Below are 288,358 nucleotides of genomic sequence, written 5' to 3'. Positions count from 1 at the left end.
TTCGCCTACCCCACCTCCATGGTTGCTAACATGACCACAGACATAGGGGACTGGTGGTTTGATGGGTTGAGCCCTCTACCATAAGTTTTACCCTTGGGAAGACGGTTGCTGCAAAGGAGAGGCTAGACCTCCCTGTATTTGTGCCTAAGAGTCTCCTCCAGAATGCCTCTTTGTTGCTCAGATGTGGCCCTCTCTCTCTGGCTAAGCCAACTTGAAAGGTGAAATCACTGCCCTCCCCCCTACGTGGGACCAGACACCCAGGGGAGTGAATCTCCCTGGCAACGTGGAATATGACTCCCGGGGAGGAATGTAGACCTGGCATCGTGGGATGGAGAACATCTTCTTGACCAAAAGGGGGATGTGAAAGGAAATGAAATAAGCTTCAGTGGGAGAGAGATTCCAAAACGAGCCGAGAGGTCACTCTGGTGGGCACTCTTACGCACACTTTAGACAACCTTTTTTAGGTTCTAAAGAATTGGGGTAGCTGGTGGTGGATACCTGAAACTATTAAACTACAACCCAGAACCCATGAATCTCGAAGACAGTTGTATAAAAATGTAGCTTATGAGGGGTGACAGTGGGATTGGGAAAGCCATAAGGACCACACTCCACTTTGTCTAGTTTATGGATGGATGAGTAGAAAAATAGGGGAAGGAAACAAACAGACAAAGGTACCCAGTGTTCTTTTCTACTTCAATTGCTCTTTTTCACTCTAATTATTATTCTTGTTATTTTTGTGTGTGTGCTAATGAAGGTGTCAGGGATTGATTTAGGTGATGAATGTACAACTATGTAATGGTACTGTAAACAATTGAAAGTACGATTTGTTTTGTATGACTGCGTGGTATGTGAATATATCTCAATAAAATGATGATTAAAAAAAAAAAAAAAAAAAAAAAGGAAATATGAGGAATTAGTTGTCCGAAACCAGCTCCAATTGGCCATCCCACAAGAGCGCCACCAGGAGAATACCAAGCTATAAGAATCAAAGCAGAGGCTCAGAGGGGCATCAGAGCAAATTCTAGGAGTGCTAACACAGGTGGAACTAAGCTGTGACAGGCAACAGGAAAGAAAGAGCCACCCTATTAAGTAGATATTAAACTATCAGAGCATCCTGATAAGGCATATTCCAATTACATGAGCTCACATACCAGATATAGCCAAAATCAACAATCTGTTTTCAATCTTGCTGGAAGTCAGTTCTTTTAAGTTGTGCCTCCTTTGTCTCACTTCCTACAAACACACAGAACAAACACATACACCCAAGGCCCCCTTTTATCCAGCTCAGTTTTCTTATTGAAATGCCCTGCTGACCCTCAAAAAGGAAAGGAGAAACTCTTCAAAGTCATGATGATAATTTTTCTGATCACTTTGAGAGGACCAGTGTGAAAAGTATTTGTTTTGTCTCTTCATCCAGGCCCCTACTTTCCTCAGCTGGAGACACACTCAGGCTCTAGACAGAAAGTCCAGGCAGCCTGTACTGGCTTGGCTTTCTCAAACAGAAAAGGCTTTATGAGACAGCTAGAGGCAGTTGACTCAAGGAACATTGCTACACATCCAGTACCTTGGTGCAGATTATAAAAAGGCACCTCCTCCAGGTCCATGGATTGGAAAAAGATTTGTTCCTCCAGGCTGAAGCATACCTGAGCCTAGTGAGAGAAGCAGGGCAATATATTTCAGCTTACTCTCATTCACCTTGGCTAGACATCTTTGTGCAATAGAGAAACTGCATAACTGTACCTGATAGATGGTATGGGAGAAGAGGGTATTTGGAAAGCTGGGAGTAAATGAAAAACAAAATACATGACCCCTACTATATATACCCAGGGATGATACCCTTTTCTTTTGAAACTTGAATTCAATCTATCTTTGTATCTCCTCTAGAAGATGCTAATGGACTCACCTACTGGTACTTCTCCTGCTTAATGCCCACTAGCCACTAGCCAGCCGTGAACAAGATCTGTGGTATCCATAGTTAAACTAGCCTGAACTAGGAACAATGGCTTTAATGAGTGTGCCGGTTTGTATATATTATGTCCCCCAGAAAAAAGCTATATTCTTTGATGCAATCTTGTGGGGGCAGATTGATTAATCTTTTTGATTAGGGTATGAGCTCTTGATTAGATGTTTCCTTGGAGATGTGACCCACTCAACTGTGGGTAATACCTTTGATTAGAATATCTCCATGGAGATATGGACCCCACCCATTCAGGGTGGTTCTTGATTTAATCACTGGAGTCCTATAAAAGAGCTCACAAACAGAAGGACCTCAGAGCTGCTGCTGCTTAAAGAGACGTTTTGAAGATGGCCATTGAAAGCTGATGCTGACATTTTGGAGAACACCATTTTGAACCTGGGAGCAAGCAGATGCCAGCCACATGCCTTCCCAGCTAACAAAGGTTTTCCAGATGCCATCGGCCATCTTTCAGTGAAGGCACCCTACTGTTGATGCCTTACCTTGGACACTTCATGGCCTTAAGATTGTAACTTTGTAAACAAATAAACCCCTTTTATAAAGCCAATCCATTTCTGGTATTTTGCATAACGGCAGCATTAGCAAACCAGAACAATGGGTTTAAAGACTGAACACATAATTTAAAAGGCCATTTGGAGGGGGGCAATGTGGTGTCAGGAAAAGGCACAGAACAAATCAGTCGACCTGGTATGGTGGCTTTATGATGTGTCAACTGCTAGACTGAACTGTAATTCCAGTAATTGCCTTCCCTGCATGTTTCCAGTTAGGAGGGACCACAAGAGATATTCTTGTGTGAGGTTTGGAGGGCAGAGGAGAAGCAGCAGCCATTTTGCAGCCCACACGTGTTGTCAATATCTGCTGGCTCACCTTGTTGGGGTGGGAGAGGAGCCAGGCCTGCCTCTGCTCCATCTTCCTTGGATCTTCCTTCAGCTCCTCTTACTCTTGGGCCAGTTGTGTGTTTAACTCTCTGATGAAGGGTGCTAGCTTCTCCTGCAGAACAACTACACCATCAAAGTCAGAGGCAGCAAGAACTGACAGAGGTTTCACCCTGTCCTCATGGATTCCATTTCATGCTTGTGAGGTTCCAGCTTTTCCTTGCCCTCCCTTACTTTGCATTCATCTTTCCTTGCTGATTGTCTGAACTATGGGCTTCAAACTTCAGAATCAAATGTAAAGATAAGAGCCTAACACAGACTCCTTAATTAGCTCCCATAATTACGTGAGGTCAAATTCCTGTAACAAATTATATACATACATTTAAAATGCATAGTAGTTCTCTTTCTTTGATTGAATCCTGATTGATGCAGAATTTGTTATGGAGGGTGGGTGCTGTCATAACAAAAAATGAAAATGTGGGAATGGCTTTGGAATAGGACAGTGGGAAGAAGCTGAAAGAACTTTAAAAAAGAAAGGTTAAAGATCCAAGAAGAAACTGTATAAAAATGTAGGTCTTTGAGAAGGCTGCAGGTGAGGGCTTAAAGCAAAGTGAGGAAAATCTTATTGGAAAAAAGAGGATCCTCATTATGTAGTGGTTGAAATTTAGCAACACTCTTGCCAGCAGTAACATGGAAAGCAGAAAATGTGCCTAATTAACTGAGTGAACTAGCTAAGGTGATTGCCAGACAGTGTTGAAGATGCCTCCTGGCTTTTTCTTGCTGCTTATGATAAAATGCAAGAGAACAGAGGAGATAAACTGAAGGAATCATTGTTAAACAGAAAGAAGTCAGGACTTGATGATTTTGAAAATTCCCAGCCTTCCAGTTGATAAGTGATGCTAAATTTAAGAAATGGCCTACAGGCAAGAACCACTTCCAGGGAACTAGCAGGAAAACATGGTTTAAAGGTGAAACTCGAGGTGTGACTGTAAGATCCTTTGTTTAGACCTCAGAGTCCTTTCAGTCAGATAAAAGGCCCACTAAAGAGGTGAAGTACATACCTCCCAGGTAAGAGTGTTGTTCCTAGGCCATTCCAGCAGAAGCCCAGGCAGAGAAGGGATTATCTTGAACACATTTATGGGTTTCTCTTTTTTTTAAAGGCCTGGACCCCAGTAAGATTCACAGGCAACCCACAAAGTCTTAACGAGAATTGTAGTCACAGAAGCATACCTGGCTTGAACTGAAAGAGACACAGATGGTACAAAATGAAAAGGGGCTTTTGAACTCCCAGAATTCTATTGACAGGAAGGAGGCTGAGAAAACGACAGTTGATAACCCAGGCTACCTTTCATGGGAAAGAAAGGATAAGTCAGAAGGTAGAACTAAGAGCCCAGAATTCAGAATTAAGAAGCAGAATCAAAAGCCATCAAGAATTACTCCTAAGCAGGAGTAGGCCTGACTCTTACTCAGAAAGCTTACAAATTTTGCCTGGGTGAATTTCAGAATTGCTATTGACCAGCGATACCTTTGTGCTTTTCATACCCCCACCTCACCCCCTATTTTGAAGAGGAATGTATACAGTGGTTATCCTATGTCTGCAGTCATTACCCACCATTGTCTATGTTGGGAGTTGGGAGACAGATAACATATCTCTTTAGTTCACAGGTCTTCAGATTGCCAAAGAGCTTCATCTGCACCTGAACCTGCTGTAGGTGACATGATTTTGGACTTCGAGCTGACACTATAATGAGACGATGCTTTGGAGGCTTTGGGGATGGAGTGAGCATATTTTTCATTTGTGAGGAATATATATAATTTATGACCAGAGAGAAGACAGTGTTCGTTTTTTTTAACTATTATATTTATTTGTAATAACAAACCACATAAAAGCTTTGACTGTGGTGATTTTAAAATATGTCCACAAATTCTTTGATACTCCTCCCTTCAAGAGATGGGCCCTAACTCCTCTCCCGTTTTATGTGGGCTACACTTAGTGACTTGTTCCTAACAAATAGAATGAAGAGGAAAAGAGAGTGTGCAAATTGTGAGAGTAGGTCGTAAAAGGCATTACAACTTCCTCTTTGCTTCTGTGTTATGAGGAAAGGCCCCTGTGGCAAGGATCTGAGGTCTCCTGCCAGCAGACACGTGAGTGAGCACTCATGGAAGGTCAAATCTGCAGATGACAGCAGTCCCTGCTTATGTTTTATCTGCTACCACATCAGCAACCAGTTAAGCTACTCATGAATTCCTGACCAATAGAATTTGTGAGATAATAAATGTTCCTTGTTTTAAGCCACTAAGTTTTGTAAGTTTGTTATGCAAAAAATAACTAACACACCTGGGTTCCAGGCTCAGCAATACTGTTGACAAGCTATTAATCTCTGAAAGCGTCATTTTAGTCTGCCTAGGTGACAACCTGGTTTGAAAAATGAAGATGTCAGACCAAGCGATCTCTTACAACCTCTCAGTTCTGGCCTTCTGAGGGTGTTTGGTTTCCCCCACCTCCGTTTTTGGGCCCCTTCATCTCCTCTCTGCTGCTCTATCCCTTAGTCAGATGGTTTTTATTGCTGTTCTTACCCTCACAGACTCTCCATTGTAAGTGTATTTGCTGCTGCAGACCTACCTCCCCGACCTCATTCCAGACTTTCTAGCTGAAGTCTCCTGCATTCTTAGGTGGTAGCTAAATAAGCCAGCACCATCTCTGTCAACTGACCCCCCTCCCCTCCCAGGTGAAATGTCAGCATTTTCACCGGGTCTTTGAGAGCTAGTGTCCTTACCCAAAGAAAGGAGGGGAGTAGAACTTGTAGGCATAAGAGCAGACTGGTGGGAGAGAGATTTTGGGGTGCTTTCCTCTAAATCCCACCATAAACGGCAACATACACTCTACTTGAATTCACAATAAAGTTGATTATCTGAGACCTTATTAGCAAAGAATATAAATGCTTCAAAGAAGGACCCATTGTTTTAAAATTATTTTTCACTTTTATGGACTTGGTGGAGTATGGAGCTATACAGAAAATATCACTTCTTGGTATCTTACCCTGAATTCTATTTGCACTCTTCTCTCCCAACATCCATGCATACACTCTTAATCCAGCCACTCTCTCCTTCTCATCCTGCTGTGTTATCTCCCTGTCCTCTATCTATCTTGTCAAAAATGAGGAAAGGGGTATGAACCACTCTAGGGCGGCTTGACACAGAAAAGATTTCTTTTCAAAATCCCATGTCACGATGAACTAGTTAAGAAACTGTTTGATGGACTATATTGGCTTCTCCGGAGTCAGCCTCTGTGGAAAAATTATCAAACATCTGGCTCATTTGCTGACAATTGGGACAGTTCAATGGGGAAAAAAGGGGAAAGAAGAAAGGAATGCATAAATGGGTATTTTTGTTTTGTATTGTTTTGTTTTGTTTTATCCATAGGTATCTGATTCAGGAGCCAGGGCTCATGGATCTTGGAATACAGTCAATGGTTGATTCTCAAAATGAAGAGGCCAACACTAGCAAAATAAAAAACACATTTGGTCCATCACATTCCTGACTATAATGGATGCTGAGAAATGGATGCTTTATAGCAACCCACAAGTTTCCTGGTACTGCTGTCTCGTTGCAAAATCCTGGCTCCCTCAAAGTATAATCTCTTGCCTCTGTCAGAGAAAGCCAGCCTTTAAAGAAACTAAATCCAAGGTCACTTATTTCCACATAAAGAGAATATTTTGTCAGCTGCCAAAATTCATTTTTCTAATGTGCTCTTACCCAATAACTTAAGCCTGGGGTGCTGGGCAGAATCCAACTTGGGCAATTCCATTCTAACAACCAAATTCTTCCCATGAGTCTGAACTGGACATGACAGTATTCTTCACTTCTTTGACTATCCTCTCATTAATCAAACTAATGTTTTCACCCCCAAAGCATGAGATGGAATTTCTAAAAAATGGATTATTCTTAAGAATTTAATGAGAGATTCCATTATATGAACTTTGTAAAGTACTGTGGAAGTCAAGCCTAGATTCATTAATTTAACAAATAGGTATCAAGGTACATGCGAAGTGCTGTTCTCAAAAATGCAGATATACCAGGGCACCAAAAAAAAGGCTTCTGCTCTCAAACAGTATATTTTGGAATAAGTGATGAGATGAGGTCAGAGAGGGAGGCAGGAATAAGATTATTTGGGCAATAATATAGTGTTTGGATATTATTATATGTGAATTTGGAGAGTATTAGAGGAGTGATATGATTGGATTTAGGGATTTTTATAAGCTCACCAGGATGGGGAAGAGCTATTGTATGGGATGTCTATAGGCCAGGGTCCTAGCCTCCTGCTCTTTTCCACTGGGGTAATTCTGGGGGTCAACAGAGCTGTGGCCATATTTTCCTCAGGGTTGCATAGCTTGGTTAGCTCACAGGGCCAAAGAGGCCAAAGCCATGGCTTGATCACCTGGACCATCAGCATTGTACTGCTCTATGACAAGCACTGCCTTCCTCTCCTTCTCTAGCAAGCTATACTTCATAGGCTTCCTTTGGTCACAAGGGGCACCAAACAAGAGAAGGTAAATTGAGAAGCGTAAGCTTGTTTCCATTGCTCCAAGAGTGGTTCATGCTCTGATAAATGCAGCTGAGTGGCAAACTTACCAAAATCAAGGAGCAGAGATATCTTTACATGCACGTGTGTGTGTGTGTGTGTGTGTGTGTGTGTGTGTGTGTGTGTGTGTGTCTTATTAAATGGTGGCAGTCCAGGAAAAAGTATATATTGATAAAGAATATTTGATAACTTTTTATTTATTGCCCACCCTGTACACAGTGGCAAATATAAATGGTGAAATCATAGAATATGAGAGTATTAAGGGATGTTATTGGTTATCAAGTCCAATGTCCCACCCAGTGTCGGATTTTCCTATAGAGCCTTGTCAGAGAGTCCTCCAGAAAATTATAACACTCCCATGTTCTATGGAAGCCATATGAATGGCAATTTAACTGGACATTGTTCTGTTGACTAGAGAAGGTCACTGATGGTTGGCATACCTATTGCTCAAAGTTGTGGTCTAAATATTTGAAGGTCAGAGAGAGAAAGTCAAATCTTAAAGAAGAGCCAACATCACAACGTGGAAGGAGAGCACCAAGTAAGGTTGTCAATCTCAGGAAAAAGATGGAAGGGGGGATGAAAGATACAGAGCAAAAGCAAGAAGAAGCTGAGGATGCTGGTGAATGAAGAATACTGAGTAGGTGAATTGGAGATGAGCAAGTCTGGAGGAATTCCTAAGTTTACATGCAGGTTCTTATGATGGACTTTTTTTTATACAATTCTTACACTAATTTTTATGATTGTGCCATGTACTTTTGGAGGGGATGAAAGGGAAGTTATATCCCATTTCTGATGAATGTTCTCCTGCAATGAGGACTTCACTGCTTCACATGGAAGCTGTGCCGGTTTGAATATATTGTGTCCCCCAAATGCCATTGTCTTTGTAGTCTTGTGGTAGTTTTGGTGCTGGTTAGATTTGCTTAGAATGTGCCCCACCCAGCTGTGGGTAATGATTCTGATGAGATGTTCCCATGGAGGCGTGGCCCCACCCATTCAGGGTGGACCTTGATCAGTGGAGCTATATAAATGAGCTGACTCAAAGAGAGGGAAATGAGTGCAGCTGGGAGTGATGTTTTGAAGAGGAGCAAGCTTGCTAGAGAGGAACGTCCTGGGAGAAAGCCATTTTGAGGCCAGAGCTTTGGAGCAGACGCCAGCTGCCTTCCTAGCTAGCAGAGGTTTTCTGGACGCCATTGGCCATCCTCCAGTGAAGGTACCCAGTTGCTGATGTGTTACCTTGGACATTTTGTGGCCTTAAGACTGTAACTGTGTAGCGAAATAAACCCCCATTTTATAAAAGCCTGTCCATCTCTGGTGTTTTGCATTCTGCAGCATTAGCAAACTAGAACAGAAGCCCATTCCATCATAAGGAAATAACAACAATCAGAATATTCTCTGCCCTCTGGTCACAGATCTTTTTTCTCTCTTGACACGGAGAAAACCTAACTCCTTTTCCTCCTGACAACATTTCAAACAGCTAAAACGGCTCCCATGACCTCTTTCAATATTTCCTGCTCTAGACTACACATTTCCTGATTCCTTCAACTGTTTTCAAATGACATACTTCATAGGTGCCAAACCTTCATGTTAAAAAAGACTTCAGAGATTCAAATCCAGCTCTCTCTCTACCCAGGAGGAAGCTGAGTTTAAGAGAGTTGAAATGCACATGGTGGGGAGTGGATTTTGCCCACAGTAACCTGGAAGTGGCTGGTCCAGAATTTAAACCTTGTTCTCTTAATGCAAAATCAAAGTGTTTTTCCTACATTTTTCAACAAGTCTTACCATCCCACTGACCTTCCTCTGGATTCATTTCAGCTTGTCAGATTTCTTCTTTAAATGATGCTGAACCACTGGCAGACATGGTCCAATCAGTCCAGAGAACCGGGGGAGGAAATCATTTCGTTTCTTTTCTTTTTTTTTTTTAACTTAAAATGCGCCAAAGAAGATATTTTCCACCTTGTACTAGAATGCTTCATTTTTAGTTGAACCTAGGAACAGGAGTTTATATTTAATCTCCTAATAAAAATCTCATTGTTGGTTTAGGTAAATCCTTCCACTTTGAAATATTTTTGAATTTTAATTATCCTATCAAGCATATGAACTAACCATTCACGTTTTATGGCATACGTAGACTTAATAAACACGCTGTGGCAAAGACAGTTTTCACGAAATATTCCATGTCCTTCTTTGGTTTTCACAGCCTCCCTTGCAATTGGGTTGGGGCTATGTGACTCTCTCTGGCCAAAGGATGGTGAATGAAGGTGATGTCACCTTTAGGTCAAGGCATTTAAGAGCTCTGTGCTTCCTCTGCTCTCCTGGTACAGAGACCTTGGACATCACATGTTCTAGATGTCGTAATTACGGGTGGAGCTTACAAGAGCCTCTAGCAATACGTTAAAGACAGTTACCAATATTCCATTAATTTGAATTCTCTACATGCAGCTACAAATTCATTTTATCAGCCAAATATATTATCAAAGACTTAATTAAATGCCTTGTTAAAAATCCAAATACATTAAGTCCCAAGGTCCATGGACATGACCTGATCAGATTTGCATTTTAAGAGATGTAGCTGGGTGGGGAGTGAATGGGAGGGAACTGAGACTAGAAGTAGGGAAACCAACTAAGAGGCCGGTTCATGAGAGGGAAGTGTGATTACTGACCAACATGAGATTACTGAAAGCAAAGTTCTGCCAAAGTCATCTCATTTCCGTTTTTCCCAGTGTTGCTTCACTGCCATGTCCAAGAAATGGCAAAGTCCACAGTCCTAATCATGGCTCTCGCCTACCACTCAGTTTTGTCTTGCCCCATTCCCCTTCCTCTCTGTCCTCCAGCCTACACACCTCTTTCAGTTTACTTCAGTGACGCCAGTGTTCTCTGATGGTGGGTTTTTATATGAGATCTTCCTTCTGTTTAGAACACTTTCTACTCTGATCCCCTTTCAAGGCTAACTCCTCATACTTTAACTCTCGGTTTTCTCAGAGAGGCCTCCCTGGCCCCCTTGCTTACATGGATGCCTGCCCCCATGCACTTCCCCTTTCAGAATATTCATTACTCCTACAATCACTTCTCCTGACAAAAACATTACCTCTCCTTCTTCTGAGACTAAAAGTTCCCTGAGGGCAAAGGCCATGCCTGTTATGTTTACCACTGAGACTTTAGAACAATACTAAGTAGGTGTTCAAATAACATTTGTTCAGTTGGATTACCTAATGATTTGTTCTGGAAATGTGCCAGATCAGTGCTAAACTAAGTGGACTGCAGGTTTTAGAATCTCCCCTTTTGTCCTCCGCCTTCTGCAGATTCTGGGTACTTCCTCTTTCTGCAGAGTTCCTCAAAGATGACCTGTAGTGATTCTGTGTTGCAGGAGCAAGTTCTTTCAATTTTCTGAGTTGTCATTGCTCTACTGCAGGAATCAACAAACTAGGGCTGTGGCCCAAATCTGGCCCACTGCCTGTTTTTTTTCTAAATAAAATTTTATAGGATCTAGCCACACCCATTCATTTCCCTCTTTTCTATGTCCCCTTTCACACTTTAGGCAAGGTAGTTACAACAGAGACTGTATGACCTGTTAAGCCTAAAATATTTTCTATCTGGCCCCATACAGAAAAAGTTTGCTGACCTCTAATCTACTGACAATATATGAACTCATTTAAGGCAGCCAGGTGATTTCTTTCCATTACCTCATCTATATTTGGCTTCTTTTCCTCTTTATCTTTATTTGAGCTGCCTTTACAATTTGAACATTATTTTCTCTAATAAACAAATCAGAACAAAATAGATACCTGCTGCCTACTGTCACATTCTGTCCAGCCAATGTCTCTTCCTCATTTGTTCTCCTTGCTCTACACGAATCTAACAAAGCCTATTTTATTGCCTTTAGAATTTTTATAAGATTCATTTCACTCAGCTTCTTTTCCCATGTTATATGCCTTCTGGATTTTGTACTCCTCCCACCAAGAGTTCTCCATGACCCTTTAAGAAAAGAACTCACCAAAGAACTCTCTTTGTAGTTCTTTGCAATATTCATTTATTCAGGATAACAAAAACGTGTGTTATCAGTATTTTATTTTTAAAAGTCACCTATCTTTCATGATTGGCTCTCTAGTCTGGGTCTTTAGATTAAACCTGTATGTTTCCCTTTTTCTTCTTCTGAAATTTTTAAATCTATTATCTTAAGAGTCTTGAGGACATGTCAGAAAAAGCCCAGATGCCCTTCCTCAGCAATTTGAACTTTCAAATAAGAGAGTCCACTCCACTTCTTCTATCCTCCAACAAGTTCTTCCACTTGGTCAGAATTAGTCCAAAGATATAAGAGTTTGTAGGCTCATTTCAAAGTCAGTGTCACCTCATTTCCCCTAGTTCTGCCTCAGTTCCTCCCATCTGAGCCTTAGCCTTGAAACCTAACCTCCAGTTATTTTTATTTTATTTCAGTAACTCCAAGGCGGGGCTTAGGAATCCAATTTTGAAATCAAGCACTAGATGCAATTCCAAGGCATGAGAAGCAGGGAGGATTTAACTGACTTTGTATAGTTTAGTCCCTTTCCAGGCCCCAGCACAATATCTCAGAATTCATAGGCCCCCTTCTACTGCCAGCCTCAGAAGGACCCGGTGCCCCCATTGGCAGTCAGTGCACCCCTGTGCTGCCTGGTGGCCAGCTCTCCCCAGTGCCCAATCCTAGGACCAGGTTTAGTCTGGGCTCCTACTCTTCTCTCATACCCTTGACAGCCCCTTCCCTGGGAAGAGCCTGGCTCTCAATCCCAGGCCGGTGGCTGGGGTACTAAGCTCTAAAGCTCAAACTCCTCTCACCTGCTTCTTGAGCACTTCTTACCCTCAATTTCATGGTCCTCTGGTCACTTATTTAAGACTTTCCTATCCGCCATGGAAAACACCTGCAGTAACTGTTACCTGAACCATGAAGGGGCCTCCAATGCCTCTGGACTCCGAGTGTACCAACCTGATCACATCTCCATAATGAGGCTCAGCAACTATGGAGGTGGCCACAATGCCAGGCCTTGTACTAAGTACTGGATACATAGAAATTAATAAGACATGTCCCTCCTGGCTTTCATATTGGCTTACAATCTAATGAGGTACACAAAAAGTTACACAGGCATTTTACCCTACACTCCTCTGTGAGTACTGGGTTCTAGAGAACATAGAGGTAGAGCACCTAACCCAGAGTCTAGAGGGGTGGGAAGTAGGGAGAACAGCAGGGAAGTCCTCTTGGAGGAGCTTCCGTTTAAAATTGAGACACTTTCCCCACCCAACTCTACCCCAAACATAGAATATAGTAGTGGAACCACCCAGGGGTGCTTTGGAGGAGTTGTAGTTCCAACTGATGATTTCCATTATTCCCCTCATGCCACCCCCAGCAACATAATATTAAAACCTAACAATTTATTCAACATTTGCTATTTACCAATGTTCTAGTTTGCTAATGCTGCAGAATGCAAAACACCAGAGATGGATTGGCTTTTATAAAAAGGGGGTTTATTTGGCTACACAGTTACAGTCTTAAGGCCATAAAGTGTCCAAGGTAACACATCAGTAATTGGGTACATTCACTGGAGGATGGCCAATGGCATCTGGAAAACCTCTGTTAGCTGGGAAGGCGCATGGCTGGCGTCTGCTCCAAAGTTCTGATTTCAAAATGGCTTTCTCCCAGGACGTTCCTCTCTAGCAAGCTTGCTCCTCTTCAAAACATCACTCCCAGCTGCACTCAGTTCCTTCTCTTTGAGTCAGCTCATTTACATGGCTCCACTGATCAAGGCCCACTCTGAATGGGTGGGGCCATGCCTCCATGGGAATATCTCATCAGAGTCATCACCCACAGCTGAGTGTGGCACATTCCAAGCAAATCTAATCAGCACCAAACGTCTGCCCCACAAGACTACATCAAAGATAATGGAGTTTGGGGGACACAATACATTCAAACTGGCACAACAAAGTATAGTTCTAAGCACTTAACACTCATTAGCTCATTTAATCAAAACAACCCTGTGATGTAGGTACTCTTATTATCCTAGGTTCATATATGGGGAAACTGAGGTATATAGAGGTTAAGAACCATGTCCAGGATCACAAAGCTAAGTGGCAGAGCTGGGATTTATACTCAGGCAGCCTGGCTCCAGGAACCATGCTTTTAGGTGCCACCCAATTCTACCTTTCTCACGAGGAAAAATAGTTTGCCTGCTATGCCAAGGTAGCTTTGAAGCAGGCCTTTCTAGATCCTTCTGCCCATCTGCTTGCTTCAAACAAATGGTCAACTTCCTTTAGATAAACTCTAGAGGACTCTCAAAAGTTAGCCAAACAAAGAAAGGAAGTATTGGGGGGTTGGGAGGAGAGGAGATAGCTTCAGGCCTAAAAGCCAGAGAAAGCATGATGGGTTTTGGTAACAGCAAGTAGTGGATGAGCCTGGAGAGGTGGGCAGGGGACAAGGGCTCCCAACCCCGCTCCCCTCCCACTAAAACTGTCTTACTTTCTCAGAAGAGAGGAAATTTCTGTCAAAATCAAGAGATTGCTATATATATAGGACCACGTCCCCTATCCAGCAAAGCATCCCAAGGTGTGCATAAGAGGACAGTCTGGGTAGATGGGCCTCAACTGATGCTGAGTCCATCTGTCCCCCATTTAGTCTCTGACTCTCCCCTTACCTGCCCTCTCTTCATTGCCTTGGGTTCTGCTTGCCTTGACCTCCCTCACAAACCACGAAGATAACCTGTGTTCAAGTTACTGGCATTCAGTTCTTCAGACTTGAACAGGCAGCCTTTTCAACCCAGTGTGGCTGAAACCTGAGGGACAGCCCTCTTGTCACAGGTCCATACCACCCAGCCATCCAGAGCAGCCCTCATGGGCAGCCTGTGAGGAAATTAATTCTTGGCAGGAATTAAATAACAAGAAATCTCTAGGAATCTAGATTTGACTCTGGTAACTGAAGAACTTAACACATGGGGGATAAGATTGGGCACAAAAGATTCTATCCCAATCCCAGGCATTTGGATTTGCCTTGCTGTGTGTCTTACCCAGACATCTTAGGGAAAATGCTCTGCCAGGTCCACACCTTTGTACTTCAGGGACCATTAATTAGCACAAATGGCAGCTAATATTTAAAATGAAGTGTAAAAAGGAAAGGCAATAATTTCTTCACTAAATGAATCGAGGATATATGAATCTGAGGAACACAACCTGGCACTGATTGAAAGTAAATTGTCAGCTGGTTAGATGGCTATAAATACAGGGAGAGAGGCCTCAATGGGCAGCTGGAATTCCTAAGGAAGAGGGGAATTAGAGAGGGCAGAGGAGGTGCTAAGCACAGATAGGGCTCTGCAAGGAGCAGTGGTGGCAGTTCTGTACTGCCAAAATTACAGAGGCAGGAAGGGATTGGTAGGAAGTTGCTCTTCTACTCCCACCACTCTCCATCCCACCTCCCCAATGAGCCAGAAGGGGTTAACCCCATATCCAAACCCATAACCTGAAGCAGCAAGGAGCAGTTTATATTGCATCACAAGAAGTATGGATGATTTCTGTTCAGAGGGGAAAATCATTTCAGGTTGTACTCAATCTAGAAGCTTCTTACTTCCTACCAAAAAGCAAAGGACTTGAAAACCAATCCCATCCCTGCAGTCTGCAGGGAAAGAATCTATGCAGATCTCAGTGGAAATGCCATCCCCAAAGAGGGACTGTGGCCAGTTTCTGCATGGAACAAGCACTGCAAGAAACAGCACCCCTCCTCCCACAATTACAAAGAACTGAGAACTCTCTGCGATTAGTGGAAAGATTCTGAGCCAAGGAAGGACAGAGTGCCATAACAGGAAAACTTGGAGCTCCTCTGTGCATACAGAAGAGATCCCCTCTTTGTCTAGCAAGTAGGGGAAGATGGTTTGGTCAGCCTAGGAGGAGATGATTGCTTGAGGCAAAAATAGTGGGGGACAAGGAGGATGACTGTGTTTTTTCAGTTTGGTAATGGGAGTGAATTTAGCAAAGAATAGACAGTGGATGCCTTAGTCCATGAGTGTTACAGTTTTCAGAGCCCTAAGCCCTTCCCTCCCAGTTTCTGTAGTTCACAAGCCAGGCAGCTGTGCTCATATAGTCTGATGAGAGTATACAGTCTTCCAGTTGCTAGGTTAGCTCTGCAACACCCTATTGTCTCCTTTGGCTACCAGCCCTCAGGTCCTAGATATGTCTTTCACTAGAAGTGAGCTCATGCTGAGCAATGGACCACAATAACCACATTGGCTACAGTTTGCATTCAGATGGACCATTCCAATATAATATGGCAGTGGACATATAGAGGATCAGTAAACAATACAGAATAAGGGCAATGGGGAGAAGTGGTTGGGGAAGAGGTCTTTTGTGAGCTAGGTGAAAGGCAATTCCTGGGTCTCATCTGACCAAGGGTTTCCCTAATGCTCTAATATGGAAGGACTAGAAGATGTAGCACACTGGATGCTACTTGAAGCTTATACTGTTAACATACTTAACTGTTAACTGAATACAGTTTACTGTTTTGTTGACTGGATACAGTTCTCATTCCATAATATGTAATCAATCAGTCATTCTCAACAAAACTTCTAATTGCTTCTATAAAACCCTGAGTTAAAGAATCCCTTAAAGTATCCAAGGATGCACAAAACTGTCTCCAGTAGTCAAGATTCCGACATCTAAGGGTAAATTCCGGATAAGTAGTACCTCATATCAAATGCTTCCTAGCAATGCTTGCAACTGTCTAGATATGACACCCATCTCAACAAATATAGTGAAAGCATAAGGAATTGGTGCTGACATTTTTTGCCCGCCCTCCATCTCTGCACATTTTGCAGAGCCTTCAGAGGTGCTCAACCTCTGTGGTCCCTAGGAGTCACCATGAGGAGGACCGGAGGAAGAATTTGCCATTTTCGGTGGAAAAAAAGTGGTGGTCACGAATTATGATGACTTTGTATGTTGGACTTGGATTTGCTGCACCTTTATAGTAAGAAACCAACTGCTTCAGAAATAATGATGTTTCATTCATCCATAAAATGGCTATGAAGAGGAACATTTTAAGAAATGCAATCCTGAAAAATGGGTCAAACTCTGTTGAACTCATATAGCACACCGGATATGTTTGTAAATAAACTTTATACACACACACACACACACACACACACACACACACACACACATATAATATATATCAATATATCACTGAAGAGGCCACTGACAAGGGACCTGGGATTGGCACAAATAACTTAGATTGGCCAAGGAAGAATTCAAAGAATCTTTGAACTACTTCAAGGTCAACTTGTGAGTGAGAATGGAAGAGGAGCTGGCTTCACTTTATCTAGTGTTAACTGACATGAAAGTTAGCATACCAAATATCTGGGTCACTGACTAAAAATAAGATAACAGATAGGAGAACCAAAGGGTGTGGCTAGAAGGAAGTGGTGACACTGAAGAAAAGGATGTAATAACAGGCAGATCTAACATTGAGATCTGATTCTCAAAGGATAAGAAGCATGAAGAGATCAAAAAAGAGGAGACAGAAGAGCAGTGACAGTACATTGAAAGGCCTTCAACAAAATCAGCTTGTATTACACCACCACCACCAGGGCACACTCTATCCCTCCCATCAGAACAATTATTGATGTGCCAGTGAGAGGTGTACCAATAATTCCTCAAATAATTAAGTGTTCCTTCTTTGCAAAGTAGAGGTGAAAACAGATTTTAGTGAACAGTTGATTCGCACAGATTCAAAGAGTACAACCCATTTAAGAGATCTCTATTTTGTTTTCCTAATGACACCATATGAATCCCAAGAAGCTACCATTTGCCCTGAAGGAGCCAATTCAGAGCACTAAGTCTGCTCAGAGTCTAGTACTTTAGAATGGAACAAAGTTTAATAGTGGATCTTAAGATTAAATTTGCACTGACTATAGCTGCCCAAGTTTTCCCTACAGAGTTACTACCCTGTCACCAGAAAGGAAGTTGATTTGGCTGAGAGTAAAAATTTATCCCAAGAATATATTGCCCAAAAGCTGGGCAACATTTGACAAAGTAAGACTTTAGATCTGTTTTGACTAAGACTTCCTCCCGAAAATTCTGCTGCAAGGAAAAAAAAAAGTCCTCTCTTAAAAACGGTCCACAGTAACACAATTCCTATCAAAATCTTAGCAAGTTTCTTTATAGACACAGACAAGTTCATTCTAAAAATTATATGGAAAGCTGAGAGCCCTAGCATAGCCAAAACAATTTTTAAAAGAAGAATAAAGTGGAAAAAAATCACTCTTCCCAAGTTAAGTCTTACTATGTATCTGCAGTACTCAAGACAGTGTGGTACTAGCAAAGGGATAGACACACAGATCAATGGAACAGAACAAAGAATCCAGAAATAGATCCACACAAATATGTTCAATTAAGTTTTGACAAAGGAGCAAAAGCAATCTAATGGAGGAGGGATATCCTTTTTAATGGTGTTGGAGAAACTGAACAGCCATAGGCCAAGAAAAATGAACCTCTATCTAAACCCCATACCTTATACAATAATTAACTCAAAATGGATTATAGATTTAAATATAAAACACAAAACTATGAAACTTCCATGTTAGAAGAAAATCTTTGGGACCTAGGACTAGCAAAAGGTTGATACTAGCAAAGAGTTGAGACCAGCACAACCCATAAAAGAAAAAATTGATCAATTGGACTTCATCAAAATTTAAAATGTATGCTTTGTGAAATATCCTGATGAAAAGATAAATCATAGACTTGGAGAAAATATTTCAAATCACTTATCTGACAAAGAACTTTTATCTAGAATGTATTTAAAAACTCTCAAAACCCATGTGCAGGTCTGAAGCTGTTATAGACCCCTGAAGAACCATGATCTTTTAATACAATCTTGTGGGGTGGGGCCTTTTGATTAGATTATTTCCATGGAGGTGTGGCCCTGACCATTCAGGGTAGGTCTTAATTAGATCACTGGAGTCCTTAAGAGAGCTGAGAGCCCACACAGTCCCAGACACTTGGAGACACTGGCACAGACAGAAGGACATTTGGAGATGCTAAACTAAGAGACAAAGCCCAGAGCTTACCCTGGAGGAGCTAAGAGAGGACTCCCAGATGCTTAGAGAGAAACACCCTCAGAGAACAAGCAAGGATGAACAGAGGCTGAGAAAGCCATTTTGAAACCAAAACCCGGGAGCAAAGGACCAGCAGACGCCAGCCACGTGCCTTCCCAGCTGGCAGAGGTGTTCCGGATGCCATCAACCTTTCCTCAGTGAAGGTATCCTTTTGTTGATGCCTTAGTCTGGACACTTTTACGGCCTTAGAACTGTAAATTTGTAACCTAAGAAATCCCCTTTATAAAAGCCAATCCATTTCTGGTATTTTGTGTAACAGCAGCTTTAGCAAACTGGAACATCCCAACAGTTAAAAAAATAAATAAATGGATCTGAAGTATCCGCAAGCACCATGTTTCACAATATATGTTCTCTGGACCACCGGAATAAGGCTCTTCTGGGCTGAAGGTGGGTGGGAGTAGAGTGAGGTATGGATAGGGAGGGCTTGGTAAAATACAAATTCCTGTGCCCTACTCCAGAAATCCTCTGGAATAGATTCGAGTGGGGCCTGAGAAATCTGCATTTTACAATTCCTTGAGTGATTTTTTTTTTTCTCACTAAAGTTTAAGAACTCCCATAACTATTCAACCTACCAAACAGTCTAAGAAAATTAGCATAAGAAAGGAAACCAGGACCAGGACCAAGCCAACTTGAGCCTCAAAGAGGCCAACAAAGGGCAAGGAATATTGCAAGGCTGTCAACAAACCAGAGGTGTTAGGAGCAACAACTTCTAAGAAGTGACCACTCTCTAGATTTACTAGGGTGTGAGTGAAATGATGACACGCCCCACACACATACTCAAGAAAACAAGTTTGAGGAGAACTTGCTGTCTGAAGGGATTTTAAAAAATCGTTCTCATAGCCATATTCGAGGGACATGGCGTCCCCCAGGATGCATTCCAGGGGGCTGGGAGCGTCGGGGAGGCAGGGGACATTCTCTGAGGGTAGGGGATGTACTTCGGCAACTGGGGGGACACTCACTTTCCAGCTGAGCCTGTGTGAGTTGGGCCTATGCGGAACCCACAGACAGGGACCCCAGCTGTTGATGATGGGTGAAAGGCCTGCCTCAGAGATATCTAACACTACTTTCTACCACCACCTTTCCTGCCCACTCACACAACACAGGTCTAGAGTTGAAGAAGGTCAATCTTACAAACCACCAAATATGTGTTTCTGCCCTCACTGTGCTGATTCCAACCCTCCACAGGTAGAAAAAGGAGAGCCTGGGGCCAGCAGGCAGTGTGAATAAGTATAGACACAGGTGGAAGTCAGGTTTGCCTGAGCAGATGGTGAGTAACAGGGCTGTAACCTCATCTCAGAGAAATGTGGACAGGGCCCGGCCTGAGGAAAAGAATGACAAAACTGCCCAAGGGAGGACAAAGGTGGGGTAGGGGAGGTAACTGTCAGCTCTTCAAAAAGTGAGAAGGCTTTTAGAACATTATATTAAGGCCAGCCCAAAAGAGACGCTGGCCAAGATGGAGAAATATAGTTCTTTATATAAGGGCAAGAATGAACCACTCACCTAATCCAGGCACTAGGCTTCCGGGACAGCCCTCTGCCCAAGCAGACCACTGAGCAGCTTCTCAGCCCTCCATCCACCCAGGCCCTTGGGTTTCCCATCTTTAGCTCATTTGAATCTATTATACATCCTCTTCATCAAAGTCGATAGGTGGCTAATTAGTGGTGAAAGCAGAGACGCTCACTTCTGTTCACCTCATTATTTGTTTCTCTTTTGGGTTGAAGCCAAGCAACAAATTTAACACTTCCCCCGCAGAATAGGCACTCAGACACACGGGAGCAGGCTCACACACACCACATACAAATAGGCACACACATGCATGCACACATATGAATCCACACATGTACACACTCACCCATTCACCCAAACTCACTCGCACACACGTGCATACACCCAGAGACAGGCACGCATACACCTGCTTCAGCCAAGAGCCCGAGATGTTTGTGGTCGGTGGACTAGGGGACTCTACTATAACTCCTCTTTCAATATCAAACCTGGGTCACGCAGAGAACCATAAAAAACTGCTGGTCCAATGGAATCTCTGGAACCTCAGTCCCCTCGGGCCGGCTGCAGGCATTGTGGACGTTTTGTTGGCAGCCGTTTCCTCCTGCCGCCTCGCGTTCCCCAGGCTGCCTCTGTGCGCGCCGCCCGCTCTCTGTAATTTACTTCTGCATCTTAGGCCCCGTTTCCAGCCATTGTCAATCGACTGGGAGACTTTCCAAGTTTCCGTTTCAGTGATCAACTGTTCTAAATCCAAGCTCACAATAAGATTGCCAGGAGCTTCTTATTTGGGTTTTAAACAGCCGCGCTGGCCACCCTGGGCGTGTGAAGCAATCTGGGCTCCAAATGCGGCGGAGACGCCCTCTAGTGGTCATGGGTGATGCAGCAATGGGCTTTGAGGGCTCCGGGACTGTGCAGGGACCAGTCTGCTCTTTTAGAAGGCAACGGGAAGGAAACGCAGTAATGGTCCCTAAAGCCCTTAACTCCTCCCTCTCCATCATTCCCATAGTCCTATCCATTTTCCCTTCCCATCAATCTTCCTCATTGCCACTCCCTAGCTCTGGCCTTACCACCTCATGTTTAGTTGTGCTGAAATGGTTTTTCTACCTTCATCTTCTTCAGGGCCTAATCCACTGTGCACCTTGCTGTCAAATCCATCTTCTGTTGATCTTCTGTATTCTCTATTTAAGAATCTTCCTAGCTTCCCCGTTGTCTATAGAGCAGTCCTCAAAAGGTAGACACCCTTCCCTGAGAAGTTTAGCCGGGTCTCAGACGGAGTGAGCAGTATTGCTGGAGATTTTCATAACCCACTCACTGACTTATGCTCACTTGGAACCACTGCTACTGACATGAGATGTCCCATCCCTCAAATGTGGAGAAGTGGGGAAAAGATGGAGAACCACTAGTCCACGCAACACAATGTGGAGGTTAACAACTAGAATCAAACTGTCTGGGTTAGAATCCCAGGTCTATAACTTGTTAGATGTATAACCATACAAAAGATTATAAATTCTTAGTTACATTACAAGGTTGATTAAATGAGGTAGCCCATATATCAGATTTATCACAGTGCTTGCCCCATAGTAACTACTCAATAAAAGGCAGCTGTTATTACTCTCCTGGTATCTAGCCAACTTTCCATCTCTGCAACTTGGCTCTTGATACTTTATTTGCCTGGAGTGACCTCTTCATCCTCTCTAGCTATTGAAATTCCACCTGTCTCCCAAGCCCAGCTCAGATCTCCCCATTTGCTTAAAGACAGATAAGAAGCGGAACCCACTAGGTCATCTATTGTGAGAGATAACTTAATTTGTGACAGTGGACTATATAAACATCTATATATATAAGTACACATAATATATAAATATAGGGTATTTTATTATGTCTGCAATCATTTTGAAAAATTAAAGACTTGTAATATGTATTTACATGTTACAGGAGCAGTTATTTTACTATTTTAATTTCTTTGACACTTTACTTTTCTCCATACAAAGATTATAATCTGTGAGGATAGGATCTTTTTTTACTTTTATATTCTCTATAGAACATCTCTAACATAATACCCTATTGCCTATAGTAGCCACTTAGTAGACACAAATGGTTGATGCTTCTCATAATAATAGTATTGTATTTTCTTATCCCTTGTAACAATTTTCCATTCATCATCTTATGACCTTCAACAACATCCCTGAAAGAAAAGTAGAGTTTAGGCGTGGCCACAAAAACCTGCAAGCAAGTTGGGTTATTCATATTTCAGTTACTTCACAATCTTAGAATCTCCAGTGAAATTGTATCTGGGTCAAAAAGGACAGAGGCAAATTTTTTAAAGTAAATCTATGTCATCTTTATCCATAAATTATTTAAAACTTAGTGCAGTAAATTGAGTTACGTAGCACAGCAAAACATGTTCTTTTTTTAAAAACTTTTTTTGTGAAATATAAGATAATAAATTTCAAAATACAGTTCAACAGGTAGTTATAGAGCAAATTTCAAAGTATAGTACAGGTTACAGTTCCACAGTTTCAGGTATTTCCTTCTGGCTATTCTATTATACTAGAAACTAAAATATAATGATTCAGTAGTCATAATCATTTGTTAAATCCTAACTTCTTTGTTATACCTCCTTCCTCTCATTTGATCATTTGCTCAGTCTTCAGGGATATTTGGCAATAACCATTCTAAACTTCTTCATGTTGAAAAGGGGTGTCAACATTATGGGGTAGGGGAATGCAACTGGTGGACGTTCTGGGAGAGACTGGTACCTCTAAGTTTCAGGGTTTATCTGGCAAAGGAACAATCTAGAGGTTTTAGGTTTATGGAAAATAAATTTAATAAATGAAACTTTTATGGAGTCTTAGATAGAGCCCTAGTTTTTCTTTAGGGTTTTCAGGAATACTGTCAGTGGGGCTTGACATACTGGGGCAATTTGTAATGTCCAAAAACATGTTCTTAATCTTAATCCACATTCCTGTGGGTGTAAATGCATTTATAAATAGGACCTCTTAAAGATGTTAATTTTAGTTAAGGTATGGCCAACTGAAGCAGGGTGGGCCTTAATGAAAAGTATTGGAGGCCTTAGAAAGAGAACCCGGGAGTCACAGAAGCCAGAAAGGAGAGAATATCACCATGTGATGGGAGACAGAGATACAAGCTAAGGAACCACAAGGATTGCCAGCAGTCAGTCTTCAGGGAGAATGCAAACCTTACTGATATCTTGATTTTGGCCTTATAGCCTCAAAAATGTAGGCCAATAAACTCCTGTTGTTAAGCCAAAACCAGTTTGTGGTATTTGTCATAGCAGCTCTGGTGAACTAAGACAACCTGTAAGTTAAATTCTGAAATCTAAAACACTTTACTCTGAACTTAAAAAACAAGCAGTATCCTATGATGAGATATCACTGCATACCTATTAGAATGGCTAACTTTTTTTAATCGACAATACAAGTGCTGGTGAGGATGCAGAGCAACTGTAACTCTCATACAGTGCTGGTAAACATACAAATGGGAAAGCCATTTCAGAAAACAAGCAGCTTCTTATAAAGTTAAACAAACATTTATCATATGACCCAGCAATCCCATGCCAAGGTAACTCTTCTGGTTTGCTAAAGCTGCTGGAAATGCAAAATACCAGAAATGGATTGGCTTTTATAACGGGGGTTTATTTGGTTACAGATTTACAGTTCTAAGGACATAAAAGTGTCCAAATTAGGGCATCAACAAGAGGATACCTTCACTGAAGGAAGGCTGATGGCAACTGGGGTTCCTTTGTCTCATGGGAAGTGTCATGGTGACATCTGCTGGTCCTTCTCTCTCAGGCTCTGGTTTCAAAATAGCTGTCTCCAAAATGTCTCTGGGCATTTTCTCTCTAAGCCTCTCTCAGTTCTCACTTAGCTTCTCTGGAACAAACTCTAGGTTTCAGCTCTTAGCTTAGCATCTCCAAACATCTTTCTGTCTGCATTTCCAAGCATCCAGGTCTGTGTCAGCTTTGAGCTCTTTCTCTCTCCCTGAGCTCTCTTAAGGACTTCAGTAAACTAAGACCCACCTTGAATGGGTGGGTCACATCTCCATGGAAACAACCTATTCAAAAGTTCCCAGCCACAATAGGTCTGCCCCCACAAGATTGGATTAAAAGAATATGGCTTTTCTGGGGTACTTAATAGATTCAAACCAGCACAGGTACCCTAGAAAAATGTACATTTATGTTCATACAAAAACCTGTACACTAATGTTTATAGCCTAATGGGATAGAGAACAGATCAGCGGTTGCCAGGGATCAGGGGTGGAGGTAGGAAGTTGCTTAACCTCTTTGAGCTTTAGTTTATGAGGATAATAAAACACAGAATAAAAGGTCAAAAAATGTTAACTATTATAATCATAGCATGGCTAATAATAAAGCTGGCAAAGTCAATGATGATATTGACTCTACCTTTAAAACATATCCAGAATCTAACCAGTCTCAGAATGTCCATTGCCACCACTCTGATCCAAGCCACCACCACACTTGCCAAGATTCCTGCAGTAGCCTGCTAACTGGTTTCCCTGCTCCCTCTCTATAGTCTATCTTCAGCTCAGCAGCCAGAATGATCTATATAAAATATGTCACATCATGTCATTCCTCTGCTCAAAACCCTGCTGTGACTCCCAGTTTACTCAGAGTAGAAGCCAAAGTCCTAGCTCTGTCCTGTAAAGTCCTACAGGACCTGGCTTTATTTGGTTTTCTCATATTATCTTGTTCACTTTATTTCATCCACATGAATACACTAGTCATCTTCCTACCTGATGACCTTGGCATTGGTTCTTTGGAAAACTGAGATTATCTACGAAAGCTAAAAATATCCTATTCCACTCTCATATGTAAATCCAAAAGAAAGGAGTACTTTTATCCACCAAAAGACATGTACAAGAATGTCAATAGCAGCTTTACTCATAATATTCCCAAACTGGAAATAACACCAATAAATGGATAAATAAATGTTGATATCTTCAAACAATGAAAGAACACATAGCAATAAAAAATGATTTACTGATATGCCTAACAACATGAATGAATTACAGATATAATATTGTGCAAAAGAAGCCATACACAAAAGAGTGCATTCTATATAATTTAATTTATTTGCAGTTCAAAAATAGACAAAGCTTGTATAGTATAAATCAGAAGAGCGTTACTTATTTCCCTTATGGGGAGTAACCTAATCTCTCTGAAAATAGGGATAATAGCTACCTTGGAAGGCTGGTGGGCTGGTGGGAGAATACCTGTCGAACACTAGTACCAGTTCTTGACACAGAATAATTTGCTAAATAAAGAACAGTTCATGTCCATGTATGTTCTTTTTTTGTTTAATTCAATTTTATTGAGACATAGTCACATACCATATAATCATCCCCAGTGTACAATCATTTGTTCACAGCACCATTATATAGTTGTGCATTCATCACCACGTTCAATTTTTGAACATTTCCATTACCATACACAAAAAAGAATAAGAATAAAAGTTAAATTGAAAAAGAACACCCAAAACATCCCATCCCCCATCCCTCCCTATTATTTGTTTACTTTTTGTCCTCATTTTTCTATTCATCTGTCCATACACTGTATAAAGGGAGTGGGAGCCACAAACTTTTCATAATCACACAGTCATACAGTGTCAGCTATATGGTTATACAATCCTCTTCAAGTATCAAGGCTACTGGGTTGCAGTTCAACAGTTTCAGATATTTCCTTTTAGCTGTTCCAATACACTAAAAACTAAAAATAGTTATCTATATAATTCATAAGAATAACCTCCAGAATGACCTTTCAACTCTACTTGAGATCTCTCAGCCACTGAAACTTTATTTTGTTTCATTTTGCTTCCCCCTTTTGGTCCAAGAAGGCTTTCTCAATCCCACAATGCCAGGGCCAAGCTCATTCCCACAAGTCACATCCCATATTGCCAGTGAGATCTACACCCCTGAGAGGCACATCCCATGTAGGGGGAAGGGCGGTGAGTTCACCTACATGACAAACTCTGTTTGTTTTTTTGTTTTGTTTTTTTTTTTAATAATTTTATTTAATAATCAGTGGTTAGTTTTCATCCACATTGACTGTCTGTAGGTTTTTTTTTTAATCTTCATTTTATTGAGATATATTCATATACCACACAGTCATACAAAACAAATCGTACTTTCGATTGTTCACAGTAACATTACATAGTTGTACATCCATCACCCAAATCAATCCCTGACACCTTCATTAGCACACACACAAGAATAACAAGAATAATAATTAGAGTGAAAAAGAGCAATTGAAGTAAAAAAAAACACTGGGTACCTTTGTCTGTTTGTTTCCTTCCCCTATTTTTCTACTCATCCATCCATAAACTAGACGAAGTGGAGTGTGGTCCTTATGGCTTTCCCAATCCCCTTGTCACCCCTCATAAGCTACATTTTTGTACAACTGTCTTCGAGATTCATGGGTTCTGGGTTGTAGTTTGATAGTTTCAGGTATCCACCACCAGCTACCCCAATTCTTTAGAACCTAAAAAGGGTTGTCTAAAGTGTGCGTAAGAGTGCCCACCAGAGTGACCTCTCGGCTCATTTTGGATTCTCTCTGCCACTGAAGCTTATTTCATTTCCTTTCACATCCCCCTTTTGGTCAAGAAGATGTTCTCCGTCCCACGATGCCAGGTCTACATTTCTCCCCGGGAGTCATATTCCACGTTGCCAGGGAGATTCACTCCCCTGGGTGTCTGATCCCACGTAGGGGGGAGGGCAGTGATTTCACCTTTCAAGTTGGCTTAGCTAGAGAGACAGGGCCACATCTGAGCAACAAAGAGGCATTCGGGAGGAGGCTCTTAGGCACAACCATAGGGAGGCCTAGCCTCTCCTTTGCAGCAACCGTCTTCCCAAGGGTAAAACCTGTGGTGGAGGGCCCAACCCATCAAACCACCAGTCCCCTATGTCTGTGGTCATGTTAGCAACCATGGAGGTGGGGTAGGCAAATACCCCTGCATTCTCCACAGGCTCCTCAAGGGGGCACTACATCTTTTTTTTTTTCCTTGTTTTTTTTTTTTTTTAACTTTCCCTTCCTTTTTAAATCAACTGTATGAAAAAAAAGTTAAAAAGAAACAAACATACAATAAAAGAACATTTCAAAGAGACCATAACAAGGGAGTAAGAAAAAGACAACTAACCTAAGATATCTGCTTAACTTCCAACATGTTCCTACTTTACCCCAAGAAAGTTACCTAATATAGCAACATTTCTGTGAACTTGCTCCTACTATATCCATCAGAAATTAACAGACCATAGTCATTCCTGGGCATCCCCAGAACGTTAAATAGCTTATCTGTTCTTCTTGGATTATTGTTCCCCCTTCCTTAATTGCTCTCTATTGCTAGTTCCCCTACATTCTACATTATAAGCCATTTGTTTTACATTTTTCAAAGTTCACATTAGTGGTAGCATATAATATTTCTCTTTTTGTGCCTGGCTTATTTCGCTTAGCATTATGTCCTCAAGGTTCATCCATGTTGTCATATGTTTCACAAGATCGTTCCTTCTTACTGACGCGTAGTATTCCATCGTGTGTATATACCACATTTTATTTATCCACTCATCTGTTGAAGGACATTTGGGTTGTTTCCATCTTTTGGCAATTGTGAATAATGCTGCTATGAACATTGGCGTGCAGATATCTGTTCGTGTCACTGCTTTCCGATCTTCCGGGTATATACTGAGAAGTGCAATCGCTGGATCGAATGGTAACTCTATATCTAGTTTTCTAAGGAACTGCCAGACTGACTTCCAGAGTGGCTGAACCATTATACAGTCCCACCAACAGTGAATAAGAGTTCCAATTTCTCCACATCCCCTCCAGCATTTGTAGTTTCCTGTTTGTTTAATGGCAGCCATTCTAACCGGTGTTAGATGGTATCTCACTGTGGTCTTAATTTGCATCTCTCTAGTAGCTAGTGAAGCTGAACATTTTTTCATGTGTTTCTTGGCCATTTGTATTTCCTCTTCAGAGAACTGTCTTTTCATATCTTTTGCCCATTTTATAATTGGGCCGACTGTACTATTGTCATTGAGTTGTAGGATTTCTTTATATATGCAAGATATCAGTCTTTTGTCAGATACATGGTTTCCAAAAATTTTTTCCCATTGAGTTGGCTGCCTCTTTACCTTTTTGAGAAATTCCTTTGAGGTGCAGAAACTTCTAAGCTTGAGGAGTTCCCATTTATCTATTTTCTCTTTTGTTGCTTGTGCTTTGGGTGTAAAGTCTAGGAAGTGGCCGCCTAATACAAGGTCTTGAAGATGTTTTCCTACATTATCTTCTAGGAGTTTTATGGTACTTTCTTTTATATTGAGATCTTTGGTCCATTTTGAGTTAATTTTTGTGTAGGGGGAGAGGTAGGGGTCCTCTTTCATTCTTTTGAATATGGATATCCAACTCTCCCAGCCCCATTTGTTGAAAAGACCATTATGACTCAGTTCAGTGAGGATATGGATATCCAACTCTCCCAGCCCCATTTGTTGAAAAGACCATTATGACTCAGTTCAGTGACTTTGGGGGCCTTATCAAAGATCAGTCGGCCATAGATCTGAGGGTCTGTCTCTGAATTCTCAATTCGATTCCATTGATCTATATGTCTATCTTTGTGCCAGTACCATGCTGTTTTGGCAACTGTGGCTTTATAATAAGCTTCAAAGTCAGGGAGTGTAAGTCCTCCCACTTCGTTTTTCTTTTTTAGAGTGTCTTTAGCAATTCGGGGCATCTTCTCTTTCCAAATAAATTTGATAACTAGCTTTTCCAAGTCTGCAAAGTAGGTTGTTGGAATTTTGATTGGGATTGCATTGAATCTGTAGATGAGTTTGGGTAGAATTGACATCTTAATGACATTTAGTCTTCCTATCCATGAACATGGAATATTTTTCCATCTTTTAAGGTCCCCTTCTATTTCTTTTAGTAGAGTTATGTAGTTTTCTTTGTATAGGTCTTTTACATCTTTGGTTAAGTTGATTCCTAGGTACTTGATTTTTTTAGTTGCTATTGAAAATGGCATCTTTTTCTTGAGTGTCTCTTCAGTTTGTTCATTTCTAGCATATAGAAACATTACTGACTTATGTGCATTAATCTTGTATCCCGCTACTTTGCTAAATTTGTTTATTAGCTCTAGTAGCTGTATCGTCGATTTCTCAGGGTTTTCTAGATATAAGATCATATCATCTGCAAACAATGACAGTTTTACTTCTTCTTTTCCAATTTGGATGCATTTTATTTCTTTGTCTTGCCGGATTGCCCTGGCTAGCACTTCCAGCACAATGTTGAATAACAGTGGTGATAGCGGGCATCCTTGTCTTGTTCCTGATCTTAGAGGGAAGGCTTTCAGTCTCTCACCATTGAGTACTATGCTGGCTGTGGGTTTTTCATATATGCTCTTTATCATGTTGAGGAAGTTTCCTTCAATTCCTACCTTTTGAAGTGTTTTTATCAAAAAGGGATGTTGGATTTTGTCAAATGCTTTTTCAGCATCTATTGAGATGATCAATTGATTTTTCCCTTTTGACTTGTTAATGTGTTGTAATACATTGATTGATTTTCTTATGTTGAACCATCCTTGCATGCCTGGAATAAACCCCACTTGGTCATGGTGTATGATTTTTTTTAATGTGTCTTTGGATTCGATTTGCAAGTATTTTGTTGAGGATTTTTGCATCTATATTCATTAGAGAGATTGGCCGGTAGTTTTCCTTTTTTGTAACATCTTTGCTTGGTTTTGGTATTAGATTGATGTTAGCTTCATAAAATGAGTTAGGTAATGTTCCATTTTCTTCAATGTTTTGAAAGAGTTTGAGTAAGATTGGTGTCAGTTCTTTCTGGAAAGTTTGGTAGAATTCCCCTGTGAAGCCATCTGGCCCTGGGCATTTATTTGTGGGAAGATTTTTGATGACTGATTGGATCTCTTTGCTTGTGATGGGTTGGTTGAGGTCTTCTATTTCTTCTCTGGTCAGTCTAGGTTGTTCGTATGTTTCCAGGAAATTGTCCATTTCCTCTACATTATCCAGTTTGTTGCCATACAGTTGTTCATAGTATCCTCTTATAATATTTTTAATTTCTTCAGGATCTGCAGTTATGTCACCTTTTTCATTCATTATTTTGTTTATATGGGTCTTCTCTCTTTTTGATTTTGTCAGTCTAGCTAGGGGCTTGTCAATCTTATTGATCTTCTCAAAGAACCAACTTTTGGTGATATTTATCCTCTCTATTGTTTTTTTGTTCTCTATGTCATTTATTTCTGCTTTAATCTTTGTTATTTCTTTTCTTGTACTTGGTTTAGGATTGGTTTGCTGTTCATTTTCTAGCTTCTTCAGTTGATCCATTAGTTCTTTGATTTTGGCTCTTTCTTCCTTTTTAATATATGCGTTTAGTGCTATAAATTTCCCCCTTAGCACTGCTTTTGCTGCATCCCATAGGTTTTGGTATGTTGTGTTCTCATTTTCATTCGTCTCTATATATTTAGCAATTTCTCTTGCTATTTCTTCTTTAACCCACTGATTGTTTAGGAGTGTGTTGTTTAACCTCCAGGTATTTGTGAATTTTCTAAGTCTCTGGTGGTTATTGGCTTCTAATTGTATTCCATTGTGGTCAGAGAATGTGCTTTGAAGAATTTCAATCTTTTTAAATTTATTGAGGCTTGTTTTATGTCCCAGCATATGATCTATTCTGGAGAAAGTTCCATGAGCACTGGAGAAGTATGTGTATCCTGGTGATTTGGGATGTAATGTCCTGTATATGTCTGTTAAATCTAATTCATTTATCAGATTGTTTAGGTTTTCAATTTCCTTATTGGTCTTCTGTCTGGTTGATCTATCTATAGGAGAGAGTGATGTGTTGAAGTCTCCCACAATTATTGTGGAAACATCAGTTGCTTCCTTTAGTTTTGCCAGTGTTTCTCTCATGTATTTTGTGGCACCTTGGTTGGGTGCATAGACATTTACGATTGTTATTTCTTCTTGCTGAATTGCCCCTTTTATTAATATGTAGTGGCCTTCTTTGTCTCTCAGAACATCCCTGCATTTGAAGTCTATTTTATCTGAGATTAATATTGCTACACCTGCTTTCTTTTGGCTGTAGCTTGCATGAAATATTTTTTTCCATCCTTTCACTTTCAGTTTCTTTGTGTCCCTGTGTCTAAGATGAGTCTCTTGTATGCAACATATTGATGGTTCATTTTTTTTGATCCATTCTGCGAATCTATATCTTTTAATTGGGGAGTTTAATCCATTTACATTCAACGTTATAACCGTGAAGGCATTTCTTAAATCAGCCATCTTATCCTTTGGTTTATGTTTGTCATATTTTTCCCCTCTGTCTATTAATATCCTTTATTGTACCCATACCGAATCTCTTTAGTACTGAACCTTTCTCCAAGTCTCTCTGTCCTTTCTTTGTTTCTCTGTCTGTAGGGCTCCCTTGAGTATCTCCAGTAGGGCAGGTCTCTTGTTAGCAAATTCTCTCAGCATTTGTTTGTCTGTGAAAAATTTAAGCTCTCCCTGAAATTTGAAGGAGAGCTTTGCTGGATAAAGTATTCTTGGCTGGAAATTTTTCTCACTCAGAATTTTAAATATATCGTGCCACTGCCTTCTTGCCTCCATGGTGGCTGCTGAGTAGTCACTACTTAGTCTTATGCTGTTTCCTTTGTATGTGGTGAATTGCTTTTCTCTTGCTGCTTTCAGAACTTGCTCCTTCTCTTCTGTGTTTGACAGTGTGATCAGTATATGTCTCGGAGTGGGTTTATTTGGATTTATTCTATTTGGAGTTCGCTGAGCATTTATGATTTGTGTATTTATGTTGTTTAGAAGATTTGGGAAATTTTCCCCAACAATTTCTTTGAATATTCTTCCTAGACCTTTACCCTTTTCTTCCCCTTCTGGGACACCAATGAGTCTTATATTTGGACGTTTCATATTATCTATCATATCCCTGAGGTCCATTTCAATTTTTTCAATTTTTTTCCCCATTCTTTCTGTTATGCTTTCATTTTCCATTCTGTCATCTTCGAGGTCACTGATTCGTTGTTCAACTTCCTCTAGTCTTGTACTATGAGTGTCCAGAATCTTTTTAATTTGGTCAACAGTTTCTTTAATTTCCATAAGATCATCCATTTTTTTATTTAGTCTTGCAATGTCTTCTTTATGCTCTTCTAGGGTCTTCTTGATTTCCTTTGTCTCCCGTACTATGGTCTCATTGTTCATCTTTAGTTCTTTGAGTAGTTGCTCTAGGTGCTGTGTCTCTTCTGGTATTTTGATTTGGGTGCTTGGGCTTGGGTTATCCATATCGTCTGGTTTTTTCATATGCTTTATAATTTTCTGTTGTTTTTGGCTTCGTGGCATTTGCTGAACTTGATAGGGTTCTTTTAGGGTTTGTAGACCAATTGAAGTCCTTATCTCTAATTTATCAGATCTACAGCTTTGTGGAGTACACTTTCTCTAACTAACCAGCAGGTGGCGTCCACGAGTCACCTGTTCTCCACAAGCCAGTTCTCCCCTGCTTAGCCTTTTTGGTGAGTGGGGGAGTGAGTCTTGTGGGGTCCAATTGGTGTACCAAGCTTGCGTGTGTAGTTGGTGTTGCCTGCCCTGTATATGGGGCGTGTTTCTGGGCAGTCAGGGAGGGGGGGGGTGGCTCTAACAATCAAATCTCCCTGGTGATCCTAGAGTTTTAAAGCTGCTGCAATAGTCTAATCCTTCAGTTCAGTCCTGCCACAGTTTGTCTCTGCCACTGACCCACAAGTCCTTGGTGTTGGAGTATGGCTCCAGAGACTTGCAAGTGGGCCCCTCTTCCAGGCCGTGCACCCTGGGTCCTCTGTTGAGGGATGACTGTGCTATGTCACAGGTGAGTGCCGTCCCCCCAGGCCAGTTCTGGGCTGCCGGGCTGTGTAGGGAGGCTCCCAGTCTGCTGAAATGATGGCTGAATGGGGCTTTGTGAATTCACACTGCTCTACCTTCCCAACTCTGGGCCAATCAGCTGAGGTTGCAGGTAAGGCTAATGTCCACGCCCAGTTTTGTGGTGTGTGCCTGTTATTTGAAGCACTTCCGTCACACTGGGTTGTCTGGGGCAGTTCTGGGCTATGGGGCTGGCGATGGGCAGGAGTGTTTCCTGTCCACCAGGATGATGGCTGTGAGCGGACACCCCCCTTTTCTTGGGAAGTTGTGGTGTTTAGTGAATTTTCTCAGCCACTGGATTATTGCGTTTTGTCTCAGAGCTCTCCTAGTTCTGCTCTTGACTTGACCTGCCCAAATAGCAAGTCTTTGAAGCTTTCTGTATTGGGCTTCTTAGAGTAATTGTTTTAGAAAAAGAAAAAAGGATTAAAAAAAAAAAAACAAAAAAAAACAAAAAACAAACAACAAACAAAAAAAAAAACGGGCCCTCCTCAGAGATCTAATGGGTTATTGAAATGCTAAGAGACAAAGCAACCAGGGCCATTAAGGAAAGGTCCACAGGGCAGAGAGTTCAGCTTTTCTTCAGGATTTGCATACGCGCCTCAGGGCCCTTCCCCTTTCTATGTTCACCAGAACTCCAAAAATCCTCCGCTTTTATTTTGGAGTTTTTCGTGTTGTTTTTTTTCTATGCCTGTCTCCTCTCTGCTGGGCTGGCTGCTCTCAGATTCTCTGGTGTCTGGTCTCAGTCTATCTATGGTTGGAGTTTGGATCAGTAGAATGAGTTTCCGATAAGAGCAGCCACTGCAGTTCTTCCTTCTCCTTCCCGGAGCTGACAGCCCCTCCTCCCCCGGGGCTGAGCCTGGCAGGGAGGGGCGCGGGTCCCCTGGCTGCAAAAACTTACAGATTTCGGTGATCTCAGCAGTTCCACGTTTTCATGAGTGTTGTATGAAGTATGCCCAAAGTCAGATTGCTCTGTGGTGTCTAGTCCACGCAGTTCCTGGCTTTCTACCTACTTTCCTGGAGGAGTAACTAAAACATACAGCTCACCAGTCTGCCATCTTGCCCCGCCTCCCTGTCTGTAGGTTTTTGAAAGTGGTGACAGGTACATAAGTAACCAGTGTATAGAGCTTGTTTGGGGGATCTTCATCCTCATTACGTTTTCTGGACAACCAAACACGGGCACGATATGGGACATTCCTTATCCCTTTGGCCCAGACAGCCTTGTTGAGCCTTGTGTCGATGTGCACATCTGGTGTTCCCATCTCCTTTATGGCAAATTTCCGGATCTCTTTGCATGCCCGAGGGGCACGTTTCTTGAAGCCCACTCCATGGATGTGCTTGTGAATGTTGACGGTGTACTCCCTGGTCACCACCTCGTTGATGGCAGAATGGCCCTTCTTCTTCTCACCACCCTTCTTTGCAAGAGCCATTCTGCCTAGACCAGGTCGGAAAGAAGGAGCATGAGGGGTTGTGGACTCTGTTTTTGAGATGGTTTTATTCACATACCATACATTCCATTCTAAGTAAACAATCAGTGGTTCCCTGTATAATCACATAGTTGTGCATTTACCACCATTATCTATATGTTAGCAACAATCAGTTACAACCTCTGTCTCTTTCCTCTCTAACTTCCCCTCTGTTAGACTAGTCCTTGTGTAGGATGACGTTAGAGAGGCTATGGGATGTTTGGAATTCAGCTAAGGGGAAGCTGAGTTGAACATAAATAGAGATTGGGTTAAGAACATTATATTTTTCTGATACATTTCCATGTCTAGTTAGGTAGTGTTAGCCATTCTGGGGCAGGAATGGCTGCCGGCAATATTCCCACCACCCACTTTGCTGACTTACCCAGTATCTGACAGACGGGTGCAAGGTTGTAGGAACGTGATCTCCTACATTTGGTAGTATGTGGATAATGAAGGAAAAACATGTTTTCAAAAGTATAAAGCCAGAAGCTAATACGTAAAAAATTCTTCCAATATTTGGAAGCATAAATTTATAAGCAGAAGATTCAATTCTCATGGATGCCTAGTCAAAACAGAGGCTCCATCCTGTCAGGAATAGACCAGATCAGGAGCATATACAACTATAACCCACAATATTTTTTATGTAAATCATGTGAAATAGAATTTATCAGAATCTCTGTGTTGGTAGGGCACAAACCATTGACATTTCTACAGTGAATATGTCTGTGTGTTGAATCATATATTTTATGGAGCCCAACATGTTGAATCACATTATATCCTAAAGACCAGCAGTTTTAGACAAAACAAGATGAAAAATTATCCACCACTGGAGTGCAACACCTAAAGAAACAATCCAGGGACAAAATCAATATACACATTAATAAGCAGATCAATGTATGTAATATAAGTGAATTAGATTACATAATTAATTAGCTTAATGCAAAGTGGGGATAGTTTAAAATGCATTTTAATTACTCTCATGCATGCCTTCATTTCAGGTAATTTTATATATTTAACCAGAATTATTGATCATACCAAAATTCAAAAGATATTATAGAGGTTTGTAAGGTAATTCCTTAATAAAAACATTATGTAACTTTTCTGGATTTTTGGTGTTTGTGGCATTTATTTTCAAAAATTTCTAATTTACCATGAAGTTTTAATCATTCTAAAAGAAAAAATGCATTCACACCTAATTTTGCATTCCTAATTTTGCATGCTTTTTCTTAAAGAAAACTCCCAAATTACGTAAACTCTACACAACCCAGGGCAGCCCCTGCTAGCCAGACAGCAGTTTCAATCAATAAAGATTGCAAATGTTAGCTACACATCTGTCTGGGTACTTTGGAAGTTCTTTTAACATCAGGCTTTAAAAGGACAAGAATATTAAATGAGAAGTATTGAATCTACTTTATAGTATGCCCTACATAGACTTTGTTAAGTGATTGTACCTTGATGTTAAAATAGAATGCTTCTCACCTCAGTTTCTCCTGAGACACTGATATTATAGCTCTCAGGCACCAACGTGAATATGAGAATGCCATAAACAGAATCTATATTTAAAAAAAAACTCTGAGAATCAGTTTAAAAAATTCAGGCCAATGGGGATCACACTCCCGTTTGTCTAGTTTGTGGATGGATGAGTGGAAAGGTGGGGGAAGGAAACAAACAAACAGACAGACAAGAGTGCCCAGTGTTCTTTTTTACTTTAGTTGCTCTTTTTCACTTTAATTATTATTCTGGTTATTTTTGTGTGTGTGGTAATGAGGGTGTTGGGGATTGATTTAGGTGATGAATGTACAACTATGTAATGGTACTGTGAACAATCGAATGTACGATTTGTCTTGTATGACTGCGTGGTATGTGAATATATCTCAATAAAATGAAGATTAAAAAAAAAAATTCAGGCCATTCTTCCAGGGGCTTCTTTCTCACTTCAAGAATATAAAGGTTTTTGGAAAGTGAGAAGTGAGCTGGATTTCTTTAGAGAAATCTGTTCTGTGAGCCTCAAGTCCTGCCCCTCACTCCATGAGGAAATGAGGGGTGAGGGGGTCCTACTCGGGGCAGGCGGTGGGCTTCAACGTGGCCACTTTGAGAACCTTCTATGAGCCACCTGACTCTTGGAAGACACAGAGAGCTGAGGGTAAGACACAGAGAGCTGAAGGGTAAGACACAAGCTGGTAAACTGTGTTAGGGGTGGTGGAGCCACAGCAAGTAGCTACTGAACCTGGGAAATCAGCACACCTTCCCCAGAGGGGAATAAAGGACAGGCCACCCTGAGGCTGTTTTAGGGTCTACCCAAGAAGACCACCTGAAAGGGGCAATGGGACTTCAAAGTATGTGGGTATATTGTCAGAAAAGGGGGCACCCAGGGAGAAGTCAGCTGAAGAAGAGACATCACCACATCTCCAGAGAATTCCAACAGGACCCCAAAAGAGTCCTGAAAAGAACATCAGCTTTAAACTTTGGCCAAGTCTTTAAGAGCATGAAGTCAAATTATGGCAGTTGTAATTGAAGTAAGACATTTTCTTGCTCCCATCTTCCCTTTCTTTCTCTGTGTCCCAACACTAAGGGTTAGCCTAATGGGGGAGGAGGAGCAGGAAAAAAGAAATGAGGGGTCAAGGCTCCCTGTCACTGAAGGCTGCAAGCTCCAGTGGCACAGCCTGAGAAGTGGAGAAATTTTGACATTAAATAAAATTCAGGGTCTTAATCATTTACGGGGACTGGGTATTGCAATGTGTGGATTAGCTTGTGTTTGTGAATTAAAATGACCACAGGACTGACCATATAGTACCTATGGGTGAAACATATTCATGGGAAAGATTACTTTACAAAATAAACTTTATAGAATCAGAAAGAACAAAAGTAAAGTTGTGTTTTAGCACATCCCATAAGTCAAATTCATCCAACACTTCTGTTACATTAACTAAAGCATAAGCAAATAGACAGGAAGCTATAAATAACCTAAAGTTATAATTATGGTATTGCTAAGGATATAAATTTCTAATTCCTTTTTCACAGGGCTTTGATAAAATCCTTACTCAGAAGTGACCAGAGTCATGTCTCTGTCTTGGTCTTGATATGAACCACTCAGTTATTCAACAAATATTTATTAAGATATGACAAATTCAGCTTCCTAAACACTACTTTGGTCTTGTCACTCCCTTACTCAAGAACCTTCTGTGGCTCCCATTGAGCTTCTAGGGGCTGAATACTACCCTGGTGAAATATATCGGAATTAAAGACAGTAGGGTAGGGCTTTAACTCACCAACTCCTTCCTCTCTTCCCATAAATTCTGATGCATGCCCTCGGGGAGGAAAGAGTGCCCCTACCACCCCCTCTCCAGGCCACCCTCATCACTGCCCTAAAAGCCACTATGTGGTATCAGAGCACTCATTTAATTTGCTCTTAGCAGAGCTCCTATCCTTTGCCTACCGAAATCACTTGGACAAAAAGGAAATAAAATTATATTTCATTTGGATTCAACTTACATTTTCTTTTTTTATTAAACTGAAACTATGATATTCTCTGTTGGCAGTGGCCCAGCAATAATCACTGTAGCCCAGATCTCTTCCCTAATGCCTTATCCTTGGAAAGGAAAGCTGATGGGGCTGACATGAGGGGCCCTGTTGAACTGACGGCTTATCCACCTCCAGGGGCTCTTTAGCCTCTGTCTTTGCCACCTGGCCTGACAGAAGGTTTGAGGCTATTGGGGTCAAATCGTTTTGGTTGGGAGGGGAGGGGCGGTGTGAGGAGCAGCAGTTATCAGTGCCTGACCCACATCCAGCTTATAGATCTTTGCCATTCACACAAATACATGAATTATTCGAAGTCTTGCCTTTCTACTCCCTTTCCAGTCATCTCCAGTAGTATATCAGGCTTGGGATGACCTCAAAGTGAATGTTAGACTTAAGTATAATTCCCCTGTTGCTGCTTGCTGTATATCACACTGGAAATGCTAAAAACCACTAATGGTGTGAACCACATTCAAAATATAGGTATTTGGAGATAGGATTAACAATTGTACTCTAGGTTTTCTTTGTTTCTTTATTTCTTTGCATTTACACTCAGTGCAACAGTCACTCGCTAAGCCACTGTGCTAAACACTGAGGATTAAAAAGATCAATGAGACTGAGGCTTCAAGGAGAGGTGGGGGTTTCTCCTTACCATCCTCAACAGCCATCCCAAAGCCATCTGTAACATGATGATGACAATAGTAAATGATAACAGGAAAAACTTATGAAAAGAATGGAAAAAAAATGTTTTTATTCACCTAAAACCTGTAATAACATATGCTTACTATGAAAATGCAGCTTAAAGACAAGGTCTAATTGCTTCTTCCTGTTGGAAATTTTAAAGCTGCTACCACAAAAGCTCATGGTCTATTGGGGTAAGAGACTGATGTGTGCACATTAAGTAAATTACAAGAGGGTAAATGCTCCAGTGGGGTATCGTGTTTTCCCATTGAACCCTTCCCAGGGTGGGCTGAGAGTGTTAATTTTCTTCCGGTAAATAGCAATCTGGCCCCGAGAGATAATCCCTTCCAAACACCCAATCAGTCAGCACCAATAGCTTGATATTTCCAACGGGTGTCTTCCCATCATTTGACCTCCTACACGAGAGACCATGGAGAAAATCTCCTTGCATCCCTGAACCCATTGCCTTCCAGCAGGTCCTGCCCAGAGCCGTCTAAGTGTGCCATGCATGGGAAGGTGTCTGGGTAACACTAGTTATCACTCAAGATACTGCTGTATTTCCTTCCACCTAGGACAAAAGAAGGAATGGGTTCCATAAATGGGTGCTGTTCAGGGTCATTTGGTTTTACATCAGTTGTTACTTTGGGAACATTTTCTATATGCCAGTATGGTTCTGTGCAACTGGGGACACTGTGATGAACAAGGTGAATGCCCCAATCCCTATGAACCTTGCAGAATCCCAAAGGATCTCATTTCTCTCTGAGTTCCTCACAAGATAAATTGCCCTGGCATTTGAAGTTTTCTTTTCCCTCCTTTACCAGGAAGACTAACCCAAGCTTCTTCCTTTAGGAAATGCCCTGAAATGACTAACTCTGTTATTCACACATGGGCCGACAGTTACCTAGGCACAGACAGTATTTCAATGCGTCAGAAATAACATGCTTTCCCCACATTATTCTCTATCACAGTTGCCTGTTTACTGCCTTCCTGGTACTTACCTTCAGAGGCTAGTTCATTAATTAATGTGTTTACTTGTTTATTACCTCACCATCTCACTATAATGAAAGTTCCATGATAGCAAGAACCTTCTTAGCCTTGTTCTGAGTTGAATCTTCAGATTCTAATTAGCCCTTTCCATGTCATAGGTGTGCAAGAGTATTTTTTTAATTAATAATAAGTGAAAGGCTTTAATTATTATTCTTGTTATTTTTGTGTGTGTGCTAATGAAGGTGTCAGGGATTGATTTAGGTGATGAATGTACGACTATGCAATGGTACTGTGAACAATCGAATGTACGATTTGTTTTGTATGACTGCGTGGTATGTGAATATATCTCAATAAAATGAAGATAAAAAAAAATAATAAGTGAAAGGGAGGGAGGGAGAACAGAAAGGGAAGGAAGGGAGGGAGGGAGGGAGGAAGAGAGGGAGGAAGGAAGTCTGAAAAAGATAGGTGCACCAAATTGCTTAGGAACTTTACATATCCTTGAACACATTCCATTTATCAGGTGATCATGGATTCTGGGTGACATCTTTTTGACCAGTGTCTGGAGGTCCCCAAGCCACTGTCTCAGGCATTCTCTCAAGTAAGTACAACAGTGAAATCCTTTTGGCCTCTCAGACCTTGAGTCACAACTCAAAGAGGTTATTCTTTCTGAACGTCTCTGAGTGTAGGAAGAGGAAAAGGAGCACAAGCTCTGGGCTCTAGGAAGCCAACTCTATCTGGTGGTTTAGATACATCCTCGGAGATAGGAGACAAGCAAGGTTTGCATGAGTGCCACAATGTTTTCATTTAACCAAGGTGCAAATTCTAATGAAAATATTTCTTTTCATAATATATCTTTTAAATGTTTTTAATAACTTTTCAATGTGGTTTTCTAGTTGGAGTTCATATGAATCGAAAACCAAGCCTATAAAATTGGCTAAGCAAAGATGTGCACTGACACTGAAGTAGTTGTTGCAAGTAAAAGCATGTGGTCGGATAGGTGTGATCCCTAGGAACAGCAAGCTAGGCTTGAGTTAAGAATTGTAGGTACCTGAAGCTGCTTGCTTATCTCCCTTCATACATTTATTAAACATTTACTGAGCACATATGTCTCCATCAAGTTAAATTATTCAGTTAACAGTCATGAGGTACAAAACCATATCACTCTGGTTGAGGAGGAAAAGATAGCCCATTCCTGAATGTTTTGGATGGTTAGCAGAGTTGTTCCATGACGCCATATGTTGGAGTCCCAGAATGCATCACTCCTTCACCTGGAAAGTAATATTTCCCAGCCCACAACTTGTGAGGATACGAGTGCTTTTTGGTGCTATTGAAGGTACAAAGATCTCATACAAAAAGCTTGTGTCAGGAATCGCAGTTCATAATTTTTTTATTAGCAACCATTTATATGAAAATATTGGTGAGGTTACTTCTTGGATATACAATGCAAATACAAAGGCTGGAAAATAACCAAAATCATAGCCACACTGTGTGTGAGAGAATTCCAGGGCCAGGCTGCTAGCTGGAGGTCTCTCACATTCACTTTTGATTCTAATACTGGAATTCACATTTCTCTGGGGAGGCTGTTTGCTGGTTGGTACTATGTGCAAGGAGTACCTGTAAGTCATACTGGGACTTATTGGCAACATAGCTGTCCTGTCTCCTGGCCAGCTCATGGGAAGCCGTGGCACTGCACAGCCACTGTGGATCACTCCCTGGTGTTGACTAGTCAGCTGCTTTCTTATGATCCTGCCTTGCCACTTAAAGTGCAATGTAGCACACAAATGCCACAAATCATTGAGAATCCAAAGATGTAGTGGACACCTTGAATATATTTCTTGACTGGTTTCCTATATAGTCTCTGAGAAGAGTTTGTCTTTCTCAGCTGGGATAATCTTTCTCACCCTGAACTCTCAGAGCATTTTAGCTGCCCCACTCATGAATTAGCTTTTTGTCTTATCTCCCCTGCTAGTCTTTGAAGTGGGGAACATATGTGTGTTAGAGCAGAATAATGGCCCCCCAAAGATTTCCACATCCTAATCCCTGGAACCTGAGAATATTGCAAGGGGGTATTAAGGTTGCAGATGGAGTTAAGTTTGCTAATTAGCTATTGACACGGGGAGATTATCCTGGATATCTGGGTTGGCCTAACATAATCATAAGGGTCCTTATAAATAAAAGAGGGAGACAGGACAGTAAGGGTCAGAAAAGATGTGACAACAGAAGCAGAGTTAGAGTGATGTGATTGCTGGCTTTTGACAATAGAAAGGGACTATGAGCCAAGAAACACAGGTGGCCTCTGGAAGCTATAAAAGGCAAGGAAATGGATTTTCCCTAGAGCCTCCAGAAGAAACACAGCCCTGCCATACCTTGATTTTAGTCCAGCAGGACTCATTTTGAACTTCTGACCTCCAGAACTGCAAGATAATAAATTTGTATTGCCTTATGCCGCTAAGCTGTGGCAATTTGTCACAGCAGCAATGGGAAACTAATACAACATATCTGATTTACCTTTGTATCCCTAAGGGCTTAACACAGGGCCTTGCTTTCAGTAGGTATTCAAAAAGCATTTTTGAATGAATAAATAAGTGAACAACAAATAATTACTGTTTTATACCTACAATTGGTCTTAACCTGGATGGCACATGGATTCTGTCTCCCCCAAATCAACCCAGGCTTCTTGATTTGACCTTTCACTCCACATCTATCATCATATAGAAGATCGTGCATGTAGCTAAATTCCTTTCGCACATGAAAATCTCTGTCAAAGCAGCTATGTTAATAATAGCCCAAAATTATAAACAATCCAAACTTCCATTAGTAGTAGAATGGATGAACTATGATATATTCATTCAATAGAATTATACACAGCAATAAAAAGCAATGAAGTCCTACAATATGCACCAACATGATTGAATCTCACTAACAATTATGAGAACGGAGGCCAGATACCAAAGTGCACGTTATTACATGGTTCCATTTATCATGAAGTTAAAGAATAGACAAAACTAACCTATGGTGCTAAAAGTAAGATTCACAGTTATCTGGAATGGGACTGTCTTAGTTTGCCAGGCTGCTATGACAAATAACACAATGGTTTGGCTTAACAGTAGGAATTTATTCGCTCATGATTTGAGATGCTAGAGGTCTAAAATACAGTTATTGGTAAGGGCACACTTTCTCTCTGAGATCTGTGGCATTCTGGTACTGGCTTGCTGCAATCCTTGGGGTTCCTTGACTTGCATCTCTGCCTCCTTTCACATGGTGTTGTCCTTGATCTCCTCCTGTGGCTTTCTCTTGGTTTCTGTGTCTGAATTTCTTCCGCTTATAAAGAACTCCAGTAATACGGATTAAGTCCCTCCCTAACTCAGTGGGGCCACAGCTTAATAAGATCTTAGGAGATTCTATTCACAAATGAGTCTACACGTTAACTGATAATAGATCTTCAAAGCATCCTCATGGTGGTGTTTAAAGCTGTATGTACCCCAGAAAAATATGTTCTTAAATTGAATATGTTTCTGCAGGTGTGAACCCATTGAAAGTAGGACCTTTTGATGAGGCTACTTCAGTTAAGGTGTGACCCACCTCACTCAGGATGGGTCTTAATCCTAATACTGGAGTCCTTTATCAGCTGAATGAAATTGGGAAAGAGAGAGATAAAACCACAGGAAGCAAGAAGCTGACAAAGAACCCAAAAGAGAAGGAAGAGACCAAGAGATGCCACCATGTGCCTTGCCTTGTGACAGAGGAACTGAAGATCACCAGCAGCCAGCCAGAGAATGCCACAGTCTTTGGGAGAAAACATCACCTTGATGGTGCTTGATTTGGACATTTTCCCAGCTGCAAAACTGTGAATGAATAAATTGCCATTGTTTAAGCCAAACCATTTCGTGATACTTGCTTGAGCAGCCTAGGAAACTCAAATAGTCCTATTTACAAATGGGTTCACACACACAGGAATATGGATTAAAATTAAGTAGATGTCTTTTGTTGGGGCACATAATTCAATCTACTATAGCCATATTTACTGGGAAGAGAAACGAGGGAGATGAGAAAGCTTTATGGGGTGTTGGAAATAATCTTTATCTTGATCTATGCGACAGCAATGTGTGTGTATATGTATAAATTCACCTAGTCATATTCAAGATTTGTGCTTTTTACTGTTTACATGCTATATCTCAAATTTAAAAGAAAAATCTCTGGTTAGACATGAAGTTTACAGTGTACACATTAGTAAATGATCTTGGTGGTCTTTCCTATCAGGATATGATCTGAATTAACTCTCCAAAATTCTCTGCCTTATTTGGGAAGTTTAAAAATGATAGCTGGGAGGCGGGGCAAGATGGCAGACTGGTGAGCTGTATGTTTTAGTTACTCCTCCAGGAAAGTAGGTAGAAAGCCAGGAAACTGCGTGGACCGGACACCACAGAGCAATCTGACTTTGAGCATACTTCATACAACACTCATGAAAACGTGGAACTGCTGAGATCAGCGAAATCTGTAAGTTTTTGCGGCCAGGGGACCCGCGCCCCTCCCTGCCAGGCTCAGTTCCCTGGGAGGAGGGGCTGTCAGCTCCGGGAAGGAGAAGGGAGAACTGCAGTGGCAGCCCTTATCGGAAACTCATTCTGCTGATCCAAACTCCAACCATAGATAGACGGAGACCAGACACCAGAGAATCTGAGAGCAGCCAGCCCAGCAGAGAGGAGACAGGCATAGAAAAAAAACAACACGAAAAACTCCAAAATAAAAGCGGAGGATTTTTGGAGTTCTGGTGAACATAGAAAGGGGAAGGGCAGAGCTCAGGCCCGAGCTCAGGCCCTGAGGCGCATATGCAAATCCCGAAGAAAAGCTTATCTCTCTTCCCTGTGGACCTTTCCTTAATGGCCCTGGTTGCTTTGTCTCTTAGCATTTCAATAACCCATTAGATCTCTGAGGAGGGCCCTTTTTTTTTTTTTTTTTTTAATCCTTTTTTCTTTTTCCAAAAACAATTACTCTAAGAAGCCCAATACAGAAAGCTTCAAAGACTTGCAATTTGGGCAGGTCAAGTCAAGAGCAGAACTAGGAGAGCTCTGAGACAAAACGCAATAATCCAGTGGCTGAGAAAATTCACTAAACACCACAACTTCCCAAAAAAAGGGGGGTGTCCGCTCACAGCCATCATCCTGGTGGACAGGAAACACTCCTGCCCATCGCCAGCCCCATAGCCCAGAGCTGCCCCAGACAACCCAGTGTGACAGAAGTGCTTCAAATAACAGGCACACACCACAAAACTGGGCGTGGACATTAGCCTTCCCTGCAACCTCAGCTGATTGGCCCAGAGTTGGGAAGGTAGAGTAGTGTGAATTCACAAAGCCCCATTCAGCCATCATTTCAGCAGACTGGGAGCCTCCCTACACAGCCCAGCAGCCCAGAACTGGCCTGGGGGGACGGCACTCACCTGTGACATAGCACAGTCATCCCTCAACAGAGGACCCGGGGTGCACAGCCTGGAAGAGGGGCCCACTTGCAAGTCTCAGGAGCCATACGCCAATACCAAGGACTTGTGGGTCAGTGGCAGAGACAAACTGTGGCAGGACTGAACTGAAGGATTAGACTATTGCAGCAGCTTTAAAACTCCAGGATCACCAGGGAGATTTGATTGTTAGAGCCACCCCCCCCCCTCCCTGACTGCCCAGAAACACGCCCCATATACAGGGCAGGCAACACCAACTACACACGCAAGCTTGGTACACCAATTGGACCCCACAAGACTCACTCCCCCACTCACCAAAAAGGCTAAGCAGGGGAGAACTGGCTTGTGGAGAACAGGTGGCTCGTGGACGCCACCTGCTGGTTAGTTAGAGAAAGTGTACTCCACGAAGCTGTAGATCTGATAAATTAGAGATAAAGACTTCAATTGGTCTACAAATCCTAAAAGAACCCTATCAAGTTCAGCAAATACCACGAGGCCAAAAACAACAGAAAATTATAAAGCATATGAAAAAAACTAGACGATATGGATAACCCAAGCCCAAGCACCCAAATCAAAAGACCAGAAGAGACACAGCACCTAGAGCAGCTACTCAAAGAACTAAAGATGAACAATGAGACCATAGTACGGGAGACAAAGGAAATCAAGAAGACCCTAGAAGAGCATAAAGAAGACATTGCAAGACTGAATAAAAAAATGGATGATCTTATGGAAATTAAAGAAACTGTTGACCAAATTAAAAAGATTCTGGACACTCATAGTACAAGACTAGAGGAAGTTGAACAATGAATCAGTGACCTTGAAGATGACAGAATGGAAAATGAAAGCATAAAAGAAAGAATGGGGAAAAAAATTGAAAAAATCGAAATGGACCTCAGGGATATGATAGATAATATGAAACGTCTGAATATAAGACTCATTGGTGTCCCAGAAGGGGAAGAAAAGGGTAAAGGTCTAGGAAGAGTATTCAAAGAAATTGTTGGGGAAAACTTCCCAAATCTTCTAAACAACATAAATACACAAATCATAAATGCTCAGCGAACCCCAAATAGAATAAATCCAAATAAACCCACTCCGAGACATATACTGATCATACTGTCAAACACAGAAGAGAAGGAGCAAGTTCTGAAAGCAGCAAGAGAAAAGCAATTCACCACATACAAAGGAAACAGCATAAGACTAAGTAGTGACTACTCAGCAGCCACCATGGAGGCGAGAAGGCAGTGGCACGATATATTTAAAATTCTGAGTGAGAAAAATTTCCAGCCAAGAATACTTTATCCAGCAAAGCTCTCCTTCAAATATGAGGGAGAGCTTAAATTTTTCACAGACAAACAAATGCTGAGAGAATTTGCTAACAAGAGACCTGCCCTACTGGAGATACTCAAGGGAGCCCTACAGACAGAGAAACAAAGAAAGGACAGAGAGACTTGGAGAAAGGTTCAGTACTAAAGAGATTCGGTATGGGTACAATAAAGGATATTAATAGACAGAGGGGAAAAATATGACAAACATAAACCAAAGGATAAGATGGCTGATTCAAGAAATGCCTTCACAGTTATAACGTTGAATGTAAATGGATTAAACTCCCCAATTAAAAGATATAGATTCGCAGAATGGATCAAAAAAAATGAAGCATCAATATGTTGCATACAAGAGACTCATCTTAGACACAGGGACACAAAGAAACTGAAAGTGAAAGGATGGAAAAAAATATTTCATGCAAGCTACAGCCAAAAGAAAGCAGGTGTAGCAATATTAATCTCAGATAAAATAGACTTCAACTGCAGGGATGTTTTGAGAGACAAAGAAGGCCACTACATACTAATAAAAGGGGCAATTCAACAAGAAGAAATAACAATCGTAAATGTCTATGCACCCAACCAAGGTGCCACAAAATACATGAGAGAAACACTGGCAAAACTAAAGGAAGCAATTGATGTTTCCACAATAATTTTGGGAGACTTCAACACATCACTCTCTCCTATAGATAGATCAACCAGACAGAAGACCAATAAGGAAATTGAAAACCTAAACAATCTGATAAATGAATTAGATTTAACAGACATATACAGGACATTACATCCCAAATCACCAGGATACACATACTTCTCCAGTGCTCATGGAACTTTCTCCAGAATAGATCATATGCTGGGACATAAAACAAGCCTCAATAAATTTAAAAAGATTGAAATTCTTCAAAGCACATTCTCTGACCACAATGGAATACAATTAGAAGTCAATAACCATCAGAGACTTAGAAAATTCACAAATACCTGGAGGTTAAACAACACACTCCTAAACAATCAGTGGGTTAAAGAAGAAATAGCAAGAGAAATTGCTAAATATATAGAGACGAATGAAAATGAGAACACAACATACCAAAACCTATGGGATGCAGCAAAAGCAGTGCTAACGGGGAAATTTATAGCACTAAACGCATATATTAAAAAGGAAGAAAGAGCCAAAATCAAAGAACTAATGGATCAGCTGAAGAAGCTAGAAAATGAACAGCAAACCAATCCTAAACCAAGTACAAGAAAAGAAATAACAAGGATTAAAGCAGAAATAAATGACATAGAGAACAAAAAAACAATAGAGAGGATAAATATCACCAAAAGTTGGTTCTTTGAGAAGATCAACAAGATTGACAAGCCCCTAGCTAGACTGACAAAATCAAAAAGAGAGAAGACCCATATAAACAAAATAATGACTGAAAAAGGTGACATAACTGCAGATCCTGAAGAAATTAAAAAAATTATAAGAGGATACTATGAACAACTGTATGACAACAAACTGGAGAATGTAGAGGAAATGGACAATTTCCTGGAAACATATGAACAACCTAGACTGACCAGAGAAGAAATAGAAGACCTCAACCAACCCATCACAAGCAAAGAGATCCAATCAGTCATCAAAAATCTTCCCACAAATAAATGCCCAGGGCCAGATGGCTTCACAGGGGAATTCTACCAAACTTTCCAGAAAGAACTGACACCAATCTTACTCAAACTCTTTCAAAACATTGAAGAAAATGGAACACTACCTAACTCATTTTATGAAGCTAACATCAATCTAATACCAAAACCAGGCAAAGATGCTACAAAAAAGGAAAACTACCGGCCAATCTCCCTAATGAATATAGATGCAAAAATCCTCAACAAAATACTTGCAAATCGAATCCAAAGACACATTAAAAAAATCATACACCATGACCAAGTGGGGTTCATTCCAGGCATGCAAGGATGGTTCAACATAAGAAAATCAATGTATTACAACACATTAACAAGTCAAAAGGGAAAAATCAATTGATCATCTCAATAGATGCTGAAAAAGCATTTGACAAAATCCAACATCCCTTTTTGATAAAAACACTTCAAAAGGTAGGAATTGAAGGAAACTTCCTCAACATGATAAAGAGCATATATGAAAAACCCACAGCCAGCATAGTACTCAATGGTGAGAGACTGAAAGCCTTCCCTCTAAGATCAGGAACAAGACAAGGATGCCCGCTGTCACCACTGTTATTCAACATTGTGCTGGAAGTGCTAGCCAGGGCAATCCGGCAAGACAAAGAAATAAAAGGCATCCAAATTGGAAAAGAAGAAGTAAAACTGTCATTGTTTGCAGATGATATGATCTTATATCTAGAAAACCCTGAGAAATCAACGATACACCTACTAGAGCTAATAAACAAATTTAGCAAAGTAGCGGGATACAAGATTAGTGCACATAAGTCAGTAATGTTTCTATATGCTAGAAATGAACAAACTGAAGAGACACTCAAGAAAAAGATACCATTTTCAATAGCAACTAAAAAAATCAAGTACCTAGGAATAAACTTAACCAAAGATGTAAAAGACCTATACAAAGAAAACTACATAACTCTACTAAAAGAAATAGAAGGGGACCTTAAAAAGATGGAAAAATATTCCATGTTCATGGATAGGAAGGGTAAATGTCATTAAGATGTCAATTCTACCCAAACTCATCTACAGATTTAATGCAATCCCAATCAAAATTCCAACAACCTACTTTGCAGACTTGGAAAAGCTAGTTATCAAATTTATTTGGAAAGGGAAGATGCCTCGAATTGCTAAAGACACTCTAAAAAAGAAAAACAAAGTGGGAGGACTTACACTCCCTGACTTTGAAGCTTATTATAAAGCCACAGTTGCCAAAACAGCATGGTACTGGCACAAAGATAGACATATAGATCAATGGAATCGAATTGAGAATTCAGAGACAGACCCTCAGATCTATGGCCGACTGATCTTTGATAAGGCCCCCAAAGTCACTGAACTGAGTCATAATGGTCTTTTCAACAAATGGGGCTGGGAGAGTTGGATATCCATATCCAAAAGAATGAAAGAGGACCCCTACCTCACCCCCTACACAAAAATTAACTCAAAATGGACCAAAGATCTCAATATAAAAGAAAGTACCATAAAACTCCTAGAAGATAATGTAGGAAAACTTCTTCAAGACCTTGTATTAGGCGGCCACTTCCTAGACTTTACACCCAAAGCACAAGCAACAAAAGAGAAAATAGATAAATGGGAACTCCTCAAGCTTAGAAGTTTCTGCACCTCAAAGGAATTTCTCAAAAAGGTAAAGAGGCAGCCAACTCAATGGGAAAAATTTTTTGGAAACCATGTATCTGACAAAAGACTGATATCTTGCATATATAAAGAAATCCTACAACTCAATGACAATAGTACAGTCGGCCCAATTATAAAATGGGCAAAAGATATGAAAAGACAGTTCTCTGAAGAGGAAATACAAATGGCCAAGAAACACATGAAAAAATGTTCAGCTTCACTACCTATTAAAGAGATGCAAATTAAGACCACAATGAGATACCATCTAACACCGATTAGAATGGCTGCCATTAATCAAACAGGAAACTACAAATGCTGGAGGGGATGTGGAGAAATTGGAACTCTTATTCATTGTTGGTGGGACTGTATAATGGTTCAGCCACTCTGGAAGTCAGTCTGGCAGTTCCTTAGAAAACTAGATATAGAGTTACCATTCGATCCAGCGATTGCACTTCTCGGTATATACCCGGAAGATCGGAAAGCAATGACACGAACAGATATCTGCACGCCAATGTTCATAGCAGCATTATTCACAATTGCCAAGAGATGGAAACAACCCAAATGTCCTTCAACAGATGAGTGGATAAATAAAATGTGGTATATACACACAATGAAATACTACGCGGCAGTAAGAAGGAACGATCTGGTGAAACATATGACAACATGGATGAACCTTGAAGACATAATGCTGAGCGAAATAAGCCAGGCACAAAAAGAGAAATATTATATGCTACCACTAATGTGAACTTTGAAAAATGGAAAACAAATGGTTTATAATGTAGAATGTAGGGGAACTAGCAATAGAGAGCAATTAAGGAAGGGGGAACAATAATCCAAGAAGAACAGATAAGCTATTTAACGTTCTGGGGATGCCCAGGAATGACTATGGTCTGTTAGTTTCTGATGGATATAGTAGGAGCAAGTTCACAGAAATGTTGCTATATTAGGTAACTTTCTTGGGGTAAAGTAGGAACATGTTGGAAGTTAAGCAGTTATCTTAGGTTAGTTGTCTTTTTCTTACTCCCTTGTTATGGTCTCTTTGAAATGTTCTTTTATTGTATGTTTGTTTTCTTTTTAACTTTTTTTTCATACAGTTGATTTAAAAAAGGGAAAGTTAAAAAAAAAAAAAAGAAAAAAGAAAAACAAGGAAAAAAAAAAGATGTAGTGCCCCCTTGAGGAGCCTGTGGAGAATGCAGGGGTATTCGCCTACCCCACCTCCATGGTTGCTAACATGACCACAGACATAGGGGACTGGTGGTTTGATGGGTTGAGCCCTCTACCACAGGTTTTACCCTTGGGAAGACGGTTGCTGCAAAGGAGAGGCTAGGCCTCCCTATGGTTGTGCCTAAGAGCCTCCTCCCGAATGCCTCTTTGTTGCTCAGATGTGGCCCTGTCTCTCTAGCTAAGCCAACTTGAAGGGTGAAATCACTGCCCTCCCCCCTACGTGGGATCAGACACCCAGGGGAGTGAATCTCCCTGGCAACGTGGAATATGACTCCCGGGGAGGAACGTAGACCTGGCATCGTGGGACGGAGAACATCTTCTTGACCAAAAGGGGGATGTGAAAGGAAATGAAATAAGCTTCAGTGGCAGAGAGATTCCAAAAGGAGCCGAGAGGTCACTCTGGTGGGCACTCTTATGCACACTTTAGACAACCCTTTTTAGGTTCTAAAGAATTGGGGTAGCTGGTGGTGGATACCTGAAACTATCAAACTACAACCCAGAACCCATGAATCTCGAAGACAGTTGTATAAAAATGTAGCTTATGACGGGTGACAATGGGATTGGGAAAGCCATAAGGACCACACTCCACTTCGTCTAGCTTATGGATGGATGAGTAGAAAAATAGGGGAAGGAAACAAACAGACAAAGGTACCCAGTGTTCTTTTTTACTTCAATTGCTCTTTTTCACTCTAATTATTATTCTTGTTATTTTTGTGTGTGTGCTAATGAACGTGTCAGGGATTGATTTGGGTGATGAATGTACCACTATGTAATGGTACTGTAAACAATCGAAAGTACGATTTGTTTTGTATGACTGCGTGGTATGTGAATATATCTCAATAAAATGAAGATTTAAAAAAAAAAAAAGATAGCTGATGGAATATAATCAATCAGGAGGAAATAGAAGCTTTTTAAGACCATCTCAGAGTTTTGGAAATGTGCTAGTGGCAGGAAATTTCCTTGAGGACTAGATAGAATGGTGGTAAATCATTAACTTCTGGACCCCTTGTTATAGTCTCAAAGTAAAACTATGCCTGGACAAAATCAGCAAGCAAGTAGGAAGCTTTGATTGCTATAGCATTTGAAAACTATGTCCTTGATTGTTGCTCAAAGATATGAGCTGTTGCTAAGATACTTTAGATACCAGGAAACTGGATTGAAATGGAAGACGAGCAATAAAACAGAATTTTTGAACACAAGAGTAAGCACAAGAATGTGTCATGTTGATGTAGACTCAGATGTGAAATTGAGAAGGCATGAAGTGGTAGCACTTGGCTTCAACTTGTTCACAGACTGTGCCCTTCAGTAAAATATCTGAAAATGTGGAAACAATCCTTGAATACATGACGTTTAAAAAAATTACACTAAAAAAGTCATTGGGAACCTAGGTGGTTAGAAATATAAATCATCCGTCATGTCAGTGGAGCAGGGACAGGATGAGCCTCTGACTGCAAGATCTGGGTTTGAATGGTGGGTGGAAGGAGGATGCAGAACTAACCAGGATTAGGCTATTGCTCAAAATTAGATTTATAAAATAGCTCATCAAAAGCAAGATGAAATACAACAAGGATGGAGGTGTAACAAGCATATTTTGTTCAATTCACCCTGGATCCTGAGACAAGATGGAAAATAAATAACCAAATCAAAGTGAAATGGAAAAAGAATGAAGGCTTTTATATGTAAATACATGCTTCAGCAATGTCTGCTATTTCAAAGGCTTTCAAGATACTAGAATGCATCAACAGAAATATGACAAAGAAAGCTGTTCAAGAACTAAAAGGAATCCTCTGTGCATATTATTGTCTCTATCTAGCTTTGCTTACTGAGTATTTAGAAAGATTATTTTTTTAAGAGACTAGGAATTCACCTTTTACTGAGAAATGGCATGTAATAGGCCTGGAAACCTGAGACACTGTGCTATGAATTGTCTATACTACACAAATTTCAAGAAAATTTCCCCATCCCACTTCCTTTAAAGGAGTTACTAAAGAATTGGAAATCAATCTTATTTAGGACAAAATCACAGGAGGAATTTAATATATGTCTAAAGAATGTATTTTTCAGGGTTATTATAAAGAGATGTGATTAGCTGCTAACATCCACAATAGGAATCAAAACAACCAGGCTTAAATGTCATGAAGACACCCCACTTTGTTGTTTAATTTTGGATTGAACAAGCAGCAAAGGTTCTAGAGTGTCCATCTTGAACAATCTTTAAAATTAGAACCAACCTTTTCTTATTTCTGACAGTTTAGGCATTATATACTTTTTGGAGCCCTGGACACACTGATTTTAAGTGCCTCACATGTGAGAACTGTTTCTTCGAAAGATGGCAGAATTGGCTATGGTGTTCTATGGTTAAATACAAATCTATACCTATACAGAGCAGAACTTGATATTTTAAAGATGGGTCTGTATTTTCCTAGGAATCAAGATATTTCATACACACACACACAAACATACTCTCATTCTTTCCCACTTCAAAACACATTTCTGAGCCTCTTTCCCCAAAACCTATGAAAAGAAAGGATCTCAGAAGTTAGTAAGTACTAACCTTTGGCAAGTACTGAGGGATGACAGCACACTCAGCTCAAGAAAGAGTAGAGTTCATGAACAAGGATATTAGAGAGGATTTGGGGATCTTTCTTTATAAAAATCCAATTAAAATGGACAGTCTCACAGATGAATGAAGAGTTCAGAATCAGTATCAACTACCTGATGCCTTCCTGTCACCAAATAACAGCTGAACTTTCTCCATTCCCCAAAGAGGCCCTGGGACCATGCTGACCTGGGTTCAGATCAGACATCTCCTGACTACTCTGGCCTAGAGATGACTCCGTGGACCCAGATGGTGGTGCCAAACAGAGCTCCAGCCCACACTTCACTCTCTGGTCTGTGATCCCTTCCTGAGTCCATGTGAGACACCCACACGCCTGCTTTTTAAGTCTATCCTAAGGGGCATTCAGCTTCTCCAAGTGGTTGACTCAAAAACATGAAAGCAAAGAAGCTGAGGCCCTAATCAACGTATACATGTCACTGGTCTTCCACTTCTGCTGCATCATGGGTTCAATACTGTATAAGAAGCTCCTGTGATGCCAGGAATCTCAAGACCCCTTCTCCACTGGTGAAAATAATAGCTGTCTCAGTTTCCCAGCTATTGTGACAATACCACACAACAGGAGTTTATTGGCTCATGGTTTCAGACTCTAGAAGGCTTGCTTCCTCCTGGGGTTAGTAGTGTTCTAGCTGCCTGGTAATTCTTGGGTTCCTTGGCTTTCCTGTCATATGGACCTCAAAATCCATGACGTCAGTGTCCTCTCCTTTCTCTTCAAAGTTCCATTGACTTCCAGATCCTGCTCCTCCCCATGGCTTTCTCTTCAGAAATTCTCCAGTAAAAGGATTAAGGCCCAATCTCATTCACTCAGCCACACCCTAACTAAAAATAATAAAGGACCAATTTAGCATAACTTCACACCCAGTGGAATGGATTAAGATTAAGAACATATTTTTTTTGAGGTATGTAATACAATCTACTTCAATAGCTAACACTTACTGAGCATTTACTATGTGCCAGACACTATTCTAAATACTTTACCTGCATTGTTCATTTACTCATTCAACAAATTTTTATCAAGTGCCTACTGTTTGCCAGACACAGTCCTGAGCACTGGGAATATAGCAGAAAATAAACAATACTTGCCTTCATACAACTTATAGTTTAGTGGGAGGAGAAAAACAATAAACACAATAAATAAGGAAATTATATAGTATATTAGGAAGTCATAAGGACTGTTTTAGTTCACTGAAGCTGCCAAAATGCAATATATCAGATGTGGACTGGCTTTTAACAAAGGGAATTTATTAGCTTGCAAGTTTACAGTTCTGAGGCCATGAAAATGTTCAAATCAAGGCATCATCAGATGATACCTGAACTCCTCTGTCGGATGGCAAGGCACATGGCGTCTGCTGGTTCTTCTCTCCCGGGTTTTGTTGCTGTCAGCTTCTGGCTGCTCCTTCTGTGGCTTTCTTTCTGAGCTTCTGTGTCCTTCTCTGTCTTCTGTGTGTGTATCTTTTGCTCTGTGTCTCATCCTCTTATAAAGGACTCCAGTGAGAGGATTAAGACCCAGCTGGCTGTGCCTCAACCAAAATAACCTAATCAAAAGGTCCCACCCACAGGAATGGATTAACTTTAAGAACATGATCTTCTGGGGTCCATAAAACTTCAAACCATCACAAGAACCATGGAGAAACTAGTGTAGGTAAGAAGGAGAGGGTGTGCCAGTTCCTGTTTTAAATAGAGTAGCCAGAGACCTCACTAGAAAGATGGCATATGACTTTTGATGCAAAGTCCTGGCATGCTCAAGAAGAGTAAGGATGCCAAAGTGGCTAGAGTGGAGTAGACAAGGGGTAGAGTTGTAAGGTGGAAGAGGCAATGGCAGGCTGGTTGGTGGCCAATGGTAAAGGGTCTTTTAAGTCATTGTAAGGAATTTGACCTGTATTCTGAGTAAAAACAGAAGCCATGGGGTGTCTTACTCTAATTTATGTTTTAATAGAGTCACTGTGGCTACTCTGTTGAGAGTTAAGGGGATAAGTGTGGAGATTTTATTTAGGGAACTTTTACAGCAACCAGGCAAGAGATTGGCTTAAATTCAGTTCCTTGGAAGCAAACTCACAGAGGGATAACTCCATGCAAAAGTTTTACTGAGTAGTGTGCTTGGAAGATAACACCTCAAGGACATGAAGAAGGCAGAAAAGGATAGAGGGAGAAGTTGGCCTGCAAGATGGTGGCAACTAAAGCCACAGCCTGTCTTCAGGGGAGATCTGGAGTTGGGATGGACCCTTCAGAGTTGTCCCAAGTTGAGGCGAGGTGGTCAGTTCTTAGTATCCCTACATTAGTCAGTTATTCATGGGGGCTTCTCTCTGGAAGAGCATTTAAGTGAGGTAGTTCTCTTAAGAAAGGGGCAATCCCCAGGAGGGACATGCCTGTGTACCTTCAACAATTGATATTCCCAGCAAGTAGAGGATGGGTGCATTGACCCTAAAGACAGCTTCTGGGAGGAGCCACAGAAACCTCTTCAGAGATGAATGTGGCTTGGCCCAGGGTGATAGCAGTGGCTATGGTACAAAGCAATTGGATTCTAGACAGAGTTTGTTGATAGATATAAGAGGATCTAGTGATGAGAGAGAGAGGAAAGATACTCCAGAATTTGGGACTTTAACAATGGAAGGTTAGAGCTGCCATTAATTAGAGAGGGAACAGTGAATCTGTACTGTCTTGTTTAATACTCATAATTAAACCAGGAGGTAAGTGCTTTTTTTTAGCTACATAATATAGCTGAGGAAACTGAGGCACAGAGATGTTAAGAAACTTGCCAAGGGACTCATAGCTAATAAGCAATGAAGTCAAGGTTTGGACCCATCAGTCCCACTCAAAATATGGTTTTATCATTAGAAAGGGATAATGGGATCCTTTCTCTGAAATATTTGTTTGGGAAACCAGAAACTGAACTTATATCAACTTACAGCATCTTGATTTATTGCCCTGAGCCTAGTACAGTGCCTGGCACAGAGTAGGAGGCTCAAAATTATTTGTGATTTACTGTGTGAAGACTCAGTTCCATATATAAAATGCCTATATGTATTTCTACCCAAAACTCTTCATTATCTTCCCTATCTATATCGATAAAGTCCTAACTCTTCAGTTTATCTTACAAGGTCCTTCATGATGTAGTACAAGTTTCATCTCTCACTAAGCCCCAGCCCCTTCAAACTTCACTTCCTTTACTCTTCCTGTTCCCCTTGAAGATCTCCAGAGATGTCTTGACTATACTCTGCCTAATCCGGTTGGTCTCACACTTTTCTCTGACTCACTGTGCTGGTTCTGCTTCTTTATCATTGTTTAGGACCATCCCCAAACATGGAACGGCTCCTCTTTTCCCCTAACCCAGCTGAATATTCCTGACCTTCAAAGTTTAGATGGAGACTCTCTCTTCCATGAAGGCTTCTATGCAAGCTACGGTTTTGTTCGATTGCCTATAAGAAAAACTCAACTACATTGCTTTAACCAAATAGGATCTTATTTTTCTCTCACACATGCGTACACACATGCACATACTTTCCAAAAAGTCCAGAAGAAGGCAGTCCAGGACCGCTACAACTGCTTAAGGAAATCATCAAGGACCATGTTCCTTCTAACTTCCTTATCCGCCATCCTTAGCAGCTTGCTTCAGTCCTCATGATTGTAAGATGGCTGCTCCACTCTAGGTATTGTATCTGGATCCTATGAAAGAAAAAGGGCAAGGGCAAAGGGTCAAAGGTGCGTGCCAACTGAATCTGTACCTTTGTATGAGAAAAATAGTAGCTTACCAGGAAGCCCCACCCATAAGACTTTCTTTTTCATCTCATTGGCCAGAGCCTGATTGCCTGGTCCCCTTTTACTGGGTATATTGTATCCTAAACAAAACTGTATCCTGTTAGAAAGGAAGAGGAAAAGGCTGAATAGGAGATAGATAATCAGCAGTGTCTACCATACCTTCAGAGCCTACTCTAGCCTGTTTGAACTCCTTGGAGCAACTATTTATTTTTGCAATTTATTTGCTGCTGAAGGGTAGAATGCAACTAAGCACATGGTAAATGTTCCGTCTACAAATATCAGGAATCTGGGGCAACATGGGGCAATGGTTTCTAGCCAGCCTTTGGACCTAAATGGCCTGGGTTTGAATCCTAACTCGGCCGTTTATTAGTTCTGTAACTTTGGTCAACTTTCTTAACCTCTCTGTTCTTTAATTTTGCAATACTTTATGTGGTTATTATAAGGATTAAATTAGCTGGTTTTAATAGAGCATTTAGAATAATAAGCACCATGTTAGTGTTTGTTTAATAAATTATCACCACCTGTGGTTGAAATATTCTTCATTCAGAAATTGGGACACAAAGACTGACAAGTTACAGCATCTTCATGGGCTAAAGGGACAGAATAGTTGAAGCCAGGACTAGTGAAGGGAATTAAAATACTTATTGATCACAGTGGCTGAGCCATCAGAAGGAAACTAGATAACCTGCTGGTCAGAGTCAGGCTATAAAGGCAGGCTGCCCAGATTTGGCCACTAGTTTTCCAACTTACTAACTATGTGACCCTGGACAAATCACACAATCTCACTAAGGCTCAGATATCTCATCTGTAAAACTGCCATAAAAATAAATAGTACCTACCCCATAGATGTGTTATAAAGACTAGATGAAATATTCAATGGAGGGTGCTTAACATGGCTCATGGTAAGTCTAAATAAATGCCAGTTTTATTAAGAATTAGGACCTAGGAAGGAGAGGTCATCTGGACCATTTGAACCCCCAAACTGGAGCAGGGGCAAAGCAGGGACAAGGGCTCAAATTTGGGGTGCCATTTAAGTGGGAAACTTGTACAGGAATGTAGAATGAGGCAATGCCATAAATGTTGATCCTCACTGAAATTCATTCATTTTCAAACACATTAAACCCAAGGCTGGAAGTTGGAACCGAAAGAGAACGCTTATAAGCTGCAAAGTCATTTGACATTGCTGAGGCACTCCCAGGTACTGTGAAAAACCAGTGTCCTACGATGTTTTAAAACTTCAACTTCTGTGTGAGACCAAAGGAAGAGATGTTTTTTTGGTGCAAAATCTATATTTTCCATAGCTCACTATATAATTTAACTTGTATGTTTAGTTTACTCAAACACTGTAATTACGTGGAACCTTGAATAGGGGGTGAGATCTGGTTGTTTTGTACAGGTTAGCATGAAGACCTGATACATCCCAAAGTACTTTGGACAGAGAATAAAAATGCATTTGCAAATCCCCTTTGAGGGACTGAGGAAAAATGTGGAAATATTAAACTTCCCCACCTGGGGAGTTACTGATATGCTCACAAGCATTGGGAACTACCATTTTAGAAGACCAAGCCCTTGATCTTGGGGCTTGCCCTTGTGAAGCTTGTTACTGGAAAGGAGAGGCTAAGCCTACTTATAAATGTGCCTAAGAGTCACCTCCAGAGAACCTCTTTTGTTGTTCAGATGTGGCCTCTCTCTCTAAGCCAACCCAGCAGGTAAACTCACTGCCCTTTCCCTTACATGGGACATGACTCCCAGGGGTATAAATCTCCCTGGCAATGTGGGACATGACTCCTGGGGATGGATCTGCACCCGGCATCATGGGACTGAAAAAACTTTCTTGACCAAAAGGGGGAAGAGAAATGAAACAAAATAAAGTTTCAATGGCTGAGAGATTTCAAATAGAGTCAATAGGTCATTCTGGAGGTTATTCTTAAGGATTATATAGGTATCCCTTTTTAGTTTTTAGTGTATTGGAATTACTAGAAGGAAATACCTGAATCTGTTGAACTGCAACCCAGTAACCTTAATTCTTCAAGACAAGTGTATAACTATGTAGCTTACACAGTGTGACCATGTGATTGTGAAAACCTTGTGGCTCACTCTCCTTTTCTCCATTGTATACAGATAAGTAGAAAAATGGGGACAGAAATTAAATGAATAATAGGGGAGGATGGGGGGATGGTATGTTTTGGGTGTTCTTTTTTACTTGTACGTTTATTCTTATTTTGTTTTTTTGGAGTAATGAAAGTGTTCAAAAATTGATTATGGTGATGAATGCATAACTATATGATAGTATTGTGAACAATTGATTATACACTGTGGATGAATGTATGGTATGTGAATATATCTCAAAGTGAATTAAAAAAAAAAAAGTGTCTTTCACTTTGAGTTCTGACAATGATCCTTTCAAGAATGCAAGAAATGGACCTCTACAAAGAAGCATCTACTTCATCTTTTTTCCCTTAGAACTGGCATATAGCAGATACTTGTTTATCTCTGGAAGTTTCAAACTAATATCAGTAGAGGCTTATTAAGGCAGCCTAGCACCAACCTTTTATCATCTTTATATCTAGAAAATCACAAAGACCTTGAACCTGATGCAACCTTCTTCAAGGAAAATAGGACAATGTAAATGACCCTAATCATCCTTCTGCAAGCTAGAGAATCATACCTGTGCTTCTGTTTCCCACTTTGAGGTAGGGATTAAATTGATTATTTGATTATTTATTAAACTGATTTGGATTATTTATTAAACTGATTTTCTATAACAAAATCTCCCTTGATTAGAATATCAGAGAAAAACTAATCCCAAATCACAAATACATATTTCTATATGTACATACACACACGCATGTACACAGAAACATGCACACACATACTTCATACTTCCAAGAAACCAAGAGACTAAATAGCTTACCCAACATCACATGGTTAGTAAGTACAATTTGAACACTAGCCTTTTAACTTTAAATTTGTGAATTGTTACATTCCAAAACAATTTCCTCTATCATGAAATCAAACTCATGACAGTCCAAATTAGTGTGTATTTCCTGTATCCTCGATATAAAATCCTCTTCTTAAATAGCAGATAGCATACTGTTGCAAATAGAGAAAGAGATGGCGGAACAGAAGACTAGAAGCCTTCAGTCCTCTCTGCCACTCATCACCTAACCCTCTTAGAGGTTTCAGAGGATCACATATGAATGGAAAATGGTATTGAGCCAAGTAATTGGGCTTTCACTATCAGTCGAGCCTGAACCAGAAAGAAAACAGGTCACACAGCCTCTCTGGGCCTGTCTCTCTCTAGGCATCACCTGAATCTCAGCCCACCTCACCCAGCACTCACTGGTAAGGGAAGGCCAATTCAATGAAAAGCAGGATTGAGGGCCCAAAAAAGAGGAGAGCGAGCACATCTGTGTGTGTATCCATGCCCAGGGCAGAGGCTCTCTAAACATCCAGCTCCAGCCCTGAAGTTACTCAGTACAGCCCTTCTGATTTATCCAGACAGATGGGAAGGAGAGTGAATACATGAGAGAGAATGAAATGAAGTAGTCAGGGATTCTCCTCATTCCTTCTCCCCCCCAGAAAAAAAAGTCCCAAACACCAATGGGGCATTGTCCCCCAAGTCAGGCCTGTTTAAGCTCTTCTCCAGTGTCCTACATCTTAGAAAGCACAACCCAAGAAGGACCCTGAAAATGACCAATCCAAAGAAGCATCCCCCCTCCTGGGGTGGATCAAGAGGTGGGTACAGGGAGCATCACGAGCTTCATCAGCCCACAAGCCAACATGTTTTATTTTATATTCTTAATGCTGATATTTTAGAATTTAATGAGGTTATACAACATAAAATGATAAATGGCAGGGTTTTTATGAAAAGACTTGGAAACTTCCCCCCTACTGGGAATGCGCCACATTCTCTCCTAATTTTACACTTACAAGCAGACATAATCCACAATTCTGAATGAGTCCATAATAGAAAACCTTCAAAGGGTGGCATGTAAGTTCCACCTAACTCATTTTTACAACAGGGAAAGCTTATTTCCAGGAAGAGATTTTGAAGATGTGAATACTAAGTGAGCAGTGCTATTGTATGTGCATGAGACAGAAAAGTCTTCTAGTATTTGGAAACTGATGCAGTGAACCAGAGCTGGTTTTAATTATGTAGAAATGATTTTTTACAGTAAAACTCAAACTGGAAAATTGCTTCCGAGTTAGAATAAAGAAATCTTAAGATCTTAGAGCTGACAGAGACCAAAATGATCATCTTAGACAATGGTGCCCTACATTTTCGTTAATTCAATCAACAAATATTTACTGAACACTTATTATGTGCCAGGAACTCAAGTACAAAAATTCATTTTTAATGTTAAAAAAGGTCACAGTGCCCCATATGGTAGTAATTGTATTTCTAAACTTTAGAGAAGAAAGGTATCTATTGAGAAAAAATTAACTACAAAGTGGAACATTAAAATAAATACATTTTAAGCATTACAACAGCAACTACATTTGAAAATTAGCATCCACATACGAGACATTTATTCCATTGAAAAAAAATACTTTATTCACAAACATATCCTAAGATGCCTTGCAATAACACCACAGTTCCCTCTGAGCCTAAATCCTTTAAGTTAGAAATCATTGATCTAGTCCAATGGGTTCATTTTACAGATAATGAAAACTGAAATTTAAAGAGGTTATAAATAACTTACATATGGTCTCATAACTGGTAGGTGGTAAAGCCAGAAGTTCTGACTCGTACCCCAGAGCAGCTGCTGCTTATTTGCTGTTTACTCACATATGTGACAGAGAACACTAACTGCCCCCCATGATTCATTCTCTTTCTTATGTCCTCCAACTTTGGGCTGGGCACATGGGCAACCAAATGGAGACCATGCTTCCCAGCGTCTCTTGCAATGAGGGACCGCCAGGTGACTGTGGCCAAATGAAGGTAAACAGAATTGATATGTGCAATTTCTGTCACATCCTTATCAAAGGGAGCTGCTACATCTCCACATCCTAATTCTCCCCTTCCTCTGCACCAGCCTTGACCACACAGATGAAGTCAGCACCCTAGGGGTAAATACAATAAATAGAAGGAATCTGAGTCCCAAGATGCCCTCAAGGAGCGAGGTCACTCTGTACCACCCTGCCCCCTTCTGGACAGATATCTGAAAGAGAAACTTCTTTCTTGTCTTAGCTACTATGTTTTGGGGTTTCTTTGTTGCAGAAATTTAGTCTAAACCTAACAAATACAATGTAGTACAATCAGATAAAAGGTCACAGGTGAGAGGGCAAGGGAAACAGCAAATTATGCTTTTTAAAATAAAAAGAATGTATTTTATTTATATTTCTAAATAATTGCATTGCATATGATCTTGGGGGATCACAGAAGAAAATTAATCGCTCACTGTGGTAGCCAGCCTCCAACCTGCTTCCCCATGTCCCCTGCCTTCTGATATTCAAACCTTTGTATAGTGCCCTCCCACATTGTATCAAGCTGGTCCGCGTGACCCATAGAATGTGACAAAAGTGATGGTTTGCAACTTCTGAGGCGAAGTCATAAAAACAATGTGGCTTCTGCCTTGTTGCCTCTGTCTTGGATCCCTTGCTCTGGAGGAAGCCGGCTGCCATGTCCCGAGAACACTCAGGCAGCCCTGTGGAGGGGCCTTTCATGTGAGGAACGTGAGGCCTCCAGCCACAGGCAGCGTGGAACTGAGGTGAGCGTGGGAGTAAATCCTCCAGACCCAGTCAGACCTTCAGAAGACAGGCTCCCTGGAAACATTTTGACTAGAACATTTTGAGAGTTAGAGACAGAACCATCTAGCTAAGCTGCTCCCAATTCCTGACCCACAGAAACTATGAGATGATAAATGTTTGTTGTTTTAAGCTTCTAATTTTTGCATTAATTTGTTACACAGCAATTGTTGAATGTGTTTGTTATGTTAACTAATGCAGAGCTGGTAGGTGTTATGGCATCCTAGAAATGTTGGCTGGCCTCCACTGTTGGCTAGGTTTTTCTGTGTTATTGCCACAGAAAAGTTTAGATAATGCTCTCTAATTTTCTATAGGATTAGGTCCTAATAGGCAATAATACCTATGAACATGTAGATTCTTAATGAATGTTGGACATGTGAATTTTGGGGATAAAGATAGGGATAGGGGATCTCACCAAGTATTACCCCAAATCTCAGTTGTCAAAAGAGGCAAGATGACACCAACTCATCATAAAATTTATCTGAATTTTAATTTTTCCCGATATTTAGATGAAAAGCATCTGTCAATGTACAAGCCAGTTTTTTCATTAATTATTTAAACACCCATCCAATACATTGAGACTATTGCATATTACAGTTTATGGAAATAATGATAGTAATTATGGACTACTCTCTCTCACTCAACCAACATACCGTTAATCATGGTGCCTATAAACAGTAGTTTCTGGATGTCCCCAGAGCTTCTCCTGCTGTCTGAGACCTTGGCTCTCCTTGTGAGTTCTCAAGGGATGCTACCACATGATTTTTTTTTTTTATCTTCATTTTATTGAGATATATTCACATACCACGCAGTCATACAAAACAAATCGTACTTTCGATTGTTTACAGTACCATTACATAGTGGTACATTCATCACCCAAATCAATCCCTGGCACCTTCATTAGCACACACACAAAAATAACAAGAATAATAATTAGAGTGAAAAAGAGCAATTGAAGTAAAAAAGAACACTGGGTACCTTTGTCTGTTTGTTTCCTTCCCCTATTTTTCTACTCATCCATCCATAAACTAGACAAAGTGGAGTGTGGTCCTTATGGCTTTCCCAATCCCATTGTCACCCCTCATAAGCTACATTTTTATACAACTGTCTTCGAGGTTCATGGGTTCTGGGTTGTAGTTTGATAGTTTCAGGTATCCACCACCAGCTACCCCAATTCTTTAGAACCTAAAAAGGGTTGTCTAAAGTGTGCATAAGAGTGCCCACCAGAGTGACCTCTCGGCTCCTTTTGGAATCTCTCTGCCACTGAAGCTTATTTCATTTCCTTTCACATCCCCCTTTTGGTCAAGAAGATGTTCTCCGTCCCACGATGCCAGGTCTACATTCCTCCCCGGGAGTCGTATTCCACGTTGCCAGGGAAATTCACTCCCCTGGGTGTCTGATCCCACGTAGGGGGGAGGGCAGTGATTTCACCTTTCAAGTTGGCTTAGCTAGAGAGACAGGGCCACATCTGAGCAACAAAGAGGCATTCGGGAGGAGACTCTTAGGCACAACCATAGGGAGGCCTAGCCTCTCCTTTGCAGCAACCGTCTTCCCAAGGGTAAAACCTGTGGTACTACCACATCATTTTTATTTGGGGCTGGGGTGGTACTTTCACATGGAAGCTCAAAGAACATCTGAGCTGAATATGTCCCTTCCTGAAACAGTCACCATAATTTCTAAAACCAGAATCAGGATATATTTTTATTAGGAACTATGCTAAAAAAATCTGGGTCGTAGAAAGGACCATCATCAAAGAGAAATGGGTTGACCTGGTTACCAGTAATCCTAGCGACAATTCATTCATTCATTCCCCAGATATTCTGTGGGTGTCTGTTATATGCCAGACAGGGCACTAGGCACCATGAACGGGACAGGCACAGCCCCTGATCCTGCCCTTGGGGCTCCTACAGTCTAACTTTCAGAGCTGCTGCACATAGGGCTAACTTCAGCTTCTCCCTGTCCCCAATTCCAAGCTGGAGGATGGGGTTGAGACCCAGACTGTCCTTTCCCTTTGCCTCATGCTGTCCAGTAGGGCTTTTGTGTATAGTTGGGACAGGGGATGATCAGGATGAAGGCTTTCCTGGAAAGCTGGTGTTCCGGTTTGCTAGAGCTGCCATTATGCAAAATACCAGAAATTGATTGGCTTTTATAAAGGGGATTTATTAGGTTACAAATTTACATTCCTAAGGCCATAAAAGTGTCCAAACTAAGGCATCAACAAGAGGTTCCTTCACTGAAGGAAGGCCTGTGGTGTCCGGAACACCTCTGTCAGCTGGGAAGGCACATGGCTGGTGTCTGCTGGCCCTTTGCTCCTGGGTTGTGGATCAAAATGGCTTTCTCCAAAATGTCTCTGGCCTTATGTCTCTCTTAGCTTCTCTTAGCTCTCTGCTTGGTTCTCCTGGGCATTTCTCTCTGTGTCTGGGGATCCTCTCTTAGCTTTTCCTAGGCAAACTCTGGGCTTCATCTCTTAGCTTAGCAGCTCCAAACATCCTTCTGTCTGCATCTCCAAGCATCTCCAGGCATCAGCAATCATCTGGGTCTGTGTCGGCTCTTAAATACTCCACTGAATTAATCAAGACTTATCCATTCTTCCATGGAAATAATCTAATCAAAAGTATCGCCCACAGTTGGGTGAGTCACATCTCCATAGAAACACTCTATTGAAATGTTCCAACCTAATCAAAAGACTAATAAATCTGCCCCCACAAGATTGCATTAAAGAACACGGCTTTTTGGGGGACATAATATATCCAAACTGGCACAGCTGGGTAACAGAGGGTATCACCCTCTGCTGTATATCATGGCTAGAGAAGAACCTGAACTATGCAGATATTTTTTCACACACCCAAAGAGCTTAGGAAGCAAAACGTACATTTTCATTCTGTCAAAAGCAATGTTTTGACGTCCCAAATGTTTCTTGCTGACTGCAGGAGTATCTAATGCTACAGTCACAGAATCCTGGGCTGCTCTTTGGGGTCCTGGGAGCCATGCAATGTGCAGCCAGTTGATTGGGCCTGCTCAGATGGTAACTTGGTCTTTAACACAGATGAAGTCACTGGGTCTCCTGCTGGTTACAAAACAAAAACAAAAACAAACAAATGAAAAAAAACCTTCCTTTTCTTACAGAGTATACCCTAAGTTAATGTAAAACAAAATGAAGATACATATTACTTGGATTTAAATGTGGAGATAGATGCATTTTTATATTAGAAATGAAATTGGTTAGGGGAAAAAACCTTCTACCACTGTTTTCATATTTAAAATGGGGCCAACATCTCCTACCCTCTTTGGTTTGTTTGTTTCCCATCCTTACAGAGGTCCAGACTCTGACTCTGACCTTTTATTGAGGCTCAGGGGTCAGTGGATATGTCAGGCTAAGGTGAGACTGTCCCATGGACATCCTGCCATGATTGTGTGAAGTTGATTGAAAGCCCAGAACAGGCTCAGAAAGGAGGGGAGAGTGGTCATGAACCTGGGGAAGCGCCGACTGATGCAATGCCAGGCTGTCACAGCCTTGGCTTAGCTGCCGAGTATTGCCCCCTTGAAACTCCTATCAAAACCTGACCTCCTAGCAAAGTTTTAGGAGATCAGGACATTGAGGGCAACCAACCATAGACTTTGGCTGTGAAGGGGCAGAGAAGGATGGGGCTGTGGCTCAAGAAGGGGCTAGGAAAAGCTATTCATATGCTTCACTTATTGAACTACTAGATGTTGTCCTAGAAGAGCAAGCATTAATTAATAAACAATAACTACAAAATAAATGCAGTATTGCTCCTATGAGAAGAACTACTGTACCAAGAAGTTAAAATGGGATTTTGAGTCCATTTTGACTGAGGACACAAGACAACCGCAATCAAGAAGGTATCAAGAAGCTGTCTGCAGCAAAAGCGTAGAGGTACAGTTAGGGAAGTAAATTCAGTCCATTAACAACAGGTCAAAAGTCCACATTTGCAATAAAATAGATATGCAGATTGAGAGAGAGTGCAGTGAGCTGATGTGGAGCCCCCTTGAGCCAGTTTGGATATATCATGTCCCCCAAGAAAAAGCCATGATCTTTTCATCCAATCTCATGGGATATTGGGATTAGGTTGTTTCCATGGAGATGTGACCCACCCAACTGTGAGTGACACCTTTGGTTAGGGTGTGACCTCTGATTGAATGTTTCCATGGACGTGTGGCCCCACCCATTCAGGGTGGGCCTTGATTAGTTCACTAGAGTCTTATAAAGGGGCTCACAAACAGAAGGCCCTCAGAGCTGCAGCAGAGACATTTTGAAGACAGCCATTAAAGCTGATATTTTGGAGAACTCTATTTTGAAATGCAACCTGGGAGCACGCAGACACCAGCCATGTGCCTTCCCAGCTAACAGAGGTTTTCCAGATGCCAATGGCCTTTCTCCAGTGAAGGTACTCTATTGTTGATGCCTTACCTTGGGCACTTTATGGCTTTAAGACTGTAACTTTTTAACCAAATAAACCTCCTTTTTATAAAATCCAATCCATTTCTGGTGTTTCACAAACTGGTAGCATTAGCAAACTGGAACACTCCTTAAAGGGACTTCCCCCCAAATGGACACTCTTAAAGGTACTCCAACAGAGAGTTAAACAACCAAGAACAGGGCTAAAGGGCGACTTTGATGCAGCCAGTTGGTGAGTGTATCACCCAAATTAGGGAAGCACAATTGAGAATTCCCCAGAAATGGGAATCTCCAAAGAATCTCAGAGCATGTGAGAAAGGGTCCACTTTGAACACTGTCCCACCTCGAGAGTGCCCACCACCAGCTCTCAACAGTGCTAGTCAGTAGGACCTTTTCAGGCTTCTCATATTATTTCTGTAATCCCTTAGGGGTCAGAAGTTGATCTGGTGATGGGAGGGAGGTGGTAACTGGCCTTGTAAAGGGAGAAGGCACTGACCACATCCCCTTTTTCTACTGCAGGCTTCCTGCTCACAATGGACTAACTTTGAATGATTCACAGTCTGATTATCCCTCTGGACTGGGCACAATTAATTACTAAACTGAGACTGTCCTGGGATCTAAAGTGACCAGAGGGCTTTTCACTATCTGTGAGTGAGTAGCTCAATTATGGGACCCACTGGGGGTTTCATCCAGGGGAAACTCTCCCCTCAGAGTGGTTTATAGGGGCAACTAAGGGGTGGGGGGGAATGTTTGCTTTTTACCAGACTTTACAAATCTAGCTCTTTCAATCACACCATGAAAGGAAGGCACATGGTGATATAAGTGCATAGAACAGAGGAGCAAGGAAGAGCACTGACGGGGTTTCCAGCAGTGGGGAATCTTTGAAGTTCACAGATTTGTGAATGTGACCTTATTTGGAAATAGGGTCTTTGAAGATGTGATTAGTTAAGATAAAGCCAAACAAGGTTAGGGTGGGCCCTAATTTGACTGATGTCCTTAGAAGAGGGAAATTTGGACAAAAAGACAGACATAAAGAGGAGAATGCCATGTGACAGTGGAGGTAGAGATTGAAGTGCTGAAGTCGCAAGCCAAGGAACTTCAAGGTTTGCTGGAAAACCACCAGAAGCTAGGAAGAGGCAAGGAAGGATTCTCCCTTATAGGTTTCAGAGGGAGCAAGGCCCTGCTGACACCTTGATTTTGGACTTCTGGCCTCTAGAACTATGAGACAACAAATTTATGTTGTTTTAAGCTTCCAAGTTTATGGTACTTTGTTATGGCAGCATCAGGAAACTACAACAGTGTGTGAAGAGCAAATAAGGGAGAAAGATAGGTATTAAGGCCAGGGTGGGCTTTCTGAGTTACTCTCATGAGAGATGGAAAAATTGGGGGTGACTTCCACATCAAGATTATGGTCATGAGGATTGGTGTCTGGACTAACATGATAAAGAAAGTAAACTGGAGGTGAAGAATGTAAGGATGATGGTGGCCACCACAAGGTGTGAACGTTACCCAAGATGACGGCAGGTCTTGAGACAGAGAAAGAGGATTATGACGGTAGTGTCAAAATAATCAGTGCATGGAAGAGTTGATCAGGAAGTCTGCATGAGCTTCCAAAGAACAGGGTTTCATGGCGAAAGGAAGAGTTGAGAAGGTAGGTATCCAGATGGGTCAATGGAAGGGTTTGGGAAAGAGGAAGTAAGTGAGGAAACTGGAGAAGAGGGAGCACCAACCATTGTTGGATGAGATCAGGGGGGTGGGGAGATGATAGCAATTGTGGGTCAACCGATGAAAATAGAGATGTGAGACAGAATTGAGTCAGTCCTTGACAGTCTTCTGCAGTCTTGCTACTCAAAGAGTGGTTTGAGGACCACCAGCGTCAGCATCACCTGGGAGCTTGATTGCAGACCCCACTGCAGCCCTACTGGATCAGATTCTGCCCCCCAGATGATTCTACGAACGTTAAAGTTTGAGCAGATCTGGTCTAGAGTACGATAAACTTAATCCAGCTGTAGCCTGGAAGAAACAACATGAGGTTATTAGATGTATCTGGATATTCCTTTTCTTTGGGGTTCATAGGGGGTTACTGCATTGACCTCCTAGTGTCTGAAAACAGGTGTTCATAGACATTAAAAACAAGCCACTAGGCAATGGTCAGTCACATGTGGATGAGCTCAGGCTGCTGGGTTGGTATTATGGAATCTCATCTGCTGTGCACCTTTTGTGGGTGGCTGTTTGGTGAGGATAATGGGGCTGAATAGAATTGAAGCCAGTTCCATGTTTGCACAGAGTAAATGACAGCCTACACGGTGAGATTGGAAGAAATAAGTAAAGACAAAGTCCAAAATCTCTCCCCATAAGTCTTGCTCACAGTGCATCTGACATCCCACATATCTCACTCTATGAGGCCAATTCCACAGAGATGTACTGGGCATGCACCAGGGGCCAGGCAGTTACCCTTCAGTACTGCTTTCAATTTCAAAGCCTTTGCACAAACCTCATCAAGTTTTAATCGTGCTTCTCATAGCCGCCCTATGAAGTCAGTGGGGAAGATGTGATCAGTTGAGATAAGGTCAAACTTTCTCTATTTACAGCCTTTGAAGATTAGAGAAGTGAAGGATTTTCCCAAATCACACAGCTAAAAAGTAGTCGAGTTCGGACTTGAATCTAGATTTTCTGACTTTGGTGTGTCACTGTGGAAAAGACCAGCTCTGTTTTTAAGGAGCTTATTAGTTACATCATAGACATAAGAGTTTGGTGGGCCTTGAATTGTTGTAAAGTATTTGGTTTCCCAGTTATATGAGCAAAGGAGTTTGAAGTGCAGAAAGAGAGCTCAGTGACAGTTTCCCCCTCTTCTCTGACCCATCTCACGGGCTGTTGCAAACAAAGCCAGAAGCACCTCAGGCTCATTGCAATTGACTTATTTGGGGTAATGTGCAAAGGAGCCTTATGTGGGGTACTGAGGGTGGGAGGGTACTCAGAAAAAGCTTTGTCATTGCTTTGTTTTTCTGCTCCCTTACCCAAGTGTCAACTGTAAAATTGCATGGCTATAAAATACCATTGTCTAGTCACTGATTCTAAGATGAAAGCACATCATGCTAAATATATTGCTGGCAGGAGTCTTAATTTTCTAAAGAAGAGAAATGTAGGAGGAATAAGCCAGCTCATCCCATAATTTCTAGACTCCCCTCACCATTTCCCCATGTGATCCTCCCATCCTCCTCGCGGGACTCCTCTGTAGTCAGGGAGACTAGGGTAGGAAAGAAGCAGAGGGAGCCCAGAGCCTCATTTAACAGAATGTTTTGCAAGCTGAGCTCTCCCTTTTCACTTACATAGCTTGAAAATAGCAGTTATTTTTCAAAATCCGGGGAAGTAGCACTGATGTAAAGTAGCCTCAGTTTATAATGACGGCATCTCTCCCTTCAGCCCTCAGAAGACTTTTGATAAAAGGGGCCAGTTATCTCTCTTGGTGTATTTTCCATGGTTGTTTATATAAAACTTCTTTATCCAAGCTGGAAGAAATTGTTGGGAAAATCAAAGAAAATAAGCCTGTTTAATTCATCACCACTAGGTCCCAGAAGTACCTACCAGAGCCTGCATCTTTTTGTCTTTCAGTGGGCTTCTAGGTTTTTTTGTTTTATAAAGACTAATACGGTTACAACGGTTTGGGTCAAGGACCCAGTGATGTGGAGCATCTGTCCTGACACTGGTCCCAGTGTTTTGCCTTTAACTGGACAAACTAGGAAGAAACTATGGGCCTATGCTAGGTGAGCAGGTGGTACCAGCTCTGTAAGCTGCAAAGTCCAGAGAATCCAGATATTGGGAACTTTTTGGAAATCATCCTGTTTCTGCAGCACTGGTCTCCTAAAAGCAATCAGAATTCTGGATTTCTGAGTTGACTTTTCAAGTAGATTACCAGAAAATCCTCAAAAACTGAGCATGGGTCTTGACCTGCCCTTCTCACTTAGTCTGAGGCCTTCTGATGATTTTCCTGTTAACATGTTCCTGAAAATAAACACATGTGCTACACAGCAGGTCTAAGATGAATTCCATGTAAAGGTCTGAAAATAAAGATGTGGGGGACTTGTAAAAAATAATTTAACTTTTCTTTCTTATCTTCTTTACCCATTAAGTGCTATAATGAAATGGGTTGGAAAAAAACAGTAGCACACATTTATTGATCTTTTATTATGTACCAGGCACTATTTTGGGTCCTTTTATATATTTATTTAATCCTCACATTGGCTCTTCTCCTTTACAGTTAAGGAAAATGAAGCTTAGATGTGCCTAAGTTTACAGAATCTCCTATTGGGTGGGACTGTGATTAAAACTCACAGATATCTGTCTTTAAAGCTCTCAAATGCCATGCATTGCTCACAGAGATAACCAGGAAGGAGTCTTATTTCAGAGCTTTGCATCCTCTATAGCTCTTTGTAGTTGTCAAAGTATATCGTGAACAGCTTTTTTGTTGTTAGTTCCATAATAACCCTATGAATAAGCAGAGTAGGGCTTTCCCTCACTTTCCAGGTGAGCAACCTAAGTTCCAACAGATTAAAAGACTTATCAAGATCCCAGAACTAGTAAATACAGGATCAAGGATAAGAATTTAGATCTTCCTACAGCTGTAGTAGATCCATTCCTTGCACCATCTCTCTACTAGTGAATTGAACCATTTAGGAAAAGAACCAAGTGCTGGAAGAGACCTGCGTGATCATGGAGTTTACATATCTCATTTTACATTTGCAGAAACTAAAAGCCATTTGCAGAGAGGGGAAGTTACTTAGCCAGTATTTAGTTACTATTAACTAGTCAATAGCAGAAGTGACACCTGAAATCAGACTCCTGATATTCTCAATTGAGTGCTATTTCCACTCTTCCAAAAAAGAAGAAATTTTTAAGTGAAATCATAATCAGTAGAAGAAACACTTGAAGGAAGCAGTTTTCTGCTGCTTTGGAAGTACGGAAAGGGAAGCCTCAGGATGGAGCCTCTTTGTGTCTTGTGTTCTGTCCTCAACCCCACAGTATTTACTAAGATATTTTGCTTCAGGAAGAACATAGGCAGCCACTTATTGATATTATGGCTGTAAAGTAAATTGTTCTTGGTGTCAGTGTATAGCTTCCTATTGAAGGTGTTATTTTTATGTGTGCTGTATTAGGTTACAAAGGACAGTGTCCTGTAAGATTAGAAACACCATCCTCTTGTTTTGAAGACAGAATGAGTCATTCAAGCATTCGGCACTAGAGGGCGCTCCATGAGAAGGTTGAGCTACACAGACTCCCAGAGAGGCTCCTGGAGCGGCTGGAGACGGGCTTATGGAAGACAAAGAGACAGGAAATAAACAGTAAAAATGTACAATAATTATCATGGGGCCAGACACCACAAGCCACACAACAGCTAACGAAAAGTGTGCTGTCTCTCTGCTTGTATGTGTGCATGTTTGGTTTTATTTTTGTTATTGTTTTCATCTAGCCTTGATCCAGAATAGGACCAATTTGCCACATATGTACTATAATTCTCACAACCCTCAAACGTAGGTATTATTATCCCCACTTAATAGATTAAGGAGTTAAGAGTCAGTAAAATTATTTGATAGTTACCAAAGTCATAAACGCGAGAAGTATTTTACTATCAACCATCTTTCCAGTAGCATTTTCACTGTGCTAGGACTTGTCCTGTTGAAGACCATATTAAACTCTCTATTGTCTAATTAAACGTCTTTCATTTTTAGAGTTCCTTAGACCTTCTTTAGCTAACCCTTTTGTTATTTCACAACCTTCCCAGTGTGCTCCAGCCAATCCAATCTTTTTTTTTTTCTGTCCCATGCATGAATCCCTGGATTCCCTTATTCCAACCTGTAAAACACCCTTCCACTGTTACCGCAAAGGAGAGGCTAGGCCTCCCTATAATTGTGCCTAAGAGCCTCCTCCCGAATGCCTCTTTGTTGCTCAGATGTGGCCCTCTCTCTCTGGCTAAGCCAACTTGAAAGGTGAAATCACTGCCCTCCCCCCTACGTGGGATCAGACACCCAGGGGAGTGAATCTCCCTGGCAACGTGGAATATGACTCCTGGGGAGGAATGTAGACCCGGCATCGTGGGATGGAGAACATCTTCTTGACCAAAAGGGGGATGTGAAAGGAAATGAAATAAGCTTCAGTGGCAGAGAGATTCCAAAAGGAGCCGAGAGGTCACTCTGGTGGGCACTCTAACGCACACTTTAGACAACCCTTTTTAGGTTCCAAAGAATTGGGGTAGCTGGTGGTGGATACCTGAAACTATCAAACTACAACCCAGAACCCATGAATCTCGAAGACAGTTGTATAAAAATGTAGCTTATGAGGGGTGACAATGTGATTGGGAAAGCCATGTGGATCACATTCCCCTTTGTCCAGTGTATGGATGGACGAGTAGAAAAGCGGGGGCAAAAAAATAAAAAATAAAACAATAAAAAAGTAAAACACCCTTCCTTTCCTTCCTCCACTGCTGAGACCACCATGTTTTCATGCCCCAGGGTACCCGTTGCCGTTTACTCTGGACCTTACACCATTTCTCTCTGGTGTTATATGCAGGGGCTTGCCGTAGAAGTTGCTTGCTAAACACTGGCTAACAATGGTTCGCAAGCCTTAGCAGGCATTGCAGCCAACCAGGGGGCTTGATAAACTTGCAGATGCTGGCCCATACTCCCAGACAGTATGATTCTGGAGGTCTGAGATAATGCCCGTGCATATTTGGCCAGCACCCTGGATGAATCTGATGCAGGTAGTCTGTGAAGCTCATTTGACAAAACATTTCTTGTTGCATTCTTCTGAATGTATTCTCGCTCGTATTACATCTTCTGATATGATTTGCCATTTTTTACTATTACTTTAGACATTTTCTAAAGTTGACCCATTTCTATACATTTTGTTTCTTAAGTTTCTTAGAGGGCAGAGGCCTCATTTTCTGTACTTTCTTAATCCCCCTTTCATAACCATTAGGTCTCTATTGGGTTGGCAGTTTCCCAGCAACATTCTTTGACTAAAATGTAGCTTCCTCTCCGCATCACTTCCCTGTGTAGCTCCCCCTCCCCTTCACGACTCAGTTTAGATTGTTCGAAGCGATTTTACTGCCAGAGTCCTGGTGAGGTGTGCCAGTGGCACCCCACATTTCTCCCATGAAAGCATGGCACACGGTGGGCACATCTTTCTGTATTTCCTTAGTGACTTTATTCCAACCTCATCTACTAGATACTTGCTGTATCCCCTTTGTAAGGGCAGAGACTTTGGTTTTCCTGTTCATTATTGTATCCCAGCACCAAGAACAGAGCCTGACATATAGCAGGCACTTAATGATTATTTGTAAAATAAGTGAAAAAATTGAGAGTAACTAAGAAGAAAGACACATAAGAGTCGAAGCTAAAAAAAGCACCTCAATTCACAATAGACATGTGAAGTGTGGAGACAATTGGCCTTTGTTGTCAAAATGGGGCACCAAGGAGGCCAAGGGGAGCTGTGAAGTCCTAATTACTTTATCAAATTCCTTGCCCCTGCGGATCCAAGTCGGTTCAACTCAATACACATTTATTGGCTGCCTTCCAGGTGGCAGGCACTATGCTAGTCACCTTGAACTTGTGGGTATGATAATTGAAGTGAAACCATTTTGTGATATGTATGCTGGTGTGTTTAAATATTAATAGGAAACGAGATGACACTCCTCCACTCTAAGATGACTCCAAGTCTTGTAACTGCCACCTAATGTAAGGCAGTTCTTAAGAAGCCATAAGGCATAATAGAAAAATAGCCAGGCTTTAAAGTTCCGCTGACCTTGTTTGAAATACCAGAGCTGCCATCTCTTACTAATTATGCTACCAGTAGCCACAGCTGCATCTGTAAAATAGGTCTAATCATCATAACGATCCTGGCATATAATAACAATGGCTAACATTATTAAGGGCTATGCCAGACACTCTGCTAAGCACTTTCCATGCATTATATTTTTAAATCCTCTCAGCTATTTAATGTAAGTGCCATTATTATTTACATTTTACTATTGAGGAAACAGGCTCAGAAAGGTTAAGTAATTTGTTTAAAGTGGCCCAGCTAACAAACAGCACAGTCAGAATTTGAACCTAGGACTGGCTGCTGAATAAATGAGGTAATGTGTGTAAAAGCCTGGCATTTAAACCCTCGATAAATGGTTTCTAATATTCTTACTGCCCTCAAGAAATCTGGCTCACAGAATTATTGTTTTTGGCATGAGTCACCATGAGGATGGTTCAGCAGATAGCTAGAAGGGCTGGGTTCCTGAGCGCATGGCACAGGCTGGAGGCAGGAAAATAGCCTCCTTAGCCACCAGTGTTGTTGCAACTCCTCCTGCACTCTGTTTCCCAAGACTCAGAAGCCAGTACACTCAGAATCCCCTCCCTGCTGGAATCAGAGCAAATTAGGGTACAGGGGCCTTAGAGATGACCCAGTTGGGTCCCCAGTCTGGTGTCGCACATCACATCCCCGCCAAGTGGCTGTCACTGCTTTAATGTCTGTCTCAACCTTACCCACCATCTGCATGCCATCTCTGCATTGCTTTCAGGCAGGGAGTCCAGAAGTCATCAAGATCCCCTACAGTAACCCCATGTAATCCAGATGTGGCCTGCCAGGAGTGGGGATTAGTAAGGACACAACCTTAGGAGAGGGCCCTCCTGAAGAAAGTCACTCTTTCTCACTCCACCCTCTTCCTTTCTTGTCCCTCCAGGAAGCAGTAAGAGGCAGAAGAAGTTCATGTGCAGGGGCATGAGGGCCCCTAAGTCAGGGGGAACTGATGTGGTCTGTGTCACGGCCGTTGACAGAGGAGCAGCTGGCTCAGCCCTGTTGGCATTCAGAAAGCCAGAGTCACACAAACATGCGTACAATCAGCCCACCAAGCAGCACCTTCCCAGCTAGCATCTAAGCCCTCGTTAAGGCTCTCAGGCTACAGAGTGCTCATGATGACAATTTTCATTTCCAAGGTTCTCCTTGACTTTCTTTTCACCAACGTAAAAACCTAGGGAAGGAGATGTCAGAATATAATTTTCTGCAGCCAAAACCCTCCCAGTTTAGCTTTGAACACAAAAAAGGATCTTTAGCAAGAGATAAGCGAGTAAAAACCCACTTCCTGCTGTATTCACTCAGAGTTACCTGTTTGTGTTGTCTTCTCTTTTCCATCAGCACAGAGCAAACGAGAACTTGTCATCCCTTCATGTGTAAGAACAGCCGTCTTCTTCAAAGGGGCTGATGCCTCAAAATGAGACAGGCCTTCAGATTTTCCAGTCCCAATTCTCTCCTGAAATTGTACCAAGATCCTGGCATCTTAAGCAGACATTGAGTCAAGAACTTCTGTTATTACTATTTGTTAGCTTATATGTTAATAGGTATTTGACTAAGCCTTACTAAGCTGAATCTGAGTGAGTGTCCATCCTTGAAAAGAGTGCTTTGCCCTGCAAGGCCTCTCTCCCTTAGACCACCAATCTTACCCCCCTGTTGTGATTCTGCAGCTCCTGCAGAGCTGTGAGCTTTCAATCGTAAAATCTCTCCCCTGACCTCACCAGTTCTCCTTAACAACCAAGGCTTTCATTGCCTCTAAGACTTATACTTAGGCTATTTTTAACTTGTCCTTTCTTTTAAAAAAATTATACCAGAAGAGCTTAACGAGCCTCATTTAGCTTTTTGTAGAAAAAGAAAATTTGCAGACATTAACCAATAAGTGCTACTGAAAGCCACTGCTGGCTGGCACGCTTCTTAAAACCAGCCCCTCCCCTCCTCAATACAATAGTTTATTTTTGGATAGCAGCATTCGCACAGCATCACAAACATGCCACATTGGGGTTCATCATGAACCTAAAAGAAGGTGAAGATTTAGGTGAGAGGTTGAGAAAAATAACTCCGGGTTTCAGAAGGAAGGGTGAAGGAGGGAGGGAGGCATGAGCTCCCGGTGTAATGCACTGCAAGTCCTGGATTCAGCACCCCACACCTGCAGATTCTCTTTAACTTTGTTTCCAATCAGCCAGCGATATGAAGGATATGAAATGAGTTGGAGAAAGAGAAGGAAGAATTCAGATTTTTGCTCATTGTTATCATGTAAAACTAAACAAACAAAACAAACTAACAAAAAAACACACCACACAACAACCAACCCAAACAAACAAACAAAAAAAGAGCTCTAGTGTGGTTGCAGAGGACAAGAAAGCATGGCAATAAATATCTCAGCCATCCTTCCGCCCAAAGTCAGGAGTCTCCCTGGGTCAAAGTTGATTCAGGGTAAAGGTTCTCAGCTTTTGTGCAGGCAAGACGTCCAAGTTATAAATTACAGCACCACACCAGAAACGTAAAGACAAATCAGGGCATGACCATTTGCTATCTGGACTTTTAAGCTAAATTACCATGGAAGCCTTTCCAGATGTGAAAGCAAAGCTGCAAACCTGCTCACACCCACCCATGCTAGTTGTTCCAAAGTCTGCTGATTATATTCATAGTCATGTTCTTAATTGCGGCCCAGCCAGGCCTTACACTCTCTGTCCAAAAGTTTCTGCATGATAGTTTAGGTCCACAAATACAGTCTTGGTAATGCTAGTGGTGTGTCTAAGGTTTGGAGATAAGAGGACATACTTAGACTTCATCAAAGGAAAAATTTTGTCCTTGGATAAATAGCCGAATCTCTCTCCCTCCCTCCTTCCCTCTCTCTCTCTCTCTCCTGAACTGTTAGTGTTAAAATGTATCATCCGATAGAATTTTTCTTTAGAATCCATGTTATTTCAAGCATTTCATGATAACTCAGAAGATAAAGTGCCCACTCAGAGCAGTATAACCTGCTGTTGGACCATCTTGGCTGAAAGAAAAGATTTTTAGGCTGCTGAAAAATAAAGAAGACATTTATAGAAAGGAGGAAACTTTTTTTTTTTAAAAAAGAAATTGTGGTCTAAATGGGTATGAAGTATTTATTCATGAAGTATACTTCGATTAATTAATCAAAAGGAGACAGGATGAGAAGAGTAGCTCTTTTGAGGTGCCACTCAAGTCTAGCACTCATAATTAAAAAGGCAAAGAAAAAGTTGTGCTCAGATTCTTAATGAGTGATTAAAAAGTCAACAAACTCCCAACAAAAGAGCAATTTGCTGAGGTCTTTGTGTGTTTGCTAGTGAGGCAAAAGAGTAAAGTCAATTGCTTTATGTACAGTGTCTAGAGAAATTGTGCAATCCTTAAAGACATTGGATTTCAGTCTAGAAGGGATCTTTTCTCTTGTCCCAAGGCCACATGTTAGAATGAGGATGAAGAATTAAGCTCTGTGCCTGTGTTCATACTGTTCCCTCTGCCTGTGGGAACTTCCCTGCTTTATCCACCAGGCAAACTCCTATTCATCATCTCTTACATGAAGCCTCCCTTGATGCACCCAGGCAGAGTAGAATCTTTGTATATACACATCTGTCTCTCCCCACCAGACTGTGAGCTCTACAATAACCTGGAGTATTCTTTATGATATTTGTCCCCTAACATCCAGCACAGAGCCTGGCTCCCAGTTAGTACTCAAGGAATGTGATTATTTTTAAAATAATATCTAAAATTATATATAAAATATAATGTATATTTTATAATATACACTATAAAAATATATAGAAACAAATGCTTATTGAATGCATGCATGTAGACAATGGCAAAAAGAACAAACAGAGAGAGAGTCCTGGGGATGGAATCCAAGATAGAAGTACTGAGCGCTTGGGCCGAGGATGGCTTCACCCAGGTCACCCGCAAGGGTGGCCAGGGGGCGAAGAAACGGCAGGCTGAGCAGCTGTCCGGGGCAGGAGAAGGCGGGGACCCCGGACGCATGGATAAGGAGGCGATCCGGCCTGCAAAGAGGCCTGTCTCCCCACACCCCCCACACCCCAGGGGACGGGCTTCTGGGTGGGAAAGAAGAAACTAGGAAAATTCCAGTCCCAGCTAACAGATATACGCCATTAAAGGAAAACTGGATGAAGATTTTTACTCCTGTTGTAGAACATTTGGGACTTCAGATATGCTTTAATTTGAAATCGAGGAATGTAGAAATCAGGACTTGTAAAAAAAAACAAGCAAGGATGTCAGTGCTCTGACAAAAGCAGCTGATTTTGTGAAAGCTGTTATTCTCGGATTTCAGGTGGAGGGTGCACTTGCCCTCATCAGGTTGGGTGACCTCTTCCTAGAGTCTTTTGAAATTACAGATGTGAAACCTTTAAAGGGAGACCACCTCTGGAGGGCAACAGAAAGAATTGCTGGCAAAGGAGGGAAAACCAAGTTCACGATAGAAAATGTAACCAGGACGCAGATAGTTTTGGCTGATTTGAAAGTTCGCATCCTTGGCTCTTTCCAGAACATCAAGATGGCAAGAACTGCCATTTGCAATCTTATCCTGGGAAATCCTCCATCAAAGGTTTATGGCAATAGTTGAACTGTGGCTAGCAGAGCAGTAGATCGATTCTGATTTCAAATCAGCGACTTTGTCTTGTCTTCGGACTCTGATGACAAAGACCTTACTTTCTACAAATGTTTGCAAGAAACCAGGGGAAGGATTTTTCAGTCACTTTCAGCCTTGGTCCTTTCTTCCAGTCTCAGCCAGAAGCATTGACACAAAAAAGTTTGATAAGTACCTTTCAGGATAATTTAAATATCAAAATTTAATACCATTATTATTATACTTAAACATCATCATATTTTCATTTTAAATCACATATGTAGCAGATTTGCATTGTTTATATTTCTCATTTGGAGGGAAACTTCTTGCTTAAATAGTTCTGTAAGAATTTACAGGTTTTTTAATTTATAACTTTATAACTTTATAACTTTATAAATTTATAAGCATTTTTTCCCTATGGATTATAATTAAAAGGTTTATCTCAGAAAATCTCTCTATGAATCATTTCCTTAATAATGGGGATAATATTTGAATATGTTAGAATCTGATCATTAGCAGTTTGGGCTATACTGTGTAACCCATGACAGGCTAATCTTTGTACCTGTTTTGCAGTTTTTAAGATTAAAAACCTGTGCCAGAAAGTTAATATGGGGAAAGAGTTACTTTTCAAATAAGTGTTTAATGAAAGTAGTTAGACATTACCAATGTTGGGTATTTCTTCTAAATAAAGGGAAATAGGGTTTTCCTCCTCAGAAAACTACTGTGTTCTGCAAGTGCAATAGATTCTTTCAACTAATGTCTACTTACTTAAATATTATTTTGATTCATCTCACACAATTCTAACATGGAAGGAACACACCACATTAAACATGTGATATGGTACTGCATTCTGTTATACATTTCTAAAACCCTTGTCCAAAGCTTTTTAACTTTAGTGATAGAACTATTAGAAAGGTCATGTAAGAAATAAAGTCTTAAAGCTAAAAAAAAAAAATAAGGATTAAAGTAAGCATTAGTGCATAAATTAATAACAATGGACTCGACTCATTACTGGGCAAGGCAGTGGGAGAAGACTGAAGAAACACGTAAGTCTAGGTCCTTGTTGAGAGATTTCGAAGAAACAAACATGGAATAACAGGGGAAACGCAAAACAATGTATGATTTTGTCTTACAGTTAATGGTTTAGAGTAGTCAGAGGCAAGTGCCAGAGCTTGGCACTTTTAAGTTCCACCCCCCTTTAAGAGGAATATCCCAAACCCATATTTAAAAGGCAAATAGCAGTTAGAATACTTTTTCTGGGTTGCTCCTGGCTCTGCTTTCACCCACACCTTCTTCTACTTTTGCCGTTCTCTGAACAGCCCAACACCTTTCTCATCTCCCCAATACCCAAATCTCTTCCTGCTTTTGCCATTGGATTGTCTGCTCCTCCAGCTCCTAAACCCTCCCACCCCCCTCCACCCCACCCCCAAACTCTTGCTTAGACTGACATCCATGATGTACCTTCCCTGGCATGACCTCCAAACTCTCACCCATGAACCAAGGCAGACTGGAGGGTTTGGCCCAGTGGCTGGTGTCCGCTCTTGTCCCTGGCACTAGAGGGTTTTCAGTGAGGTCCAAAGCAGTTAAGGAAAGATCCTTGAAGGAGGAGATGCCTCACCCTGTCACACCTTTGCAACTCTGCACAAAGAAATGTTTTGCCTCAAGTCCAGTGTTTCAGACCTGGCATCTCAACTACTTAACCTCACTTACTTTGTGCTTTGCTCTCATCATTCTTTTATGCTTTTCTGGACAATGGCTCTGCTTGATGTCTATAGCTTAATGCCAGTGTTGGCTTTTTGATCTATGCCCAATCCAGTTTCTCCCGGCTTCTGATCCTAATGTGCCTCTGATAACTTGCCTCCTTAGGGCGGCCTGTTCCAAGAGCACACATGAGACAGGGGTTTAACTAAGTCCCTGGTATCCCATTGCTGTATTTTTCCCCTGGGCACTCCCCCACCATCTACTTAGTCATCCTAAAAAGTGGAAGGCTTCATAAAAAAGGCAAGTCTTAAAGACTGGGTCAGATTCAGAAGGGTAGATAGGAAAGGTTACCAAGTGGTAAGAACAACAATAAAAATGAGTATGAAGAAAACAGATTTATGAGATGGGGACATTTGGATCAGTCTTACGAGATTTTCATACTATGGCTGGATCCTAGTTCAAGGCAGACACTGCTGGTGCTGCCATCAAACTCCACGGTGCCCAGTACAGCTACCAAGACAGCAACTGGAGTTTAAGAAGTAAGTGACAGAAACCATCTAATTTGTGGCAAATCATTGCTCATTCTGTGTCTCTGAGAAAGCAGTTCTGGATTCTGAATCTTGGAACCCCATGTATAATCTTGAGTGGCTTGATATTTAAGGGTACTGCTATGTTTAATTAGGGCATATTAAGGGTCAGATTGTATGATAATCCTATTATATGTACCCACAGAAAATCTACAAGGTTCTAGATTTCCTTTTGTCATACCCTAGAGAATTTGGGCAGAGCCAGCACTTTCTAACTTGAGCACTTCTTTTGGGTCTGAGTTGATACTAAGCAAAATGATAGGTCCAAATTAAGTGGCTCCAATAAAGTGAGTACTGGAAAAGCTATGGATAGTATATGCTCCAGTATAAACCGAGAAAGGGGCCAACTTTGTGGAGTCACGAAAAGGGCTGATTATGGGGCGCATAGCAGTCAGCTTTATCTGGGTTACCCTGTGATAGATAAAAAGCTCCAAACTCACAGTGGCTTGCAACAGCAAAATTTATTTCTTGCTCATGTTATATGAGCAAGATGGAACTGCTTCAGCCACTTTTAAGTCTCCATTGCCTTGGAATCAGCTCCCAGTTAATTGCAACTCTGTTTCACATTTTCTTCATTCCAGGATCTAAGCTGAAAGAGCAACCCTCATCAGGCACATTGCCATTCTCAAGGCAGAGGGAAAAGGGAGGTGGAGAGAACCCACACTGACTTAAAGCTCTTCCTTGGAAACGGTGCCTGTCACTTTCACTCACATTTAATTGGCCATAGCAAGTCATATGGCCAAGCCTGAGATAATCTTTCTGCAGAGGTGGAGCAAATATTGGGAACAATCTCACAGCTACCACAAGGACCTTAACCATCAGATCTGAGTGTTTATAGCTGGTGCATTAGGAAACTACTGTTTCTAAGAAACACTGTGAGTTTCTTAGACAAGCAATGCCAAAAGTAGCATCTTTGTGGAGGCCTGTAATATAAATCAGAAGGGGCAGAAACTGCTGCTTAAGGGCCTCATCTGGAGACCATTATATTAATTGAAGAGTGAGTTGACGGATTTGGGATTGGGATTGTTGGAAAGAGAATGGAAAGGAGAATTTGGGCAGAATAGTTATTTTAAAGGAAAAATAGGCAGAACTGTTCACCTGGATAGATACTAGGGCAGGAGGGATATGAGTCAAAAATGATTCCAAGGTTTCTCCTCACTAGTAGGAGACGGAAGTCAGGCATCAAAACATGCTATTAAATTATCTATAGAAAACATGCTGAAGATTTCTCAGAACACAGCACACTGAGTTTCAGAGATGATATGCAGCAGAGATGGTGTGGCATAAAGATCACTGGACGTGGTTTCAAAAATCTGGGCACCCAACTCAGCGGGTGAACTCACTGCCCTCCCCCCTACGTGGGATCTGACTCCCAAGGGTGTAAATCTCCCTGGCAATGCGTATATGACTCCAGGGATTGAGAACATCTTCTTGACCAAAAGGGGGATGTAAAATGAAACAAAATAAAGTTTTAGTAGCCGAGAGATTCCAGAGTTGAGAGGTCACTCTGACGGACATTCTTATGCACTATATAGATAACCCTTTTTAAGTTTTGATGCATTGGAATAGCTAGAAGTAAATACCTGAAACTATCAAACTCCAACCTAATAGCCTTGACTCTTGAAGACGATTGTATAACAATGTAGCTTACAAGAGGTGACAGTGTGATTGTGAAAGTCTTATGGATCACACTCCCTTTATCCAGTGTATGGATGGATAAGTAGAAAAATTGGGACAAAAAAACAAATGAAAACTAGGGTGGGGGGTATTTTGGGTGTTCTTCTTTACTTTTATTTTTTATTCTTATTTTCACTTTTTCTGGTACAAGGAAAATGTTCAAAAAATAGATTGGGGTGATGAATGCACAACTATAAGATGGCATGGTGAACAACTGATTGTACACTTTGGATGACTGTATGGTATGTGAATATATCTCAATAAAATTGAATAAAAAGAAAATCTGGGCACCAGTGGTTCCCTGCTCTAGTACTGAATAGCTGGGCAGCCATGAGCAAGTCACTAAACTTCTCTGTGTCCCAGGTTTTGTTTTGTTTTGTTTTGTTTTGTTTAACTCTTTATTCTGAAACAATCCTAAACCTGCAGGACAGTTACAAAAACAATACAAGCCCCATACAGAGAACTCCAGCACACCCCTACTGCCCCAGATACCTAGATCCACCAAATCTAACATGTCATCTTTATCATGTCACTCTATCCATCTATCATCCATCTATCATCTTTCTTTTATCTATCTATCTATCATCTAATAGAATCTATCTATTTTGAACATTTGAGAGCAGGCTGCACACACCATACTCCTTAAATATACAACAGTTCCATGTACATTTCCTATGAGCAAGGACACCCACCCATGTAATCACCCTAAGTTCAGCTATCAACTTCAAGAAATCCAGCATTAATATAAAACTTACAGTGTATATTCCAATTTTTTTATATCCCAATGTCCTTTTAAGCCTCTTGTCCTTCATTCTTAGATCCTATCCAGTACCACGCACTTCACTTGATTGTCATTATCTCCTTAGTTTCTCTTTCCTTCCTTCCTTTCTTAAATTATGGAAATATATATATCTCATAAATCTTCTCATCCTAACCCCTCTCAAGCACACCATCAAGTGGGATCAATCACAGTCACAATGTTGCAGTACCCTCACCACCATCCATTACTAAAACTTTCCCTTCACCTCAACAGAATCCCTACACTGAATTTGCATTAACACCCCATTGCCCCTGCCCCCCACCCTGTTAACTTGTACTCTACTTTCTGTCTCTATTGCTTTGCATATTCTCTGATGTTTTCTTTGTGGTTACCATAGGATTTAAATTTAACATCCTAAATCTATAAGAGTCTTCTTTGCTTTGATACCAATTTCAATAGCATACATAAACTACATTCTTATACCTCTCTGTCCCACACCTTTATGTAGTTCTTGCCACAAAATACTTGTTTATATATCATGATACCAAAACTATTGGTTTATCCTTGCATTTGCCTTTTAGATCCTGTAGGAAGTAAAAGATGGAGTTACAAATCAAAAATACAATAGTACTGGTATTTATATTTACCCATGTCATTATCCTTACTGAAGATCTTTATTTCTTCATGTGGTTTCAGTCAATTGTTTAGCATCCTTTCCTTTCAACCTGCAGAACTCCCTTTAGCATTTTTTGTAGGGCTGATCCAGGGATGATGAAGTTTGTCAGCTTTTGTTTATATGGAAATGTCCTAATATCTCCCTCATGCTCGGTTGGCAATTTTTTGCTTTCAGCACTTTAAATATGTCTTCCCACTGCCGTCTGGCTTCTATGGTTTCCAAAGAGAAATAAGCACTTAATCTTTTTGAGGCTTCCTTGTATGTGACATATTGCATCTCTCTTGTGGCTTTCAGAATTCTCTGTTTATATTTGGCATCTGACAGTTTGATTATAACGTGGTGTGGTGTGGTATTTGGGTTTATCCTGTTTGGAGTTTATGGAGTGACTTGGATGTGCATATTCATGTCTTTCATTAAATTGGTAAGTTTTCAGTCATTATTACTTTGAATAGTCTCTCTGCTTGTTTCTCTCTTCTCCTTCTAGGACTCCCACAATGCATATACTGATATGCTTGCTGGTTTCTCAGGCTCTGTTCATGCACTTTTCTTCATTCTTTCTTCTTTCTGCTCCTCAGACTGGATGACTTCAATTTTCTTATCTTCAAATTCACTGATTGTTTTTCCTCCCAGCTCAAATTTGCTGTTGAACCTCTCCAGTGAATCCATAACTGTGGTCTTCAGCTCTATTTGGTTCCTTTTCATAATTTCCATATCTCAATTGATATTTTCTTTGTGTTCATCTATAATTTTCCTGATTTCCTTTGGTACTTTGCCCATGTTTTTCTTTGGCTCTTTGAACATATTTAGGACAATTTTTTAAAAGGCTTTTTTGGAACGTCCCAGGTCTGGCCCTCCTCACTGATGATTTCTCATGCTTTAATTTTCTCCTTTGCCTGGGCAATCACTTCCTATTTCTTTGTATGTTTTGTGATCTTTTATTGAAACCTGGACATTTGCATATTTTAATATGTCATCACTGGAATTTAGACTATGAGTTATCTGTTCCTCAAGCTTGTATCTAGCTGGTGTTATGACAGAACTTTCTTTGAATGTCAAGAGCTAACAAAGGACAAAGAGAGAGAGAGAAGGAGAAAAAGAAAACACCTTTCCTAGTCTTTAAAGATTGACCTGTGTGAATGCTCTCTTTCAGGGCTTATCCATACAATGAATTTAGAAAATAGCTCTAGGCTAATGCATAAGGCTTTTCCTGATCCTTTCTGTAAATACATCATGACTTAGGCATGTGCATTTGGCCCTAGGAATTGCCTTGTTTACATGGGTATGAATGTCCCCTCTTCCTTCATGGTCCCAGGCACTGAACAGTATGTGCAAAAACCAGCAATCCCTTGCCCCAGGCAGTCAGTCACTTGATTGCTCCCCCACAGCACTCTGTAGGAGATCTCAGTAAGCTGTCTTCTATACTCAGGGCAAGTTCTGGGACAGTGAGTACCTCAGGTCACCACCAGACAGACTGAGCCAGATATACATGATCCCAGATGTGCTCAAGGGCTACTCTGCTCCCTCTGGAAGTGTGACCAGAAATCTGCACTGGGAGCATGGACAGCTCTGCACCCAGCTGGCGAGGGGTGATGGATGGGCCAGCCAGGGTGCCATAAGATCCTAGTGCTTTCAAGTAGACTTTTTCTTTATTCAGCACACACCCGGTTACAGCAGTCCCTTAACTGTTTACTGGAGCTTCGAGAAAGATGTTTCTGGTAGTCTTGCCGGTTGTTCAGTTTCTGTGGGTGGAAGGACCTGTGAAGCATCTCACTCCACCATCTTGATTTGTGTGATGGTTGGAAGCTATATTACCCCAGGAAAACAAACAAACAAACAAACATGTTCTTAAATCTAATCCATTCCTGTGGGTGTGAACCCATTGTAAGTAGGACCTTTTAATGATATTACTTCAATTAAGAAGGTGGCCCCAATAGAAGAGATAAAAAATAAAATATAGATATAACTATAGCAGATTTAAAGGAGCAGAAGAAAAGACCAGTGAACTAGAGGATAAGACACCTGAAATCTTACATGCAAAAAAAAATGGATAGGGAAAAATAGAAAAATTTGAACAGGGACTCAGGGAATTGAATGACAGCACAAAGCACATGAGTATATCTGTCATGGGTGTCCCAGAAGGAGAAAAGAAGGGAAAGGGGGCAAAAAGAATAATTGAGGAAATAATCACTGAAAATTTACCAACTCTTATGAAAGATATCAAATTACAGGTCTAAGAAGTGCAATATACCTTATAAGGGTAGATCAGAATAAACCTACTCTGAGATACTTACTAATCAGATTGTCAAATGACAAAGACAAGAAAAAATTCTGAAAGCAACAAGAGACAGGTAATCCATCACATACAAGGGAAGTTCAGTGTTCCAGTTTGCTAATGCTGCCAGAATGTGAAACAGCAGAAATGGATTGGCTTTTATAAAGGGGACTTATTTGGCTACACAGTTACAGTCTTAAGGCCATAAAGTGTCCAAGGTAATGCATCAACAATTGGGTACCTTCACTGGAGGATGGCCAGTGGTGTCTGGAAAACCTCTGTTAGCTGGGAAGGCATGTGCCTGGCATCTGCTCTGGAGTTTCAAAATGGCTTTCTCCCAGGACGATCCTCTCTAGGCTTCAGCTTCTCTCGAAAATGTCACTCAGTTGTCCCTCGGGTTTTTGCCCTCTCTTAGCTTCTCCAGAGCAAAAGTCTTCTTTCAAAGGCCATCTCCAAAATGTCTCTGTAAACTGCAGTTCCTCTCTCAGCTCCTGTGCATTCTTCAGAGTGTCCCTCTTGGCTGTAGCAAGCTCACTCCTTCTGTCTGAGCTTTTATAGGGCTCCAGTGAACTAATCAAGGCCCACGCTGAATGGGCGGGGCCACACCTCCATGGAAATTATCCAATGAAAGATTTCGCCCACAGCTGAGTGATCACATCTCCACAGAAACATCCAATCAAAAGTCTCCAACCCAATCAACACCAATATGCTTCCTGCCCACACAAGACTGCATCAAAGATAATGGTGTTTTGGGGGACATAATACATCCAGACTGGCACACTCAGTAAGATTAAGTGCAGCTTTCTCAGCAGAAACCATAGACGTGAGAAGGCTGTGATATGATATATTTAAGATACAGAATATTATGTCTGGCAAAACTGTATTTGGAGTCTATGTATCATCCTGTTGATGCCTGGAGTTGGACATTTTCACAGCCTAAGAACTGTAAATTGTAAGTTAATAAATCCCCATTGTAAAAGTCAACCTCTTTCCGGTATATCACATTCCAGCAGCTTTAGCAAACTGAAGCACTATGTGACACCTGAGACTCAGAGTTAGAGTTCTCTGGCTCTGAAAGTTAGCATTACTCCATCCAGGAACTATTAAAGAAGCTGAAAAAGAGATTGGACTTTGATTAGAGATGTGAATAAAACTGATCTGGTTAAAACTAAAGTAAATCAGAATACAGGGTGAAAGATGATATTGTCTGTATTTTAAGACTTTAACTTCTTTGTGAGACCAAAGGAAGAGATGTTTATTTTGTCCAAAATTTAAATTTTCTGTAGCACACTATGTAATTTAACCTGTTGTGTCAGTTTATTTAAACAACTTAATTCAACTTTATTTGACTGGATCTTAGAATAGGGAATAAAATATTGATATTCTGTACAGGTTTATATAATACTCTGATGCATTTTGGGCAGAAAATAAAAAAGTATTTGCAAAGTCCTTTGAGCAACTGGAGAAAAACATCGAACTATTAACATTCCCTACCTGGGGAATTCCTACTATTCTCTTAAGCAATCATGGCTCTCAATTTAATAAGCCAAGCTCTTGATCTTGAGGCTTGCCCTTGTGAAACTTATTTGTGTAATGGCAAAGCCAAGCCTACTTATAATTAATGCCTGAGTCTCCCCCAGAGACCCTCTTTTGTTACTCAGATGGGGACTCTATCTCTAAGCCAAAGTCTGCAAATAAACTCACTACATTCCCCCCTATGTGGGGCATGACTTTCATGGTTGTAAGTCTCTCTAGTAACGTGGGGCATGACTCCAGGTATGATCCTGGCCCCAGCATCATAGGGTTGGTTGATCAAAAGAGGGAAAAAAAATAAAACAAAATAAAGTTTCAGTGGCTAAGAGATCTCAAATAGAGTTGAGAGGTCACTCTGGAGGTTGCGCTAATGCAAGTTTCAGCCAGATATTGCAAATTGCCACAGTATGCCAGGCCCCAATCAACAGTGTTCCTGAAAACCCTAAAGAATACCCTGGGCTTTATCAAAGACTCTATAAAAGTTTTACTTATGAAGTTTTTATTTTTCAGAGACTTAAAACCTCCAGATTGTTCCAATGGCAGATAAGCCCTGACACTCAGAGGTACCGTTCTCTTTGAGAACAACAACCAGTTTCATTCCTCTACCCCATAATGTCAATGTCCCTTTTCAGGATAAAGAAGTTAGAATGTTCATCACCCAGATATTCCTCAAGATTGAGAGAATGATCAAATGAGAGGGAGCTGTTGTAACCGGGAAGTTAGAATTAACAAATGATTATGACTACCAATTAATTATATAGATATTTCTTTTTGCTTTCTAGTATATTAGAATACCCAGAAAGAAATACCTAAAATTTCTGGACTGCACTCCAGTTGCCTTGATCTTTGATAACCATTGTATAACTATATACCCTTTACTTTGTGACCTTGTGATTATAAAAACCTTGTGACTGATCCTCACTTTTACCCATTTATCCAGTTTTTCAACTTTAGAGTCTTGTGATCACTTATTAAGGGCCTGAGTCAGCCCAGGTTCCAAAGCTATCTTGATAGACAGTGCCGGATCTAACAAAAATGGGCCTGACTGACATGCACAGTAGCTTAAGCCTTAATCTATAAGTGACCTGTACCTCATTATAATACTAAAAATCATGCTTTTCATTATATTAAGGCCACCATTTTCTTACATATGTTCTGTGACTTAGAATGTTATCAACTTGCCTATGTCCAATGATTAGATCATCTCTAATCTCATCACCTTGAGCCATTGTGCTCATTATCCTAAAGCCTGCCCATTTTTTGATACTATAAAACCATCAGAATTACTGCAGTTCAGAAAGACAGACTTTTAGGCCAATAGGCCCTCTAATCTCCTGCTTCTCACTTAGCATTAAACTCTCTTTTTGAAACCTTGGTGTCTCAGGAATTGGTCATTTGAGTGCATTGGGCAGAGAACCCACCACTTTCGATCAGCTCCAAAACCACAAGATCATCTCAATTGACACAGAAAAGGCATTTGACAAAATCCAACATCCTTTCTTGATGAAAACAGTTCAAAAGATAGGAGTAGAAGGAAACTTTCTCAACATGATAAAGGGCATATATGAAAAACCCACAGCTAACATCCTACTCAATGGGGAAAGAAATCTTTCTCTTTAAGATCCGGAACAAGACAAGGATAACCACTGTCATCATTGTTATTCAACATTGTGCTGGAAGTTCTAGCTAGAGCAATTAGGCAAGAAAAAGAAATAAAAGGTATCCAAATTGGAAAAGAAGGAAAACTTTCACTGTTTGCAGATGACATGATCCTATACGTAGATTGTCCCAAAAAATCTACAGCAAGGCTATTAGAGCTAATAAACAGTTTCAGCAAAGTGGCAAGATATGAGAGCAACATGCAAAAAAACAGTAGTGTTCTTGTACACTAGTAATGAACAATAAGGAGGAAATCAAGAAAAAATTCCATTTACAATAGCAACTAAAAGAATCAAATACCTAGGAAAAATTTAACCAAAGACATAAAGTACCTATACACAGAAAACTATGATCAAGGAAGACCTAAACAGATGGAAGGACATACTGTGTTCATGGATTACAAGACTAAATTTAAGACGTCTATTCTACCCAAAATGATTTACAGATTTAATGCAATACCAATCAAAATCCTAACACCTTACTTTGCAGAAATTGAAAAACCAATAATCAAATTTATTTGGAAGTGCAGCATGCCCCAGATAGCTAAAAACATTTTGAGAAAGAAAAAATTAAGTTGGAAGTCTCACACTTCCTGACTTTAAAGTATATTACTAAGCTATAGGGATCAAAACAGCATGGTACGGGCATAAAGATAGATATACTGACCAATGGAATAGGTAAGAATATATAAACAAATCCTACCACTCAACAACAAAAAGACAAACAATCCAATTTAAAAGACATGGATAGACACTTTTCCAAAGAGGAAACACAAATGCCTAAAAAGCATTTGAAAAGATGCTCAGCTTCACTAGCTATTAGGGAAATGCAAACCAAAACCACAACAAGATACCATTTCACACCTACTAGAATGGCCATTATCAAAAAAACAGAAAACTGCAAGAGTTGGAGAGGATGTGGAGAAATAGGTATACTTATTCACTGTTGGTGGGAATGAAGAATGGTACAGCTGCTCTGGAAGGCAGTTTGGCGGTTCCTCAGAAAGCTAAGTATAGAATTGCCATATGATTCAGCAATCCTGTTACCAGGTATATACTCAGAAGAACTGAGAGTAGGGACACAAATAGACATTTGCACACTGATGTTTATAGCAGCATTATTCACAACTGCCAATAAATGGAAACAGCCCAAATGTCCATCAGCTGATGAGTGGATAAACAAACTGTGGTATGTATATATATAAAACTACCTATTGACCATGCACAGAATCCCAGGAATGGCAGGGACTTGGTTGCCCATTCTTATGTATGGATGATTTAGCCTCATGGTCTCAGCTCACTTTTGGCTCAAGTTCACTGCCTGAGCCGAGCAGGGACACTGACTTGAGAATGATCAAGAATAGGATCTACAGCTGCTTCCTCCTGTAAGTCTGCTTTATATAAGGAGCCGCTCACATTAGGACAGTACTCACTTTTGGTTCCATGACTACAACTTGTCATTCTGAACTTTATTTTCAGAGCATCTCCATGTCACACTACTTTGAAGAACTGTCAGAGGTAGTTTCAGATCATGCTCAGACATAAAAATCTTTCAAACCCAGAATTCTAGAATTTCACCTATGAGTAAGGAAATTCCACAGGCTGGCTCATCTCTTCCTGCCCCCCACACTCCTCTCTCCAGCTCAAGTATGGCTCAGCTTCATCTTGACATTTAAGGTTTCTGGCTGTGCTCATCTTCTCTTCCCACAGATGGGAACTGTCAGGAGACATCCCAACACACTGAGTTCTGGGTGGATTTTTAAACATTCAATTCACCATTTGGAAACAGCAATTACCCTTCCTCCTTTCAAAATGACCACACAAATCAGTTTGCTTTGGGGGCATTTTTATTTTTTTAAAGAATTGCCCAATTTCTTTTTATGGTGCTTTTTCCCAAGATTTTTGTGTCATACCAACTTTCATTTGCCAAAACTATAATTAAAATCCCCACTTGCTATTTTCTGTCACATCTGTGTTCTTTCATTCTCACTTTAACCTTTTATTTTATCCAGATTAGAATACATGGCAACCTCACCCCGCATCACGACAATTTTAAAGTAAATAATATGTTGGGGAAAATGAATATTTAGTCTGCTTTAACATATTTTTTTTCAATATAGTGTTATTATGTTTAAATCTTTTACTTCATAAGAATATAATTTAGAACTTCGGAATTATTATTTCTGCAATTTTGCTTGTTAACTCAGTTTAGATTGTTTTCCCTTATAGGAAACCAGCAAAGTGGTCATGTTTTCCACTGAATTTCTTCTTTTGCCACATAAACAACCAGAAGATGTTTTAGATTTGGAGATTTGAATATGAATGCCTTTTCTCAGCTAACAAAAACTTAGGGAATAGCATGATATAGGAAAATCTCTTCCCAGGAAAAATCTTCCTGAATATACTACTGCATAGAAATCTAAAACAAATCCATTCATTAATTAAAAAAAATTACTGAGTGCCTTTTGAAAAGTCTTGATACAAAGAAGAGAAGAGAAATGGGTGGTGGCTGGCTGGGGGGTTGGAGGGAGTGTGCCAAGAGATATGTTATTCCATAAGATGAGATAAATAATAGTAATTTTTAAAAATGGTGATGCAGTACTCCAGTAAAGAAGGAAAAATTAATGGTATAAGAGAAAGGGGACAATTGCTAGACTTACCATTTGAGATTGGGTGCATTCCAGTAAAAAATGAAGGGATGACTGGCTTTAGAAGAGAGCAGGGATATTTCATCATAGTAGTGTCAGGCAGGAAGACAGTATATGGGTACAGATCCGTAGGTGGTTGAATTTGGTATTTCTGCTTTCATTCTCTAAAAAAAAATTTCCTCAGAGAAGGGAACATGTATTCAAGGGCTACCAATTAAAAAGCACCCTATTGCCTAGATAGGCGACCCTACTTTTACCACTCTACGAATCAATTTCTCCTCATCGTGGTTAAGACATTCACCCTTAGTTTTTCTAGTTTCAGTTTCACCATATTATTTCTGACTATAGCAGTCTGAAAATTTCCCTTCCTCTTTGGACTTGATGTTACCTCACTACTCATGGAGAGTTGCCCCATACACTCCACCCAGTCCCATTTCCTCCATCCTGCTTCTCTTCCCTCAGTCTGCTGATTTCTAGTCTAGTCTCCGTCATTTCAATTTCCTCAGCCATAAAGAAGAGAGACAATTTCCTTCCTTCCTCCAAGACTGAAAACTTAAATATGTCCAAAAAATGAAATGGTTTGAATCCATCTGAAGAAAGAATGGGAAGAAGAGGAAAGTGGGAGGTACTGCCAGGGAGGAAAAGGAAGATGAGAAGGCAACTGCTTTACCATTTGCTTAGGCTGAGTTGCTACTATATAATTCAGGGCATTATATGGATATGAGTTCCTGCCATTTTTAAACATGGAGGTGTTCAAGATGTTCAGATTATTTTTGCTGCAGTATTGAGCCAGAAAAAAGAGATTAAGAGATTTGGTCACACTTATGTGAACAAAGTTATACTAGATAATATTTACAGTGCAAAACCTGTGTTCCAGGCACTCAACTAAGCCCATTCTATATATTATCTCATTTAATGTCAACCTGACAACAACCTGAGATACATATTATTATCCCCATTTCAGCGATGAGGAAACCAAGAGAGGTTAAAGAAAGAGGGGATGGTCAACTAATTTGTGTCCTGCATCTCTTCAGGATTACTACCATGTTTGAAGCAAATATATTCTACATTTATTTGTACATATTATGTAGGTATATCTAGATTTAGCCCCTTACTCCATTGCTATTTTCTCACTTCATAAAGGAATTCATCATGATATTATTCATAAGCAACCTCAGTGCATTTTAAAGCTTGATTTCTACACAACTTTTCAAAAACATATTTGCAGATCATTGAAACTCGGACTCCTTACCACATGTTAGGCACTCTACTAAGTGATGGAAGGAGGAAAAATGAAACTTCACTCCTCCAAGGACAACAGATTCTTCTCTAGGAGGAAAGTCAATTATTCATTCATTCTACAAGTATTTTTGCATGCCTTAAAGCATACTGTGTTATTATTTAGGTAAGAAGAAATCAACTCAGAATTACTTTGTAAAAGGAGATGTACATATAATGGCCTTTATTGTACATGATCCTTTTAGACAGTAACGTGATCAAGTGCTTGAATCCCTGGAGCCAAGTTGCCTGATATAACAGTCTATCTCTGCCACTTACAGGCCTGTGAACTTGAGCTAGTTCCATAACCTCTCTGGTTTCCTCATCTATAAAATAAGGATAACAGTATCTACCTCATAGCGTTAGTGTGAGGATAAAATGTGAAAATATGTAAAATGCTTAAAAGAATAGTGCCTGGTACATCATTAGCACTGTGTAAGTATTAGCAGTTATTATTACTGTGATACAGATTTACCATATGCTGGAACTGTTGCTGATTCCTGACTGTAACAACTCAGCATAAGGGCAATAAGTGCTTTGTAAGTTTTCGTTGACTGGAATTTCCTTGAATCTTTATCCCATTTCCCCTACCCCATCCCTGTAGACATGTCTAATAGACATGTCTATCCTATTTCTTAGTTTTGATTCCAGTGTCGAATCAGCTATTGTCATTTGCTGCCCCTTTCCTATTTATTTTCTTAGAGAAAAAAAAGGGATGCTGACATGGTGTTTTACATCCTTGACCATCAGTTGTCTTTCATTACTTATCAGTTGTAGAATTTTTACTTATTTTAGTTTTTAAAATGCTTTATTATTTTTCTGATCATCAAAGTAATATATGCTCACTGGAAAAAAAATCACTTATAGAACTTTATAACAGAAAGTGAAAGACCCATATCTAGAGATAACCCGTTAACAGCTTTTTATATATGCTGTCAGATTTCTTCTAACCATAAAGTTAGTAACAAGTTTAAGATGAAAAATATAAATAAAAAAACAGGATCATACTGCTTATATTGTCTTATTGTTCTGCAACTTGATTTTTTTTACTTAAAGATCTTGGATATCCTTCCAAACAGATCCATCTTATTTTTTACCAACAGCTAAGTTTTCCTTCTACAGATCAACATCATTTGTTTATCCAATTCCCTACTTGGATTTTGTTATTAGACTTCTACATCATTGTTATTTTCACACTATTAACAAAAAATGCTACAACACACACACAAATATGTACATATATCTTGTAAACGGGTAAATATTTCTGGCATACACTTTTGCACACATGTGCCTAAAATATAAGTTCCTAGGTGTAGAATTGCCTGGTCAAAGAGGATGTGCATATTTATCAAAAACTGCCAAATTGTTCTTCAAAGGGATTTATTCAATTTACATTTGTAGTGTATGAGAATGTCCATTTCTTCATATTTGACTGTTTCAGTATCGTTTTTCTCTTCTCAATTTATGCCAATCTTGAAATCACATTTCTCTCAAATTTAGAATCAGAATTTCAAACCCAGGGAGGACCGAAAGGTAGAGCAAAGTACAGAAGAGTGTTTATACAAACAGCAAAACATTCCAAATTAATGATTAGTAGCAGGATGTTTTCAGCCAAAATATCACACCACTAGATGTTAACCGTTTTTAAAATTTCTTTGACCTCCCAGATCAGCAAACCTGAGACTGTGATTATATCACCTGTCACACACTCTCTAGCCACACATCTCCTTGACTGGGTGTGGGAATAGAAGAGGCTGTTGGCAAGAGGGTAAGGGGAAAGAGAGTGAGAAAACAAGAGAAGGGAAGGACTCAAAATGTGGTGTCACCTTGTAACTGGTCTGCTACTCCTTGAGCGTGCTTTGGGCCTCTCTGTTCATGCTCCTCCCTGTTCCGGGTACTGTTTACTTGCAATGCTTCACGAAAAGGTGCTCACCTATCAAGAATCAGTCCAATCAGCCTCTTCTCTTTAAAGCGTTTCCTGAGACTCTAAGCAGCCACCCTAAAGCCTCACCATACCTGAACAGGCAACTTCTTGAGCATCTATAACACAATGTGCAGCATGTTTATTTAAAACTAGACACTGAATAAATGTTTGAACATTTGCTGATATGGAAAGCTCTTGGTAGAAGTAAGATGAGTCTTCTCATTGTTCAGATAAACGGGAGACAGTGAAGTAATGGACAAGAGTCATTTGTCTTGTTAAAAATCAACAATTCCAAACATTCCTATTGACTTTATTTCTTGATCCCTGCCTGCCCACTCTCCAAAAGACTGCAAAGATATTTCAATCTTAAAAACAAAACAAAACAACAATAAAAGATTGGGGAAGCCATCAAGTTGGAAAACACCTCTCAACAGAGCTAACAACTTTTCTGTCTGCTTTAGATACAAGACAAAAATTTTTGGTGAAGGAGAATGGGGAGAAGGAGCAGATTTAAACAAGAACAGACCCTCTAGCACGTGTTTAATACGAGTTAGAACAAACGAGGCCGGGAAACTCTTTATGCCAAGAGAAAGTTGTGTGCGACCCAAATTCCAGGTAAGTAGTTTCTCCATGGGCTGGAAAACCTTCTACTGGAATTTTCCCCTTATCATTTCATAACATTTCCATCCAAGTCTTAATATCAGAGTTTTAGTCGACAGGAAGGACCCAGGAGAGGCTAGGGTTCTTGACTTTGCCTTGATCCTAGCTGGCGGCAGCGCCTCCCAGGCATGGTGCTTTGCCCACGTGAGCGTGTGATGGATATTACAGCGACGGCGATATATGGTTGGCGTTCTTCCCTGCCCCATGCACCTGCATGGCGTTCAGCAGTTTCTTGCCGCCTGTCACCGACCCCGGGCCACTTCCTTCGCCAGACAGGCCCCATCTGGTTAGCTCGCCGGCCCCAGCTGCGGAAGCGCCCCGACCCTCGGCGGGCGCGGCAGGACAACCGGAGGAAAGTGTTTGCAATCACATGGAGGCCCGGGCCCGCCCCATTGGCTGCAGCCGGGCCAGTCGCGGCGCTCGCCGGTTGCGGTTGGTCCCGGAGCTGCAGCGCCTGAACGGGCCCGGAGTCCATGTTACGCTTTGTCTAATTCCCCTCGTTACAGAGTCATGTGCTGCCGCTCCCGTCGCCGCCGCTGCCGCCGCCCGTGGTGCCCCGGCTCCTCCGCCGCGCTTCGAGGTGGCATCCGCGGGCGGGGCCGCGGGAACAGGGTCCAGGGCGCAGCGCGTTTTCACCGTCCCGGCGCGTCCTGGTGCAGCCGCCGCAGCGCAGCCGCCCGCCGCAGGTGATGCCGCCACTCCTGCCTCGCCATAAGCCCTAGTTCGGCGGCCAGTCTGCCCGGGCTGCCCCCAAGGTTGGTGCGTACCTCTATGAGGCAAGAGCCGGGGCCGAGAGGGAGAACAACGCGCGGATGAGAGCTGCGCCGGAGTCGAAAGCGCGCAGCCCGGGCGCAGGCGTTCTGCCGGGCTGCGCATAGTGCCACGGCCCGGGCGGAGGTTGCGGCCCGGGACTCGCTTCCGAGAGGTGGGGGCCAGCCTGGCCGGGTTCCCGCCTCTGGGACGCCCAGGTTCTGGACGGTGTTCCGCTTTCAGCAATTTGAGGGGCGGGCGCATCGGAAGCTTGCGGTGGGCCCCGCGAAAGGCGAGTGCGAACTGCCTTGCTCCTGTGCCAGCTCGCGCGCTCTCCCTTCTCTCGCCTCCCTCCGCCCAATCAGAAGGGTTGGGAACTCGAGCTACAGCTCCGCCGGTTCTTCCTGGAGGTGGGTGTTTGGTGTCTGGCCTTGCTGACCCGGTGCCCATAAGGTGAGCCCTTTAACTTCTCCAGAAACGCCTTCCCTCCGCCTTCTTCCCGCGCGGGGTGGGCAGGACTGGGAACCTGGCGGGCGGGGGCGGCGAGGTGAGGGCGCGCGCTCCGCCCCTAGCGCCACGGGAAGGGCGGAAGGGACCCGCAGGTGCACCCAGCCCGCCCGCGGGCCATCTCCGGGTTGGGTGCCGGTATAATCCGCCTCTAGCTTGTTTGGAAGCGTGGGCACATGGGAGCAGGACTTCTATGCGAATCCTGTCTGGGGTGTTGGAAAGGAGAGGGAAGATTAGGAGTGGTTGCCAAAGGGACTGTCACCTCCTGCTCCTGGAGGGTTGCTTCTCTTATTGGGGGTATCCCTTGGGGATAAATAAATGAGTGCTTTGGTTTCATTAAAAGGCCAACCACAGTGAAGAAGAACTGCTACAAGTCGAGGGGAGGAGAGGTAGGTCCCTGCTGGAGAGTGGTTGGGGTATGCGGTCCCAGCGGTACACAGTTGGGGAGACGTGTGGCCGACAATGGGAAGGTAGGGTTACCTTGAGGGTGGAGACTGATGGAGGGTGCAGCACAGAGGCGAAGGAGAAGGGAGCACTCAGGAGGTCGGCAGAGATGGGGAATAGGTATTGGGGATTCCTAGTCGAATGTGGGTCCAGCTTCAACCACTTGGGCTCATACATGGCTATTGTTGCTTCTGAGATTTCCTCCTTTCCCTCTCCATTGCTTTCAAAATATCTGTTGAGCAAAGAAAAATAGGAAGACATATTTTGAAAGGGATGTGGGACTGGATAGAGCTGACTATAAACTTCCCTTAGCAACTTCGATCATAAAATTCAGCTCAGGCAGCATTTATTGAGGACGTATTATGTGCTCTCTGCTGGATGCCAGAAGAGTCTGGACAGGCAGGGAATTCCTGTCTGCAGTAATGGTGAGGGCTGTTTACCTCATAAACCACCAAAGGGACCATCTATGTGCCAAAAATGATTTAGACCTTCCCTGTCAAAGCCTCTGGAGCCTCTGATTCTTACAGTCCTGTGGGAAGAATCCTGCACCATAACCAGTAAATGGAGTCTTCAGACAGCATTTATTTTTCTGCTCCTAAATACTGACCAAACACCTAGTGTTAGCTAGGTCAGAGTTATAGTTGTTGCTTCTGCTGTCTTTGACACCAACTGACTAAAACCCTGTTAAAATCCAAGAGCAAAATAACAAAGGTCCTGAGATTAAAAGTAGATGGTTAAAGTAAAGATGGGGGTCAGATGATTTGTGGTGTTTAGTCTCTGTAGGTTATTTAGGAAGCTTCCAATAAAATGATCCATAGAGCTAGAAGTTGTTCCAAAGTCTTGAATTGGTGTGTTGTATTTATATATTTGAACATTTTATCTTAGATTTACTTCGTTTTCATTGAGGGTTTGTGTGTGTGTACTTTGTTGATTAAAACACAACCGATTAGAAGGTGAGAGAGTAAATTGTCCTTAAATGACCCAGTTCGCCTTAGCCTCTTCCACCATCATGTTTGGTAGTGTATGATGCAACAAAGTATTGAGCCATAGTCGCGTGTTTTTCTCCTTGCTGCATTTTCCAACATTTAAAAACCTTGGTCAAAATTTGGTCTGTTTTTCTTCTTATATTGTGCAGGGCTTTTGGGATTAATCTTAGAATTTTCTGATGTAATTGTCATGTCCAGATAGTTAAATTGTTTTGGTAACTGTATTTTGGCATCTAGATTTGGCTCAGTTTCAGCACTGTAGGTAAATTGACAATAGCTATAAAAAAGCCTACATTTTGTCAAAACTGTTTACTGACGATCATATATGTTCTTGAAATGGTACTTGGTGAGGGATTTTATATATTTATAATTGTAATTGGTGTTTGACATTCTAAGAAACACCAGTCAGTAATTTATTGAGTACCTGTGGTAAGCCGAGAACCAGAGTGGATTCTCTGGGACCTTACAAGGAAGGAGAAGATTCAACCGGTCATAGGGTCAGATAAGACAGGTACATGTGAGGATACCACCAGAAGCAAACAATTGCATTTGTCTAAGAGAGCAGGGAATACTGAAACGGGAAGGGTTTTTGGAGCCAACTGGAAGTGCTGTGTGTGTTGGTGTTAGTGGGGGAGGGTAAATCTGAATTGACTTTGGACAGTGGTCAGGGATGTAGTTGCATCGAAGGAAGGGACAGGAAATCCCCCATATTAGGGGAATGGTACATGGTATAGCTTTGAGGTTTGTCACTGGTGGAAAACTAAATAGGTTTGCCTGGCTGGAGCAGAGAACATGATGGGTGAAGAAAGGCAGAGGGAAGCTAGTTAGTGGGAAACTTGAAGCAGTAATCATTTGCCCCATGATCAGGGTTCTCAACCATGGATAATTTTTGCCCCTCAGGTCATCTGCAACGTCTAGAGACATTTTTGGTTATGCTAGCTGGAGAGTGGGATGCTATTGGCATCTGACGGGTAGAGACTAGGGATACTGCCAAACATGCTACGATGTATAGGATACCACCATCCCCACCCCAATTAAGAATTGCCCAAGATAGTAGTGCAGAGGTGGAGAAACCCTGACCTAGACAATGACCATCACTGTGGTATTCTGATAAATGGAGTTATATCTCAGAATAGCCTTGAGGGATGTGCTTCTTGACATGTAAGGAAGAATAACATTGAGTGTCGGGAGCCAATCTGAGAGACTTCTGCTGTGCTCTGCTGTCTGGACTGATGAGGGTCCAGGCTAACCTTGAGAAGAAAGGGGCAATTTCAAGAGAGATCATGGCAGATGAACTAATAGGCGGTAAAATATTTGGATAAGTGGGAGTCGTAGTATTAAAATTGGAAAGGGTTTTAGAGAGGCCCTGGCCCAACTTCTTTAATTTAGTGAATCCTTATATTTACCAGTCACCCCCTGTTTAAATAGCTCCTTAAGAAGGCATGTTAGAAAAACCTTTCTTATTTGAGCTGAAGATCACTTCCTTGAAACCTTATTCTATTCTATTCTTCTGGAATACCTACTTTCACGGGGCAACCCTTTGAATGCAAAAAAACCAGAGTGATTACTCCCTCCCCCAACTTTTCTCAGTGCAAAATAGTCCCACTTCTTTTTACAGTCTTCTGTGGGACATGATTTCTAGATGTCTTCTCAGTTTGTTAGTATCTCTCATAGTGAGTAATGGTGCCTGGAGTTGAATACGGTTTTCAAGAAGTGATTTGGACAACAAAGAGTACAATAAGATGGCTATTTCCTAAACCTGGGCAAAAAGGTCTACTTACAGCAGTCTAAGATAACAATTGCCTTTTTTTTTTTTTAAAAGCAGCCCCTACCACAGACTCATGTATAGGTGATAGACAGTCAGATATTTTGTTCTTTGAGCTGCTGTATTCTGATTTCATTGGGCTTTTTGTGTGTGTTTGTGACGCTGAGTGGACGATTTTTAAAAATTTATTGTCCAGCTTCATCTTGTTTATTTTGGTCCAGTATTCTAGCCTGCTGAGATTTTTGAATCTTGATTCTGCTTTCTGTCATATCAAAGAGAAATGGAGGATAATTTTGCTTGCCAAAAATCATTTATATCAGTACTACATGAAACCCAGTAGTTTGGTGCTGCTGGTCCCATTTGAGTGTTAGGGTGCTGAGTGATGGAGATGTGTTTTAGGGGCTCATTGGCCCTTAGTTTGGGGGCTTCTGAAGAATCTGTGTTTATGGCCAAGCATCACTGCCTTTAGCTCCTTTGCAGTGTTTGCACCTGAGGTGCCCTTTCAAAATTGTCTGAGTCTGTTGCAAGCTTATGAAAGCTGTACTGCATCCTCTGGGGTCTTTCTAATTCTGTTTAAACATCTGGAAGAGACTTTCTAATGTTTTATGAAAATCTGAAGCTTGCCAGATCAGAATTGTTTTTGAAATTTGTGTAGAGATAGGCCCATAACTGGTATTGTCCAAAACCACTTATAAACTTGGTTCCCACACATGCCAAGTTCCTTTTTTTTCTGTTTGTTAGTATACCCAAGATACTTAATCAATGACAGCTTTACATTTGGGGAAGGGGAGAGATTGAGGCTTAGAAATGAACTTTTCTCCCAGAACCGGACGTTAGCTTGTCATTGGTGTTATTTCGTACTTAGAGTTCACGTGTCTTCACTGGCAAGACATTAAGGAAAGTACTGTTCCCATATATCTTGAGGCAGACAGGTCAGATATCCTAGATAACTTAGTGCCACATTCTCAGGTTCTAGATCTATCCAACAAACTAGATTCAAACAAATGGCTTGGTTTGGGTGGTAGCCATCCAACAGTGTTGAAGGAATTCTGCAGCAAAATTCCAGAATTCATAGCCAACATGTGCACCCTCTGTTATGCATGCCCTCTGTTATGCATGCCCTGATCCCTTGCTGGTGTGTTGTCTATCCTGAGGAGAGAAACTGGTCTCGCTTCTCCACATGGGAAACCTGTCCACCATCCTTTGGCTATGAAGGATATTCTTATGAGAAGGGATGTTTTGTGAAATTTCTTGAAGGAAAAATATTTGAGCATGCTTAGACATTGTCCTTTTATACTTTCAAAGCCTGTGTCAAAGTTGAAGTCACCTCGGAGAGTTTATAGCTGGAAGAGATCAATCCTTTAATTTTATAGATAAGAAAATCCAGGCCCAGGGAGGTGATGTGATTACCTTAAGCTTACACGTGTAATGACAGTGCCAGCCCTAGAAATCTTTACTGCCTTAAAGGCCACAAATAGACTAAAGATAAAGATTTCTCCTCTGGTTGGTGTGTAAACAATGGGATCCCTCAGGTCTTATTTACATAATTGATCTAAAAGAAGGAGCACACAGTGGAATTTCTGGGTTTACATATGACAGTAAGCTCTTCTAAATTATGAAATACCTAACCAATGGGGATTTACTCCAGGGAAACCACAGGAGGATGTGCTCGTCATCAGAAGATTTGCAGGTGAGTTTCTACATGGGCAAATATGAGGTCAGTTATTAAGAGGGAAATTATGGAACTGTCATAGATGATATTTTGTTGAGAAAACCCAGGAAAGGGCTCTGAAAATACTTCACAGTGTTGTCCCAATTGCTGTTACAGACAGAAAGGACAAGAAATGCTAACCTTCATCAAAATGATTCTGGAAACAACAGAGAAAGCATAATGTTAACTGAATTTCTGCTGTGCTTTGTTTGAAGTCATGGACACTTGACCTGAAGAAAGACACTGGAGATGGAATGACTTTGACATAATGGTACCTAGAAAGTTTGGACATTCCTGCTAGAATGTAAGCTCCATGAGGACAGGAGCCTGCTTCTCTAATAAAAATGTTAGGATTTCCAGCTGTCTGGAAAGAAGGTGGCTGGGAGGAGATGTTATTGAAGCCCATGAAACCACTAGAATGGGGACATAGGAAACCTTGGTGACCTAATTCTAGTAAACCGGATGGTATTTTAGTTGCCTACTGCCTTGATTACATCCTCCAGTACTCCTTCAGTGTGGTGAAGGCGGGGATGTTCCTGTCCTGTTCACCACTGTTTTTCCTAGAATCTTGAGCATGGCAGGCCCTCCATTAGTATTTCTTGCCTGAAGGCAGGAATGAAGAAGTGTATCTTAAAGCTTTATAAGACATAAATTCAGGATGAATGCAAAGAAACGTGCCAGTTTCTTAACCCTGGCTGATATCAGAATCAGTCTGGGAGCATTTTTTTTTTTAATTTAATTTTATTTTGAAATAAATTCAAAGTTATAGGAACAGTTGCAAAAACAATACAAACCCCATACACAGAACTCCAGCATACCCTGACCCCCCTCCCCTGATACCCCAATCCACCAACTTTAACATGCTGTCACACCGGTATTTCTTTCCCTCCCTCCCTCCCTCCCTATCTATCATCCATCATCTATTGCTCTGTCTTCTGAACATATGAGAGTTAGCTGCACACATCCTTGAACACACACTATAATTCACGTATGTACTTCCCATGAACAAGAACATTGTTTTATGTAATTCCATTAAATGCAGCTAAGAAGTACTAGATATTCAGCATTGATACAAAGCATTCATTCTATATTTCCTTTTTTTTTTCCTCCCCTATGTCTCAACTGTGTCCCTTTGAGCCTCCTGTCCTCCACCCTCAGATCCCATCTAGGGTCATCCTTGGCATTCAATTGTCATCTATTTAGACTGTCCTTTTTTTTTTTTCTTTTTTCTCAATGTGGAAACATATATACAGCCTAAATCTTCCCATTCCACCCCCTCCCTAGCCTTCCATTAGTGGGATTAATCACATTTAGAATGTTGTAATGCTATCTCTTTCCCACCATCCATTACTAGAAATTTCCCTTCACCTCAAAATACACATGCCCAGGCTCTGCCTCATACCTGTTGAATCAGAGTCTCTGGGTTGGGGTTTACGCATGTGTGGTTTTGAAAAGACCTCCTTCCTCCCAGGTGATTCTGTTGCATAGCCAAGGCTGAAAACCACCATCTTACACAGTTGTACATGAAGACTGGCTGCTAACTGAATACTCCTTCAAAAGAGTTTTGAAACATGGATGACAGTCCCATTACTGGTTATTGAGACCAAAAGGAGCTTTGAGGATATATCCGTTTCCTTAGAAGATGGTGACCAAGACAGAAGATGTTCTTGAGTGTGGCCCTTGATGCCTCCATGAGCTTCTGCATCCTGATCTGGATGGCATGATGGGGCCAACTCACAGTCCACTCCTGGGCAGTCATTTCCAAATGTGGATCATGACGATGGTTTCACCAGCCCAAGAAAAATGAGAAGAGTAAAGACAATGTAGTAAGCTTTTCAGTTTTAATTTTAATGTTAACTTTATTCCATTTAAAGGGTCTTTCCTACTTTCAGGGATTATCCCCCCCCCTCCCCTTTTATTAAATAATTGTAGAATATTTGGTGGTGGTTTGCTCTTTGGTGTCATTTCTTGGTCCCATAAACCCGGCAATTTTTATGATGGTCTTCTTTTTGAAATGTTGCTGGTCTGTGAAATCAAAAGTCTGGGAAATCTCTGCTGCTCTGAACTTTTCAAAATGTCTGTATCCTCCCCTTGCCACCTGCTTTTGAGAAAGGCTCACAGATATTGATGTTAGAGTCTATTACTTGTGTTTCTTTTCTTGAAAACATTTTTTCTTTCCTTCCCTGCTTGCTGGTAATAGTTAGGAACATTGCCAGAGAAGGCTTCACTTCCCAAGCAACACATAAATCCCATTGCTGTATCTGAGCACCAACAGTAGCCAACACTGCAAAAGATTCCAGAGGGCAGGGAGAAGAAAGGGTGTGCAAGACAACCCTTCTCTCTGAAGGATGTTGGCCACCAGAAAGATGCTGATCCAGATCTCACACAATGGAGACAGGGCAGATCTGATGACTGGGTATGAAATGGAATCAATCAAAATGTTCTTCACAGATTGTTCCCAGCCCAGTTCTAAGAAATGTTTGGAAATTCAGGTTTGTTGGAAAATGGTCCTTGTAATGCTTAAAATGGCACCTACTGAATAACCTTTCAAAATCAGTTTGTGTCAGATATAGTTTTTTTTTAACTAATAATAGTTATATTAGCTGGTTAAGAAGTAATTTGCAACTTATGGAAAATTCGGTTATTAATAATAAGTTCCTATTTATTGAACGTTTACTGATTGTCCACACTTATGCCCTGGAATTTACATATTCTCAGTTAATCCTTTGTGGAAGGTAGACAATTCCCACTATACAGATGAACTAACTGAGGCTCAGAGAGGTTAAGTGATTTGCCAAAAATCGCACAGAAGTGGTGGAGCTGAAATTTGAAACCAGGCTTGCTTTCTCTAAAAGCCTATTCTGTTACCCACTGTGTTCTTTCTATTTATCTACTTAGATTTCTTTGTACACATTTTGTAATACCTATTAATATTTCTGTTTAAGGACTAAAAAGAGAATCCGATTCTGAGGAGAAGGGGACCTTACAGCTCATCTAGTTGATGGCCCCCATTTTATGAATTGGGACCTGAAATCTGGTAACATGATCAAGAGTAAAGCTATGGTAGGATCTGGGTCTTCAGGCCAGATGTGTTCTTGTTCTTGTGTTCTCGTTCTCACCCTTGCATCATGGTTTTAGAAATTATCAGCCTGTTGGTAAATGCATATGAGTGAAAATTTATCCAAAATTGAGGGTTTAACTTAAAATCACTTGATGGTTTTGGTATTTTTTCCTATCCTGTTCTCTGTTATCACTAATAATGGTCATAGAATGCCACTTGGAATAATGCACATTAAGCACCCTCCTCCTAATTAGATCTGACCCTACAGTAACTATTGTACTTTAATACTATATAAAGATGTAGCTCGTCTCTGCTAATGTGTTATGTCCACGTGCTTGCTGATTAAATGCTGTATAACAAATAAATGCAATTCAAAACGAATAGTCATTATCCATATCCTCAAAGTTAAAAAAAAAAAAAGAGTGGGTAAATAAATGTCCATATATCTGTGTCATATATTTATAGTCTGTTTTATTTGTATTATGCTCAAGTGTAATCATTTTAGTGGAGTGAATTCATTCTGTTTAAGCTTCCGCTTCAACAGTTTTATTTTTCGTATCAACTTTTAGCCAATAATAAAGTACAAAGTGGGAAGTATTCTACAGTGTTAAACCACTTTCACAAATATACCCTCTTCCTACACACACAGAGAGACTTTCTCTAACTAAATTCTTTCAGATATTTTTCTATTATAGAAATGTTTCTCTCACACTTAGTTCTAAGTTCTTTTCCTTATAAATTATTTGGATGTGGCATTCCATACCAAGGAGAAACTTTATAATTGTATTTGTAATATCTGTACTAACTGGACAGAGAGAGAGTTTGAATTGGATATTAGCTGCAGCCCCTGGAGTCTCAGGCAAATACCAAATGATGCCTGAGTGGGCCTCAAGTAAGATGATTTCTGGCAGCTGATACTCAATCTCGGGAGGATGGGGTGGGGGTGGGTGGAATCTGGGCTGAGTTATAAAGTACAGGTCCTGTCTAAAGGGGGTTGCTGCTATTTAGCAGCCTATTCTCGCCATGTGGGAATGTGGGCCAGTGTTGCAAGATCTTTCGACTTTTTCACTGTAATCCAGAAATCTGGATTACTGTGTAAAATCTGGTTTTAAAGTGTGGCTAATTCAACATTTTAAATATGAACCTGCTGTAGACCAAACAGAATAGCTTTGTGGGCTGGATATAGTCTGTGAGTTTAGACCCTCAGACAGAAAGCCCTTTGATGGCCAGATAAATGGGAAGCATTGAATCTGATTAGGAGCACAGTACATTTTTAAAAATCAGCTTAAATTGAAACAAATTAAAACTTGATTTAGACTTAGCAGAACAAAACACACCAAAACCCCCTTACTTGATATGTAATGATTTCTGCCCTTTAAATTTTAGTATATTATGTCTGAAGTGGATGCATTTGAAAGGGGTTGTTCTACCCACTATGTAATAGATTCAGAGAGAAGGATATAGAATATGGGAATGAAGATGCCAATAAGAAGTTGCTGTGGGTATATGGGGGAAGGAGCAGAGGGTCTGGTGGTAGAGAGTGAGGGGTAAGGCCTACTCGAAGTGGAAGAAAGCTCCTCTGCCTCAGAAAAAGGGAAGTCGTTTTGTTTATATCTTAAAGCTGGGGTTAAGTGGGGAAGGAAGGGAGGAAAACAAAGGAGTCCTTACGTGAGAAAGGGAAAATTGTAACCCAATGATATAAGAAATACTGCAGATTCTATGTGAGTGGGTGAGTCCAGCGTTTTTTGCCATTCCTAGAGCACTCACATTAATTTGTTGTGACTTCTGCAGCAGGGGAATGGAAAGGGTTCCCATCAAAGAGGAAAATGCAAGTGAGAAAGAGAAGAGGGGTCCACAGAACAGCAACATCAAAAATCTGGAAAATGTTTGCACTGTGGAAAGTTGGCTATGTTTGAGTATAAGCCAACCCCCCACCCCACCCACTCAAACCACAGTAAACTTGTGGGCTTTTGCATGGCAGACCCGGGGAGGAGATGGCTTTGAGAGCAGCTTGCTCTGCATGTGGAAGGCTGGTGCTCAGCACCACTTGGATTAGTCCCAGGCTTCTTTATTGCAGCATGGCTGCATCTGCTTTGCCAGGGTGCTCTGCTTGGAGAACAGCGTGGGCTGGGTTTCAGCCCTCCTCCCCCTGGAGGGCACACTGTACAGGATACAACTGCAGACTGCAGACCCCTGTACAGCGATCCTGCTAGTGCTCTTCTCTTTAGTTTTTTGTGCTCCACTGTGGAAAGTCCTTCCGTACGTGAAGTGTAATTTGTTGTACCTACACCCTCTTTGATTGAGAAGAGAGTAGGAATGTTTTAACAGATCTCTGTTACCAGCTGAGTCTAGAATTCTAGCTTGAGAGGGGATTTTTAAAAGCATTCTTCTCTTTGATCATCCCAAGTCTAGCACGTTGTTCCTGGAATTTCAGTATTTTCTGGGAAAGAAACCTTTTGCTTCATCAGCATGCTTTGTTCCAGTCCTTAGGACTGTTATATATATCTGTGTGATCAGAACCAGGTCTTCCTAAACAGGAATAACTAAAAAAATTTTTTAACACTGGTTGCTTTTAGACTATAATAAAAAGTACATTTTTAAAATGCAGCCCCCACATTTATTAGTGTAATGGAATAAGGGTCTTTGTTTCTCATGAAAGAAACAGGTTTGTGGTGTGAGAGAATGGGTACAGGTTTTCTTGCACTGTTGCTGTGACAAAGGAAAATATTTCGGATTCCACTGCTGCTTCTTCCACGGACTCTAGTTCACAGATGGAAAGAAATCCTGGAAGATCCTATCAGGAAGCGAAACTTGTAAATAACCTTTGTGCTGGTTTGGGCAGTATGGATTAACACACTGAACGAGAATTCTTCTTTCACCTTCTTATAAAAATGCATTTTAAAAAGAACCCAATCCCAGACACTAATCTATTCTGGAAATAATTGGAAACCATGGTGAAGCACTCACCATGCCCCAGGCAGTGTTCTAAGCACTTAACACACTCACTCACTCCATAATGGCTCCATTTTGTAGCAGAGGAACCAGGCCCAGTTCCCCAGCCTAGCTGTACCTCCCTGTTACCTGAGCAGTCAAGGTCACTTAGCCTGCAAGTGGCAGAGCTGTGATTCGAACCCACGCTGTCCTGTTTTCAGGATCTGTGCTCCTTAGGTCTGCCTTATTGCCTCTTACACTCTCTCACAACCATGGTAACAGGTTTGCGTCAGAAATTGCTTCCCACATCCCCTCAGTCTCTTCAACTGTGGATCAGGGTTTGATTAAGAAATGAAAGAAAACTATACTCCTTCCCTGAGTCCTCCTCCCTAAACCAAATGGACTAATGAAATCATCAGGAAACAATTTCCATCTAGGGACTGGAAAGTTCAATGAAGGATGTTCTGGGATACTGGACTGATTATTGTAAGGGCTGGAGTTAGAGCCTTGTTGCTACGTGACAGCCTTGACAACCCTTTACACCAGAATTGTTTTTAAGGGCACAAAACCCCTATCTATTTTACCTTCTTAAGAGCAGTTTTTATGTTGCTTTTCACACTTGAAAAATTGGGCAGTGGGAAGGATCCAGGATTTGGAGCTGAAAGGACTTGAGTCCTGCTCCTGGCACTCTCTTATACTGACTTGTGGTGTGACCTTGGGTTTCTTGAGACTTGTGTTTTGTCACCTGTAAAATGGGGTAGAGGATAAAAATGGTAAAATGATTCATTTGGTGAGGACGAGGAGCTAATATGACAATATTTCATTAACAGCGGTAGCCCTGTGTGTTAGGCAGTGTGTTGACCAGCATGGGCTTTGTGTCTTAGAAGTCATTTTCCATGGATGGGTGCTTAGGTAGGTGCTTGGGGAGTGGTTGGGAAAGGTTTGTGTTGATCCAGGCTCCTTTCCTTTCCTGTTCTCTCCTTACCTGCATTATAGTGTGAACGATTGTGTGGGTGTCGACTCAGTTTCTGGCCCAAATTCCTTTTCCTTGGTTTTTCGCCCCTCCTACTTTGGGCTCGCCTCCAGTTTGCCTACAAAGTGCTGTTTGTTGTAAGGGTGAAGCTGGCGATTCTCTGGAAAGCAGCACTGGCTGCAGGCAGTTACTGTAGTTCAAAGCAAAAAGCCAAGCTGAAGTAGGAGGACACTGACAGGGCTTGTTAGAATTTTATACATTGATTTTTTGAAAGAAAGAGGAGTAAGAGACGCCTTCTCCAAAGAGAGATTATGAAATGTCCTTCATAAAAAAGCAAAATTGGGTAAGGAGAAGGGGCTTTAAGAAATCACTGCTTATTACTTTGAAAGAAAACACTTTCTGAGTACTTACTATGTCTGCAGTACACTCTAGTAGGATAGGAAACAAAGGCTATCATTTTGGTGCATTTAGGTGATCTGCATTGGGTTTAACACTTTTCCTGTTTTATTTTTACCTTAGCTATGAAGATAGGTATCAGTGATTTCCCACTTCAGAGATTACAAAATTGAGGCTCAATGCGGTTAGATAACCTGATCAGGGTCACATTGCTAGAAGACCAAAATTTACCTAGATCTGTCTCCTATCTACAACAGGAAAGATATGCCCCAGCTTTCAAGGGGGAGACAGACGTGTAAATAGTTTAGTATAATTCTAGACAATGTGCAGTATATTTGCTGTAATTTCTCCATGTGGTAAGTTTTGTGGCCATTTGTTCAAAGGAAGGAGAGTGATTTTGACTGGAAGGTATCAGGGGAGATTTCACAAACAGTAACCTGAGCCGGACCGTGAAAGATGAGGAAGGTGGTGATGGGCAGAGAATTGGTCGGAGAGCCAAGGGAACACTGGAGCATCAAAGTAGGGGGATCTGCAAGTACCCAATATGGTTGGGGAGTAGTGCTGTAATAAGTGTGAGAGGTGCTAGGGAAGGAAGCCAGAATAGTAGTTGGGGACAGGTTAAGGAGGGCTTGGAGTGTCTCGCTAGGGAATTTGGACCTCATTCCAAAGCCTTTGAAGGTTTATTCCATTGCAGATTGTTGAGAAGGGAAATAATTTGGTCTAGTCTGTGACTTTCAGTGGCTCTGTTGTTAGAGTGAAGAAAGGATTAGAATACCTGTTTAGGGTTCCCCAACCAGGCTGTACCTTAGGGTCACCTGGGAACTTCTAGAATGTCCAGATCCTGGAACTGCACCCCCCCATGGGTTCTGATGCTGCAGATCTGAGGTGGGGCCTAAGAATTGCATTTAAAGGGCCCTACAGGTGATTCCAAAGGCAGCCAGGCAGTGAGGGAAGGTTTCCTGTCCGCATAGTACTTGCAGGAAAGTGTCTGGGCTGAGGCTTATTTTGGGTTTATCATTGTATGGATGATCTTAAACCATAGGAGGGGACCAGTAATCAAACCTTGGGGAAGACTCTTCTCTGTAGATGTCGAGAGTTTTATGGTTTACTTTTTATTCTCTATAAATATTAAATCTCAGAATATTAGCATTTAACTGAAGGTTTTCACGTATATTTTCCCATTCCTATCTAAAATGTAGTATGGCTCTTTAAGCCTTCGTGCTAAATTTCCCTTTTCTTTCTGTGTTTACTTATAAGGAAATGGAATGTGTAGGATTTCATTGGTGGCTGCCTCTTTTCATTGACTGTCTCTCTTAGCTTTGGAGGCCACTGTCTGGATGTTAATCCCACTCTGCCACTTACAAGCTGTGGGACCATGAGCGAGTTATTTAACTTTCTATAATACGGAGATGTAACAGTATGTACCTGCTAGGGTTAGTTGTGAGGATTAAGTGGTTTATGTAAAACGCTTATGTTCCTGGCACATAGTTAACACTCAAATGTTAGCTGCTGTTGTTGCTGTTATTTTTGTCATTAATTCTGCAGATACCCAAAGGCTTTTCTTATATTTCCCATATATCAAGAGTTTACTTGAAAAAAAAAAAATGACAGTACAAATTATGTTGCGAGTTGTAAGGGTGACATATTAGGAAGTTTGAATCACGTAGTGTTCCCTCTTTCCTTTCAGAGCTTTTTATTTTCTGGAAACAAATGTTTCCCTCTAATAAGCAAGCCTTGGAGCCTGTATCTGGGAAAGAACCTTTCCTTGCACGTGGGCCAGTGCTAATAGTTCAGTTCTTCAGTCGCTTAGGAGTTGGGTAAAATGATGCTCACTTGTACATTTCCTGGGGCCCAGCCTGAATTGGGGCCATGTTTTTCCAACATTAACAAACTTCTCTTTCTCCCATTTCTTGAGTTAAATCAACTGCTGGCTTTAAAGTATAATTTTTTTGCTGGGAAGGCAAACAGTTCTCACCAAGGGAGAAGAGATTTCTCAACATTAAAGAAATTAGAAATTATAATGTATGCTTAAAAAAATAATGTTCGTACAAGTTTTAGCCCCTTGTTTCCCCCTTCTCTGCTGTCCTTCTTTTTCCTGCCCTGTGTTTGCAAACCATTCTCATGACCTTATGCCTGTGCGGCATATTTGTAGTGGGGCCAGATTATACATACACCACTGATTTTTTTCATCTGGCCGCCTAAACTCAACCTTCGAGCCCCTTCATTTCTTTGGGTTTTGCTAACAATGTCTTCTTGTTGAAAGGAATATTATTTCTCATGAACTTTACTAATGGTGTGTGGAATAATAAGATAATACTTTATGAAGTTCAGACCTTAGATCCTAAAATTTAAAATAAATCCAATTTATTGTCAGCCTTGGCATGCCAGGTCTAGAAGTGGTTGCTTCCCGTTGTGGATCCCAGCCCCTCCCTGCAAATTAAAGGGAACACAAAAAATGAAACTGAACTTCTTGTTTTTTCTCACCTCTCTGTTAATGTAACTAAGTCAATTGGCTCGCCCTCATTTGCCCTTTTCTCACTTCCCAAATTAATGTTATGTGCAAATTTGATTCTAACAGTGTGAATAATTTCTAAGTTACTTTTGAATACAGATTGCATACTGTTTCTTATAGCTCTTTTCTTCATCATACTAGTAGATGTATCCAGTGTTTTACATTTTAGAGGGCTTAACTCCTGTGTGGCTCTTGTAGCCACATAAATTTCAGTTGATTTAGTGATCCTGATTTCATGAGACACTGTATCAAATGGTTCACCAAGATCAAAGTACATGGGGTTCATTGCATTCCCTTCCGGTTGCTCATTCAGTTGTGCTGTAGTCAGGCGGTCCTGGAGCCATGAAATCCAGGATTCTGGGCAAAGTGAGGAAGCAGCCCTTCTTCCTGTCTTTTTGTGGATTTGTGCCTGGCTTTTCCATTTTGCTAATAACTTTCATTTCTGTTCAGTATTCATTTATTCAGCAACATGTACCAGACTAAGCATCTGTGAGCTATAGAATCTTAGCCTAGTGCTCCTACAATCAACTACACTCTTAAAAAGAAAAACCTTTGAGCCTTTCACTCCACTCCACTTCTTTTGCTATATCCCTGGGACTGTACTACATGAATTTTCACATTGGAAGAAACAAACTCAATCTATCTGCATCCTATTGGTAGTAAAGTGTGTTGGTTAAAAGTAAACTATGGCCAGCCAGGCTAGCAGTGTGACTTTGGGCAAATTACTTAACGTCTCTGTGACTGTTTACTGCTCTGTAACATGGAGATACTAATAATTCCTGCGTCACAGAATTGTCAGGAATAATTGAGTTTACATATGTAAAGTGGTAGACTTTTTTGAGTTAAGGCTACTAAAAAATAATGATGAATACTTTTTCAAAAGTTGATAATAAAGTTTATAGATTTCCCAGGTGCTTTGCTTTGCTTTTGTGCCATTTGCCTTGGTCAGTCCTCTGTAGGTAAACGAAAGATAAAAATCAAATCTCTGCTTTTGCAACCTTAAATTATTTGAATTGTTTTTCTCCTTTACGACTCCGTTATAAAGGATGATTGAGAGTTCATGTCTTCAAAAGACAGTCAGTAATGTGTGTGACTTATTTCCTGTTTGCTCTTATATTTTTTTTAGCAAATGTATGATCTTAGAGATGTCTGTACACACACACATTTTGAATTCTTTTTAAAGGATTTTTCTTTTCTTACTAATGAATGTTAACTTTGGCTTATTAGGACAAATTTTGAATTGTTGGGAGATTGTGTGTGTGTGTGTATAAAATATATATTATTTTTTAAAAAAATAAGAGTGCCCAAAGAGAATTTAAAATATGTTTAATAAAGGAAGCACAATTACCCAGCACAGACAATGAACAGACAAAACATGCATTCCAAAGAAAAATATCTTATAGGACAGTGTTCAGTCTACACAATACACATTGTGGTTACTAGTCAGTAGATAACCCAAAGCTGTTCATTGCGAGCAGTCTGTGCAGGGTACATTTTGAATACTCGTTTAGCTTTTTAACAGGTATTTGCATTTAGTCAAACTTTTGTGGTATCTTACTATTTTTTCATTCTTCCATGTTATGCTCACTTAATCACAGTACAACAATCAGCCTGGACTGAACCACATTACATACATATTTGCATACTAACCAAAGAATGAGAGGGGAAACTTGAGGGGAAAAATGGTACAAAGATTTTGCCTATCACAGTTTGATTGATCAGTGCTTCTGGCTTAATTATTTGCTTTATAAAATAAAATCTAGCTGCAGCCCAAGAGCATATTTAACCTAATTTATATCTAGTTACGTTGCTAGAACTTAAAATCAGTTGCTCTGTTGCAAAATACATGCTTATTGATTACACTTTACAAATTTGGCAAGGTGATGAAGTAGCATGATGCATTTAAGAGAGAACATTGCAAGTTGTATTTTAAAAGCGAGATTTTTCTGAGTAAAAGCTGTGTAGCACAGAATAACAAGTCCAGGTCCAGGGTGAGTTTTAGCTCCATTACCTACTGCTTTGGGAAAATCACTATCTGTGCACTCCTCCTCTTCATCTGTAACACACTGATAATAACTCCTCCCTTTGAAGGCAGTTCTGAGAATTGAGTGAGATAGGGTGCGAGGGGCTTATGTGCAAGGTGGGTGGGTTTGTGATGTTTGTATTTGAAAGCTGAGGGAAATGGAGCACTGAGCTGAGGGAGACACTAACTCAGGGCTGTAGCCATGCTGGCTCTGAGTTCTACCCTGTAGCTGGGTCTTCACGTCATGCTGCAATGTCCTCCATCCAGTGCTTTTATCTTTGTCGAACAAGAAAACTCTGTGCCCCAAAAGAAGCCTAAACAATCTTGCAGGTAGTTTTGTTTGTTTGTTTGTTTTTGAAAGATTATTTGCAGCCCCTTGCTTTATTTTGCCATAAATGGTACTTACTCTGACTCCTTGAAGATGGCTAAATTACTCCCTGAGGGTCTCTAAATGCCAATCAAGCCAGCCAGTTGACTCTAAGAAAGGCTTCCTTGAAAGCCACAGCCCAGGTTGTGCTGGGAGGTGACCCAGAGACCTCCTTGAGAGGTGCAGGTGCTACCCTGGAAGTGAAGACACAGACTGCTAAGCAGGGACACTCACTCAGGCAGAGAGGCAATCACTCAGGTAGCCAGAAGGGATGTCATCTTATTTTTTGGTTGTTTCCTGTCATCTTTTTTTCCATCTGTAATAATCACTGAGAATCCTGATATTCACACAGAGAATTCTTGGAGCAAACATTTTTTAATTACCAAAGAAAGGTCTTTCTCTTTTAAGATGGAGAAAGATAAGTAGCATTGCTTTGGATATGTTTGTCACCTCCTCCTCTGCACCGTTTAGTCCTCAGAAAAGCTCTCTCTTCTAACTTAATTTGGAGTCTCTAAAACAACTTTCACGATGTTGTCTTCATCAGTGGACTGTGGTACTTAGGCAGTGGAGCCTTTCAAAACGGACCCTCCAAATTCTTACAAAACCAGTATTATATTTTGTGGCATCATCTGTGCATACCTGGGAGCATAGTTTTTCTCTGTTTATGGAGTTGTGCTTTTAATAGTTTTCTTTTTCTACTCAGCAGTGGCAAGGAAGAAACTCTTCTCCATGAAACAGAAGGGGCAAGGGAATAGCTGAAACACGAGAACATATGATGCTTAGGCTTGTTTGTGGTTATTCGGAAACATGGTGGGAAGTGATGTCATCTTAGGAGTGTTGTTCTCTTAACTATAAACTTTGGAATCCATACATAGAGTGAATGTTAATGTTTTTGATACGGTGCAGGATATTAGTTACAGGGAGCTTCAAGAGAGATGTGGTTGCCTTTGTCCCAGGGCTGGCTGCCACTTTGGAGGAAAGTGTTTTGAATGCAGGTATGGATATGGCAGCATAGGTGACTATAGTTTCTAGGCTCCTACCAGATGCTACTCTATGTTTTATTACATATTAAACAGTATGAACTTTAAAATGGATCACAAAATGTATCACCCAGCACAGTACTAGGACGTAATCATAATAGGAATAATTTACTGTTGTTTGGGTGCTTTTGCATTAAAGACTTGGAATTTTTCAGAACTTGGGGAGATTTTAGAAGTTATATGGTCTAATCTCATGAGTTCCCAAATATAGAAATTAAGGCTCTGCATGTTAAGCATGTTTCCTTTGCCTTTTCTTAATTTTATTTTTCTTCAGAGGAGTTTTCTTTCTGGGCTATTGGAGTTATAATGAGTAACAGAAATGAAGGCAGGGATACCAAAAGGTATTTAAAAATATACTTATGTCGTTAAAAACATGGTGATTATTTATGGTGGGTTTTTTTTTTTTTTGACTATTCAATTTATTGAAGTTACAAACAACAACAAATAAAACACTAGTTCTTAAGTATGTTCTTAAGTTCATCCTACAAATCTTATTCTGTTAATAGGTCTAGCAGATTTCCACAATTGCTTTTCAAGAGGCCTTTGGTTATTATCTGATAACATTTACAAACTTAGTTCATTGAACTCACTTAAACATTTCAACCTATTTTTAATACAGTTTTATTGAGATATATTCACATACCCTACAGTCATCCACAGTGTACAATCAGCTATTCATAGTACCATCATATTGTTGTGCGTTCATCACCAGAATCAACTTTTGAACATTTTCCTTACTCCAAAAAGAATAAAAATAAAAATAAAAGTAAAAAGGAACACCCAAAACATTCCACCCCCCCATCCCACCCTATTTTTAATTTAGTTTTTGTCCCCATTTTTTTACTCATCTGTCCATACACTGGACAAAGGGAGTGTGAGCCACAGGGCTTTCACAATCACACAGTCACACCGTGTAAGCTATATGGTTATGCAATCGTCTTCAAGAATCAAGGTCACTGGGTTACAGTTCAACAGTATCAGGTATTTTCTTCTAGCTATTCCAATACACTAAAAACTAAAAAGGGATATCTGTATAGCACATAAGTATGCCCTCCAGAGTGACCTTTCAACTCCATTTGAAATCTCTCAGCCACTGAAACTGTTTTTTTCATCTTTCTTCCCCCTTTTTGTCAAGAAGATTTTCTCAATCCCATGATGCTGGATCCAGGCTAATCTCCGGGAGTCATATCCCACATAGGGGGGAGGGTAGTGAGTTCATCTGCCTAGTGGGCTTAGAGAGATAGGCCACATCTGGGCAACAAAGAGCTTCTCTGGGGGTGACTCAGGTACAATTATAAGTAGGTTCAGCCTCTCCTTTTCAACAGTAAGCTTCACAAGGGCACAACCCAAGATCGAAGGCCCATCCTACTAAATTGTTAGACCTAAATGTTTGTGAGAATATCAGTAATAACCCAGGTGGGGAAGACCAACATTTACTCATTTTTCCCCAGTTCCCCGGGGGGGGGGGGGCCTGCAAATACATCCTCATTCTCTGCCCAAATTACTTTGGGATATATTGGAATTTCACACTAACCTGTACAAACCTACCAGATCTCACTTCCTATTCAAAGTTCCATGTAATTATGGTGTTTGAATAAACTGACTGCACAGGTTAAATTATTTAGTGTGCTGCAGAAAATATAGATCCTGTACCAAATAAGCATCTCTTCCCTTGGTCTCACACAGAAGTTGAAGTTTTAGAACACGGTCAACATCATTCTATACCCTGTGTCCTGATTTGCCTTAGTCCTCAACAGATCTGCTTCATTCATATCTCTAATTGAGGTCTGAACTCTTTCAGCTTTTTTAACAGTTGTACAGCATTTTTAAAATGAGAGAGAAGTGAAAGTAGTTTTGAGCTAACTGCCTTCCTTCCTTGCTTCCCTCCCACCAGGTGCTTTGTACCTTCCCAAAAGGTAGCTCTTTTGGGAAGAAGTATTGTTTGTGAAAAGAGATGAAGAGTTGACAGGACTAGGGTAAGCAAGGGACTGAGAGAAGGAAGGAGGTGACAGTAGTGATAGAGCTGGACCCTACAAAGATACTAAGACCCCTCAGGAAATTTTTAGTAATAAGCGTTTATTGAACTGTGAGTGCCTGAAGCATAGGAATGTGTCCCGCTGGTCCTGGGAGCCCCTCTGCTCAGCCCCTGCCTTGCTGTTTGTCTGCATGTGTCATGGCTCCAGCGTCCCAGCTGCTCTAGTGGGTTGGTGGGTGAGGATGTGACTCATTTCCAAATGAAAGCACTCTTGTTATATCCACAAGTGTCTGGGAGGTCTCAACGCTGCCAAGATTCTTTTTTTTTAATGCAATTTTATTGAGATATATTCACATAACATACAATCATACAAAGTGTACAATCAGTTCACAGTATTGTCATATAGTTGTGCATTTATCACTACAGTCAGTCTTTGAACATTTTCATTACTCCAAAAAACAAAATAAAAATTAAAATAAAAAAGAACATCCTAAACATCCCGTTTTCCCTCCTCACCCCCATTGTTCATTTACTTTTTTTTAATACGGCTTTGTTGAAATATATTCACACACCCTACGGTCATCCACAGTGTACAATCAGTTATTCACAGCACCATCATACAGTTGTGTGTTCATCATCTGAATCAATTTTTAATCCTTCTCCTTACTCTGAAATAAAAATAAATGCTAAAAAGAACACCCAAATCTTTCCATCCCCTCCATCTCACCCTATTCTTCATCTAATTTTAGCCCCCATTTTTCCACTCATCTGTCCATACACTGGATAAAGGGAGCGTGAGCCACAAGATTTCATGATCACACCGTCACAGTGTGCAAGCTGCATAGTTATACAATCGTCTTGAAGAATCAAGGTCACTGGATTGCATTTCAACAGCTTCAGGTATTTCCCTCTAGCCATCCAACACACTGAAGACTAAAAAGTGATATCTGTATAGTGCATAAGAATGTCCTTCAGAGTGACCTCTCGACTCCATTTGAAATCTCTCAGCTACTGGAACCTTATTTTGTTTCATCTCTCTTTCCCTTTTGGTCAAGAAGATCCTCTCAGTCCCACAGTGCTGGGTCGGGGCTCAATCCCCAGGAGTCATTTCCCATGTTGCCAGGGGGATTTTTACCCCTAGGTGTCATGTCCCACATGGGGGGAGGGTAGTGAGTTCACCTGCCGAATGAGTTCTCTGGAGAGAGAGGGGACCACATCTGAGCAACAAAGATGTTCTCTGGGGAGACAGTTGGAAGTGGGCTTAGCCTCTCCTTTGCAGCAACAAGCCTCACAAGGGAAAGCCCCCAGATTGAGTGCTCAGCCCACTAAATTGGCAGTCCTCAATGTTTGTGGGAAAATCAGCAATAACCCAACATTTCTGCATTTCCCCCCAGTTCCTCAGGGGGCCCTGCAAATATACTTTTACTCTCTGCCCGTGTCACTCTGGGGATGTTTTGGGATTTCACCTCAGCCTGTACCAACTCACCAAATCTTACTTCCCATTCAAAGCTCCATGCACCTATGGGTCAAACAAATTGATCGTACAAGTTAAATTATCTAGTGTGCTACAGAAAATATAGATCCTGCACCAAATAAACATCTCCTTCCTTGGTGTCACACGGAAGTTGTAGTTTTAAAACCCAGTCAGTCAGTGGGATTGGGAAAGCCATAAGGACCACACTCCCCTTTGTCTAGTTTATGGATGGATGAGTAGAAAAATGGGGGAAGGAAACAAACAAACAGACAAAGGCACCCAGTGTTCTTTTTTACTTTAATTGCTCTTTTTCACTTTAATTATTATTGTTATTTTAGTGTGTGTGGTAATGAAGGTGTCAGATTGATTTTGGTGATGAATGTACAACTATGTAATGGTACTGTGAACAGTCAAATGTACGATTTGTTTTGTATGACTGTGTGGTATGTGAATATATCTCAATAAAATGAATATTAAAAAAAAAAAAAAAAGCAACCCAGTCAGTATCGTCCTTTACCCTTTGGCCTGATTTCCCTTAGTCCTAACCAGATTAGCTTCATTCATATCTCTAACTGAAGTCTGAACTCTTTTTCAGCTATTTCAATAGTTGCCAGATAGGGTAATACTGACATTTGTAGCTGCCAAGCTTTAGCTCCAAGTCTCAGGTGTCGTGTCACACAAATACCCAAAGTTACAGAGACTGACCAGGTTATACACAAGGAACTCAGCATCTCAGGATTTAGAGATAACCATTACAACTAAGGAATAGATGTGACTGCTGTAAGAGCTTACAATCTAGAGATCATTACAATAAGCGTTCCCCTTATAAGCTGTGCTCTAAAATTCATTTCTCAGAGTTTACACATTATAGTTCGTCCTTATTAGAGAGGCATTATAATGTTTGGCCTCTCGTTTCTGGTGTGCTTCACTCAAAATATTGTACTCAAGATCCATTCACCTAGTTGCCTATCTCACAGCTTCATTTCTTCTTGTAGCTACTCAGTATTCTATTGTATGCATACACCACAGTTCACCATTCTGCTCATCATTCGATGTACCCTTAACTGCCAAGATTCTTAATCATCTTTTAATATGTGCTATGTTTCTTGTCGTCTGTCAGGAGGCCTATAGCAGCATGCTACTGGCAGGTGAACTAAATGCTAAAGCAGAAGGAATAAGAAAATGAGAAAATTTCAACAGTTTACTAGAAGCTGAGGCCATGCGTGTGTTTTTGTGAACTGCATTTACCTTAAAAAGGCCCCGTTAAAGAAAAAAAACAATTCAGGGAACAAATAGTAGTCAGCTGATTGACTTCTGAACTGGACAGACTTTGTACCCTGGCGTATGAATAGTTATCCTGGAACTTTTTGAACTTTTGCCACCAAATATTTCTGAAAAGGCTGATAGAACCAGTGGTAGATAATGGGAAACAGCTCAGTGTCCTCTGCTCGAGTAATCAAGGTACATATTATTCAGGTGTTTAAAGAACCTAGGTAGTTCAATGCTGTGAAGGCACTTGACTTGCATGATCATTCAGAAATGAGGGAAAGGATTGCAGATAACTTGCTGGGTTTTGGAAGCTTGCAGAGTGAGGGGAAATGGCCCAGATTTTATATTTGAGAAAGATGTGTGTTCAACGCTATTTGGCCACTTTCTAGCTGAGATATTGGGTCAGTTACTCTACTTCTCTAATTCCATTTCCTCATTTGGGAATGTGAGACTAGGACTCTCTTTTTTTGCAGATCTGTTGTGAAATGTCAAGACTAAGAGGCGATTAAAATGAGATGCTGTCTAGCACTGAGTAGGAGCTGAATACACCACTTTCTTCTTACTTGACTCAGAATTTTGCTTTTTATGATCGATAACCATCCTTTATATTCTTTTCTTCAGTTTGAGTTTTGAAACATGAATAACTTATTTAAGCCAACAGCTGGGTGATAAAAGGAGCTGTTTATTGGAGACAGGTCTGTAAGTGCCTTGTAACCTGATAGATTCAGCATGCAAAGGCAGGCAGTGTTACAGATGCAGACTCCACACCTGGCAGCCCAAAAACCGGGCACTGAGTACAAATGCAAACTCCTAGAGCTGCCACACTCTGCATATGGCACATTCTTAAACCATCTGTTTACTATTTCTTAACACTACATTGAAGTACACCAAAGTCAGAGGTCAACAAAATGAATGTAATCTCAAGAAAATTGGAGCTTCTCTATGAGTCATACAGACAGAGAAATACTGAATAGTTTTCTGGAGGAAAGCGTAAGATTATGTTTCCTTGTGGAATTGTTATATTTAAATGTTAGGGGGCTGTGAGGGTGAGGTTCATCAGGGTAGAGAGACCCTAGGAACCCAGAATACTTTGTAGCTTTTTTTTTGCAGTGCTTGGCAGCTCAGTTGCTCAGTTTTTTGCAGCAACGCTTTCTCTTTGGAGGCAGCGATATACAAGACAAGTAATTTCCCATCCTGAAGCTCTTTGGGCTGCTGGGCTGTCGTGGATTCACTGGGATGTGGCTGTTAACTTTAAAATTTTGCATAAATTCGGCCTCCACTCCACGGGAAAGGCAGAGTCTTGTCTTGATACCTTCCCCGAGGTGATTTTTTCCGGGTGGTGGCGGAGGGAGAGGAAAGAAGGAAAAAGAAGGCAGACTCAGGGTGCCGGGAGGAAGCGTGGATTCCATTGATTTTAGATACACGTGGGGAGAGGGAGAACCCAGGCAGAGACTAGAAACGGAAGAGCTGCGAGCGCGCTTGTGGCAAGGCCGCCGGCAGGGGGAGACCCGGCCCGAGGCCGTGGCAGCCTCGGAGGTAGCGGGTGCGACGGGGTCTCCGCCCGCGGGGGAGAGCGCCTGGTGCCTACGATGGCCAGGCGGCCGGCGGTTATGCAGCCCGCAGCCCCCTCATCTTCCCTTCCTGCTGGTCTGCGCCCCTCCCTCCACTCTGCTAATACTCTGATCTCTCTCGCTCTTTCTCCCCCGCTGTGTTTTCAAACAGGAAGTGCTCGGCTGTCTGTAACGTGCTGCCGGGTCCCAGAATGGAGGAGTGAAGTCTCTCCATCTCCGCCGGTTCCAGCCTCCGGAGCCCGCCAGAAGCTGAGTCCCCGGAGAGCGCCCTGAGGGAGCAGGGTGGCCGCCTGGTCCAGGTGCGCTGGGTTGGGGTCGGGGAGCCCGCAGGGCCGGGCGCTGGGTTGTCACTGGCCGCCACCGGAGTATGCAGCCGACCCGGATCTCAGCGTAGCCCTGTAGCCTCACTTGGATGTATTACCTTGGACGCCCACCCCCTCTTACTGCTTTGTCACCCAAGGGTCTCTGCAAAACTCTTGCTGCAGTTTGCCCCTGTGTGTTGGACCCGGGCGTGGAGGTTTTGGACCGGCTCTGTGTCCACGGACTCCCCAGGCGCTCCTCCGGGCCGGCGCTTACCGGGCGTGGCTGCCCTGGGCTGCCTCTGCCTTGGGCTTCCAGGAGTCTCCCACAGCCCTCTCCACCCCTCCTCCTCCTCCTCCTCCTCCTCTTGCTCCTGCTGCGTGAAGCAGCAGCTCTTTGTTCCTCACTTGCTGGCCCGGAGTTATGTATATAGATGTTCTGGGAAGCTTGACTCTACTAGGTGTTATTTCGGGTGGTATGAGGGTGAGGGGGTGGGATGTAGATAGAGGAAGAGGGTGAGTTGTGGGTGCAGAGATGTGAGGAGGAAAGGAGAGCAGCAAGAGTCATTGGTGTCCAGGCTCAGAAATTCCACCTCTTTAGCTGGAGAAACTGAGGAGCTGGCTCTTTGCTGTCTATTAGGGGAGAGGCAGGCCATCACAGACTGAGGGGAGGCGCTAGGTAGGCACTTACCAGGAAGGTTGCTGCCAAGAATGAGGGAAGGCAGCGAGCTCTGAGGTGTTTAGTCTGGTGTCTGGTTCGTTAACTCCAGTGTGGTTTCTTGTCCAGGTTCCCCCTGGTGAGACAGAAGGTACTTTTAAACATGTGAGCCAGGCGTCTTTATTAAATGCCCTTTGTCATCAAGGTAAAATTGAGAATGACCTTTCTAAAATTCACCAGGTCGATCATAATTTCACATCCCATGTCTTACTCCACCTTAAATGTTCATAGGTGGGTAACAAAACACTAGAGAGAAGGGTGGTTTTATACTACAGTCTTTTTGTGTCTTCATTTCCTTGCTGCACCTCTCTGCAAACTCAGTCAAATTAACTTCTCCCCCAGTGAAACCCTGGCGTTGTTTCGCTACCTGTATTTATCTACCTGGTGAAACTCTAATCTTGTGAAGGGACATTAAGGGGTAGTAGATGGTTGAGAAGACTCAGTTTGATGAAAGAATTGTAAGTCTTCAAATTCAATATTTGAGCACTATTAAAACCAGTAGCATTTTACTCTTTATTTTGTATGATGTAATGGCAGCAGATGACTGGAGGGGAGGAAAATGAGATTTTGCCATAGAAAGGTCTCTTTCTGTAGCAGGAAGGCAAAGAATGTGCATAATCACTTTACTATGTGTACTGAACTCCTTCATTTTATTGGCTGGCCAAACTTCCTCAGAAGGCAGGCTTAGTTGTAGAAATTAAATTCATGGTATGAAATGCTGGCTATAACATTTTAATGCTTAAAAATTTTATATTAAACTAAATTTTATGCATAATTAATTTTGCTGTGAAAGGAAAATCTTATAGGCAGGTGGCCTAGTAGATTTGTACTATCCTCCTTTTTATCCATATCAGTACTATGGAGGTAATTTTAATTATATGCTCCTGTTATTCCAGTAGCCCTTCAGAACTTTGATCTCTTAAAATGCAGCTGCTTGAACATTGTGAAAATATCAATAATTGTCATAATTGTATTAGGGGTAAGTAGCCAAGATTATGTATACTATGAGCACTGAGCAATTAATTTCATTCTTTCTAGACGGACAGATGCGGACTTCTTAAATTTGAATTCAGTTGTGAGATATCTGTGTTTATGCTTCTTCCGTTGGCAAATACATCACTAGATTGAAAGAGAAAACAAATCACTAAGAGATATTGTTGAAAGACCTGTGTACAACCTTAGTTGTGCCTTTGTTTTTATACCAAGTTATTTTCTTTGCCCTCTGGTTCCTTAATTTCTCTGGGGACTTTCGTCAACATCTGTTACTTTGCTCCAAGATACAGCAGCCTTTGTGAACCTCCAGATCTATCAAGGAACAGGATTTACTCCCACTGTAGCAGAATTTAAACCTGCTAATAATAATAACCGGCTTCTATATTGCCATTTTACAGAGCACATTTCCTGGATCTCATTAACAATATATTGCTCTTTTCAGCAGCCTGGTGAAATAGGTTTCCTTTATTCCATTTTATGGGGAAAGGAAACTGAGGCTGATAGGATATGACTTTTCAGTGGTCATATTAGTACATGGAAATGCTGGAACTTGTAAAGGGTTTTTTATTTATCCTTGGCTGTTTGGTAATCTGGAAATTTCCTGTCTAAGGAAGAGATGGTAATGCTAATTAATTAAGGTGGTCCTCTGCCATTCCAAAAGAGAGTTGATTAACAGTGACTCAAGATCAGCAAGTTTTACCTTAATTTCCAGGTGCTCTTCTCTTCTCCTCTCAGGCTCTGCCCACCATACATTTTTTTCATTTTTTTGTTTTTGTTTTCTTGGCATGTTTGAAATTTATACTTCCTCTTTGTCAGTGACTGGATTTAGTTGTGTTTGCATGATTGTAATTGGTATTCTGCTGCAAAATTCTAATGGCATATTTTGATTTATATATGTCTCATGAGGTCTTTTTGTGGGGTTAGATTAGCAAATTTTACCTTTATAGAGTTAAAAAAAACCCTCAACACTTCTTGTTTACCCCCAGGGCAGCTTATGTCCCAGAAAATAAATAAATAAATAAATAAATAGATTAATTAATTGTGTATATGACTCTTCCCCACCATACACGACTTTCCTCACGCCAGTTCAGGATAACCCACTGAAAAATTCCCATTATGGGAAAATGTGGGTAAACATATATATACTTTAAATTATATATTAAATATTTTTGTACTAGTCCCCATATGGAAATAAGTTTTTCTTATCTTTGAAGTACTTAAAGTTGGGACTCTCTTTAGCTAGGATTTTGTGTTTTAGTTAGAAGAATATTGATTAAAATTTGGAGTACATTCTCCTTGGGAAATGCTGGATAAGACATTCTTTTCAGTAGAGTAATTGTCTTATCTGAGTGGTCTGTAACTTCCCCTCTATAAAATTGTGTCAACATCCCAAAGTAATTTGGGTGGAGAATAAAAATATATATATGCAGGGCCCCTCTGAGGAGCTAGGGGAAAATGCGGAAAATGGGCTTCCTCACCTGGAATGTTGCTGATGTTCTCATAAATATTTGAGGACTGGCAGTTTGATGTGCTGAGCCCTCTATCATGGGACTTGCCCTTATGAAGCTAGTTACTGCAAAGGAGAAGCTAAGCCTGCGTATAATTGTGCCTAAGAGTCTCCCTCTGAGTACCTCTTTGTTGCTCAGATTTGGCCCTCTCTCTCTAGCTAAGCCAGCTCGGCAGGTAAACTCACTGCTCTCCCCACTATGTGAGACCTGACTCCCAGGGGTGTAAATCTCCCTGGCAATGTGGAATATGACTCCCGGGGAGGAATCTGGACCCAGCATCGTGGGATTGAGAACATCTTCTTGACCAAAAGGGGGATGCGAAATAAAGCTTCAGTGGCTGAGAGATTTCAAATGGAGTTGAGAGGTCACTCTGGTGGACATTCTTATGCACTATATAGATAACCTTTCTTAGATTTTAATATATTAGAATAGCTAGAAGTAAATACCTGAAACTATCAAACTCCAACCCAGTGGTCTAGACTCTTGAAGACAATTGTTTAACAATGTAGCTTACAAGGGGTGACAGTGTGATTGTGAAAACCTTGTGGATTGTACTTCCTTTATCCAGTGTATGAAAGGATGAGTAGAAAAATGGGGGAAAAAACTAAATGAAAAATAGGATGGGGGGTATGATTTGGGTTTTCTTTTTTACTTTTATTTTTTATTCTTATTCTGATCCTTTCTGGTGTAAGGAAAATGTTCAAAAATAGATTGAGGTGATGAATGCATAACTATGTGATGGTGCTATGAACAGTTGATTGTACACCATGGATGACTGTATGGTATGTGAATATATTTCAGTAAAACTGAATTTAATTAAAAAAATTGTGTCCAGTGGAGGGAAGAGATAAAGTGAGTATTCTTTGTTTCATAAGTGAGGAATGACTTGACATGTATATTTTCTTAACACACAGTGCACTGCCATCGCTGCCTGTGCTGGTGAGTTGCAGTGGCTTGTGAACTATCCATGTGTCTCTTCCAACAGAGAGGCTAAGAGCCAAAGGGTAACTAACTTTGATGTTAAATGCCAAGGTGAAGTTAATGGCCAAGAGAGGACTGGGAGTGGATATAGATGTGAGTTAAGATTTTCTTGTTTTAAAATCCTCTCTTTTTCCTTCATGTACATTATAAAAGGAGAATTATCTTCTCCAAAAATTTAAACTTTAAAGCAGTGGTTTTCAACCCTTACAAAAAATAAGGTGCTTTTATTTAACACTGAAAGATTTTAAAGATCTTGACCTGCTCAGAGTTTTACTTCTTATCTCTGATGATTGCAAAAGGTTTAGTGACAGAATTATTATTTATTATCACCCAAATGAGTATGTATTGTAAATAAAGACCTCAGCATCTTCCTACATTTGTAAAATAGTACATATACATGTGAGTCAGGAATTCAGTCTCCAGACGCCTCCCAGCACCCAGCAGTTCATAGGTTGGTAATCGAGGCCAAAGTAAAACTGCTCCTGGCTAGAAATGCTGCGATGGTGATGTAAAAAGTATAGCCGTCAGGTTATAAAGATTCCTAGTTGGAATTTTTCCTCTGTGTTACATTGAATAGGGGATGTGTAAAAGTCCTGACTTTGCAGCTGATCTTGTTTTGGGTTAATTGTTTTTCATTGAGGTCTTTGCAGTTACTTGGTCATGGATAACTGGATTTCTTCTCAGAGTACCCTTACAGTGCTTCTGTGAATATTCCTTCCTCGTGTTTGAAGAGTCAGAACTCTGACACCAGTTGCAGAATCACGTTCACTGTCACAACCAGCACCTCAAGCTGCCTTATATTCATTTCCCAACCTTAATCTTTACAATGTGTGTTCAGTTTGTGCTGGAGGAGTTATTATTTATCCCTATTATACAGTGGGAAAAACTGGCATATAGGTTCATATTGAATCAGTCTCCTTTTTCAGTGCCTGTTGCTGAGTTCTGGTATCCTGCTTCGAGGATGAGGCAGGGCACCTACACCCATCAGGGTTAGTACATGATGTTCTTTCTGGTAAAATAATCACTTCTTATTTACAGAATACCTCGCTTGTGCCAGACCCTTTACATGGATTGTCTCTAATTCTGCTGGTGTCTTGCAGGGTATTATCCCTGTTTTATAGGTGAAGAAACTGAGGCAGGCAGACTATAACTTGTCCAGGTCACATGGACAAGCTAAGGCGCCTGCACTCAAATCCAGGTTTGTACAATCCCCAACGCTAAAATATTTTCCTCGTTAAACATTGGTGTCTTTTTCTGTCCCTAACCTAAATGATAAAGAGAAGCAATAGTTTTTTCAGCCTTACCTAACTTTTCCCCAATGGTTAAGTAAAAACCATAGACAATATGTAGATGTTAGGAATAGGGACACGGAAGAGTCAGCATATTATAAATATTTTGACTTTCATGCAGTATGTATTCATTTCTTTTTTCTTATGGACCCTAGGTATATGGAATTTACTGGCATTTGTGATAGTTTCTTTAGGCAATATTACACAGAAGCAGTATTGCTGGATCATAGGATACAGGCATACTAATTTTACTAAGAACTGCGCCGATTGTCAAGTTTATACTCCCATCAAAATTGCATGAGGATTTCTTTTTTATTAGCAAATTTCCTGGTTTTTGCCCATCCAATAGATGTTACTTGTACCTTATAGTTTTATTTAGCATTTTTTTCTGTTTACTATTGAGGTTGAGCATCTCTTCATCTACTTCATTTTTTTTTTTTCCTTTCCCATGAATTATCTGTACATAACTCTTTTGGTTTGGTAAATCTTCCAAAATGCAATATATCAGAAATGGGTTGGCTTTTACAATGGCAATTTATTAACTTACAATTTATAGTTCTTAGGCTGTGAAAATGTCCAACTCAAGGCATCAACAGGATGATACCTGGTCTCTGAAGAAAGGCTGCTGGCATCTGGGATTGTCTGTCACATGGGAAGGCACATGGCTGGCATCTGCTGGTCCTTCTCTCCCAGGTTTCATTGCTTTCAGCTCTTCCTTCAGTGATTTCCTCTCTGTTTCCTGTGTGTCCTCTCCTAGCTTCTCCAGCGTTTTTCTCTAAAATTCTCTGGGGACTTTTTCTTTCTTTTATCCTCTTACAAAGGATACCTGTAAGAGGATTAAGACCCACCTTGAATTGGGTGGGTCATATCTCAATTGAAATAACCTAAGCAAAAGGGTCCTACCCACCATAGTTCTACACCCACAGGGGCACGATACAAGTTCAAACTACCATAATATTTTTAGCTCTTTTTTTTTTTTTTTTTTTTTTTCCTATTAGATTTCTTGCCTTTTTTTCTGGCAAGAAGTTCCTTAAGGGAGTGTTCACAGTTCTTTGTATAGTCTAGAAATTAATCCCTGTTAGTTTCAGATAGTGTAGATATCTTCTTCCAGTATGCTGTTTCTCTGATAACTTTGTCTGTGGTACTTTTCATTAATAATAATTTTAAAAATCTTTAATTTTAATGTAGTGGAATCCATCAAATTTAAAATTTATTATGGGTTTGTGCATTTTGAATCATTTAAGAAACCCTTCCCTATTCTGAGATTACAAATGTAGTCTCTCTTCACTTTATTTTGTTAGCTTTGTTGATTTACTTTTATCATTTGGGTTTTTAAACTCTTGAAGGTGAGACATGAGGTATAAAGCCAATTTTAATTTTTTTTTAAATAGGTCATATTGTGAGCCAGTTTTCCCAACACTCTTTACCAAATAATCCACTTTTCCTCAAATAATCCACTCTTTCTCCACAGACTTTTGATGTCCCCTCTGTGGCACATAATGCACATACACAGGTCTCTTTCTGAGATCTCTGTTTTGTTTGGCTAGCTTACTTGTTTGTTCCTGGGCCCTGACATACTGTTTAAATTACTATGGCTTTGAAGTATGTCTCCTCATTACACATACAAGTATATTACTTGACCTTATTAGCATGATTGATATAGTAAAAGTTCCAATATGTTTAAGATTAGTTTTAGGCAGATTTCTTGTAGTTATTTGCTAGTGTATTTACTCTTTACACGTGCAAATGTGTTTTCTAGAAATGTGTTTTCTCATCTGGGAGCATTCTTTAATTCCTTAATTGATACATAGTTTAATTTAGTTTTGACATTTCTTACATTACATTTACCTTTCAGTTTTTTCTTGTTTTTGCCTTTTTTTTTTTTTTTTTTTTTTTTGGAGTTATAAGCTTCCTTTCACACTTGGTCATCTCTGTCGGGCAGTGTGTGTGTCTCACTTCAAAGACTTCTCTTTCTTCTTCAGTGCTTTGCATGTGTTTATAGAGCTGTGATATGTATTCCTGGTGTGGCTTTTGAATGATGTTTTGTGAAGTGTGATGCTCTAATACATGGCTGAATACTCTTGGATGAGTGTTCATTATAGATATTTCCTTATTATTTGAAAAGCGTCATCAGTTTAGTTTCAGCTTGATTATCTCCAAGTTTACTTTGCCCCACTTTGTTTATATATATATATATATATATATATATATATATGTATATATATACACACACACATTTTTTTTTATTGAGATTGTTCACATATCATACAAATATCCAAAGTGTACAATCAGTTGCCCATGGTATCGTCACACAATTGTGCATCCATCAACACAATTATTTTTTTTTTTTCAAATTTTAGAACATTTTCATTACTCCAGAAAAGAAATAAAGGCAAAAAAAGGAAACTCAAATCCTCTCATACCCCTAACCATGCCCCCCTCCATTGTTGTTTCGTAGTTTTGGTATAGTACATTTGTTACTGTTGATGAAAGAATGTTAAAATACTACTAACTGTAGTATATAGTTTGCAATAGGTATATTTTTTTTCTATATGCCTCTCTATTATTAACTTCTAGTTATAGTGTCATACGTTTGTTCTAGTTCATGAGAGAGATTTCTAATATTTGTATAGTTAATCATGGACATTGTCCACCATAAGATTCACTGTTTCATACATTTCCATCTTTTAACCTCCAACTTTGCTTCTGGTGACATACGTGACTCCGAGCTTACCCTTTCCACCACCTTCACACACCTTTCAGCACTGTTATTGTCGCAACATGCTACCATCACCCCTGTCCATTTCCAAATGTTTAAGTTCACCCTGGTTGAACATTCTGCTGATAATAAGCAAACAGTCCCCATTCTTTAGCCTCATTCTATATCTGGGTAACTTATGTTTCATGTCTATGAGCTTATATATTATAATTAGTTCGTATCAGTGAGACCCTGCAATATTTGCCTTTACATGTCTGTCTTATTTCACTCAGTATAGTGCCCTTAGGTTTTCTTCATCATCGCATTTGTTTTAAGATGGTTTTGTTCACATACCATACATTCCGTCCTAAGTAAACAATCGTTGGTTCCCTGTATAGTCACGTAGTTATGCATTCAGCACCATCACCACTATCTATAGAAGGACATCTCCATTTCTTCCACAAAGAAAGAGGAAGAGTCAAAGAAGGCAGGGAGACAAAAGATAAAGAATAGAGAGAGAGAGAAAAACACACAAACACACACACACAAAACTTGACAGCTAGAAAGCAACAAAAGGAAAGATAGCATTAACCTAAAGTAGAATAAGGAGTCAGACAACATCACCAATGCCAGGAGTCTCATACCCTTCCCCTATTCTCCACCCCCCCCCCAATACGTGTTTAGCTTTGGTATATTGCCTTTGTTATATTAAAGAAAGCACAATACAATGTTTCCGTTAATTATAGTCTCTAGTTTGCATTGATTGTATTTTCCCCCCAATCCCACCCTGTTTTTAACACCTTGCAATGTTGACATTCATTTGTTCTACCTCATGTAAAAACACATTTGTACCTTTTATGATAATCATTGAGAACCCTAGGTTTCTTGAGTTACACAGTCCCAGTCCTTATCCTTCGTCTTTTGTCTTGGTGTCCCACGTCAGCCTTCCTCTTTCAACCATAGTCACAGTCATCTTTGTTCAGTGTACTTACATTGCTGTGCTACTATCTCCCAAAATTGTTTTCCAAATCTCTCACTCCTATCTTTTTCTTTCTGTCTGCAGTGCTTCCTTTAGTGTTTCCTGTAGAGCAGGAATCTTGTTCACAAACTCTGTCATTGTCTGTTTCTCAAGAAAGTATTTTAAGCTCTCCCTCATATTTGAAGGGTAGTTTTTCCGGATATAGGATTCTTGGTTGGTGGTTTTTCTCTTTCAGTGTCTTAAATATATCACCCCACTTCCTTTTTGCCTCCGTGGTTTCTATTGAGAAATCCACACATAGTCTTATCAAGCTTCCTTTGTATGTGATGGATAGCTTTTCTCTTGCTGCTTTCAGGATTCTCTCTTTATCTTTGACGTTTGATAATCTGATTATTAAGTGTCTTGGTGTAGGCCTATTCAGATGTATTCTGTTTGGGGTATGCTGTGCTTCTTGGATCCGTAATTTTATGTCTTTCATAAGAGATGGGAAATTTCCATTGATTATTTCCTCTATTATTGCTTCTGCCCCTTTTCCCTTCTCTTCTCCTTCTAGGACATCAGTGACATGTGCATTCTTGCTTTTCATTTTGTCCTTAAGTTTCCAGAGACGTTGCTCATATTTTTCCATTCTTTTCTCTACTTGTTCTTTTGTGTGTAGGCTTTCAGGTGCCTTGTTCTCCAGTTCCTGAGTGTTTTCTTTTGCCTCTTGAGATCTGCGATTGTATGTTTCCATTGTGTCTTTCTTGTCTTGTGTTGTGGCTTTCATTTCCATAGATTCTGCCAGTTGGTTTTTCGAACTTTCAATTTCTACCTCAGGTACACCCAGTGTTTTCATTATATGGTTCATCTCTTTGGCCATATCTTCCCTAAATTTTTTGAATTCACTTATTATTAGTTGTTTCAATTCCTGTATCTCAGTTGAAGTGTAAGTTTGTTCCTTTGACTGGGCCATAACTTCATTTTTCTTAGTGTAGGTTGTAGTTTTCTGTTGTCCAGGCATGGTTTCCTTCGTTACCCCAATCAGATTTCCCCAGACCAGAATGGGCTCAGGTCCCAGAAGAAAGAAATACTCAGGATCCTGTTTCCCTGAGGGTGTGTCTTAGAAAATTGGTACATCCTGTGGTGCCTCAGGTCACTGTGCTTTTCTGCCCAGCAGTTGGTACCTGTCAGCCTGTAACTCCAGACTAGTGTAAGGAGGTGTGGCCCATGGCTGTTTTCCCCTAGGCTCTGGGGTCTGGTTCTGAATGGAAGGCAGGTAGTAGAGCTTGGCCCCACCCCTTTCCTCTTAGGGAAGATAACCCCCCTAGGGAGAGGTCATTAGCATTTGACCTCTGCCTGTGCTATCGCCACCCTTGTCTGGGTCAGAGCACTGGGAACTGAAAATGGCTGATGCTTTCTCCACTGAGCCGAAACAGGGACAGAAAGCCTCCTCCAGGGCCCTTCCACAGCCACTCTCCAGCTCTCCAAGGTCAGTCGTCACCGAAAGCCTCTGTCTGCTTGTTGGGGATTCGTAGTTCATAGCGAGCAGTCCACACTTGTTAATTAAAACCCCAGTTGGAGCTCAGTTGAGCTATATTTGTTTGCTGGGAGAGAGCTTCTCTCTGGCACCACGAGCTGAGGCTTTGCAGCTCGGGCTGTGAGGGGAGGGTCTCCCAACTTGGATCCACATAACAGATTTTATGCTGTGATCTTGGGCATTCCTCTCAATTCAGGTTGGTGTATGATGAGTGGACAGTCACATTTGTCCCCCCGCAGTTATTCCGGAGCATTTACTAGTTGTTTGTGATTGTTTTTTATTAGTTGTTCCAGGAGGACTAGCTAGCTTCCACTCCTCTCTATGCTGCCATCTTCACCCCACTCTGTTTTCAGTTCACTGGGTCTCATTCCTCCTCCATTCTCCAATTTATGTCACACTTGAATGCTAGGTCACTTTATTTGATAAGCAGGTATTTGCATGATTATGCAGTATAGAGTGTACTTTTTCTTATAAAATATGATGGAACCATGTTGTATAAAACATGTCATATTATAAATAATTTTGAAATCATGTGGGGACAGATTATGGTCTCATAATAGATATGACATGAATAATGGGGAGTATGGGGAATGGGATGTTTTGGGTGTTCTTTTTTACTTTTTCTTTTTTTTTTTTGGAGTAATGAAAATGTTCAACAATTGATTGTGGTGGTGAATGCACAACTATATGATAGTACTGTGAACAATTGATTGTACATGTTGGATGATTGTATGGTATGAGAATATAGCTCAATAAAATTGAATAAAAAACAGATGTAACATAGCTTGTCTAGGTCAAGGATGTTACCCATCAGTTCTAGGAATATACAAGTGATAGGGTATGTTTTATTTTTTTCTTTAGTTCTTAAGGTGCTTTATGGATGTGGAGAGGATTGCAGTCTGTTAGTTAACTGCAGAAATTTACTAAACATGAAGAAAGTTGACAAAGTTATAATGCAGAGTGTTCTAGAGTCTGAATCCCGTGTAGGTAGGTAAGACCAATGTCTTTGCATTTTTGGAATTGTCCTATTGTGCTTTTAACAGGATTTATTCAGTATTCACCTGAGCTCGTGGATTATAACAGCCCAGCCACTGCCCTGATTGAACTTACTTACTCATTAGAGGGCTTCATCAGTATGGATGTTTTTCACTTCTCATTCACATTCCTGTGTGCTCACCTCACCAGCTGTCAGATCCACCTGTCCTCCCAGCCTCCTTTCCTATTCAATTATTCTAATATAATTGACATCCATGCTACTTCTTCTGTTCAGCAGACATTTACTGAGCTCCAGACTATTAAATACTAGTTCCCTTCTCTCTCTTCCTCCTACCTTCTGTGTACCAATCATTGTGCTGAGTTCAGTGTCAACGTGACTCTGGCACAGCGCTTGACCTCAGAAGATAGACACATAAACCATTAACTGGAACTTAGAATTTAAAGCACTTTCAGCAGTACATTGTGATAAATAGTAATAGAGAGTGGGACACAAAGGAGAGAGCGATTTGCTCTTGTTTATGAGGACAGAGTTCACAAAGGAGGTGGATTTTGTGCTGAATCTTGGAGGAATAAGGTTATTTACCAGGCTGAACAGGAGAAAAGCTGTCCAGAACAAGGAAACAGCCCAGGTTGAGAGCCCTGACAGAGCCAGGTGTGTGATGAACACAGTGTGAGTGCCTAGAGCAGAGGGATTGTGGTGTAGATGGGAGAGGCTGGAAGTCAGTCTTGGCCCAAAGTGTGAAGGACCACACCTGCCATTTCGGAGTTTATCCTGAAAACATTGTGGAGTCATCGGAGGTGAAATAAATGCTCAAATTGTTTTCTGAAGATATGTGAAAAGGAAGCAGGGAGAAGTCCAGAGGCTATTACAATAATCCAGAGGTAATGAGACCTGAGCTGAGATGATAACAGTGGGAAAGGGAAGGAGAAGATGGATTTGAGAAACACTTTAGAGAAATAAATTGCTTACTTACTGTATGGAAAGTGGAAAGGGAGGAAGGAGGAGGGCGAAGAATGATGACTTTTGTTTTTTTCTGTTTGGGGAGATTGTCTGGCTAACAGTGTCGTTAGGATGAAAAACACAAGAGGAGCAAGTATAGAGAGAGAACAGTGAGTTCAGTTTGGGGTGAAGTTGGGGTGCCTGGGGGGTGGTATTCAGTTGATCTTGCGAGGTCTGAACCCCAGGAGAGAAGCCGGGGCTGAAGACATGTTTTGGGAAGTCACTGGAATTCATCGTTTTAGCCAGGAATGTAGTTTAGATCTCCCAGGGAAGGCTAAAGGGCCAAAAACTGAGCAAAAGAAGGGAGGCTAGAAAGACAATCGGGAAAATCTATAAATGAAAGTAATAATAATATTAAGTACCAGTTGCTTTTTTTGTTTTTCTTTCCATATATTATGCCATATAATCCTTCAACAGCTCCCTTGAAGTAATCATTGTTATTCTGTTTTAAAGATAAGATATCTAAAATTCAGGTAAGCAACTTGCTAAATTGCCCAGCTAGTAAATAGGGAAAAGCTGTCAGAACTGTCAAGAGGCCACAGGGAGATCTCAAAGATTGAAGGCTGAGAATAGGACATTGGGTTAGTTACTTGGTTGGTGGTCAGAAGAGTCTGAGTCTAAAATCAGATTGCCATGCAAAAAAAAAAATCTATTTACTCTCTGATCCCTAAGCTTGTATAGTTTACAGTGAGAATTCCTATAAACAAAACAGAATTATCACAATGCATTTAGTTCCTTGGTTCAGATAATTTGAATAGCAAGGGTTATGTGTAGGCATGTTTGTAAATATGCAAAGGAGGAAGAAGGAGAAGTATTGATCTGTATTCAGATTTATTCTGCAACCTATGTATGGTGAGAATACTGCAACAATATCCTCATCTGTAAAATTTATAACACAGCCAGTATTTTGTAATATCAAATAAGATGACTATAAATATCTGAAAATTAAATACTAGTCTGAAACTTTAAAAAAAATAGAGGGGCATATAGGGAAAAAATACACCTATTGCAAACTAATTACAGTCAGTAGGATTTTAACGTTCTTTCATCAACAGTAACAAATGTACTATACCAACACTATGAGTCAACAATGGAGGGGGCGTAGTTAGGGGTTTGGGAGGATTTGAGTTTCCTTTTTTTTGTCTGTATTTCTTTTCTGGAGTAATGAAAATGTTCTAAAAACTGAAAAAAAAATTAATTGTGATGATGGATGCACAGCTGTGTGATGGTACTGGGGGCAATTGATTGATTGTACACTTTGGATCTTTGGACAATTGTATGGCATGTGAACAATCTCAGTAAATTAAAAAAAAAAAATCAGATTGCCATGGGTGAGGAAAGAATAGGAGTGGAGAAGTGGGGGCACTGAGTAGGCTGTGTGAGTTTGTGTATGTGTGTATGTTTGTCCATCAAGGAAGGTGTTTTGCATGTGAAGATGACTGGCGCGATGACTGGCGCTTATATTTTGATGTAGAATAGTGGAGAGGAAGTGACTAAATGTAGAAGAGAAAATAACTAATGGAGCAGAAAAGATGTGGGACTAAGATTCTGGGGCACGGGTGGATTTTTTTTTTTTAGTGCAACTTTATTGAGATATACTCACATACTATACAGTCATCCAAAGCGTGCAGTCGTTTGTTCACAGTATCATCATACAGTTGTACATTCATCACCACAATCAATTTTTGAACATTTTCATTACTCCAAAAAAAATTAAAATAAGAACAAAAATAAAAGTAAAAAAGGACACCTAAAACATCCCCTACCTCCTAACTCCCGTATTATTTATTCACTTTTTGTCCCCATTTTTACACAAGGTTTTCTTAATCACACGCTCCTACTGTATAAGCTATTTAGTTATACAGTTGTCTTCAAGAATCCAGGCTCACAGGTGGATTTTGAGTTAAATTACTTTTCTAATAAAATTTTGCAGCTAACTTTTTAAAGCTTGAAGGGAGTTGTCTTGGAGGGGAATAGGGACATTCATTCCTTTGAGACAAGGGAAGGAGAAAAAGACATGTATGGCTCTAGATGAGTGTACAAGTGCAGGGGGAGGAAGTTGTGAAAGTTCATTCCTGATTGCTTGGATCTTCTCAGTAAAATAGATGAAATCTGCTGAGACTATGGGAGCCTTGAGAAGATATTTGAGAGTCTGTAGCAATTACGTTGGGGAAAAGAGCTCATTTGATTGAAGGCCCATTTGAGGTTTTATCAGTGGATGCTGTTGGTGGATTTTTTTTTTTTTCTGGTTCATAGAGGAATATGAATAACATGGATGATCTTTTAAAATATAAAACCGACCTTGCCTGAAATGTTACGTTTAGATGGTAACTTAAGGAAGTGTAAGAATCTGGGGGGAATGGAGGAAAAACAAGACAGAAGCAGCAGATTGAGCATTGGGGATCTTGAGTTCTAGTCCTAGTTTTTCCATTGACTAGGGATGGCCTTAGGGAAGTCAGTTAATCTCTCTGGGACCCAGTTCTCATTTTTCAGTTAAGGATGTTACACTTAATGTTTTCTCAGGTCCCCTGTACCTCTGAGAACTTCGGTGAGACTTACTGTACACTGTTGGACAAAAATGAGTGGATAGGAGAATAAAAGGAGCTAGATTCCTGACATTTACCATTTATGGGTTTTTCTGATAACAACTCTGACCCCCAGTGCCTTTGGGGAGTCGACAGGAGACCACGACAGCTGTCAGATAACTGCCCACCTGTCTTCTGCTGTGGCTGAGGGAGGCAAAGGCAGAAAGGAAGCAAGTCAGAAAAGGTGAAGGACAGGAGCATGAAGCCACAACGGGAGTTGTGCAGAGGTAAATAGTTGATTGGCCATTTGACCCCGATTGCCCTCCAGGAAATCATAGGTAACAGATGGTTTGGTCATTTCATAAAGGCGGTGGATGGTCTTCTCATTCATCACCTGTTTTGTTCCTGTATGATGTTTCTCTCCCTCTCTGGTTACATTTTCTTTTCACTGGGCTTATCTCTCCCTCTCTGGTATAAGTGTGGCATTGTACTATCATCCAGGTCAAAATCTTACATCCACTTTTTATTTTTTCCAATAAAATTTTAGTTTTAGAACAGTTAAAAAAAAAAAAGTGGCGTTATAGAGGAGAATTCAAGGCAAGCATATTTATAGCATCTTACTTTAAGTCCATTCTGCTTCCCACCTCCTTCACCACATCTTGGTTTTCTTTCTTTGTAGAATTGGGTGTGTTCTTCCCCTAGAAGCCATTTAACCATCTTTGCCTCTTTTTAAGAATGGGGGATGACACCTTAAAGCTCTAGAGGTGGTTAGCATGAAAAGCTGAATCCAGGTCAGGTAAGTGGTTCCGGAGGTTATTGTAATAATTTAACAAGCTTCAACAGGTGATGGGTCACCCTTCAAATTAAGTCTCTAATTTTTCTCTATATTGCAGATTTGAGAGAAACCTGGGCATTTTCTTTTGCTGTTACATATTAAGCTATTACACAACCTAATGCTTGGAAAATTCTTCACAGGAAGAAACAGGGTGTAACAGTATTTTTAAGATTTTTTTGTTTTTTAATTACACTTTTAGCTAAAGTGTGAGAATACTATCCTCTCTCTACCACACTACTCTAGTTTCTTTCTGAAAGTCTTAATTTTTCCACATAGTTAAATATTCTTCAATGTGAAACATAGTTAAAAAATTAATACCATTTAAACTTGAGGTTAAAACATAGTCTATAAATGTGTTCTTTCATTTCCTGAGAAACAACAGGAAGGATCTGATTTCTCAAAATAAACTAAGTAGCCTGACTCTGAACTCAGCAGTAAAGATCAAAGAATCTAGCATCATCACACAATGGGAAATTTTTAGTCATTTTTCACTTGCTGCACCATTTTATATTCCCACTAGCAATGAATGAGTGTTCTATTTCTCTACATCCTCCTCAACACTTGTAATTTTCTGTTTGTTTTGTTTTTTTTAACAGTAGCCATCTAGTTGGTGTGAAACGGTATCTCATTGTGGTTTTGATTTGCGTTTCCCTAATAGCTTAGTGATGTTGAGCATCTTTCCATGTAGTTGTTGGACATTTCTATATCCTCTTTGGAGAAATGTCTATTCAAGTCTTTTGCCCATTTAAAAAAATGGTTGTCTGTCTTTTTATTGTTGAGTTGTAGGATTTCTTTATATATTCTGGATATTAAGCCATTTTCAGATACATGGTTTCCCATTGAGTTGGTTGTCTTCTCACTTTCATTACAAAGTCCTTTGATGCACAAAAGATTTTACTTTTGATGGATAGACCATTCACTTTTGATATATTGGATTAATATCTACCACATTTGTAATTGTTTTCTGTTTGTTCTTTGTTTCTTTTTATCCCCCTTTCTTTGCCTTTTCTGGTTTTAATTGAAATTTTTATATTATTCCATTTTATTCCATTCTTAGTGTATCAATTATACATCTTTTAAAAAAAAAAATTTAGCAGTTGCCCCACAGTTTACAATTGACCTTTCTTGTGAAAAAAAAAAAACAAAACAATTTTTTTTGTGTGTGTGTGTGCTTGCATAGAAAAAAAATTTGTTATACCACAACAGCAGGAGTGGTTATCTCTGGGTGGTAGGATTGTAGATATTTTTACTTTGTTTTTTAGCTTTCTGTATTATTTGATATATATGTGTACACACAGATATCAAGCATGTATTACTTTCATAATCAGAAACAACAAGGCTCTTTTCTGTTTGAACAGAAAGGAGAGGCGAGTCACAGGAAAACAAGCTGAAAATCTCTGGTTCTAAAATTTATACCCTCTTTTCTTCCAGCTTGATTAAGCACATTGTCCCACAACCACCTGCACTTCACTGGTAGGAAGAGGAAAGGGGTTGGCCTGCATCTCACATTACATTGGGAAGGTTGTCACACTTGTCTTAGACCTTCTCTCCCTACACAAAGAGAACAAACTCTCACGATGATGACTCTGGATCATTTCAACCCACAAGAGTTTCCACTTAATAGAGTTAACCAGATCCCTCTATTTCTGCATAAATTGAGGTTTTCCTCTATATGGCATGTTTTCATTCCTTTTAACTGTCTTTCAAAAAATAATGAGCAGAATATGAGCACTTAAACCATTTTAAAGTACAGCTTTTCAAATAAAACTTTTGTAAGAATTCTTTGGCTGGCTGGTGTGTAAACTGCTCTCCTCTGGGTGGGGGGGGTGGGGGTGCAGTGAAGGGATGCCAGTGGTAGTGGCTGTGGTAATAGGTGAAGAGATTGTAACTGATGTGAGGCTAATGGTCTCTCTGGATTGCAGGGAACTCAGCCCCCTGGTGAAATATTAGAGAAATGATCATTACTATTCTTGAGATGTTAATTGTACCTTCTGAATTTATTTGTGTTTACATGTAAAGCAAACCCAAATTAAGGTTTAAGAGAATAGCATGGCTTAGTGATAGGAATGAAATGTAGATTAAAAAACAAAAACCCTCCCAGGTAGTTTCCAGAAAATCATAAATTTTAAAAATACTGCAGTTTATTAGCCTATAAAATAAGCATTGTTACCTTTTGCTGATGACTTTTGCATTCAGGTCTTCTGAAAGAAGGGAGTCTTTATAAAAGCAAATCTCTTTTTCTTGTCCTTCCATTTGAAAAATCAGAGGTCCTATCATAAATGCCCAGTATGAAGTCTAATTATAGTAGTGCACTGACAAAGAGGCCAAATCCCGTTTTGTGCCTTCAAGAGGTAGTTAATTGTAAACAGTGATGTGAAAATCATTTTAAAAATTATAAATATAACTTCGGCATTCCCCTGTAAAAATATTGAGCATTAAAATCATATTTATATAATTGGTAAATTAATAGGGATATAATAAATTTTAATGCTTACATAATTGCTAAATTAATTTTCCCTGCCCTTATACATGCTTAATTCTGCAAGAATAATTAGTACATTTTTGAGGGATAGTAACACTAAGACCAAAAGCCAACATTTACAATAATCTTAAAATATTACTTACAAAGTATTGAATTTAAGTTAATGGATGGAACTTAAAAGCTGAGTACTTAGTTTGAGTTGAGGGTCATATATTAGATGCGCTTCTCATTCTCAGGTGAACTTTCCTCAGTGCTGGGAAATAAAGCTTAAAAAACCTACTGAGGGCAAGCTTATTATCTGAACCATTTTAGGATTTAAAAAAAGGTATAACTTAAGGTTTTCTGGAATAAATAAAAACTTCTGCATTCTCTCAAATCTATAATACTTCAGACTAAGTCTTTCATGCCAAAAGTTAAACTCTGAAGTCTTTCTCAATGGAAATAGGTATGCATCATCTTCCATGAAATAACTAACCAAAGACGGTTTGGCTTCAGCCTTCTCCTTAGTGTACTAATCCTAGGACTCTTTACTCTTACCTTAGAAGTCCTGTTTTTTTATAAGATTTTTTCCATATTTTCCTTGAAATCCCTCTGACATTCTCCATACCCCCTTATTAAAGTTATTAATAAGGTCTTTGACAGGAAACCTCATTTGCTGCAGAAGTGAAAGGAATTGATACTTTGATAGTCTTCTGGGGTAAAAACAGAAGGAAGTTGCAGGGAGATAGGCTTTGGCTTAATACAAGGAGCCACATCCTTCAGAGCCATGCAGAGCTGGACTGCTGCCCAGGGCCCCAGCGCTGAGGGCACCCTGGGGAGACTGTCCATCCTTAGCTGAGGATGTAGAGAGAATCAAAACCTGCTATGGCAGGGAGGGCCAGAGATGCTTTCTAAGGCCACAGTGTGAATAGACACTGTTCGGTGACAAGCTTTGTGCTAGAAAAATCCATGTTCACATACCAGCTCTGTCACATACTAAGTGTGTGATCTCAGGAAATTAAGCTAAATTCTCTAAGCCTCAGTTTCCTCATCTTTAAAACGATGTGAGGATTATTATGTGAATTTAATGTCTAGAAAGTGCTTGTTGTAGCTATGCCTTCCAACGACTTAGTCACTCTACAGCTTTTCACTCTGTGTCCTTTTCCCCTTCTCTCTGTTCTTCCTTCTTTTCCTGCCCTCTCATTTATTCTTTTATAACCTCTAGTTATTTTCTTGCCTTCTCTGCCTGTGCCTTAGAGCCTACGAGTGATGCCCAGGAATGCTCTAAACTCCTTCTGTATTATAACCATTGACGTCTGATGGCAAGCCAGTGGCCAGGGCTTGATCCTCTGTGTTCTGGATTTGGCTTATGATACAGTCCTGAAGGTCTTCATAAAGTCAAAATGCATTGCTGCTTTAGCTTTCCCAAGAGCTTTTATTCATTTTACTATAACACTTTCTGCTCCCTAGTTGATGGTCCTGAGAGTGTCAAATAGGAGATGGATATGGAGAGAGAAAAATCTTTTTTTATAAAGGTTTATGGATGGAGAAATCTATATTGGTAGCATTTTATTTTTTCCTCTCTACAGGGTTCTGTTTTACAGCCAGACTTCTAATTATTAGATTATTTGAGAGGTAAGAAAAATATCAGATTCATAAGACCCAGAAGCATTCTCTTCAGGAAGAGCATTTAACAAAACTCAAGGTGTTGGCTCTGGGTACTAAAGGGGGAACATAAAGAATGTATTTGTTTACCAGCTATTTGAAGAACCACTTGCATGGCAGAGTTCCGTCACTCAAAAACATGGAAGAATCTCATTAAGTGCATATTTCATGACTAGAAAAGACCTGGAAGGAACCATAGTGATCAACCAGTTCAAGGATTTAAAAATATATATAAATATATAAATGATGAAATAGATACTTAGAAATGAAGTGACTTGTTTCTTGAAACATAACTGTATATAAAAAGAGGCAAATGAGGAAGATGTAGCCTCTAACATTGTAGTTATTTTCTTACAATGTAGCACAGAACCGTGACTCTTGCTTTTGGACCTGGGTGTTCTTGGGCTCAAAGATGGTCTCTACTCCATTAACCCTAACTGCTTATGTTATAGATTGAATCATGCCCCCCACAAAGACATGCTCTGGTCCTGTGGGTGTGAACTCATTTGTGAATAGGACCTTTGAAGATGCTATTAGTTAAGATGAGGCCAAGCTGAATCAGTGTGGGCTTTAATCCCATATGCCTGGAGTCTTTATAAGCTTAGGAAATTTGGAGACAGCCAGAGACAGAGATTGAGTTAGGGATTGTTGGCAAGCTTCCACCAGAATTCTGCAAATTCAGAGAAATGATGATCTTGCTGACACCTTGATTTTGCACTTTTAGCTTCCAAAATTGTGATAAAACAAATTCTTGTTGTTTAAGCCATTAAAGAATCATTAGTCAGTCTGTGGTATTTGTTACAGCAGCCCTGGCAAGCTAAGACAGTTTACAAAGGATTAATGAAAAACTTTGTGTGTTCTTACTCAGATTCTTGTCTTTTTCCATGGGTGATGATTTTATGAGATTTTTAGTTTGGCTTGCTCTGGCCCAGGAGTAATCTTAAATAGGCATGTATTTGGACAGTTTATGTCTCCTAAGTAGTAGTAACAACAAAAACAATAATAATGGTTAACAACATTTTTTGACCTTTTCCTCTGCCAACACTATTCTGTTCATTAGAACCTTATATGAGTTAACTCTAGGAGACAGGTATGACTGTACCCATTTGCCAGGTAAGAAAACTGAGGCTGGCAAAGCTTAAGCTGCTTATTCTAGGTAATAGTTTCATAAGCTGGAACTAGAACCCAGATCAGGTCTGCAGAGCACATATTCATAATCACTGTCCCTTTCTATGTTCTTTGCTCCCTTTTGTGGCCTGTGTAATGAGAGAACAGGGCATGCACTTGAAAATCTTACTGTTACAAATGATTCACAGGGGCTCGTCTGGCTCTGCAGGCCCTTGGCTTCCAGCGGATAAGGTGTTTTTCCTTACGGTTTCATAAATGAGGCATTGAGGCTTTGTTTTTCATTTATCTTATTTTTTGACTTGTCATTTCAAAGTAAAAAGTGCCTTTCAGTTTTTTATTATTATAGAAGTAGTAAATCCTCAGTTAAAGAAAATATGGGAAATAAAGGAATATATTAAAGTAACTTTTAGAACTCCACGTTCAGTTAGTTAAGAGTGAGTTCACATCTCTGTTGTATTATTTATGCGCTGACTTTGGGCAGGTTCTGTAGCCTTCCCGCACCTCAGTTCCCCACATGTAAAACAAAGGTTATAACAGTGCCTGCCTCAAAGAGGTGTTATGAGGATTGGGCGGATTATAATCATAAAGCATTTGGAATAGTTTCTGGCGCATAAGAAGCACAGCACAGGTGTTGATTAAGTAAAACGATCACCCGTGTAGACTTTCCATCTGTGGCCGCTGGAGCAAGAGGCAGAAGGGGATCCAGAATTCAGATCATGCAGAGCTATGTGGCCCAGGACCCACAGCTTCTGTTTTCTTCCTTAGTAATCCTAGTAACCTGGAATATAAATAAAATTCTACCCTCTCTCACTTTGAAGATGCTGAGAAAATGAATGTGATTCTTTTTCTACTCCTTGATTTTAGAGAGCCCACAGAAACCAACCCTGTTTATTTGAGATTTTTTTTTTGTTGCAGGTTAGGCCAGGCATGCATTTCCTTTCATGTGATATTTTCTGTGGTCTGTGTTAGTTTAGTCCTTCCTTTGTTTTCTTGTGCTGTGGTGTGAAGATGCCTTGTTTATGAAGTCTTGGTGTCTTTCATGTGTCATGCATTCTTAAACTAATTCCAGTTGCTCTGACCCTGTGAGATTTAAAAACTTGTTCTGTTCCGGTTTTTAAGCATTTTTAAAATGTTTTAAATGTTGTTGAGGGGGTGGGCCATGGGAAAAATTTCCCAGAGTTGTTAGTTCTTAGAAAATGGTAAATTTCCATGGATGAGGTTCTAGACTGGGTTAAATTCTGCCAGGTGCACTGGTCACTTGAACTTGAATTCCCAGTTCTTTTGATGTTTATATCCCTGTTTCTGTGGTAAAAGTACAGAGCAGGAGCCTCTTAAACCTAAATGCCTGCTGAGTTGGGCTGTTGCCCATTGTCCCATCAGAAAAGGTCTTAAGTAGTGCTTGGACTTGTATTAAGGCAAGGATCAACGATTTGTCTGTTTTCTGGGTTTTTTTGTTTGTTTTGTTTTTATCTTTGAACCAAGACTTTCCATAGAGAACACAGACTTGTTTTGAATATTGCCGCCTCTGGGTGTGAGTGATTGTGCAAGTCACTGGTATTTTAGCAGTTGCTTCCTGTATACCCAAAGCCCTTAAGACCATGAACCTACTTTGTCTCTCTAGGTCGCCTATCTGGACATTTCTTATAAATGGAATAATGCAACATATGGTCCTTTGTGACTGGCTTCTTTCTCTGAGCATAATGTTATCAAGGTTCATCCGTATTGTAGCAAAATCAGTATTTCATGTCTTTTTATTGCCAGATAACATTCCATTGTATGAATATGGCACATTTTATTTATCTTTCATGGGTTGATGAGTATCTGAGTTGTTTCCACTTTTTAGCTATTATGTATAATGCCACTATCAACATTTGTAAACAAGTTTGTGGGTAGACATATGTTTTCATTTCTGTTGGATTTATACCTAGGAGTGGAATTGCTAGGTCGTATGGTAACCTGCTTAACATTTTGAGGAACTGCCAAACTGTTTTCCAAAGCGGCTGTACCATTTTGCATTCTCACCTGCCGTATCTAAGGGTTTCAATTTCTCCACAGCTTGGGCAACACTTGTTATCTTGTTATACGTATCTTTTTGATTGTAGCTGTCCCAGTAGGTGTGAAGTGGTGTCTCGTTGTGATTTTTGATTTGCATTTCCAAAATGACTTAATAGTGTTGAGTGTCTTTTCAGGTGAAGACATTCAATTAAAATTTTATTTCTTTCCTTAAAATAAAGTTTTCTTAGACTCTCACTGTTACAATCTAAGAAGGAAGCATATCCTTTGAGAATTCTTCAAGGATGGAACTTGTGACCCAAATTGCTATGATTTCAAGGATTGTTACATTGAGAGAAAATGGCTGCATTCACTGTAAGGACTGATTAGTGAAAGGTCAGAATTTAAATAGAGTTCAACAGTCTCACATTTCCAGGAACCTGATAAAAGGAGCCCCTGTCTATGATAAGCAAAGGAAGGACAAGAAGGTGGAAGAAAAGTCCAAATGTAAGAGATTCCCTTTCAAAGTTACCAGCACAACCAAATCAATGAATGAGGCCTTCATATGGTTGGAAAATACAAAGGCCATCGTTGTATTCCCCAGTGTCTCCTTTCCGTGTCTTGCTCGAAGTATTTATTCTTGGTTTTGAAGAAGATGTAACCTTGAATGCAGCAGAAAAACCAAGAGTTTTGAATCATAGAAACTAAGAGTTAGAAGCTAATGCTCTCTGTAGGAGCCTTTACATTATGTGGAATGGGGTTGCAAATAAAACATCCCTGGTTTAAGTTCTTAAAAGCTACCAGGTCTCCTCAGATTACAGAAATTTCTTCAAAAAATCTGTCTTATCTTTCCCACCACTTCCACACTACACACATAAATACACACACATACAAATAAGGTATTTTTGAATACCATGATGTCAGTGAGATTATGTACGTATATATGCCACCTTATTCCTCCCCCCAAAAGGCAAATCAATTCTTATATTAATAAAGAGCTAATTTTTGAGCTCTAACTATGTCAGACACTATGCTAAACAGTGTACAGTCATCATGTTATTTAATTGACATGGATACTCAGTGAGGTCAGTGCTACTCTTATTCCCATGTTACGAAAAAGGAAATTTAGTTTCTGCATGATTAAGTAACTTGCCCCGTAGCACGCCAGCTATAGAGAGTCAAGCTGGGCTGCTTCTAGGCCTCCAGCCAACATGCTCAACCACTGTACCTAGTATAAGAAAGTGTTCCTTGATTCCTTGCAGCAGGAATTTGGAAGATGCAGAATGAAAACTTTGTATACGAATTGTCACTGTATTGTTTTGACGGAGATTGTGCGATTGCTTTCTTGGCGTGTTACCTCCAGGTGCGGCTGAGAGTGGCAAGAACCTCACGGTGGGTACCCAAGGTGGTAAATATAGCCTTCTGTACACCTGGTGAAGGTGGACTTGATCCTCTAGCCAGTGGTTGAACCAACAGAGGATTTTAACCTGGGGAGAGTCCTAGATTTTCTTCTCTACAGACTATAACTTGTGTGATCGTGGGGTGTGGGCTGGTGTGGGTGGAGATATACAATAGGGAATTGCAGTTGGTCATTATTAAGGCCTGGATTTAAGCAGTGGTGAGGAGAGGACTATTGTGAAAGATTTCTAAGGTTAATAATAATCATTAGGACTTGGTAAATGTAGATGTGACAGTTGAGAAAGGATTTGAGTATGGCTTCCAGAATTCTAGTATGGGAGACCTGGATGCAGGGCCATCACTGATGTGGATTGCAGGGTTGGGGGAGTGGTGAGGGGAGGAATACAGGCCTGTGGTAGACGAAGGTCCAGGCTCTATTCTGATTGAGACCCTCTTGGGTTCTCTTGGTCTTGGGTGCTTTAGTCAACTTAATTAGAAGATAAAAGTTAAAATGCATTTGTTTGCCTTTTAGATTTTCTAGAACTGATGAAGACTAAAGTTTCTCCTGGCCTTTGGCATTTTTATAATGCAAGAGAAGGGTTTAGTGTAATTATTAGTACTTTTAGCAAAGTTTTCCTATGTTTTTGAGAAACTTGAAGTAGGTGCTCTTAGAAGGGAAACCCAAGAAAACAACATTTGGTCACTGAGGCGGTGAGAGACATTTTGTGCACCCGCCCCAAAGGAATGCAGTCTGACAAATCCAGGTGCTCTGATAATGCAGGTGCTTTCACAGCTGTCCAGTCCCAGCATCAGCTTGAGATTGCTTAAGACTGAGCTTCAGTTTAAGAGAAACAGACCCTGCGGTGAACAGCGACGTTGTGGACCTGCACACCCTTCCCAGTCTAGCTGTATGAACATTTGTTGAATTTGGTAATTTATGAGTGAACTAGTAGTAATCTCAGCATTTTATTCTTGGAAGAGTTGTTTGGACATTTTCTTTAGGACACTCCATCTACCATACCTCAACCTAGACATGGAATCCAATTTTAATTCCACTTCAAAATCCATTTCTGACATAAGGTATTTGTAATGTAGTGTTTATGTGGTAGAAGATAAAGGGACTTCTTATGTTGTTTCATTCATGCCTCAAGGTTGTAAAATTATGTAAGTTGTTTACAGAGAAAATGTCAGTGAAGAAAGGTTCATTTGCCACTGCTAGAAGTCACAGACCCCAAGCATTTAGTTTGATGAATGTCTTTGGTCTTTTCTTGCAGCTGTCTCCTGTTTACAGAATCACATTATCTCATGTATATCTAGGGTTAAATGTCACAGTCTCATGGAGAATATAATGTAACAAAGTTTCTGTTTTGTACTTTGTAAAAGAAAGTGAGTAGATGATTACATGAGGTTGAATTGGTAAACAGAAGTACTTTTCTTATAAGTGCCTGTATATCATGGTCTTTTGAAGTTCAGATGGTCAAGAGATATCCTCTTATCACTCCTAAATGTATATGTTTTTAGACTTAAAATATATTTAAACAGAATTCCAAGCTTTAATTCTTAGATTGCTTATATTTATGTTAATATACATAGGGTATACTAATCTTAGGGTCTCTAATAACAATAGAGTTCCATTTATTCGTCAACACTGTTTCTTTCTGCTACTTGCAGGAATACTAACAAGGCACCTTAATTGTCATCTCAAGAGTTAATAATGATTTATATCAGTTTATTATGAAATTTCTTGGTGATTTACAGTTGGAAGATATTGGTAATCCATATTCCTTGGTTACTTATGATTTGGCACAGTTGGTAGATAGATTTATTTTAATACTCTCAGTGACTGTTTACTGTGGTAAAATCCATTTAAAAGATTGTGAGATGTTTTCTCTATTTTTGCTTTCACTTGTCGTGCTTTGCTTGTTTGTTTCCAAATGCTACCTCATATTTCTCCAGTTTTGTTTTGGGGCACTTAAAGCTTTACCTTCATTTGGCGTTGGGACCATTATATTTCTGTTGATCCAGCATAGCTCAGTTCCTTGAATGCTGTCTTCCGCTGCACATGGCAAAATCTTGCAGCATTTAAAATTTATATTAGTAAATTGGAAGATGACTTAGATCCACACATCTACATTTCCAACATGAATGGAAGTTCTTTGGGGGCATACACCATGGTTTAAATGTAAATAATCCACTAACAGCAACCAGCATGGTGTTTCCTACACGGTGCTTTCTCAGTCAGTCAGTGCTTGTTGAATGGAGTCGCCCCGGGTTCCTGATAGCCTTCTCACCTGGAAGTAGACCATCAAGAATGTTCTACTAGCAGTTTGCATATGTTGCCTATCCATTCCAAACCTGACCACTTACCACCAAGACATAAAGTTTAAAACTCCCTGGTGGGGTGGAGAGCAGAGGCGGTTAGATGTTGATGCTTTCTTTACTCTTTATGGTGGTTCCTCTACTCTCCATAAAGAGTTTGTTACAGAGAAGGCAAGACACAGACTGTCTAATCCTATTCTGTACCAAGCACGCTAGTAGTCTCCATGATGAATAACTTTGGTGTTTTCTTACAGCTGTCTTCTGCTTTCCCCACGTTGGTTTCTCCATTCCACATCTCCAAGAAAATTTCCTTACAGTAGCCATATTTTCAGGAATATATCTATTCCTTATATTGAAGGTCACCTTCCATGCTGTCCTTTGGACAAACCAAACAGTATTTGTATTTAGCCGATTAACTTTCTTCTGGGTTCTGTTTGCTTACTTAATGCAACTGCATTTATCTAAAGTGTGTTTTTGTTGTTTCTGTCCCCAATTTGGACCTTTCCCTCTAGAAGAATTGGCATTACTGGAGAGCCTTCACCCCTGTGCCTCCTGCACAAGGCCAGGTATACAATAGGTGATTCGTAATATTTGATGCTTGCATGAATATTTTTAAAGGTTTAACTTTTAGTTTACAATATTGTGCTTAATTTCAACAAGCTTGTGAGAGGATTAGCGTAGAGTTGAAATTTGGGTGGAATATTGGGAATTTGGGGTGGGGTGGGGTGGGGGGTAGTTTGTGACCAAGATGAGTGGAGATTGATTTTTAAACTACAACCGGGCTTCTAGTGCAAAAGATTTACTTATTCAGTCCAGACTGTGAACAGTTGTCCTGTTCTCACCAAAGGCAATTTTGTTGAAATGTTCTTAGAAACAGTGTGTACAGGCTTCTGTAATTGTACAGAGGGGAGATCATAGAGATCCAGGGAACATCAAGATACTAATTCAGCCTGTTCTCTTTGAAAACTATTTGACCCCTTCCCTCTAATTCAACAACCGCTCAAAACTCTTAACACAAAGTTGCAAAATAGGAAAAGAGTTCAAAACCAATTTCTGCATTACAGTCATTTATGAAGAGGGTTCTAAGAGAGAAAATATTTCTAAATGTGTATTTGCATAAATAGCCTTCTTAGGTTCTTCTTGTTCTTTTAATGACCTAAATAACTTGAACATTAAAAAAAATGTTTTAGTTCCTGCAGAAACACTGAACTACCCTACACAAAAGCAAACTATAGGCAGTGAGGAACTGGGCGGTTATTGAAGCTCGTAGCTTCCTTTTAATGGATCCTTCTTCTTTGTACATAGCTCCATATTTATGTCCAGAATGGACTAAGGGTGTTTTTATGTTACAGTATGCTGTGGAATGGATAAGGAAAACAGTGAAGGAAGAGTGTCACTGTTATTCAAATAAAACAGAACCCTTCTGTAAAACTAAAACTAAAAGCTGAAGAATTAAAATATGAAACATTTTATGTAGGGTGGAAAACTAACTTGATTTAAACTAATAAATCAAACCATTGTGTGCTTCTCAGAATCCTAATTTTTATAATCCTGTCTGTTAAATTTGTTAATGGAGCCCAAATGTTTTCCCTTATGTTAAATAGATTTATAAGAGTTGAGTATTAGCTATATCGTAGCAAATTTACAGTGTCTTTCAGTGCCAATGACCTAATCAGTTATTAATCTTTTCTTTGGGGATGTTTTTTTTCCTCATCAGCTATCTAAAATATTTGGAAAATTGTATCTTTGGGGAGTTGCCATTCATCAGGAAATGCTTGTTTATAGATGTAAGCCAGATCACATGTAAGAGTAAATGTTATTCATCACTATGGAAACCAAAAATTACAAATGGGATAGTCTTAAATATTAAGCATTATGCGTTTTATGGAGATAAGTCATCCAAATTCAGTTCAGTTCATTCACATACTTATGGGACATTTACAATAAAAAAACTGTGGATTCTCTGTTTGATGACTTGTTTTCTTCTACACAAAACTGAAGAGATCGTTTTCTTCTACACAAAACTGAAGAGATCGTTAAAGGAAGAAACTAAGAGGAAAAGGTCCCAGTTTATGTAGATTATCAAGCTTATAATTATGGAACCCTACATAGGGAGGCAGGAGATTTGGGTTTTAGCTTTGACGCTGCCAAAAACTAAGTGTATCACTTTGACCAATACTTTTAACTTCTTTGGGCCTCGGTTTTCTCACCTGTCATGTGATGTAGTTGGACTATGTGACCCCTAAGCTCCAAGTTTCCATGAATCTGTTTTCCTCATTATTCCTTCAGAAGTAAGAAACATATTGTGTATTGAGAGGGGTATTATACTTGAATGTATGTCAAATGAGGAGAAATGAAGTTTATTGTTATGCTTTCTTTTCTTCTTAGAGATGTTGTAGGTTTATAGAAAAATCATGTAGGAAATAGAGAATTCTCCTCTACCTCCTTCACAAGAGCAATTTTCCCTATTATTAACACCTTGCATTAGTGTAGTACCTTTGTTACAGTTGATGAAACAGTATTATAATTATACTGTTAACTATAGTCCATAGTTTACATTAGCATTGACTCTTTTTTTAAATACAATTTTATTGATATCTTTACACACCATGCAATCCATCCAAAGAATAAAATGGCCCACAGTATCATTACCCAGTTGCACATTCATCACCGCAATTAATTTTAGAACATTTTCATTACTCCTCCCCCAAAACATAAAAATAAAAAAGAAAATCTAAAACATCACATACCCCTTATCCCCCCACCCCCATTATTGACCCCTAATATTGGTGTGGTACGTTTGTTACTGTTGATGAAAGAATATTAAGATATTACTGTTAACTGTAGTCCATAGTTGCAATAGGTGTGGTACATGTGTTACAATTGATGAAACAATAATATTATAATTTTACTATGAACTATAGTCCATAGTTTACATTAAGGTTTACTCTTTGTATTGTACAACCCTATGGTTTTTTGTTTTTTTTTTTAATTTAGTTATATATACACAACCTAAAATTTCCTCTTTTTAACCACATTCAAATATGTAATTCAGTGGTGTTAATTACATTCACAGCACTGTGTTATTACCATCACCACTATCCATTCCGAAGCATTTCCATCACCCCAAATAGAAACTCGGTACCAATTAAGCATTAACTCCCCATTCCTAACCCTATTCTAGTTCCTGGTAACCTGTATTCTAGTTTCTGACTCTGAATTTTCTTATTCTAATTAATTCATATCAGTGAGATCATGCAATATTTGTCCATATGTGTTTGGTTTAGTATACTCAACATGATGTCTTCAGGGTTCCTCTGTGTTGTCACATGTATCAGAACTTCATTCCCTTTTACGCCTGAATAATATTGCATTTTATTATAGACCACATTTTATTTATGCATTCATGTGTTGATGGACACGTCAGTTTCTTTTCCTCTTGGCAGTTGTGAATAATGCTGCTATGAAAATCGGTGTGCAAATATCTGTTCAAGTCCCTTCTCTCAGTTCTTTTGGGTATATACCTATAAGTGGGATTGCCAAGGCATATGGTGATTCTATACTTAACTTTCTGAGGAACCGCCAAACTGTTTCCCACTGTGGCTACACCATTTTACATTCCCACCAGTTATGTATAAGTGTTTGTATTTCTTCACATTATCTCCAGCACTTTCCAGTTTTCTACGAGTAGCTATTCCATTGGGTATGAAATGGTACTCATTATGATTTTGATTAGCTTTACCCTAATGGCTAATGATGTTGAGCATCTTTTGATGTGCTTTCTGGCCATCTGTGTATCTTCTTTGGAGACAAGTCTATTCAAGTCTTTTGCCCATTTTTTAATTGTGTTGTTTGCCTTTTTGTTGTAAAGTTGTAGGACTCCATTATATAATCTGGATTTTAAACCATTTTAGTGGATATGTGTTTTTCAGTTGTTTTCTTCCATTCTATATGTCTTTTTATGTTCATTATGAAGTCCTTTGATGCACAAATGTCTTTAAATTTGATGAAGTCTCACATATCTATTTTTTTCTTTTGCTGCTTGTGCTTTTGGTATAAGATGTGGTTGCCTAACACCACATCCTGAAAATGTTTTCCTCTGTGTTCTTCTAGCAGTTTTATATTTTTGATTCTTATATTTAGATCTCTGATCCATTTTGAGTTGATTTTTATATATGGTATGAGTTGGTGTCCACCTTCATTCTGTTATGGATATCCAATTTCCCAGTACTGTTTGTTGAAGAGACTCTTCTTTCCCAATTGAGTAGACTGGGTACTGTGGTCAAAAATCAGTTTGCCATAAAATGGTTTCTTAGACTTTACACCCAAAGCACAAGCAACAAAAGAAAAAATAGATAGCTGGGACTTCAACAAAATTAAAAGTATTTGTGCATCAAACGACTTTACCGTGAAAGAGAAAAAACAACCTACTCATTGGGAGAAAATATTTGGAAATCACATATTTGATAAAGGTTTAGTGTATAGAATATATAAAGAAATTCTACAACTCAACAATAAAAGTTCATTTAAAAAATGGGCAAAAGACGTAAAAAGACATTTCTGCAGGGAAGCTATACAAATGGTAAAAAAGCACATCAAAAGATGCTCAACATCATTAGCAATTAGGGAAATGCAAACCAAAACTACAATGGGATACCATTTCACACTCACTAGAAGGCAACTATTTTTTAAAAAAAACATAAAGTTAGAAGTGTTGGAGAGATTTTAGAGAAATAGGAACACTCAATCAATGCTGATGGGAATGTAAAATGGTAGCGTTCCTATGGAAGAGAATTTGGCAGTTCCTTGGAAAGTTAAGTGTAGAATTACTATATGAACCTACAGTCCCACTTCTAGGTTTAAACCCAAAAGATTTGAAAGCATAGACTCAAACAGTTATTTGCACACCATTGTTCATGGTGGCATTATTCACAATTACCAAAAGATAGAAGCAACTCAAATGTCTATCAACCAATGAATGTATAAATAAAATGTGGTATATACATCCATTATGAGTTTTCCAATTCTCCCTCTATTACTGATTTCTAGCTTTTTCTTTATGGTTGGACAATATACATCATATGATTTCAGTATTTTTTTAATTTACTAAGACTTGTTTTATGACCAACATATGGTCTATTCTGAAGAATGACATGTACACTAGAGAAGAATGTGTATTCTGCTGCTGTTGATGAAGTGTTCTATATGTTGTGGTAGTTTGAGACTGTATGTACCCCAGAAAATCATGCTCTTAAAGCTGGTCCATTCTTGTGGATGTGAACCTATTGTGGGTAGAACCTTTTGATTAGATTACTTCAGTTACGGACCTTTTGATTCGGTTACTTCAGTTAAGGTATGGCCAGGGTGGGTCTTAATCCTTTTACTGGAGTCCTTTATAAAGGGGGTGAAAGCTGAGGGAAAGCCACAGAAGCAAGCAGCTAAAATCTACCAAACCCGGAAGAGATCAGCAGATGCCACCATGTGCCTTGCCATGTGAGACAGGAGTCCAGGATCCTGGCTTGCTGGCTGCTTGTCTTGAGGAGGAAGTTATCGTTTGATAATGCCTTGATTTGGACATTTTCATGGGCTCAGAACCATAAGCTTGCTTAAGAATTCTGCTTTACGAGAATCTGAATGTCCTGTCTATTCCCTATGAAATAGACCCATGCCTCCGAGTCTGCTCTATTGTATGTCCTAAAGTTGTTAATCCTTTGTCCCAGACTTCTTTGACTTAATTGCTTCTTACACTGCTTTAGCTGTCTACAAGCTGCTTCTGCCTGCGGGGCAGACTCTGGGAGGGCAAGCTCTGGTTTTTGGAGCCAAAGTGGGGAGTCCTGATTCAGTCTTTCATGCTGCTACCCGATATACGTGATAGGTACTAACATGCAAATACCCCAGTATATGTATAGCAGAGTTAACTCTTCTCCCTCTAAAACATGGCTGGGGATCCACAGTGGGAGCACAGGCTGGCTTCTCACCATGCTGGGGAGGGAATGGGGGTGGAGTCTGCAGGAGCATCACAAGCTTCTACTGTTTTTGAATCTGCATTTTCTTCGTTTGGTATTTGCCCAATTACGTCAATCGTTTAACTGTTCTATGGAGTTTTGAGAGAGATGGCTTTGCTAGCTTTTGCTAGTTTTTCAAAGATTTTGTGGGGGAATGACAACTGGAGCATCTTACACTGACATATTGGTCGACTGGAAGTCATTATACTTTGATATACTTTATCACCTCAAAAAAAGAAAAAATCTGTGTTTAGTGATGTTTGGTGCCACATGTTGCCATGTATCTGTCAATGCTACTATCTTCTCTACTCAGTATACATTGACATAATATGTCAGAATCATCTAGCAGTGGTGAAGTATGCAGATAAGTTGAATTATAGATGTTTAATTTGAATTGTATTCAAAAGGTGGCATATAAAGGGTTTAATTTTTGTTTGTAGATAAAAGGCTAATTCCTTAAGGCTTAGTCCTAAGATGCGAAGAGGTTGGTAGCAGGGGTGGCTGAATTGGTTGGTGAGAATGTTTATCCCTATATCCATTAATTCTTAGTTCTACTATGATTTGCCGTGACTATCATTTCAGGAGTTTCTATTACAGGAATATCTTATGAACGGAATTTGAGTCATTAGGACCTAATCATTCAGCACAGCTTGCAAGAGGGAAAAGATGTCTGTATTTCTAGCTCTAATTGCTGATCTGGATGTGTGTAGATAAGGCAGCCTCTCTGTGCCTATTTTGCATTAAGTGGTGGCAAGATCTATCCCATTCTTACCCCTCAAGAACGTTATGAAGATAAATAACATCCCCAAATGAAGCTATAAGCTAGTATTATTTTGTATAAGTTAAGCAGCCTGTTAGAATCTTTTGAGCTTTCTTCAAAATACAAATGGCCTTTGACATTCAGATGTTGCTGTCATTTTTTTTTAATATGGGAGGAGTTTACTAGGTTACTAGTTATAAAATATGCACGTGATTAAAACATGATTGCCAGATGGCAGGGGGGCTGTTATATTATGCGAGTAGTGATCCCATCCTTTAGGCCGCAGTGTTCTGTTTTCTACCTTCTAATTCTAGACTGAATGTATCTGAAATGCCTTGAACCTGCTGAGGGTATTCATGGGCTCTTTTTACCTAGGGCAGCAAGAATGAGTCCAAAACACTTGATTACCTGGCCTTTGCATTGTACCATCACAAATAAGGGTCTGCTAAATGGTCTTCTTTTAAACATTAGTTCACTTAATAAATAGTTACTGGTTGTTTGCTATATTGCAGGCACTGTTTTAGGGGCTAGGGATATGGGAGTGAATATAACAAAGGTGAAACTGGTATCAGAAGATGGAAACCAATTATAAGTGTACATTCTGTGGCCTGTAATAAGTGCTAATAAGAAAAATAAAGCAAGCTAAGGAGAGAGCGATGGGAGAATGGAGTGTTAGGTGGTCAGGAAAGCTCTTTCTGATCAGGTGACACCGGAGCAGAGACCTGAAGTAAGTGCAGGTACAAGCCACACTGTGTATCAGGAGAAAAGGCATTCTGGGCAGAGGGAAAAAAAGTGCAGCTGCGTGATGGCCACAGTGTGGTTAAGAAAGGCCACTGTGGCTGGACTGGAGTGAGTGATGGGGGTGCAGCAGAGGAGTTGAGTTCAGAGGAGGGGAAAGGAGGGTGGGCAGATCTCCTCTCACCATAGTACGGACTCTTGAATGGTTTAAAAAGAGTTGTTAGTATTAAATCTTACTGTGGACTTGAGTTTAGTAGTTTGTCTATAACGTTTTCCTTGATCACCCCCTCCTAGGCAGTTATTCCTTTTTCGATGTCTCTACAGTGCTTTGTTCTTTTTTTTTTCATAGCATGTATCACAATGTTTTTACTTCCATCTCCTTTGAGGTTCTGTTTATTTCTGTATCTTTAGTATCTAACACTGTACCTGGCACATAGGGGGTGCTTATTAAATGTTACGTGACATCTTTATTTATTTAACAGACACTTACATAGCACTCATTGCCAAGCAATGATGCCAAGCTTTGCAAATATTAATTCATTTGGTATTCACAAGAACCCTTGGTATGCTGCTTCATTTCATGGGTAACTGAGACACTAAGATGTTGAGGAACTTGCACAAGGTCACATCTAATAATAAATGAATGAATTTAGAAGGGAAAGAAAATAATAATGCAAAGAAAGACAGACTCTTGAAAATTGTTTTGTGCTACCTCTGGGCTCCAGTAGTAACACCAGATAGGGCCAGATGCCACATGCTGGGATCACAATGGGGACAGAGCATTTCAGTTTCTTAGGTCCTTTTGCAAAGCCCCTTTCTCTTCCAGGCCAGGAATACACTGCTTTTTTACTCCAGGCTTGCATCTACCAGAACTGTTTTCCTGCTGGACCCATTTGAGGCTTTAGTTGCACCTTCATCTGCTCCATCTGGGTGCTGTGACTTTCCTATAGAGAATTGCCAAAGACTCCAGATAGCATCTCTGTTTACCATTGACGCTTCCAGCACCATTGGATCAGCTAGATCATATGACCCAAGTAACAGAGCAGCTGGCATAGCAGCCTGGACCTGTTGCAGAGTTTCTTCTTATTCCAGTCGCCACTCAAAACTAGCAGCTTTTAAGATCACTTGGTAAATGGGCTGGAGTAGCACACTCAGATGAGGAATATGTTATCTCCAAAATCCTGAGGCCAGCTAGGCAAGTTGTGCCTCTTTTTTAGTTGTAGGCAGAGCCAGATGCAAAGGCTGATCTCTGCAATTCCTCCAAGAATGCAGTATTGCTTTTGATTTACCGTTTTGCTAGGTAGGGGCAGTTCTATTGGCTTCCATTATAGCCCTCCCTCCACAAGTCAGGGAATCAGTGTCAGGATTCTGCCAGTTGTTGAGTATGTCTGTTCTAATTTTGCATTCTAGATCTAGGAAAATAACCACAGAATGAGTTTGGGGACCTATTATGAGGTAGACCTGAGCTAAAATTTCATTGATTCCCTGACCTCCATAATCCCTTACTCTTACTGCTGGACCAAAGTGATGTTTTAGGAAGTAATGTCACCTCTAAGCCAGTGTCTGATAATCCCTGAAATGTCTGATGATTTCCTTTTCCCCAAAGCATAGTGTGGTGGTTTGTATATATTGTATCCCCCAGAAAAAGCCATATTCTTCAGTGCAATCTGTGGGGCCAGAGGTATTAGTGTTAATTAGGTTGGAACCTTCTGATTAAGTGTTTACATGGAGATGTGAGCCACCCAATTGTCAGTGAAACCTTTGATTAGGGTGTGACCTCTTGGTTGAATGTTTCCATGGAAATGTGGCCCCCCCATTCAGGGTGGGTGTTAATTGGATCACTGGAGTACTTTAAAAAGAACCACACAGGGCCAGACTCAGAGAGTGACTGAGAGTGACATTTTGAGGAGCAGCTACAGCTAAGAGAGGACAAAACGCCCCAAGAGCAACACTTTGGAGAATGCAGTTTTGAAACGTAACTTGGGAGCAAGCAGACACCAGCTACGTGCCTTCCCAGCTGGCAGAGGTTTTCCAGATGCCAATGGCCTTCCTCCAGTGAAAGTGTAGTTTGTTGATGCCTTACCTTGGACACTTTATGGCCTTAAGACTGTAACTTTGTGACCAAATAAACCCCCTTTGAAAAGCCAATCCATTTCTCGTGTTTTGCACAAGGGAAGCATTAGCAAACCAGAATATGTAGTTACCCTGGTAAAAATCAATAGGTCTTTTTGGGAAAGACTAGGAGGAAGGTTACTAGTATAAAGTTTTGGCTGTGTAACAAAGTCCTTCCCTAAGAGGACCCAGCCTTCCCTTCATTCATGAGTCTTTGGGTCTGTAAACTGTCTCAGGTCTGCTAATTGGTTAAGGGGCTCTGACTCTCTGTTTTTGTAATTTAAGTTAGACTTTTGTTCATGTGACCTAGAAGTCTTCTGCTTCTACAAATCGAGTAAGAATTTAGTAGACTGCCCATCTATTTTACATCTAAGTACCCCATGATCTACTAGCCCATGCTGTAGGGGTGTACAGGTCAGATCAGACTATTTTGATAACTGCTTTTAGTCTGATGCCCATTATGGTATGTCCACACCCACCTTTTTTTTGTTGATTAAGTGCTGCCATTTGGCTTCTTTCAACATGTGATCGGATCATTCCCATTGTGTTTAAGGATCCAAGTTCATTGACAGCAGTTCCTACACTAATATCTGACCTAAAGAGAAGAGCAACCACAGAACTCGTCAGGGATATGGAGTTAGTCTCGCAAACTTATTCCTCACAGTCCTGGTGAAAGGTGTGTCCTCTCGACATTCCTGAGGCAAGTGAGCAGGTCTTACATGATAAATCCACAGCAACATTCCAATATCTCTAAATCTTTGGATCCCTTCATCTTCATTATACCAGGGCATTTCTGGCATTTCAGCCTCAGGCCACGTGGGCCACCTTTTGGTCCATGTTTCAGCCAGCCACCCAAACAAACTGTTAGAGCCCTTTCTACCCCCTCGAGCTTTTAACATTGAAGTTAGAATCTCTGCTTAGTGTGCCCATATCAATAAATTCAGCCAGATCCAACTTTATGTTCTTCCACCATTATCCCATACCCTTAATATGCATTCCCACACACATTTCCCTGATTTCTGTCCATATAAATTGGAAAAATGATGCAGTTGTTTTGGAATATAGCACACCTGCTCATGGGTCACACATTGTACCTCACCTTTTGGGGCCTGTTCAGATTCCAGTTTATTTGTAAGTCTAGAAAAGAAGGGTGATGATGAGTGGGTCATGAGAAGAATTAGAAGTGGCTTGCTAGTCATCTGCCTCAGGGTGTTCCATTGCAGTTTCATCTGGTGAAACTGGATTAATCTCTTTAGACAGAGGAGTAAGGGCTGATTCCTCAGGGCAAACCATTACAGGTTTATCTGGCAAAGACTCAGCAGAATCTAGGGTTTCAGTGTCCCCACCATTATTATTATTATCAACTCTTATGCCCCCATTCCAATCTTCAGGATCCCGTTTCCTTTCCAGACAATGCCCTCACTTTTAACAGCCAACACCCTGCAAGGTTGGGAATTCATTTTATGTTGTGGCTCAGCCACTTACACAATGAGATTCTGGGTTGGTTTTCAGAAATCTCAAGTCTTCCATTACATGATATCAGGTTTTCTTTCAAGGCACACATGGAAACTTTCCTGTCCTTCATGCAGTGTTTAAATTGGGAATTTGAAGCCTTGAGCTCATCCTTTTCTTTTACATCTGTATCCAGCATATTTAAGAACAGCTAGCCAACATCATTATACCTATTAACTCCACAAAATTCTGTTAAGGTGTCAAGAACCCAATCACCCAGGGCCTTGCTGCTTGTAAGCATTTGGGTAGTGATATTTTGCCTATCTCTATCGCCATCTAACACTATTGACTATCAGTGCCATCTTGCTTGTTGGAAACGGAGTCATTTGTGCCTTTGAATCTAATCAGGTTAGAGAACCAATTCCAAAACCCCAGAACCAATTCAGAAATATCACACTTAAGATTCTGTTTCTCAAGATCCGCTCCTGGTACCAAAATCTCTATTACTCAGGGTTCTCTAGGGGAACAGAACCAACAAGAGATCCATATATATATATATATGTACTGTGTAAATATTAAGAGATTTTTTTGTAGGAATTGGCTGACATGACTATGGGGATGGGCAAGTCCAAATCCCACAAGCTGGGAACTCCAGTGAAGGTTTTCAATTAATTCCCCAGGAGAAGCTGGCTGGCTGAAGTACAAATGGAAATTGTCTCTTCTGACTGCTGAAATCATCACTTCTCTTTTTAAGGCCTTCAACTGCTTGGATGAGACTTCTCTTGTTCTTGAAGGCAGTCTCCTCAGTTGATTATAGATGGATTCAGCCATAGATGCAATCAACCTACTGATGATTTAAATCCATGAATTATCCTCACGGTAACAGTCACACCAATGCTTGCTTTACCAAACAGCAGGACACCATAACCTGGCCGTGTTGACACAGGTACTTAACCATCACATCTTGTGAGAGAAAAGAAATGAAAAAAATGACAAAAGAGTTACATGAGACAAGTTTCCCTCCACAGGGAGATTCTGTAGTCCTATTGCAATTCTTTTCTCCCCGCCTCAGGGAAGAGAGGTTGCAGGAAAGTCAGAGATTAAAAATGAAAGGGAAAATCTAAGTGTAAAATACAGAGTCATCTAGAACAGGGGTCAGCAATCTGTAGCCCATAGGACAGCTGCCTGTTTTTGTAAATACAAAGATTTTTTGGAACACAGCCACTCACATTTGCTTGTGTTTTTTTTATGGCTGCTTTTGCACTGCAATGGAAGAGTTGAGTGTGACAGAGACCATATGGCCCACATAGCTTAAAATATTTACTATCTGGTCCTTTACGGAAGTGTGTTATATAGCAAAGCTATCAATAGAACTTTCTGAGAAAATGGAAATGTTTCTGTTTCTTTCTCCAGTGCTTTCTCCAGTGTGGTAGCCACAGCTTACATGTGGCTACTGAGAACATGAATTGTAGGTAATGTGACTAACTGAATTTTTTCATTTTTAATATTTAATTTTAATTAATTAAATTTAAAAAATGAATTCAAATTTAAATAGCCATATTTGACTAGCGGCTACTGTATTGGATAGCACAGGACTAGAGCACAGATTTCAGGTTGAGGTTGGCTGTAGGGTGTAAAGTAGATACTGACAAGTGCCTATTAAGACCACTTGGAAAAAGGAGACGAAGGAAAGAAGCATCCAGAAAGGTGCAGTTTAGAAGAGCTTTAAGACAGTTCTCATTTTTTTTCTAGTGTAGCGCTTAAGAGTTATTGGTGTTTGGATCCAGTTCTACTGCTTACCAGCCCTGAAACCTTGGTCAGAGTTACATAGCCTCTCTCTCCATCAATATCATTGTCTGTAAAACTGGAATAGTGTAGTGCCTACCTAATACATAATAATATTGTTATGAGGTTTAAGTGTTTAAATAGTGCCTTGCATATGGTAAAAGCTTTATAAGTATTTGCTGCTCTTACTATCATTATTATTAATTTATAAGGTTTGTGTGTGTGTGTGTGTGTGGCATAGTCTAGGAAAGTAATCCTTACGTTTAATTTTTTTTTTAAGGAAAGTAGATTCTGAATTGCAGGGAAATTTGTACATTAGCCTGGCTAATGTCTTCCTAATTTGGAGACCAGCTATGCTTAAAGCTCTTAATGTAGTTTCATTACAATTAACCTGGTTTTTTCGATGGTCACTGTAAACATTGATAGATGGCCAGATTATTTTGCAAACTCTTCACAGGTAAATTAGGCATGTTTAATTAGAAGCAGAACATTTCTTGGTCTAAGTACTTGTTCCTGAGCAGAAGAATTCCTGGTAATATTTGAAAGGAAGTATGTTTCTCTTTTATCTTGAGACATGTCAGAATCTCCTGACATGAGTAAGCTTGGTGTCTTCCCTTTTATAGAAGCAGTGAGCAGGGAGGCAGGAACATATGGGGAGGTAGGAGTTGTAATTGTTTGGGTAAGTGGTAACAGTAATAGAAATCGAAAAGAAAAAAAAAATTCAAAATCATGTCACTATGGGTTTTTAAAATTGAGTGATTATTTGTTAACGTTCTTATCTTCAATCTTATCTACTAATAATCTATACTTGCCACTGCCAAACATTATCACTCTTAAAGACAGCCTAGAAGTCAATGGGTGCAGCCTCTTGAAAATCTACTTTTAGGTTTTCTGAGGCAGTAATGATGTAACAATACTTTTACGTTGTTAGATCTGTTCTCCCAAGGCTGGAACAACAGACTTTTCAGCAGATATTATGTGCTCAACATTGCTCTCCAAGGCTGCCTTGGATCTGTATTAGACTGTGTTGCAGCACTCCTTGATAAGCAAATGATAATAAGAAAGCCTTGCCCAGACGGCAGGGGCTGTTTTATTATGCAAGTGGTGATCCCATCCTTTTAGGCTATGGTGTTTGTTTGTTTTCTACTTTCTAATTCTAGATTGCATTTGAAGGTATCTGAAATACATTGAACCTACTGAAGGTATTTAATGGGCTTATTTTACATAGAGCAAAAAGAATGAGAAAATGGTACGCTATTAATATCCCCTAGGCTTGAAACCATGTACAGCCTGAAACAAGTCATCTAAGGGAGAGAGGATATGGAAATATCAAAGTCTCTGATGTGATGAGGCCCTTGAGGGATCGGTTTGTCCAGTTAGCACAGCTGTTTGGCGGGTGGCTTTATTTTGACATGCACCTCCTTGCTTGGGATCTCACAACTGCATTTGCCTGCTAGACTTTATCTACTACTCTTCAAGCACACTTGTCTACAGCCCGTTGAAACCATTTGCTTCATTTCAGCTCAAAGGGAATAACCAGTAAAAACTTTTCTCCTGCTATAAATTCAAAATATCTCCCCCCCCACCTCCTTTTTTGTTTGAACTGTAGGGAGGGGATGCAGCGGGCATTTAGAAGACTGTGGTTCCAGTTATACATTTTTGTCAGGTAGAAACCTTATTAATATAAATTGTGGAGCTAAAATTAATATGTAGACATTATGAGAAGATTTTTTTAAACTCAGTAAAGGAAACGTGTTAAGAACTAGAGGGTGGCCAGCAGGCTGCTATTTGCAGACCTAGGATGAGCTCAAGCAGACGGTTCTGTTAGAGATGTTGAAATGGATAGGAAGCTGGATAAGGTGGTCTTTTGTATGCTCTGATAGTGTATGCTTCTAAAATAATATAACAGAAATATTTTCTGTGGTTTATCTTATTTATAATATTGTGTATAACAAACTTATTTCTTTTTTCCTAAATCATAGGTGACACTTGCTTATCAAATATGGCACCCTAATAGTTGTATTTGTTGTAATGATGGTGTTATATAACCGTATCTTCCTTACAAATCCAATTTAAAATTAATGATTTACTAGTTACAGTATACGTGAATGAATTCAGTAGTTATTTATTTGGGGCCTGTTATACCCATCTGTTTCAGTTTGCTAATGCTGCCGTTATGCAAAATAACAGAAATGGATTGACTTTTATAAAGGGGATTTATTAAGTTACAAATTTATAGTTCTAAGGCCATAAAAGTGTCCAAACTAAGGCATCAACAAGAAGATACCCTCACTGAAGAAAGGCCAATGGCATCTGAAACACCTCTGTCAGCTGGGAAGGTACGTAGCTGGCATCTGCTGGCCCTGGGTTGTGTTTCAGCTTCTCTCCCAGCTCCTGTGGGTCCTTAGCTTAGCATCTCCAAACATTCTTCTGTCTGCAACTCCAAGCATATCAGTCAGCTCCCAGGTGTCCCTCCAAAAGTCTCAGATGCTCTTGCAGCGTTTTGTCCTCTCTTAGCTTCTCCGGAGCAAATTCTGGGCTGGAGTCTCAGAGTGTCAACAAGCATCTGAGTCTGTGTCTGCTCTTTTAAAGGACTCCAGTAAGCTAATCAAGACCCATACTGAATGGACGGAGCCACACCTACATGGAAATAATCTAATCAAAAGTATCACCTACAGTTGAGTGAGTTACATCTCTGTGGAAACAACCTAATCCAAATATCCCACAAGCGTGGATTAAAACATGACTTTTGGGAGGACATGATATATCCAAACTGGCACACCATCGCACTGGACTAGCCTCATGGGGAATAAAAACATAAATGAGGTACTGCCTTTGCCTTCTAATTGGAGAAATAGACAAATGCATATTAGTCAGAATCTAAATGAGACAGTGAAAAATATTAAAATCAAATTACAGAAAAAGTGAAGAGGGAACCATTTAATTCTTCCTGGAGTGATCCAGAGAAGCAACGCAGACTGAGCTTTGAAAGACAAAGTTGGAAGGGGTGTGTGGTGGTTTGAAACTGTATGCACCCCTGAAAAATATGTTCTTAAATTTAATCCATTCCTGTGATGTGAACCCATCTTAAGTAGAACTTTTTGATGATAACTTCAGTTAATGTGTGACCGACCTCAATCAGGATGGGTCTTAATCCTATTTTTGGAGTCCTTTATAAGCTAAATGAAATTCGGACAATAGAGAGAAAGCCATAGGAAGCAAGAAGCTGAAATAGAAAGGGAAAGACTGGGAGACACTGCCATATGCTTTGCCATGTGACAGAGGAACCAAGGATCCCCAGCAGCCAGCCCCCAGAAAGCCATAGTCTTTGGGGAGAAAACATCACATTGATGATGCCTTAATTTGGACATTTTCTTGGCCTCAAAAAATTCCCATTGTTAAAGCCGAACATTTCATGGTATTTACTTGAGCAGCGTAAGAAACTAAAACAGGATGGATGTAAGTAATAATAATTAACACTTACTCAGTATTTACTGTGTGTGAGGCATTTTTCTGCATGCTTTACTTGACCTGTGTGTCCCTCTGAGGTAGGGTACTGTTATCCTCATGTTACAGATTAAGAAATTGGTTAGTGGTAAGGAGGGGATTTGGTTAGGATATGGAAGGGAAGGAATGTTGAATATGTTGAGTAGTCTAATGTAGGATTTGCAGGGTCAGGGAACTAAGTAAGAGATGGGAAAGGTAGATTCTAATCAGATTGTCTAATCCAAATGAAAAAATTGACTTTTCATTCTGTCTCTCAGTCCTTGCATTTGTAAAACGAGTCTATTGTCCCTTTGTAATTAAAAACATGATTAGCTAAAGGAAATCATTTTCTTTGGATTCTTCACCCAAAAAAAGTGGTATTGATAGGTATTTATATGTGGTTCAGTCTGTTGAAAGTGGTAACATTTAACATGTGTTACTTTCTGTATATATCTTTAACGTTTTTAGAAAGCTGAACTACTTGGAAATTAAAACAGTTACTAAGTAGAGATGATTGTAATTTTTTAAAGAGGACATTAGGAATGACTTGGGGATGTGGACTTACATAGTTCACAAAATCACATGTGCAATTGAGCCTTTTCATGCTAGTACCTGTGTGTCAAAATTGTCTCTATTTTCTTAATTTTACATTTTAGTTACACATTTACATTATAGAAGAATATGGTACATTTTGGGAAATAGAGAAAAGAAAAAAATACTCCAATACAATCACTCTCAACCTCTTTATCTCTTTCCTTTTTGTGTTTTTAAAATAGTATTTAAAGTTGTATACAGGGCAGTAGAGATACAGTACTACATTTTTTTCATATTAACATATAGCCATTGCCCTTATATGACTATCCCATTTACTGGGTGTGCCATCATAGGCCTATGGTTGGCAATGAGGTTGTTTACAGTGCTTTACTGTAATGCAAAATGCTGTAATATCTAATGCTGACCATCATGATCCCCATAGCTTTTCCTAGGTTTTGGTGTATTTCCTTAGGTGAGATTTCCAAGGTGGCTGTTCTCTTTCTAATATCAAAAATAACAGAACCATTTGATGGAAGTGTTTTTTCAAAATAAAATAGTTGTTTTACTTCCCATTTCTCTCCTCCGTGGGCAATTTATAAAGAAAGGATGGAATCATTCTAAGCATAGTAAAGTTTGAGTATATTGTATAGCCACAGTTTTGAGTCATTTGGAAAAAAAGAAATTTTATGCCTATGTCCACCAAGTGACTTTAGCATCTGAATGATTGTGAAATAATCTTTAAAACATGGTTGAGAGGCGGGGCAAGATGGCAGACTGGTGAGCTGTAAGTTTTAGTTACTCCTCCAGGAAAGTAAGTAAAAAGCCAGGAACTGCGTGGACTGGACACCACAGAGCAATCTGTCTTTGGGCATACTTCATACAACACTCATGAAAACGTGGAACTGCTGAGATCAGCGAAATCTGTAAGTTTTTGCGGCCAGGGGACCCGCGCCCCTCCCTGCCAGGCTCAGTCCCGGGGGAGGAGGGGCTGTCAGCTCCGGGAAGGAGAAGGGAGAACTGCAGTGGCTGCTCTTATCGGAAACTCATTCTACTGATTCAAACTCCAACCATAGATAGACTGAGACCAGACACCAGAGACTCTGAGAGCAGCCAGCCCAGCAGAGAGGAGACAGGCATAGAAAAAAAACAACACGAAAAACTCCAAAATAAAACAGAGGATTTTTGGAGTTCTGGTGAACACAGAAAGGGGAAGGGCGGAGCTCAGGCCTTGAGGCGCATATGCAAATCCCGAAGCAAAGCTGATCTCTCTGCCCTGTGGACCTTTCCTTAATGGCCCTGGTTGCTTTTTCTATTAGCATTTCAATAACCCATTAGATCTCTGAGGAGGGCCGTTTTTTTTGTTTGTTTGTTTTGTTTTTTTAAATCCTTTTTTCTTTTTCTAAAACAATTACTCTAAGAAGCCCAATACAGAAAGCTTCAAAGAATTGCAATTTGGGCACGTCAAGTCAAGAGCAGAACTAAGAGAGCTCTGAGACAAAAGGCAATAATCCAGTGGCTGAGAAAATTCACTAAACAACACAACTTCCCAAGAAAAGGGGGGTGTCCGCTCACAGCCACCATCCTGGTGGACAGGAAACACTCCTGCCCATCGCCAGCCCCATAGCCCAGAGCTGCCCCAGACAACCCAGTGTGACGGAAGTGCTTCAAATAACAGGCACACACCACAAAACTGGGCGTGGACATTAGCCTTCCCTGCAACCTCAGCTGAATGTCCCAGAGCTGGGAAGGTGGAGCAGTGTGAATTAACAAAGCCCCATTCAGCCATCGTTTCAGCAGACTGGGAGCCTCTCTACACAGCCCAGCAGCCCAGAACTGCCCTGGGGGGACGGCACTCACCTGTGACATAGCACAGTCATCCCTCAACAGAGGACCCGGGGTGCACAGCCTGGAAGAGGGGCCCACTTGCAAGTCTCAGTAGCCATACGCCAATACCAAAGACTTGTGGGTCAGTGGCAGAGACAAACTGTGGCAGGACTGAACTGAAGGATTAGACTATTGCAGCAGCTTTAAAACTCTAGGATCATCAGGGAGATTTGATTGTTAGGGCCACCCCCCCTCCCCGACTGCCCAGAAACACGCCCCACATACAGGGCAGGCAACACCAACTACACACGCAAGCTTGGTACACCAATTGGGCCCCACAAGACTCACTCCCCCACTCACCAAAAAGGCTAAGCAGGGGAGAACTGGCTTGTGGAGAACAGGTGGCTCGTGGACGCCACCTGCTGGTTAGTTAGAGAAAGTGTACTCCACGAAGCTGTAGATCTGATAAATTAGAGATAAGGACTTCAATAGGTCTACAAACCCTAAAAGAACCCTATCAAGTTCAGCAAATGCCACGAGGCCAAAAACAACAGAAAATTATAAAGCATATGAAAAAACCAGACGATATGGATAACCCAAGCCCAAGCACCCAAATCAAAAGACCAGAAGAGACACAGCACCTAGAGCAGCTACTCAAAGAACTAAAGATGAACAATGAGACCATAGTACGGGATATGAAGGAAATCAAGAAGACCCTAGAAGAGCATAATGAAGACATTGCAAGACTAAATAAAAAAATGGATGATCTTATGGAAATTAAAGAAACTGTTGACCAAATTAAAAAGATTCTGGACACTCATAGTACAAGACTAGAGGAAGTTGAACAACGAATCAGTGACCTGGAAGATGACAGAATGGAAAATGAAAGCATAAAAGAAAGAATGGGGAAAAAAATTGAAAAAATCGAAATGGACCTCAGGGATATGATAGATAATATGAAACGTCCGAATATAAGACTCATTGGTGTCCCAGAAGGGGAAGAAAAGGGTAAAGGTCTAGGAAGAGTATTCAAAGAAATTGTTGGGGAAAACTTCCCAAATCTTCTAAACAACATAAATACACAAATCATAAATGCTCAGCGAACTCCAAATAGAATAAATCCAAAAAAACCCACTCCGAGACATATACTGATCACACTGTCAAACATAGAAGAGAAGGAGCAAGTTCTGAAAGCAGCAAGAGAAAAGCAATTCACCACATACAAAGGAAACAGCATAAGACTAAGTAGTGACTACTCAGCAGCCACCATGGAGGCAAGAAGGCAGTGGCACGATATATTTAAAATTCTGAGTGAGAGGAATTTCCAGCCAAGAATACTTTATCCAGCAAAGCTCTCCTTCAAATTTGAGGGAGAGCTTAAATTTTTCACAGACAAAGAAATGCTGAGAGAATTTGCTAACAAGAGACCTGCCCTACTGGAGATACTAAAGGGAGCCCTACAGACAGAGAAACAAAGACAGGACAGAGAGACTTGGAGAAAGGTTCAGTAGTAAAGAGATTCGGTATGGGTACAATAAAGGATATTAATAGAGAGAGGGAAAAATATGGCAAACATAAACCAAAGGATAAGATGGCCGATTCAAGAAATGCCTTCACGGTTTTAACATTGAATGTAAATGGATTAAACTCCCCAATTAAAAGATATAGATTCGCAGAATGGATAAAAAAAAATGAACCATCAATATGTTGCATACAAGAGACTCATCTTAGACACAGGGACACAAAGAAACTGAAAGTGAAAGGATGGAAAAAAATATTTCATGCAAGCTACAGCCAAAAGAAAGCAGGTGTAGCAATATTAATCTCAGATAAAATAGACTTCAAATGCAGGGATGTTTTGAGAGACAAAGAAGGCCACTACATACTAATAAAAGGGGCAATTCAGCAAGAAGAAATAACAATCGTAAATGTCTATGCACCCAATCAAGGTGCCACAAAATACATGAGAGAAACACTGGCAAAACTAAAGGAAGCAATTGATGTTTCCACAATAATTGTGGGAGACTTCAACACATCACTCTCTCCTATAGATAGATCAACCAGACAGAAGACCAATAAGGAAATTGAAAACCTAAACAATCTGATAAATGAATTAGATTTAACAGACATATACAGGACATTACATCCCAAATCACCAGGATACACATACTTTTCTAGTGCTCACGGAACTTTCTCCAGAATAGATCATATGCTGGGACATAAAACAAGCCTCAATAAATTTAAAAAGATTGAAATTATTCAAAGCACATTCTCTGACCACAATGGAATACAATTAGAAGTCAGTAACCATCAGAGACTTAGAAAATTCACAAATACCTGGAGGTTAAACAACACACTCCTAAACAATCAGTGGGTTAAAGAAGAAATAGCAAGAGAAATTGCTAAATATATAGAGACGAATGAAAATGAGAACACAACATACCAAAACCTATGGGATGCAGCAAAAGCAGTGCTAAGGGGGAAATTTATAGCACTAAACGCATATATTAAAAAGGAAGAAAGAGCCAAAATCAAAGAACTAATGGATCAACTGAAGAAGCTAGAAAATGAACAGCAAACCAATCCTAAACCAAGTAGAAGAAAAGAAATAACAAGGATTAAAGCAGAAATAAATGACATAGAGAACAAAAAAACAATAGAGAGGATAAATATCACCAAAAGTTGGTTCTTTGAGAAGATCAACAAGATTGACAAGCCCCTAGCTAGACTGACAAAATCAAAAAGAGAGAAGACCCATATAAACAAAATAATGAATGAAAAAGGTGACATAACTGCAGATCCTGAAGAAATTAAAAATATTATAAGAGGATACTATGAACAACTGTATGGCAACAAACTGGATAATGTAGAAGAAATGGACAATTTCCTGGAAACATATGAACAACCTAGACTGACCAGAGAAGAAATAGAGGACCTCAACCAACCCATCACAAGCAAAGAGATCCAATCAGTCATCAAAAATCTTCCCACAAATAAATGCCCAGGGCCAGATGGCTTCACAGGGGAATTCTACCAAACTTTCCAGAAAGAACTGACACCAATCTTACTCAAACTCTTTCAAAACATTGAAGAAAATGGAACACTACCTAACTCATTTTATGAAGCTAACATCAATCTAATACCAAAACCAGGCAAAGATGCTACAAAAAAGGAAAACTACCGGCCAATCTCCCTAATGAATATAGATGCAAAAATCCTCAACAAAATACTTGCAAATCGAATCCAAAGACACATTAAAAAAATCATACACCATGACCAAGTGGGGTTCATTCCAGGCATGCAAGGATGGTTCAACATAAGAAAAACAATCAATGTATTACAACACATTAAAAACTCGAAAGGGAAAAATCAATTGATCATCTCAATAGATGCTGAAAAAGCATTTGACAAAATCCAACATCCGTTTTTGATAAAAACACTTCAAAAGGTAGGAATTGAAGGAAACTTCCTCAACATGATAAAGAGCATATATGAAAAACCCACAGCCAGCATAGTACTCAATGGTGAGAGACTGAAAGCCTTCCCTCTAAGATCAGGAACAAGACAAGGATGCCCGCTGTCACCACTGTTATTCAACATTGTGCTGGAAGTGCTAGCCAGGGCAATCCGGCAAGACAAAGAAATAAAATGCATCCAAATTGGAAAAGAAGAAGTAAAACTGTCATTGTTTGCAGATGATATGATCTTATATCTAGAAAACCCTGAGAAATCAACGATACACCTACTAGAGCTAATAAACAAATTTAGCAAAGTAGCGGGATACAAGATTAATGCACATAAGTCAGTAATGTTTCTATATGCTAGAAATGAACAAACTGAAGAGACACACAAGAAAAAGATACCATTTTCAATAGCAACTAAAAAAATCAAGTACCTAGGAATAAACTTAACCAAAGATGTAAAAGACCTATACAAAGAAAACTACATAACTCTACTAAAAGAAATAGTAGGGGACCTTAAAAGATGGAAAAATATTCCATGTTCATGGATAGGAAGGCTAAATGTCATTAGGATGTCAATTCTACCCAAACTCATCTACAGATTCAATGCAATCCCAATCAAAATTCCAACAACCTACTTTGCAGACTTGGAAAAGCTAGTTATCAAATTTATTTGGAAAGGGAAGATGCCTTGAATTGCTAAAGACACTCTAAAAAAGAAAAACGAAGTGGGAGGACTTACACTCCCTGACTTTGAAGCTTATTATAAAGCCACAGTTGCCAAAACAGCATGGTACTGGCACAAAGATAGACATATAGATCAATGGAAGCGAATTGAGAATTCGGAGATAGACCCTCAGATCTATGGCCGACTGATCTTTGATAAGGCCCCCAAAGTCACCGAACTGAGCCATAATGGTCTTTTCAACAAATGGGGCTGGGAGAGTTGGATATCCATATCCAAAAGAATGAAAGAGGACCCCTACCTCACCCCCTACACAAAAATTAACTCAAAATGGACCAAAGATCTCAATATAAAAGAAAGTACCATAAAACTCCTAGAAGATAATGTAGGAAAACATCTTCAAGACCTTGTATTAGGCGGCCACTTCCTAGACTTTACACCCAAAGCACAAGCAACAAAAGAGAAAATAGATAAATGGGAACTCCTCAAGCTTAGAAGTTTCTGCACCTCAAAGGAATTTCTCAAAAGGTAAAGAGGCAGCCAACTCAATGGGAAAAAATTTTTGGAAACCATGTATCTGACAAAAGACTGATATCTTGCATATACAAAGAAATCCTACAACTCAATGACAATAGTACAGACAGCCCAATTATAAAATGGGCAAAAGATATGAAAAGACAGTTCTCTGAAGAGGAAATACAAATGGCCAAGAAACACATGAAAAATGTTCAGCTTCACTAGCTATTAGAGAGATGCAAATTAAGACCACAATGAGATACCATCTAACACCGGTTAGAATGGCTGCCATTAAACAAACAGGAAACTACAAATGCTGGAGGGGATGTGGAGAAATTGGAACTCTTATTCATTGTTGGTGGGACTGTATAATGGTTCAGCCACTCTGGAAGTCAGTCTGGCGGTTCCTTAGAAAACTAGATATAGAGCTACCATTCGATCCAGCGATTGCACTTCTCGGTATATACCCGGAAGATCGGAAAGCAGTGACACGAACAGATATCTGCACGCCAATGTTCATAGCAGCATTATTCACAATTGCCAAGAGATGGAAACAACCCAAATGTCCTTCAACAGATGAGTGGATAAAGAAAATGTGGTATATACACACGATGGAATACTATGCGGCAGTAAGAAGGAACGATCTGGTGAAACATATGACAACATGGATGAACCTTGAAGACATAATGCTGAGCGAAATAAGCCAGGCACAAAAAGAGAAATATTATATGCTACCACTAATGTGAACTTTGAAAAATGTAAAACAAATGGTTTATAATGTAGAATGTAGGGGAACTAGCAGTAGAGAGCAATTAAGGAAGGGGGAACAATAATCCAAGAAGAACAGATAAGCTATTTAACGTTCTGGGGATGCCCAGAAATGACTATGGTCTGTTAATTTCTGATGGATGTAGTAGGAACAAGTTCACTGAAATGTTGCTATATTATGTAACTTTCTTGGGGTAAAGTAGGAACATGTTGGAAGTTAAGCAGTTATCTTAGGTTAGTTGTCTTTTTCTTACTCCCTTGTTATGGTCTCTTTGAAATGTTCTTTTATTGTATGTTTGTTTTCTTTTTAACTTTTTTTTTCATACAGTTGATTTAAAAAAGAAGGGAAAGTTAAAAAAAAAAAAAAAGAAAGAAAAAAGACAAACAAGGAAAAAAAAAAAAGATGTAGTGCCCCCTTGAGGAGCCTGTGGAGAATGCAGGGGTATTCGCCTACCCCACCTCCATGGTTGCTAACATGACCACAGACATAGGGGACTGGTGGTTTGATGGGTTGAGCCCTCTACCATAAGTTTTACCCTTGGGAAGACGGTTGCTGCAAAGGAGAGGCTAGGCCTCCCTGTATTTGTGCCTAAGAGTCTCCTCCTGAATGCCTCTTTGTTGCTCAGATGTGGCCCTCTCTCTCTGGCTAAGCCAACTTGAAAGGTGAAATCACTGCCCTCCCCCCTGCGTGGGATCAGACACCCAGGGAAGTGAATCTCCCTGGCAACGTGGAATATGACTCCCGGGGAGGAATGTAGACCCGGCATCGTGGGATGGAGAACATCTTCTTGACCAAAAGGGGGATGTGAAAGGAAATGAAATAAGCTTCAGTGGCAGAGAGATTCCAAAACGAGCCGAGAGATCACTCTGGTGGGCACTCTTACGCACACTTGAGATAACCTTTTTTAGGTTCTAAAGAATTGGGGTAGCTGGTGGTGGATACCTGAAACTATCAAACTACAACCCAGAACCCATGAATCTCGAAGACAGTTGTATAAAAATGTAGCTTATGAGGGGTGACAATGGGATTGGGAAAGCCATAAGGACCACACTCCCCTTTGTCTAGTTTATGGATGGATGTGTAGAAAAGTAGGGGAAGGAAACAAACAGACAAAGGTACCCAGTGTTCTTTTTTACTTCAATTGCTCTTTTTCACTCTAATTATTATTCTTGTTATTTTTGTGTGTGTGCTAATGAAGGTGTCAGGGATTGATTTAGGTGATGAATGTACAACTATGTAATGGTACTGTAAACAATCGAAAGTACAATTTGTTTTGTATGACTGCGTGGTATGTGAATATATCTCAATAAAATGATGATTAAAAAAAAAAAAAAACATGATTGAGATAAGCATCTGATTAGAGTTTTACCCTGGTACAAACTTCTTTTTCGTGACCAAGTTGCAAGTTTATGTGCAGCCCATTGCATCAGGGTATCTGAAGACCTGCATTCAGTTACAGCCATTGACCTTGTCAGAATGCTGCACCTAAAGTGGTTCCTAGTAGCCTTCTCAACTGCCTGTACAAGAGCTGCAGACATGTCTCCCCGTAATAAAGAGAATGGAAATTACGAATTTTGTGTTACTAGCCTCTGGACAGTTCAGGAAGTATTCTGTGATCTTAGGTCATGGGGAATAAAAGCCTTCTACGCAAATTATATTTAAAACTTCGTAATTAGAAAGCTGATGGGAGGGGAAGATGGATAAACAAACAAATCTGTAATATGTCATGTGGTGATAAGTGCTATGGAGAAAAATGAAGCTCAGGAAGGCAGCTAAGGCATGTTGAGGGTTGGGGTGAGAGGGTGGTAGTCAGGGAAACTTAGTGGAAGTGATGACAAGAGCCATGTAGTTATGTCTTGGAGAGAGTAGACCAAGCAGAAGGCCAGCATGTGCAAAGATCCTTGGTCAGAAGAATTGCTTGGCACTTTGAGGGTCAGTGAGGAGGCCTGGGTGGCTGGATTTGAATAAGTGAGAGGAGCAAGGAAGGAGATGGGACCAGATGACAGTGGGCCTTCAAAACAACTACAAGAACTTTGACTTTACTCTGGGATGGGAAACTACTTGAGTACTTGGGCAGAGAAGAAACATCATCTCAGTTGTGTTTTAAAAGACCATTTGGGCTAAAGCATAGAGACCAGATAGGAGGCTCTTGCATTAAGAGAAGAGATGATGTTGGCTCAGGCAAACAAGGCAATGGTGGAATCAGTAAAAAGTGGTTGAATGATGGTAATATTTTGCAGGTAGAGCAAATAGGATTTGCTCATCGATTTGATGTAGCTTTGGAGGGGGTGTGTGTGCAACAAGGGCAACTGCAAGGTGTTTGGCTCAGTCAGCTGAAAAAAATGAAGTATACATTTAATGAAATAGGGCAAAACAATGGGAGGAGCAGGTTGGTGTGGGAGACTAAGAAGTTTGGTTTCAGATCTGCTTAATTTGAGATATCAAGTAAGCATCTGGAATATCAAGTCTTGGAGTTTAGAGAATAGTCCCTTGGTGATTCCATGAAAAATTCCATACACACACATACATATATGTATGTACATATCATTTATATATATATATATATATATATATATATATATATATATATATATATAATATTATATTTGTATATAATAATTTATATTAATTTAGGAGTCTTCAGCACAGTTATAGTACTTAAATTGGAGTTTAGATTTGATGAGCTCACCAAAGAAATGAGTGCAGGTAGAAAAAGAAGAGGTCTAAGGCTTAGGCCCTGGGGTACTCCAGTAATTAGAGATCAGGGAGAGAAGGAAGAATCAGCAAAGGCATCCAAGAAGGAGTGCCGAGTAAGGAGAATCAAGAGGGGTTGCTATCCTAAAATCTAATTTAAGAATATTTCAAGAAGGAGAGAATGAGCTATTTTGTCAAATGCTGCAAAATAAGTAAGATATAATGAGAACTGAGAGTTTGACACTTGGATTTGTCAATATCAAGGTCATTGAAGGTCTTGGTGGGGTATTTTGGTGGAGTAGAAGAGAAGAAAGCCTGATTAGACTGGGTTCTAAAGAAAATGGGAATGAGTATAGACATCTCTTGAGAAATTTTGCTATAAATATAGGGGAGGATAAGAGTAAAATAGAAACTGGAAGATGTGGGGCAAAGGAAAGATTTTTTTTTTTTAAGATGGGAAAACTTACAGCCTGCAGAATGCCTATAGGTACACTCCAGTGGAGAGGGGAAGCTTGGTGATGTAGGAGAGAAAAGGAACAATTGCTTGAAGAATGATATTAAGTAAGTTAGATAAGTTGGAATCTTATTTAGTAATTAAGGATTGCTTTAGATAGAGGCAGATAGTTTATCCATAGCAACAGGAAAGACAATGTGGATATAAATGCAGGAAAGTTGGTAAAAGTGGAAGTGGGAGTATATGGGAATTCTCCTTTGCTTCTGTTTTCTCAGTGAAATATGAAGGACAAGGTTTATCAGCTGAAGGCCAGGAGGAGATTTCTAAAGAGAGGAGAATGTGTGAAATAGTCATCCGGCGAAGGGGGGAGTGTAATGGACTAGGGAACTGTGGCAGGTTTGCCCAGCTAAACTAAGGACCCACGTGAGACTAGTGGTCAAGAATTTAAAATATGGCTCGTCAGTCAGCATGATGATGTGGCTTTCTCCAGCCAAGTTTGGCAGCCTGGTTACAGGTGCAAAGTACCCAAATTTGGATTTAATAAAAGATATGGTTTGCCCGGTGAGTAGGATAAAGAAAGAAAAAGGCAAGGGGAGCTTAGGTGTATGTAAGGGTGTGTTTATAATAATAGACCTAGAATCTGATGTGGGAAGAGAGGACATGAGGGAGGTGAGGAACTGTGAAAAAGTACAGGATCAGTGGAATGTAGTCTCGGTGGGATTAACAAATTATTAGAGTAAATACCAGAGGCAGTGAATTGAAAAGTTGCGAGTTTTCAAAAATGTTTAAAAGATAAGTAGAATGTTTTAATTGATTGGATACGGGGAATGAGAGAAATAATGCTGCCCAGAAGCTTGGGTTGACTAGATAAATATTGGTTCCAGACTCACATTTTTACAGGGGTGGATACTTAAGAGTGGCAGAAAGTAAGGAGTGGGTGGGGAGTGTGGTAAACCGGCAGGTGCCTTGTCTTTCTGAAGAGTGGCAGCTCAGCTCTCACTTTTGCTACTGTGGGCTGTGTGAGTCCTAGGCTGTAGGTCTTACGATTTTTGAAATAATGGAAGTCAGGATGTTAATATATAATTTCCCAATTTATAAATGCTGATTCCATTCTTAAAAAAATAAAAAAGAACTAAACACAGTGGCCAGTTGTATTCAGATCCCGTACTACTACTTGTCAACCTCTTAAATAAATAGTTGCTGATGTCACTAACTCTGAGGGATTATAAGAGGAAGAAAAGGTTTAACAGGAAGATAATCAGTTCTTTTTTAGTTTGTCGAGTTTGAGGGTACTTAATGGAAATTCAGGTAGAAATGCCCTGCTGGTGAATGAGTAGATAATTCTGAGGTGCTACAGAAGATGCATCTTTAGAAATATGGAATATATTCATGGTAAGTATACGATAAGTAGGTGTTACAGTGATGATGACAACATGAAAACATTTGAATGGAGAGGGAAATACAAATTTGGTAGTCATGAGTATATATACATTGGTATATAAATTCATTAATGGCTCTATGTATGTATGTTTCATGACAAAACTGTGAAACTAGATGAGGGGGGGAGTATATACAGTGTAAGGAAAAGTGAGTGGGATGGGAACCTACCAGAATATTTAAGAGACTAGCGGAAGAAAAAAAGGAAACCTGAAAGGAACAGACCATGAGATAGAGGGGAAACTGGCAGTCGAGTGTCTTGGACACCAGGGAGTAGATATCAACAATTGCTCATGGCTGAAAGGTCTGCAAAGATAAGACCTAAAAATGTGCTTTAGATTTGGCAACCAGGAGGATATTTGTATTCTTAGGGTAAAGGCCAGATTTTGGTGTGTTCAGATGTGAATGGAAGATGAAGAAGTTGACACAATGGGTATAAACAGATCTTTTGAGAAATTCAGATGGGCCAGGAAGGAGCGAGGAGAACACAGGGTCAAGGGAGGATGATATTGTTATAGGAGGACAGAGACTTGAAGGAATATGTTTATAGAGTTAAAAAAAAAAAAAAAAAAGAAAGAGCCAGGAGAAACAAAATTAGGAATGGAGAGAGAAGAGAGAAAGTATCCCTGCCCAAGGTGGTAAGGCAGTAACTGTGGTACCATCAGAGGTAAGAGGCAAGGAAATGTTTCCCTCCCATCAGGGAAATAAGATTTATATTCTTGAAACTGAGTTTTACCTAATCTTATTTAAGTAAGGATTTGAAGCCAGTGAACACTTGAAGGCAGAGGCAAACCGCATACTGAGCTGTGTCATCCAGGCCACAGATACCAGAGCAGTTCTGAGAAGAGGCACGTGAGAGGGTACAAAGTGCTGACTATTGTGGTGCTGATTGCGTGCTATCTCCCAGAGCCATGGGCCTCTTGCTCAGGCATGAATTCTTTGTGGTTTCCATTCCATTAACTTCCAGCAGCTTCACTGAAGTTCATTTTTAGCTTCTGCTTTTTATTTCCAAATTGATAGCTGAATGAAGTGGTCACTGGGCCAGTGACCCTTGGCCCAGGGCAGCAGGTCATGCCAAAGGTACCCCTGGCTGTGAATTAAGAGGTGGCATTGGGCCTGGTGCCTTAAAACATCTCTGTGAGCTGTTCATTACCCCTCATCTGGAAGCAGTTCATACGTGTCCCCTGCCTTGGTGACGGAATAATGCATTGGGAGGGGACGGACGTACCCCCGACCAGGGAGAGTGAAATAGGCCTCACTCCCATCAGAGTTGGAACCCAAACCACTGTTTCTTCTTATATCCCTTTCCACAGAACGTCTTTTGGGCATGCTGTGGAAGAGGAGACCAGAAACTTGGACAGTTGAGAAACAAGTTCCTCAAGGGTGGTGACGGTGACTGTGGCCATTTAGCAATTTTTTATGGCCCCATTTCATTCCAGGCCCTGTTTTGGGCCCAGGGACACAGAGATGAACATGGCACACATGTCCCTATGGTCATGGGGGTTTGTTTCTTGCGTCCTCCCTTCCTTCCGTTCATTCTTCCATGACTACTATGTACCATGCCCTGGACTGGCTATTGGGAATTTTAAAAAGTTAATGTCAGTCTGCTCAAGGGTAAACCAAAAAATTACAATACTTATGAGTCTTCTATAATTGCGGTATCTTGAGAGTTCTGAGTCCACAGATGATGTTAAGTGTTGTGGGTGATACTGAAGAAAAGGGTTCACTCTCTCTCCTCAGAAAACTTACAGTCTGCTGTGGAGAAGAGAAAGCACATTACCTCCAGAAGCACATACCATGATTTAAGTTTTTCAGTGTATGATCATTTGTATTTCAGACTCCAAGTATCTTTGCATTCCCAGCAGAGTACCTAGTGCCCAAGTGCTTAATAAATGTTGGTTGAAGTTAATGAATAAATTGTGTACTGCAAGACAGAAATTGACATATTGCTATAACAGAGCGTGGTTCTTTGAGCCAGGCCTGGGGAAATAGGTAGGCAGTTCCACATGAGAAGAGAAGAGGTGCCCCCCAGGCATTCCAAACACCAGAAGCAGCACAAGCCACTTATCAAGCACAGGAAACAACATGGGGCTCTGTTCGGTGAGAAGCGTAGGGCATATGGGGAAATGTGGGGGGATAAGAAAGGACAGGGGCGGATATCTCTGGGTTTCAACTGCCAGTCCAGTTAGTGTGAACTTTACTGAGGTTTTTAAAGGGATGTTCCAGGGTATACATTCAAAAACTACTTTGGATGGCAGTGTAATGTGTATATTGGAAGGTTTGCAGGATCAAAATGGAGTTTTGGTTTTTTAGAGCGGAGGGAGACTGGAGCATAACTGAAGGCTAAGGGGAAGGGACCAGTGGGAGAGGGAGGGTTTTCTGATGAAGCAAGCTCACTTCAAGATGGTAAAAGAGGATGAGATGAACAGCTCTCCTTGTGGGGGAGCTTGGTAAGCACAGGTGTAGGACATGCTTGGAGCCAAGCCGTCACGGAGAGAGATGCTGCTGGAGTAGCTGATCTAGATTGTGGATTCTGGGCCTTTGAGGCCACTGTTAAAATGGCATATAATGGGGTTTCAGCTGGGTGCAGGGATAAGAAAGGAGAAGCAGCAGAGGCTAATGATACACCCTTTGTTTGTTCCACCACACCTGTAAGCAAGTGGTATAAATGGAAAATGGACAATTGGGCAGAAAATGCAGAACTCTTGAGTGTTTGTCTCTTGGGACCTTAATTATCTCCTTTTTAAAATAATCCCTTAGATCCTGTTCAGCACTAGCATTCTTTGAATCTGTCCGAGAAGACATGAGAGACTTGAGAAAAACTGGATGCTTTCTAAAAGGCAGACAGCCAGGTTCTGCCAGCACCCAGCTAAGGGATGGCGTGTAAGCCTGGCAAAGTGTGGGTACTTTTATTCATTTCTTGCTTACTCATTATTATTAGTACTTTGTAGGTAAAGTTTACAAGAAAAACAAACCAGCTACTTCAAAAGTGTGTTTCATGTTAACCTCTTTTTCTTTTCTTAATGCTGATGAAAGTAGGGCATGTTGTTTGCACAGCATCTGGTTGTGCTACAGCTTGTACCTAAAATTGCAGATGGACCTTTCGCAAGAATTCCAAGCACATGAACACAGACTCTTCATTTGTTCTGTTTATCTTGTTATAAAGGAAAATGATCTCACAGTGAGCCTTAATAAGTTCCTCTTTAGGTGGGCTGTAAACGAGATAGACTCTGTGTAATGGAGCCTTTATGTTTCCCAACATTAGTCACTGAAGGAAAACACCCACATAATAATAAAAATAATACCTAACATCTGTTCAGTACTTTAGACCAACAAGAACCATATATATTCACATATAGCCATGATGTTATAGTCTAAACTAATGAAAGCAAACATAGATATTGGGTATATACAGGACTCTGTTTATTTAGGTAAAGATTTATGATGAAGAGCCGGATGCTTCTGTTCTTTTAAGCCTTGGCACAAGAAAGACAATAGAGTAGATAAGAGCCGTGGAGTTAGACAAATGTGGGTTCAAATCCCAGATCTTTCAACTACTAACAGTGACCTTCAGCAAGCTACTAATAATTCTTAAGTCCAAGTTTCCTAATTTGTCAACTGGAAAGATAATTCCTCTCAGAGTTGTTATGACAATGGGAAGAAATTAGGTCTACAAAACTTGTCAGACATGGCTTGAACCAAAGAAATACACTATAACTGATAATTAGTAATGATGAGTACTGTTCTTAGATGATGTCCAGTTAGATCTTGGCATCATCTTTCAACGTTCCTCACTTTTGTTCCCCATATCCCGGCTATCACAAGTCCCATCTTCATTCCTCCTTTTGAAATATTACATTTGTTTTTTTTTCTCCAGCCCCATTGGTACCACACTTCCCTCTCCTCCAGCTAAATTATGTGAACAACCTCCCAACCAATCGCTGATGTGTCTCTGTCCCCCATTGCCCCCACACCCACCGCCACCATGTACCTCATAGACCACAGTATAATGATACATTCTAACGCTTTGCTTCATGTTTTTGTGAATTTGCACTCTCTCTGTTGCCTACAAGTAAAACCAAACAACCTTTGCACTTCAGTGTCCTCTGAAATCTGGCTAAACCTTAGTCATCTGATTTTTATTTCTTATGACTACTCAGCACAAATTCTTTGCCCCCGTCACTCCAGGCCTACAGTGCCTTCACTTGTGCTGTCCTCCCACCTAAAAATGCTGCATACAACACTGTTTAAGTTTAAAATATGCAAATGTGTGTATATGAATTATTAGCCATGAAAGAAACCTGAGGGACCAGAAATGCACCTTCCTTCTAAAAAAAAGATGAAGAAATTCATACCTTGACACATCTCTCTGCCTTCCATTTTATTGCTGCCTCTGATAATTAAGTGTTTGACAGTGTTGGAATGCATATTGTCTTCATAATGGCATTGACATATCTTAGTAAGGATAGTACCCTAGAGTATTAACTGTCCAGAGGAAGATATTTTTGAGTTACGGTATTTGGAAAAGGCCATCAAGTTTTCTATTTATGTGCACTACTGAATGTTTTTCTAAACCCATCAGAGACTCCTTTTTGTTATGGTTGATATTTACTGTCTTTCCTTAACCCTGGTAGATTGAACTATGCTAAAGAGCCTAGCAGTGACTATATTGGCACCACCCATGCCCACACCTGCTGGCTCTCAGTTAGGTGTTAGCAAAGACCTGTGTGTGGAGCCCTGTGTAGAAAAGAGCACGTTGGTGGCATCTCTGACAGGTTACCACTGTTCCTCAAACCGTGGCCTGAAACCACAGGCTGTGGAGGCAGAAATGGGGGCAGAAAGTTGTTTTAAGTCCACTGCCCAGTTTCTTCTACATTTGTTGGTCAGTTTTTCTTAAGGTGTAACCAGATGTTTCTTAGCCACATAGACAGTTGTTATTTTGCTTGGTCTTCACAATTTAAGATTATTCTGGTTTATTGAGATGTTTACCTCACTGGTTTTCATTCTTCCTTCTATTCTACTGTCTCCATAGCTAAGAGTTAAGAGTTAAGAGGTAAGGGAAGGGAGGGGGTAGTAATGTGAGGATCTGTTCTGATTTCACTTTTTCTCTTTTAATTTCTAAAGAGATTAGAAGAGATTAAGATTAAGACAGGGCGGGGCTCTCCTCCAGAGGCCCAGAGAAGGGGTATAATTATAACTGCCTAAGAGAGAGCAGTTGCATTTAGGATTTTATTTTTCTCCTAGCTTTTTTCTTAGGTAGTGGAAGAAAGTTACCAAACTTCTGTAGTCTATCTTACTCACTAAAATTTCTCCTTATCCAATTAGGTAAGTGCTTATTAAATTAATATCATTCAGCTATAAGGACAAGGGCACCCTTTTAGAAACCTTATCTTAAGCACCTAGTAATAATCAATTTGAAATGCACTGGGACAGTGGGTAGCATTTTCCTTGGTTTTTAGCTCAGAATACACAGTTTGTTTACATCCTATAAATTGACAGTATGCAGCTTATTTAATAAAAGGGAAAAATGCTTATAAAGTTAACCAGGTAGAATACAAATATGCACATACAGTGTGAGAACTTCAATGTAAAATGGAAATCACAAATATATTTGTAGCAGAGAGTAGAGGGAAATATCACAGATGTTAACATTGGTCAGAAAATTAGCTGATTTTTTAAATCTTTTTTTGTTAAGTAGTTTTATTGAGAAATATTCACATATAATCCCTACAAAGTCTACAATCGATGGCTTCTGGTATACTCAAAGAGTTGTGCATTCATCACCACAGTCAATTCTGATTTTTTTATTTCTTTTACTTCTGTCTCTGTGTCTGTAGTTTATAAATTTTCTTTCTGGAGTATTATTAACTTTATAATAAAAAAATCACTTTAAAAAAAAATCACACCAAAAGATGACTGAATACCAATTTGGTGTTCAGTTATAAATTTCAGAAAATAACAAAGAAGTAGAATGGGAAAAAATATGTGGTGTAAGTGATTAAACCTGGAAACCTCAGATATCTGGAAGACACGCCAAGAAGCAAACTTAAGTTGTCTGATTAAATTAATTTATACATATAAAGCATTTTGAGCAATGCCTGGGATATGATTAGTTCTAAATAAATGTTAGTTGTTTTAATTATTACTATTTTTCAACATTATCACCCCTGGATTCTAGTACATTTTATGATGCCTTTGCTTAAATCATACTTACTCACTAAATGCTTGTTGAATTAATTTTTCTAGACCCTTCACAATCCTGGTTTATATTCTCTGAACATGCTACAGTGGTTGTGTCACATTTTGATTTTGATTTTGATGTCCACAACTGAAATGAATACAAAATGGCAGATATGATCTGACAAGTACAAAGAATAGTGGGAACATTCTTTGCAAGAATGTAGCAAGTTTCATCTTTGCTTCATATTAAACTCAGTCTATGAAAACATCTAAGTATTTCTCATAGATGCCTCAGCTGTGAAGCCAGTTCTCTTACTGGAATCCTGAATTTTTTAAATTAAATATGTAATTAAATTTGAATTAAATAATTAAATTTAGTAATTTAACTTTTTAAATTAAAAATAATTTAACTTGCAGCCCTGCTAAACCTTGTTTCTTTTAGCCCATCTTTCAGCTTGTTGGTGTTTCTGTTGCAAATTCTCTTTTCCAGCCTTTTAAGTTTTGTCCAATTGAAAACTTTCTCCAGCAATATCGTTGATTTAAAACGTGGAACAGGACAGAGAGCCCTGTGCCGTGGCATTCAAGGCTTTCCCAGATCTTGCCACAGATGAACATTTCAGGTCCTATTCATTGCATGCTTGCTCTTATTTTATTTATAATGCTAACAAAACTCATCTAGTTCATTTCTTGGTCAAGAACAGATTAGTGGCCACAAATTCAAGAGGGGGAGAGAATTCTTAGAGATGGATAGACTGACTACAGCCTGAGATGATGGTCTGATGCCCCAGAAGGAGATAGAAAAGCTGTAAAAAGGCACCAGGAGGTACATGACACTGTACATTTGCTGAAGCCCACAAATTTGTAGCGCAAAGACTGGTATCAATTTTCAAAAAAGCATTTAAATTGAAAATATTTTTTTAAGACTGTATGCAAATTCAAAAAAAAAAAAAAATCATTTAGGAGGTTAGGAGATCCCAGAAGGGAATGTAGCCTGTAACAAAAGAACTGAATTGTACTACCAGTGTATGAAAGAAACTCACTGAAGGGGGTGGAGGAAAAGGGTGCTGACTTAAGTAGCACTGGAGATGACTGCAGACTGTAAGACAAACGCGTAAATAAATAACGGAGAATGGACAAATCTCCTGTGCAGAAGAATTCCCAATTATTTGCGTAGATATTCCAAAGTGTACAGTATGAGAAAGGGGCAAAAAGAGTTACTTCATGGTGGGGAAACCCGACTAACACCACCTCAGCCAGGTGATCAAGGTCAACATCAACAATGGTAACTCATGCTGACAGTATGAACCCTTGATCTGATGCAAAGAGAATGGCGCTTTACAACTCTGTGGTTTTCTTCTCTAAATTCATAATTCCTGTCTAATTATGAGGAAAACATCAGACAAATACTAATTGAGGAACATTCTACGAAATATGTGACCGGTACTCCTCAAAACTTTTGAGGCCATCATGAACGTGGGAAGTCTGAGGAACTTCACAACCACGAGGAGCCTAAGGAGACAGGATGACTAAATGTAACATAGTGTCTTGGATGGGATCCTGGAATAGAAGAAAGACATTAGGTAAAAATCAAGGAAATCTGCATAATATATGGACTTAATCAGTATTTGTTCTCATTAGTTGTGACAAATATACCATACTAATTTAAGATATTAATAATAGAGGAAACTGGGTGTGGGGTATATGGTAACCCTTTGTAATATCTTCACAACTTTTCTGTAAATCTAAAACTGTTTTTAAATTGTTTATTTAAAAAAGGGGGGATGGAGCCTCAGAACTCCAAAATCATTGCCACAAAAGTACCTCTGCGTACCACACCCCAAGGGCTCCTGCAGCCTCCCTGTTACAAAACTGTTGAGTGACGCTCTTGGTGTTGGAGCTGAGTCATCAAGAACAGGTTCAGTTAGAGCCAAGTTACTACTTTTTGGAATTTATAGCCCCAGGCCTTGTACACACTGTCATTCATTCAGTCTTCTTCCTGACATAGTTTGCCCTGAGAGACCCAATATCCCGAGTTCAGACATTTTTTTTAAATACTCTATTTTGAAATATTTTAGACTTAAGGAAAAGTCACAAAAATAATACAGAGTTCTCAAAAACTCTTTACCCAGCTTCTCATAATGTTAATGTCTTACAAGTATGTGGCGGTTTGGAACTGTATGGACCCCAGAAAATCACATTCTTAAAATTAATCCATTCTTGTGTGTGTGAACCTATTGTTGGAAATAGGACCTTTTGATTAGGTTACTTCAGTTAAGGTGTAGGTGTGTCTTAATCCTCTTACTGGAGCCGTTTGTAGGAAAATGAAACTCAGACAAAGAGAGAAAGCCAAGGAAGCAAGAAGCTGAGAGCAAGGAAACCTGGAAAAGAAGGGAGAGACCAGCAGACACCGCCCCCATGTGCCTTGCATGTGGCAGAGAAACCAGGGATCACTGGCAGCTGGTCTTCATGAAGAAAGCATTGTCTTGATGATGCCTTGATTTGGACATTTTCACAGCATCGAAACTGTAAGCAAATGAAAACATAAACAAGATAATTTCAAATAGTTATATGAACTGTGAAGACTGTAAGACGAGGTTGGGACTATTCAAGAAAGACCTCAGTGAAGAGATGACGTTTGAGCTAGGGCCTGGGTGATAAAAAGAAAGGAGCCATGAGACTATCTGAGAGAAGAATATTTCTGAAGAGGGAGGAACAAGTACAAAGGCCCTGAGACATGTGTGAGCTTGGCCTGCACCAAGTACAGAAGGTTGGTCAATGGGCTAGAACCTGGTTACCTGGTTATAACTTCCAGCTGCTTGACAGATACACTACTGCTTTTTCTCCCCCCTATAAAGTACCTAATTTTATGCTTAAAATGTGACCTTGTTGGCTCAGGTGAACTAGCTAGAAAAATAGTGGACCAGAATTCCAAGAAGAGAATTAGCACGTTTTCCCAGTAGCAAAGTGTCATCTGAAAACAAAACAACACTGGGAATTATAGATTCTTAAGGATTATTAAGAATGCTCCTATCTTCTCAAGCGTGCATGTCTTCTATAGAGTAGATACAGTGATAACTTCATAAGTGGAAAACTATCTGTGCTATAATAGGGAATATGTTATTGTTCTGAATGCATTAATATTTACTGTAAAATACTACCTTGAGACATGTACTTGATTTTTAGACTGAAGACCTTTTATTGCTTGCAAGCCTGATAAAAATCAGATGGGATAAGTTGCTTTTTTTTAGTCTTTTTCAATAGAGCATAGGTGCTAAGTAAGAGTTTAATTAGATGTATATCTGGAATAATTTATTAATTTGGACTATTCTATTTTAGTATCTGCAAATAATTTTTTAAATTTTTGACTGATTCTTTTGAATGGACTCAAAACTCCCACTGGAGCAGTGTATGCCGAAAGCAGAGGGCTCCATATCTCCTTGTCATCTCTCACTTTTCTGTTGTTTTTCTCAGACAGGGCCAATTGCATAGCCTTCTTGGCATCAGTAGCACAAAGGTGTGAAAGGAAATGCTTGGAAGATATTGGAATGTACAGTAGAAGGGTTTGGTTGTTGTTTATCTCTGACTTTTAACTTTCAGAACGTAGGAAATCCCTATGATCCCATATCTTGAATGTTCTTTTATATAGCAATTTAGAAAGAGGTAAATTGAACTAAAGTCCTTTAGTAAATCAGACAGAATCACATCTGTTGGGTTTAGCAGTCACTGTTATCAAGGCTGGTAACCTAATTGGCTAACTACTTGAATAGTTGTCTTTCCTTTCTCCAGAATAGAAGCTGTTCCTATTGTAGGTGAAGAAGGCATTGTCTTACATGGTATGGAAAGTTCTGTTAAGTTTGGAAAGAACCACGCAATTGAAACAAGAAACAGCAGTGTCCCCTGCAATATGCTGTTTTTCTTATTGTTAGCCCCAGGATCCACATGTCTCTAGACCCCCACAACCCACCCACATGTCACTCAGTGAGCAAATAGGCTGATGTTAAAGTGGTTACAATGAACAGTGTTATTTGACACTTGTACTTGCTTGTCTGAGGACAGATAGGTATGCTGGATAATTCATAATAATATGAATGATAATATAGGGAACATTTTTGAGAAGCAAATTATTACATATTCCTAAAAATATGACTGAAAACACTGGGAGCAGTGCAAGATTTTTACTACCAAAGAAAAGATAAGCCTACTACTGTTCATAGAATACATTATAAAGTCTATTAGGTGGTGTTTAGATTTGTTTTTCTTATTTGACGAAAGTTTTAAGTCCCTATGTATTTGCAAATTCAGTAGACTTACTATGTTTTCTTAAAGCTATCACTGTAGAGAAGTAAACAGCTTAGAGCATTTCCCAGCTAAGTAATTTTATCCCAAATATCTACTTAATTTCAAAGGCAATTTGAGTTAGCCCTGAGCACGCTCAGAAAACTGAATGTAAAACTATGTGCAGAGAAATATTTTTTCTATATAGTACATGTATCTTCTAAGTAGCATATATATTGATTTGAAAATTTTATGTAGATGTGTGTATTCATTCTTTGTGGCTCATCTTTGTTTCTAAATTTCTACCGGAACAGGTTTGATGTATGTAATTTTTAAACTATAAAAAGTATCTTCATATCTTCAGATTTCTATTCACATATATTTCCTTTTATAAAGTACTTGAGCTCCTGAAAAGTTATTGAGACCTTGAACTTTTGTTAGCTAAATTATTTTTAGATGCCCAAAAAGAGCTCTTAGAAAATGATAGTCACTTTTTTTTTTTTTTTTTTTTTATGATTTCAGTGATCTCTTTATCATGTTTTCTTAAAGCAGGGAACATTAGTAAAATTTGTGAAGCCAGGATAAAAGTTCTGAGTCTGACACTCCAGGTTATCATACCTGGCTCTATGGGAGTGACTTGTGTGTGGGAAATACCAGGGGAAAAAAAAAAGATGTCAGCAAATGCTTATTAAACATTTTATAACGAGCATATATTATATCTTCTAACCGGCAACTATTAGAACCAATCTTACTCTTAAAATAGTGTAATCTCAATGTAGTTTACAAATACATTTCTCTGATACACAGAGGTTTTCAGGGCAGGAACAACATTGTGATGCTGTATAATTGGGGGCCACCTCTCCTGCCTTGGGGTTTCCTCCAGCAGAGCAGATTATAGAACAAATTCCCCACCTAGTCCCTGTACTTATTCCTGAGTAGCTGAGTGAAAATTGTCTCTGAAATGTGGCTGAACCTCTGTATATGTTTTAAGTGCCCAGAGGCAACTGATTCTGGGAAGGAAAATCTTGGGCTCCTAAAACTTTTAAAACATTTAATATATGTCAGTTAAGTGGTTGGTTGTTATACCATAGTTATCATACCACAACTCCACTAATGCTGTGGAAGGAAGGTCATTTACTTCCAAGTGTTAAGAAACATTTATCAAATCTAAAATCAATTCACAGGAGAAGAACCAAGATGGTAATGAATGTAGAAACCAAAACCTAATAAGGAACCATTAAATATCTATGGATTGCTAAACATCGATGGATGGCTAGCCTAAGAAAAGAGAGCTTTTCAGGAAAGACTTCTCCTGCACTTTTAGGGAGTATTATTCAGATGACAGTATTAGGGAAGAGAAGTGAAGTATTATTTCTTGAACATCTTACAATGTGCCAGGTTTTAGGTGCTTTCCAATACTCACAGCATTCTACAAAGGAAATACTTTTATATCCTATTGACCAGGAAAATGAAGCTTGGTGAGAGATAATTTACTTTGTGTCTCATAGCTAGTAAATGGATTCAAACCCAGGTATGTTTGAAAACAAAGTCAAGTGGAAGAAGAATTAGGCTTGTATCTGAGTGGTCCCAGTTGCAAAGCTAGGACCAGCATCTGTAAAGAATAGAGAGATTGATTTCCTATCAGAATGCCAAAGCCCTTTCTTGTTTCTCAAAGTGAAACAGAATGCCTTTTCTAAAAGACAGCTTAATTGAAATATAATTTACCTACCATAAAATTCATCTTTATTAAGCAGTGCAATTCCAAAGTGCCTTTTAAGGTAGTGAGCTTCCTGTCATTGGAAATGTTTTGAATAGAGGAGGCTGGAAAATCTCCCAGTCCAAAGATACTGTAAAGGAACCATTCTGCTCCTAAGTTTGCTTCCATCTCTAAGAAATTTGATTTTAAATAACTCACAACTGTTTCAACACCACCAGTGTGCTGAGTGGCTTTACAGTTAAGTGTTTTAAAATTCGATAGCTGTAGGGAAGGGAAGGAACCAGAATGTGTTCCAGTTGTACTTGTCATCTTAATTTTGGATTAACCAGCTGAGCTGTTCAGCTTTGAAAATACCCAGGCCAGTAGTTCTCAAGTCTGGATGTAGATTAGAATTGCAAAGGAGCTCTTAAGACAATTGAGATACAGATACAAGGGCCACGTAACCAGGCCAACTAAATCAGCACCTTTGGAGGTAGGACCCAGCTCTTAGATACTTTTTAGAGGTTCTGCCCACTGTTCTCTAATGTGCAGTTGTACTGGGAACCACTGTCCTTGGCTGAGGAGAAGCTCAAGTGCTCTGGAGGGTCATGGAGGGTCAAAGACCCAAACTAACACTATCCTGCCAGCTGCCCCCAGTTCCTGCCTGTTGTTGTTCCTCTGAGCCCTAATGGTGAATCAGCCACATCCATGTTACTTCTAGTTTGGCAACTGCTGCAGCTGTCCCACTTCCAGCTCTTTCAAGCTGTCTGAGGCAGTGTTGGCAGTTAACCAGAAACCGTTTGTTTTGTGACTTTATAACCAGATAAACTTTTGTTTGTATCTAATTCATATCCACCAGACATTTCTGCAGAGCTTTAGGACTGAAAGGTCCTTGAGAAAAGAATTAATGTAGAGCCATTTCCATATCTGATCAGTGTTCCTGCTTTCAGAACAGTTACTTCACCCAAATTTGAAAGTTTTTGTATCTGTTTTTCAGTCATGCAGGCTACTACGTATATGCTTTCTCTTTGTGGAACTGATTATAATGTGGTCTGGTGAAAAGTTTCTTTCTCTATGGATGGTAACAATTCTTGCCCTACAGTGTCACTCTGAGTTAAGGATTGTATGTGATAATACTTTATACTTTACAACTATGTTTTCTCCCACCAGTAAACATTCATTGTGCTGCTGTGTACCATGCACTGTATTAGGCACTAGGAAACAAACATGTATATGATCCTTGTCGAGAGAATCATAGAGCTTAGTGAAGGAGATAGACTCAAAACCAGGTGACTGTAAAAGGACATCAAGGGCAGAAATGCACAGGATATTCAGGAAGCAGCAAGGAAGGATGAGGAGCACTAGGTTTTTGGCACAGAGATTAAAGGACAGGCTTCCCACAGGCGCTGATGCCTGACAGAGGGGATGTTAACAAAGTGTATTGGAGAAAGCGGAATATTCCAGTCAGAGGTGACAGAAGGAGCAGAGGCTTGGAGGTGAGAATTTAGAAAGAGGAGTGTTGAGATGCTAAAGCTGATAGGTGTTTTATTCCATTCGTAATTACTTTCCCTTGGGAGAAACAGCTTTTTATTGTGTAGGATACCCTGGAGAGGCTTGGAGGGTGGGGGGAACAGATGAGAGATTCAAGTTAAAACAGATTTTATGTTTTCTTTGTTTGCATGATTTTGTGCACATGTTTGGGGAATAGTACAGATGTGAAGTTGAATGATTTATATACATCATCAAAAATCCCTGAATAGAAACAGCCCTTTGTCCAGGTCAGATGTAGTACATATTAACACTTGAGATGGGCATTGAAGCATCGTGGTGCTTATAGAAATTAAATCACTTAATCTCTCAGAGGACAGAGGTTCATTTTTATAAAGAGAGGCTTTAGAAAGCTCAGGAGATCCGAACTGTAATTAAACTGAGAGATGGTCCACAAACCATGGAAGAACTGAGCAGGTGCTTTTGATGAGCCTCACAATATTTTTGTGCACCCCAATTTTCCAGCCAGCAAGCCCACAGCAGCATCCCTCCAAAACTGTTACTTATGCACCTGCCTTGATTGTTTCACATTTCTTCTTTACCCTTACCCTGCAATCCTTCATAATCACACTGCTCAGGAACCAAGAAATCACCAAGGAAGTGATCCAGTTGGTGAATTTCAATTCTTCTGCAATTGAAAGGGGAGTGTAGGGTAAGGGGAGTAAAAGATGCATAATTCTAGTGTCATAAACTTTTCATGCCATAAATTGTCAAGTGTGCTCTACAGTGTCCTGATACCAGTCAGACTTTTCCTGGCTGGAAACAGACTATACCCCATACATTTCTCTTCCAGTGAATCCTACCTGAAGACCAAATGGCCTCATCAAAAACAGTGTGATAACCAGGGGCCTGTTCTCTCTTTGCCTCTTCTGTTGACTCTGTCAATAGCAGCCTTGAGACAGGGGCATTTGCAGGGCTTTTCCTGACTGCTTGAGTTCTAAGCTATTTGTCTAAGTCCTGAGCCCCATGCCCTGTAAGTGTGAAGAGGAGATGTGCTGAGTGGAAAGAGCTCTAACAGGGCAGCCAGGAGAACTAGATTTCACTTCTAGCTCTTCCTCTAACTGGCAGCTTGGCCTTGGGTAAGTCACCCTCTTCTGGCTTTGGTTTCTCTTCTGTAAAAGAAGACTGGGTTTAAATCATCTCTCAAGTTCTCTTCAGAATTAAGCTGGCAGGAATCAGAGTCACTAACCTCACTGTAACTGCGTCATTGCCAGATCCTCACCTGTCCTCCTTGTTGCCCTTCCCCATTCATCACACTGTCTCCTTCATACTTTCCACCTGACCTGCCTCTGCCTGGCTCCATCCTTTCATGCCTGCCTCTCTGTATCTGGAGGGCCTCCTTTGATGCCCAGCCAGGGCTAGATTACCAGATAGAAAGACTAAACATGTGTTATGAGCACCTGTAAAGCAGAGAGAGGCACCACCAGAAATTTTTTTTTTTTTTAATTTGATGTCCAATGCTTAAAAATATAGCAAAACAGTCTTTATAGGGGAGAGAAGAGGCAGACCTTTGTTGGACTTCCTTATACTTCTTTTGTGGTTTATTGTTTTAATTTAATTTATATTTGGAGGAGTACTATATAATTTTTTTCAGTACTTCAGGCTTCTGAAAGCCTAAAACTTCTTGGACTTGGCCATTTCATCAAAGACTCACGGAGGTAGGGGCAAACTTGCTGCTTTGCTCTGTGCCCTTTTCTGTCACAGCCATATGCATCCTTATTTTAGTACAGTCACATCTGTCTCTATAGCATGGTTCACTCAAGTCTTCCGTTTAATTGTGTATTTTCCAGGTGAACATCTCCACGCTACGTATTAGGCCCTGGGAGAGGCAGGCCAGGGAGAGAGACAGAGTCTAAATCACACTCACCCCCACCCCCAAGAGTTTACAATCGAGTTGAGACATAACTTAGTCTCCAGAACAATTTAATGCTAACAGCAGCCATAAATATTTGAAAGCGTGCTGTAGAAATTCAGAGGCAGAGCAGTCTTTGGAAGATGTACCCTGCAGAAAGGACCTTGAAGAAAAGGTGGTGGAGCATTTTATCCTATTAACAAAATATGCATATCTGAATGGGCTGTTTCTTTATTTCTAAGCTCTAAATCCCATGATCGTGGACTGTTGGTTTCTACCCAGGCTCAGAGTGGTCCAAACCAGTTTATTCCAGACTCAGGCATTCTGTCTCTTTCTCCATGTCTCCTGCCCTGGCTTTGATCCCTTGAGCTCACCCTCTCCGGTAAGCTGCTGTAGCCACTGAGAATGACCAACTTGACTTCCCTGGGCCCACAGAGTAAGAAGGCTTTTTCCTTGTGGACTCTGTATGGTTGCATGGGGCAACACTTGGCTTTTGCATATGTTCTGGGTAGTGCCCAGTTCCTTATTTTCACTACAGTCTGGTTAAGCCCACACCTTTATCACCATCATCATCATTGAAGCTAAATGTATTGAGTGCTTATGATTGTGTCTGGCTCTCTGCTAAATTCAGTGTATGTATAGACTCATTAAATCCTCACAGCAACCTCTTAGGTGAGTGCTGTTTTCTCCTTCTTACTGATGAGGCTAGAGAGGCACAGAGACATTGAGTAACTTGCTTGAAGTCACACAGCTAACAAGTGGCAGAGCCAGGAATCTTGTTCCGGCAGTGTGATTCCTGAGCCCCTGTTCTTATCCATTACACAGTAGTACTTGTTCAAAGAAAGAGGAGCTAGGGAGTGGTGTGGTGGGGTGGGGACAGCATGGACCAAGAGGTAGCACTTTGTATTTGAGGAGATGAACTGATTTTGAGATTCTTTCCATCACAATAAAAGTTCTTTGAATTGTTGACAAGAGGAAATTCCATGTCAGAAAGTGATTCCCCTTAAGTATATTTATTAGGTAGTATTTTTTTCTCTGTAATGCCATCTTTTTAATTCTCTTCATTTTAAAAAGTTGCTTTACTTTTTTCACCCAGTATTTGATCCAAATAAAGGTTGTCTGTTATGGGTGCCTTTTCAGTGAGGTACAAAGTATCACATTGCCACTGTGATTTCCACTCAAGTGAGTCTATTGTCGCCACCAAGGGACATGGCAGGATGAACTAGAAAGAGTGGCTTTGGGTATTTTATCTCCCTGATTCTACCAGCAAGCACAGTTAAACACCTGGAGTATGTCTTTTCAGGATTTTGGTGGGGTTGATTGGTTTGTTTTAAGGAGAATTTCCTTCAGAAAGTTAAACATTTTTTTCCTCTGCTCTTTTATCCCATTTGCTTTTTGAGGTGTTTGCTTATGTTCATAACTGTGGTGGTGATCATGATTCATAAAAAGGGGTCTCTTATTTTTATGACGTTTCAATTTGCTACTTCCCTTGACATTCTTAAGACTAATTAGGTGCCTTGAGTTGAGGTCTGAAATTTCAATCGCTGTAAGTATACTTTTAAGATTCCCTTAATAACGTCAACTTTTCAATGAGAGGCTCCAGTATGTAATTTAATCCCTATGTCATTTTATTTAATGATTGTAATCATTCAGGAGGCTCCTGTTGCACATTGTTTTTGCCCTTAAGAATAGTTATTATGGAATTCCTCGCTTAAACTGAGGTCATCCACTTTCCCTTCCTAAGGATTCGTGCCTTAGTGATGTGAATCCCCAGGTGACTGCAAGGGGAGAATGTGGGACCTAGAGAATTAAAGTAGTTGGGGCAAGATGAAAACTCTCATAGTAGAGACCTCTTTCTGAGTACTCTGGAAGGAGCTCCTTCTATCTCCCCCAATACTTCCGTTAAAGCCAAAGCATTTCATCCTTAGCTTGGCTCCTTCAAGAGTCCCCAGGCTCATTGCAGCTGTAAGACTATCTGTCTGAAGTGGCCCAATGAATAACCCCTCTTCCATGCCCAATTACAAAATAATTTGAGAGAGATAAAGGAGTCAGGCTGATGGACAGCAAAATATCATCTCTATTACTAATTATGCTTTTTGGAGAATGTGGCTTTGGGTCTACAGCCAAATGGGCCTCCTAAATTTCATCCCTGAATTAGATACTTACCCACCCTTTCCCTGGCACAGCAGAACAACAGAAACTGGCAACCAGCAAGGTTCTTCCTCCCATACAGCAGGAGAGGAGTCCAGAATTCACACTGTCTGCAGGTAAGCAGATCCCAAAGAGAAGAAAGAAAAAGGACAGGGAATTGGTGAGGGGTTAGAGAGAGGTCAGGAGTGTCATTCTGGGGAATCCTCCCAAGAAGATAACATGAGGCGATTAGACAACACTTACTGTTGAGTCTTCAAGGTAGCTGAGACCTGGCCCCTGGCCACCAGGGACTTCCAGTCAGGAAGGAAGTTAAGGCATCTGTGCAACTATGATTGAACCCAAGAGCTTCCTGTTTTAAGGCTTTAAATGTGATGTGGGAGCACATTTTATATGGTGGCTACAATGATCCCTGGTGTGCAAAGAGGCCCCATCCCTTTTCATATCTGGCCTGCTCCTAAATCTGAAACTTCTTTCACACACCACTTTTAGTCTTTAAAATATCAAGGCTTATTTGTCTCAAAAAGCAAGGAGAGGAATGACTCCTCCTCATAAAGGGCCAGATGATTCTGCCTTACGAATGTTTGATATGTGCACAGTGTAGCCCAAAGGTGAATTTTACCCTAAATGAAAGCACGGTACAGAAAGAACTGCAGCTCAAGCAGAAACAAGTGCATTATAACTGCTGAAGAATAGAAAAAGTAGAGCTATTGCCATGTTTGAAGGGAATTGATTTTGAGTATTCCTATCTTCACTAATTCCATGGTTCTGGAAATTTATTTACAGTACTTAACTGAAAAAATCCCCAAATCCTGCTTCAGTTTTCTTTTTTATTTCCCCAACTTCTGCGTCCTTTCTAAAGAACAGAGTTTTACAGAATGCTGAGTTAAGGTAGATGTCACAACTGGCCAGGTTTCTGCTGCTTCACCGAGTCACTGACCTTTTTGTTGGTGTTCTCAGCCAAACTCTTGAGAGCCTGGTTGTCAACCAGAACCTGGGGCTCACTTTCTTTGGAAAAACCTACCTGTGTATCTTGGCAAGTTGTACTAGCCACTGCACGTTATTCTCAGGTGGGCTGTGGAGTAAGACCGATCTGTGAACATGCATTTGTAGTAGGCATTGGCTAAAAACTGAAATGATTCCAGAAGTTAAGGTTCACAGCTCTAACCTGCCGAGTCATCTCAGCTCAGACTTGTTGACAAGGGCTCCCAAGCTGCAATTTCAAGCTTGCCTTACTACTCATTGCTTTCCAACCTGTCAGCGACTCCTCTGCAAGTCTGTGGGGCCCCTCGTAGAAGGGGGATGTTTTCAAGTTCAGATCCCACCCTCAGAAGTTCTGAGTAGACCCAGGCATCTGAATTTGTAGTATGTAGCCCGGCTGATCTTCCGTCAGGTGTTGCTTTATAAGAAACAAAAGAGTGTGTAACTCAAGCTTCTACAAACCTGCTAGCATATATTCATGCAGAGAGGCTATTGTGATTTGTCACATTCAAAGCACAAAGGGTCCCAAAGGGCTTTGCATTCATCTTTCAGGTGCTGGACTTCCTGTCTTCCACTGGGTGCCCACAGCATTCACTCCCTTTTATTCTTAACTGCAAGGGATGTGCATGAACAAGAAAAATAAATACCAAAGAACAGACAATTACTGCATGAAATCTTGTCTTGGAACTTGAAAGCTAAACACTTTTGGACCAAAAAACATGTATCTTTTCTTTACCCTGCGCTATCCTTATGTAACCTCACTCTTAACGTACCCCACCCACCCCGTTAAAACTTTTTTAGCTTCTCCTAAACTTTAAAAAAAATTTCCCCTATCCTCAAGTGTATTAGTATTTTCCAATTCTGAATCAGTCTCTACCTTATCGGGTAACCTTTTCTTCTGGACAGTTGGATCATTAAAATAAACATGACATAGACTTATGCGCATAAGGTAGAGGAAGAATTTTAAAAGATCAAAGGATCATAGAGATTTTAAACTCCAAGAGCACATTTTCCCTATAGAGCTCACTTAAACTTAGTACTTAAGATGTACTAAACTTGTATTAGTTTTCATCATCACACATGATTGTCCTGTTTCTAAATTGCAAATACTCTGTGGGTGGGAACCTTGGTCTATCTCCAGAATGTAGTCCAGAGCCCAAAACAGAGGAGGTTCCAAATGAATATTTGATAGTATGTTTCCAAGCATTTATTCCACACTCATTTGTTGCATGTCTTTCACATACCAGGCAATTAGAATCTGACTGTTAGGTGGTGAATGTACAGAGCTCAATAAGACACAATCTCTCCTCTGGAGTAAACAAATAATTATATCCTAATGATTGCCCTAATGGATTGTGAACAAAGTAGCCTGAGAACTCAGCTAGTCAATGGCAGAACTAGAAATAGAACTTGGGGTACTCCTGTGTTCTTCCTTTAAAATAATTGTTTTGGGAGAATGGCATCAACTTTGAATATAGTTTCTCATATATTAGCCTGGAATAGCCTGGTGTTTATAGTCTCATTTGTTATAAAGCTTTCTTAGACAGATTGATTAACTTAAATTTTCTCTTGTAGGAGCCTAAAGTAACAGCTCTCCTGGTACGTAGACTAACTGCATTATTTTATTATTTCGTTACAAAAAAAGAAAAAGGCAAGACAGTCTAGAAACCTGTTAACTGGAATAGTTTGTAGCCCCGAGGTAACCAGTGAGCTGTAAATCATTGCACCAAATATCAGAACATCACACAGTATAATTAGGCAGATAAAAGAAGGGATACACGATTTTCTGAGCATGCATAGCTCCTGGTACATTATAGAAACTTAATAAATGGCATTGAATTATTTGAATGTTGGCTCCTATCTTAGATAAATCTTTTCTATAAAATATTAAAATATCACTACATACTTTGTTTTTAATGAATTCTGATTAGAAGGATTGGTTAGATGAGAGTTAGTGTAGCTTTTTGACCCTACAGGGGTTCCAAAAGTTTTGTTCCTTCAAGTTTATTCCTAAAATTTTGACCATATGTCCATAAAGCACTTATAAATTTGTTTTATCTTATCATTTGTAATTCCTAATTAGTAAAATTAAATGAACTAGTCTCATACCCTCATCAATTTGAAACATTTGAATGCCTGCCTGCCTTCCTTATTTTTCTCCAAAATGATTAGGTGAACAACCTGTAAAATAATAGATGTTAAAAAAAAATAATAAATAAGGATAGTTGTTTGGAAGGAGAATTGTTTCTTAAATTTAATGCTTGGGTTTTTTGTTTGTTTCTTTTGGTTTCATAAAATTTGTTCTAGGGCAGCTACATCTTTCCCGGTGCCTGAAACAGATTGAAGTACATTGGGGGTCACTCTATAGCCAGTACCACTTCTTCAGACATCTTTCTTCCTAGTTAAAAAATTTTTTTCCAAGTTACATTATCTGTCTATATATATATATTTAAGTTTTGCTTCCTTGTCTATCAGTTTTTAGCCCTGTGACTTGATAAGAACGTTATTTAACATTTCTTAGCTTCAGTTTTTTTTTTTTTTTCTTCACCTGTATAATTGGGGAAGTAATCTACCTAAAGTAGTGGTAGCAATTAAGTGAAAAATGATGTTTGTAAACCTCCCTTCACCACCACAGGATGCCTAGCACTTACTTGGATCTCAGGAAATTGTAGCTTGACTTATTTTACTTCATTTCCTATATTTGGGTATGTTGCAGAGTCTTAAGAGTCACCCCCATACCTGTTTTGTATTGAGAACTTGTATCCCATTCTTTCTGGAACATAATAAGCATATAAAAATACTGCCCCCCCCCCCCCCGCCTTTAGATCTCATTATTCTTTGGGGGTTCTGGTGACCATTTTGCAGCAACATGTTTTAGTGATTAATTTTGAAGCCTAAACCAGAGCATTATTGACGAAGATAAAAACCACAGGCTCCAGGAATCAGTATATATTGATGTTTATTTAGAGCCAATGGATGGATGATGTTCAATATATTAAATATTAAGTGCAGAATCTTTTGGTTTGGTGAGTGCTGTATTGTTACCAATTAAAACATTTGCTTTGAGTTACCAATGTTTAATTTTATCTAGATACAGTCCATTTCACCTGACAGTTACTGTATAATAATGATAAAATACAGCTAACAGCCCAAATAACTGGCTAAATTTATAAAAAAACTGAAAATAACCTTGTTATTTAAATGCTTATATTTTGGTGGGTGGCCAAATTTGCATCTTTAATGTTACATTGAGTTCTTACAATTTTAAACTGCTGTGAACTATTTTTTTATAGAAACAACTTTTTAAAAAAAAGACAAAAAGAGAAATTTTGGGGGAATATGGGCATCCTTCCCCTCCTCACTTTCTGCTTTTCTGTAATTTCCAAAATATCATTCAGAACCTTGACGTAGTCACTTTAAAGTCACAATTTTCTAAAAATACAGATACATGTGATGTCATCACCTTAAACCAGATTTGGTTGTTAGCTTGTCTGCCACTGGAAATAAGTTTTTAAAATCATATTTAGTGTGTTGTGTTCCCCGAAGTTCTGCTTAAGAGTATTTTTGAAATATACAGTCTCTTTTCATCATTGAGTAATTCCATAAATTTCTAAAAAACAAAAATTGTGCACTGAGACCAAATCTGAAACTTTCAGATTTACAAGAGTACTTTTAGAACAGCAAGCCAAAAATGTCAGTTATTCCACTTTAGCAAATAACAAAATAGCAGCTAACTTGGGTAGCCTTTGTTTTGTGCCAGGAGCTGTTCTAAGTGCTTGGATGTATTAACTCATTTAATCTTCATAAAAACCCTATGAGCTAGTAAAGTAGGTGTTGTTATTATCATTATTATCGTCATCATCATTATCTCCTAGGCAAGGAAACTGAAGCACAGAGAGATCTAGTAATTTGCCCAAGTCCAAACAGCTAGTAACTAACAAAGTCAAGAGTTGAACTCAAGCAGTCTTCTAGCTCCATGGTGTAGTCTCGTAATTACTGTATAGAAGGCTAACTCTAGTCCCAGCTTCCACAGACTTCCACAGACTTGAAAGTAAGATTTGTATTGGAGTAATGTTTTGAAAATGTTATTCTTCTGAAATACAATTTTCTAGCACTTAAGGTATATATATATAGATAGATAGATAGATAGATAGATATAAATTATTTTAAATGATATATTGGCTATGAGCAGATGTATGGAGGTTGTGTGTTATACTTTGAGATTGCTGAAAATCTAAGTTCTAGTTTTCTCAGAGTTTTAGCCCCAGAAGGGACTTTGGTGAGTATCGAGTCCAATTTCCTTCTTTTCCCAGTTTACAAATTAGAGGAATTCTTCCATGAGTCCCCAGACAAAGTTAGTCACTTCCTGCTTTGTAATCCTGCAATGTTTTGTTCCTTCTCTATATTTTAAGCAACTACTATTTAGTAATTAATTTGTTTATATGTCACTTCTTTCCATCCCCCACCCTTGCCTTCAAGTTCTTCAAGAGCTGGAACCAGGTCTAATTTATTTTTGTCTCCCACCAGCCTGATGACAGACGGATGAATCACATTGCCCAGAGAGGTTAAGGGACTTGCCCAGAGTAGCAGACCTGGAATGCGAGCAGCTTTCTTAACTCCTGGTCTAATACTTCTCATTCACATGCTGCCAGAAATGTTTTCGAATTATTTGAACTCTTCCTAAGGAGTTATGACACAATTTTCCTAATATGTTCCTCTGGACTAGCTCATATACAAAGTAATTTATTATGATGATGATAGTAATGTCATCACCACCTCTCCCACTGGGCCATTTTGAGGATCAAAGAAAATTATATTTGTGTAAGTTTGGAACTGATAAAAATACAAGTGTGTATAATTATTACTCTAATCTATTATTGTTGATGTGCAGTTTACAGAGCATGTTCACATGGTTTATGATTTGCAAAGTATTTTCTCATTCATTACCTCATTTACTTTTCATTACATCCCCTTGTTGCCATTTCACAGTTGAGAAAACTGAGGCTGAGAGAGATTATTAAATACTTCAGTCCCGCTTACTAGTGGCTGCAGGAAGACTGGAACTCGGCCCTCTTGCTTCTTTCAAGCACAGCTACCAGAGCAAAGCCGCCCAGTCCTTTCGGGTGCCTTGTCTTCTTCCTTTGTTGACTCCGACTCCTATAGCTTCCCACAGCGAACCTGGGAGACTGACTTTCACGAGAGAGAGGAACTAGGCTCTTCTCAGAGCAGGCCAATTACATACGTGTGTTGAAATTCTGGTCAGATTTTTCATTTTATCAAAATTCAGGACTTGGGCACGGAAAGCTTTATAAAATAAAGTAACCAACTCCTGTCTCCCATTGGAACAACCAGCAGCAATGTGTGGGCTGTGTGGGTCGAGGCAAAAGGCTGACCTCTCCACTGCGCTTGCCTCGATGGGGAGTTCCTTACTGCGACTCTCGGAGGAAATGCGAGATGATAAAGCCAGCTGCTGCTGCTTCCTGTTTCTATAATTCTGAAATTTATTTTTTAAAGGGTAGAATGTTTTATTTTTAAGCCGGTGGAGAGTACCCTCAATCTGTTACTTGTTGGAATTTCCTTCAAAATTAAATGTGCCACTTGGTCTGCAAAGTGTGTGTGTGTGTGTGTGTGTGTGTGTGGTGTGTGGCACACGTGCACGTGAGTTTCCGCTGATGCTGCCTGGGCTGGCTGGCTTGCTCTCTCTTTTTTTAACAACAGGAATGAAAACCAGTTGAGGCACATTTTACTGGGCAGGACGCTCTGGTGAGATTGATGACAGTATCTGATTTAGAGGAAGTCCGTGATGTGTATCAGTGGCATTACTATCTTTCAGGTTATGCTTGTGCAGTTCAAGTCTGGTTTTTCTTCAGCTTGTGGTTATGTCATTTGTGAATAAAGGCCCAGGTGATCTGTAAACCAGTGACAGTATATGAGTGCACAGTATGTACTGATTTCCCTTTGTGAACTCCTAAGCTTTGACTTGAATGATCTTAAAATCAGAGCTAAGATTCTTACTCACTGAGGGCATTTGCTGTATTTACTATATTCTTATATTTCTTCTTTGCCAAATGAATTTACTTTAGTGCTTCTGAAAAGATGAACTACTGGAACTCCATACACATTCTCTGTCTCTTAAATTACGAAGTGGAACACATGACATGAGAGAAAATATTTCTTCATATTAGTTCTAGTTATGGAGACATTGGTTAACAATCTGACCCATCAAATTGCATCCTGGTATTCTATACCTAATGGCTCCTTTCTATAAACTAGGGTGTGTGAGTAGGTAGTATGTTTCTCAAATGACTTGGACAAATATAACTAAAGATTTATTCTGACTTCTTTAACAACCCCTTCTGAAGATAAATAAAATTTTGGGAATATGGCACTTATTGGGGACCAGTTAATGCACATGATGTCATGGAAATCTCAGTTCTAATTTCAGTTCTGCCATTTCCTTATTGCATGACCTTCAACATGTCCCTTAAGCAGTCTTAGCAAATTTCTTGGTTATATAAAATAAGGTTGACACTATTTCTTTGTCTCACAGCACTTTGTAATAATTGGATTAGTTGGAATCCATGGAACTGCTTTAAAAAATAGAGAGGATGATAAAGATTTCAGGTGATGTTGTTATTAAATTGCAACTGGGTTATCAATTGTGATTTCATTTTTTAGACTTGCTCCTTGTATCCTGAGGCAGCCTCTGAGCACCGGGATTTTGTCTGCTTTACCTAAGGGTTCCTTCTAATGACTTGTAGTTTTTTTTTGGGGGGTGGGGGTGACACTTTTAATATTTGAGCTAATTTCTCATTAAAACAAACTGAAAGTGACAGGTATGGGGTAGAGAGTCAGTCAGATCTGGGTTTGACTGGTCCACTGTATATTAGCTGTGTGATCTTGGACAAATACTCAAACTTTCTAAGCCTTAGTTTTCTCCTCTGTAAAACAGAATAATTAATACTACTGTTCAGAGTGGATGTGACAGTTTAATGAGCTCAAGTATGTGAGGTGCTTGGTTGCTCGACAAGGATTGCCTCAGTGTGGAATGGTAAGTAAGACACAGCCTGAGATTGGCACCGGCAGAGCACAGCATCTCCTCCCTCCTCGCCCCACTGAGGGAACTGTCTGTCTTCTTTCTTCCATACTGTGGTCAAGGAGTGAGAAGTAATTAAGGTGGTTTAGGTCACTAACACTCTCCCTGGTAATAATAAATGTTCCTTTTCCCACCTCTTTCCTTTCCATGTGATCTGACTTGAGCGTTTCAGCAGGTGAGAAAGCCTGAAACTGTTTGGATTACTTGAACGAATATAGAGCTACTCACGCATATGTCCATGGGGTGTATGTCTTTTCAAAGTTACATGGGTTGTGGAATTATTTTTGCAAGGCACCTTGTTTCCCTTTAGATTTTCTAGAAAAGGATTCTTTAATGTTTTACAACTGGATTAGCAATGTGGTGGTTACCAAGGTTACTATTTACCACTTTGCTAAAGGGAAAAGTAAACAATATGTAGCCAAACTCTGTTTTAGAATTTCCACAGAATTAAGAATTCTTTCACCTTTATACCTTTATAATGTCATAACAGCATGCTGACTACTCATTATAGCTACTGGTAGAAAATGTGTTTATAGTATATGATTTGAGTTGATGCTCAAAACTAGAAACAACCATATAAAAAATACCTCTGTACGTTCTCTCCCGACTGTTTTCAATCTCTACCTCCCTACTCCTTTCTGATCCTCAGAAAATAACACTACCCTCAGACTTTCCTTCCCCCATTTTCCCAGCTTTGTCTTTTCCTCCTCAGCCAAGTTTCAAGACATGTACAATCACTTTTCCATTTATTCCTGAACCGTAGTGAGCCAGACTTCCCTGAACATGCTTGGGCAGTGCTCTCAAGTCAGATCCAGTGTCGCTTTTTACTCCTTAACTTCCTTGACTAGCTTGTGATTTGCAAAACTGTTAGTCACTCTCTTCCCTCCTTTGATTTCCCAGCCAACGGTCTCCTCAGAGTTTTCTTCCTCCTTCTCTGACCTTTCCTTCTCAGTCTCCTTTGCTGAATCCTTTTCTTCTACCTGTTCCCTAAATGTTCGTGACTCCCCAGGAGTCCACCTTTGACCTTTTTCTATATATATGCTCTGTTTTAGTCAACCTTCTATATACTGACTTGTCACAAATCTGTAATTCCATCCCAGATCCTTCTCTTGGGGTTCAGATCAGCTAACAGCTAGACATCTCTGTTGAAATTTATTACACCAGTCCTAGATACTCAGATTGAAAAATTGAATTTAGCCTGGAAATCATCTTAGATATTATCCTCTACCCACCAGCGCCACAAAGCGTTGTTAAATTCTGTTACTTCCATCTCTCAATTACTGTTCTAGGCTGTTCTCTCCCCTCTGCATTGAGTGCCCTGACCATCCCTTATCTGGGGAACTGGTAGAGCTTTCTCACTCATTTTCCTGCTTCCAGTTTTTCCCCTCTCCAGTCCCACTTCCACATTCTGGCTAGAATTATCTTTCTAACATGGAATTCTGATCTCATTGCCCCACTTACTAAAACCCTTCAGGGGTTCTTTATTGCCCCTTTCTAATTTGTATCTGACAATATTGAACTTTCCCTGAGTCTTGTGCTCCTAGAAAATGCCCCCATACTTTTATTTTCCAAACTCTCTCTGCTGTTTTGTCTTCTGGGATCACTGTATTCTGACAGCTTCTGCATCCTTCCTCCTGACTCGCATAAGACTCGGGTGACTCCCTTGTTCACTACCTCTATAAAACCCCAGGCCCCCTTGCTTTTCTTTGAGACAGTCATCATTGCGGAACATTCTCTCTATTGCAATCTGTGAATAAAATCATCTACTTAACTGTCCGGTGCGTTTTGTCTTTCACAGGTTTTATCCTACTACCCTTGTTGTAGTTACTATTATGTTATGTTTATTTATATTATTTATAGTATCATGTTTATATTTTATTAGTTTATTATTTATAATATTTAATATGTTTATAAAGTATTGTTTAAGTTAATTTATTGCTTGTTAATTTATTTATTCAGTGTTTATATCGTCAACTGTAAGTCCTTCAGTATTTATGAAAATACTTGCATTATAGTTAAGGATTGATTATAAAATGAGCTTATCGAAATCTTTCTATTTCTAGGTGCTTTTCATTAAGACTTTTTTTTCATACTTGGAAATTTTTTAAATTATGTTATAACAACAACAACAAAAAAAAACACTCCAAAATAGAATGGTTTAAATAAGATAGATGCTTATTTCCTTCTCATATAGTCCAGAAGTGAACAGTCAAGAGCTAGTAGGGCAGCTCTCATGCTTGGCACACTACTTCTAAGGTTGTGCCTGCTGTCACCATTTTCTTCCCAGCTGGAAAAGGGAGAAAGGAACTCCAGATCAAGTAATTGTCTTTACAAAGGTTACCAGGAAGTTGCACAGTCATTTCTTCTTACATCCCACTGGCCCTGCTTAGTTACATGGCCATACCTGGTTGCAAGGGAACCTGGGAAATGTAATCTCTAGCTGGGTAACAGTGCACCCAGCTGAACTGGGTGGGGTGGTGAGTGTCTATACCTTAAGTATAGACATCCACCACCTAAATCTCTACCTAAGTAGAAAGGGGAATGGTTTCTGATGTTTAACAGTCTTTGTCATAGGAATGAAAAACTATGTTGATTACAAAGTCAAACTGGAGAAATTGAGTGATATACATGTATTTTTTTAACCCACTGGTGTTTACCTACCCTGCCAGTTTCGGCAGCTGTTACTATATAGGTGATAGGATTCAATACCTCTTAACTTTTTTTTCTTCTTCTAGAAAAGTATGCCATCCAGGGTATGCTATTCACATAAATGAAAAGGGTAGTTTGTAACTCTTACCCTCAACTAATACAAAAAGTCTGGTGGCAGCAGATACATGTGTATATAAACTGACTAATGCTTATGGTATGAAGTGTCTCTCTAAACTTTGTCTCGTCACACATTTTCACGTTTAAAACTTTGATATCATTTTATCATCATCTTTATAGTATTTCCTGAAAGAAAATATTAACATGTTCTAAGTGGAAGAATCATCATTCATTTCCTACTTGCCTGTTTTCCTCACTATCATATGTGTGTAAATAAACATCATCTATCAATTTGTTGCATAATTTGGGTCAATTAGTAATGGAATGAATACATGTTTGTCCAAATACAACCCCCCACCCCTACCCTCAGCCCACGGCACAGGAAAGCTTCCAGCCGTGAGCAGCCTTAGCTGTTTCTCTCTCTGTACTGTACACATATCATCAGTTGTATGTGCCTTGATGTGAAAAGGTTTGGGAAATGCTTTGTGGATGGTTTTATGTCTGCTTAATCTCTTTTTAAATTCTAGATCTCTTAAAGGAAAATAGTTGTAATGTGCAGCATACCACCATGATAAAGTTCCCTCTCCATTCATGAAGTAGTAATGAAGTAGTGAAGAGACAACAGTCACTTGGAATCAACTACACTTGTGAAGTATCTAAGATAGGATGGATTCCCGGATCATTTGCCTCAGATAATTCTAGCCCATGTGTCCTATCCTTGGGGTGATAATAGCTCCTGGTTTGCCTGGGATAGTTCCAGTTTATACTCTGTTATTCTGGCATCCAGCTTCCTTTGGCATTTGTCATTCTCAGAAGTTTCCCAGTTTACATGCTGAATTATGTTCACTTTTATTGCATATTTCTGGTCTCGTTATCACAGTTCTCTTGGCATTCATACACTTACCTTGTTACTATTGTTGATATTAAGATTGTTTATGCTAAATAATTATGGGCAGAATGGTGGTAGCGGTCCATGATCCATCTTTGTCAGAATACTTAAGCATAGACAGATCTTTAAGCTCTGAGAGGGCAAGGACTGCATCCATCTTGCCTTATTATGAAGATAGTCCTAGCATCTATTACAGTTACTTAAGCATTTAGCAGACACTCAAATATTTGCTGGAAATGTAAATGATTAAGAACTGGATAGCTTTATGACACACAGGTTTTTGTGAAGTCTATGATGGGAAAGATACAAATCATATCCCATGACTGGAAATCCCCAATACCTAAAACAATGGGTAGTGTTTGAGAATGAATCAATGAATGGTTGAACAGTCACCTCTGTCTTATATATTTCTAAGCATTAGCAGACTCTACCCAATGATATTGGTCTATCGAGACATAAGACATTATTATGATTATAGTTCTAATTTGCATATAAAGTTACACAAATTAGCAGATTGTTTCTTTATTGTAATGATCTGGTTTTATTCTTTTATGCTCTCCTGTCTCTCATGAGGAAGAAAGGAACATAACATTTTATCCCTCCAACAATTATGACAACTTCTCAGATGGATAAATTCTGTCACTTATAAGTTTAGACCTTAGTGTACACTCAATCTCTGTGTTTTTGGCTGAAGTACCCAATGGGTGTTCCGGGAATGGGTGCCAGATGGCTGAGAACCCAGTTCCGGTTCAGCTGGGTGGAGACAGGCCCTGAACCTGATTGTGTTCATCCTCCCCAGTTTATCCCAGGGCATGTGTAAATGTTCTCATTTTCTCTGTGGGCCACGGTATGAAATGGGTTGGGAGGCACCAGTAGTTATCTGTGTAATTAAAATAGCAGGTGTGTAGATAAATACATTGACACTTAAATATGCAAAGCGTTTTTCCAAAGATGTTACTTTGGGCCTTTTTTTTTTTTCCCAAAGTGTTAAATAGACGGTTGTGCTTTATCAGAAATATCTCATTTTATCCAGAGTCAGAGATCTTCATGTACTCCTCAAGAAAACAAACTCACTTAAAATGAGTATCAGCATGCTGAATAAAAAATTATGCTTATTTATATTTTGTATCTTTCTAATGCATAAGGTTTAGGAGTTTTTCCACACTGTGTGCTGCTCAAAGGTCAGTATTAAAACAGCACTATTGATGACTGGGGGAGTGGCATAACATCGTAACTGTGGTTCTCTATTAAAACTCCACTAATTCATTATAATTGAGGGGAAGGGGAAAGACCATTAATTCCAAGGACACCTGAGCTAGCGAAGAGCTTCCAGTTAGATGTCCTGTCAGACCTGCTTTTTTTTTTTTTTTTTTTTTTTTTGCAGTTTTGTTGAGATAAATTCACATACCATAAAATCCATCCAAAGTGTATAATCACAATCATTGTCTTCTAGTAAATTCACAGAGTTGTGCATTCATCATCACAATCAATTCTAGAATATCTTCACCCTGAAGAGGGTTCACTATGTTATACAGTCTCAGGTTTCATCTTCTGGCTTTCCTTTTAGTGACATACATGACCCTAAACTTTCCCTTTCAACCACAAGCACCCACACATAATCACTGTTAATTACACTCACTGTAATGTGCTACCGTCACCTTCATCTATTTCCAAACATTTATAATCAGCCTTATTGCATATTCTGCACAAATTAAGCATCAGCTCTCAATTCTCTGCCCTCATTCTATCTTCTGGTGACCTGTGTTCTAGATATTAACAACATGAGTTTGCTAGTTATGTATCATTCTGATATGAATGCTCTGTATGTGAGATCATACAATATTTGTCCTTTTGTGTCTGACTTATTTCACTCAGCATAATGGCCCCAAGATTCATCCATGTAGTCACATGCACCATGACTTCATTTTTCCTTATAGCTGCATAATATCCATTGTGTATATATAGACCACGTTTTGTTTATCCATTCATTGGTTAATGGACTCCTGGATTGTTTCCGTGTCTTGGCAAGTATAAATAAGGCCGCTATGAACATCAGTGTGCAAATGTCTGTTCATGTTTCTGCTTTCATATCTTCCGAGTATATATACCTAGTAGCAGTATTACTAGATCATATGGCAGTTCTGTACTTAGCTTCCTGAGGAACCTGCGAACTGTCTTCCGCAGCAGCTGCACCATTCTACATTCCTACCAACAGTGAATAAGTGTTCCTATTTCTCCCCATTCTCTCCAACACTTCCAGTTTTCTGGTTTTTTTAAATAGAGGCAAGTGTGAAATGATATTTCATTGTAGTTTTGATTCGCATTTCCCTAATAGCTAGTGTTGTTTTACATCTTTTAATGTGCTTTTTAGCCATTTGTATTGTCTCTTTGGGAAAATGTCTATACATGTCTTTTGCTCATTTTTTAATTAGGTTGTTTTATCTTTTTATTGTTGAATTGTAGGATCTTTTTATATATCCTATATATTAAACCCTTATCAGGTATGTGGTTTCCGAACATTTTCTTCTGTTGGGTAGGCTGCCTTTTCACCCTCTTTTACAGAGTCCTTTGAAGAACAAAAGTATTCAATTTTGAGGACGTTCCATTTATCCAGTTTTCTTCCATTGCTTGTGCTCAGACCTGCTTTTTAAAATAAAAATCATTTGTAATTTTCTCAGAGCTACACAGATAGATAGATGTTCAATTGCTTAGAAAGAAAAAGTAAATTGAATAGGAAGTAAAAGTTCCATTGTTTTATCAATCCTTTGAAATAGGGCAAAAGTAATAGTCACTCAAGCTTACACATTTTTTGACACAGTCTAAAATCAGGCTGTGTTTGTATTACTTTTAAAAGGCCGGTCCTTTGGGGGAATTTTTAGTTAACTCTAAGATGTTTTCTGGTGTCAGTAACAAATTCCACTATAATAGAGATTATATTATAAAAGGTCATTAATGATTTTTAAGAGTTGCAATAGTCCTTAATCACTATTTGACTGAGTTGTCCCTTTACTCTCATCGAGTTCTCTCCTCATCTCTTGATTTCTTTGATTCTCTGTTTTCTCTTATCTTTTCTCGGTTAACTTTTTTTTCTTTCCCCTCAAAGCTTCTTAGTTCTTATTTTCCCACTCTGTTGTCCAAAAAGTCAAGACCCTGGTTTTCCCTCAGGTGTCCCACTGTCCCAAAATCTTTATGGGTACCTCTAGCTAATTTTGGAGAGTGGTTAGAGTGGAAACATTTTTAGAGCATGCTTGCTTTGTGTTCACACTTATTCTCGGCCATGCTTGCACCATGTGGCAGTGGTGTTTCATCTCCATTTTCACTAGTAAGGAAAACGAAGGGTCAGTTGTCCAAATTTACAAAGCTAATAATACAGGACATTATTTTTGTTCCCATTTTACAGATGAATTGGTCACAGCTGGATAAGGGATGCAGATTCACGCAAGGCTCACTCCTTGAGCCATGTTCTTACCCATTATACTACCAACTTACAAGAACTGAAATTCTTGGTTAAATTATTAGCTCACTATTCTGGTTTGCTAATGCTGCCATTATGCAAAATACCAGAAATGGATTGGCTTTTATAAAGGGGGGGAATATTTAGTTACAAAGTTACAGTCCGAAGGCCATGAAAACGTCCAAATAAAGGCATCAGCACAAGTATACCTTCACCAAAATGGCATCTGGAAAACCTATGTTAGCTGGGAAGTCATGTGGCTGGTGTCTGCTGATCCCAGGTTGTGTTCTAGCTCCATCCTCAGCTCCAGTGCATTCTTCAAAGTGTCTCTCTTGGCTGCAGCACTTCCTTCTTTCTGTGAACACTTTTATAGGACTCCAGTGATTCAATTAAGACCCACCCTGAATGGGTGGGGTAACACCTCCATGAAAATTATCCAATCAAAGGTCTCACCCACAGTTGAGTGAGTCACATCTCCATGGAAACACTCAATCAAAGGATTCCAATCTAATCAACACTAACACGTCTGTTCCCATAGATTGCATCAAAGAACATGGCGTTTTGGGGGGACATAATACATCCAAACTGGCACACTCACTAACAGAGGTTCCAGAATTTCTCTATGTAAATTATGCCATCTGTTGATTATCTTTATACAGGTTTGAAGTATTTAGTTTTGTTTTCATACAATTACCTCTTATGTCTTTGCCCTACCTTCCATACTATCTTGCTCTTCAGCTGTTGTTTACTTACAAAACATAAACTCATTTTAATTTTGACCTAAAAAAAAAACACATTAAAAACTGAAAATATGCTGCCATTCCCTATCTCCCTAAAAGGTTTTCTGATTATATTTTTTTGTTTGTTATAGAAACCAGTATTTTCTTTCCTATTAGTGTGGATAATCACAGGCTTTAACTATAGGATTCTTTAGGTATTATAAGCTGGCTCCCTTTTAATTTGAGTTCATACAATGCTATACAGTATAATGTATTATATGTATGTGTTACCAAATTAAAGAAAATCTGGACTTGGTAATGAGAAATTTTATTCAAAAGGATTATTGCAAAGGGAGAATGGGGCTATTGCAGAAGAGGAAGTGGGTCTTCTGTAGTATGGAGAACACTGACTATAAGATCAGCAAGCATCTTCAGAGTTAGGTAAAAAAGTTTTTTTTATAGAGTGGAAAAAAACAGGTATAGGGAAGTCATATGAAAGGTTGGGGTGATCAGATAGTAGATCTGGGAATATTTAATGCTGAGACAGCCTATTTTGGGGGAGGTTCCCTTAAAGTTCAGGGGTCTAGAGGAAAGAGAGCAGCTTAACCCAAGTTTGGTTAACAAGCATTTTGTTCCAGTCGATCAGTGGGGACAAGATGTTCAGCTAATCATTTATGAGACAAAGACTGGGAATGTGGAGGGTCTGTGTTCTGCCTTGTCATAGGTAAGTGGGGGGAGGAGGGGCATCTGTGAGTTTTATCCAAGTTAAGTGGGGAAGGGTGGTTCTTTGCAGTAAACCTTTTTTAAAAATAGAAAGGGTGGGTGGGTTTCTTAACCTTCTCTGTTTTCCAGAATCACAGGGTTCAGATAGAATAGGTTGTCAGTGATAGTTACCAATCACTTGTCTTTTGATAGCACTAAAGTAATGTTTTAAAAACTAAGCTTGTAGGTATCATAATCTATTTCATGCTCAAACCTTTGTGGTCTTTTGTTTTTTAATTTACTATATTTGAAGGGATCTGAAGGGCTTATAAAAAAAGATACAGTTATAAGAAAACCATTTAAATAGATGTAAAAGAACAATGGTGGAGCAATGAAGTAGAGAATTTAAAGAAATCTGGGAGTCATCTTTAATACCTCTTTCCTTTACCCTCTCCACGCAATCCATTATCAAGTCTTGTGCTATTTTGTTGTCCTAATTACTTATAAATCCATCCACTTCACTGCCTTCTCCACCACTAATAGCCTAGTCTTGACTCCTACATCGCTTTCCTAGAATACTGTGTGGCTTCCTTCCTGATCTCCTCACACCTTCCTTCACTGACCTGTAGGTGAGGTCCAGGGTGACCTTTAGGAGATACAAATCTGATATACACCCCACCTGCCATCCCCAGCTAAAAACTTGTCAGTGGCTTCTCACTGCCCTTGGTGTGATGAGATTCAAAAGCTGACCTGGTTTACAGGGCACTGCAGGGTCTCACGGAGCACTCCCTAGCTCTAGGTTGCAGGCTGTTCACCTTCTTTCTCTTCCTCTCCCAGCAGGAACTTTCTCATCTGCCCTCCCCCTACAGGTAGGACAGTCCCTCAGTTCAGTCATGACTTCCTCAGACATTTCCTCCCTGACCTTGCTGACTGAATTAAATCTATTATCCACTTTCATAACACTATGCAGCCATGGTATTATGGTTTTATGGGATCTGAAATTGATGCAGTTTGGAGAGCCTCCTTTTAGAAAAGGACTCCAGTAAACAGTGCTCACACAGTTAGATGTGGTATCCATCACTGATGTAAGGGCCAACCTCTGATGGCATCTTCTCACCAAGCCTCCTTCTCTGAAGCTCCTTCCTCCCTGGTCTTTTGTATCACCTGGTTAGGGGGGATCTCTGCCCCAGAGTTCATGCTGGCTTATCACTTGCCTTGTCTTGGTCTTATCTCCTGGTAAGGGTGTGCCTAAACTTACCTTTGTCTTTTTCTTTTACTGTGGAATGTTTAATTGTGAGCCACACTGCATGCTGATGGTCTATCAGAATGAGTTAGCTTCAGAATAACCTGTTAAAAAGAGTTGCATAGTGTTGTCCTTCTGGACATTGAAAACTGCCTGTCAGAGCTGACCATTTTGACTTTAGCATAATTAATAGTGACCTTTTTTCACCAACAGTGTTTGGCTTACAGGTTCAGTGCCTCCTGAGCCCTCTCCTGGAATGCTGTTATAGCTCTTCATGATTCATTCTGTTAGCAAATCTTTATTAAGTGCCTATCCTGTGCCATGCCCTGGGGACATACAGATAAAAGAAACTGCCTTCCCCTAAAGGGAAAAATTCCAACCCAAGTGGGAGGGAGATAGGAAAACATACAAACAGAACTTACAGTTCAGCAAGTATCATGAACAACTGTTGTCTGACTTTGCATTCATTTTTAGTCCTAATGGCTCGGGTCTCCTAATAATTTTTTTAATTAAATAAGCTACATAGTAAAGGTTTAAAATAGTTATCAAAATCTGAGTATCTTTCTCTCTTGTTACCTTTGAGAATTTTTTTGAAGGTTAGTAAGACAGGTACCAGGACAAGGTCCTCGGGAGACCTGCTTTTCAGCAGTCTTTACTGTTCCAGTTTGCTAATGCTGCTGTTTCGCAAAACACCAGAAATGGATTGGCTTTTATAAAGGGGGGGTTATTTGGTTACATAGTTATAGTCTGAAGACCATAAAGGGTCCAAGGTAAGGCATCAGCAATCGGGTACCTTCACGGAAGAATGGCCATTGGCATCCGGAAAACTTCTGTTAGCTGGGAAGTCACGTGGCTGGCGTCTGTTTGCTCCCAGGTGGCATTTCAAAATGGCGTTCTCCAAAATGTTGCCCTTGGGGCATTTTATCCTCTCATAGCTGCAGCTCCTCTTCAAAATGTCACTCTCAGTTGTTCTGAGGTCCTTCTGTTTGAATTCCGTTATAGGACTCCAGTGATCCAATTAACACCCACCTTGAATAGATGGGGTAACACCTCCATGGAAATTATCCAATCAAACATTTCACTCACGGTTCATTGAATCACGTCTCCATGGAAACACTCAAAAAATTCCAATCTGATCAACACTAATATGTCTGCCCCCACAAGATTGCATTAAAGAACATTGCTTTTTCTGGGGGGCATAATATATACAAACCAGCACATTTACCAAACCAGGAGTAAAGATCAGCAGGCTCCCAGCTGTCCATAGCCAGAGCAGATGTCCATGAGTTTATCATCCAAGAGGCTTTCTGTCCCAGAAGACAGCTGGAATAGAATATGGCAAACTTTCTGGGACCCTGGAAGGCTACTTTCGGTGTCAAGGGGTTCCATCCTAGTTCACCTTCCTTAGCCCGATTTCAGGCATGTGCCACTCATATCTAGTCAGTAGTGATAATATTTAACATTATTAAATTTTTAATCTTTAACACTATTAAAGGTGAGTAGACTTAAAGGGAAAATGGTCATTTTTTTAATCTGAAATATCTGGCAAGGAATTTAGAAATGCGCACAAAGTTTCTCTTAGAAATCCTGCTGGCTGCCTCTTAAACTAAATGAAGTTAGCAGTATCAGGGTTTGACGAAATGCTTCACTCTTCTATTGGGATGGCTTTCGCAAGAGCCTTTATTAAGATCTCCTAGGGGCTAGGCTCTCTTTTAGGGGCTGGTAAGATGTCTTCATTGACGATTTTGGCAATCATGTCTCCTGTTTTTTTTTTTTTTTTATGTTTCTTCTAGGCTGCTGTCTCAGGAAAAGCAGCTTCTAATTTTTGTGTATTATCCCCCCCTTTTTTATTCCCAGAGCTTACGTCTCACACATAGCAGATGCTCAGTCAATATTTGTTGAACGAAATAAAGTTTCTAGTAGAGCGTGCATCCAGTGGGGCATGGAGGCTCTGAAGCATTTATGAAATCCTCTTGACCTGAGTTCATGGTTAAGGGAATACTAATGATGACTTACAGAAGAACCTCTGGGAATGAGGGGAATAAAAGACGGAAGCCATTGATTTAGATAAGGTTCTTTTCTATTATTATGTGAATACATCTCATTTTCAAGCTCTCAAACATGGACCTTGACTTTTAGAATTGAGAGCAAGAAGATTCCTAACAGTGTAGTAACACATTTTTGTTAATTCATAAGTTATTTTGACTTAGACCTACTAAAATGTACTTAGAATTGTATCCCTTAGCTTTGAAGTAACAATTTACTCTGTCAATAGAAGTACCCTGGGGAGAAACGCCAAAAGAGGTACTAAAATACTTTGTGTAAAGTTCTTTTTTTATTTCACAAGTTCTGGATTTTCTGTGGTGCTCTCCTTTCAGGTGTTAAATGAACTTGTAAAAAAGTTTTTGGTGGTTAGCAAAATGGGTGGATTTTACCCAATATGAAAATCTGATTTTGGAAGGTTTTAGATAAGAAGTGTCTTATAAAATCAAGGGGTTTTTTTCTTGATTTTTTTTTTTCTTCAGTTATTCTTAAGGTATCTAAAGTAGATTTAGAAGATACCTCTTTTTTAAAAAAAAAAAAAAAAAGTATAATTTCTTATAATCTTTTAAGAGGGGTGACTCTAATGAATTATGTTTTATTTCAATAGAGTGAATTATCAGCTATAGAGTATCTTGCATTATTGGAATATCCATTACTTATCACTTACGTATTATCAATAATACAGAGGTCTGTTGGAAAAGACTAAATTATTCCTTCTTTCCCATTTTGCACCTGAGACATTTTTTTATTAGACAACCAGAGTTTATTTTCTTTAACCATCTGAATTTTCGATGTCTGATTGGGTGTGCTGCGTGTGTTTACAGACACATGGGTGCATATGTGCTCTTCTGTATATTGAGTATTAGGGAAGAGTTGTTTGTAGTGATGGTGCAGTTTGTTCTCCTTTGACTTATTTCCATGAAGGATTTGAAAATTTGACCCTCACCAATCTCTTGTATGGTCTCCCATTTGCCTAGGTTGGCCAAGAGTGCTGGTTTTTTCCTACAGAACACTGTAGAAAGATAAGGAAAATTGGTATTTGATTGGATAGGGATCTCATACCTACCTGAGAAATGAGGTATTAGATAGATTAATTAAGCCCTTTTGCTTCTTCGTATTTTAAACTCTTCTCATTAAATAATATTTCAAAGCTATTTGACTAACTTACTTTTAATAGTGGTAATGAAGATGCACCTAAATTTTAAAGTTTTAGTTTTGGTAATCATATTTTTCTGTTTTGATGCTAGAATTTTACTCTGCTCATAATAATAACATAATTAAAGTTAAGTTTTTCAAGAGACACTAAGTTACCTACATTTACACTGCAAATAAACATGAAGAGCAAGATTTGCATGCAAGCCTGTGGCATCAAAATTGTACTCTTTGTAGTATAATTTGCCACCTTCTGATATAAGTACTTTTAATTTAAATGTTTTTGAAAGAATGAATGAATTCCAATAACTAAATTTTGTTGTCAGTCATTTAATTCAGGATTACTCTCTATGTATAGTGCAATGTGCTAATTCAAAATTCAAGATATTGGCCTACATATCTTCAGTTAAAATACTGAGTGCAGTGGGCTTGCTTTTCTCCTCAATGATTCTTTTTCTGCCTTCAGATTTAGCAGACATCTTCAGGGTCTTTCTTTGTGCTAGATCCTGAGCCGGGTGTTTCTGATACATAACCATGAGGTAGGTATTAATCAGCATTGTATAGATGAGGCATGGATGATCAGAGAGGATTAGTAAAATTCTAAAGTTTTTTCCTCCAGAACCAGTTCAATGTAATCATAATAACGTAATAGCAATCATTTTAAAACATTTTTGAACTTAGAATGTATTCTAGCATGAACATCTACAACAATATTGACTTTTACTATCCTCTTTCTGTTGAAAGGTAGTTTAGGCAGTAAAATAAACAAAGATTGAGGTCTTTTCTAAAGGTTAATGGCTTTATTGAGATATATTTCACATACTATAAAATTAACCTATCAAAATGTTCAATTCAGTGTTTTTTAGTATATTCACGTGGTTGTGCAACCAAATAGTTTCTAGTTTTTTTTACCTGGTTATTGGTTTAGTCCATCAGTACTGGCCATATTTTCAGATAAGAAAACGGAATCTTGGGCATAAAAGGATTTAAATTCAACTCCTGTTATTTTCTGGTTCTGCTTTGTCCAACCAAAATCCAATAACTTCCCCCTTCAGTTTCTAGCACAAAAAGCTTTCTCAGCTTCCCTGAGAAATGTTTGCTTACAGGAATGTTAAGCTGGTTTTTATATGTGCCATAGACAAAGGAGAAGCCCTGGAATGGAAATCTACTTCCTCTTAATGTAATTCTTAAGTCCTTTGCAACAGACATACTGTAAAGGAGAAGCCAAAGAATGTATGCAATTAATATCTAGAAAACATATCTTCCTTAGGTAGGAAAAAAAAAAATCCCCCAATGCCTGCCATTTATATCCATTTCTGAGTCCTGATTCACTAAGGAGATTAAAGCTCAGGATTTGGGATTCAGAAAACTAGGTGCTGATCTCCTCTCTTATTGACTAGGCTTTCACATTAGAAAGTCACTTAATAATCAAAATGTACTTAATATAGTATATTATATGTCTGTGTGTTTAGTATACTTTATGTACACACAAACTTTTTATATGAAAGGCAACTTTTATTTTCAGAGTGCTACTGCATCTTCATTTTCAGTTAATGAGATACTGCCTGGGAGGTGGGAGGGGCATGTGTCATTATCCCAGTTTTTGTTGGATAAAGCCAGATAACAGACACATTAATTCAAGTCGTGTGTTCAAGATAAGAGCTAGTCAGTGGCTGATGCTGCAGGAAAGAACTGTTCTTCTCCTTACAGCCCAGGCACCTTCTCAAGACTGCACTTAACATCCTAGCCTTGGGTACCATCCCTTGGCTTACCCATAAAATGTGATATCTAAACAGGAACATACTAAATGAATAATGGGATAGCACTGGAATTATTTATGTGTTCCATAATAAGTAATTTCTCCCATGTCTGTGCCTTTGCAATACTGTTCCTTCTTCCAGGATTGTATTCCTGACTCTCTCCGCCCTCCCCTAATTACTGCATTCAGGCGTGGGCTTGCCCGGTCCTTTGCCTCTCCGCACTTCGTATTAACCATGTCAGAGCAGTTTTCTTACCATGTTGTAATTGCACACTTATTTTCTTATTGTCCTCTATTAGACCAGCAGCTCCTCAAGGGCAGGGACTATGTATCACCTCACCTCTCTATGCCCCTCCACAGTGCCTGGCACAGAGCTGGCGATTTTCTTGACTTCTGAGTGAGCGTTGTGAAAAGTTGCCATTGGAAAGGTGTGACTGCATAATTTCATAACTGTTCTCTCCTCAACTGCCAACCCTTAGCCAAGAGCACAGTCGTTGGAAGATTGTATGGTAGAGAAAACGAGATTTAGAGATGGAAGATTTTGTCAGCTCTCTTGCATAATTAGCTCAGGGAGGTCTGACTCTGGTTTCCTTATACTGTACTATTGGGAAATAATAATGCTTAACTCACCAGTTATGAGAATTAATCGAGATCTTAAATAGGAAAATAGTTTGCAAACTGTAAACAACTGGAAACAGAAGTAAAAAGAGAGGCAGCGTAGTATGGTAGAAAGAACATGAGCTTTGGCTTTGGCTGGGATTTTTTTTTTTTTTTTTTTTTTTTTTTAAATACTTTCAAACTCACAGGACAGTTAGAAAAATAATACAAGTCCCATACAGAGAACTCCAACATACCTCTACCACTGTGGATACCTAGGTCCACCAATTTTAACACTTTGCCACATTTGCTCTATCATTCTATCTATCCATCTGTCTCTGTTTTTTATCAGTCCATTTTCTGAACACTTGAATGTAGGTTGTACACATCAGGTGCCTTAACACTCAATACTGCCTGTACATTTCCTAAGAACAAGGATATTCACTTATATAACAACCTTAAGTGCAGTTATCTAGCTTAAGAAACATTGATAGAAAGCTTACAGTCTATATTCGAATTTTTTCATATGTCATAACAATGTCCATTTGAGACTTTCCTCCTCCTTTGCTAGAGCCCATCCAGGATCATGTATTGCATTTAATTATCATTGTCTCTTTAATTGCTCTTCCTTTCTTTCCTTTCTTTCTGCCCTCCCATCCCCTCCCCTTTCCTCCGCTCTCCTCTCCTCTCCTCCCCTCTTTCTCTCTTTTCATTATGGGAGCATATGTACAATATAAACTTTCCCATCTCAACCCCTCCCATGCATACATTCAGTGGGATTAATCACATTACAATTGTAGTACCCTCACTACTTTCCATTATTGAAACTTTCCCAGATCCCCAAACAGAAACCCTACACCCATTATGTATCCTGGCAGCTTGTACTCTAATTTCTATCTCTATGAGCTTATGTATTCTCTGATATTTTTATTTTCTTTGTAGTTACCATGGGACTTACATTTAACATTCTCTTTAAAAGTCTCATTTGCTGTAATACGAACTTAACTTCAATAGTATACGCATACTATGTTCCCCCACCTTTAAGTAGTTTTTGTAAAAAATTACATGTTTATATACTTTGTGTTCAAAACCACTGATTTATCATTACATTTTATGCATTTACCTTTTAGATCCTTTAGGAGGTAAAAAGTGGAGTTACAAACCAAAAATACGTCAATACTGGCATTTATATTTACCCATATTGCTACCCTCACCAGAGATATTTATTTATTCATGCAGCTTCAGTCTATTGCTTATTATGCTTTCCTGTCAACCTGCAGAACTCTCTTTAGCATCTCTTGTAGGGCCAGTCTACTGGTGATAAACTCCAACAGCTTGTATTTATCTGGGACTGTCTTAATCTCTGTCATTTTTGAAAGACCATTTGCTAGATACATAGTTCTTTCTTGGTAATTTTTTTTGCTTTCAGCACTTTAATTATGTCATCCCACTGCCTTTTTGCCTTCATAGTTTCTGATTAGAAATCTGCTTTTAATCTTAATCATTCATTAATATTTAATTGGTAATGGTAGGTGATGCATTACTTCTCTCTTGTGGCTTTCAGAATTCTCTCTTTATCGTTGGCATTTGACAGTTTGATTATGATGTGCCATGGTATGGGTCTATTTGGTTTTGGCATCCATTGAGCATCTTAGATATCTCTATTCATGTCTTTCATTAAATTTCAGAAGTTTTCAGCCATTGTTAATTCAAATATTCTCTCTGCCCTTTTCTCCCTTTCTTCTCTTTCTGGGACTCCCACAATGCATATATTTGATATGTCCCAGGTCCGTTCCTCTTCATTGATGGTTTCTAATGCTTTAATCTTCTCCTTTGCCTGGGTGATCACTTTCGGTTTCTTTGTATATTTTGTAACCTTTTGTTGAAACCTGGACATTTTGATATTTTAATGTGCTATCACTGGAATTTAGACTCTGATGCATCTGTTCCCTAAGCTTGTATCCAGCTAATGTAATGACAGAGCTTTCCTTGATTGCCAGGATCTAACAAAAAGAGAGAGAAGAAGAAAGGGAAGAGAAAACCAACCAACCAACCAGATTTTCCACTCTTTGCAGATTGACCTACACAAATGCTCTCCTTTGGGGTTTATCCATACAATGAGTTTGGAGAACAACTTCAGGCCAAAGCATAGGGGCCTCCTTGATCCTTCTGTACATGCAGCTTGTCTTGTGGCTATGCCCTCATGTGTCCCTAGAGATTCCCTCCTTTACACAGTTTTGAATGTCCCCTCTTCCCTGGGAAACAGTTTTCTCACAGTCTGGGCACTCCACTGTATGCCCTACAACCAGCAATCCCTTGCCCCAAGGAGCATGACTTGACTGCTGTCCCACAGCATCCTGTAGGAGAGCTCAGTAAGCTACCTTCTACACACAGGGCAAGTTTTGGAACAGCAAATTCTTCAGGCCACAACCAAACAGATAGGGCTAGACATACATGTGCCCACTATGTGCATGAAGGTTATTCTGCTCCCTCTGGAACCAGGACCAGGGATCTGCACTGGTAACGCATGCTGGCTCCGTGCTGAGCCATTGGGGGGTGGAGGAGGGGTCAGCCAAGGTGCCGGGATATGCTACTGCTTGTGAGTAGCTTTTTCCCTTATTCAGCACTTGCCCTGTTACTGCAGTCCTTTAATTGTTTTCTGGAGCTTTGAGAAAGACATTTCTGCCAGTTCTTGCTGGTTGTTTCAAAGCTTCTGTGTGGGAATAGGGCCTTTAGATGGGATTTAAATCCAGACTTCACCGTTAGTTAACCTCCACCACTTAATTTCTGTGAGCCCATTTCCTCATCATCAAAGGAAAATAACAACACGTTGCCAGCTTAGAGTAATAATGTTGTGAAGGTTAAATGGAATTCAGGCAATACTCTACTTAATGTTCCATCTATGAACATTCAGCTTTTACCATCCAGAGCTCTAGAACTTTGTGTAATCATACTTCTGCACCCTCTTTTCTGTAGCAAAAAAACAAAAACATTCACATTCCCACCAGCAGTGTTTAGGGGCTCTGGTTACACCACATTCTCACCAGCCTTTGGTATTGTCTGTATTTTTAATTTTAGGCATTTTGATGGTTTTTACACAGTTTTGTAGTATTTTTTTTCAATTCAGTTTTATTGAGATATATTCACATACCCTATAATCATCCACAGTGTACAATCAGTTGTTCACAGTACTATCATATAGTTGTGCATTCATGACCAAAATCAATTTGTGACCATTTTCATTACTCCAAAAAAAATAAAAAATAAGATTAAAATAAAGAACACCCAAAATATCCCATCCCCCCTTCCTCCCATTATTCATTTAATATTTGTTCCCATTTTTCTACCCATCTGTACATACACTTGATAAAGTGAGTGTGAGCCACCAGGTTTTCACAATCACAGTCACACCACGTAAGCTACATAGTTATATGGTCGTCTTCAAAAATCAAGGCTACTGGGTTGCAGTTCGACAGTTTCAGGTATTTCCTTCTAGCTATTCTAATACACTAAAAACTAAAAAGGGATATCTATATAACGCATAAGAATACCCTCCAGAATGACCTCTCGACTCTGAAATCTCTTAGCCACTGAAATTTTATTTTGTTTCATTTCACTTACCCCTTTTGGTCAAGGAGACTTTCTCAATCCCATGATGCCAGATCCAGGCTCATCCTGTAACAAGCTTCATAAGGGCAAGCCCCAAGATCGAGGGCTCATGTTTTGTAGTATTTTGGAAGTGGAAGTACTCCTTTAGCCCCTAAAATCTGGAACTCTACTACATTTTTGTACATTCATTTTCAGAGAATGCACTTGATACAAAAGCAGGGGATTGTATCAGATGCAAAGTGCCTAGTACAGTCCTTGGTATGTAAAAGGCAAATGACAGATGATAGCTGCTACTACTACCACTATTATCATCATCATTAAATGCTTTCTGTGTTTTATGGGGATGGGGGCAGAGGGTGGAAACATGGTGATTACAAAGGTGAATAAGACATAGTCTCTGCCTTACATCTAATTGAAGAAACTAACTTTGGAAACAAATTACTAGACAGTGTGATAGGAGTTAGGGTAAGCAAGTAGTGCTTGAGCTGGGTCTTGAAGAGTTATTAAGAATTCAGCAGGAAGGAAAAATAAAAACGGGCTGGAGGAAATAGCAGGGGCACAAAATCCTTGGGAGAGGAGGACACCACTAGTAGAACAGACAATGTACAGGAGGAGAAGAGCTCACTTGAGGTTGGAGTTGGTTGCACAATGTTCTCCATCATTCTGGTGTTATTCCCCTTGCAGGGAACATGGGTGGCTGAGCTGGCAACCTTTGAAAGTTAATGTGAAGGTACAGTGATCCATTGCCATGTCCTTTGTCACCACCTTTTTAGTTTTTTCTTCCTCCACTGGGTACATGATCAGCCTTTTCCTTGTGTCTCCTGTAATCAAACCCTATACTAAGTTCAAGGTGTTTGAAAACCACTGTTGAAGGTTTAACAGCTGCAAGCTATCACTGGTTACAAGGATCTCACCATTTCTCTGTTGTGTGGTCCTGTAGCTATTGACTTTTATGCCAAGGGCTGACTTAATTTTTTTTTCATTCTTGCATGGACCAAGATTGCTTTTGGGTGGCAAGTAAGTTTAATAAAGTGTTCTTCTGCCCAGAGTCATGTGTGCACAGTTAATAAATGTTCTTGAGGAACTTGGTGACGATGATGATCAAGATCTCCTACATTCTTTGAGCGCTTACTATGGGTCAGGCATTGGATGTGTAGCAGTAAGCAAGATAGACATAGGCTCTATCCTCACTGGATTTATAATTATATTTATATCAATACCCTGAACATAAAGTCACAGTATGTTAAGGGGTGTGATGTGGGGAGGTGAGAGTCCTGTGGGAACACACATAGGAGCAGCACCTCACCCAGATTGGAGGTCAGGGAACGCTTCTAAAAAACATCATTAAACTGAAACCCGATAGCCAAGTGAAGGGGAATGGGGAGGAAGTATTCCAGGCAGGGGAAACAATGTGTAGGAGGGGCTGACCTTAAGGGAGAGCATGCCTTGTTAGAGAAACTGAAAGAAATTACCCACCTAGAACATAGGGATCTTGTAGATCTGCAGTATCTCTGTGTGACGTAACAAGCACTCTGTAAGCTGTGACTTGGCGCTGTGTTTTCTGATGAGCTCAATAGCGTGTGTCTTATGGTAAGTTGTTTCTTACTTACTTTGGCTTACTATGCCTTCTAAGAGCCTTTCTTCCTGCTTAAATTTGCAAGCCCCTCACAAAAGCAAAGCACTCACAAGTTGCAGGAACTCAGAGTAAAAGTGTTTGGAGTGGACATGTGATCTTCCACTTCCTTGGTTATTTTTTCACAAAGACTGGTTGCCAGTCATTTTATACTTAAGCACTGAAGTTTGGAATGTGATTCCTAGCAATTTTCACAAAATATAAATACAACTCAATAGTTTAGAATGTGTAATGGAACTTTTAGGCTTGTATTTATCTAATTACATAAGAGATACTACTTACAAAAAAGGTTACAGATTTGAGAATTGCTGTTATAGTTTAAGAGATATTGTTGTGTTTTATTAAGAAATATTACGCACCTGATCTGTACAGTACTAGGTAGGTGGGAGGGTTTCAGAGAAAATAAAATGCAATTCCTGTCTTCAGGGACTTAATCTAAAACAGAATCAGAACAGTGATGCTACTACTCTACATTTTGTCCTCCAAGACAGACACGAGCACTCTGTTTCCTACTGAGCCCAGTCAGTCTCAGAATCCTTCTTAACATAGCACTCTCTCTGCCATCCTTTATTTTTAAAATAAATATGTTCCCAAAACCTTGAGTACTTGCCTTGCCTTTTTTTTTTTTTGTCCTAAGTCTTTAGATTTTTTAGGGAGACTTTTTTTTTTTTAAATAAATCATTTTGCACAGTAATATTGGAACCTGAAAAGAATGTGGCAGTGTTGCTTTTCAGAGAAGTTGAAGCTTCCAAATTCAAGAAGATAAATGTTTGGTTCAAGTACATGATTACAAAAGCCACTCCCATTACTGGCCCCTCTAAACTTTGTATTTTTCTTGGTTACTTCCAAAAGATCATCCCTGTACTTTATTATTTATATAGGCTAGTTTTAGGATTGTAATGCTGCCACATAGTGAATGGTGACCACATCTTTAAGTGTCCTGTCATGGGCTCCTTTCATTGCTGCTGGGGCCACCTGCTTTGATAGAGATGAAGGTTGTGTTGGTCCTGACTCATTCAGCATCATCATTACTGATCATTTCATGCCCACCAGTGTCTTTGGCCTTCTTTTCATTCCACGTGCTTTCCACAGGCGCTGCATCAAAAGCCAGAGTTTCAGCTACATATATGGATAAATCCGAAGTATGCAGACTCAGACTCCTTAAACTGTAGAACCTTAATTTCTACCTGTCCACAGGATATTTCCACTAGGGTGTTAAGAGCTAAAAGAAATCAGATGCTTGCTCAGGGCAAGAGGATGTGCTAGAAGCTTTACAAACATTGCTTCAATTTAACCTTTCCAGCAACCCTTAAAAGTTATCATCCCCACTGTACAAACGGGAAACAGGTTTGGAGAATCCCATCTTTAGTAAGTGATAAAACTTGGTACACAAGGCTATCTAATGTTTGACAGTGTCCATTAGACCCTCTACTTTGATTTGAACAAAATTGAAGCCATTCCACCGCTCCGGCCCTAAAACTTCATTTTTAATATTAAATCAATCCAGTTCACAAAAAATACCATCCTGTTTTTTCTTCAGGGTCCAGTAAGTTACAAGTCTTATCAATTCAGTCTCCTAAAAAGCTCTCAAATCTTTCTCCTCCTTTCTGCTCTATCTGCTACAGACTTTGTGCAAGTTATCATTATCTCTTACCTGGAATGCAATCCTTACCCCCTACCCTTTTATCCTCTTCTCTTGGACTAAAGAGGAAAGCTACTAGAGCAAATCACCATTTTTCTCATATGTGTCCTTCTAGTTTATTTCCTACTACACCTGTCTTGGATAAAAAGATGAAACCTGGATGAGCCGACTTTATTTAGTTTGGAGAAAGTATAGGGTTTTTCTCATTGAATGCTTTTACCTGCATCTCTGTAGTAATGTCTTTTGTTTGCTTATTTTCTAGGAATGTTTACCCTTGCGGAAGTTGCTTCGCTTAATGACATTCAGCCAACTTACCGAATCCTGAAACCATGGTGGGACGTGTTTATGGATTACCTGGCTGTCATTATGTTGATGGTAGCCATCTTTGCAGGAACCATGCAACTTACCAAAGATCAGGTGGTCTGCTTGCCAGTATTGCCAGCTCCAGTAAATTCGAAGGCGCTCACACCACCAGGAAATGCCGATGTCACCACTGACATCCCGAAGATGGAAGCAGCCGCTGACCAAGGTGGGCAGACGACAAGTGATATATCCTTTGGTACATCTGCTATGACACCTGACATACCTCTCAAAGCCACATATCCTCGCACAGATCCCACAATTCCAAATCAGGAGGCAAAGAAAGAGAAGAAAGATGCAGGAGGCCGAAAAACAAACTTGGATTTTCAGCAATATGTATTTATTAATCAGATGTGTTACCATCTGGCCCTTCCATGGTATTCTAAGTACTTTCCATACCTTGCTCTTATACATACTATTATTCTCATGGTCAGTAGCAACTTTTGGTTCAAATATCCCAAAACATGCTCAAAAGTAGAGCATTTTGTTTCCATATTAGGAAAGTGTTTTGAATCTCCTTGGACTACTAAAGCGTTGTCTGAGACGGCATGTGAAGACTCAGAGGAAAACAAGCAACGAATAACCGGTGCCCAGACTCTACCAAAGCATGTGTCTACCAGCAGTGACGAAGGCAGCCCCAGTGCCAGTACCCCAATGATCAACAAAACTGGCTTCAAATTTTCAGCCGAGAAGCCCGTGATCGAAGTCCCCAGCATGACCATCCTAGATAAAAAAGACGGGGAACAGGCCAAAGCCCTGTTTGAGAAAGTGAGGAAGTTCCGTGCCCATGTGGAAGACAGTGACTTGATCTATAAACTTTATGTGGTCCAAACAGTGGTCAAAACAGCCAAGTTCATTTTCATTCTCTGCTATACTGCAAACTTTGTCAACGCAATCAGCTTTGAACATGTCTGCAAGCCAAAAGTTGAACATCTAACTGGATATGAGGTATTCGAGTGTACCCACAATATGGCTTACATGTTGAAAAAGCTTCTCATCAGTTACATATCCATTATTTGTGTCTATGGTTTTATCTGCCTCTATACTCTCTTCTGGTTATTCAGGATACCTTTGAAGGAATATTCTTTTGAAAAAGTCAGAGAAGAGAGCAGTTTCAGTGATATTCCAGATGTCAAAAATGATTTTGCGTTCCTTCTACACATGGTAGACCAGTATGACCAGCTCTATTCCAAGCGTTTTGGTGTGTTCTTGTCAGAAGTCAGTGAAAATAAACTTAGGGAAATTAGTTTGAACCATGAGTGGACATTTGAAAAACTTAGGCAGCATGTGTCACGTAATGCACAAGACAAGCAGGAGTTACATCTATTCATGCTGTCAGGAGTGCCCGATGCTGTCTTTGACCTCACAGACCTGGATGTGCTAAAACTTGAACTGATTCCAGAAGCTAAAATTCCTGCTAAGATTTCTCAAATGACTAACCTCCAAGAGCTTCACCTCTGCCACTGCCCTGCAAAAGTTGAACAGACTGCTTTTAGCTTTCTCCGTGATCACTTGAGATGCCTTCACGTGAAGTTCACAGATGTCGCTGAAATTCCTGCCTGGGTGTATTTGCTCAAAAACCTCCGAGAGTTGTACTTGGTAGGCAATTTGAACTCTGAAAACAATAAGATGATAGGACTTGAATCTCTCCGAGAGTTGAGGCACCTTAAGATTCTCCATGTGAAGAGCAATTTGACCAAAGTTCCCTCCAACATTACAGATGTGGCTCCACATCTCACAAAGTTAGTCATTCATAATGACGGCACTAAACTCTTAGTCCTGAACAGCCTTAAGAAAATGATGAATGTCGCTGAGCTGGAACTCCAGAACTGTGAACTAGAGAGAATTCCACATGCTATTTTCAGCCTCTCTAATTTACAGGAACTGGATTTAAAGTCAAATAACATACGCACAATTGAGGAAATCATCAGCTTCCAGCACTTAAAAAGACTGACTTGTTTAAAATTATGGCATAATAAAATTGTCACCATTCCTCCCTCCATCACCCATGTCAAAAACTTGGAGTCACTTTATTTCTCTAACAACAAGCTCGAATCCTTAGCAGTGGCAGTGTTTAGTTTACAGAAACTCAGATGCTTAGACGTAAGCTACAACAACATTTCAATGATTCCCGTAGAAATAGGATTACTTCAAAACCTGCAGCATTTGCATATCACTGGGAACAAAGTGGACATTCTGCCGAAACAGTTGTTTAAGTGCATTAAGTTGAGGACTTTGAATCTGGGGCAAAACTGCATTGCCTCCCTCCCAGAGAAGATCGGTCAGCTCTCCCAGCTCACTCAGCTGGAACTGAAGGGAAACTGCCTTGACCGCCTGCCAGCCCAGCTGAGCCAGTGTCGATTGCTGAAGAAAAGTGGGCTTGTTGTGGAAGATCACCTTTTTGACACCCTACCACTCGAAGTCAAAGAAGCATTGAATCAAGACATAAACATTCCCTTTGCGAATGGGATTTAAACTGAGATCATAACGTGCACACCACGTGGAGGCACAGCTTCCTAGATTGCAAATGCTCACGTACAAGTTATTGCAAGATAATGCATTTTAGGAGTAGATACATCTTTAAAAATAAAACAGGATGCATAGAAGGCTGATAGAAGACATAACTGAAGGTTTGATGTTGGTAGTGTTTTAAGTCATACATTTCCAAGTCTTTTTTCTTTCCTTTTTTTTTTTTTTTTTTTTTACTTTTTTGGGGAAAGGGAAGGAAAAATCATAATCACTAATATTGGATTCTTTTTAAATTGTTTGTAACTTGGATGCTGCCGCTACTGAATGTTTACAAATTGCTTGCCTGCTAAAGTAAATGATTAAATTGACATTTTCTTACTATAATACCTTTTTGGGGGCTGTCTTGATTTACTTTGGTTAACTGGTACAATGTTACTTTAAGTCAGACCACTAAAGACCCATCAAGGTCTAAACTTGTAAATTTAGATTTTCTGAAATACAGATTTCTTTCTTGTTTTCATTTAAAGCACCTCAAATCAGCATTTTTAATATTTGACTGGTGCTGCTTCTGCTGAGAATCCTATTTTATACCTTCTATACTCTTGAAGGCCTGGAATACCATAAATCTGTAGAATATTGAGTATTTAGTTGTTTTGTTTTTTTTTTTAAAGAGTAAATAGTAACAAAAAATAAAAAAGAATTCTACATAATAATAATATCTGTTTTCCATAATCTGGAGTACATTTTTCTATCAGTAATATAAGGTTGTCAATAAACAAATTTTTAAATAAATTTAATTATAACCCAAATACAATTTTAATGGCTTAATGATTAATAACTTTTCAATGTCACTATTAGGAGGTGTCTTCGTTTGCTAATGCTTCACTGGAGGATGGCCAATGGCGTCCAGAAAACTTCTGTTAGCTGGGAAGGCACGTGGCTGGCATCTGCTCCAAAGTTCTGGTTTCAAAATGGCTTTCTCCCAGGACATTCCTCTCTAGCAAGCTTGCTCCTCTTCAAAACACCACTCACAGCTGCACTCCATCCAGTCTCTTTGAGTCAGCACATTTATATGGCTCCACTGATCAAGGCCCACCCTGAATGGGCGGGGCCACGCCTCCGTGGAAATATCCCATCAGTTATCATTCACAGTTGGGTGGGGCGCATCTTCATGCAAACAACCTAATTCAAACGTTCCAACTTAATCCCCACTATTATGTCTGCCCCACAAGATTGCATCAAAGAATATGGCTTTTTCTGGGGGACATAATACATTCAAACCGGCACAGGAGGATACGCAAAATCAAAGCAAGTATCATTTAACTTCTTGCCGTTGTGGTGGTGGTGGTGGTAGTGGTGAGAACATAACACTTGTAGTCATTGAATTGGTAAAGAACTCCCCATTCATTTCAGTGACAGGTTGTATTTCCTGTATTTGTCTGCATCTAGGGTGGGTAATGTCCAAGGAAATGCTGGCACAATGCACCTTTTAAATGATAGTTTTCATTCTTGAACTTACCAAGAAGGTTCTCCAAATCTATCTCAAAAAAATTCCCTACCACCTGGTTAGGTATTAGTTGGCAGGTATTTTGTAGACCTTCTGCAGGAATGTTCTCTTTTTGTCCAAGAGGACAGATCCATTTGGCACTAGGGATGACAAAGTAGTGCCTTCTCTATATAAGACTAGACTCATTTAATGGAACGCTGCACATTATCTTGTCACTCCTTAGCACAGCTTGAAGGATTTTGCAGAGAACATGGCAAGACAGACTCATGACCTTGCCTTCCTCACAAAAACTGAACCCCAGGCATACTTTCATTGTGGCAAGTGGAAGTGAATCTTTGCCTGCTGTAGAGCTTGTAACACTCTGAAAAGTATTATCACATATAGAAAAGGCTGTGGCCCCTGTGGCTGAGTTAGAGACTGATGCTAGCTCCAACATCCTGGCCATTGCCTCCTAAAAGGCTTGAGCCTCCTAAAAGGCTAGCTTTAAAAAGCCAAGTTTGGAAAATCATACAGGACGATGGTGAATTTGGGGTACAAGCAAATGCTCTTCCATATGTGCATCACCCATTTCTCTCAGCATTCATTAAATTATTTACTAATATGGATTATTTGTGTACTTAGTGCCTAGCCAGTACTAGGTCCCCAGCTGGGGAGTCCACATTGGAATAAGTCACAGCTCTGCCTGCTATGGAGTTTTAGAGCAAAGTGGGGGAGATAAATATTAATTCTGCAAATAATTACAATGGTAATATAGAAAGTGTGCATGGCCCTGTGTAAGTGACTAATAGCTGGGGTGAGAATGTACTTGGCCAAAGAGGAGGTTCAGGAAAGCCTTGCACTTGTAAACCGTGCCTATAAACACTCCTGGGCATTTCCTTCCCACCGGCCATATAGGGCAGCTGTTCTCCCTGCATTGTAATGCTACCATCTGATATCAATAAAGCATTTTTACAGTTTCCTGTGAGGTAAAACAGACCAGATCTTATGATCCTTGCTTCATGGATGAGGAAATTCGTCTTCCTTTCTTAAAACAAGCGCATGTTGTTTGTGAAGGGTGGAAGTGGTAGAACTCCGGCTGCTCACCTTGGTTTTCAGAGGAGAGTGGCTGGATAGGAGCCAGGTAGTCTGTGCAGCAGGGACACTCCCAAGGCTTGACCACAGGCAGCTCTGCCCAGAGGCAGCTGTTTCCTAATCAATACTTGGGATTCAGTCACTTAGAACTGATTAATCTTAGATGCTTTCCAGCAGTATCAACCGGTAACTGTTTTCTTACCAAAATTTCTATTGACATTTATCAGCCCTTAATGATTTCATTGAACTCTGAAGATTTCATGGTCAATTGATTTAAATACCTCGTTCCAAGCCACTAGGCCACTGTTTGCAAATAGCAATTTAATATTTCAAGAGGTTTCCTGAGAAATGCTGATTCGTTTAGCAGACTTTATTTTTTTTTTTCCTACAATTTTATAGAGTTATATTCACATACCATACATTTATCCACAGTGTACAATCAGTTGTTCATGGTATCATCATAAAGTTGTACATTTATCACCACAATCAGCACTTGAACATATTGATTACTATAAGAAAAATTGTTTTTTTTAGCAATAAGAAAAAAAATGATAAAAAGAAAAATACCATGTCATACAATACAATATAATAGTAAGGACAGCAAATAACACCACTACCAAGAATCCCATATTCCTCCCGTCATATACATTTAGCATTGGCATATTGCCTTTGTTACATTTAATGGAGGTATATTACAATGTTACTGTTGACCATAGACTCCAGTTTGCTTTGATTATGTTTTTTCCTGAATACCATCCCTTTTTCAACTCTCTACATGGTTGACATTCATTTGCTTTCCCACATGCAAAAACATTTTTATATTTGTATATTTAGTAACAGTCATTGGCCACTCCAGTTTTTGCCAAGTTATACAGTCCCAGTCTTTATCATTTATCTTTACCTCTGGTGTCATACATTCTCCTATCCCACCTCTTTCAGCTTTACTCACAGACATCTTTGTTCAGTGCACTTACAATACTGTGCTACCATCACACAGTATTATGCTATCTATTTCTGGATCTATGCAATCAATCCTAAACATTCTGTAGTCCTTCAGCATCAAATGGCTGGTCTCTGCCCTCTTTCTATCTCCTGGTCAAGGCATTGACTTTTTTTTTTTTTTTTTTTTTTTTTTTTTTTTTTTTTTTTAATCATTTTATTGAGATATATTCACATACCACGCAGTCATACAAAACAAATTGTACTTTCGATTGTTTACAGTACCATTACATAGTTGTACATTCATCACCTAAATCAATCCCTGACACCTTCATTAGCACACACACAAAAATAACAAGAATAATAATTAGAGTGAAAAAGAGCAATTGAAGTAAAAAAGAACACTGGGTACCTTTGTCTGTTTGTTTCCTTCCCCTACTTTTCTACACATCCATCCATAAACTAGACAAAGTGGAGTTTGGTCCTTATGGCATTCCCAATCCCATTGTCACCCCTCATAAGCTACATTTTTATACAACTGTCTTCGAGATTCATGGGTTCTGGGTTGTAGTTTAATAGTTTCAGGTATCCACCACCAGCTACCCCAATTCTTTAGAACCTAAAAAGGGTGTTTAGCAGACTTTAAATATACTGTCTGGAGATCTCGAAAACAGCACATGAGCGGGTTGAGGGCCCAAATGTACTTTGTCAGCTCGTGAGTCTTCATGAATTTATGTTGGCACCAAATTCACCAGACATGGGGTAAAAACTAAACTAGTTGGAGTGTGAAAATTTTGGCTTAATAGTATTTTCACATATTTCTCCCATGTCTCTTGAGCATCCATTTGAAGAAAATTATTTTCATTTAAAGGTATCTTTAAATATTCCATGTCTGAGTGAGGCTCACAGAGTCTGTGAGAACCTGGTTTACTTTGGGCTGTTTGATTTTTTTTTTCACTAGTACTGAGTTGGCTCAGCAGAGAAGGCTTTTTCAGGGGGTCAGTAAGATGAGCTAAAATTGTTACAGGGACCCCATTCTTAGCCATGGGGATTTAGTAATTTCATATAGGTAGAAGGAGTTTATATAGCTCATGAGCTAGCAGGTACTGACGGTTTGACGTTGTTCATATATAAAAGAAGTCATATTTTATTAAGATTATCTCTAGCACTTTTTTTCTATCTCCCCTGGTCTCTACTTGAACCATTAACCAAGCTCTTTTAAGTTGCTGATCGCAGCAAACTCCAAAGTGTCCTTGAGACCTACGCCCAGCAGTTGTTTCCATTTACCTTGTTGTAAAAAAGCCAGAGTGCTGTCCTTGCTAAGATTTCTGGCAGTGCTTGCGTCAGTAATTCATTCTAATAAAATGGTCCCTTTATCAGCTGAATCCCAAACAAAGCCTGCATTAACAAAAAGCCCCTTTCATGAAAAGAAGGGGGGAAAAAAAAAGAACAAACCCCTGGAAAACAGTTTTCAAATGTCCTCTAACTTGCGACTGTGACACAAAGAAGTGGCTCCGTCTGGTCCTGGCCAGCTGTGACTCTTCTAGGACAAGTACACCACATTTCCCCAGGGGGTGTCTGAGGGAGGCAGGGCTGAAGATAAGGGGGAAGGAGCAGCAGGCCACAAACCGTCCATCTCAAGTCGGGCCCAGCCTGAAACCAGAGTCACATGGCTGAAATCAGGGAAGTCATTCCCTTAGCTCACAAATCTTAAAACTGGAGGAAGGGTAGCTGTTCTTTCTTCACCTCTGACTCTGAATACAATGTTTAAAGCGTCCGAAGGAAGTACAGGGTGAAGAGTTTCGTCTCTTAGGCTCATGACCTTCCTCTCTCCCACTGCTGTGGGACCCCTGGGTACAGACTACCCAAGTCCTGCCTTCTGTCGCCATCAGCACTCCTTTCTTTACTCCTAAGGTTCCAGACTCTAAAGTCAGAATATGGACTGGATTTAAATCCTGCCACTACATCACTGACCATGAGCATGCCCCTTAACTTCTCCAAGCCTCAGTTTCTTCATCTGTAAATACGGATAGTAATAATGCCTACCATATGATTTTTTGTGAAGATTGAATGAGGTGATCCATTTAAGACACAATGCCTGCCTACTCAGTAACATTCATTATTTTGATTACTATTATCTCCAGCTATGATAGAAACTGTTTCACTTCCCCAATAGCCATTCTCGGCTTTCTTGGGAATTCTCTCCTTTAGCTGGGCACCTGGGAACACAGAATAAAATGTATGTTTTTGAGTTTTATCTGGGGCTAGATGTGGCCATGTGACTTAAATTCTAGCCAAAGGAATGAGAATAGAAGTGGATTGTGCAGTTTGGGATTGAGCCCTTACAGGGAAGGGACTTGCCATCTTCTTTCCCGATTCCTGCTGGCTCAGTCACAGAGATAGAATGAGTTCAACTGACAACAAAGCAGACATGGCACAGCAACATCAACAGAAGGAGCCTGTGCCCCCGAAACTTTGAAGGAGCAGGGTTACATAAAGGAGAAATAAACCTCTGTGTTGTTTAAGCCGCTATTAATTAGGGGACGCTGAATACATGCAACCAGTCCTAAAGACCTGGCTACTCAAAGTGCCATCAGCATCACTCACTTGGGAACTTATTAGAAATGCAGAATATCAGACCCTTCCCCAGACCTATTGAATCAATCTATATTCTAAAAAGATATCCACGATTTGTAGGCATATTAAAGTTTGAGGGATGTCCTCAATAATACACCTATCGAGAGCAAATCTGCTGGTCGTCATCAGGAGCCTGGAAAAGGTTAGTGCTGGTGACTAGTGTTTCTACCACCTCTGAGTTCTGCCTCTTCAGCACCCTTCTGGGCTCTAGTTAGAGAGGTATTTGGGGGTTCACTGGTGCTTGTGACTTACACAAACTTCCATACCCTCATTTTCTCTTTCTGGCAGCCATGTCAATAACCACCAGAAAGAGAGGTGGTAGACTGCCGTGGCTGACTGCTTGAAGAGAAGTTGGCAATATGTATTCCTGCCCACACCCCACCCCCGCAAGAGTTATGAGGTTCTGAAGGTCCTAAAACTGCCCCAAGGACGTGCGCATTTGTACTAAGCCCATGTACACCCCTCCCATTTCCAGGTAAGTAAACAACCCCATTTCACTGTTTAACCTTCAGGCTGGGTTTAGATTAGCTGCTTAAAGCTCAGTCAACCATGGGATAACCTGCCCAGTTTGAACTTTTTCAGAATGCCCCTGGAAAACTGCCAAATAACCCAGCCTGAAAATTGGCTGGAGTAGTTTCAGGGAAAGACCTATTCAAAGAATCACCTAGGTATTAAGCCAACCTGCTTACTGTAAGGATTTTTTTTTTTAACTTGCATTGAAAAACTATAAATATTAGCCACCTAATTCAGTACTTTGACATGAGGTAATGTCTGAATGTTTCGAACCCTCTTTAAGATGTATCTCCATAGGTTTAACCCAAATGTTCCCTCCAATTTGAGCCTGCTGGTTTTTTTAATCTGCCTTTGGTTGCAGTGGAAACAGCTGGTCACCATTCTGATGATAACCCTTTACCTTCTTGAAGATGGTGATTAAATCACTGATCATCTCTTCCCCAGGATGTTGGGAAGATAATGTCAACACTGTACCTAGAGCTCCCTGGAGATAAATGGTACCCAAATATCATTTGCTATTAATTCATCATCCCATTAAGCAGGAAATTCAGTTGAAGATGACAGTATTTTTGTCTCTGCCTGAAAAGTAGCTGACACATTTCCAAGCCCACACCTTCCACTTATCAATTCTTAGTAATTGCTATTCTTTATGGGACTTTTTATTTTCATGTTCCCATGCCTGAAGGCAGAACAAGACATTAGGAAGTGGGTGGGACAATATAAATAGCAATAATAGCTTCAACTATGCTAGATGGGCACTTTTCTCAGCCCTCACAGCAGACCTGGAAGGAACGGATTATTCCCATTTTACAGATGAAGAAACTGAGGTGAGGCACTATGCCCAAAGTCACACAGCAGGCTAGAGACATAGCAGGCAATATGCATATTTTATCTCATTTAAACCCCACATGAGCATTATCCTTCATTTAAGACATGAATAAACTGTGCTAACTTTCCTCAGCCCACGTTGTAAGTGGCTGATACCAGTCTCAAACCCAGGCATGCCTACAACCAGCACTTGTATTCTTTCCACTAAACTACATAGCAGATGACTGGTGCTGTCAGCAATTCAAAAAGATGTTTTGAAATCTGTGTTGACATCCAGTTAAATAAATATGCCCCAGGCTAGGATTTTCCTTCATTCTTCAGCATTAAGCAGACGTTTTTTGATGTGTCTCGGCATCTGTCCTTAGCGTAACGAGTGGTTTGACTTGTTTCCTCTGTGGAGCTGTTGACAATCATGAAAGGGCAATCCACCCCAGGTAATATAATTATTTTCCCTTGCTAAATGTTAAAGGCATGACCGTCTCTACTCATAGTCATTTACTCAGAAATGAGAAAGCTGTGTGTCAGCTATTTGATGCAGAGTAAATGTGGTGGAGAGGGACATTCAACAGATCCAGAAAGGTGGGAGCAGGAAAGCACTAACATTTGCTGGGCCTTCGGGGCAGATGTGACTTTTCTTTCCAGCCTGGCATTTCAGACGCAGATTCTCAGGCTGTTACCAACCCAGGCAGCACCAGGCGCCTTCATCATCCTGACCTTTATTTTTACTGGATCTCTTTCTTCTTCTGTTGACCGTCACTGTACTTCACCATCTGGACTAGGACAAGAATTTGTGATAAGTGGCAGGGGAAAGGGTCCAGTTTCATATGGAAGAAACTGGTTTGAAGAGAGAAAGAACGAGGAAAGTTGAGAAAACTAACATTCCTACCCCCTGCTACATAAGTACTGCCCCCAGCCCCCAAGTCAACATTTCCATTTCAAAGCCTCCAGAATGTTTCACTGCTTTTTTTTGTTTGTTTTTTTTTTTGTTTTTTCTTTTCTTTTTCCTTTTTTTTTTTTTTTTTTTGGCCTGTCTTCCTTCCTTATTCATTACAATTTGGTTCTAATACCTTAACTCAAATGAGCTCAGTTTGACGGGGTGAATTTTAACCAAAACATAAATTGTCATTTGAAAAACATTTGTGCACTTTATATCCTTGACCCCTTGTAAAAGTGAATAGAGTTTTTACAAGATAATTCAGCTCATGTACAATCAATATAAGGAGGAGAATCTTCTCATTCGGGAGGACTATAATTAGAGGTAGTAGTGAACAAGGAAAGTCTGCAGACGGAGCAAGAAGGAGCTTCAGAGGAGTCCTGGAAAGGGGTGGGGATGTTCTAAAATATTGTAAACAGTTATTCTATTATTTACAGAATAAAATTAGCTCAATGACATTCTAAGTATGGGCTCAGTTCTTCCACCAGGCAGAGCTAAAGAAATAGCAAATAACATGTGTGCTCAACGGCCATGAATTGGAACATATTGCAGTTGCTTTAGAGAAAGTTATGCGAGGTATTAAGTTAACTCTATTTGTACCAATTCTCAGTTGCTAAAATTCTCCTAAGTGAATGAAATAAATTTATTTTCTTGACCCTAAGACCTAACTCCCTATGGAAAAACAGATTTCCTGTGCAGGCCTGCGGCTCAGCATTCTAAGCCACCACCCCAGATATGCCTCAGGCAACATGGAAGACTCAGTTCCCCACACTCCTGCCAGCAGCTCAACCACCTGTTCTCTGTTATTGTAAATGGGAAGCCACCACTCAGAACTTGGTGGCTGGGTTCAAGCTAATGGGTCTGCCTCCCAGACTAGTTACTTAACGTCGGTGTGCTTTTGCTTCCCCATCTGTGAAATGGGATTAATAATAGTACTTACCTTATAGGGTAATTAAATGGATTAAATTGGTTAACATACATGAAATGCTTAGGACAATATCTGGTGCTTAATAAATTTTTGTGGTTACCATTAACACTGTTTCTAAAACATTTGGGGAATGTGTACATCAGCAAGGAAAAAAGTCTGGAAAATAAGCCTACTCAAATTTAAGACTGTACTGGAGCTAAGAAAATTGACACTGCCCAAGTAAATACTTCCTTTCAGAAGACAACAAAGACAAGTCTGTCATTAGTGACTTAATATCTCACATACAGCTTTTCATACATCTATTCATTTATTTTGCTTAGCAAATTGTGGTAACCAAAGTTTCTATTACTAAGAACACTCTTGGGTTGGTTTAGAATGTTGTTAAGTAGCTTTCTAAACTTGGGTCAGACCCAATCACTCATCTGGCCAAAAGCTTGAATGCAGATTTCCAAGGAATAGCTGCAAGGAACTCTGACTTGGGCTAATTTGTTGGGTCCTCAGTAAAGAATGTTGATTATTTTAGTTTTACGGGGGATAAGGAATTGGTTGCTGAACTAGTATTTTGTACTTCTTTTTGGTTACCTTGAAATTTGTACCAGGACTGGTCATTGGGGCTGGAAGTGTTCAATCTCTCCTAATCTCATCAAGAAGATAAATCATCTCTACAAGCACAAATAGTTGGTCATTTTTGCTGCCTTTGAAGAATTCATTTGAAATATATGACTATGAATTAGTATATATATATAAATATATGTACCCTACTTTTTAAAAGCACCTGATCCATAAAAACCCAAGTTTACAGAACAGATGACTAAAGGGATGATCATTTGCAAAACAAAAAGAATCATTTTGATCTATTTTTGGAGAGAGCTACTTTGGAATGCAGAAAAAAAATGGTTTGTACATTTTATGCATTTTTTGGAGATGCATCTGTTGGTTACAGTAAAGACACTTGCACTTCAGACAGAATGCTCATTTTAAAAATACTTTCCATTCTGGCTCACTTTCAGCATCTTTGTCTATTCCTCCATCTCTTGGCCTACCAAAAAAGAAAAAAAGTAAATAGAGCTTTCACAAGATAAAACAACTCATACAACCGTTTCGTTAAGCTTTTAACTCTGCCAATCCCAATCCATTTAGCTATAAAGGAAGTTGAGAAGCAAAGAGTTACCTGCTAACCTGTGAGATCTCAACCTTAATGAAGGTACAGCTCAATTTGTTACGTTTTTTTAACTAGAAAGAGACCCTGAGGTACACAGGGCTTAAATATAGCATATTTTTATTGTTTTATTGTATCAAATATCAACCCTCCTACCCACCCCCTATTTATTTTAAAGATCGCCTTTAGGATTTAGTTGTACCAACCAAGAAAGAGGGTGGGGAGTGGGGAGAGTGATGGGCAGAACAATTAAGACTGGTTGGATCAGTTCATTCATTTCTTCGAGAAATAGTAATTGAGCACCTACCCCATAAAAGCAAGGTAACGTGCTACATGCTGGAGTAAGGTAAATCAGATGTCTTTGACTCCTAGCAAGGAAGGATTTAACCCATACTTTGTTTTCTGTTCTTGCCCCACCCTCTGCTCCTTGTCCTTTATCTCTTACCAGGCACCATTCTGCAGAGGTGCAATTGAGAGTGGGAGAACAGTACAAAGAAAATAACTGGTATCTTTCTAAGTTCTCAAAGAATCCAAAGATGGTAGCATGGTGGGACTTGCACTTCAAATCAGCTGCAATCTCCACCCACCCACCTCCCTTTTTTTTCTTGTCTCCTCCTGTTTTCCTCTTCCTCTCTCCTCCCCTTTCCTCTGTACCCATATTTTGGCATTAAAGGACAAGGCTTGTACTTGTTTGCTTATTCTTATGTAGCTTTCCAAATGTTGTGATGTCTTTTTTGTCTGATTACAAAAGTAACACATGTTCATCATTACACAAAAGTCAAATATTACAGAAATGCACGTCCTTTGAAAACCTGTCACTCCACCCCTCTGAACTCTGCACTGACTTTCCTTTTTGATCCCGAGTAAAAGGCAAAGTCTTTAAATGGCCTGATATTTTGCACACCCCCTTACCTCTCTGTCCCTGTGTCCTACAATTCTTCCCTTCATTCGCTGTGAACTGGCATCACAGCATTCCAGCGTACCTATACCTCAGGGCCTTTGCACAAGCTGCCCCTTCTGCTTGGAATGCTTTCTCATAGATATCTTCATGGCTCCTTCCTTCACCTTCTTCAAGTCTTTAAGTATCACCTTCTCAGAGAAATGTTCTCTGGCCACCTCTTTAAAACATCAACAATATATTAATTCTGTGGACAGACTGGGTTTGCCGGGGTCATCCAGGAGGCTGCAATCATCTGGCTGCTCAACCTGAGCTGGAGGGTATAAGATGACTTCACTCACGTGGCCAGGACCTTGGTGCTGCCACAGGCAGGGCCTCTTTTTTCCATGGTATCTCCTTCTGTAGTCTAGTCCAGGCTTCCAAAGAGCAAGAATGGAAGCCTCAGGGCCTCTGATAGCTAGGTTCCAAAGCTCACACATCTTCACCAACACCATATTCTATTGGCAAGTCAGGAACAATAAAGTTCCTTGCAAGGGAGCATGGACGCAGGGAGTTGTGATGCATTAGGGACCACGAAAGTAACATCCTCTACACCCTCCTGTTTAAAATTGCATCCTCACTCTTACTTTTTTTCATAGTTATTATCCTTGGCCAACAGACTATAAGCTCTATAAGCAGACAGAGGTATGTGTCTTTTTTTGTTCACTTCCATATCTCCATTGCCTAGAACAGAACCTGGCCTATGGGAGGGGCTTAATAAATGTTTGTTAAACAACTGAATGCATTAATTTGAAAATGCTTTCCAGAACCCTTCATCTTTAAAAATGTTATAATTGAGGATATGCTTTTACTGTTAAAAAGCACTTTCACATAAAATTATCTCATTTAAATTTCATAACAACCTCACTAGGCAGGCAGGTAATGATATATCATTATCCCCACTCTGTAGATGAGGATCCTGAGGCTTAGGCAGGGTGAGTGACTTGCCCACGGTCACACAACTGTTAAGTAGCTGAGCTTCTAACTTCACATCCCAGGCTTTCCACCAGCCATCATGCAGCCCCAGAGGGATGCATCCTCTCTCTCTTATATTTCCCTTCCCAGGGCTTTATTCTTGAGAAGCTCTGTAGAGTTTATAGTTTTGAACAGCCATCTGGCTTCGTGCCATAGGGCCAAGGAAAAGAAACATTTGTTTTTCTGCTATTTACCCATGGGGGCCAAAACCCAAAGGTCTCAATTGTCCAGAGCCATTCAAGACAATAAAAAGTTTAAAGACCTTGCCCCTGGACTGCAGTGCACTGTTTGTGTAAAGTTAAACGTTAAAGCAGGTGTCTAACTGTGGTTGTTCTGGTATGGTAAGTCTTGATCGGAGGCTGTAGTAAGCAGAGAAAAATCTCTTAAACTCTGAGCTGCTATTCCACTCCAAGAAGATTTGGGTAGTGCGCAAATCTCATTCAAAGGGAAACGATAACAAACTAGATATGAGAAAGTACTTAGCTCTGTACGTCCAAATGTGTTTTGATGCTTTGGGGAGTGGAAAGGAAGGCTTAGCCCCTTTAAGAAAAGGACATTAAGAGACAGCTTGCTGCCTGTAGCTAGAATCAAGTTACAGTTAATGAAGTCATTTGCTAAAATATAAAAGTTTTATCCTTTCTCCCTTATTCTCCTTTCGACTTGTCATGGTGTTTCTTATTTGCTATTTAATGGCATTCTAAGTAAAAATTAAAAATTTAAGTTATTAGCATAAACTTTACCATTCATCTTTATATTGTACAATGTCTGTTTTAAATGTAAATATAAGAGCACTTAACACAGATGCAGGATCATGGAAGTGACACAATTTGTATTTAATAGCCCAAACATGCATATGGATTTTGTTCTTACCGGAGCAGTAGAAATGCTGCACAAGACTAATCCAACTGTTTTTATTTCACCTCTTGGTACCTGCATATTTTACCAACACTCTCTCTGCCTTTGGCTTACTGATGAATAAGGAAGGATTTGAAAGGACAAGGAACCACTGGTCACCTGATCTTTCTCTTTTCATCTATGTCACCATTTTCATCATAAGTGGTTGGCTAATTCAGGGAAGTAGCATGAGTAAGAAAGGATATGATAGGGTTCTTTGGTCATTTGTATTTCTTAGAATGCCACTACCCCCTTTCTGGTTCAAACCAAGTTCTGGTTCAAAGAGAAAACATGGTCTCTCTAGGCTGTCAGTATCCCCTTTTTACTAAATCGTAGATGGAACACACTTACCTTGTACTCATTTTGAGTCTTGTTGAACTCCCATGGATTGTGGTTCCATTGGAGGAATGCTGTACTCCTGGAATATCACGAATGCCATGTACAAATGGGGTAGCAAGGAACCATGGACACGCATATTATGTGTATCTCTTCTATGCACACACATGCTCCATTGTCCCATTGTTGTGAGTTACAAAATCCTAGTTCAAAGAAAAAAATAAGAATTTAAGATGGTGACACTAACCCAATGCTTTGTGTGACTGCCCAGGTCACAGGTTCATAAAGCTGACCTTGCACCTTGTTCTATACACCAAGGAGAAGGACAACCTACTTCAAGGGCAGTTACACCACACCCTGTCAACTGTGCTCTCCATTTTTCACTCCCCACATAGTCCCCATTTTTGGTCAGGAAAAGTGTCAATGATTGTTTAAAGAATTATGTATCCTGACAGAGATCATTCATTCAATACATTCAGTAATATTAACTCATTCAATACATATGTATTGATGCCTACTGAGAGCATAGCACCAACTCCCTGATGTATAATTATCCAGTTTGACTCTCTGTGCCAGTTTGGACATATTATGCCCCCCCAAAAGCCATAGTCTTAAATGCAGTCTTGTGGGGGCAGACATATTAGTGTTGATTAGGTTGGAATCTTTTAATTGAATGTTTCCATGGAGATGTGACTAAATCAACTGGGGCGAACCATTGATTGAATTATTTCCATCGAGATATGGACCCCGCCCATTCAGGGTGGATCTTGATTTGATCACTAGAGTGCTGTAAAAGAACTCCCAAACAGAAGGAGCTCAGAGCAGCTGAGAGGGACATTTGGAGAGAAGCTAAGAGCTGACACTGACACTAACACTTCAAGATGCTTGGATAAGTTTGGAGATGCTAGCCCAGAGTTTGCTCCGGAGAAGCTAAGAAAGAACCCCAATGCATAGATGCACAGGAGCTGAAGAAGCTAAGAAAGACCCAGAGACATTTTGGAGAAAGCCATTTTGAAATGCAACCTGGGAGCAAAGGAACAGCAGACACCAGCCACATGCCTTCCCAGCTGACAGAGGTGTTCTGGACGCTATTGGCCATTCTTCAGTGAAAGTATCTTCTTGTTGATGCCTTAGTTTGGGCACTCTTATGGCCTCAGAACTGCAAATTTGTAACTTAATAAACCCCCTTTATAAAAGCCAATCCATTTCGGGTATTTTGCATAATGGCAGCATTAGCAAACTGGAACACTCAACAAAACCTTTGGCTTTGGTTTTATCATTCAAACCTCATAAAAGTAAAGGCAACCTGTCCCTAGTATGGTTCCTAAAAGTTCAAATTTGCTTGCAAATACTTTACGTTTCCTTGAATGCATCCTATCTCCAAGATACTCCAGGCATAGCTTGGCTTGAGCATAACTACTAAAATTCTCTAAACATTTCTATCCTTAACATTTGTCATATCTCAGCAATGTTTCTCTGTCTGGTTAACTTTCATTATATATTAATTTGTGTGTGTTGGTTAACTTTTATTATGGAAAAATTTTTAAATATACCAAAGTAGAAAGAATATTATAATAAACACCCATGAGCACATCATCCAGCTTAACTATTATAAACTCATGAGCAATGCATTTTCATCTATAATATACCTCTACCTATTTTCCCTGATTATATTTTTATTTTCCCCAAACTTTTTATTTGGAGAAATTTCAAATCTGTAGAAAAGGAAGGAATAAGTTATTTCAGGATATTTGTTTTTCCCATTGCTTTGCTTTGTTTTCTTTGGAAATGTTTTTTTATTTGATAAAGTTAAAAAAAAAAGTTTCAATAATAGTTCAAGAGCACCCACATATTTTTCATCTAGATTGCCCAATTGTTAATATTTTGCTTCATTTACTTTCTCTCTCTTCTGTATGTATGTGTATGTGTATAAATACATGTATGTATATGTATGTGTTTGTATATATATATGTGTGTTTGTATATATATATGTTGTGTGTTTGTGAACATGCATAAACACACAGTGGTGTGCTGGTCAATCTTTAACAACTGGCTCTTGGGCTTAGGTGGGGAGGAGAAGCTCTAGTTTTTAGTGTTTGCTATCTTCTGTGGTATATAAATACTCCCACAATGACTGATTTCAGGCTACTGACAGTTAATAATATATAATAATTATACATAGAATACAAATTATATGTATGATATTTTAACTTTTCTGTTTTTTTGTTGTTGTTGTTGTTTTTATTTATGGTTTTGTCTCCCCACCCCAACTATTTTAGTGAATTGCGGACTTTGTGACATTTCACCCTAAATATCTCAGCACATTTCTCTGAAGAACAGAGACATTTTCTTATATATCCACAGTACACTGATCACACTAAGAAAATTTATACTAATATAATATGGTATCTAATATAAAATCTGGACCAGCCAGCCTCCAAAATGGCCCCCAGTGATCCTTACCTCATGTTACTCACACCCTTATGTAGTTCTCTCCCACTTTGAATCAGGATTGGTTCATGTAACTAATTGAATATGGCAGGGTAGAGGTGATGGTTTGGGATATCTGAGGCTAAGACCTAAGGAACATTTCGACTCTGCCTTGGTCTCTTGGATTGCTAGCTGCCATGTGCGAAGATACTTCAGCAGCCACATGGGGTGGAGCCAACTTGCCAGCACCAACTTGACAGTCATTTGAGTGAATCATATTGGAAGAAAATCATTCAACTCCAGTTAAACTACAGTTGGCTGCACCTCCAGCCAACATCTAAGAACAACCTCATAAGAGATCATGAAACAGAACTGGCCAACCTAGCCACTCCCAAATTCCTCACCAAAAAAATCGTGATATAATAAATGATTATTATTGTTTTAAGCCACTAAATTTTGGGATGATTTTGTTGCACAGCAATAGATAATTAATACACAATTCATACTCAAGCTTCCTCCAAATGTCCCCAAAATAGTTTTTATTTTTCTGATCCAGGATCCAAACAAGGATCACGCGTTGCATTAAGTTTCCATGTGATTAACTTTCTTAACTGGATGTTATTGATACATTTTCCCCTTCTTAATGGCTACTAATTTGTGATGTATTCCATGTAGTACAATAGGTGGCATAAAGCTTCAATCATCAGTGTTTTACAAACTTTAGAAGGTGAGAAACTAGCATAATTTGCATCATGTTGGGGAGCCAGATGTGATCTTATTTAACTTGCCTTGGCAGTCCTATCCTTTGCAGTCCTTTGAAGTCTTTTGCATACCATCCCATTTATTTCCATCTTATCTTCCTAGCTTGCCTCTTTCCTTTCTTCCTTCCTTGAATTCAATTAGAGTGCTGCAAGAGATTTGTGCCAAAACAACTGATCTGGCTCATAAATTTTCTGCCTGGCAATTCACCTCTTGATGCTTGCAAATTCTACTAACCCTCCCAAATAAACAGAAATTGAAAAAAAAAAATTGTTTTATTCTACTTTCTCTTTGATCATTAAGATTAATATGTATTTGGACATTCATTCATCGGTCAAATATTTATTGAGACAGGCTGAGTGATAAAACAGTGTTGGTTAATATAAACATGGTCCCTGCGTTCATGGAGCTTACAGTCAAGGGGAGAAAAACAAGAAACATGTTAGTTAACAAACAAGGCATTTTCATCTAACGTTAGTGGCCGTGAGAAAAATCCAATAAGCGGTATAACAGAGAGCAATTTGGGAAGTAAAATAGAGAGTGATTTGAGAAGCTAATTAGGTTGCGGACCAACTAAGCCTTTCTGAGGAGGTGACAATTGAGTTGAGACCTAAACCAGAATACCTCAAACTATAACTTGCATGTGTATCACTTGGGGATCTTGTTAAAATGCAGGTCAGGGGGTCGGGCCTGAGATTCTGCATTTCCAAAAATGTCCCATGCTGATGCTGCTCATCCATGGCCCACATCTTGAGTAGAAAGGATGATGAAAAGGATCTAGAAGATAGTTCCAAGAAGAAGAAATGGCAGTGGCGTAAGTGCTAGGGTGGAAAAAAGCTCGATGTTTAGGTGAGAGAAACAGTGTTAGAGAGGTTGGGAGCAGTCAGTGAGGGATAAGGGGATACACAATGAAACCTAAGAAGTAGGCCAAACCAAGTGGGCCTATTGATCATGCCATGAGTTTTGCATTTTATTTTAGTGTGAGATTCAAGGCGGTAGTGGGTAACAAGATCCAATTTAAACTCTTAAGGATTAACCTGGCAGCTATGGAAAGAATGGATTTGGGGGAACCAGGAGTGGAAGGAGAATAGATTTTAGGAGACTGGAGTAGTTGTCCTTTTGCAAGATGTTAGCGGATTGGACCAGGACAGTAGTAATGGAGACAGAAAGAAGCAGGAGATTTGGATTTTGATTCAGTGGCAGAGCCAACAGGAAAAATGGGTGGATTGGATATAGGGAGGATGAGAAAGAGAAATCAAGGATTTCAACCAGATTTATGTTTTGATTAACAGTAGAAGGTGAGATTGTTACTGGACAAAAGCATTGGATTCTTTGCCCAATGTGCTCAAATGACCAATTCCTGAGACACCAGAGTTTCAAAGGGATAAAGAGTTAATTGCTAGGTACGGAGCAGGAGATCAGGCGGCCTATTGGCCCAAAAATCTATCTCCCTGAACTTCAGTAATTCTGAGAGTTTTATAGTGTTTAAAGATGGGCAGGTTTTAGGATAATGAGCACAAAGTCTCCAGATGATGTAGTTAGAGGTGACTTAATTATTGAGCATGCACAGATTGATTACATGCCTAGTCATAGAATGTATGTAAGAAAATGGCAGCCTTAATATGACGATGGGTGTGATTTTTAGTATTATGAGGAATAGGTCACTTATAGGTTAAAGTCTAAGCTGCTGTGCATGTCAGGCAGGCCCATTTTGGTTAGAACCAGCTTTGGTTACCAAGATAACTTTGGACTTGGGGTGGGTTAGTTCTGGGCTAACCCAAAACCCTTCATTAATAAATATTAGGGGCTGTCTTTAGTGATCATAAGACTCTAATATTGAAAAAACAGATAAAATGTGTACAAGTGAGGGTTAGTCACAAGGTTTTTACAATTACAAGGGCACAAGATAAAGGCTGTACAATCATTATCAGAGATCAAGGCAGTTCAGAGATTTCAGTTATTTTCCTCTGTCTACTTTAAGAACTAGAAAATAAAAGGAAATACCTATATACTGATTCAATAATCATAATCATCCCCTAAATCCTAACTTCTTGGTTAAAAGATCATTTCCTGAAATGTAAAACAAAAACAAACAAAAAAACACTGTATTTTCGGTAAGTGGAAAAGGAAAGCGATCTTTCATCAAGAATGACTCAAGTTACTTCTAAAGCATTTGTTTTCTATGTGCTACTGCAAATCTCATTCAGAATCTGACAAGATGAAGGAAGGACAAATGCATCTGAGAATTCAAAATACATTTGATAATAATGTGTCATTAAGAAAATCATCTTGATAAGTGATCAAGATTCCCTAGCAAATGATGTTTTGCATTACAATGCAAGTTAAATAGACTCTTTTGTCTAAGCCTGGAATTTTCTGATGGAATTAGATGATTTCTTAGAAAAGGGCTAGATGGAAAGCTAGGGTATTTCTGAAGATGCACTAGTAAAATAGTAGTATTTCTCCCTCAGAGATTGTTCACTTTTGCATTCCCATGAATGATTTTTATCATTTGAAAGATTTTAAGAAGAAGTTGTATTTTTCCAGCTGTGCCTCAAACACGTTTTTCTGGTTACATTAAGATGCTCATATTTCCAGCTGAAAGAATAGTTAAGATTGAATTATTGTTCAAATCCCTTTTTTTCTTTCAAAGTTGTTTTTTTCTTGAAGAAGTTTCTTTGTTACTATCAGGGTGAAGTGAAGTCACTATTGAAGGAAAGAATAAAAAAAATTTGGAATGCTTTTTCATAAACTTCTGAAACCCAATGACCTATCCCATGAGAATCCACAGTAGGGCTCAGGGTTTTAGAATAAATCATTTGGCAAAAATGCTTTCTTCCTTTGCTGTTACACTGACACGACAAAAGAAATAACACTCATTGTGCCAACTTGTGTTCTAACATATTTCTCAAGGTGAGATTGTCGAAACCATGGGAATTTCTCCCCGAATGATACAAAATTGCATGTTCACCTCCTAATATTGCATGCAGCAGATACGGATGGATTTTAGTTGAATTTCATTAAATTTCACGACTCTTCTAGTAATCTTAGATTGGTTCCTCCATCTTGCCGATAGTACTAGAAGAGGAGGGGGAGGAAACCAGAATCTTTCCCTCCTGGGTAAAAGAACACATATTGGTTAGGAATCTCACTATTTTCCTTTGAAGACATCAGTTTCTTAAGGATTCTTTCTTAAGATCAAGGCCCTAAGTCCATTAACATTCCCTTTGCAATTATCTTGCTAATTCTACATGCAAACATCTAAATTTCTATTTACTGCTATGGCAGAATGAGCTGAGATCTCCCCAATCCTCATTCCATCTGGGGAGAGATCTGAGGATCAAAAATTCTGAGGGAGTAAACATTCTCAACTAACAATGTAACTTTGTAATGAAATAGATGCAGGAAAGAAACAAAAATTCCGTTACCAAAATAATGCCAGAATTTTAACAATAGGGTCTGGTGGAGAACATATTAATAGGCTAAAAATTACTTTGCTCCAGTGCTACCAGCCTGTGTTGTCTTTGTAATAAGAGTCATACTAACCATGGGAAAACGTTTGTCCTTGGGTAATTCAGGAGGAAACTTGCCCAGCCAGCAGCCTTCAATGGCAGAGTAAAATACAATTAAAGCACACCCGGTGTTCCTTCTACCAATTCACCAGTGCTCACTCTCCTCACTTCAGAGCTCGCTAAAGCTTGGGCAGAAGAAATCTTCCTTTAACATACAGCTGAGGCCTAAGGCATCAATCTTTGCACTTAACAAGAAAAAGCAGCGACTGGGACCACTTCCTCTTGTGGAGAATGGAGCAATTTTCTGCAGGAAAGGAATGAAGACATTCGATAGGGCTCGTAGAGGGACGATATAAGAGGAGGGCAGCAGAGGTGCGGGGGAATAGAATTAAGGAACAAGGTAGCATCTGTTTGGCCTAGAACAAAGACAGTTTTTCCTATCTGGTCACATCCACCCTTTCCCATATGGTGGTAGGGACCAGGCTTCTTGGATAGGGATACAACTGAACTTCCGGTCCTCCTACTCTGAATGACTTTGTGAGGCTTACCTAACTCTTCTAGAAAAAAAAAGTTTGGTTACTCCTTCACCAGTGTTTAGGGTGTTTGGACTTAGGAAAACGAGTGGGGTTGTGGTTGGGAAAGACAGCAAACAGCTTCCTGATCACTTGGTGAGCCCTGAGGGTGATGAATATAGGAGCGACACAGGTCAGACTCTCCCCCATAATTAATGATAAATATAATAGAAAAGATCTCCTCGGTTTTCTCAGAAAAACACACATTTTAAATTGCCTGAACCCATGCCCTACTTAATTCCCACCAAGGGGGCCGACACAGATAGCCAGTCAAGCCTCTAGGTAGTTAAACCTGGCCCAATACAAAATAAAGCACCACTTGCCCTAAACCTACACCTATAAGATGGGCAAACCTTCATTCAGTCAAGGAATCAAGCTAAATTCCTTCTTTCTGTCTACAAAAACTTTACCAATACTTAAAACCTGATGCACGTCAGCTTTTGTAAGTCATCAGCTTCCTTGCTGCAGCAAAACTTTTGGTGTTCTGAATAAAATGCTGTATTCTATGAACCCAACTCTGATTTGTCTTTTGTCACTAAGATAAAAAGGTTTACTGGCCAGCAGATGACCAGACACCAAAGCTGCCAAAGCCCCATAGCAGGACAGGAAGGGAGTCCCCAGGCAACCTGGGTCACATGACATTTAAACATTTTAATTACAAGAACTTTTATGAAGGATTTGAAGTTACTCAACACATTGTGGCAGTGAATATTCCTTCCATAAATACTTTTAAAAAGCTTTTTGATGGAAGACTCTGTTAAATCCTGGGGAAATTAATTATTTTTGGTCTCTGACCTTGAGGATCTCATAATCTACTGGAGAAGACAAACAGGAAGCGATAACTCAATTCAATTGAATTAGATTGAAGAAAAGACTGGGAAATGAGACAATTTGGTTCACCTAAGAGATGATAAGGGTCTTAACCCACATTCTGGCTTGATGAATAAAGAAGAGGAGGGTGGGATGGCTGAGTATAAGAGACATTTCTGAAGTAGATTCAAATTTGTAAGCAATTGGATATGGTAGAAAAGGAGGTGGAATGTGGGGGAAAGAAACACTTGGGCTCTTGTTGGATAATTCTGACCTCACTTATTTAAAAAAAAAGTTGAAGTCTAACCATCAATGTTGTCAAAAAGAAAGAAAGAACAGAGAAACTGCTCTGACTTGCCTTTAGTCATATACTGCTCCACCTTATTATACTTGATGGAATTGACAGACTATTTTAAACCCAGGTACTTTTAATGTGGGCCCCAAGAAAAGCGCAGAGTGGGATTTATGCCCAAGGAGTATCCAAACTGTTCCTGGATGTCAAACTCTAAACTATCATAGCTAAAGAGAAGACTCACTGTAGTTAGGTGGGTAAGGGTCAGGGAGAGACTGCAATTGTGGCATCAGAACTTTGAGTATTCATGAACGAGGGTGTTGTTTTGCCTTTTTGGACAAGCATGTGTGTGTGTTGGAGAGTTTGTAGATTCTGGCAGTTCTAGAAAGGGTGGGGCAAGGGAGCTCACCTCAGGGAATGGAAGGGAACAGAGAAAATAAGCAGAGTAATTTGTCCAATACCAACAGCAAAATACCATTTTTCTCTTACAAAAATGGAACAAACATCAAAATGAAGAAGATACACTTAGCTGACTCTAGCAGGACTAGAGTTGAGAGTACAGGTTCCCAAGTCAGATTGACTGGGTTTATGCCAGCTAGCCCGGAGAGCAAGTTACTTAGGCTCTCTGAATGCTTAAAAAGAGCCTGGCACATAGTAAATGCTCAGTAAATGTTAGCTTCCACTATTCTATGTGATTTGGAGTAGTAAAGGGAAATGAGAACTGTTTTTTAAACCTAGTGTAGGAAGTTAGGAAAAAATAGCTTTCAAAACAGCACTAAAGTATTACATCAAAAGTACATGCACCAAGGTCCCCAGGAGGAATTGGGGAAAAATGCAGAAATGTTGGACTTCCCCACCTGGGTTATTACTGATATTCTCACAAACTTTGAGGACTAACAATTTAGTAGGATGAGCCCTCAATCTTGGGGCTTGCCCTTATGAAGCTTGTTACTGCAAAGGAGAGGCTGAGCCTACTTATAATTGTGCCTAAGAGTCTCCCCCAGAGAATGTCTTTGTTGCTTAGATGTGGCCTCTCTCCCTCTTTCTCTAAGCCCACTCAGCAGGTGAACTCACTGCCCTCCTCCCTATGTGGGACATGACTCCCAGGAGTATATCTCCCTGGCAAGGTGGGACATGACTCCTGGGGATGAGCCTGGACCCAGCATCGTGGAATTGAAAAAATCTTCTTGACCAAAAAAGGGAAGAAAAATGAAACAAAATAAAGTTTCAGTGGCTGAGAGATTTCAAATGGAGTCAAGAGGTCTCTCTGGAGGGCATTCTTTTGTGCTATATAGATATCCCTCTTTAATTTTTGGTGTATTCAGAAGGAAATACCTGAAACTGTTGAACTGCAACCCAGTAGCCTTGGTTCTTGAAGGCGATTACATAACTATGTAGCTTACATGGTGTGACTGTGTGATTGTGAAAACCTGGTGGCTCATACTCCCTTTATCCAGTGTATGGTCAGATGAGTAGAAAAATGGGGACAAAAACTAAATGAAAAATAGGGTGGGATGGGGGGTGGTATATTTTAGGTGTTCTTTTTTACTTTTTATTTTTATTGCTTTTGAAATAAGGAAAATGTTCAAAAATTGATTCTGTTTATAAGTACACAACTATATGGTGGTACTGTGAATAACTGATTGTACACTGTGGATGATTGTAGGGTATGTGAATATATCTCAGTAAAACCATATTTTAAATAAAGTAAATGAACCAAATGAAAATATAGATAAATTGGACAGCATCAAAATTAAAAACTTTTATGTCTCAAAGGACACTACAAGAAAATAAAAGAACAAGTCATGGAATGGGGGGGAAAATTTTGCAAGTCGTATATATGATAAGAGATTTGTATCTAAAATATATAAAGAACTCTTACAATTCAATAATAAAAAGACAAATATACAATTAAAATGGGAAAAGATCTGAACAGACATTTCTCTGAAGAAGATACACAAATGGTCACAAACACATGAAAAGATGCTTGACATCTTTAATCATCAGGCAAGTATAAATCAAAACCACAATGAGATACTTTATACCATTAGGATGACAGTAATTAAAATGACAGATAATAACCAGGATTGGCAAGGATGTGGAGAAATTGGAACAATTATGCACTACTTCTGGGAATGTAAAATGCACAGCCACTGTGGAAAATAGTCTGGCAGTTCCACAAGTGGTTAAATATAGAGTTACCATATGACCAAGCAATTCAACTTCTAGGCATATACCCAAGAGAAACAAAAATATATGTCCACCTGAAAACTTGTATAAGAATGCTCACAGCAACATTTTACATCATAGCCAAAAGGTGGAAATAACCCAAATGACCATTAACTGATGAATGGATAAATAAAATGTGGTATATGCGTACAATGAAATGTTATTTCACAACAAAAGAAATAATGTATTGATACATGCTAAGACATGAATGAACTTTGAAAACCTTATGTTCAGTGAGAGAAGCCAGTCACAGAGGACCATGTTTTGTAAAATCTATTCCATTGTTGTGGGAACCCAGGCCCCAGGCTCCCTCCCCTCCATAGTGAAAGTGAGTTATTTCATGCAGCCTCCTACTTGACTAGGACAGATAAAGGTCATCAGACCTGGGGGGGTGGGGAGGGTTGGGGGTGTCAGGAGAACATACAAATGGTATCGTAAACAAAGCATTAAAACTCCCCTCTGCTGATGACTGTTGATATCAAGTGCCACAAGACCCTGCAGAAACTCTATTCTTACCCTATGGAATGTCTTTGTCCTAACCCTTATAAACCATCTCCTGGCACCCCCCATTCTTTGTGGAGTGCTAACTTCCATCATTCCTGGCTGCCACCAGGGACCATCTCTCTTGTCCATGAGTCTAACTCTGTGCCTGCATGTTCTTTGGTCTTGGGGCTGAGTTGGTTTGCAACAACTGTATAATTCCAGTCTATGAAATATCCAGAACAAGCAAATTGATATATACAGAAATTAGATTAGTGGTTGCCAGGGGTTGAGGGCTTTGAGGATAAGGGGAGTCACTGCTAATAGGTATGTATGGTGGTTTAGAGCCACATAACCTGGAAAAACATGTCCTTAAACTTAATCTTTTCCTGTATAGTATATTTTGAGTGTTTTCTTTTTGGGTGATAAAAATATTCTAAAATTGCGGTGATTTTAGCACAACTTTGTAAATATACCAGAAGCTATTGATTTGCACGTTTTACAGGGGTGAATTGTATGGTTGTGAATTATATCTTAACAAAGCTGTAGAGCAACATTTTCTTGCACTTCTGGGTCACAAGAAAAGAGAATCAACTTTTAGTGGGAAAGGTACATACAAGTATTTGCCGTTTTATACTCATGGGATGTTCCATGTTTTTGGTGCTCTCAGAAATTTGGGGTTTTAAAATGTGGGTAAGAAGACTATAGAGGAGGGACACCTTTATTGCATGGGAGAGAGGAAGTGATACACAGGTGATGAAAAGGCAATGTTCTTGACTATAATAAAGAAGGCTACAGAAGTTTGCTTAGGGTGGGTAAAGTCAGCAGCGGGTATGGCAACAGAAAATATTGCAAACAGTGCAACAAATCAGCAAGACTATTTTCTTCTTTATATTCATCAAGAAAAGAAAAACATATCCTTGGTTACATGCCAATTCTCAACTTCTAATTCATGGCAAGTTTTTCTCTGGGAAGAGATAATTAAATCTTTCTGAAATCTTTGCTCCCTAGCTATGGTAGTTAGGACGACAACAGTGTGGAACAGAGGTCCCAGCTGACCATGATAGACAATAGAGTGAATAAGAAATGTGTCTTTAAATTTAAGTTACTGGTCAGAGCTAGAGTTCAGTAGCTATGAATGTCAACATCACCCCATACAGCAAATGTTAAAGAAGCTGAAAACAAGATCAGACTTCAATTAGAGATATGAATGAAATGGCCTTGGTTAGGACTAAAGTAAATCAGACTAAAGGGTAAAAGATGACATTAACTGTGTTTTAAAACTTCAAATTCTTGTGAGACCAAAGGTAGAGATGTTTATTTGGTGGAAAATCTTTATTTTCTGTAGCACACTATATAATCTAACTTGTATGGTCAGTTTATTCAGACACCATAATTACATGGAACCTTGAATAGGGAGTGAGATCTGGTTTGTTTGCACAGGTTAATGTGAAGCCCTAATACATCCCAGAGTAATGTGGGCAGAGGATAAAGAAGTATTTGAAAAGCTCCCTTGAGGGACTAGGGGAAAATGTGGAAATATTAAACTTCCCCACCTGGGGAATTACTGATATTCTCACAAGCGTTGGGGACTACCAATTTAGAAGGCCGAGCCCTTGATCTTGGGGCTTGCCCTTTTGAAACTTGTTACTGCAAAGAAGAGGCTAAGCCTACTTATAATTGTGCCTAAGAGTCACCCCAAGGAACCTCCTTTGTTGCTCAGATGTGGCCTCTCTCTAGCTAAGCCAACTCCACAGGTGAACTCACTACCCTCCCCCCTACATGGGACATGACTCTCAGGGGTGTAAATTTCCCTGGCAATGTGGGACATGACTTCTGGGTATGAGTCTGGATCTGGCATTACAGGATTGAGAAAGCCTTCTTGACCAAAAGGGGGAAGAGAATGAAACAATGTAAAGTTTCAGTGGCTGAGAGATTTCAAATAGAGTAGAGAGGTCATTCTGGAGGTTATTCTTATACAGTATATAGATATCCCGCTTTTAGTGTATTAGAATAGCTAGAAGGAAATACCTGAGATTGTTGAACTACAACTCAGTAGACTTGATTCTTGAAGATTATTGTACAACACATAGCTTATGCAATGTGATCATGTGATTGTGAAAGCCTATGGCTCACACTCCCTTTAACCAGTGTTAAAGGGACAGATGAGTAGAAAAATGGGGACAAAAAATAAATGCATAATATGGGGAGGGATGTGGGGTTGGGTTGTTTTGTGTGTTCTATCTTTTACTTTTTTTCTTATTTATATTTTTACTACTTTTTTTGGAGTAATGAAAATGTTCAAAAATTGCTTGTGATGATGAATGCACAACTATATGATAATGCTGTGAGCAATTGATTGTACACTTGGATGATTGTATGGCATGTGACTATATCTCAATAAAGTTGCAAGGAAAAAAATTCGTATTACTGGAATTGTGGGAAGATTGTAGAACAGGAAGCTCCAAGAAATAGTCTCTCCACAGAACAACTGTTGAACAGGCAGGAACTGTCTGAATCAACTATTTCAAAACTCCAGAATCCAGTAGAACACTGTACAGCATCTAGGTAGGAGCGTGAGGAAAAGCCTGGTAAACTATACTAAATACAAGTAAAGTGCTCTATCTGCATGGTAATTACCAGTGCCCATTCCCCAGTCTCCCAGCAGACAACAGTGGGCTCCTGCCATGGGCAAAGCTTGCTTTTGCCAGAAAAGGACGTAAAAATCCTCTTCCCCAAGATCCAAGTGGAGAGGGGGATGAAAGCTGATTTCTCATCACTGCTTTTGATTTGCTACTTCAGATCACTGGGGGCCCAGCTATCATTGCATTTCCTCAGAGCTGTGAAGGATAGTTGAAGGGCAGCATTGATTGGGCAAGGGCCAAGTTGAGAAAGTGCAGCTTTGGAGAGTTGTGGAAGAAATACCTGGTGCCCTTCCTGGTCCCTCCCTTCACCCCTCTCCATTGCATTTTGGAGCTGGCTGGCACTCCTCTTGTAGGTCTATGGCCCTGTTCCAGCTGAGAAAGACTGACTTGGGAAATTCCTCTCCAGTATGCCCGCATCCCAGAATTTGCTCTCCAGGCAAAAGCAGCTTGAGACCATGAAAGCAGTGTAAGAAACAATAAGTCATGCAACCTGTGGCAAAGGCTTACCTGCTTTAAATCCTCCAGTGGAAGACCAGGGAGAGGGAGAATATCTGTTTCTTGGGAAGTAGAGGAAGTATTCAAATGTCTATAAACAGGGGAACTTCAAAGGCCACTAGCAAAATGTTCTAGTTTGCTAATGCTGCCAGAATGCAAAACACCAGAAATGGCTTTTATAAAGGGGGTCTATTTGGTTACACAGTTACAGTCTTAAGGCCATAAAGTGTCCAAGGTAATGCATCAGCAATCGGGTACCTTCACTGGAGGATGGCCAATGCATCCAGAAAACCTCTGTTAGCTGGAAAGGCATGTGTCTGGTGTCTGCTCCAAGTTCTGGTTTCAAAATAGCTTTCTCCCAGGATGTTCCTCTCTAGGCCGCAGCTCCTCTTTAGAATGTCACTCTGGGTTGCTCTTGGGGGCATTTGTCCTCTCTTAGCTTCTCTGGAGCAAGAGTCTGCTTTCAACGGCCGTCTTCAAACTGTCTCTCATCTGTAGCTTCTGTGCGTTCTTCAAAGTGTCCCTCCTGGCTGTGGCAAACTGCTCCTTCTGTCTGATCTTATATAGTGCTCCAGTAATTTAATTCAGACCCACCCTGAATGGGTGGGCCAACACCTCCATGGAAATTATCCAATCAGAGTCATCACCCACAGTTGGGTGGGGCGCATCTCCATGGAAACACTCAAAGAATTACAATCTAATTAACACTGAAAGGTCTGCCCACACAAGATTACATGAAAGATAATATCATTTGGGGGAGCATAATACATTCAAACTGACACACAAGCACAGACCCAGGACTATGCATAGGCACAGAAAAGACAAAGAGGATCCTACACTTTGCATTTGCCTTGAGCTGACCTTCCTAGTAGGAGGACTGAACTCTGACAGAGAGCACCAACTGAGGCATAGCCAACTTTTAAAGATGGTGAAAGATGTTTTTACCTAGATTTTTTTTTTAGTTTTGTTAGCTCCTGACACTGAAGAAAACCTCTGTCATATCACCAGCTGGTTACAAACTCAAAACATCTCAGGGAATAAGTCCCAGAGTTAACATTTTAAAATATTAAAGCATAAAGAATGACACAAAAGATTATAAACAAAAAAGGGGGAAATGATGGCCTATCCAAAAGAACAAGGTAAAATCCAGAAACCATCAATGAAGACAAGACTGTAGACATAACAGAAAAGACTTTCAAAAAAATGATTTTCATCATGGTCAAGGAGATGAAGGAAAATACAGAGAAAGAATTAAAGGATATAAGGAAAACAATGATGAATAATTTGAGAATCTCAATAAAGAGATAGAAATTTTAAAAAGGAAACAAACAGAACTACTGGAGTTGGAGACCACAATAACTAAAATGAAAAATTCCCAGGAGGGTTTCAACACCAGATTAGAGCTGGCAGAATAAAAGAATCAGTGAACTTGAAGATGAGACAATTTGAAATGAGTCAGGCTGAGGAGCAGACAGAAAAAAAGAATTACAAAAAGCAAAAATAGACTGAGACATCTCTGGAACACCATCACATATACCATTATATGCATTAAGGGAGTCCCAGGAGGGGAAGAAAGACAGAAAGGGGCAGAAGGAATATTGGAAAGAAATAATGATAGAAAACTTCCCAACCATAGTAAAAGATGTGAATATGCACATCCAAGAAGCCCAGAGAACACATAACAAGATAAACTTAAGGAAAAATACACCCCATCTCATACTGACCAAACTGTTGAATGCAAAGACAAGAAGAGAGTTCTGAACGCTGCAAGAGAAAAGCAATTTATGTACAAGGGAGGACCAATTAGATTGAGAACTAGAGTTCTCAACAGAAACCATGGAGGCAAGAAGACAGTGAGTTGAAATATTTAAAGCTATATTAATATCAGGTAAAATAGACTTTAAGCAAAAACAGGTATGAGGGACAAAGTCAGTTTTTATATACTAGTTAAAGCGAACAATTTAATAAGATTTAAAAATTATAAATATATATGCACCCAACAGCAGAAATATATCAGGCAAAATCTGACATTTCTACATTAGTAGTAGAAGACTTTAATACACCACTTTCAATAATGGATAGAACATCTAGACAGAAAATCAATAAAGAAATAGAGGACTTGTACAATACTATAGGCCAACTAGACCTAATAGATTTATATAGAACAACTTCATTGAACAACAACAGAATACATATTCTTCTTGAGTGCACATGGATTATTCTCCAGGATAGACCATATCTTAGGTCACTAAACAAGTCTCAATAAATTAAAAAACATTTCTATCATACAAGGTATCTTCTCTGACCACAATGGAATGAAGCTAGAAATCAATAACAAAGGGAGAAATGGGAAATTCACAAATATGTGGAAATTAAACAGCACAACCAATGAATTAAAGAGGAAATTGCAAGGAAAATTAAGAAATATCTTGAGGCAAAGGAAAATGAAAATACAACATACCAAGTCTTATGGGATGCACCAAGGCTGTGCTGAGAGAGAAAATTATAGCTCAAAATGCTTACATTAAAAAAGAAGAAAGATCTCAAATCCGGCACCTAAGCTCAAAACTGGAAGAATTAGAAAAAGAAGAATAAATTAAACCCAAAGTAAGTGGAAGGAAGGAAATAATAATGATAAGAGAACAGATAAATGAAATAGAGAACTAAAAATCATTAGAGAGAATCAACAAACTCAGAAGTTGGTTATTTAAAAAGATCAATGCAATTGACAAACCTTTAGCTATACCGTTGAAGAAAAAAAGAGAGAGGACACAAATAACTAAATTCAGAAATGAAAAGGAGAACATTACTACTGAGCCCATTGAAATAAAAAGGACTATAAGAAGATACTATTAACAACTGTATGCCAACAAATTAGATAACTTAGATGAAATAGACAAATTCCTAGAAACATAGAGACTACCTACACTGACTCAAGAAGAAAGAGAAGATCTCAACAAACCAATAACTAATGAACAGATTGAATAAGTAATCAAAAACCTCCAAGGAAAGAAAAGCCCAAGACCAGAATGCTTCAGAGGGGAATTTTACCAAACATTCCAAGACTTAACACCAATCCTGTTCAAACTCTTCCAAAAAATTAAACAGGCGGAACACTCCCTAACTCATTCTACAAGGCCAACATCACCTTATACCAAAGCCAGGTAAAGATACCACAAGCAAAGAAAATTACAGACTCTAATTCATTAATATCTCTAATGAATGTAGATGCAAAAATCAACAAAATACTAGCAAACTGAATCCAACAGCACATTAAAAGAATTATACACTATGATCAAGTGGGATTTATCCCAGAGGTGCAAGGGTGATTCAATATAAGAAAATCAATTAATGACATACACCTGATTAACTGAAGGAGGACAAAAACAAAAACATACAAAAAAAAAACAGATCATTTCAATTGATGCAGAAAAGGCATTTGACAAAGTTCAGCACTCCTTAATAAACACTTAGAAAACTAGGAATAGAAGGAAACTTCCTCAACATGATAAAGGGTGTTGTTTTAGTTTCCTAGGCTGCTCAAAGCCAACACCATGAAATGGGTCAGATTAAACAATGGAAATTTATTTATTCATGGTTTTGAGGCTGGGAAAATGTCCAAATCAAGGCATCATCAAGGCAATGCTTTCTTCCCGAAGACTGGCTGCCAGCAATCCTTGTCTCCTCCGTCACAGGGTAAGGCCTACAGTGGTGTCTGCTGGTCTTTCCCTTCTCTTCTGGGTTTCATTGGATTTTGGTTTCTTGTTTACATGGCTTTCTCTCTCCTTGCCTGAATTTCATTCCTTTTATAAATGACCCCAGTAGCAGGTTAAGAACTATCCTGATTGAGGTGGGTCACCCCTTAACTGAAGTAGCCTCATCAAAATGGGGCTCCACAATAGGTTCACACCTACAGGAAAGGACTAAATTTAAGAACCTGTTTTTCTGGGGTACATACAGCTTCACACCACCACAGGCATAAATGAAAAAACTATAGCTAACATCTTACTTAATGGTGAAAGATTGAAAGCTTTCCCTCTAAGATCTAGAAAAAGACAAGGGTATCTATAGTCACCACTGTTCTTCAACATTGTACTGGAAGTTCTAGTCAGAGCAAGAAGGCAAGGATAAGAAATAAAAGATGTCCAAATTGCAGAGGAAGAAGTAAAACTTTCCCTATTTGCAGATGACATGATCCTATATACAGAAAATCCTGAAAAATCCACAAAAAGCTCCTGGGGCTAATAAATGAATTCAGCAAAGTGGCAGGGAACAAGATCAATACTCCAAAATCAGTAGTGTTTCTATACACAGGCAATGAACAATTGAAAGAAGAAATCAAGAAAAAAATTCCTTTCACAATAGCAAATAAAAGAATCAAATGTCTAGGAATAAACCGAAACAAGGCAGTAAAGGACTTATACATAGAAAACTACAAAATGTTGCTAAAGGTAATTAAAGAAGACAAATAAATGGAAGGACATTCTGTGTTCATTGATTGGAAGTCTAAATATTGTTATGATATCAATCTTACCCAAAGCGATTTACAGATTCAATGCAATCCCAATAAAAATTCCAACAAACTTCTTTGCAGAAATGGAAAAACCAATCATCAAATTATATGGAAGGGTAAGGGGACCCAAAGAGACAAAGCCATTTTGAAAAAGAAGAATGAAGTTGGAGGAATGACACTTTCTAATCTTAAAACTTATTACCAAGACACAGTAATTAAAACAGCATGCTATTGGCACAAGGACAGATATAAAGACCAATGGAAATGAATTGAGAGCTCAGAAATCAACCCTCTCATTTATGGCCAACTTTTTTTTTTTTTTAATGCAGGGTCCTTTCTGTCTTCTCTGGGCCTTTGAGTTACTCTGGGCTTGTGTTTGCTAGTGGCCCTAGGTCTACCAGAGTTTTTTGTTTTTTTTGTTTGTTTTTAATTCAGTTTTATTGAGATATATTCACATACCATATAATCATCCACAGTGTACAATCAGCTGTTCACAGTACCATCATACAGTTGTGCATTCATCACCCCAATCAATTTTTGAACATTTTCCTTACTCCAAAAAGAATAGAAATAAGAATAAAAATAAAAGTAAGAAAGGACACCCAAAGCAGTCCATCACCCCCATCCCACCCTATTTTTCATTTAGTTTTTGTCCCCATTTTTCTACTCATTTGTCCAGACACTGGATAAAGATAGTGTGAGCCACCAGGTTTTCACAATCACACAGTGACACCATGTAAGCTGCATAGTTGTGCAATTGTCTTCAAGAATCAAGGCTACTGGGTTGCAGTTCAAAAGTTTTAGGTATTTCCTTCTAGCTATTCCACACACTAAAAACTAAAAAAGCATAGCTATAGAGTGCAATGCCCTCCAGAGTGACCTCTCAACTCCATTTGAGATCTCTCAGCCACTGAAACTTTATTTTGTTTCATTTTGCTTCCCTTTTTTGGTCAAGAAGATTTTCTCAATCCCATGACGACGGGTCCAGGCTCATCCCCAGGAGTCATGTCCCATGTTGCCAGGGAGATTTCCACCCCTGGGAGTCATGTCCCATAAAGTGGGGAGGGCAGTGAGTTCACCTGCCAAGTGGACTTAGAGAGAGAGAAAGGGATGGCCAATTGATTTTTGACAAGGGGGCAAAGACCATTCAATTGGGAAAGAATAGTCTGTTTAAAAAATGGTGCTGGGAAATCTGGATCTTCATATGCAAAAGAATGAAGGTGGACCCCTACCTCATACTATATACAAAAATCAACTCAAAATGGATCAAACACTTAAATATAAGAGCCAGAACTATAAAACTCCTAGAAGAAAACGTAGGGATGTATCTTCAGGTGCTTGTTTGTTAAGCAATGATGTTTTTAGCCTTGACACCCAAAGCACAAGCAATAAAAGAAAATGTAGATAAATGGGACCTCATCAAAATTAAAAACTTTTGTGCATCAAAACACTTTATCATGAAAGTAAAATGACAACCTAGACAATGGGGAAAAATGTTTGGAAACCACATATTCAATAGGTGTTTGATATCCAGAATATATAAAGAAATTCTTCAACCAACAACTAAAAAAGAAACAATCCAATTAAAAAAATAGGCAAAAGTTGAATAGGCATTTCCCCAAAGAAGTTTTACAAGTGACAAAAAAAGCACATCAAAAGGTGCTCAAGGTCATTAGCCATTAGGAAATGCAAATAAAAACCACAATGAGATACAATTTCATGCTCACCAGAATGGCTACTATTAAAAATATGGAAAATTACAAGTGTGGAGAGGATGTGGAGAAATAGGAACACTCATACATTGCTGGTGGGAATGTAAAATGCTGCAGCCACTGTGGAAGACAGCTGGACAGTTCCTGCGAAACACAAGTATACAATTACCAGATGACTCAGCAATCCCACTTCTAGGTATATACCTAGAAGCAGGGACTAGAATAGATATTTACACACTGTTATTCACAGCAGCATTATTCACAATTGCCAAAAGATGGAATCAACCATGTGTCAACTTGGCCAGGTGATTGTGCCTAGTTGTCTGGTCAAGCAAACACTGGCCTAACCATTACTGTAAAGAAATTTCGTGGCTGGTTAATAAACCATAAGTCTGGTTTATTACATCATCAGTCAGTTGATTGCATCTGTGGTTGATTGCATCTACAATCAACTAAGGGAGTGTCTTTCACAGTGAGAGAATATAATCAGTTGGATTTATTCCAATCAAAGACTTATAAGAGAGAAGAGAGAACTTTCATTTCTTCTTCAGGCAGGCAGCCGCTCCTGGGGAGTTCATTGAAGACCTTCATCGGAGTTGCCAGCTCACAGCCTGTCCTATGAGATTTGGACTTGTGCATCTCCACAGCTGCATTAGACACTTTTATCTCATATTTGCAGATATCTCCTGTTGGTTCTTTTTCCCTAGAGAATCCTGACTAATATACAACCCAATTTTCATCAACCATTTAATGGGTAAACAAAATGTGTTGTATACATACAATGGAAACTTATTCCGCTGTAAAAGGATTGAAGTCCTGATTCATGCAACAACATGGATGAAACTTGAAGACATGTTGAAAGAATTAAGCTAGACAAAAGGACAAATATTGTATGATTGAACTGAGACAAACTAATTAGAATAAGCAAACTCATAGAGTCAGAATCTAGAATATAGTTTACCAGGGAATGTGGTAGAGGTAGGGAATAGGGAGTTAAGGCTTAAAATGTACAGGGTTTCTATCTGGGATGATGGAAAATTTTGGTAAGGGACGGTGGTGGTGGTAGCACATTGTGAATGTGATTAACAGCATTGAATTATATATTAGAATGTGGTTCAAAGGCAAAATTTAAGGTTGTATATATGTAACTAGTATACAAAATTTCTAAAAAATCTATAGAACTTCACAACTCAGTGAACCCTAAGTTAAACCATGGATTATAGCTAATAGTACAATTATAAAAATGTGCTTTTCATCAGTTGTAACAATTGTACCACACCGAGGCAAAGTATTAATAATAGGGTGATATATATGGGAACCCTGTATTTTATGCATTTTTCTGTAAATTCACACCTTCTCTAATAAAAAAAATATAAGTTACTGAATTCTGGAAATTACTTGTAAGCACAGCATAATCTAGCCTATCCTGGTTGAAATATATAACTGAAGTTCATCGGTCCTCCCTCTTCAGATGTAGCTTAGCAGCTCTCAACTGGTTAAGAACTTCATGTACAACTGATTTCCAAACTATATCTTAGTTCATTCTCATGATAACCCTGAAAGGTGGGTATTAATAATCCCATTTTATTTGTAAGAAACTGGAGAAGTGAAATGATTTCTCCTATCCCTGGCAAGCATCACAGCTGGAACTGGAAGTTTCTGAAAATAAAATACAGTCACTGTGCTGTACTGAGGCCTCCTATTACTGATTCTGAACCAAGGTAATTTTATCGTACTTGATAACTCAGCCCTGAACTCTTCCTGGAATATTCACTTTTGTATCCTCCTTTTTGTTTCTCATTTTTTATTTTCTCTAAGAACCTGAGCTGTCTCATCATGTTCCCCAACTTAGAGGTAATTGTCACCCTCCCATTTAGTGGCAAGGAAAGAAGTACTTGGCATGGGTCCCCTGAAAGGTGTGTTGATGGTTTTATATACATTACCACCTTATTTAGTCCTTACGTGACCCCTGTAGCAGAAGTAATATCAGCTCTATTTTAAAAGTAGGGAACTGAAGCACAGGCAGGTTATGTAACTTGTCTCAGATCTTAGTTAATAATTGTTGGTGGGTGAAGTTAAAACCTGTGTCTACCTGACTCCAAACTCCTTGCTCTTTCCAGTGCCTTTCCCCACTATGATATTTGCTGTCTCAGTCCTTACGGGGGGTGGGGGTGGGGGTGGGGGAGAAAACAGAGTTGAGAGGATTAAGGGACCCTGCAGCTTGCTCAGCTTCTATCTATAAGTACTGTCCTTTTGGTAGCCCAGAGTCTCTGAAGATCCAGAGTTCCAATAATCATGGAACTCTTGGAGATTGGAGCCCTCCAATCTCCGCAGAATAAATCCAGGTGCAGATCAGCTGGAAATGGCCATTTAATTTCCATACTTTGCATATAGAAAGGGCCCAATATGCATTTATTCATAAATTCCCCACTTCTCCAGGGGCTTGTCACTGTCATCTGTAGACAAATGAGAACTGCACAGCTCCTGGCATTAAGGCAGGCTTGGGTATTTGACAGGTCCTTCCAGATGGCCATTTCTGGCCTCTGCCTATCTCTGGTTGTCTGCTATGGTCCAGGTACCAACTTCTTCCCCCTTGACTCCAGCTCTACTCCTTGTTTCATATCTATATAAATAAGTTGCTGAGATCCCTTCAAAGGACTGGAAAGAGGTAATGTTCTTGGGTATTTGGGGTTGACTATATGAGTACTTACCTCATATACCCAGATCCCTGGTAATTGATCTGATGTGGACACATCTTTACTTGTCTGTACTTTGAATGATTCTCCTCCCCTTGCCTTCTCTGTAACAGGGAGAAATCTCAGAGCTAACCAGAAGATCTCATGAAAGACCTTCTACTTCTAAGATCTTTTAAACTAGCTCAGTGTCAAGCGATCATTGACATTGATCACTCAATCCTACTCTGTGTCTGGCCCTTTCCTTGATGCTGGTGACAGAGCATCTAGTGGGCAAGGCAGACCAGGGGTAAGAAGAGACAGGATTTGTTACTTTAGATAGATGATCATGGAAGGCTTCTCTGAGGAGGGGCCTTCTGAACTAAGACTTGAATAATAAGGAGACAGACTGGGGAAAGAGAATTCCAGGCAGAGGGAGTAGAAAGTTCTGAGGCTCTCAGACTGGACTAAGCTTAGGGTGTTCAAGGAATAAATGCAAGTTGTGAGGATTACCATTCATTAAGTGGTTATGATGGGCCAGGTATTGTGCCAAACAATTATATATATAATCATCTAATTTTAATTCTCATAGTACCCTATGAGGTAGGGATTATTATCTTCACTTCACAGGTAGGCCTCAGTTATATTAGCATTTGAGTTTCCATCACCTCTATGGTGGCACAGTGGAGAAGTGGGTCTCAACTGGAACCATTTGGAAATTTGTGAGGGCCCTAGTAGCATTTAGTGGGCAGGGAACAGGGAAGAGAGATACACTGAGATAAGTGGGATGGCCTGCAGAACAAAGAATTACCCCTCACCATGTGTGATTTTCAAACATCCCACCAGACTGATGTTCATATAGATGAGAAACTTGTTTGAAATTTCCAAATCTAGGATCTAATTCCATTTTATACACAAATATGAAGTATTTAGGAATTCAACTACCAGTGACACTGAGAAATATTATACTCTGTTTTGTCTGGAACTTGATGAAGAATGTTCACTATTTCAGAAAATCGTATCATCTACTACAGTGCTGCTCATTGTAATTGGGTCACCAGAATGACATGTCTGTATCAGCCTGCATTCATAGCTGTCAGAGCAAATATATAACCCAGGAGATTTAACACTGCTCTCAGTAGACTTAGAATACAACATAACTAGGCAGAGATGCAGGGAACACAGAAATTGCATTGAATTTTACAAATTAAGGTTGCTTTAAAAATATTTCAAGTTATCACCATCATGTGTTTTTAAAAATTTAGCACTCTGATAAGAAACACTGTCTTAGTTTGCCAAGGCTGCTATGATAAATACTACAGGATGGGTTGGCTTACACTGCAGGAATTTATTGTGTCTTGTTTTTGGAAGCTAAAAGTCCAACACTTGATGTTGGTGAGGTCTGCAGCATCTGATGATGGCAAGCATCTGTCATATTATGATGCCCCTGGTTTCTACTGAGTCCAAATTTCTTTGCTGCAAGAACTCCAGTCACACAGATTAAAGCCTACCCTGATTCAACTTGGCATTATCTAAATAGGATCTTAGAAGATGCTATTCACAAATGAGTCTACACCTTAACTAATAATATCTTCAAAGGTCCTATTTACAAATGGGTTGATATCCACAGAAATGCAGATTAAGACTTGAACATGTCTTTTGTGGAGGACATGATTCAATCCCCAACAAACTTTAATGTGAAAATTACAAAAAGAGAAGTTTTATTTAAAAAATTGATTTTGGGGTTATTCTGATGCTCTCCCTGTACAACTTCTCTGAATTCCTGTGTTACTGTGTTTCTTTTACCAGTTCATCCTCTAATTCCTATACATGGTCCCCAAGGTCTTTTTAAGTACTTGAGCCTAAATATATTCTTCGAAGTACAGAGGGATTTCAAGAAAAGAGACATTATTCTGTCCTATGTAGCAGCATATACATATACACATAGGGACCCCGTGCTATAACAAAACCCAGCTCATCTCCAAGGATATCAGATTGCTCATGTTTTCAACATTGACAGTGTATAATTTGTTTTGTATGTTATTCCTAGTCCAATTAAGTTTACTTCTCACTTTCTCCTATCTTATAGGAATAAATTTAATTTGTTATTACTTCTATAAACACTAGATTTTATGCTGGTGTACTCCACACTTTTATTCTTTCACTTCCTTGTATTTCATATGTGTGTGTGTGTGTGTGTGTGTGTATATATATATATATTCCATAAAACTTGCCATTTTAACCATTTTAAACTGTACAATATACTGGCATTAATTGTATTTACAATGTTGTGCTACCATCACCACCATCCATTATCCAAATTTTTTATCAATCAAAACACAAACACTGTACTAATTAACCCCAAAACTCTCCATCCCCTCACTCCAGAGCACTTGGTAACCTCTAATCTACTTTCTGTCTCCATGAATTTGCTTATATACAATATGTGGCCTTTTTTTCTGTTTTTTTCACTTAGAATAATGTTTTGAGGTTCATCCAAATTGTAGCATATATCAGAGCTTCATTCCTTTTTACAGCTGAATAATATTCCATTCTATGTATGAACCACATTCAGTTTATCCATTCATCAATTGACAGACACTTGAGTTCCTTCCACCTTTTGGATACTGTGAATAATGCCGCTATGAACATTGGTGTGCAAGTGTCTGAGTCCCTGTTCTCAATTCTTGTTGGTATACACCTAGAATTGGAATAGCTGGGTCATAAGGTAATATTATGTTTAGCTTTTTGAGAAATCACCAAACTGTTTTCCACAGCAGCTGCATAATTTTACATTACTACCAGCGTTAGGGTTCATATTATCCACATCCTCCCCAGACTTCTTTTCTGCTGTTATTGTTCTTTTTAATAATAGCTATCCTAGTGGGTGTGAAGTGGTAACTCATTGTGGCTTTCTTTGCATTTCCTTAATGACTAACGATGTTACACATCTTTAATAGGTTTATTAGCCATTTGTATATTTTCTTTGGATAAATATCTATCAAAGTCCTTTGCCCAGTTTTAAATTGGATTGCCTGCCTTGTTGTTGAGTTGTAGGAGATCTTTATATTTTCTGGATATTAAATTCTTATCAAATATATGATTTGCAACAACTTTTTCTCATTCTACAGGTTGCCTTTTCACTTTCTTGATAATGTCCTTTGAAGCACAAAAGCTTTTAATTTGGATGAAGTCCAATTTATGTATTTTTTCTTTTGTTGTTCATGCTTTTTGGTGTCATATTTAAAAATCCATTGCCTAAAACAAGGTCATAAATATTTTCTCCTATGTTTTCTTCTATGAGTTTTATGGTTTTATGGCTTTAGCTCTTATACTTAGGTCATTGATACATTTTGAGTTCATTTTTGAATATGATGTGAGGTAGGGGTCCACTTTCATCCTTTTATATGTGGATATCCAGTTTGCAAGCACCATTTGTTGAGGAGAGTATTCTTCCCCTACTGAGCGGACTTGGCAGCCTTATCAAAAATCAGTTAGCCATAGATGTGAGGGTTTATCTCTGAGCTTTCAATTCTATTCCATTGGTCTATTTGTCTGCCCTTGTACCAGTACCATGTTGTTTTGATTACTGTACCTTTGAATAAGTTTTGTAATCAGGAAGGGTGAGTCCCCCAACTTCATTCTTTTTCAAGATTGTTTAGGCCATTTGGAACTTCTTGCAATTTCACATAAATTTGAGGATTGTCATTTACATTTCTGCAAAAAAGGCTGCTGGAATTTTGATAGGGATTGTGTTGAATCCATAGATTGCTTTGAGTGGTATTGACATTTTAACAATACTATATCTTCCAATCCATGAGCAATGGGATTTCATTTATTTAGGTCTTCTTTGATTTCATTCAGCAATGTTACGTAGTTTTTAGGGTACAAATCTTTCAAGACCTTGGTTAAACTTATTCCTAGATATTTTATTCTTTTAGAGGCAATTTATATAGATTGAGTATTGAATATTCTTACTTCTTTTATGTCTGAAATCATTCATTATAAGTGTAAGCAACTGACTGTTTCAGTGTGTCTTCTAATGTATTCAGGATTGAGCAAATGTTCCAATACATGTTAATTTTTTTAAAAAATTACTCTTCTATTATTTCTTCTTTATCTTATAATTAAGGTTTAGCACTGAAAGTCCTGAATCCCAGGAACCCCTCAGTCCAGGCAAACCAGTAGAGTTGGTTACCTTGGTGTTTTTCATTTTATTTTTTTAATTTAATTTCTGAAATCATGTGTGCAGGTAGGTTATATTATCTTAGAATTTCATTTCATGATGGAAAGTGGGAATGCTGTAAAAGATTTGTGGTAAGAAAGGGGCATTGGGTCTGATGAAGACAAGAACCACTGCCCTAGAATGAGCATTGGCTCATGGAGTGGTTTAAGAATAGGATCTGTTACACAGGCTTTCCAAAATATGGAAAGCCTCAGACTAAGCCTGAACTCTTCCTGCATAGGTAAGATTTGCACCTGTGAAACTGGCTCATGAGTCACAATGGGAAGGTTATTCATGGCCATATGACATCTATATTCCTAGCACTGGCAGCCTCCAACATACATGTCCAAGTTGATGCTTAAGATTTTTTTTTTTTTTTTGGCAAAATGGTAGAGCAGAAGTTTGTTTTCACTGCCCTCCCACCTCCTTTTTTTTTAAAATTTTATTTTGAAATAAATTCAAAGTTACAGGTACAGTTGCAAAAACATTAAAAACCCCCTACACAGCAAACCCTGACCCCCCTCCCCCGATACCCCGATCCATCAACTTTAACATGCTGTTACACCGCCATTTCTTTCTTTGCCTCCCTCCTTCCTTCCCTATCATCCGTCATCTATTGCTCTGTCTTCTGAACATATGAGAGCTAGCTGCACACATCCTTGAAGAAACACTAATTCACATATACAATTCCCATGAACAAGAACATTCTTTTATGCAAGCCCATGAAGCGCAGCTAAGAAGAAATTCAACATTGATACAAAGCTTACATTCTGTATTTCCTTTTTTTCCCCCTTATGTCCCAACTGTGTCCCTTTGAGCCCCCTGTCCTCCATCCTCAGATCCCATCCAGGATCATCCTTGACATTCAATTGTCATCTATTTAGACTGTCTTTTTTTTCTTTTTCCAATTGTGGAAACATATATACAGCCTAAATCTTCCCATTCCACCCCTTCCTAGCATTCCATTAATAGGATTAATCACATTTACAATGTTGTAACGCTGTTACCTTCCCACCATCCATTACTAGAAATTTCCCTTCACCTCAAACAGCAACCCTACACTCATTTCTTAACTCCCCATTGCCCCTTCCCCCATTTCTCTTAACCCATACTCTACTTTTCATCTCTATGGTCTTATTCTCTGATAATTTCTTTGTGTTTACTGTGGGGCTTAAATTTAACCTCTTAAATCCATAACAATATTGATTTTCTTCAATACCAACTTAACTTCAATAGGACCCATAAACTATGTTCCTATACTCCTTCATTCCCCTCCTTTATATAGTTCTTGTCAAATATTACATATTTTACATTGAGTCCAAAACCACTGATTTGTCATTAGAGTTTATGTATTTTATATCCTGTAGGAAGTAAATAGTGGAGTTACAAATAAAAAATTATTGACTTCTATTTGTATTCCATTGTGGTCAGAGAATGTGCTTTGAATATATTCAATTTTTTTTAAATTTATTGAGGCTTGTTTCATGTCCCAGCATATGGTCTATTCTGGAGAAAGATCCATGATCACTAGAGAAAAATGTGTGTCCTGGTGATTTGGGATGTAAGGTTCTATATATGTCTGCTAAAATTCTCTATATCTCTCTCTCCTTTCTTTGTTTTTCTGTCGGTAGGGCTCCCTTTAGTATCTAAAGTAGAGCAGGTCTTTTATTGGCAAAATCTCTCAGGATTTGTCTGTGAAGAATTTAAGTTCTACCTCAATTTTGAAGGAGAGTTTTGCTGGATAAAGTATTCTTGGTTGGAAATTTTTCTCTCTCAGAATTTTAAATATATCATGTCACTGCCTTCTCACCTCCATGGTGGCCACTGAGTAGTCACAACTTAGTCTTATGTTGTTTCCTTTGTATGTGGTGAATTGCTTTCCTCTTGCTGCTTTCAGAACTTGCTCCTTCTCTTCAGTATTTGACAGTCTGATCAGAATATGTCTTGGAGTGGCAGTGGGTTTATTTGGATTTATTCTACTTGGAGTTCGCTGGGCATTTATGCTTTGTATATTTATATTGTGTATAAGGTTTGGGAAGTTTTCCCCAACAATTTCTTTGAATACTCTTTCTAGATAAAATTGTGCCAAGTTTGTTTTCACTTCCCTCCCACCTCCTTTAAAAATTTTTTTTAATTCTGTTTTATTGAGATATTTTAACCTACCATACAGTCATCCACAGTGTACAGTCAACTGTTCACAGTACCATCATATACTTGTGTATTCATCACCCCAACCAATTTTTGAACATTTTCCTTATTCCAAAAGAATGAAAATAAGAATAAAAATAAAAGTAAAAAAGAACACCCAAAGCATTCCATCCCCCCCATCCCATTCCATTTTTCATTTAGTTTTTGTCCCCATTTTTCTACTCATTTGTCCATACACTGGATAAAGGGAGTGTGAGCCACAAGGTTTTTACAATCACACGGTCACACCACGTAAGCTACATAGTTATGTAATTGCCTTCAAGATTCAAGGTTTCTGGGTTGTAGTTTGATAGTTTCAGGTATTTCCTTCTAGGTATTCCAATATGCAAAAAACTAAAAAGGGATATCTATATAGCACATAAGAATGTCCTCCAGAGTGACCTCTCAACTCCATTTGAAATCTCTCAGCCACTGAAACTTTATTTTGTTTCCTTTTGCATCCCATTTTTGGTCAAGAAGATTTTCTCAATCCAACGATTCTGGGTCCAGGCTCATCCCCAGAAGTCATGTCCTGCATTGCCAGGGAAATTTATACCCCTGGGAGTCATGTCCCATATAGGGGCCTCCTACCTTCTTTTGACAGATCTAATCTCATGTTAGACCATGTCCTCACGATGAAGACTATTCCCCAGTCTAGAAGGCGAATGTGTGGGTTCTGGCCTCAGACACACCTGGATTCAGATCCCTTCTCTGACTTAACCATTCTGTGTCTCAACTTCTTGGCTGTAGGATGAAGATGCTAATAATATATCTGCCTCCTAGAGTTAATGTGAAGAAGAAATAGAGGTTAAATAGAAAAAAAGGACTGTTACTCATTTTTAACACAACACATAGTAGAAGCCCAAATAAATGTTAGTTGTCATTATTCCTAGGCCTGCCCAGCTCTGCCCTTCCCTGTAGCAACTTGTGAGTCAAAATTGCTTATTTCTCATTTCTTGTATCTCCTTTCTCCTGTGTCACTGATTTCATATGGTTAGTAAGAAAGTATTCTGCTCAAAGAGGCAGAAGGTGTGAGTGGCCAACAGACCACCCTTTTAGTAGGCTATCTGCATTTAAAACTTAACCTCCACCAGAGAATTGTATATGAGATATTTTTTTTAATCATCATTTTATTGAGATATATTCACATACCACGCAGTCATACAAAACAAATCGTACTTTCTATTGTTTACAGTACCATTACATAGTTGTACATTCATCACCTAAATCAATCCCTGACACCTTCATTAGCACACACACAAAAATAACAAGAATAATAATTAGAGTGAAAAAGAGCAATTGAAGTAAAAAAGAACACTGGGTACCTTTGTCTGTTTGTTTCCTTCCCCTATTTTTCTACTCATCCATCCATAAACTAGACAGAGTGGAGTGTGGTCCTTTATGCTTTCCCCAATCCCATTGTCACCCCTCATAAGCTACATTTTTATACAAACTGTCTTCGAGATTCATGGGTTCTGGGTTGTAGTTTGATAGTTTCAGGTATCCACCACCAGCTACTCCAATTCTTTAGAACCTAAAAAGGGTTGTCTAAAGTGTGCGTAAGAGTGCCCACCAGAGTGACCTCTCAGCTTGTTTTGGAATTTCTCTGCCACTGAAGCATATTTCATTTCCTTTCACATCCCCCTTTTGGTCAAGAAGATGTTCTCCGTCCCACGATGCCAGGTCTACATTCCTCCCCGGGAGTCATATTCTACGTTGCCAGGGAGATTCACTCCCCTGGGTGTCTGATCCCACGTAGCGGGGAGGGCAGTGATTTCACCTTTCAAGTTGGCTTAGCCAGAGAGAGAGGGCCACATCTGAAAAACAAAGAGGCATTCAGGAGGAGACTCTTAGGCACAAATATAGGGAGGCCTAGCCTCTCCTTTGCAGCAACCATCTTCCCAAGGGTAAAACTTATGGTAGAGGGCTCAACCCATCAAACCACCAGTCCCCTATGTCTGTGGTCATGTTAGCAACCATGGAGGTGGGGTAGGCGAATACCCCTGCATTCTCCACAGGCTCCTCAAGGAGGCACTACATCTTTTTTTTTTTTAACTTGTTTTTCTTTCTTTTTTTTTTTTTTTAACTTTCCCTTTTTTTTTAAATCAACTGTATGAAAAAAAAAGTTAAAAAGAAAACAAACATACAATAAAAGAACATTTCAAAGAGACCATAACAAGGGAGTAAGAAAAAGACAACTAACCTAAGATAACTGCTTAACTTCCAACATGTTCCTACTTTACCCCAAGAAAGTTACATAATATAGCAACATTTCTGTGAACTTGTTCCTACTATATCCATCAGAAATTAACAGACCATAGTCATTTCTGGGCATCCCCAGAACGTTAAATAGCTTATCTGTTCTTCTTGGATTATTGTTCCCCCTTCCTTAATTGCTCTCTACTGCTAGTTCCCCTACATTCTACATTATAAACCATTTGTTTTACATTTTTCAAAGTTCACATTAGTGGTAGCATATAATATTTCTCTTTTTGTGCCTGGCTTATTTCGCTCAGCATTATGTCTTCAAGGTTCATCCATGTTGTCAATGTTTCACAAGATCGTCCTTCTTACTGCCCGCGTAGTATTCCATCGTGTGTATATACCACATTTTATTTATCCACTCATCTGTTGAAGGACATTTGGGTTGTTTCCATCTCTTGGCAATTGTGAATAATGCTGCTATGAACATTGGCGTGCAGATATCTGTTCGTGTCACTGCTTTCCGATCTTCCGGGTATATACCGAGAAGTGCAATCGCTGGATCGAATGGTAGCTCTATATCTAGTTTTCTAAGGAACTGCCAGACTGACTTCCAGAGTGGCTGAACCATTATACAGTCCCACCAACAATGAATAAGAGTTCCAATTTCTCCACATCCCCTCCAGCATTTGTAGTTTCCTGTTTGTTTAATGGCAGCCATTCTAACCGGTGTTAGATGGTATCTCATTGTGGTCTTAATTTGCATCTCTCTAATAGCTAGTGAAGCTGAACATTTTTTCATGTGTTTCTTGGCCATTTGTATTTCCTCTTCAGAGAACTGTCTTTTCATATCTTTTGCCCATTTTATAATTGGGCTGTCTGTACTATTGTCATTGAGTTGTAGGATTTCTTTGTATATGCAAGATATCAGTCTTTTGTCAGATACATGGTTTCCAAAAATTTTTTCCCATTGAGTTGGCTGCCTCTTTACCTTTTTGAGAAATTCCTTTGAGGTGCAGAAACTTCTAAGCTTGAGGAGTTCCCATTTATCTATTTTCTCTTTTGTTGCTTGTGCTTTGGGTGTAAAGTCTAGGAAGTGGCCGCCTAATACAAGGTCTTGAAGATGTTTTCCTACATTATCTTCTAGGAGTTTTATGGTACTTTCTTTTATATTGAGATCTTTGGTCCATTTTGAGTTAATTTTTGTGTAGGGGGTGAGGTAGGGGTCCTCTTTCATTCTTTTGGATATGGATATCCAACTCTCCCAGCCCCATTTGTTGAAAAGACCATTATGGCTCAGTTCAGTGACTTTGGGGGCCTTATCAAAGATCAGTCGGCCATAGATCTGAGGGTCTATCTCTGAATTCTCAATTCGATTCCATTGATCTATATGTCTATCTTTGTGCCAGTACCATGCTGTTTTGGCAACTGTGGCTTTATAATAAGCTTCAAAGTCAGGGAGTGTAAGTCCTCCCACTTCGTTTTTCTTTTTTAGAGTGTCTTTAGCAATTCGAGGCATCTTCCCTTTCCAAATAAATTTGATAACTAGCTTTTCCAAGTCTGCAAAGTAGGTTGTTGGAATTTTGATTGGGATTGCATTGAATCTGTAGATGAGTTTGGGTAGAATTGACATCTTAATGACATTTAGCCTTCCTATCCATGAACATGGAATATTTTTCCATCTTTTAAGGTCCCCTTCTATTTCTTTTAGTAGAGTTATGTAGTTTTCTTTGTATAGGTCTTTTACATCTTTGGTTAAGTTATTCCTAGGTACTTGATTTTTTAGTTGCTATTGAAAATGGTATCTTTTTCTTGAGTGTCTCTTCAGTTTGTTCATTTCTAGCATATAGAAACATTACTGACTTATGTGCATTAATCTTGTATCCCGCTACTTTGCTAAATTTGTTTATTAGCTCTAGTAGCTGTATCGTCGATTTCTCAGGGTTTTCTAGATATAAGATCATATCATCTGCAAACAATGACAGTTTTACTTCTTCTTTTCCAATTTGGATGCCTTTTATTTCTTTGTCTTGCCGGATTGCCCTGGCTAGCACTTCCAGCACAATGTTGAATAACAGTGGTGACAGCGGGCATCCTTGTCTTGTTCCTGATCTTAGAGGGAAGGCTTTCAGTCTCTCACCATTGAGTACTATGCTGGCTGTGGGTTTTTCATATATGCTCTTTATCATGTTGAGGAAGTTTCCTTCAATTCCTACCTTTTGAAGTGTTTTTATCAAAAAGGGATGTTGGATTTTGTCAAATGCTTTTTCAGCATCTATTGAGATGATCAATTGATTTTTCCCTTTCGAGTTTTTAATGTGTTGTAATACATTGATTGTTTTCTTATGTTGAACCATCCTTGCATGCCTGGAATGAACCCCACTTGGTCATGGTGTATGATTTTTTTTAATGTGTCTTTGGATTCGATTTGCAAGTATTTTGTTGAGGATTTTTGCATCTATATTCATTAGGGAGATTGGCCGGTAGTTTTCCTTTTTTGTAGCATCTTTGCCTGGTTTTGGTATTAGATTGATGTTAGCTTCATAAAATGAGTTAGGTAGTGTTCCATTTTCTTCAATGTTTTGAAAGAGTTTGAGTAAGATTGGTGTCAGTTCTTTCTGGAAAGTTTGGTAGAATTCCCCTGTGAAGCCATCTGGCCCTGGGCATTTATTTGTGGGAAGATTTTTGATGACTGATTGGATCTCTTTGCTTGTGATGGGTTGGTTGAGGTCTTCTATTTCTTCTGTGGTCAGTCTAGGTTGTTCATATGTTTCCATGAAATAGTCCATTTCTTCTACATTGTCCAGTTTGTTGCCATACAGTTGTTCATAATATCCTCTTATAATTTTTTTAATTTCTTCAGGATCTGCAGTTATGTCACCTTTTTCAGTCATTATTTTGTTTATATGGGTCTTCTGTCTTTTTGATTTTGTCAGTCTAGCTAGGGGCTTGTCAATCTTGTTGATCTTCTCAAAGAACCAACTTTTGGTGATATTTATCCTCTCTATTGTTTTTTTGTTCTCTATGTTATTTATTTCTGCTTTAATCCTTGTTATTTCTTTTCTTGTACTTGGTTTAGGATTGGTTTGCTGTTCATTTTCTAGCTTCTTCAGTTGATCCATTAGTTCTTTAATTTTGGCTCTTTCTTCCTTTTTAATATATGCGTTTAGTGCTATAAATTTTCCCCTTAGCACTGCTTTTGCTGCATCCCATAGGTTTTGGTACGTTGTGTTCTCATTTTCATTCGTCTCTATATATTTAGCAATTTCTCTTGCTATTTCTTCTTTAACCCACTGATTGTTTAGGAGTGTGTTGTTTAACCTCCAGGTATTTGTGAATTTTCTAAGTCTCTGATGGTTATTGACTTCTAATTGTATTCCATTGTGGTCAGAGAATGTGCTTTGAATAATTTCAATCTTTTTAAATTTATTGAGGCTTGTTTTATGTCCCAGCATATGATCTATTCTGGAGAAAGTTCCGTGAGCACTAGAAAAGTATGTGTATCCTGGTGATTTGGGATGTAATGTCCTGTAGATGTCTGTTAAATCTAATTCATTTATCAGATTGTTTAGGTTTTCAATTTCCTTATTGGTCTTCTGTCTGGTTGATCTATCTATAGGAGAGATTGATGTGTTGAAGTCTCCCACAATTATTGTGGAAACATCAATTGCTTCCTTTAGTTTTGCCAGTGTTTCTCTCATGTATTTTGTGGCACCTTGATTGGGTGCATAGACATTTACGATTGTTACTTCTTCTTGCTGAATTGCCCCTTTTATTAGTATGTAGTGGCCTTCTTTGTCTCTCAAAACATCCCTGCATTTGAAGTCTATTTTATCTGAGATTAATATTGCTACACCTGCTTTCTTTTGGCTGTAGCTTGCATGAAATATTTTTTTCCATCCTTTCACTTTCAGTTTCTTTGTGTCCCTGTGTCTAAGATGAGTCTCTTGTATGCAACATATTGATGATTCATTTTTTTTGATCCATTCTGCGAATCTATATCTTTTAATTGGGGAGTTTAATCCATTTACATTCAACGTTATAACCGTGAAGGCATTTCTTGAATTGGCCATCTTATCCTTTGGTTTATGTTTGCCATATTTTTCCCTCTCTCTATTAATATCCTTTATTGTACCCATACCGAATCTCTTTAGTACTGAACCTTTCTCCAAGTCTCTCTGTCCTGTCTTTGTTTCTCTGTCTGTAGGGCTCCCTTGAGTATCTCCAGTAGGGCAGGTCTCTTGTTAGCAAATTCTCTCAGCATTTGTTTGTCTGTGAAAAATTTAAGCTCTCCCTCAAATTTGAAGGAGAGCTTTGCTGGATAAAGTATTCTTGGCTGGAAATTTTTCTCACTCAGAATTTTAAATATATCGTGCCACTGCCTTCTTGCCTCCATGGTGGCTGCTGAGTAGTCACTACTTAGTCTTATGCTGTTTCCTTTGTATGTGGTGAATTGCTTTTTCTCTTGCTGCTTTCAGAACTTGCTCCTTCTCTTCCTGTGTTTGACAGTGTGATCAGTATATGTCTCGGAGTGGGTTTATTTGGATTTATTCTATTTGGAGTTCGCTGAGCATTTATGATTTGTGTATTTATGTTGTTTAGAAGATTTGGGAGTTTTCCCCAACAATTTCTTTGAATACTCTTCCTAGACCTTTACCCTTTTCTTCCCCTTCTGGGACACCAATGAGTCTTATATTTGGACGTTTCATATTATCTATCATATCCCTGAGGTCCATTTCGATTTTTTCAATTTTTTTCCCCATTCTTTCTTTTATGCTTTCATTTTCCATTCTGTCATCTTCCAGGTCACTGATTTGTTGTTCAACTTCCTCTAGTCTTGTACTATGAGTGTCCAGAATCTTTTTAATTTGGTCAACAGTTTCTTTAATTTCCATAAGATCATCCATTTTTTTATTTAGTCTTGCAATGTCTTCTTTATGCTCTTCTAGAGTCTTCTTGATTTCCTTTATATCCCGTACTATGGTCTCATTGTTCATCTTTAGTTCTTTGAGTAGCTGCTCTAGGTGCTGTGTCTCTTCTGGTCTTTTGATTTGGGTGCTTGGGCTTGGGTTATCCATATTGTCTGGTTTTTTCATATGCTTTATAATTTTCTGTTGTTTTTGGCCTCGTGGCATTTGCTGAACTTGATAGGGTTCTTTTAGGGTTTGCAGACCTATTGAAGTCCTTATCTCTAATTTATCAGATCTACAGCTTCATGGAGTACACTTTCTCTAACTAACCAGCAGGTGGCGTCCAAGAGTCACCTGTTCTCCACAAGCCAGTTCTCCCCTGCTTAGCCTTTTTGGTGAGTGGGGGAGTGAGTCTTGTGGGGTCCAATTGGTGTACCAAGCTTGCTTGTGTAGTTGGTGTTGCCTGCCCTGTATGTGGGGCGTGTTTCTGGGCAGTCTGGGAGGGGGGGTGGCCCTAACAATCAAATCTCCCTGGTGATCCTAGAGTTTTAAAGCTGCTGCAATAGTCTAATCCTTCAGTTCAGTCCTGCCACAGTTTGTCTCTGCCACTGACCCACAAGTCCTTGGTATTGGCGTATGGCTGCTGAGACTTGCAAGTGGGCCCCTCTTCCAGGCTGTGCACCCCGGGTCCTCTGTTGAGGGATGACTGTGCTATGTCACAGGTGAGTGCCGTCCCCCCAGGGCAGTTCTGGGCTGCTGGGCTGTGTAGGGAGGCTCCCAGTCTGCTGAAATGATGGCTGAATGGGGCTTTGTTAATTCACACTGCTCCACCTTCCCAACTCTGGGACAATCAGCTGAGGTTGCAGGGAAGGCTAATGTCCACGCCCAGTTTTGTGGTGTGTGCCTGTTATTTGAAGCACTTCCGTCACACTGGGTTGTCTGGGGCAGCTCTGGGCTATGGGGCTGGCGATGGGCAGGAGTGTTTCCTGTCCACCAGGATGGTGGCTGTGAGCGGACACCCCCCTTTTCTTGGGAAGTTGTGGTGTTTAGTGAATTTTCTCAGTCACTGTATTATTGCCTTTTGTCTCAGAGCTCTCTTAGTTCTGCTCTTGACTTGACGTGCCCAAATTGAAAGTCTTTGAAGCTTTCTGTATTGGGCTTCTTAGAGTAATTGTTTTAGAAAAAGAAAAAAGGATTAAAAAAAAAAAAAAAAAGGGCCCTCCTCAGAGATCTAATGGGTTATTGAAATGCTAATAGACAAAGCAACCAGGGCCATTAAGGGAAGGTCCACAGGGCAGAGAGATCAGCTTTTCTTCGGGATTTGCATATGCGCCTCAAGGCCTGAGCTCCGCCCTTCTCCTTTCTGTGTTCACCAGAACTCCAAAAATCCTCTGCTTTTATTTTGGAGTTTTTTGTGTTGTTTTTTTTTTCTATGCCTGTCTCCTCTCTGCTGGGCTGGCTGCTCTCAGATTCTCTGGTGTCTGGTCTCAGTCTATCTATGGTTGGAGTTTGAATCAGTAGAATGAGTTTCCGATAAGGGCTGCCACTGCAGTTCTCCCTTCTCCTTCCCGGAGCTGACAGCCCCTCCTCCCACGGGACTGAGCCTGGCAGGGAGTGGCGCCGGTCCCCTGGCCACAAAAACTTACAGATTTTGCTGATCTCAGCAGTTCGACATTTTCATGAGTGTTGTATGAAGTATGCCCAAAGACAGATTGCTCTGTGGTGTCCAGTCCATGCAGTTCCTGGCTTTCTACCTACTTTCCTGGAGGTGTAACTAAAACATACAGCTCACCAGTCTGCCATCTTGCCCCGCCTCGAGATATTTTTTAATTGAGTAGCGAGTGGTAGCAAATTTTCCAGTGCTCCCTTACTCCTGTCACAGACCATTTGTAGGTTAAAGCTCCTATGGGCAAATCCTGGGTGAATTCCCTGGATTGCCAGTTCTTTTTCCATCCTTATGGCAGGCCCCAGAGGTTTAGTCAGTAGGTTCACAATGAGGAGGAAAGGAATTAATATTTATTGAGTCTCTACACTTCCCAGGTATTTAATCATGTGGTCATTTATGAGTGATTATCATTACAGATTAGGAAACTAGGGTCCAGAGAGGTTACATACCTTAACTAAAGTAATCATTCATTCAACAAATAATTTTAATACAGTTTATTGTGAAATTTAGTATATATACAGTACAGTAATAGCTTTCAAGTACAATTTAACAAGTAGTTAGAGAGCAAATTTCAAAGAATGTTGTGGGTTAAAGTTCCACAGTTTCAGTATTTCCTTATTACAAAATATAAGATATATAAAGAAAGGTGATAACTTTCAAAATACAATTTAATGAGTAGCTATAGAACAAATTTCAAAGAATGTTATGGGTTACAGTTCCACTATTTCAGTTATTTCCTTCCAGCTATTCTAATATCCTAGCATCTGAAAAAATTTATATATATTTATATAAAGATTCAGTATTTGTAATCCTTTGTTAAATCCTATCATGTCTGTTGCTACCCCTTCCTCTTGTTTAATCACTTTCTCAACATTTAGTGACCACCCTAACTTGTTCATATTAAAAAGGGGTGTCGCCCTTATGGGGAAGGGGGCTGCATCTGGATGATGTTCTTAAAGAGGCTGTTGCCTCTGCGTTTTAGGACTTGTCTGGCATAGAAACACTCTGGTGGATTTAAGTTTCTGAAAAATAAACTTAGTGAATGAAACTTTTACAGAGTCTCAGATAGGGACCTAAGTATTTTGGGACTACTGTTGGTTAGGGATTGGCATACTGTGGCCATTTGGGATTTCTAGCTGGAGCTTGCATAAGAGTAATCTCCAGGATAGCCTCTCGACTCTATTTTAAATCTCTTAGCCACTGTAACACTATTTTGTAACTTTTCTTTTCCCCCTTTTGGTCAAGAAAGCATTTTCAATCCCTTGATGTCAGGGTCAGGCTCATTCCTGGGAGTCACGTTCCATATTGCCAGGGAGAATCACTCCCTTGCAAGTCATATCCCATATTGGGGGATGGTTAATGAATTTATTTGCTGAGTTGGGCTTAGAGACAGAAAGGCCACATATGAGCAACAAAAGAGGTTCTCTGTAGGTGCCTCTTAGGAGTAATTATAGGAAGGTTTAGCTTCCCCTTTTAAAGCCATAATTTCACAAGAACAAGCCTCAAGATCAAGGACTTGATTTATTAAGTAGGGGGTTCCTAATTTCACATAGCATATATTCTGCCCAACGTAAACAATCAGTATCTCACATTATCTTCACTTAGTTGTACAGTCATCATCACTGTCAAGTTTTAAACAATTATCAGAAAACAAAATATCCCAAAGCTCTTATCAATCCCTAATTATTCATTCCTATTATTAGTGTAGTACTGGTAAGGTATTTGTATTAAATATAGTCTACAATATTTAAGGGTAGTATTTCCATGTACCACTCTGTTGTTAATTCTTTGTACCAGTGTCATATGTTAGAAGTATATCATGCAAAGTCTTCTTTATATTTGTAGTACTAATCTGTGGGCTACATGCCTTGACACAACCACTTTTGATCATGTTCGCCTTCAATGCAGGACTGGTACTTATAATCCTATTAATGAACAATTATCACCTATGTCCATTCCCATGCCTTTAAGTTTACTCTCATTATCATGTCTGTACAAATGAGGTCATCATTCCCCTTCACTAGCTTCTGTCTATCTCTAGGTCCCCTATATTCTACATTATAAGACACTTATTTTATACTGTTCAGGGAGTTCACATTAATGGTAACATACAATATCTCTCCTTTTGTGTCTGACTTATTTCACTCAGCATTATGCCTTCAAGGTTCATCCAGATTGTCATATGTTTCAGAACTTTGTTCCTTCTTACTACTGCAGAGTATTCCATCATATGTATATAACACATTTTTTTTATTCACTTGTCTTTTGAAGGACGCTTGGATTGTTTCTATTTCTTGGCAATTGTGAACAATGCTGCCATGAACATTGGTGTGCAAATGTCTGTTCATGTCCTGATTTCAGATCTTCTGGGTATATACCAGGAAGTGAAATTGCTGGATTGTAGGGTAACTCAATATCTAGTTTTCAGAGCAACCACCAAACTGTCTTCCACAGCAGCTGTACCATTATACATTCCCACCAGCAACGAATAAGAGTTCCAATTTCTCCACATCCTCTCCAGCATTTGTAGTTTCCCGGTTGTTTAATGGCAGCCATTCTTATTGGTGTGAAATGCTATCTCATTTGGTTTTGATTTGCATTTCCCTAATAGCTAGTAAAGATGAATATATTTTTCATGTGTTTGTTAGCCATTTGTGCTTCCTCTTTGGAAAAATGTCTTTTCATATCTTTTGCCCATTTTATAAATGGACTATTTATACTATCGCCATTAAGTTGTAGGATTTCTTTACATATGCAGGATATCAGTCTCTTACCAGATATATAGTTTCCAAATATTTTCTTCCTTTATGTTGGCTGCCTCTTCACCTTTTTGACAAATTCCTTTGAGGTACAGAAGATTTAATTTTGAGGAGCTCCCATATATCTAATTTTTCTTTTGTTGCCTGTGCTTTGAGGGTAAGGTCTAAGAAGCTACCTCCTAATGCTAGTTATTGAAGATGTATCCCTACATTATATTCTAGGAGCTTTATGGTGCTATCTCTCATATTGAGGTCTTTAATCCACACTGAATTAATTTTTGTATAGAGTATGAGGTAGGGGTCTTCTTTCATTCTTTTGGATATGGATTTCTGGTTATACCAGTCCCATTTGTTAAAGAGACTATTCTGCCCCAGTTCAGTGGATTTGGAGGTCTTATCAAAAAACAGTCGACCATAGATGTGGGGTCTATTTCCAAACTCTTGATTTGATTCCATTGATAAATATGTCTATCTTTGTGCCAGTACTATGCTGTTTTGACTACTGTGGCTTTACAGTAGGCTTTAAAGTCAGGAAGCGTAAGTCCTCAGATTTTGTTCTTCTTTTTTAGAATGTTTTAAGCAATTTAAGTCCACTTTCCCTTCCAAATAAGTTTGATAACTAGCTTTTCCAAGTCTGCAAAGTAGGTTTTTGGAATTTTTATTGGAATTGCATTTAATCTGTAGAAAAGTTTGGGTGGAATTGACATCTTAATGACATTTAGCCTTCCTATCCAAGAACATGGAATATCTTTCCACCTCTCTAGGTCCCTTTGATTTCTTTTATGAAGTTATGTAATTTTCTATGTAGAGATCTCTTATGTCCTTGGTTAAGTTAATTCCTAGGTACTTGATTTTTTTTTTTTTAGTTGCTATTGTGAATGGCAATTTTTTTTTGAGTGTCTCTTCAGTTAGATCATTTCTAGTATATAGGAACATTATTTACTTTTGCACATTAATCTTGTATCCTGTCACTTTGCTGAATTTGTTTATTAGCTCAAGTAGCTGTGTCATCAATTTCTCAGGATTTTCCAAATATACGATCATATCATCTGCAAATAATGACAGTCTTACTTCTTCCTTTCTGACTTGGATGCCTTTTATTTCTTTGACTTTCCAGATTGCTCTGGCTAGAACTAGCACAATGTTGAATAATAGTGGTGACAGTGGGCATCCTTGTCTTGTTCCTGATCTTAAGGGGAAGGCTTTCAGTCTCTCACTGTTGAGTACTATGCTGGCTGTGAGGTTTTCATACATGCCCTTTATCATATTGAGGAAGTTTACTTCAATTCCTACCTTTTGAAGTTATTTTATCAAAAAATCATGCTGAATTTTGTCGAATGCTTTTTCAGCATCTATTGAGATGATCATTTCATTTTTCCCTTTTGGTTTGTCAATGTGTTGTATTACATTGATTAATTTTCTTATGCTGAACCACCATTGCGTACCTGGAATGAACCCCACTTGGTTGTGGTGTATGAATCTTTTAATGTGTCTTTGTATTTGATTTGCAAGTATTTTCTTGAGAATTTTTGCATCTATATTCACTTGGGAGAATGGCCTGCAGTTTTCCCTTCTTGTAATATCTTTATCTGGTTTTGGTATTAGAGTGATATTAGCTTCATAAAATGAGTTAGGTAGTGTTCCTTTTTCTTCAATGTTTTTAAAAGAGTTTGAGCAGGAATGGTGTCAGTTCTTTTGGAAAGTTTGGTAAAATTCCCCTGTGAAGCCATCTGGGCCTGGACCTTTACTTGTAGGAAGCTTTTTGATGACTGATTGGTTCTCTTTACTTGTGATTGGTTGGTTGAGGTCTTCTATTTCTTCTCAGGTCAGTCTAAGCTGTTCATGTGTTTCCAGGAAATTATTCATTTCCTCTAAATTGTCTAGTTTGTTGGCATACAGTTGTTCATAGTATCCTCTTATGTTTTTTAAAATTTCTTCAGGATCCACAGTAATGTCCCCCCTCTCACTTCTGATTTTGTTTATTTGGGTCTTCTCTTTTTTACTTTGTCAGTAGCTAAGGGTTTGTCAATTTTGTTGATCTCGAGAAACCAACATTTAGTTTTATTTATTCTCTCTATTGTTTTTTATTCTCCATGTCATTTATTTCTGCTTTAATCCTTGTTATTTCTTTTATTCTACTTGCTTTAGGGTTGGTTTGCTGATCATTCTCTAGTCTCTTCAGTTGTTCGGTTAGGTCTTTGATTTTAGCTCTTTCTTCCTTTTTGATGTATGCATTTAGAGCTTTAAATTTCCCCCTCAGAACTGCCTTCTGGTTGTGATATGTTGTTTTCTCATTTCCATTTGTCCCTAGATATATGTCAAATTCTCTTGCAATTTCTTCTTTGCCCCACTGATTGTTTAGGAGTGTGTTGTTTAACCTCCACATATTTGTGAATGTTCTGGTTCTTCGGTGGTTACTAACTTTCAGTTGCATTCCATTATGATCAGAGAATGTGCTTTGATTAATTTCTATCTTTTTAAATTTATTGGGACTGGTTTTGTGCCCCAGCATATGATCTATCCTTGAGAATGTTCCATGAGTACTAGAGAATATATACCCTGGTGATCTGGGATGTAACACTATATATGTCTATTAAGTCTAATTCATTTATCACATTGTTCAGGTTTTCAGTTTCCTTGTTGGTCCTCTGTTGGGTTGTTCTATCTATAGAAGAGAGTAGTATATTGAAGTCTCCCACTGTTATTGTGGAAATGTCTATTGTTTCCTTCAGTTTTGCCAATGTTTGTCTCATGTACTTTGGAGCAGCTTGATTGTGTGCATAAACATTTATGATTGTTATTTCTTCTTGGTGAATTGACCCATTTATTAATATATAGTGTTCTTCCTTGTTTCTTATGACATCTTTGCATTTAAAGTCTATTTTATCTGAGATTAGTATTGCTGCCTCTGCTTTCTTTCAGCTGTAGCTTGCATGTAATATTTTTTTCCATCCTTTCATTTCTAATCTTTTTGTCACTAGGTCTAAGATGAGTCTCTTGTAAAGAACATATTGATGGTTCATACTTTTCAATCCATTCTGCCAATATGTATCTATTAATTGTGGAGTTTAACCCATTCTCATTCAATGTTATTACTGTGAAGGCAGTTATTGAATCAACCATCCTATCCTGTGGTTTTTATTTGTCAGATCTGTCCTCCCCCCTTCCCTGTATTTTTTTTCTTTATGTTACCCTTATTAATATTCTTCAGTTCTGTGCCCTTCTTCAGACCAATCTCTCCTTTCTTTTTTTCTCAGCCAATAGAACTCCTTTTAAGATTTCTTGCAGGGCAGGTCTCTTGTTAACAAATTCTCTCAGCATCTGCTTGTCTTTGAAAATTTTAAACTCTCCCTATATTTTGAAGGAGAGCTTTGCTGGATAAAGAATTATTGGCTGGCAATTTTGCTCTTTCAGAATCTTAAATATGTCATACCACTGCCTTCTTGCTTCCATGGTGCCCACTGAGTAGTCAGTACTTAGTCTTATGTTGTTTCCCTTGTATGTGGTTGTTCTAGTTTGCTAATGCTGCTGGGATGCAAAACACCAGAAATGGATCGGCTTTTATAAAGGGGGTTTATTTGGTTACACAGTTACAGTCTTAAGGCCATAAAGTGTCCAAGGTAACACATCAGCAATTGGGTACCTTCACTGGAGGATGGCCAATGGTGTCCAGAAAACCTCTGTTATCTGGGAAGGCACTTGGCTGGCGTCTGCTCCAAAGTTCTGGTTTCAAAATGGCTTTCTCCCAGGATGTTACTCTCTAGGCTGCAGTTCCTCAAAAATGTCGCTTTTAGTTGCA

The 288,358-nt window shown here is 39.7% G+C and overlaps 2 protein-coding genes and 1 pseudogene across 6 annotated transcripts; 2 read left to right on the top strand and 1 right to left on the bottom strand.

Moving 5' to 3' along the window:
• Window positions 1-20,542: 20,542 nt before the first annotated feature.
• Window positions 20,543-34,397, bottom strand: LOC119513648 (60S ribosomal protein L31-like). Its single transcript, XM_037809036.1, has 2 exons — window positions 34,031-34,397; window positions 20,543-20,790 (listed from the first exon to the last, which is right to left on the bottom strand). The coding sequence occupies exons 1-2, from the start codon at window positions 34,395-34,397 to the stop codon at window positions 20,543-20,545; spliced, it is 615 nt and encodes a 204-aa protein (XP_037664964.1).
• Window positions 34,398-79,136: 44,739 nt separating this feature from the next.
• LOC119518650 lies at window positions 79,137-79,907 on the top strand (annotated as a pseudogene).
• A 17,807-nt stretch (window positions 79,908-97,714) lies between these two features.
• Window positions 97,715-230,215, top strand: LRRC8D (leucine rich repeat containing 8 VRAC subunit D). Of its 5 annotated transcripts, none has more exons than XM_037826681.1 (3): window positions 97,715-97,937; window positions 123,158-123,305; window positions 227,265-230,215. In XM_037826681.1, the coding sequence occupies exon 3, from the start codon at window positions 227,267-227,269 to the stop codon at window positions 229,835-229,837; it is 2,571 nt and encodes an 856-aa protein (XP_037682609.1). In that variant the 5' UTR covers window positions 97,715-97,937; window positions 123,158-123,305; window positions 227,265-227,266; the 3' UTR covers window positions 229,838-230,215. The 5 variants fall into 5 exon arrangements, with proteins under 5 accessions (XP_037682609.1, XP_037682606.1, XP_037682607.1 ...); XM_037826678.1 differs by having other exon boundaries at window positions 97,715-98,006; XM_037826679.1 differs by having other exon boundaries at window positions 97,715-98,411.
• The last annotated feature ends 58,143 nt before the right edge of the window (window positions 230,216-288,358 follow it).

Source organism: Choloepus didactylus, chromosome 2 (assembly GCF_015220235.1).
Source record: "Choloepus didactylus isolate mChoDid1 chromosome 2, mChoDid1.pri, whole genome shotgun sequence".
Lineage (NCBI taxonomy): Eukaryota > Metazoa > Chordata > Mammalia > Pilosa > Megalonychidae > Choloepus > Choloepus didactylus.
This window is presented reverse-complemented; position numbering and strand designations above follow the sequence as displayed.

Bases quoted from the DNA above. Each gene is read 5' to 3' on its own strand.
- LOC119513648 (XM_037809036.1), bottom strand. From the start codon at position 34,397: ATGGCTCTTGCAAAGAAGGGTGGTGAGAAGAAGAAGGGCCATTCTGCC. The intron at 20,791-34,030 runs GCAAGATGGCAG...GCTTGGATTTAG, and splicing joins CCTACAGACAGGGAGGCGGG to AACAGTTGATCACTGAAACG.
- LRRC8D (XM_037826681.1), top strand. From the start codon at position 227,267: ATGTTTACCCTTGCGGAAGTTGCTTCGCTTAATGACATTCAGCCAACT.